The sequence below is a fragment of the Leucopleurus acutus genome, assembly GCF_964270905.1.
Source record: "Leucopleurus acutus genome assembly, chromosome: 15".
In the NCBI taxonomy this organism is placed as follows: domain Eukaryota; kingdom Metazoa; phylum Chordata; class Mammalia; order Artiodactyla; family Delphinidae; genus Leucopleurus; species Leucopleurus acutus.
Window position 1 is genome coordinate 31512299 of NC_139157.1, and position 288358 is coordinate 31800656.

Genomic DNA, 288358 nt, shown 5'->3' on the forward strand with positions numbered 1-288358 from the left:
GCAGAAAGCCCAAATTATAAAGGAAAAGATTGAGGAATTTTACTCTATTAAAATAAACTTCCATACATGAAAATATACTGCAGTGGAACGACAGGGCTACGAATATGTTTGTAAAGCATGTTTGAAAGACATTACTAGTAGCCTACCTTGCTTTTTCGTCTTTCTTTACTATACTAATTTTATGCCCATTTAAAAATGGCTGTCTTGGGCTTCCCTGGTGGCGCAGTGGTTGAGAGTCTGCCAGCCGATCCAGGGGACGCGGGTTCATGCCCCGGTCTGGGGGGATCCCACATGCCGCGGAGTGGCTGGGCCCGTGAGCCATGGCCGCTGAGCCTGCGTCCGTCCGGAGCCTGTGCTCCACAACGGGAGGGGCCGCGGCAGTGGGAGGCCCGCGTACCGCAAAAAAAAAAAAAAAAAAAAAAAAAGGCTGTCTTCTTTGAGGTCCTTCAAAAGTCATCAGCTGTGAGCAATGAGATGTAAGCTAAGAATTTTTGAGAAAGCTTTGCTTCCTGAATATGGGGTCTGGTTTTTCTCTTTCCTTTTGTCCCCTCCTTCTGCCTGGAATATGGATATAATGTCTAGAGCTGCAGCAGCTGTCTTGCAACGAAGAAGCTGAAGGTACTGGTTAAAGATGGCAGAGCAGGAGGATAAAAGGCCAGTTCCGGGCTTCCCTGGTGGCGCAGTGGTTGAGAGTCTGCCTGCTGTTGCAGTAGACATGGGTTCGTGCCCCGGTCCGGGAGGGTCCCGCGTGCCGCAGAGCAGCTGGGCCCGTGAGCCATGGCCGCTGAGCCTGCGCGTCCGAAGCCTGTGCTCCGCAACAGGAGAGGCCACAGCCGTGAGAGGCCCACGTACCGCAAAAAAAAAAAAGGCCAGTTCCTTGGTGACGTTCTTGGCTAGGCATGTCAGCCATGAATCACTTACTCCCATACTTGTAGTAATATGAGAAAAATGGTCTGTTCTAGCCTGTATCCTATAAGGATTAAAAGCTAGCTTATGTGAACAATTCCTATAAATTAATAAGAAAGATAATCTAATAGAAAAATTGAGGATGACTGGAGGCAATTCACAGAACTGGAAACCAAATGGCCAGTAAGCACTAATAGCTAGGAAATCCAAGTTAAAACAGAGACTTAACCATAACCATAAGTCTAAAAATATCAAGTGGTGGGGAACATGTAGAGAAATTGTTATTATCATTCACTGTTGGTGAGAATATAAATTGGGACAACCATCCTGGGAGAACATTTTGGCAATATCAAGTAAAATTGACCATATCACACTAGCCCGCATTCCACTAGGTAGGAACCCTAGAGATTCCTGTACCTTTGCACGGAGACATGGAAGAAGCGGTCATTGACATGTTATGACTTAAATATATGAACTACGTGCAGTTACATAGATGAGCACAGATAAATCTGAAAAACTTAGTCTTGAACTAAAAATGCAGGCTATGAATGTGATGATAATATTTATGTTAAGTATGAAAGCAGTATTGAAGAAGCTATGTCAGATAATGTCACCACCTAGCTACTGAGAGATGCAAACCTGGGCAGATATTTTCTACTCATCAGTAAAGGTTCTGGAAGCCAAAAATAGATTTTTAAAATCCGACCAGTGTTAGTTCATTGCCTCTTTTATTCCTGACAGGGTCTTCTTTACTGTGGATATGATAAACAGAGCTGCTCCTTGACCAATAATAAGCTAAGCTTTTAAAGCACTTTGCAAAACATTTTCATGTATATTTTCACTTAATTATTCTAATTGCTTTCTGAGATAATAGGCAGGATTTTAATTCTTATTCAAATTAAGTGGCATTAGTTGGACTTAACCTGAGTTTTAGTTTAGTTCTTTTTATCATAGTTTTATATTTTTCCAATACACAATTTAATGTCTAGGTGTACTTAATTTATGCAGCATAAGGAGTGATATTTTAAATATAGCTATAGTGACTGTCTAATTGGAGTGATCTAGTGTTGAGTCTTTTTTTTTTTTGTTTTTTTAAGTGAATAATGACTTACTAACTTATTGCGTTTTGGGGGCGGGGGTGAATACAGTTCTCAAACCTTAAATCTTAGTTCTTAAACATTAAACCTTAGTTCTTAAACCTTAGTATGCACAAGAACCATCCAGTAAATTTACAGAAAACAGATTCTCTGACACCTCCCCTGCCTCCAGCCTCAGAGTCCTGCCCTTTCTCTTTCTCTGCATTACTAGATTAGTTTCTTAAGAGCTGTGAGCTTTTCTCATTCATTTTGGTATTCTCCACAGTGCATAAACAGCCTGGTGGTGTATGTGTGTTTCCTTACTGAGTGCTTACTAAATGTTCGCCGGATGCATTCAGGAAGAACTTCCCAGAAGTGAATACCTGGACAAAGTTAGTACTGTATTAATATTATGGATGGAGAAGACTAGAAAGACTTTTAATGCTCAAATGTTAGGTGTGTGCTGAAATTGGTTTTCAGTTTTGTTAAGCGTTATTTTCAAACACTTTTCCTAGGCAAGATCATTTAAAACCATGAGTATAAAATGCCAGGGAAGGGTTTTACTGGAAAAGGTGTAACAAAATATGAGTAAATGGAGAAAAAGCATGTTATTTTGCACAAGTATAGCAAGCCAGCTTGAAGGTCTTCTTCTGTAACACAAGCTACTGCGAATTGTTCAGCCCATTGGCAGCAACACAGAAAACTGCCCTTTTCACCCTTTCCAGCACACAAATGTGGACAATTCATGGCTGGAACCTATCTTCAAGAGACTGCTTTATTGAAACCAAATGTGTATAGAGTTTTTTATTTAGACACATGAAGGGTCTTCAGTGCTCTTGCCATATAGAAAGTAAACCACACAGAGATACTTAAGAAAACAAAAACACACAAAACACTCTCAACTTACTATGTGTAAATACAGATGCAGGGCTTCCCTGGTGGCGCAGTGGTTGAGAGTCCGCCTGCCGATGCAGGGGACACGGGTTCGTGCCCCGGTCCGGGAAGATCCCACATGCCGCGGAGCGGCTGGGCCCGTGAGCCATGGCCGCTGAGCCTGCGCATCCGGAGCCTTTGCTCCGCAACGGGAGAGGCCACAACAGTGAGAGGCCCGCGTACTGCAAAACAAACAAACAAACAAAAAAACAGATGCAGACATCACCTATTTGGTAGTGAATACACCTCTGTCCTGTGCAGTCTTTACCCCTCTCAGTGTTAGCTGTGCTTTTTAATGTATAAACTGCACAACAAATACTAATTGAATGTAGGTGAAAGCAGGATGAGAACTGACAGAAATTAGTGACCGATTCTACATTTTTCATCTCTTTTGCTGTTTAAAAGAGTCCAATTATATTTTAGGATGAGTTTTCTAGTGGTGTGAGAAATTTAAAAATGTAACAGTAGTAAAGAGATTCTTTAATTGCCCGTTTAGCTCAAATCTGAATTAAACAGTTTGCAGGCTGAACTTTTCTGACATGGGCCAGAAAACCCATGTGTTTGAATAGTGAACTTGAGTGCTTTGACTTCTTATGCCAGGCCTCTGGATAACCTTGGGGCAGCTGTTCTTCTGTTGTTGTTTACTTATTCGACAGTAAGTCTTGTGAAGATGTAGGCAGTTAACTCAAGGAATGATTCTTTTTTCTTTCTTTGGTGATTGTCTTACAGCCTGTTTCATGCTGGTGTTGACTACCCCAGACCCCCCAGGGTAAAGAAATCTCTAAGAAGGAGGCCATTTCTTCCTACTCCTTCAATAGACACTGTCTCAGAAACGTTAACAATTAGATGTACTTTGAAGATGCTGTTAAGCTGATAAACAGTAGTGGAAAAATCTCTTTGGTATTCTGTTTTGTGGAAGGAGATGAAAGATGGTCTGGCTTATTACTGGTTAAGGCAAGTAGGGAATGAAAGCATGTTCTCAATTAGTGCTTGTTTTACACCTGCAATTTATCTATTTAAATTGGAAAGATAACCTACAGGGTGTGCCTCCTGTACTTATTAGCTTCAGGCAAGCCAGGTCTCTTTACCTACTAGACAGGTAAGATTTTGCCTTTGAATTTTCAATTTGGATTCCTTGGTTTGCCTTCTAGTTTTCTTCCCAGTACAGTCTGTAGGATTTATTTGCTGGAAAAATTTAGTGTACCTTTGAAAAGGAGTTCTGAACTTGAACATATTTTAAATTACTGTTAATATTGGACTCTGAAAAATATGGTTGTCTTTGATTAAATCAAAGCAATGGGTGTGTGTAATTGAATCGAGTTTCCTTTGCTTATCATTGTTGTCTGTGTGGTTTCTGGACAGTTTCTGACATTGTACCCTTTTGGAGAAGTTACCTTTCCCTCAGGATTGGAACTTGTTTGAGGTTGTAAGTCATTCTGGGGAGACAGGAAATGTTCCCTGGAAAATACTGGGCTGATTTTCTTTTTCAGTTTGTGAATTATGAGCTCGGTTCACCAGATTGCATTTTGGCATTTGACTCTCCCAGGGCAGAGTAGTGTCCAGCTTTATTTTGTGAGTAACTACAGATGCCTTTTTGCCATTTGGGTCAGTTTGTTTGTTTATTTTGGATTTGTTTATTTATAAATGATCTGTGAAATTTTAAGCCAAATGGGATACAAAGGAATTCCTGGTTTTCAAAGGTTCTTCTTTCATTTTGCATTCAAAAGGCAATTTTGCCTTTATTTTTAGAAGTTAAATATGTTACAGCTGTTGAGGAATTTACCACCTCCTGCCCTCACCTCCGCTGAAATAATTGAAGGAGAAAAATATAGATTGATTTTGTATGCCTGAATGTTAAGCTGAGACAAACTTCATCTTTGTGGCTTTATGTGATCCTTAAGACTGTAGAAAAATCCTAGATTCAAAGAGAAGATATGAAGTTTTTTTTTTTAATCAAAAGGCAGATGTACCTACTTTGACTACTTATTTGAAACATGACAAGTTGAGAATAGTGAGAAGCCAAGGCCAATTAAGCTCAGGAAATGGCTTCACATGTTGCCTATTGCATCCCGGACGATTTGGATAAAACAGAAACAGCTGTGATGCCAAATGCCCTGTAAATTTCAAATGCAGCGTAAAGTGTGGGGTTAGCAGTTCATGAGCTGACTTAATACAGAGCTTTGCCCACAGGTCTTCTGGTGACTTTCAGCTTTCTTCACAAAAATGCAAGATATTTGGGGCCATTTCATATGGCTAAATGAAAAACGGTGTGTATTTGGCTCCGTTTAAAGCAAGTAGCCTTGAGAGATGGGCCTGCCTAGAAATTGACTACATTTTTGTGGGAGAACGGGTGAAAAGGGCAGTTTCCTGTGTTGCTGCCAAAAGGTCTGAACAATTTGTAGTAGCTTGTGGCTGGAAAACAACTTCTGTGAGGCAAAAACAGCAACTGCAAACTGGTTCTGGGTATGTGTGAGAAAATGCTCTTCTTTCCTACTTGATTGTTGGGCTTTATAGAAATTTTATATAGTGAATTTTAAAACTCAACTGCTTAAAGTGGTGTTTTGGTTGACTTGGATAAAAACCTGGGGAAATATATTTGGAGGTAGCCCAAGTGGTGCATCGTGTAGTACTTAAAAAAGGGCAGCATTTATACTTTGCTTTTACTGTAACCATGGGCTTGGAGGGTAATCTGTTTTTCTCCTGCCTTAAAAAGTGCAGGTAGGGCTTCCCTGGTGGCGCAGTGGTTGGGAGTCTGCCTGCCGATGCAGGGGGCGCGGGTTCGTGCCCCGGTCCGGGAGGATCCCGTGTGCCGCGGAGCGGCTGGGCCCGTGGGCCATGGCCGCTGGGCCTGCGCGTCCGGAGCCTGTGCTCGGCGGCGGGAGAGGCCCACGTACCAAAAAAAAAAAAAAAAAAAAAAATGTAGGTAAATCTTGGCATTTAAGGTGTGTGTTGTTTTTACAGGAATGGATTTTTTTTACAGGAATGAGTTTTTAAAGTTAACTTATTAAGCGTGTGTTTTCTTAGTTCACTTGGGCGGCGTGTTCCATTTTGTATTAGAAGTATGTTTATGAAACATATGTGAAACTACTGGCAATTACCACTTGATGGTACTGACAGTGTGCCGGGCTCCATGCTCATGTCCTTATATTGGCCATGTCGTTTACTTCTCTGGAGAGGGAAAAAGCTTAGGGTAAGTGTCAGGTAACTAGAAAATGGTTGAAAGGGGCCAGGATTTGGAGTCTGGTCTGTGCGTTACTAATTGTATCAGAATAGTTACTATTTCAGATACTCATTTTGTAGAATTAAAATCTGTTAAAGATTTTTTTTTGGTAGAATGGGCTTGGATATGTGGAATAAAGATAGACTTGGTTTGATTTAGTTTTGATGTTTTCACTAAGCTCTTTTTCAGTTGCAGCTTTCACCAAACCTGAGCATCTGTATACTTATTGTTGCCTAAATGCTCCAGACTTTACTTTTTTGGCCTTAATTTTGACCTCCCTCTTCTGTTGGGGATATCTATTAGCTTTTTGTTAAACTGCAATAGCTGATTAAGGCATCACCCTTTTAATATTTTGCCCTGTTCATGAACATCAGTGTCTTCTTTATTTAGTAAATAGGCTGGTGCTCATAATCTAGCACAGTGATTCTCAACCGGGATGGGGATGGGTAGGTGATTTTTGTTCTGTAGGGAACATTTGGCAATGTCTGGAGACATTTTTTTTTTTTTTTTTTTTTTTGAGGTACGCGGGCCTCTCACTGCTGTGGCCTCTCCCATTGCGGAGCACAGGCTCCGGACGCACAGGCTCAGCGGCCATGGCTCACGGGCCCAGCCGCTCCGCGGCATGTGGGATCCTCCCGGACCGGGCCCGAACCCACATCCCCTGCATCGGCAGGCGGACTCCCAACCACTGTGCTACCAGGGAAGCCCTGGAGACATTTTTGATTGCCATGACTTGAGGATGCACTACTAGCATCTCTGTGTAGAGGCCAGGAATGCTGCTAAACATCCTACGGTGCACAGGACAGCTCTTCAGACAACGAAGAATTATCTGGCCAAAATGTCAAGAGTGCAGAGGTTGAAATACCCTGACCTAGCTAACATAGGGCACAGGCCAAATCTTATTAGAAACTGTTTCTGTGAGATTTATATTTTTTAATTAATTAATTTATTTTTGGCTGTGTTGGGTCTTCTTTGCTGTGCACGGGCTTCTTATTGCGGTAGCTTCTCTTGTTGCAGAGCACGAGTTTCAGTAGTTGTGGCTCGCGGGGTCTAGAGTGCAGGCTCAGTAGCTGTGGCGCCTGGGCTTAGTTGCTCCGCGGCATGTGGGATCTTCCCAGACCAGGGCTCGAACCATGTTCCCTGCATTGGCAGGTGGCTTTTTAACCACTGTGCACCCAGGGAAGTCCTGTGAGATTTTTTTTTTAAATAAAAAAACAACTCTGTTAATTTGGCAAGTTTTTATTCTCTTTTCTAGAGGTGGCGGAAGAGGCTATCCATCTGTCTGCTCACCTAGCCCTAAGCCAAATGACACAAGTTGACCTTGCGCTGGATTCTGTCTTCTAGCTGCTCCTTATCTTCATCCCCTATGCTGACCTAGACGAGGTCACACCGTCAACTATTATCTGCCATTATCTTAAGAATGGTACATGAAATACTTTAGCTTGGGGTGGGAGAAAAGCAAAAGAATGGAAGGAATACCCATCAAAGTTTTGACTGGGATGAAGATCGTAGTGTGCCTCTCACCGGTATATTGAGTTCAGAGGTTACAATTGTGAGTGATCTTCATAGGCCCACACATACCTACAGTGCCAACTGTTGACTAGCTTTTGTAAACTGAAAACAAATAGAATGGATGAATGGAATTTTCAGATAATCTGAAAAAGAAGAAATCTCTAGGTCCAATAGCTATCGCATACCTGTCATATTGGTAGGGAAATTGACTGACTTTTGCATTTTGTCTTGTGAATTCTTGGGCCTAACCTTTGTGATTTTGATTAAATGTAACAAGTTGCAAGGAGCAACCTGTACCGTATCTTGATGTCTTTGCAAGTACTTGGGATGCTGTACCTCCTTTCTTTGCATCTTCATCCTTCAGAGATGGATTTTACCATCATTCTCTGCTCGTCTGCTTTTTTGCAGGTTGCTTTAAGTAGGTATTTCTCAGAGTGAATTGTAATCATTGGCTTCCTCTCCTGCGGCCCTTACTAGGTTATGTGTCCCAGCACAGTGCTCGGTATATAGTGGCCATTCCCTACACATGGAGTGGATGAATGGAGGAGGAGGGGGAGGGAGGAGGAAGAAACACCTTAGGAATCTTAAAACTCAGTAACAGAAGACAGTTGGTAGAGCTTTGGAAACTCAGGGGCTGGGAAAGGAGCCTAAGTAAGTGAAGGGTGGGAATTGTTATGTTAACATGACCTTATTGGTGTTGCTTGTTCTGTGCACATTGTTGTTTTTTTTTTTCAAACGTTAGCAGTCTGGGTGACTGAGGCGGGAAGGCTAGCCCGTGGCCTCAGCCATATCTGCAGGTCTAAGTGGTGTTCATGTCTTTGACCTGAGGTTCCTCTAAGCTAAATTACCCTCTTGCTCTGAAGGGCATATAGCCTTTGCATGTTCTCAAATCTGCCTATTTTCTGGCATATGTGATTTCAGTCTAGATTTCTCAACTGAGTAGTCAGGTCGTGTATGGCCCCGCTCTAGCAAGAACTGAGATGGGTAGGTAGGTAGATAGATAGATATTGGCTGCGTTGGGTCTTCATTGCTGTGTGCGGGCTTTCTCTAGTTGCGGTGAGCAAGGGCTACTCTTTGTTACAGTGCCCGGGCTTCTCATTGCAGTGGCTTCTCTTGGTGTGGATCACGGGCTCTAGGTGCGTGGGTTTCAGTAGTTACGGCACGGGTTCAGTAGTTGTGGCTTGTGGGCTCTAGAGTGCAGGCTCAGTAGTTGTGGCGCATGGGCTTAGTTGTTCCGCGGCACGTGGGATCTTCCCAGAGCAGGGATCGAACCTGTCCCCTGCATTGGCAGGCAGATTCTTAACCACTGTGCCACCAGGGAAGTCGCAAGAACTGAGTTTTAAAGTGATAGAAATAACCCTTGAAACCCTGCAGTGATTTCCCTGTGGCAGCTCTCTTACAGCACATTGAGTTCTGGTCTTGACCTTTTATTGCCTCCTTGGGCAAATTTGCTTCCTTAGCTTTCACTTCTCCTGGCCCTTGAATTTCAAGAGACACAGCTTTATTTTACTCTGGGGTTTATTATGTGCCTGAGTGCCACTGTTAGTGGCCTGGGTTAGAATAAACAGCAACTCTGTAATGCACCTGTTTTGTTTTTCTGTTGAATTACATAAAAACATTTATTAGACATTTTGATTCAAAATAGAGATAATTATGGGAAAAGCTGTTTCTTTCAGCAAAAGGCCCACTAGCCAGGCACCAGTGCTTATCACTGTGGCCACGCCGTTGGACTTGTCCCTTGCAAATTGAACATGCCTGATTGCACAGGTGTTTGCATGGCTGAACAAATTATATTTGGACAATGAACTGTTATGCCTGACAGTGATTAGAGAGGCAGGGCAGAGTTGTACATGGACTACTTTGGTAAGAGAATTGAGGAGAGAATATTACCAAACATTTTTGTAAGATAAGAGAAAACCAAGACTTATTCTTTTCTTCTCTAATGGTTAAATGCCCTTAAACTTGTTAATATTGGAAGTCAGCCTTGTACTGGGCAGATTTTTTAAGAAAAAGAATGGCTAGTAACTTTTAAATTTCTTATAACATTGACTTTGTTGAACACTCTCTGGTTTTCCTTATTGGAGGACAGCTGTAGTAAGATTGTGGCTGAGATCATAGGAAGATCCAATATCCAGTGTCATATATTTTTTGTCTGTCATTTTTTTGGCTGTATGTGTAAGTGTGAAATCTATGTCCAGGTGAGTGGCGGTGTGGGTTGACTAGGAAACTGTTGTAGGATATATCTGGAGATCTCTAAGAGTCCTGTTAAAGTTCGTGGCCGTGAATTTGAATGGAGAAAAGTTATCATCATCACGTTTTTTGTTTGGCGGCATGGGTGCAAGGCTGAAGTAGGGCCAGAGTTAGGAGGAGCCACAGAGCACACAGATGTGCTGGAGGACAGCAGGGCTGGGCGCTGAGGGTCTAGTGGTGGCCCGTGGAATCCAAGCTGCAGAAGGAGGGTAGTGAAGACAGGGCAGCGGGAAGGTGGTGGAGGCACAGGCTACTCAGGGCCAAAGTAGTTGGGGGTGGTGGTTCAAGAAGCAGGGCGGAAGGGGATCAGAGGTTGGGACGAACGAAAATGAGATAATGGTAGAATCATATATAGGTCTGGGGCAGGATTTTCCAAGAAATCATTTTAGAAGGTCATGGCTGGCATTTAGAAAATGAATAAACAACATGAGAGTTGGGGCCTTATCTAGCCTACACAGAATTTTACCTGAAGTGAAAAAAGAAGACTTCTCCTTTGGGAGAAGCTTTCCATCAGCAGTTATCGTACCTTGGATCCACCTCCCTGGCTGGAGCGGAGCTCTGCCACTGCAGGAATCTTCCCCTTGGGAGAAGAAAGAGAAAGGGGAGTGGAAGGAAAGAGGTGCCCCTTTTTCCGCTGAGGCAGCCCACTGGCAGGGAGAAGGCTCACTGCGGAGAGGGGCTGGGGCTGGATTTGGCACAGACTGCCTAGGCTTTAGGCCTGATCAGAGCGACCATTTGAAAACTGTTTCCATTAAAACTGGGTGTGTTTACTGTGTATTTGTGAACTGGGTTGGGATGTAAATGTTTTACTCTGGGTCACAAAAAAATCGAAAGCTAGTGTTTGGGAAGCGTGGGAATGGGTAACTGAGGGTGCGGAGGGCAGGATCATGGGGTTCACTTTTAAAGTAGGGACCAACGTGCACGCATGTGCGCACACGTGCACACACACACACACCCTCTGCTCTTCTGCTCTGTGCCTTAGAGAAAGGAGTAGGTAGGAGTATGGGTAATAAAAACGATTTCGATTTGGAATGCATTCTAGGTTTGGGATTTAGCCCCCCTCTCCCCTAGTAGAGACTACACGTGGTCGGGTGGTAGAGAAAAGTATGACCCAGGTATCGGTTGACCTTCTGGCTCAACACTGGGTCTGTGGAGCTTCCCTGTCAGACTGAGGGAAATAGATTGGAAAAAAGTCGGCGTGTGGGTCATCGCCAAGATCCTGTAATTCTGGAAAAGCTGCGGGGTGAGGAGAGGGGGCTCTTGATGTGCTCTGGGTCATAGGGAGAGAGCGTTCTGCAACTTAGAGTTACGGTGACCACATAACACGTAATCAGCCGTAGAAAATTGAAAATTAATTTTTAGAGGATTGTGAGGGGACAAAACTCAGTAAAAGATCAAGCAGACAGTTGTGGGAATTGTGAGACATAAGTTCCGGCTTCTTTCTCCTTCTGCTGTCTTGATGATTTTTAAAAAAACATTAGCATTAGCATCCCAGTGTGATCTTGGCTTTGCCTTTAGAAACGTGAAGCAGACAAACACATCTGGATGTTCCTGGTCCATCTCCCATTGCTGTGAGTAGTAAAATCTTGACAGTAAATTGTAAGGCCTTGTGTGGCTTTCTAGACTGAACTCTGGGAGGTGGAGAGTTTCGTTTCCCTTCGTATTGGACCATGTTGGTCAGGCATTGGCAGTAGGAAGCAGGTGGCCGCAGTTCCGTGGCTCTTAAAAAAGGGATCAGGGCACTGTGGAGTGGGGAGTTAGGTGGTTTGGGCAGAGGCCCAGTTTCCCGCGGATCTTTATTCCCAGTTTCCAAGAGTTGGCATGCCAACACCTGGTCAGGTACCCGATCTCTGGGTGGGCCCCTGGCTGGAGCAGTGGTGGGATCAGGATTCTTCATCGGGCTGTCTAGTATGAATGAAGGAGGGCAGAAAGGGTCATCCCTCACTCATTCTTCTGGGGAGCAAATGTGTTTTAGTTGAAATTCCTTATGTGTGTTTTCCTTAGAAGTGTTAAAATTTGCAGTTAAGTTTTCAAGTACTTTCAGGTGTGTTGTAGATTAATTGGCCCTTCTTAAGCAGGCTTGGGGAGTTAATATTCCCTTTAATAACTGTTTCTGCGGGGGAAAAATAATAATAGCTAACATTTACTTAGAGTTTATGTCAGAAACCGTCATTCTATATTATCTTATCTGTACAGATAGCCAGGAATTAGATTTTCTTAGCTTCATTTTACAGAATAAGGATTGAGGCTCTCATCTCCAGCTTCACTTTTGTCATCCTCATCTCATTCCCCCAGTGTGCTCACTCTGTCCCCAACCAAGTTCTCATTTCATCTTGGGTTGGCGTGCATGTATGGTTTTTTTTCCCCCCAAGGCAGTGACTCAAAATCTGGCCGATCATGAGTCAGGGATTGCCTATAGACAAGCGTGCAGAATTAGTCCTTCTCAGGCCTGCTGGATGTTAAAGAACGGTTTAGAGCTGCTCAAGTTTGACCTTCAAGGATGGTGCTGATTGTATCTGCTGTGCTCTACGAAATGTTTAAAGCTAAAAAGTTGTAAATGCTGGATTCCTAAGCGGGGTACAGTCAAGTGTGACTGTGAGGTTTCTTGGGCCAGGAAAGACTGTGTTTTATGTTAAATAGCATTGGGTGGCCTAAGCTGCATTCCAGAGACAGTTCAGAGCCATGGCTGGTAATGACATCACCTCCACAGGTGCCAAATCATTCTTTTTTTTTTTTTTTCCAATATAGGCTGCCCATGCCTTTTTTTTTTCTTTTCTTTTTTTTTTTTAAGGACGTTTAAGTACTGCTGTGAGGTTTTGTTGCAAAATAAGTATGAAATCCAATTCTGGGTGTGTGTGTGGAAGTAGGGAGATGAAAATACAGTGCTTTGGGAAAACCACGCACTTCCAGAAATTCCAGTTTTAGGTTACTCGCGTTCAGTCACTCCCAAGAGATTTTTATGGGGAAGGGTAGGGACAGAGGAGGGGATTCAGACTAGATGAGAACAGTAGTTGTGGAAAAACAAAGTGGAGGGGCTTTCCCCCTCTACTTTCCCCCTAATCCAAGACGGACCTGTCATGTTTCCAAGAGAACTCTGATTTCCAGTGTATTTCGTAGAGGCTGAAGAGTTCTGATTCCAAATGTCAAGCTTGGATTCAAGGGATTGAATCTTTTTCATGATAAATGTATGTGTTTGTTGAATAGAACTTGGAATACAGAGAAACAAATAATAAAAGGCAGCCTCATTCCTATTTTCAGACATAATCACTTAATATTATATTGTTTTTATTATTTATAACCGTACGTTCAGTGGTTTAAATACTTCAGTAAATGCACATTTGTATACATTTCACAAAGTAGGGCTCATACTATATGTTTGGTTTTGCCATGCCAAGTAGTTTTTTTAGAATGTAGAACTTTAGAACTATGAGGTACTTAAAGAGGTAATGAGTCCTCCCTGTCTTTATTTTATAGATGAGAAAATTTAGTAAAATGAAGTTAAATGACTTGCTCTTAATTCCCATGACTTTCAGAGCTGGAATTAGAACTGGTTCCACCTAGCCCAGTATACTTTTAACTATCCCATTCTGCCTATTTTACTGGTGAAAATTTGTGAAGTATTATCTTCTAGGATAAATTAGAAAGCATTGCCCCAGAGAATTTATTTAATCCATCTCATATAACTTTGAGTCTGAAAAAAAGTGAAATATTGAGACTACACAAACACACCTGTGTACTTAAATTAATTTGCCCCAAGTGATTTGGAGAAGTTTAGAAACCATTATGAGATGGCTGGATTGCTGCTCTTCTGGGATTATTTGATGTGAACCTGAAAGGAGTGAAGCTGAAAAATGTATGTTTTACACTAAGCATAAGTGTCTCTGAAGTGTTTCTTTTCTGCCATGTTAAAACAATAAATGTCTTCAAACTTTTTAGTGGTTTTGCCAAACTGTTAGTTATCATCTCCTATGCCAGATTTCTTCTACTCTGGAATTATATTTGCCTTATTTTGCTGAATTCCTGTAGTTCTTAGCTGTATAATTCCTTTGGCAATTTCTCACACAAGTCTTAATGGCATTTCTTCAACTGTTATCTTGAAATGTGGGCACATTATGAATGTTAACTTTCCACGGGGTTGTGTGAATGAGCAGTCTGGACTCTCAGCTCCTCAAGGACAAGGATGTTGTCTTGTTACTTTCCTTCTTTCCTTCTACCTCTGCTTTGTCTCATCTCCATAGTACTAGCAGAGCACCTTGTAGGCTCACCCTATTATTACTAAAACTTGGTAAAAGAGTTCTGAACGCAGTTAAGGCAAATTAGGGAACATGGCCTCCTCTCCTCTCTGTGAGTTGATAGTCCTGCGGGTAATGCGGATTTCAGGAATATCTCTGCAGAAAAAGCAAGTCTAGCATGATTTGCACATTGCTTTGGTCAGTGGGTATTTAGATGTCCTTTTTAAGGCAGTTGTTATGGATTCAGACAATATACTGGCACACACAGCCTCAGACTCACCGTCACCTCTGTTTGACCTTAGTTAATCTAGAAGAAACCATATAAAACAGCTGACGGGAGGGCTCCTGGAGGGCTGTCTGAAAAGTAGGTGATGGAGAATCCTGTTTTTGTTTTTCTTGGAAAAATTTCTCTACAAGAAGTCTTCAGCGTATTAAATTCTGCATCTTGAAGACTTATGATTTTGTACATTTCTTGACTTTTTGTATTGAGAGAATTGAAGGTGGGATGAGGGGAATGAAGAAACTTAGTGTTGAAAATCTCAGGAGTAGGGAGTGGGGAAGAAAGGAAATAATTGCTGGGATATATTTGTAGTTGGGGGAAGAAGGAAAGGGAGTAAGAATGGAAAGAGATCGAGAAATAAGGATGAATAGCCAAATATTAGGGTGGGGACAAAATCTGAATGTCATTTGGCAAAGTTGATTATACTTTTGGTTTTTTCCCAGAAGTTTTTCAAATGATTGGGGTGGGTGGGGAAATTCCACTAGAGATGACAGCGTAAGTGTTGGAGGAATATAATGGAAATAGTCTGAGTGACTAAAGTAGGAAGAAACAGAATTAAGAAAATTCTGTTTCTTTCTTTTTTTTCTGGCAGTGCTCTGCGTTTCTTATGATGCTGTGCTTAATTTATTCCAAAAAGTTTGTTCAGTGTAGTGTGAAGAATCTCCTTTTTTTTCCTGTCTCTAAGCTGCTTGCCTTAGAATAGGTGTGGAGGCCTCCCCATCACCCAACTTGCTCACTATGGAGAAGTGTTAGGACATAGAACGTGGGATGCAAAAGGAGACCAATTCTAGGAGCTGACAGCACCCACATCACTCAGGGACCAAGTACACTTGTATGATGTGTGCGCGCACACAAGTGTGTTCTTTTCCCTTAAAGAAGTCTCGTGTTGCTGGAGTGTGATCTTATTTGTCTTGCGAAGTCTTTTTAAATTCATTATATTTAAGTAATAATGGCTCTGCATACTTTCCAGCTGTTTGGAGTTATTTTCCACCTGTTTCTGTTTGGTTCAGTGAAAAGAGGAAAATAATTTGGGAATTAATTTTACAATTGGAAAAGGAACACTACCTCCTAAAGATATTTATGTTTACCAGTGGGTTCTAGTATCAGCCGTATTATTTCCTGACCTGGGGCTGGGCCGCTTCTGACATAAGCGTTAGGAACTGAATTGTGTCAGCACTGCTACTTAAGGCGTTTATCTTAATCCAGGCGTCCTTGGATCGTGCCAGCGAGCAAGGTGGGAGCAAGGTGGTAGCAGTGATCGCAGAGCTGGGCTTCACGTGTGAGTTCCGAGGAGTTCGGGTGGTTACCCAGTGAATCCATTCCTGGTAAATGTGAGTCGGTGTTTTTCTTCAGATGCTCTGTTTTGACCACATGAGAGGCAGTGGTATTTAAGTTATTTACAGTGTCATTCTCCTAAGACGGAAAGAATATCCCTGAATTCTATCTCACAAGGCCCTGTTATGCAGCAAAGGTAGGTAAAGGATGACTACCAGTGAGGTACCAGCCGCAGAGCTGGTTGAGATACGGTCCAGATTTTGGTATTTGGGTTGGTTGGCTTTTCTGGAAGATAAACTTATATTGTGTTTATATAGGTATATCCTAAAAGTTCTTTGTGACTGTTACACAATATATTTAAGTGTTCCAGAAGAATAAAATAGTGTGTTTCTTGTCTTACGGCTTCGGTCTGATAGGCACGGCTGCTGCTTTCTTGCGCGGGTACCTCTTCACTTTTTCCTTGTTCCTACTTTCTGCCCTCATTTTCTGTGCCACCTTGAGCGGTGAAAGGAAGATCTTGCACACTTCCATCTGATAAGTGCTTTGCATGAAGGAGAGATTATGACAATGCTTGTAGTTTAAAAAAAAAAAAGGTAGCCACTAGTCTACATTTTTTTTTTTTTTTTTTTTTTTTACTGTTTTTAAGCCTGTGGGGAATTGGAAGCTCCACAGTGTGAGGTGCATTGGGAAAGGAAAAACCAAGAGGAAAGCATGTTTTGGGAAAATGAGCTGCATTTGAGAAAATGCTGAGGGGCAAATTCATTCAGAAACGTGAGCTCATCACCTGGTTGCTGTAATAAGTTCATGCAAATGAGAAATACCTGGCCAGGAGGTTAGGTTGCTGCCTTTTCTTACAATAGTCTTTAAAAAAAAAAAAAAAAAAATCCCTCAGTCACTTAGCTCAGTTTAGAATTTCTTAGATTCTTTGGTGTTTGTTATACAAAGGATTGGCTACATTATTTTTTCAGGCACCTCCCAGATCTAAACTTACATGATTCAGGAGGACTGTATATCCCAAAACATATTATCATAGGACTTATTTCAGAGCCATTTCTATTTTCTTCTTGCTTCTCTTAGAATTCAGTACCTTTTTGAAGATAACAACCTTTTAGGTCAGTCTTAACCCCTGAGAACCAATCATGCAGGTGAAGATAGTTAGTCCTACACTCCTCACATTTTCCTCGTATGAATCTTAAAAGATGGCATGAGATTTCTCATTATAAATGTGCCAAAATAGTGTTTATTCCATCAGAGTGTCGTTTAGTTTAATATTAGGCTTACTTTATTGAATCATTAAGGTGATTATCTTGGATAAGAGAAAAATAAGATGATGATGCCTGGAATTGTTTGGAAAAATAGGTGCCCTCGGTTTCTGTTTTTAGAGGTGTTTTCTTATGCCCTCATTTTTTTCTACCCAAATGGACTAAGCATAACTTTGTACAAAGTGGTGTGTGTTTTGCTCTGGGGGATACAGAGATGATGAGTAAGACAGACTTGTTAAGTATGGTGGGTAAGATGTGGGCATAGGGCCAGTACTGTAGAAAAGTGCTGAGCTCTGGAAGCGGGGAAGGGAGTGCTGTGGGCATCTGGAGGAGGGAAGGATGGCAGGGAAGTCTTTGGCAAGGCCATAGCCTGGTAACTGGATTTTGCCCAATGGTGGGGGTGATGGGCATGCTTCTCAGTTTGCTCACTTCTCAGAAGAGTCTGGAGGAGTGAGCCTGGAGTCTCTTGGCTTTTCCCTCCTCAACAATAGAAATCATCATGGATAGTATCAGGGCCTGCATGTCAGGTGGAAGACTTTGGGTTTTTTTTCCTGCAGTTACTGAGGTTTTCCAAACAGGTGAATTATGTGATCAGAACTGGAGTTTAGGAAGATGAGGTGGGTAGCCCTGTTCAAAGTAGGGCTAACAAATTTATGAGAAACTATTAGTTATGAGAAAAAATTTACCTGTTGGTAGTTTATTTATTGGTTTTACTTACTTTAATCAGAGTCTACTGTTTGTAATTATAACTGCGTTTTTTTCCTACAGTACAAAAATCATCAAACTGTTTTTTAGGGCATTCGCCACTGAAGATAACTAAGTACATACACTTTAGGTAAACGTGAGGAACCTTCTTCACCAAATATATTTAGATACTTATTTTGTAATTAATCCTGGCTCTTGGCATTCTTTTGCTGGTTTATTTTTCTGAAGGCATTTCTTAAGCCCTTCTCATAACAGTGTTTTGAAGACATTGCTTGATGGAGTGGGTGTATCCCGATTTCCTCTCTACCTCCAATTTATTAAGCATTTAGTTCCATTTCAGTATGCTATTTTAGGACATTTCTTGTCCCATTTTTTTTTTTTTAATACCCACCAGTGTTTATTTAACATGGTTTATGAATTAGTTATGATTCTATAGTTGGAAACTTTATATCCATCCTTTAACTTGTCCCATTTTTGACAGTAGTTTGTCTTTAATCCTTGTGAACATTATTTGATGTTGTTAGTCTTGAAATTCAAAGTAAGGTGTCTTGGAAAGAAAGTCAGAATTTCATAACTAATAAGTGAAAGAGTTGGAATCAAAACTCACATCTGCCCATTACTGAATCATTTTATACTGAGTCATTTTACATCTACAAGTCTCAATTTCCTTATCTGTAAAATGGAGGCATTGACAGTACATTTTTAATACAGTGTCTTTGGGAAGTTAAGCGAAATGATAAGTGTGCTGGCATAGCTTATTTATAAGCCATCTTTTAAACAAAATGAATTATAGATGCACAGTGTTTATGAATCTAACATCGTTAATTCAACTGATATGTAATTTTATATTTCTAATTTTAAAGTTATTTTTCTTTTCAGATTTACAATTTGAAATTACCCAACTTTTAAAACTTTAAGCACTCTTTTACTTTTCGGTACTATAATGAGTGAAACTTGTATTCTCAATAGTTTCTTTTAATTCTTCTCCACGGACTGTCATTCTACACGTTGAGCTCTGTTTTGTGTTAATTTTTACTGCCTTCCCCCCCTGAAATAAAATAGTCCTGTAATGTCCTAGTGGAAACATTGTTCTCTTTGTTTGGGCTAAAGAAGTGCCTTTGTCATTCCTTTGAGACATTCTGCAGATGCCATTTTGCAGTTCTGAAAAATATGTCGCTGTCCTCCTTGCTGCTGTGTTAAGTTGTGTGTGTGTATGGCTTGGTATTTTAATGAAGTTGTAGTGAAAACTTGACAGTGATCCTTGTCATATGATGATAAAATAAAGAAAGGTTCTTTCCTGATTCAATGTAGATACGTGTTCCCTGTCTATAGTGCTGTGTGGTCTGAAAGTAGACCCCTCCTGCACTCAGATGTTTGATGCTTTCTGACTAACTTCATAGGAAACTGTTAAAACAACTTCTTCTGACATGTACTGCTTTTTAAAGATCTCTTAATTTATATGTTCTGAATAGCATTTTAAGTGGCAAGTACACAGTCTAATTTGCTAAGTGGCTTTAATCCTTGTAGTAAGAAGTGGGGCAAAAATCTTTTGGGAAATTACCCTGATAAAATCCAGGAAATTCCTTTCATTCTTTTAAATCCAGTTAAAATCTAACTTTAAAAAAAGGCCTCTGATGTAACAGTGTCTGAAAGCATGTGCTTCTTAGAGTAATTTCTTGTAGACAGTGCCAAGCTCAAGGAAGAATGGCATGAATGTACCTCTGTGTTTTAGGTAAATCTATACCACATGGCACATGACCAGTTTATTATAACTTTGCTGGGACTTAGTCATCCTGTTTTGCACTGCTTTAAAAGTGCTAAAGCAGGAGTATAGAAATAAAGGGAGAAAGCTTCATATTTTTTATTTTAATGGACTTAATCTATTAAGATATTTCTTAATTATAATAATATATGTTCAGTGGAGAAAACTTGGTGATATAGAAAAATACAAATAAAGCAGAATTTCCCATTGCCCACATTCAGAAACAACCATTGTTACCGTTTTGGTTGAGCATTTCCAGTGTTTTATCTGTGAACACATGGGTTAAAATCAGAACATTATACTTTTTTTTTTAAATGATTCTTTAAAAAGTTTTAAATTTTATTTATTTATTTTTGGCTGCGTTGGGTCTTTGTTGCTGCATGCGGGCTTTCTCTAGTTGCGGTGAGCGGGGGCTACTCTTCGTTGCAGTGCGCAGGCTTCTCATTGTGGTGACTTCTCTTGTTGTGGAACACAGTTGCAGATCACAGGCTCTAGACGCATGGGCTTCAGTAGTTGTGGCTTGTGGGCTCTAGAGCGCAGGCTCAGTAGTTGTGGCACATGGGCTTAGTTGCTCCGTGGCATGTGGGATCTTCCCCGACCAGGGCTCGAACCCATGTCCCCTGCATTGGCAGGCAGATTTTTAATCACTGCGCCACCAGGGAAGCCCCAGCATTATCTTTTTAAACCTGCTTATTTTTCCTTGGCAAACATACAGTGAATGTATCTACACTTTTTTTTTAAATTGTGAAGTATAGTTGATATACAGTATTGTTAATTGCAAGTGTACAGCAAAGTAATTCGGTTATACATATGTATATATCTATATTCTTTTAAAAATTCTTTTCCATTATAGTTTATTACAGGATATAGAATATTGTTTTCTGCACTATACAGTAAATCCTTGTTGTTTTTCTATTTTATATATGATAGTGTGCATCTGTTAATCCCATACTCCCAGTTATTCCTCCCTCCCTTCCCCTTTGGTAACTGTAAGTTTGTTTTCTGTGTCTGTAAATTCTTTTTTTTTTAATATAAATTTATTTATTATGGCTGCGTTGGGTCTTCATTGTTGCATGTGGGCTTTCTCTAGTTGCAGTGAACAGGGGCTACTCTTCGTTGAGGTGCGCAGGCTTCTCATTGTGGTGGCTTCTCTTGTCATGGAACACAGGTTCTAGGTGCGCGGGCTCAGTAGTTGTGGCTCGCCGGTTCTAGAGCGTAGGCTTAGTAGTTGTGGCGCAGGGGCTTAGTTGCTCTGCAGCATGTGGAATCTTCCCGGACCAGGGATCAAACCCCTGTCCCCTGCATTGGCAGGTGGATTCTTTTTTTTTTTTTTTAACATCTTTATTGGAGTATAATTGCTCTACAATGGTGTGTTAGTTTCTGCTTTATAACAAAGTGAATCAGCCATACATATACATATATCCCTATATCTCCTCCCTCTTGTGTCTCCCTCACACCCTCCCTATCCCATCCCTCTAGGTGGTCAGAAAGCACCGAGCTGATCTCCCTATGCTATGCTGCTGCTTCCCACTAGCTATCTGTTTTATGTTTGGTAGTGTATATATGTCCATTGCCACTTTCTCACTTCGTTCCAGCTTACCCTTCCCCCTCCCCGTGTCTTCAAGTCCATTCTCTACGTTGGCAGGCGGATTCTTAACCATTGCACCACCAGGGAAGTTCTGTAAATCCTTAAGATAGTAGTACTTAATTTTGGGAATGTTACTCCATAGGGCATTCATGCATTAGATGGACTCACTTGAAAGTTCTCAGTTAGTAGAAAGTCTGTGCATTTATTGCCTAAAGATACACGAGTCAGAAAAGGATAGGCTAATCATTTTGGATGTTTTCCAGGATCATAAAAGCATAATAAGTCTATACTGGAACTGTTAAGAAGCCTTTGAAACAAGTAAAGATCTGATCACATAAGCCCTGGCTTGTCCTGGACAGCTGGCTCACTGATTTCCAACAAGAGCTGATTCTGCTGTGGCCTGACTCCTGTCGTCTGGGGCAGAGGTACACAGGGATTACAGTGTGTGTATATGTCTAGCCATCAGCTGGGCTTGTTTTAGACAGTGATACCAAGCCCTGTGTCATCCCATTCCATCTGTTTCTTTTAAAAATAAATATACAATTGGTACAGGACAGATCCTGTTACAATAAACTCCATGGCAGAAATAAACTTTCTTTACATGGGTATTCCTATGTAATTAAAGGTTGAGGTGGGAGGAAACCTTCCCCCTGCGATTGGTGGATACTCAGACCAGTCCTTCTCCAGAAGACAAGAAGAACCTCAAGCCTGGTTCTTATTACTCTAGGATCCAATGGGAAGAATATTACTTTTGATATTAAGATGATAAGAGAGCAGAAACAAATTTCCTTATCTTGTTATAACTGTGCCGTTTTGTTTGTTCATTCAACATTTATTGAATTAGATGTTCTGATATATATAGTTAACATGGAATTACAGGGGATAATGGGAAGAGGTAAAAAGGGATTAAGGAGGAGGATATGAGATACCTGAATTATGGCTGAACCCAAATGGCTTGAATAGAACTAGCCAAATTCTTTATAGAGTGTGGCTGACTATGGTGGGAGGGAAAGATCAGGGAGATGGTGACAAAGGGGGAAGTTAGGTATGGCAGCTAAGTTGATTATTTAGGAGTGCTACATTTTACCCTTTTTGACTAATATATATGTATGTACACACACATTTCTATACATTTAAGTATAATGTATATTTGTGTGTATATCACCTTACATAGGTCAGCTGCAGGTACAGTCCTTCCCTCCCGAAGCACAGACCATACAAAGTCCTGTTGACCTACTTCATCTAGTTGCAATGACTTGTCTCATAGAACACGGTGTACTGGTGATGTTTATTCCTCTAGCTTCATTTCCATCCAGATCATTTGTCAGTGATCAGCTGCATTGTTCAGATGTCCCCCCTGGACAGTGCTCTGCCCTGCCCTGTCGCATAGCCATAAATATTGCTCTGGGCATAGCTCATCCTTGAAGTGTGATTCCTGATCAGATCTTACTGCCCCTTGTTCTGTCCCCTGGGAAGAGTGCCTTCATCAGTCACATAGACCTCAGGGCCGTCTTGGGGGAGGGGCTGCATTACTCTTAGCCCATTTGAGTTTGACTTGGCCATTCTTGGCATCCTGCTTTCTCTGCCAGTGGGTATGGCTGGAGAGGTAGCCACTCTCTGCTGGGCTGTTTTGCCATGTACCAGACTTCTCTTTCAGAGCCTTGTGATTTGTGAGAGAGTGTGTGTACCATAAATTCACAAATAACTTGATCCCCATCCACACCCCCAAAGTTTTATTCTGAGTGTTCTGTGGTTTAAAAATCAGCAACAGAGCTATTGTTAGGTTTGGTCACAAACTGCCTGTTTTTAACCTTATACCTGGAAGCTTGGGTTGGATTTTTTTTTTCTTTTTTTCTGAAAGTGTAGACAGGGGAAGTGGACAGTCTAGACAGAGGAGAGTCAGCATTAATGAGGACACGGAAGCATTTCGTGTTGAGGAGGCTGGTATAGCTGGAGTTCAGGGTGTGTGTGAGAGGGCATGGGAAGCAGAAGACGAGCTGCAGATCTGGATTGGAGCCAGTCGGTGCTGAACCCAGGAAGTTATACTGAGGAGTTTGGTCTCCGCACTCCCTGCAGAGCCACTGGAAGCCTTTCAGAAATTTTCATTGCTATTATTTTTTTTGAAGTAAGAGGCATAATTACAAATATCTGTGTTTTAGAAACATTACACACCAGGTTTTCTGAAGAATTACCAGATTTCCCTGGGTATTTGTGCTGGTGATTTTTACCCTCAGTTAAAGGTGTCTGCCCGAGGAAGCCTCCTTTCATATTTCTTTTATTTATGGCTTCTAGGTGACACTTCCAACTCCAGTAGGCACTTGTGTATTTCTGTTCGGTAAAATCTGGTGCTATGATTTGGGTGGTATTTATTGTACAAGTGACTAGGATCAAACATTTATTTAACTAATAGTAAATCTCATTGTTACTAGTTCAGTACATTGTTTTTACTACACAATAATAATCTGAAGCTTGGCAACACTGATTTAAGGAGGTGTCTTTGGTATTTGTAGCTCTTTATTATGAGGCAAATTTGTGCCCAGTCTTAGTGTGCGCCAGGCTGGGCGTTCAAAGATGAGGAAGAAGACTGCATTGCCGATAAGTTCACAGTAAGGCAAACTGATACCAGCAATTCAAAAATGGTCATTTCAGCAGTAGAAATACCTATAGAGAAAAGGACAACAAAGTGAGCCTGGATGAAGAGAGAGGAAAGGATCAGGAGTGACGCTTGTACTGAGTTTATTTTCTTCTTTTACTGGGATTTTTGTTTGTACTGCTTAATGAATATGATTCATCCATCCATCCATTCATTCATTCATCAAATGTTCCTTTGGCTACCTTACTGTATGCCAAGTATTGTATTGGGCTCTGAGGGATATGGTTGTAAGATTGCAGTCTTTGCCTCTAGGAATCTGACTGTTCACATGGAGAGGCAGCCAGTCAGTAGCAGAGAGAAGCATTCTGGGGACTGGGAATTGCCCCGCAAAACTGGATAAATAAAATTTTCTTAATCATTTTGCTTAATAATTAATAAAATCATACCACGTATCAAGTATGTGAGAGGGAGAATCCATTTGTAAATTACCTTCTTAATAGTTGTTCAAGAAATATTTGTTGAATGAATGAATGTATCTTTTTTTTTTTTTTTTTCCGGTATGCCGGCCTATCACCGCTGTGGCCTCTCCCGTTGCGGAGCGCAGGCTCCAGACGCGCAGGCTCAGCGGCCATGGCTCACGGGCCCAGCCACTCCGCAGCATGTGGGATCTTCCCGGACCGGGGCACGAACCCATGTCCCCTGCATCGGCAGGCAGGCTCTCAACCACTGTGCCACCAGGGAAGCCCAAATGAATGTATCTTATGTAAGAATAGGTTTTTACAAATTGGTATTAATACAAAAGAACATTTGCATCATTTGCTACTGGCTATCCCTTCAGGGAAGGGATACTTTTTTTTTTTTTTCCCCAGTTGAAATTTCCAGGAAGTATAACTGTCCTAGGGTTTCTTTCCAAGCATTTTTCTGAAGCCAATGGGTGGGTGTATGTTTAGATCCAAGAGAAACAAATTATAACCATAATGTGAACTTTTCACAGTCGTAGAATAAAAGCTTGAAAAAATATTTTTTATGCTTCTCTCTTGCAAATGCTAAATATCCTTTTCTAAAGAGGAGTAAAACAAAGATAACAAGTTAAGCATATTAGGTCTTCATATTGTTCCCACCTCCCCTAGTAATTAGCACAACCCCTCAAAATGTTCATTGATAATTTTTGGCCATAATTTCAAATCTTAAAATTTGGTAGAAAGAAGTACATACGTGGTGAAGTTCAAATAACATTGGACATTGCTGTTTTAAAGAATATAGGCATTTTGGGAGTCAAAGAACAAAAATATTACTATAGCATTAGATTTATGAAGACAAGCAAAAGAAAATGTGGGTACCCAATAACAAGAGCTTTCTATTATACAAAAGATAAATAAGACACGTCAAAAGTCTCTTAGCTTAAATTTATTAAATATGAATGTAATTGGGAAGAGGTGAAGGCTTTGTAAACTGTAAAGCCCCTGTAAATGCGTATGTGGTGTAACAGATTAAATTGCTCTCTCCTACCCCCCGTATGACTACCAGCATGGTTTGTGTAGGTGTGGAAGAAGACAGCCATGGAAGTGCCCATTCTACTAGGTTAGCTAATAGAAAGGGAAAGTGGAAATAAGGTAGGAAAGGAGTACCACAGCCTTAAAATGGACATATTTTAGGTTCAAAGCTGCTGGTGTTTCCACGTCATGGACTTTGAGCCAAGATTATCTAGTTTAGTAACAAAAATCTACATGTATAATTAGGTTTTAAGCACCTTCAGGATGTTTACTTATACCCTTACATAGTATATGGACCACAGTTATTTATAGTGTTATGAATTCTTTTTCTAGACTTTTTTCCCCCTTAATCTTATAGTAAACAGAGCACCTCATTTCTGCTGTCTAGGGCCATCTCTTTGATTTGCCATCACAATTCATTCTGTACAAATCACACTTTGCTTCTTCATGCCATTTCTCTTGCTCCCAGTCCTTGTACTTAAAGTAGATTTTTTTGTACACAGCGTAGAATTGGGTCTTACTTTTACCCACTCTGACAATCTGTCTTTTAATTGGTGCATTTAGGCCGTTTACATTTCATCTAATTGCTGGTGGTGTTGTCCAGTACCATGTTGCTCTTTGTTTTCTGTTTGTCCCATCTGTTCTTTCTTTTCTCTTCCTGCTTTCCTCTGGATTGAGTATTTTTCTTCGAGTCCATTTTATCTTCACTATTGACTTATTCCTTTATACCTCTTTGTTTGCTAACTAATTTAAATTAACTCATTAATTTGTCTCCAAACCCTCTGTTCCTCCTTTGTTAACTGTTTCAGTGAATGACATTGCTGCCTAATTAATTGCTCTTTCTTTATCTCTTTCTTGACTCCCGTGTTGCCAAATTCTTATCATTCTACCAATTGAATATTTCTTGAATTTATCCATTCCTTCCACTAACACCTTCTCTATTCAGATACTATAACGTGCACAAAGCTAAGCTCTCTCATGGTCCAGTTGTTTTTTTTTTAAATAAATTTATTTATTTATTTTTGGCTGTGTTGGGTCCTCGTTGCTGTGCGCGGGCTTTCTCTAGTTGTGGAGAGCGGGGGCTACTCTCTTTTTCTTTTGCGGTACGCAGGCCTCTCACTGTTGTGGCCTCTCCCGTTGCAGATCACAGGCTCCGGACGTGCAGGCTCAGCGGCCATGGCTCACAGGCCCAGCCGCTCCGCGGCATGTGGGATCTTCCTGGACCGGGGCACGAACCCGTGTCCCCTGCATCGGCGGGCGGACTCTCAACCACTGCGCCACCAGGGAAGCCTGGGGCTACTCTTCATTGCAGTGTACGGGCTTCTCATTGCGGTGTCTTCTTCTGTTGCACAGTATAGGCTTTAGGCACGCGGGCTTCAGTAGTTGTGGCACACGGGCTCAGTAGTTGTGGCTTGCAGGCTCTAGAGCGCAGGCTCAGTAGTTGTGTTGCACGGCTTAGTAGCTCCGCAGCACGTGAGATCTTCCTGCACCAGGGTTCGAACCCGTGTTCCCTGCATTGGCAGGTGGATTCTTAACCACTGCGCCACCAGGGAAGCCCTCATGGTCCAGTTTTAACTTTGGTAGCCAAAGAAACACAGGTCTCAACATTGACAAAGAATTGACAAACCACTTATGTTTTTACTCTGGTCTCTTGAAAAAACAAAAGGTGGTTCCATTATAACAGCAAAACTTAAAAATTCTTTTCATCACTTTATGAATTTTTCTGATTCTTCCTCATCACAGTTTAAAAACAGCCCTCATACTCCCTCCCTTCAGCCAGTCTCCTCCCAAACAATAAACACCAACTCTCTCAGTTACAGTTTGAGTCTCTCCTGGGTTCTTTGTAGATCTATTCTTTGCTCTAGTAATTGAGCCCATCCCACAGTATATCAGTCAAGTTGCTTTCAGAATTGAAATTACAATGGCAGAATTCTCTTTGCGGGGAGAGGGAGCAGAGACTGTGGCTACCCATTTGTTAATATTTTATTTTTTAAACATTAATACAGCTATCATTTCTTGTCTGGATAAATATGTAATGTTCTGTCTGGTCTTCGTGGGGGTTTTTTTTCCCCTCTAGTTTAAGAAAATTTTTGTTCTTCATGTTGTAGTCAGAATAGTAGTTTTAAAGTCCTTTTAGTTTTCTGCTTAAAATCCTTTCATGGTACCACTTTGCTTTTCAGAAGAGGCTCAAACTTTGTGACGTAGCTTTTACCTTATGAGTTCTAGATTTTATGTTCTAGATTTATTTTATGTTCTAGATTTTAACTTACTAATTGGGTTTCCCTGCTCATATGTCAGGTTTTCTCCCATGTCTAGACTTATGTGCATGTTGCCAGCAATATTCTACTCTCAAGTCTTCATTTAGATACAGCTTCCTCTGGGTATCTTTCCTTCTATGGTTCTTCCTTCCACTGGGCCCTCTCCTCCCTGTTTAGATATACCTGCCCCTTCTCCGATTGACTTTGCTTTGCCTTTCTCCCTCATCAGGTTATAAGCTCCACAAAGGCAGTTATCACGTCTGTGTTCACAATTGTTTGACAATCAATGGGCTCTTAATTATTTGCTGAATGAATGAATAATTCCTGAATAATCTGATACGGGGTTTCCTATCTTTTCTTTCTTAGCGCTTATCTTGCCCTGTTGAGCTGGTTTGTAGCCAGTGTTCCTTAGGTAGATTAACCTAATATACTGAGACTTCCTTCTGAATATTTCCTCATAGAACACATGTAGGTGACGCTGTATCTGCTTGAGTAGGTAGATTCCATCTGCCAGCCATGTTTGGTTGTTATAGTACCTTGAACTCCATTCTTGTTATGCAGACTTTTATTTAGTTCTAGCCCTTTTGGATGCTCTGCCAGTCAAAAAGTATTATTATTATTTTTTTTAAGGGAATCCTAGCTCTTAAGATGCTTTTTTCTCTATTACTGTATTACCAAAACTTTCAAGAATAGTCACTTGTTTGGAACTAAGGTAAAAGATTAATAATAGTAACAAATGCTAGAAGTAGGGTTATTCTCTCCCAAATCATCATCTCTTTCTTTGATTTTTGGAATCCTCTCCAGGAACTTAGATGTCACATCATCACTTCAAACTCAGTGTCCCTAAAAGTTCCAAAATCTTGAACCTTCCAGTCTTTTGAGCTGGAAAGCCTGGCATTATTTTTCAGTTGTGCCTCTTCTTTATCTACTGTCTATTTAGACATCAATGCCTATGGATATTTTTCTCTGAAGCTTTTAAAATATCAGTCCTTTATTCATCATTGCTACTGCTGCTTCCACACAAGTCTGTTTTTCTCTTAGCTTTATTGAGGTATAATTGACAAAATTGTAATATATTGCAAGTGTACAACATGATGATTTGATGTATGTATACATTGTGAAATGATTCCTAAAATCAAAGTAACACATCCATCACTTCACAGTTACGTTTTTTTGGCGAGAGAGTATTTAAGACCCACTGTCTTAGCAAATTTCATGTATACAGTACACTGTTATTAACTGTAGTCACCATGGTGTACACTAGCTTCTCAGAACTTATTCATAAGTGAAAGTTTGTACCCTGTGACCAACTTCTCCCTGTTTCCCTCACCTTCATGAACCTTTTTATTTAGACTGTCCCTGCTTCTACTATCTCTCCTTTCCAATTCAGGGCCCCCAAATTTATCTTCAAGCAACATTTAGTGGTTATCCTGCTTGGCCGCAGCCAAACATTCGGGGGATTGGAACCCGTGTACGCTGCAAGTGGGAATGTCAGATAGTGCAGCCATTTTGGAAGCCAGTCTGGTAGTTCCTCAAAAACCTTAACACAGAGCTATCATTTAACCTTGCTATTCTACTCCTAGGTATATGCCCAAGAGAAGTGAAATCATATGTCCACACAAAAAGTTGTACCATGGTGGCTTCCCTGGTGGCGCAGTGGTTGAGAGTCCACCTGCTGATGCAGGGGACACGGGTTCGTGCCCCGGTCCGGGAGGATCCCACGTGCAGCGGAGTGGCTGGGCCCGTGAGCCATGGCCGCTGAGCCTGCGTGTCTGGAGCCTGTGCTCCGCAACGGGAGAGGCCACAGCGGTGAGAGGCCCGCATACCGCCAAAAAAAAAAAAAAAAGTTGTACCATGAATGTTCACAACAGCATTATTCATAATAATCCAAAATCAGAAACAATACAAGTGCCCATCAATTAATGAATGAATAAACAAAAATGTGCTATAGCCATAAAATGTAATATTATTTGGGCATACAAAGGAATGAAGTACTGATACATACCACAACTTGGATGAACCTTGAAAATAGTATGCTAAGAGAAAGAAGCCAGATACCAAAGGCTGTATATGATATGATTCCATTTATGTGAAATGTCTAGAATAGTGAAGTCTATAGAGACAGAAAATAGATTAGTGGTTGCATGGGGCTGAGAGTACAAGGTTTCTTTCTTTTCTTTTTTTAAAAAAAGTGATTAAATTGATATAACAAATTCACCATTTTAAAGTATACAGTGCAGTGGTTTTTATTATATTCAAAATGTTGTGCAACCATCACTACTATCTCAGAATATTTTCATCCCCCCAAAAGAGACCCTGTATCCCTTAAAGCAATCACACCTCATTCCCCCCTCCTCTTCTGAAACTGCTGTACCATTTTAGATTCCCGCTAGCAGCAGTTAATGTGGGTTCTAATTTCTTCAGATCCTCACCAACACTTGTTATTTTCTTTCTTTTGTTTTTTTCGATAGCCATTTTAGTGGATTTGAGGAGATAATCTGCATGTGGTCTTAGTTCCATTTTCTTTTTCTTTTTTTTAAAAAAAATTTACTTTATTGAAGTATAGTTGATTTACAATGTTGTATTTATTTCTGCTATACAGCAGACTGATTAAGTTATATATACTTTTTCATATTCTTTTCCATTATGGTTTATTATAAGATCGAATATAGTTCCTTGTGTTATACAGTAGGACCTTGTTCTTAGTTCCATTTTCTAATGACTGATGGTGTTAAACGTCTTTTCCTACAGTGATTGGCCATTTGTATATGTTCTTTGGAGTGATGTTTATTCAAGTCCATTGCCCATTTTTTAGTTGGGTTGTTTGTCATTTTGTTGTTGAGGTGTAAGAGTGCTTTATATATTCTGCATACTAGATACCCTAGTTGAACAGATGGTTTACATTTATTTTCTCCCATTCTGTGGATTGTCTTTTCATTTTCTTGATAGTGTCCTCTGACTCACAAATGTTTTTAATTTTGATGAAGTCCAATTCATCTGTTTTTTTCTTTTGTTGCTTGTTTTTTAGGCATCATATTTAAGAATGTGTTGCCAAATTCAAAGTCATGAAGATGTACACCTCTTTTTCTTTAAAGAGTTTTATAATTTTAGCTCCTACATTTTAAGTCTTCGGTTCATTTTGAGTTAAATTTTGTATATGGTGTGGGGTAGGGGTTCAGAGTCATTCTTTTACATTTGGATATCCAGTTGTCCTAGTACTATTTGTTGGAAAGACTGTTCTTTCCCCACTGAATGGGCTTGGCATCCTTGTCAAAATCAGTTGGCTATAGATATGTGGGTTTATTTCTGGACTCTCAATTCTGTTCAATGACTGGTATCTAGCCTTATGCCCGTACCATACTGTTTTGATTACTCTAGCTTTGTAGTAAGTTTTGAAATCAGAAGTGTGAATCCTCTCACTTTGTTCTTCTGTTTCAGGATTAGTTTGGCTATCTGGACTCTTGCAATTCCATATGAATTTTTGGATTAGCCTGTTCATTTCTGTAAAAAAAAAGGGCAGTTGGAATTTTGATAGGGATTACATTGAATCTGTCAGTCAATTTGGGGATTATTACCATCTTAACAATATTAAATCTTTGAATCCATAAACATGGATTTATTTACGTCTTTGATTTCTTTGAACAATGTTATGTAGTTTTCAGTGTACAAGTTTTATGCTTCCTTGGCTAAATTTACCCCTATGTATTTTATTATTTTTGATGCTAAGTGGAGTTATTATTTTTGGATTTTATTGCTTATGTATAGAAATGTGACTGAGTTTTTGCATATTGATCTTATATCCTGAAACTTTTCTGAACTACTCTGTTAGCTTTTTAAAATAGATTCTTTAGGATTTTTTATTTATACAGTCATGTCATCTGCAAATAGAGATAGTTTATGTCTCCCTTTCCTATTTGGATGCTTTTTATTTTTCTTGCCTATTTGCCCTGGCTTGAACATTTTTTTTTTGGAACCTGGCTTGAACTTTAAAGTACAAAATTGTATAGAATGATGAAAGGTGGTGAGAGGGGACATCTTGTCTTGTTCCTGATCTTAGGGGGAAAGCTTTCAGTCTTCACCATTTACTATTATGTTAGCTGTGGGGTTTTTTTAGATAACCTTTGTCATGTTGAGGAAGTTTCCTTCAATTTTTATTATTTCTATTTGTTTTTACTTTAATTTTTTTAGTTTGAGTGTTTTTTTATCATGAAAGGATGTTGGATTTTGTCAAATACTTTTTCTCTCTATTGAGATGATCATGTATTTCTTTCTTCCTTCTATTAATATGATTTATTACATTGATTGAATTTCACATGTTGAATCACCCTTGTATTCCTAGAGTAAATTCCACTTGCTCATGGTGTAAGATCCTTTTAATATCTTGCTGGATTTGGTTTGCTAATATTTTGTTGAGGACTTTTGCCTCTATATTCATTAGGAATATTGGTTTATAGTTTCCTTTTTTGTGTGTGACATCTTTGTTTGGCTTTGGCATCAGGCCTCATAGAATGAGTTGGGATGTTTGGGGTTTCTTTTTGGGTTGATGAAATGTTCTAAAATTGTTCGTTGTAATGTTTGCACAACTGAGTATCCTAAAAAACATTGAATTGTAAGCTTAAAGTGGGTAACTTGTATGGTATTTCAATAAAACTATTACCACTCCCCCCCCCAAAAAAAAAAAAAACACCATCAAAACAAAACTTTAGGCGAGGTGACCTATCTTTTTTAGCCTAGAGTCCTTATACTGGTCTTCAAAGCCCTCAACAATCTTCCCAGCTATCATATTTCAGCATTACCTGTGACTTATCTTTGTATGTGACTGATCCAGTGATAGTAGTCAACCCACTGCCCTGCTCACTGCCTCCCCAGACCTCCAGAATATCTTGGGCATCTTGCTGCTTCACTTGCCCAAGGGCTGTTCTCGCCTATTTTGAATGTCCCTGTCCCTCTTTCCCATTGAGGACAATCTATCCTTTCTTGCAAAGTTCTGTTCAAATTTTTTCTATTTACCATTCTAGCCTGCAGGTATCTTAGTCCCAAATCCCTACATTAGATGGTTATGTTATCTCACTTAAAAAGTTGTTATGTGTGATCTGGAATGTGTAAGTTTCCTTAGAAGAATGGGACGGAATATTTGAAATCAGAACTGCTTTGGGGAATCTGATATATGTGTTTGTAGTGCCCACAGGCATATACTTTATGTATTTACAGGTAACTCACAAGTTTATAGGGATGGCTTTTCATTTGCACTTCTCTGGTCTTCCCAAATAGTTCTCAGAGCTTTGAAGAAAGGCATGATATGGTATACCTAGCCATTAACACTATGTGCCAGGTAAGTATCTGTTGAGTTATATGTATGTGTTTGGAAGAAAGATCCAGAATTTTCACTTGTGCTTTACAGTTTTCCTTATGTAGTTCTAAAAAATATTTTTTAAGAGAGTGTATTGTATTAGAGTAGAAACAGTTGAGTAAAGTCCTGTGTGAAGCCCACGTGCAAATGTGAGGCATAGGTAGTGAGACTGTTTATGTAGAGGCTGCATTTTGGTATTTAGTGAAGTATAGCTGGGACTTTGCATGAGCATTGTGTTGTAATGTAAAGAATGTATAATGTGTTGGAGTTGTACCTAATTGATTTAAGATAAAATAGAATTGGCTTCAAACCTGAGGCATCTGTCTCCTACATAGTAATTGGAGGTTAAGCCAGTATCCAGGTTCAGGTTTGTCTACCTCCAGGATTGACAATCCAGGTTCAGGTTTGTCTAACTCCAGGACTGACGATTAACTACTGTAGTATTTTGCATTCCATGCTTATTAAGGGAAGTTATTTCATTTCTCTGAGCCTCATTTTATTGACATATAAAATGAACTTGATAATAATTACTGTGCAGAGATGTTTTGAGGCATAAATAAGGGTGTTTGTAAATAACTCAGCAGAGAGCTTGCTCACAAAATAGGCAGGCCTGTTAATCCCAGTAAAATATTTTGTTTACTTCAAAACAATTCCAACAAAAGAGATTTTGAAAGCATATCTGAAACTTACACAGAGAAACTTGCTTATCTCTTGGCTTTAGCATATTGACTTCTTTGCTTTACATTTTGGCACAGTTTTCAGTGTTCTATTTCTCTAGAATTTAGATAATTTTCCAAGTAAGTCATTTGTTAGTAATTTTTTCCACTCTCATCTCTGTTGTTGTTCCTAATGAGTTATTGTCAGAAAAGTAATAAAATTATACCTTCTGTCATTAACCTCCCTTCTGAAGAATTTGAGAATATCTCACAGTTGTGGTTAACTGCAACTGTTACATACTTAAGCCTTAGGTTTTGAAGTTTCTGGAATGAAGTTTAGGAAGGCTGATTTTTTTTTTTTTCTTAATTTTTTTTGGTTGGAAGCCAGTAAGAATGAACTAGAGAAGTGGTTAGTGGTTTTCATCTTGGGTGCAGACATACTTGTATAAGAGTATTTTGTTGATGTTGCTATAGAAACGTAGTCAAAACTCCGGCTTGGAAAGCATCACAAATAAAGTATTGATTTGGTTACTTGAATTGTTTTTCTTATGTTGGGGTTATACCTAATTGATTTCAAAAGGTCTTTGACTTTTTTATTCTTAGCTGTCACAAATATCCAGATATCAAAAGTTCAAGTCAGTATTGAGAATATTAACACTAATCATCTAAATTTTTTTGGTCACTGCTACTCCTTAGAGATTTGGGGAAAAAATTCTGTTAAGGCAAATCCAAATTTCCTGTTTGTGATGGTGATGGGTTGTAATTTAAAAAATGTGTATATCCTTGTATTATAGGATAGTTTTGGTTCAGTTGGGGATTTTTCTTAATGGAAACCATATATAGATACTTTTTTCAAGCTTTATTTATATTTTCTTTTATAAATTTATTATGAAGTTGTACTTGCATGTTGTCTATTTTAGCTTTTTAATAAAGCTACAATTTTGGATCAGGAGAAAGTAATTCTACTAAGCAGTTTGTAGGGGAAAATAGCTCTGTTTCTGGCTTTCATAGACTCTCTTGCTCAAAGGAAGGACTGCTATTGAGTCAGTTATAACTGCAGTGGAAGATGTCTTGCAGCTGTGCCTTTTTGATTTTGTTCCAGAGATAGTATTTGTGTGTACTGTCAGAATGTCTTAAAGACCCACCCTGGAAAGGATTCAACTCTATAAAAGGAGTTTTGTTTTATAAGCTTTCACATATTCTTAATGGGGTTCTGGTGGTGACCGTGGTCTTTATTGTCTTGTCTTTTAAACTGACATCTTATTGAGACATAGGCTTCACAGTTTGAGAATAGGAATTACAGTTATAGTTATTGTATCTTGTAAAATAGATTTAGCCAAGCCCTTGGCACATGCTATAATTAAAGCAAAACAAAATACCCCTCTCCAAACCTTGTGATTTCAGTGACTTCTTTTTTAGCTTCTTTTTCTGCCTCTATACAGAAGATATGAAGATAGCACTCATTTTATTATATTCTTGGTAATTTAATAGATGTTGATTTCCAAATCAGTTTATATATTAGAAGATAGCAGATTACGTGGGGCGCGCCAAGGTTTGAAATGTTTACAATGCCAATAACTTGTCATGTTGAAAACTGTTCAGTTTAATCCGTCTTGAATCCTATGTTGACATGAATGCTAAGAGAATTATTAATGAATGTATTTTAGGAGATTGACTATATTTTCTCTTGTCTTGTTTTATTTTCCCCCTCTTTTAAATGCTCCAAAGTTATCAAAGTTATTTGGGAAGGAGAATAGGACTCCAGGTGCACTGCTGTCTTTCTAGCTTTCTTAAACCTCTTCCTCTTCCAGCCCATGTATATTTCCAGTTACCTTCTCTTTGGTCTCCAGGCTAGAGGTGTCCCTCCTGCTGTCCAAGACTAAACTCTTCTCTTGAGGTTTTGATCGTTTTTCTTTCTCTTCTAAACTACCTGACATTCATTTTCCTTTTTCTCCTTTGTATCTTAAACCTCTCCCTACTTTGTCTTTCCTACCAAAAGCCTGCACCAAACAAAACAACCAGAACATCTCTGGTACATATATATCTTCCCGCAACCTGAACTTCTTCTTCTTTTTTTTTTTAAAATTATCTACACAGTAGTCTATTTTTAAAAATAATTATTTATTTTTGGCTGTGTTGGGTCTTCGTTTCTGTGCGAGGGCTTTCTCTAGTTGCGGCAAGCGGGGGCCGTTCACTATCGTGGCCTCTCTTGTTGTGGAGCACAGGCTCCAGACGCGCAGGCTCAGTAGTTGTGGCTCACGGGCCTAGTTGCTCCGCGGCATGTGGGATCTTCCCAGTGCAGGGCTCGAACCCGTGTCCCCAGGCAGACTCTCAACCCCTGCGCCACCAGGGAAACCCTGCAGTGCTTTTATCTTTCATGATTCCGTGCCCTTCACTTAGTGTTCCAATGGTGAGGGGTGTGCTTCTACCCGCTTACAATCGGCCCAGTAAACTCCCCCTTCTCCTTCAAGGTCAGCTCAAATGTCACCTCGGGATGCTTCCCTCGTCAAGTCAGTTGTACTGTTGAAATGTTTATGCCTATATTTTAGCTCTTATTCTCTTTGGGATATAGTTATTTATTTAAATACTCTTGCGCTGCTGGAGCCAAGTTTTACACAGGTGTGTATTGTCAGCAGCTATCAGTAGGCAAAGAGCAGTTCCTCATTGGATGAACAGATCTTAGCAAAACCTAAAAGTACAGAATTCAAGATCTCATAGGCACAGGTAATGGTGAATACTCTAGCTTAATGTTGTTTATTGTTTATGTTGTAAATATAAATGTTGTATCTTGGTTTATTGTTTTGGATGGGTAGGGGCTGTGGCTTGAGAATGTATTAGCACTTGTGCTTAGGGTTTTCTTTCATAATCCAAGTTCGGAGGGGTAAGTTTTAAAGGTGAAGCTACGGAAAGAAAGGAGTGGAGCTACGGTTTCAAATTATGGAGCTAATAAAGGTGTGGAGGGTTGGAAGTACACTGGATTCTCAGACAAGTGCCCAAACCATGTAGATGGCAGATATCAGGCTGAAGGTTGGCTATGATGCAGGTGAAGTGAGGGGGAGACCCCTAGATGGGGTTGTACCTCCCTAGGGCATGACGTGTAGCTGTGCACTGCATGTTGCATACACCTTAACATTTCCCCGGCTTGTCTCAAGTGTTCAACTTTCTACAACATGTTTTTGAAAAGAACTTGTGTTGACAGGTTTGATGTTTATGTGGTTCTAGTAGGGAGTCTTGGAAATCGTAGTGGCCATTTTAAAGGGAAAGAAAGAAAAGAAGGGAAATGATGGAGGGTAGATTAGGGTGGGGGAACAGTTTTCCTTCTACAGGTTGAGTAAAAAACCTAAATAAATGGTCGAAGATTACTATAGGTTAATATATGACTTTTAAGAATAAATGTAATGATATATTCAACCATTTTGAGGAGAAAGCCTAGATGAATGTTTTTGATGATTGAAATTCTGTGTTTAATAGTAATTTGCATTCATTTAGCATTTTGCACTTTACCGGTAGCTATTGTGGTGGCTATCCTGTGATGCTCACAAGAATCCCATTATATAGGCAGGTTATCTCCTGGTACCTTCATTCTACAGACTTCGTTAGCTAAGTGACAACGTGGAGATACGTCCAGACTGTTGGAGCATGAATTTAATGTTGCTGCAGATTGGGAAGAGTAAATAATTTCTCGACAATGACCTCTTTATTTTCGGAAACATAATTTTGGGGGGAGTGGGAAGGTGTAGGATTTTTCTTGGGTCTAGAGGGTGGGGCAGAGTTGGGGAGCTTTTGGGGTCTGCTGGATGTCTAGCATCAGGGCTCTCTGTTTCTTCTGGGCCTTGGACAGCCATAAAGGGTCTCTATTGCTGGTTGTCTCCTCAACAGTGTCTCGTCCCTTTCCTTCACATCCGGGCAGGGCAGTCTGCAATAGGGAAAGGCAATGGAATTATTAGGCAGAATCTGACATCTAGTCTGGGTTCTGCTCCTGACTTACTGTGTAACCTGGACAAGTAACCTAACTTCTGGGTTTCAGGATCCCTGTGTATGAAAGGCAAGAACTAGAGGTACATAAATGCTGATATCTCTTTTGGTTCTATATTTCTTTATTCTATAAGAACCCCATTTTGCTCAGTCATATGTAGGGTGTTGCACAGGTGCTAGTATGATCTTTGTTTCTGCTTTGCATGTGATGGGCTTTGTGATAAGTACTTTTATTTTTTAATCTGTAAGGCAAGGAGGGTCATTGCCACGTTATTAGCCGTAGCATTTGTTCATCTTAAATGAGAGACGATGAGCCTAAACATTGTAATCCTGTAATGCCTTCTTTGTCCTCCCCAAGGGAATTGTCCACTTTGATGTGTCTTTCCTGTACCTCTGTTATAGCCCTTATCACATGTGGTATAATTATTTGTTTATATATCTGTCTTCCCTGCTAGACTGTGAATTCCCTGAGGGCTGGTGTGGGGAAGAACTTTCCAGTCCTAAGGGCTTAGACCAGTGTCTGGAGTGAAGGAGGAACTCAGCAAATGTTTCTTAGATGTAAGTGGAATGAAAATAATACATTTTAAAGTAAATGCTGGATTACTGTACTGGTCTGAATGTGTAATTCTAATAGTGATGCTTTTGAGTTTTGAAGTTAAGAAAAAAAAGGGGGTGGATTAGTTATTGCTTTGTCCTGACACTTTTTAGATGGTTTCAAAACATTAACTTTTTGTTTAGAGATTCCCAACCACCATCCCTTTATTCTTTTTCTTCCCTCCTGTACCGTTCCTGCTCTCTCTCCAAACCCCCTGTAAAAATCTGGGGTCATACAGAACTTTTCTTTCCCAGAGTCTCATAAATCTGTAATACTTTCTAATGTTACATTTTACAAAATGTGGTAGGAAAGAGACTTTGTGAATGGCTCGTGTGCAGTTGTGCAAATTATTCTGGGTTTAGAGCCTGAGAGAAGTTAAACCGCGCTGGTGTGTGGTCAAAAGATAACTTCGGCATAGAATCCGTGGAAGTAGTGTAGTGGTTGTTTTGTTTTTTTGTTTGGTTTGTTTTTTTCTCTTTTGTTGACACCAGATAGCAATGATCCTACGAAACGTGGACTGTTAGAAAATTCCGTAGACCAGTTGAAGTTCGTCCAGATTGAGAGATTCGTAAAACTTTTCTCCATGTTTATTCAGGAAGGATAGTCTTGCATGATGATTGGTATATAGGAAGGTTGGATTCTCTGTAAAATCAGTAGAGTCAAAAACAGAGGGGTGGTTTTTTATTTTTTGCAGTACTTTTTATGTTATTTTAGGTTATGCCAGAAAATTGTGTTTGCTTTTTTTCTGGTTTGACAGATGATGATTGCTTCTCAAATGGAGGCTGGATGAATAAAGGTGGGAGAATGAAAGGAACCATCTTCCTCATTGTCTTTCTGTGACACTGAGAACTTTATTTTCTGCACAGAGTTTGTGTCCCTTATGGTTTTGGAGCTTTGAGTGACCATCAGGTTATTCCGTCCTCCACATCTTATTCAGTTCCATTCCTTTTCCTCCAAGGCAGGAAGTAGGACATATATATATATTTATTTATTTACTTACTTATTTACTTATTTATTTGGCTGCGCTGGGTCTTAGTTGTGGCACGTGGGATCTTCATTGCCGTGTGAGGGCTCTTTTAGTTGCCGCATGAGGGATCTAGTTCCCTGACCAGGGATTGAACCCGGGCCCCCTACCTTGGGAGCGCAGAGTCTTAACCACTGGACGACCAGGGAAGTCCCAGGACACTTTTAAAAAGTCAAGAAATTATGATACTGGGTTTGATTCTGTTTACACATCAAACTCACATATACAAGTATAGGAAACCCTTCCTCCCCCCCTGCTCCCAGCCAACTCCCTTGAATACTTAAAATATAATATTCTGAGGATAAACGTCTAATTTCCCTTTTTAATGGAGCAACAAAACAGTGTCAAAACGAGGCTATTTAGGATCTTTCTAAGACAGATGTAATGGATACACGTTCATATGAACAATTTTTTTATATTTAGACATTTGTGGATGTTTCAGCATAAGTATTTTATGTACTTTAACGTGTTTAAAATCTTATTGGAAATAATTTAAATGACACTGGACCTCGTTTGTATTCAGTAACTTCTCTGCCAGTAACCCACTGAGTAACCTTATTTATAAGTTATTTCACTTCTTTGGGTTTAATTTACTCATTTGGAAAGCAAGGGTGTTGAAATTGAGGTAATGCAGCATTGGTGGAAAAGTGCATTGGCTTTGGAAGGTAACTATGCTCCCCACTATACCACCAGCGCCACGAGTATTGGCTTTGAGGCAGACCAAATTGGTGTAAATTCTGGCTCTACCACTTACTGGGTGTATGAGTTTGGAAACTCATTTAAATTCTCTGGGTTCTCTTTTATCCACTGTATTAATGGTTTGTTCTTTTTCCAAAACATAGTGCCACAGAACTCACCTTCTGTCTTAATTCTCTTAACCTTTGTTCGAACAATGAGATTCTGATGTCTTATGGGCAGGATTGAAGCCAGCAGAAGACCTTGAGCAGTAGCATTGGGTTCTATAATTAAGAAAGTAGCTGCCTTAGTCAGCTTGGGCTTCCATAACAAAAGGCCATATACTCTCTTGCTTAAACAGCAAGTCTGTTTCTCATGCTTCTGGCGGCTGGAGGTCCAAGATCAAAGTACCAGCTTGGTCAGTTTCTGGTGAGGACCCCCTTCTTGGCTTGTAGGTGGTTGCCTGATCTCTGTGTCCTCACATGGCGAGATGAGAGAGAGCGAGAGAGAACGAGCAAGCTGTCTGGTGTCCCTTCTTAGGCGACTAATTCCATCACGATGACCCTACCCTTATGGCCTCATCTAAATCTAAGTATCTCTCAAAGGTCCCATCTCCAGCTACTATCACTTTGAGGGTTAGTGCTTCAATGCATGAATTTTGGGGGGATGCAGTTCAGTCGATGGAAGTAGGGGAGTTAGGAAGGCAGGAGGCACAGGGGTGATGAGAGATGCCTGGGACAGATTGTAGAGATCTACCAATGTCAGCTTCACTGGATCCAGTGCTCATGTCAGTAGTTCTGAGACTTCTGCATTCTATGGAGCAATACATTTTAGAAAAAGGTTTGGAGCCAGTATTTTTCCAAGTAAGCATATTGAAGTAAATCTGCCATTCTACTGCGGTTTTTATTGAAAAAATACAGCATTTAAACAATGTAGGAGGAATACAGTCTGAATAAAAGATGCTTTGAATTGAATAAAATTGGCTCTACTAAAAAACTCACCAAATTGCCCTTTTGTGAACCAGTGAAAACTTTGTGGTGGGTGGATAGTGAAGTTTACTTCCATTTTATAGAATGTCTTTTTTTTTAAATTTAAGTTTTATGTTTGTTCATTTTGACAGAGGTTAATCTCTTCAGAGCTGCTACTGAAACATATTTTCATTAAGTTCCTGTAAAGCAAACCTTACCTTTTCTCTAGGAGCGATATCTTGTTTATTTAAGTATCTAATGTGTTTTGTTCGTAATAAAAAACATCTTTCTTTTTTTTTTTTTTAAGACTATGGTAGGTTAATGTGAACATATAATACTCATTGACTTAAGAATTGCTTGTTAGGGGAGCAGTGTGGTACAGTAGCAGGGTCAAGTTATACAAATGCATACGTGGATCCAGCCATAAAGGGTCTGACTATCTTGGTCCTGATTTGTTAATGTAAATATCTATTCTGGGGGAAAAAACAAGCATAATTTAAATTGCGGAAATGTAAAGGGGGTGTGTGTGTGTTGGTATTGTAGAATAAAGGAAGATAGGTTGTTTTTCAGATCTCTCTGACCTGAATCTTAAAATAAATATTTTCCTTTAGTGACTTTAAGTTTTTGCTTCCATATGTAGTTGTATTATGACAAATGGATGTAGGATTACCTTTCGTACCCATCATTGCTCAGTTTAGGATGACAGTATAATAATAAAACAGGGCTTTATCAACTTTGTAACTATATGATGATACCTATAAGTCTAGATTAAAATGAGCCTCCATTTAAATACTGTGTGAGTGAATAAGCAAATTCTTTTACAAATGAATCAAAATCCAGTTTTCAGTATTTAAAAATGAAATATCTATATATTTGAGTGGTTTTTCAATACCAAAATGTATATATCAGTTTATAAATAAAGCTGATTAGACTATATGTGGTACACATGTATCAGTACTTTTGGTGTCTATTTATGGGTGGATTAAAATGACACGAAATGAAAACAAAGTTGAGGGGTGCAAACCCAAAGCAATGTAAACACGATACAAAAAAATGAGGAAAGAATTCCTAGCAGTAGTAGAATAGTAAGCAATTATAATCATAGGATTACAATTGTACCATTAAAACTATTCTTTATGTAAAATGTTCTTCCTTTAGTGGGTAGAACCGGCAGCAGGAGGATGACTGTTTCTTTGACCCATGTGGATTTTCTAGCTGAGGAATGAAGTAACTTGGAACCTAGCTGGGCTTTTCTACTGAGCATGCCCTTTTCCAGCAGGGTCTGGCCTGGGTGGGGCCGGTCTTGCTCATTAAGCTGTTGGAAGCTGGATTTCCATCAGCTTTCGAGTCTTCTCATGACAGGGAACAGCAGACAACGGGCTCGATGTACTTTTTTAAAAGCTGAGTATGTATTTGAAGGGGGAGATTTTTAGGAAATTTCTGTTGTAGCAGTTAGGTTTGGTGATACATGCTTGTTTGTTTTTGCTTTTGAAGAAAGTTTGCCTTTGGGACTATCAGTATCTAGGAGACTGAAAATTTGGATAATACTAATGTACAGAGTAGATGGAATCTGATTATGTGTACTATCTGGCAAGGGAATATATTCAGTTATATTTGAACCAAGCACTGTGAAACGTACGTATGTACTTTTAGACCATTTATTTGCAAAATTCAAATATTGAATTTTGTTAGGTTATCTTTAACATAATTGCTTTTTTAGGTTTGACCTATGAGAATAATGAAGCCAGCTGGTTTTATATATTTGCCCTGCTGTTTCACAATTGATTTGTTCAGTGGTACAGTACACTATACGAAAGTTAATTATTCCTAAAGCACAGTGAGGACTATATGTAAGGTTAATAGTGTACAGTTATTTTTTTTAACATGTTAAAGGATGATAGATTTCAATTTAATTAGCATGAAGATGAAGCATTTTATAAATTAACTCCTTTGATTAAAAAAATGTATTGTGGCTAGCAGAGATTTGAATTTGTTTTTAGAATCTGCAGATTAGTGGCCATTAAGAACTGTCAAGAATTGTATATTGTTTTAATGCTGTCACAGCCTAAGTAAATATTAATTTAATAATAGGTATCAACATCTTTTACTGAATATTTAATCTGTTGTCACATTGAAGAAATGTGAAAACTCACCGTGTTGCCCAGATTCAAGCATCCAGACTTAGAAAAAATCGTCTTCATGCTTTTTCTTGATATACTTTACCAGTCTAACAACCTTCCTTCAAAAAGAACCTTGCTTTGATGCTACTTTCTAACAAAGTGAAAAGCAGTACTACTGTGATGGCCAGATGACCTCTGTAAGTTCCTTCTTTATTGTTGACACTGCAGGGAATGTTTTTATAAGACTGAGGTAATTACCTAGTATTTTTTTGGGGGGTGCATGTATCCTTGTGAAGTTTAAGTTTTCTATTTTTAGGTTCAACAAAGAATTGTCTTTTCAAATTATTGGCAACTCGGGTGAGGGAATAGATGACTGTGGAGTTGATGCTGATGATCTGGACAGCCATTCATAGGACCCGCACCTCCCCTGTGGACCATCTCCTTTGGAGTGTTCCATTGCACGTTGTATGGTATATTGATGACCTATAGTTTAACGTCATAGCTGGATCACAAAGTTGGAAAGGGAAATTTTAAACTTTGACATTTTGTTGGCTTGAAATTTTTGGTGGATTCCAAGGGTTGAATGCCTGGCATATTCTCCAGCAGACTCCTCCACCACATCACGTTTACAGATGTTGAATTGTGAGAATCTTACCTCCAAAGAAACAAATATATTTAGCCAAAGTAAAAACTTGTCCTGGCCAGCCCCACCTAAAAAGTAGTTATTTGAAGCTTTTGCTGAGTAGTTTTGAACTAAACCAATGCTCACAGTAGAACTACTTGGGGGAAAAAAGTTTTTACGCATTCCAAATGGCATGTCTGTAATTCCATTGTAGTTACAGCTTTTCCCGCCTGGTGAAAGTTGCTTTTATCATACCAGGCTTGTAGGGTCCACATGCTAACAGTCTACGGCACCTTCTGCTGACCAACTGGAAGACTGGCGTCAACACTGGGATCTGCTTACCTAAGCGAGAAAAATCGTTCAGTTTATAGTCTCATATTTTAAAAATACATGCTATGCGTTGACATAACTCTTTGGCAGTGCTGTAAATATTGTAAAATGGCAGAAGAGCTAGTGACCAAAACTTAAAAAGTGAATTCTATATTTGACAAGGTTTAGATATTTACGCCTGTCAACTGCAGCATTCCAAAGCTTATGGAGAAGAGGATTTGAAAGCGCGAGATCAGTGTAGGCTCCAGCCTGGTGGCCTTGTCATAGTGTGGGGAGTTGATTGAGTCTGACAGGCTTTTGTCTTATGACCTATTAAAGTGCAGCGTCTGCAGCCTGTGCATTTATCCTGTGCAGTTAACCTTGGTGGATTTGTCGTTAGCTTATTTGGGAAAAGCCTGCCGAACCGCTGTCATTTTTTTAGCTAAGGAATTTAGAGTTCGATTCATAGAAAAATAGTATTAGACTGGTTGTAGATTACCACTTAATACTAAATGAGTTTACCGATGGGGCTGAGTAGGGATCCCATGCAGAAGGTAGTTGTGGGATGAGCTCAGACAAAGTATACTCCCTGGTATCTGTAACCACCAGGAGGGAATTTTGGTGGAGTTTTTGCTCTGTTTTGAGCCTGGTTATGACATTATCAGAAGAAACTGCGCATAAGTGTATTTTTCTTCTCTCTAGAATGTTCTATTTAATGATGGTGGTCCAAAGAAATGCTCCCCGAACACTAGAAACATCACAAAAGACATCGAGAAGCCACCGGATGCATAACAACAGTGCACTGGGAACATGCAGTTACTCATCTGCACAGAAGATTCCCCTCTTCATGGGCGCAGAGGAGCAGATGCTGGGCAGGGGAGGGGTGTAGACAGGAAACATGACGTCCTTGCGCTGGTCAAGCCAATTTTATTCCTGCCTTTCCCTATAAGTGAGGAAACTGCTGACCAAGATTGGAGATGTTTGTGTGTGACCACCTTAGGAATTTAGTAAGAATCTTCCCATTCTGTTTTACTCTCCTTTGAAAACATTTCCTCAACTTCCAGAGAAATCTGTTTCCAAGTTCCCTGTTCCAACTCCTCCAGCAGAGAATTTAGGAATAATCTTTTTGGCCTAGCTGCATAGGCACCAGTATTGTTAGCAAAAGACAGCTTTTTGTTTTAACTCCACGCTGAGGAGAAGAAGGATAAAAAGCTAGCAAGGTTTCCTAAGGAACTATTAGGAAAAACTATAAGTTGTTTTTTTAATAGGTACTTGATATACTTCTTAAAAGGTGTCTGGCTGCTCTAAAAGCTTAGGTTTTGAGCTTGTCCCACTTTGGAGAGCAGTCTGTACAGGGTAAGAGGTGGGTTTGTGAAGTATGCTGAATCGGAGGTTAGCAGAAATCGGTTTCTTTGAGGATATAGGGATAATCTTAAACATCATATGCCAGGAAATGAGTTTTATTTTAGGTTATCTTAATGCTGGTGCTAAGCTGGAATAGACTGGAAGGCTTTTGCACCCAGACTGTTCTGAGGCCAGAACTATGTGACAGGGCAAGGTGACACCGTCACTTGTGGCAGTGTGGCATTCGGGTTGTCTCCAAGGAAGCCGACCACTTGTGCTGGGTTCACTTAATGTGTAAGATATTTTAATGCGTAAGTATTGCCTTCCTACTAAAGTGTTTATGTGCTTCAGTTTGTGCAGACTTCTGCTCAGTGAAAACTTTGTCTCCATATCTGCTGCTTTGTACCTCATCTACCCAGGGTCAACCGCCATTCCCCATGATCGCTGCTATTTTCTGTATGCATATACAGGCAAACATGTGCATGTGGGTTCACGTATTTACACCTCCCACACACTTTGCTTTCAACCCACAAGGTGTGGCATATCGTATGTGCCATCTGAATCCTGCTTTCTATGCTTAACATGGTAACTTGGAGATACTTCTGTAACAGGAGTGGAAACCTTCCTCTCTTTATTCTTTATAGCTGCACAGTATTCTGTCGTATGAATTTAGCATAATGTCACCTATTGATGGACATTGATCTTTTGCTGTTACAGGCAGTGTTAGAGTGAATCATCCGTACATAATTTTACTCTTCTACTGGTAGCTCTCTGAGAATGCCTCTGTTGCCATAGTCTTGATCAATGATTACATAACTGAGCTTTTGGATTTTTCCATTCTGAATTTTTAGCTTGTATTTATTTTACTATGGGTGTGGTAAGCATCTTCTCATGGGTTCATGTGTCCCTTGTATTTCTTTTCTTCCTGTTAACTCTGTACTCATCCAGTAGCCACTTTTTTCCCTATTGCGGGGGGTTGGTCAGCCTAACCGACTTAATTTGTTTTGGAGTTTTTGATGTTGAGGGAATTTATAATCAGTACTATTTTATTTGGCTTTTTATTCAAATTACTTAAGTTTTGCTAGAGAGCAAACATGTTTCTAGCAAATACAATTGAGAGTGAGAATTAAGTGCTCCTTTAAAAATTATGATGCCTGTTCGTATTTTATGAGTGTTTAACCAAGCTTTCCCATGTGTGACTTCCTGAAGAGATGACAGTGGTAGTTTTAAAGAAAACCATGTCAGCTTTTCAAAACTAATTTCGAAATGTAAATTACCAAACTTTTTGAATTAGTGACAAGTGGTTTAAATATATGTTAATGCTAATATTGGTACCTCTGTCTCCCACTAGGCTGGGAGTGGGCTTCTTTCATCTGTATTGCTGATATCTGGTACATAGGCTATGGAAGTCCTCAGAAAACATTTGTTTTGAAAGAAGGGGCTTAGATAGTGATATAACCCACATCCTGAAAGTGGGTAAAACTTATCAGGGGCTCAATTAGAACATGTTGCTTAGGATTGTAAACTACCAAATGGTAGTAATAGCTTATTGATTTTTGTTTTTCAGCAAGTAATGAACTGTAAGGCATTATGCTAGGTGCTGGTTGTAGAACAGTGAAATTGTTTGGGATTGGTGGCGGGATTGCCTGAAGTCTCTGGAGCTGGCTGGCCTGGGTCTGGGTCCTGCCTCTTCCATTTATCGGTTGTGTAGCTCTGCTCATGTTATTTATCCTCGTTTTACCTTCTTCATCTGCAACGTGGGAGTAATTTTAGTTCCTACCTCAGAGGGTTGTGAATTAAAGGAATTGCGACACGCAGAGTCTCTGGAATACTGCTCAACCGATAGCTCATATTATCATTATTTATTATTTCTGTCCTTACTGTTGATTCTGTCACTACCATTAGTGAAGAAACAGACACAGTCCCTTCTTTTATAGAATCCCTATATGATGACAGTGGCCGGCTATTTATTATGAATTTATTATGTGCCGGGCACTTTATGTATAGCATCTCATTTAATCCTTAGGGTCACCGGGCAGGTATGTATTAATATCCCTGTTTTGCTTATGAGGAAGATGAGACTCAGTGACGCTAAATAACTTGTCCGTGGTTACGTGGCTAGTATGAAACAGAGCTGGAATTCTAATCCTGGTCTGTTTAGTTCCCAGACTTCATCTCCAAATCATCATGTTATTTTATCCAAAGATTAGTTCGTTTCGCACACAAAGAATGTAGCTCCAGCTCTGGCCTTTACAAAAATCAGGGCCCCATCTGAGAGAAGGAATTTGAGCAAATGTAGTTCATCAGTAATTCTGACCATACAACTCAGTGTGCATAGTTGATTAATGAAGAGCCAGCAGTGTTCTGGATGTCTCTGTCACTTGGTGAGGGTGCGCTGTCAGAGTGCCCCATATGACAAGGTTTATATGCATTTTGATTATGGGAATGATGTGCAGTATTGTGACCCTTGACGATTTATGCACAGCCTCTGGTATACTGAGCTCCAGGGAAGGGCAGCTCTTCCTAGGATGACCTAGTTGCTTGTGGAGGAGACTGCCTGGCACAGATTTCTTTCTTGACTTGATGAGAACAGCAGGGGCTTGCTATTAACAAATAATATTGTTAGCAATTATCTTGGGTGTTATTTGACTTGGACATTGTAGAGAATAATGCCTTGGTTTTCTTTTTTTTTAAATTTTTATTTATTTTTGGCTGTGTTGGGTCTTCGTTGCTGCGCGTGGGCTTTCTCTAGCTGTGGTGAGCGGGGGCTACTCTTCATTGCGGTGCGAGGGTTCTCGGGTGTGCGGGCTTCAGTAGTTGTGGCACACTGGCTCAGTAGTTGTGGCTTGTGGGCTCTAGAGCACAGGCTCAGTAGTTGTGGCGCATGGGCTTAGTTGCTCTGCGGCATGTGGGATCTTCCCAGACCAGGGCTCGAACCCACGTCCTCCTGAATTGGCAGGCAGATTCTTAACCACTGCGCCACCAGCGAAGCCCTGCCTTGGTTTTCATATACCCTCCTCTCCAATATATGAAGGAGGGGAACTTTACACTTTGAACTCTAAGATAGTTTAATTTGTTTCATTTTTATTTAGAGTTGTTAGGATGAAGAATTAATGGTTTATCTCACTAACATTAACTCAAATACTAGGTTTTTAAAAATTGAGCATCTGAAAAAAGTGGAACATTTCGACAACCATGGCTCTCAGGCGTGAGGGCCGTAAAACGCAGTGGGGAGTAATAATTAACTGAGATGGTTCTGCATGTGCTCCCAGTTTCTTAGGGCTTATTTTCTAATGCTTACTCAGGTTACACAGAGGCTAATAGTGGCTGCAAGTAACCACACCCCCGGCTTAATCGTTTAAACCGTAGGGGAGTATGTTATCTCACATAACAGGAAGCTCAAACGCTGGACCTGGCCACGTGTAGCACGCGCAGTGGGCTGGTCCTCTTCTCTGTGACCCTCTCGCCAATGCCCTCTACTATATGTTACTTTGTCTTTAGACCTTCCCGTCTCATGGATTATTCAAGATGGTAACAGCCTTTCTAGGAATCATGTATACAGTCTTCAGAAGAAGAAGAGGGGCCGTCTCATGGCTCTTTTTAGAAGGAGGAATCTTTCCCCAGGAGCCCCCACCAGCAGACCTTTTACATGTCTTTTTGGCAAAGGGAAGGGGAACTACCATGATTGCCCTAGACCAGCAGACCATTACCTTGTGGCCTGACCTGGAGCCAGCCTCCACTGGCACGCAGCGGGAAAAGTGAGAAAAGCTGAACAAAATTTGAGTTCTGTTAAAAAGTAGAAAGGTTGGAGGAAAATTCATGCTCTGAATGTAACCCGATCCTGCCTAGACTTGAATTAGTAAAGGGCTACAGTTTCCTATCTTTTGTATATGTGGTTTTAATTTAAACCAGATGTTTGCTTATATCTTTATAGAAATAGTTCTGTCTCTTATAGGTCCTTTACCCTTTAAAGAAACCAAACAAGCGATATAATGTGTTATTAAGGTAACTAGGGTGGGCAGCATTGAATTATGTAAAAAGTAACTCTTGTTTATCCTCACCATATAGATAATTTAAACTAACATAACAGTCCCTTTGGAATGTAGTTGTACTTATTTGGATATGGGATATAGTATTTTCTAGACCTTTTGACACTTAAGAAAAATAAACCTACAAGGGAGAGGAATTACTTGCAGTCAGCTCTCAGCCTGCCTGTTTTTGTTATTCCTTCTCCCTCTCCAGATATTTCTTTTTCCTGTTTCCTCCCTTTCCTCCTCCTCCTTTTCCCTCCTTCGCTGTTTTTTTTTTTTGCGGTACGCGGGCCTCTCACTGTTGTTGTGGCCTCTCCCTGTTGTTGTGGCCTCTCCCGTTGCGGAGCACAGGCTCCGGACGCGCAGGCTCAGCGGCCATGGCTCACGGGCCCAGCCGCTCCGCGGCATGTGGGATCCTCCCGGACCGGGGCACGAACCCGTGTCCCCCGCATCGGCTGGCGGACTCTCAACCACTGCGCCACCAGGGAAGCCCCCCTCCTTCCCTTTTTAAAAACATGTTGGCTGTTATTTGAGAAGCATCACTCTTATTACTTCCTAAGCAGAGTTAGGTGGTTGCTGAATCATTCCTTTCTTGGGGTTGCTGTTTTGTTTTTCTCACAGTCAGCGCTTTAAGGGAAGGTCGTGGGGCTATTAAAAGCCCTTTTCTTGGGTTACAGTCTGTTTGGGGAGATGAACATAAGCAAGTGATCGTAGGTATCAGAAAGTGGCTCACCATATCCTCTGCCCGGTCACACGACGGATAAAAACAGGATTTGTCAGAGTGGAAAATGACCGAATTGGAACTGTGTACACGTTGCCAGTATTTTTTAAGTTTAATTGTTATTTGTCACACAATTTTGTTCCTGCCTCAAAACTCAAAGGAAAGCCTCTCTCCATACCTGCATTTTCAAGTTTACAAATGCGTATTTCCCCCTTTTGTAAATCTTCAGTCCCCTAACGAATGGATTGAGCTCTGTTGATAGAAATCAAAGACCTCCTGTTGCTTGTGATCTCAGCAGAGGATGGGAGCCGCTCAGCTGGCAGCAGCACCTACCCTGTTCAGGGATTTTATTCACAGTGAGGTCTCTTAGAGTAGCACTGGTTCTCTCAAGGTTTTAAGGAAACATCTGGACCCAATAATTAGCATGAACTTCTTGCTTGAAGTTCTTTGTATGAGTGTGTAGAGTTGTGCATTGTATCTTCTTGCTTGGCTTTGCTTGCTGTTGTGCTCTGATTAAGGGCTAGCGCTTTCCAGCAGCATAATGTTACAGGGTAGGTGGTTTAAGCTAGTGGTAGTGACAGCACCTTGGAACTTACCTCCTTTTTTAAGCATCAGAAAAAAGAATAGTTTCTTATAACACAGCTCCGTACCTAAACAGTGCTGATTCTCTACTGATGATGGTTTTCTGCTTGGTTGTGTGTTAAATGATGCATGCTTTTTTCTCACGGAGCTGTTACAATAATGAACACTTTTGTCAGTCCGGATGGAGCATGCCAACATGGTAATTGTGTTAAAAACCACATGACTGTCTAATGGGCTGGGTGTTCACAGCAGTGTTCTTTTTGGTTGCTGATATGTAGAGAGGTCTTTACTTAGTATGTTATATAAGGATACTAACGATGAATTTTAGATATTTGTAATTAAAGCTTAGTGGAATGAGCATGAGCATTGCTTGAGTTTGGGAAACAGTAGTTCTTTCTGTTTTTGGCTTTGCCCACCTGGCTTTGTGATCTCAGGCAAATCTCTTAGTCTTTCTGAGTCTCAGTTTCCTTGTTGTTAAGATAAAATGAGGGTATTAGGCCAGATGATCTCACAACACTCATTCAGTAAATATCTTTCTGGTGCCCCTTATGTGCCAGTCTAGATGCTGGGAACATAGCAGTGAAAAAAAGAGAAAGATCCTGAGATCCCAGCCCTCAGGGGGCTTTCATTTTAGTAGAGGGCTTGTGTTCCGCTGCAGGAGTTTCCATTTTAGTGGGCAGTGGTATTTAAAGGCTTATCCACATTGGAAACTCTGAGTGCTACAGGCATGATAATTATGGTAAACTGATGTGCTATAATCATGTTTTCTTGATGGTGGTAATTTGTTCAAGAAACCATTTTGTCAACAAAGAAGATGGTGTTTAGGTTTGATTTAAACACTGTTGATCTCTTGAAACTATTCTAAGAATGTACTTATTTACATAAATTGTATCTACCCTTATTGAATATTTACAATCCAATTAGCCATTTCCATTGTATTTTATCTTGTAATTTCCCTTTGCATGGACAGCACTGCTCAGCTCTAAAGTTCATAAAACTTAAAAGTCTTGCAAGTACAGTTGTGGTTGAGGACTGCCTTGTGAGACTCAGTGGTGTGGTGTGGTTTACCTGTGCTCTTTGTGTCTGTAGTAGCACCTTGTCTTTTTTTTTTTTTAATTTTATTTATTTATTTTTGGCTGTGTTGGGTCTTCGTTGCTGCGCGCGGGGGCTACTCTTCCTTGCGGTGCGTGGACTTCTCATTGCGGTGGCTTCTCTTGTTGCGGAGCACGGGCTCTAGGCACGTGGGCTTCAGTAGTTGTGGCATGCGAGCTCAGTAGTTGTGGCTCATGGGCTCTAGAGTGCAGGCTCAGTAGTTGTGGCTCACGGGCTTAGTTGCTCCGCGGCATGTGGGATCTTCCCAGACCAGGGCTCGAATCTGTGTCCCCTGCATTGGCAGGCAGATTCTTAACCACTGTGCCACCAGGGAAGCCCTTGTCTTTGGTTTTGATCCATCAGCTCAGTTGTGATTACATGGCCAGGTAATAACCTTTAAATATGATTTTCTTGGTGGTGGGAACTCATTGGTATATTTCTTATTTGGGGGAGGGGCAGGGCTAATTATAGCAAATCACGGAGTAGATTCATGTTGTTCTGTAGTCCTTTTGACAGATTGGCATGAATCTTCTTTGAGGACTAAGCCAAGGGCTCTGGTTGATTCCTTCTTTCATACACAGTGGAGTTGTGACTGCGTTACAAAGTACAGGTGTGCACAGCTGTGTGGTCCTCCATTCAGTGGCCTTGGGCAAGTCACTTAACTTCTACTCTTCCATTTATTACCGCAAAATGGGACTAATACCTACCCTGTAGGATGTTGTGAGGAGCAGAAATCCTAAGCGTGATGTCTGACCCAGTAAGCAGTGAGTGATAGAGCTTAGGATGAAAATGCAGATATTAATGCTTTTAACGTAATAGTGGGAACTTTAGTTTTATATTTCATGGCTTCTGAAATATTTTGACCCAAAATCAGCTTTAGTTGATCAGTCTCCAGATTGTTTCTCACAGCCAAAGTAATTAGAGAGCTGCCAGTTATCTTGGTTAGCTCAGACAAGTGTGAGGCATTTTTGTTTTAATTTTACCAGGGTATTGATTCAGCTCTCAAAATGCAATTAGAGAATATGTGCTGAAAGTCAACTTTGGTCATTTCATGATCAATGTAAATAATATTTTCCACTTAATTGGTACCTGTAAAATGGTACCTTAAAGAAGGAAAAAAGATTTTCTGTACAATATGGAGCCAGTTCAAGTACTCTTGAGGGTCTTACTGGAAGACATGATTTTGAACTTCAAGTGCATAAGAATAAGATGTAAGATTGGACATGTGTATGTTATAGTTACGTAACTGTTTAGTCTTCTGTAGCATTGCCCTCAAGGACATTACTGTCCCCTGATCTCCCTGTCTCACTGTGTATTTCTTCTCACCCTTATGCCTTTTCCCTCTGCCTGGCCCTTAAATGTTGGTGGTTATAAGGGTTCTCTTCAGGGCCCTCTAAGCTCGAACTATACTTTTTTTCTAGGTGGCGTCAATGTCACTTGTGCTTTTAGCTATCACTCATGTGATGACAACTCCCAAATCTGTATCTCTAGTGCGTATTTGGTCTCCTTTTAAGACCTGTGTGTCAAGTGGCCACAGACTTCTCAGTCGCAGTGAACTAAAAATCAAGTTTAATTGTGTCAACCAGACCTTCTTTTCCTCGGGTTCCCTATTTCTATGATGGTTCTACCATCACCCAGGGTCTCATAACCTGGGACTTTTCCTGGACTCTTTCTTCTCTTTGACTTGCTATTTTCAGTTAGACACCACGTCATGTCCAGTCTTTGTCTTTACCATTTGATTCATTTCTTATCCTATACCTCACTGCTTCCTCCAGAGTACAGACCATTATCTTATCATGCCTGGATTATAGCACCAGCCTCCTGGATGCCTTCTGTTTCATTCTTTTCTCTCATCCTGTACTTTACAGCAAGGTCGGGCTATCCCAAATGTGAATTGGATTACTTACTCCTCTACTTAAAGTGCTTATATGACTTCTCATTGCCTTTAAATCAACCTCCAGACCTTTCTTAGCGTGACATGTAAAACCTTTTATGTTCTGGCTCCTGTCTACTTCTCCTGCTTCATCATCAGCAATTCACTGTCCTCCTTCCCTCACATCCCCACTCACAAGCCCCCACTTGGCTTGTACAGTGTTTTGTTGTTCAGTACTTGTAGTTTCCTACAGGAGGAATATCCTCGTGTTTCTACACCCTTGCCTATGCCTGGCGCGTGCTTCCCATTTTGATTCTCTTGCCTGGATAATGAATACTTACTATTTTAAAGCAACTCAGATGTCAGCTTTTGCAGAAAGGCTTGCCTAATGACTCTCTTCTCCTAATCCACGTTAAGGGTTTGTGCTGCGCTTTTTAAGCAGCATGCTCTTCATTTATCTATGCCCCGACTCTGCTAGCTCCTTAAGGTAGTCTTTCATTCATGTGCCTAGGACTTGGCATATTGTAGGGGCCCATTAAATATAGGCTGACTGACTGAATGAATGTTTTTATGCTTGCCTATTACAAGTATGTAACAATTTAAAAGTTACTATTTTTTAATTGAGATATCACCCCTTTAAAGTTTACAGTTCAGTGGTTTTGAGTATATTCACAAGGCTGTTCAACCATCACCGCTGTCAAATTCCAGAATATTTTCACCACCCCCAAACGAAACCCTGTACCCATTAACAGTTGCTCCCATTCTCGCCTCCTTCCAGCCCTTTGCAACCACTAATCTACTTCTTGTCTCTGTGGGTTTGCCTCGTCTGGAAATTTTATACAAATGGCCTTTTGTATCTGGCTTTTCCTTAGCATGATGTTTTCAAGGTTCAGTAGTCTTCCTTTTCAAGACTACTTAATTTTCTATTGTATGGATGTATCACATTTTGTTTGTCCATCCATTAGTTGGTGGGCATTTTAGATTGTTTACATTTTTTGACTGTTATGAATAATGCTGTTAGAAACGTTCATTTACAAGTTTTGTGGTAAACATACGTTTTCATTTCTCTTGGGTATATACCTAGGAGTGGAATTGCTGGGTCATACAGTAACTTTATGTTTAATTTTTTTATGAACTGCCAAACTGCTTTTCAGAGTGGCTGTACCATTTTACATTCTTGCCAGCAATGTTCCAAAATTTCCAATAACCTCACCAGTACTTGTTACTGTCTGTCTGCCTTTGATTATAGCCATACTAGCGGATGTGAAGTGGTATCTCATAGTGGTTTTGATTTACATTTCCCTAATGACTAATAATGTTCAGCATCATTTCAGGTTCTTATTGGTCACTTTTTCTTTGGAGAAATTCTACTCAAATCCTTTGCCCATCAAGAAAATTTCTTTTTTTGGTCTTTATTGTTGAGTTGTAAGAGTTCTTTTTATATTCTGGATACGGGACTCCTCAGATATATGATTTGCAAAAGACGGTGAATAATATTTTAAGAAACAAGTATAGTACTGATACATGCTACAACATGGATGAACCTTGAAAATGTTATGCTAAGAGAAAATGCCACAAGTTGTATGATTCCATTTATTTGAAATGTCAAATAGGCAAATCTATACAGACTGAAAGTAGTTTAGTGATTTCCATGGGCTGCAGGAAGGAGAGGCTGGAGAGTAACTATTAATGGTACAGTGTTTCTTTTGGGGATGATGAAAGTGTTCTAGGATTAAACAGTGGTGATGGTTGCACAACCTTTTGAATATGCTTAGAATCACTAACTGTACAGTTTAAAAGGGTGAATTTTATGGAATGTGAATTATATGTCAAATCTTTAAGAAGAAAAATCAAGAGTATTTTATTTTTTGAACTTTTCAAGTTTGTATCACTTTTGAAGATAGCTGTGAAATTTCCCATTAGTCAGGGTTCCAGGCCTTTGAGTATTTTTATCCTTGGCAAGAGAGGAGACAGTGTGCTATGTCTGCTGTCCCTGCCTATTGTTTTTTTTTTTTTTTGCGGCACTCAGGCCTCTCACTGTTGCGGCCTCTCCCGTTGCAGAGCACAGGCTCCGGACGCGCAGGCCCAGCGGCCATGGCTCACGGGCCTAGCCGCTCCGCGGCACGTGGGATCCTCCTGGACTGGGGCACGAACCTGTGTCCCCTGCATCGGCAGGTGGACTCTCAACCACAGCACCACCAGGGAAGCCCTGTTGTTTTTTATTAAAATTTTTTTTTCATTTTTTAATTGAACTATAGTTGATGTACAATATTATGTAAGTTACAGGTGTACAACATAGTGAGTCACAATTTTTAAAGGTTATATTCCATTAATAATTATTATAAAATACTGGCGATATTCCCTGTGTTGTACGGTATATCCTTGTAGTTTATTTATTTTATGCATAGTAGTTTGTACTTCTTAATCCCTTACCCCTATCCTGCCCCTCCTCCTTTCCTTGTCCCCACTGGTAACCACTAGTTTGTTTGCTATATCTATGAGTCTCTTACTTTTTTGTTATATTCACTGATCTGTTTTATTTTTTAGATTTCACATATAAGTGATATCATACAGTATTTATCTTTTTCTGTCTGACTTATTTCACTCAATACCCTCCAAATCCATCCATGTTGTTGCACATGACAAAATTTCATTCTTTTTTATGGCTGAGGAGTATTCCATTGTAGATATACACTGCATCTTCTGTATCCATTCTTCTGTTGATGGACACTTAGGTTGCTTCCACATCTTGGCAATTGTAAATAATGCTGCAATGAACATTGGGGTGCATGTATCTTTTCAAATTGGTGTTTTGCTTTTTGGGGATATATGCCCAGGAGTGGAATTGCTGGATCGTATGGTAGTTCTACTTTTAGATTTTTGAGAAACCTCTCTGTTTTCCACAGTGGCTGCACCAATTTCCATTCCCACCAGCAGTGTACGAGGGTTCCCTTTTCTCCACATCCTCGTCAGCATTCGTTATTTGCGTTCTTTTTGAAGATAGCCATTCTCAGGGGTGTGAGGTGATATCTCATTGTGTTTTTAATTTTATTTCTCCGATTAACGATGTTGAGCATCTTTTCAAGTGCCTGCCTGTTGTTTTTTTATGTCAGTGGTGCTACTGTTCTTCTAAACTCCCTCTTTGCTTGTGTAAAATTTAGACAGCCAGATACTTTGAGATTTAATTTCAATTTTGTTTTCATTAGTTATGATAGGATTGATTATTAGATGCATTCCCCCCCCACCCCTATGATGTCTTCATTTGGTTCAGTTTGGGACCTAAGCTTAGATACTTTTCTTATAATCACATATGCTAGGAAAACTGTCTATGAGGTTGGGTGGGATGGAGGTTTGGAGTTTTGATTATAGTTTTAGTGCCTTTCTTAGAAGACTAATTTTTGCATTAGAATAGTGATGGTGAATTATGGGATTTAATATTGGAACAAAAAAGAAGATATTTTTGTTCCAGATTTAGTTATCTCGCAATTAAGCCCCCAACGCTTAAAATTCATTTTTATAATAACATTTTAAAAAGTTTTGGTTTTAATGTGTGAAATTGCAGTGAAATGTGTCTCAGAATTTTCTAGCATTATCAGTAACATTTTCATATTGTAGAATAAGGAATACCAAGTATAGAGAAAAGTAATTTTCCTTAAAAAATCGAATTTTCCTGAAAAAGTTGAATTTTTGGGGTGAATTATTGTTTATAGCTAGATGAAATCAAACAAAAGGAATCTTTCTAGAGCTTTTGATGTTTTGAAGTTTTCTCTGTACAGAATCGGAGAGTTAATTCTGTTGTGGTGCTAGTTTTGGTTCTTTGATTCTGACAGAGAATTATAAACTTTAAGGGAAGCAGTCTCCTTTGTCTCTTGTGCTTCTGATCCTTCTTTTTCTAAATTTGTTTCCTCCCTGTCATCTTTCTGCCATTCCCCTTCCCATCCTTCCTTACCCTGCCCCTTGCCTCCAAACTAAAACTGGGAGAGTTTGTAAAATAACCTTTGGTGATTTTGTTTTGTTTATAGAATAAGCTGTGACCATGACTACTGAAGTGGGCTCCGCATCTGAAGTGAAGAAAGAATCTGACCAGTTAGGAGCAGATGCAACCAAGGAGAAACTGAAAGAAGTAGCAGAAAATCAGCAGAATCAGTCATCTGATCCCGAGGAGGAAAAAGGTTCCCAGTCACCTCCTCCAGCTGAAAGCCAAAGTAGTCCACACCGCCAGAAGAAAGAGAAAGATCCATCTGAGAGCAGGGGGATTTCTCGATTCATACCCCCGTGGCTTAAGAAACAAAAGTCCTATAACTTAGTAGTGGCCAAAGACGGAGGAGATAAAAAAGAGCCTACCCAAGCTGTTGGGGAAGAGCAGATTTTAGATAAGGAGGAATCTCTTCCTGAAGAAGAAAGGCAGGCCAAGGGTGATGCTGAAGAAACAGCCCAGAGAAAACAACAGGAGATCAAGGTCGACGTCAAGGAAGAGAAACCTGTGGTGAGCAGTCTGGAGACACAAAGTGTGTTTGAGAAGTGATTGGAAGTGAAAGCATTGATGGAGTAACCACGTTAACAAAAAGGATTTGTTTTGAATCATTTTCAGTGATCTTGTGTTAAGATACTGCTTTGGCTTACTGTATCTGGAATATGGGTCTTAGAGGGTCTACCACAGCCCTCTCCTGTTATTCCTTTTAAAACTTTCAAAATAATAAAGCAAAAAAAAAAAAAATCCCCTGTATATGCAGATCAGGGGTTAGACAGGTACTCTCAGAATCCTTCTACCTCTCCTTTTAAGTAGTATGCACTTTTGTATCTGATTTATTTAGGGGTTCAGTGGATAGGAAGAAGTAGATTTGTATGTGTGTGCCTTTTGGTTGCCTGATGAAGCCTAGGTTTTGCCATGGTATGAAATTGTAATTAGAAATATTATTTGACATGGTATTTAAGTTGTGGTTGCTGGGACATAGTTTCTTTTACTCATTTAATGCTGACGTTGCCAAATTGGCAAAATGAGAAAATTGGAGTTGGACTGGGGGAAAGAAAATGTAGGAAAATACCCCTTCTGGCAAAGTTTTTGAAGTCTTTTAGGCTCGCAGTGTTTATAACAATCACAGTTCTTACTTAAGATTTTCCTTTTCTGTGTGTTGCCTTCTGCAAATTGGTCACCTTTAGTATGAACTTAATTTTTTTCCTCCACAGCCTGTTGAAGAAGTAAGTAAAGAGAGAGAAGAGGAGAAGGTAAAGGAAATACAGGAGGACAAATCAGATGAAGCAGCAAAAAGGGAGACAAAGGAAGTTCAGACCAATGAGCTAAAAGCAGAGAAGGCCTCTCAGAAAGCCACCAAGAAGACCAGAACTGTTCAGTGCAAAGTGACCCTCCTAGGTGGCACCGAGTACAGCTGTGACCTGGAGGTGAGACTGGGAGCTGGTAGGAGAACTATCTTGATGTGTGGAATGACCGTAAAAGTATCGTCTGCCCTCATTTGTGGCCTGGCACAGTGAATAGATTTTGTGTTCCTATAAGATAGTTTGTCGCAATTCTGCATTAAAAAAAAAGCAAAACAAGAAAACATAGAAGAGGGTCATCCTTTCCATTAGAAACGATAGTTCCTGACCCTTAAGGGTAAGCAGGGCCGATGTTCTGCCAGGCTGCACTGGTCATGTGTATTGGCTGGTGTCTGTTGTGGATGGGCATTAAATAGTTTGAATATTACCCATGGCCATAAGTGTTTCACTTGAGGAGAAACATTGCACTAGGTTGAAATTTCAGAGTAATGAAATTTCAGCAGTTTAATCCCAAGTGTTTTCATCCCGAGACAGATAATGATTTAAAATCTAGCTTATTTAATTTAGTTTCATTTAATTAAAAAACACTCTTGATTTGCAAAGCATATAATTGATTAGCATCGATGCTGACCAAAGCCAATGTAATTTTTTAAAAGCATTTAATGCCTTATTTTATGACAATCAAAAGAGCCTGTTGCTTTCATAGCTAAATTACTTTATTTACTTGACGTATACTAATAGCTAATGTTTACTGAAGAACTGTGTGAAGAACTTTGAATGAGTTACGTCGTGTAATATTTATAAGACTCTGTATGAGGTAGGTATTATTATGGGTATTTCCATTGTAAAATGAGGGAATGTAAGGCTTTAAAGAGGTTAAATAACTTGCCCAAAGTTTCCCAGCTAGTTAGTGGTTGAACCAGGATTCCAACCCCAGCAGTTTAACTGTGGAGGTCGTGAACCTGACTGCTGAACTACTAAGATGACTGCTTCATGGTCCTTAACGTTTACCTTTGTATCAGTTATGTAGAACTTAATTTTACTCATTTAGTTACAGTTGTTCTGCTATGTTAGTTGTTTTGAGAAAAGGAGTACAAATAGATGATTAAAAATCCTTAAAGCTCTCAGAGAGAGAGAATAATACTGTATATCTCTCAGTAGTAGGGGTAGGGACAACAAGGAAACAGTAGAACCGTGTTCTGAACCTGACTCAGTTACATTGTTTTTGATCACATGTCCCTCATTTTTCCTATCCTAGAAGTTAGGATAGAAGTTAGGAAGTCTAGATTTTGAGAATCAACTTGTTGATAACTTGTTATGTGACCTTGAGTCACTTACTCAACCTCTGTGGGTCAAACTGAGGCCCAGAAATTGACTTTATCTTTAGAATATAGGATTACTTAGATAATCTTGAAGGCCCCTGTCATCTATCACCAAAGCTCATGGTTGACCAATGTGCTTTATGGTTTAAATCTATTTTTGTTCTCTGTCATTTAAAAAAAGTCATGATATTTTAAAAAATACAAAAATAATAGGAGAGCTGTATATTTATCATTAAAATTTTAACCAGATGTCACCATTTAGCCGTGTGTTTTAGATATTTTTTAAAAGAAATAAAGCATTAAAGATATTGCTAGAGTCTTATTCCCATCTCTCCTCTTTCTCTGCATTTGTCTTTTTATCACGTGTAAATCTACTTTATTGATTTTTAACTGCCGTATAGTATTCCTTTGAATGACTAACCCGTTTTATCTATTCCCCTGCTGAGGCACAATTTCTTTTATGTAGTATAACAGTCAGTGCTTCAGTGAACATTATTATATATGTTTCTTTATCTACTTGTGCAAGAGTTTCTGCAGGGGAGACACCTAGGAAGGGAATTGCTAGGTTGCTAAGATGCTGCTTTACTTCTTTAGTTTTCCCAGATGTTGGCAGAGCGGTCTCCAAAGTGGTTGTGACAATTTAAATTCCAACCAGCAACCACTGTTAGGTTTTTCCACATTGTCATCAGCACTTTTTGTTACTAGAATTATTAATTTTGACCTATCATAATGGTGTGAAATATCGTCTCAAAATTTTAATTAGCATTTATTTGATCACTGTCAACTTTTACTAGGTTATACAATAAAGACAACAATAGCAATAACAAACAACCTCCAAATCTTCTGGACTTAAAATAACAATGGTTTATTCCTTGCTCATGTTATATGCCCTCGGTGGGTTGGCTGTGGGCTCTGTTCCATGTCTTCTTGAGTTTTGGACCAAGATTAAAGGTGTATGCTCCACCTGGGAAATGTTGGTCTCACAATAGAGGGGAAAGAGAACATGGCAGAACCACACCTGTGGCTCTTGAATCTTCTGCTTGGAAGTAGTAGGTACCACTTGCACTTTTATCTCATTAACCAAGCAAGTCCTGTGGTTAAGGTTGATGACAGTAGGTGGGCAAGTATGATCCTGTCACAGGAAGAGCATGGTAAATAATTGAAACCATGGAAATAATCCTGTAATTTACAACTCAGGAGACTGAGCATCATTTCATAAGTTTTGTTTAGGTTTCTAAGACTGCTCTAGGATTTTTAAAACAAGGCATTCTTTCTCAGATTAAGGATATTCTTTTCTTAGTTTCTAAGACTAGACTAGAAAGTTTCATGAATACGTGGTGAAAGACATGAATAGGTAGTGAATCTTATCTGATGTATTTTCTGCATCAACTGAGAGGATCATATGTTTTTGTAATCTATTAATGTTGTAATTTACATTGTTTTCTAGCATGAAGCCGTCTTTAAATTCCTAATATAAATACTACTTGTTCATGATGATTTGACATTGATTTTGTATTTTTAATTTAGGGTTTTTGCATAAATTGCCTTTAATTTTCTTTTATCAAATTATCTTCATCAGATGTTGTTATCTGGGTTATATACTAATCTCATAAAGTTGCTTCCCTTTAGTATTCTCTGGAAAAATTTGCCTAAATTAGGGATTTAACTGTTCTTTGGAGATCTGGTAAAACTTGCCTTTAAAACTGTCTTGGAGGGACTTCCCTGGCAGTCCAGTGGTTAAGACTCCACGCTTCCACTGCAAGGGACACGGGTTCGATCCCTGGTCAGGGAACTAAGATCCCGCATGCCCCACAGCATGGCCAAATTAAAAAAAACAAACAAAACGAACAAACAGAAAACCGTCTTGGGAAGAATATTGTTGGGAGGTGTTCTTTTTTTCTTTTAACCATGGGTTTGATTTTCCAATAGGCTGTTTCTGGTTTTCCTTGAATAAGTTTCAGTAATTCGTATTTTTAGTGGAACTGCCCATTTCATCTAACTTGACAAATCTGTTGGTATGAAGTTGTTCGTAGTGTTCTCATCTTGTATCTTTGATTTTGATTCATTTTTAATTTCTTGTGTTATTTGTGCTTTTTTCATCATTCTTGCTATAGAGTTAACCGTTTTAATCTTTCAAAGAAGCAGCTTGGTTTTATTTGTTTCTTTTCTGTTTTGTAACATTTTGTTCTTTATTTTATCCTTGAGTTTATTCTGTTTTTCCCCCAGTTTCTTGAGTTGAATATTTGGAAAAAAATGTATGCTTTATGCTTTCATGGCTCTAATTATCCTTTCAGGTACCTCTTGTTGAATGCATAAGTTTTGAAATACTGTACTTTTAGTTGCCATTCAGTTCTTCATATTTTCTCATCCCATTATGGTTCAACTTAAATTGGTTGGAGAAGCAGAGGAGTCTTTATTTCAATGACTGTATTAATTTGCAGGTTGTCTTTTCAGCTAGTAAGTGATTAGTTAATATACCATTATAAGAATGAACTTTTGAGGATAATAGATACATTTGAAATAAGGTTGTAGCATATAAGTGTTGTGTAAACTTTTTTTTTTCCTGTCAAGTACAAAGCAGAACAAAATTTGAGTAGACTTAAGTGATGTGACCGCACAGCAGATTTTATGCACCTGGAAACCTAGGCAGTGACTGTATATTTTGACCAGAGGCTGTAGTTCATCAGTGTCACAATAGTTGTTACAATGCAGGCATTATAAGTGGTATTTCCTCTTTTGATTAATTTCTCTTTTATCCAGTTCTCCTTCCTATCTAGGTTCTTTGAGTTCTTAGTATCATTAGAACGGATCTGATACTGATCACACTGCTGCTACTTCCTCATCAGGAGCAGAGCCCAAAGAACAGCCATCACGTGGTTTGAGCACGCTCTCGTTTCCCAGTTCCAGTACTGACCTTAGGCAGATGGGGTGATGTGCTGATGCTGCTTAGCTGTCGTTCTGTAGCTCTGTACCGGAAACGGGTGTCTGAGGGCTACTTGGGGGGAAGTATGTTGTGGGAAACTGTGACTATAAATGAAGTTGCAAGTACTTAAGGAAGTGAATACAGTGTGGGAAATAAATACTTGTACTTTATTTGGTTGGGGAGATTAGATTTGTTTCCAGCTGTTCACTGTCATTAAAGATGATGATTGTGTCTTTCATGGCTTTTTAGAGGCCTATAGTTATTGCTTGCTGTTTTTCTTTCTGTATGTACATGTATCTAATTTTCAATTAGATTTTTAGATTGTAGCATGCCCACTGAAGAGGGCCTAAATGCCTTCACTTAGGGCACCTACAACAGTAGAGGGAAGCATGGCCTGCCTGTACAGGAGGTCTTGAGGAGTTGGAACAGCCTGACTTAATAGGGACCTTGTAGAGTAGGATGAAGTTCTACAAGGCGAGAAATGCCAGGATAAGATGATTAAAACTGATCGATAGAGCAAAAAGGAGCTGGAAGAAATGGACCAGAGGTTGTAAAGTTATTAGTATAAAAGACCTAGCAAAGTCAAGAATGCTATTTGATATTAGAACATGGCTGCAGTAATTTAAGGGGGACTTTTTTTATCCACTGCCTTGGTTACGCTACACACCAGTGGTCTTTATAGATATGGTTTTATCGATGTGATTAGAGCATTGGGAAAGTTAGGCAGATTCCTGTTTTTGTTATCTGTCAGTACCTTTGGACAACAAAAATACCCTTTTTATACCATTTAATGTCAGTATTACTGTATTAACTGAATAATTTTTTTAAAATCAAGAAACATAATTCTTGGGGATATTTTTGTTTATTTGGTGTCTTAATATCGTCTCTGCTTCACAGATTATTCCCTTAAAATAGATAGATCGATCTCCATATATCCTTTTTTATCCTCCTTCCAGCCCCCTGCCCTTTCCTGGCTCTCTGTTTCTACATTCTTTCTCCCGTGGGCCATCTGAACCTATTCTCAAACCTCAGGAATTAAGTGGAGAAAACTGCCCAGGGAGCCATGGCAACATCGTTTTCAAAAACTGTTATCTTTGAAGTCTGCATTCTTTTGAAGAGAGTATATGTTAATACTAAGTGCATAAAAAATGCTTCACACACACAGTATTTATGAGCATAAATATTGGATAATGGTGCATTTTTGGAGAATGATTTTAGTTAAGTACAAAAACAATATGGAAATGGCTTGACTTTAATTAATGTTATTTCTGGCTTATGTGACAATAGGCTTATTACTAAGCCATGCATTAATTTTGACGCAAGGCCGAGTCTCTTGTGCATTTGTTCCAAATCTTTGCGTGAAGTATTTTTTCATTACAGTTAGTAAAAATTACAATTTACATTTGTATACTAGTCTGTCATCTCGATAATAAAGTGAGATCTCAAATATTTTTTGGAAAAAAAAATCTTTACTTTGAAGATTATTGTTTTCTTTTTCTTTTTTTTTTTTTTGCGGTACGCGGGCCTCTCAGTGTTGTGGCCTCTCCCATTGCAGAGCACAGGCTCTGGATGCGCAGGCTCAGCGGCCATGGCTCGCGGGCCCAGCCGCTCCGCCGCATGTGGGATCCTCCCGGACCGGGGCACGAACCCGTGTCCCCTGCATCGGCAGGCGGACTCTCAACCACTGCGCCACCAGGGAAGCCCAAGATTATTGTTTTTAATGAAGAAAATTTATAATTTCTACTCTCTGATATGTCTATTTTTATCTCATTGAGATATGCAATGGTATGTGGCAAGCCCCTTTGGTACCAGAATTTAATGGTAAAGAATTTTCGGGAGTCTCCTGGATTTTGCATGCTTGTTCCAGGGACTCTGCTATAGGAGGACTCTTGTGATATTGCCACTGAAGTCATTTACATACTCCATGTGTTAAAACAGCAGGGCTCCTTCCTCTAAGGAAAAATACAGTAACATTTAGTTGATGCCATGGATATAAAGTCAGGAGATCTGTGTTTACTTTTCTTTTGACTCTTTGGATGTCTTGGGGAAGTCACTTCCTCTTTTCTTCTATTCTCAGATTGCAAAGTAAGAATGAAAATATTTGCTTCCTCTATTTCTAGGATTGAGCTGGCTTTACTACAGCTGATAAGTCTGTATATATATTTTTAAAGTCTGAAAATAAATGTGAAAGTCCCTGTAAGACTTCGGAAGCATGAGTGAATGTGCATTCTGAGTTAGAGTTGCTCACATTTTCCTCTGGCATCTGAAAGTTTTTCCCACGTGTTGATTTCGTCTGAGAATTGAGGGCATTGTTCCTGCCCACACAGGAATGTCAGTGCCATTTTTTCTCAGTGCTATGAATAAGGCTGTCAGAATGTAGGCGCTCTTCGTCAGTGTTCTGTTGATAAAACTATTTATCAGGCAGTAGAATGTGTCAAGGTCTTCTTGCCTTTCTTGTGCAGAGTACTGGCCTCAGAAATCCAATTTGTTATCATTGCTTTTGAGGGTTTTATTTACTTACTTGACTGTTTATGTCTACTGTCACCCTCCAAGGCTGTTCTTTTAGACTTCTATATAATCGACCCTTACTAGGTTTACGAGTTAAATAGTTTTAACTCTCTACATCTTGTAGGGGATCTGGAAGTTGTGGCCCTCTAAACTCCTGCAAAATAGCGTTAGATTTAAATATGATTTAAATAGAACTGTGAACAATTTAATTGGCATATATTATATGCCATTTAAAATTCCAGTGACATCGGTCCAGATGGAATGTCTCTGGTTAACTGTCCATTTATCCCTTAAGCTCAAAAAGGAGTTTAAGGTGATAATTCTATCCAATAACGTAATTTTTATTTAGTAAATGGGAAAAGGTTGCCATGCCATGTGAGTAGTTGAATACTTTGGTCCAGCTTGAAGAACATGAGGGGTTCACAGGAGCAGAGCAGACTCATTAGCTGGGCATTCAGGACGCTGTTGCGTATGACCTCAGGAGATCTTTTGATCTATTACTGTAGGATTTTCTGTGTTTTCCCTTGCCAGCCAAATTGATCTTCTAAGAAGGCACTGAATTGTCTGGACTTTCTTCCCTCAAGTTTCTGATCAGATCATCTCTGCCATTTCAGTTTCCCCGTCCACACGATTCCCCCCAATCTTTTAATGTCCAACTTAAATCCAGCTGTCCGGATGTTTTTTCTTCCTCTGAACTTGTTTTCACCAGTAGTTGGACAATCATGTGCTGCCTTGTGAGAGTCTCTTGTATTGTTGTGTTGAACAACAGCTAAACTCTTGTATTATTGTTTGATTTTTCTCATGCTTATGTTGTTTCTTCACCTGGATTGTTAGTTCCTTGAGAAAAAGAACTTTCTTCTATCTCCCCACAGGGCATCAACGCAGGACTTTGCCTTTAGCGCTACTCATAAAAAGTTATTGTTGACTCCTCTCTGCTTTCTCATACGTGTATAAAACTTTTATCCTTATCTAAGCTAAATGATTGTGTTTGCTCGTTTGTGTTCCCAGTTCTTCTCTCCATCCTTTGCATTTAGAAAAGATTTGTGTGCGTGCGTGTGTGCGTGCGTGTGTGTGTGCACGCGTGTGTGTAATCCTCCACCCTCTCATATTACTACTTCTATCCACAGCTGCCCTGATTTTTAAGTGCTTAGAAACAGTAGGCTAACTTCTTGTAGAAACACTTCCTGGGTTTAAATAAATGAAAATGATTTATTAAATTTCTATAAAGGCTGTGAACCGACGAGGCGTGAGAGCGATGCAGACGTGGGTAAGGAGTGGTCTTGGCCCTTCAGGATCTCACAGCATAGAGAGAATGTGGACTCCCAGAAGCCTAAGAGTTCTTTCACACAGATCTGAGCTGCCACAGGTCAGATGGCTGGCTGGCTGGGTGTAGGCTGGGCTTGGAGAGGAGAGTATAATTAACACCTTATTTACTTCCTGCCTCTTTTTCTCAAATGCTCCTCTTTTCTCTTGAGCAAAATAAAGAATGATATGGTTTTAATTTTTCAGCCGTCAAGAATTCAACCACATTCGTTCTCCTTTGTCTTCCCCACTTTTGGTTTCAAAATCTGCGGATTGCCGTTTTTGCCCTTGCATCAGTGGTTTTTGAAAGCATTAAATTGACACTTGAAAGTAACTTCTCACTATGAGTAACCATCCTGAGGTAATTTTGAAGGCAGCGTCTATCTCTGCCTGCCCCTTTCTCACACGTGCTGCCAGGCAAGCTGACTCCTCAGTAACTTGCCACTTCAGTTTTACTCTCACCTGAGGGTGACAGTAGAACAGGCACCAGATCTTTGAATTTTTTTTCCTGTTTTGGCATGAAAATTATTTGAAGGTTGAATAACATTTGAAATAGTGGGGAAAGTCATTTTCAGAATAAAATTTGTACTTTAAAATCTGTTCAGATATGTTTTCTTGCTCTCTAACATAAGTAGGCATTAAAAAAATTTTAACTCTTTTTCAGAGTTCATCAAATGATACGTAATTTTATTTTTCTCTCATTCAACAAGAAACAAAGTATCTTTTGTTAAACCCCTTGCGCTGGGAATCCCTCTGTTTTCATTACTGTTTTATTTCCAGTCTCTTTTCCAGTCTTCTCCTGAGCAAATTAAAGATGTTTCTGACAGTTTTTATTTCTCAACTATTAGGAAATTTTGCCAAATATTCTCCTCCTTGATCCTGTCTCCCTATTCCCCCCAACCAAGGTTTCTGTGGAGATTGTGTGCAGGAACTTGAATGGAGGAACAGAAATTTCAGAATCTTGCCTTTACCTGTGAGCGTTGTTGAATTTATTTCACGGAAGCTCGAGCTGGGGCCATTCTTTCCATCCATCCTTTCCACAGGGGATCAAGACTCTGTGGCCTAGTGGAAACATGTACAGAATTTATCATCCCTATTTACAGCACTTTAATATGCTAACATTTGAATCTTAAAGGGATCAGATGCAGTATAACATAATAAAATACAGTCTATAAAAAGCACTGGATTAGTCAGAAAAACAGTTTCTTCATGCAAGGTGGCTGCATGATGAAAGTACTGAAAAACGATCTGTCAAATTCCTATTTTTATATTTGTTATATTCTGCAACAGAGTTTCACATCAACTCTGTTATGATTAGGAATATTATTCTTTTTTTTTGTTTTAATTCTAGAGAGACAGCCTCAAAACTACTAACTGAACTACGTTTCATAACTGTGCTATATTTGCAGAATATGACATTTTAACCTGTTATGAGTTGTCTAATTTTGTGCATCATCTAGTTGTTAACATAGGAAACAATCTGAGTCTTATTATGATCTGTTTGTTATATTCACTGATCTCTTTCTGTATTTCAGCAGCAATTTAAAGTGAATCAAATAGTAATACTCTAATAAGCTTTTCTGCTATAGCACAGAAAGCTTGTCTGAATCAGATGTCAAAATTCATTGTAGGCAAATAGTTCACAGAGAATCTGCTAACCTACAGAGGTTTGCTGCTTACGGCTCTTTACTTAAGTTTTAATGGAAATGGTGTTTGGCAGTTTCTTAAAAAGATACTTAGAAAATGTGGTGTGTGCTCATCTGGCTAGAGGTTGGACACCAACCTCTTTATATAATCTAACAGTTTTTAGTCACTGCTGTTTTTTAAGAGGGTTTAGTTTTCACAGATTTATTCCAAGTTTTGCTGTTCAAAGTGAATAAGAGAAAAAGCTGGACAAAAAGAATGTGGAGTTTCACTTCTTAATAATTACTTTAGTGACTGGTTACTGACCTTCTTTAGTGATGGTATATAATTTTTAAGAAAAATAGAAAGTTAAAGAAGTCATATTTCCACAGTATTTTATGAGTTTGGCCTCAAAATAGTATTCATTTAAATATATATTGTGAGTTTAGAAGTAATTTTTGTCCCCCAATATTGATTTGTTTCCTGAGAAGATAAAGAGAAAAGTATGAGGTATAATTTTTCCTCTTAAATTGAGTACAGATTTTACTTTCAGAGGTAAACTTTACCTGTGAAACAAGAATATGCATATAGTTCATAAAGTACTGTTTATGGTTTAGATAAAAGTGCAAAGTTATTATGGGCTGGAGTTGGTAAGCAAATCTTCACTGAGGAGAAAGGAACTCTTAGACTTTGAAGAATGATGTACTTAGGAAAACTCGGCAATACTTAGCCTAGTACATTTTTCGTTTGAAAATGGTTGAATAGTAAAATCCAAGCAGAAATTTGGGGTTATAAGAAAAGGCTTGAATGCCCACTTCCTTATTTAATTTATTTATTTATTTTTGTGGTACGTGGGCCGCTCACTGTTATGGCCTCTCCTGTTGCAGAGCACAGGCTCCGGAAGCGCAGGCTCAGCGGCCATGGCTCACGGGCCCAGCCGCTCCGCGGCATGTGGGATCTTCCCAGACCGGGCACGAACCCGTGTCCCCTGCATCGGCAGGCGGACCCTCAACCACTGCGCCACCAGGGAAGCCCCTGCCTACTTCCTTATATGCCAAGGATAACATAATAAAATGTAAACCTTGTTAGGAGCAAACCATGCTGGCCAGTGCTGTCAGTTTCAGCCCAGACTTTGCGTGGCTTGGCTTTAACTAGGAATCCTCTCCTCCTGCAAAGCCAGAATACCATTGGGGTTCAAATGGATCAGTCTCTTCACTTCTGCTAAACGTTAAGAAGAGGTGGGCTCCCACCCATAGGAGAGGTTGCAAAGTAAACATAAAATAGAAAAAAATGCATGGACTCTATTGTTTACCCTTTTCCAGTCTGCGTTCCAAAATTTTTTTGGCACTGATTCCATTCTCTTTCTCCTTTCCATTGTCGGGGGGAAAAGAATATGTGCGTGTTGTGCTCATGTGTGCGCTTAAGCACTTCATTTTAGAATAGCTTCCATAGGGAGCAGAGCTAAATGTGTATTTTCAATCTACCATCTTTAATTAGAAGTCCACTTTCTACTTAGGAAAATCTGGACAGTGAGCCTGTTTTATCACTAGGATAAAGTGAAGTGGGCCCTCTCCCTCAATATAGCCAGGAAGTTTTCTGGATACCTCATTATAAAAAGACTTTTAATTGGTTGTGGTAGCTTTAGTAGCATCTGTTTTGACGTTGTTCGTTGTTTTCTTACAGATGCTTTTTGTTAGTTTTCATTTTCTTGATTCACTATTTCCTGCAGGTGTCTAGATAGTCCATTTTGTTTTGCATGTGTGTTTAATTGGGCAGAGCAGAGGTAGGTCATAGGAAAAGAATGGATGGAAATGCTATTCTACTTAACATACGTTATTTTGTTTTTTTGCAATTAATAGGTATAGTTTAGTTCTTATCCACTTGGTTTGGGTCCTAAGCTATGTATTATGTAAAGTTTGTGGCTTTGTTCATCAAACATTTCTGGACCAAGCATTGGTGATAATGTTGGTGGAGGGTGGGTTCTTCAACAAGATCGGACTTGGGAGAATTTCACTGTGCAGGGTCTGGTGCTCAGCATTGGGATGTACGTTAACTCTACTCACAGTGCCCGAGTCAGGCAGAGGAAGAGTGCCCTTGCTGATCAGTTCTATAAACGTAGACATAAGAATTCCAGGAAATGAACTTACAGTGAGAGATAACTGCCAGGAAGAATGAAACATTTAGATTTATTGGTCATTTAATTCTTTCCTTCACAATAAGAAAGTCGTCACAGGGTGCTAAATCTCAGGATATCGTTGTGAGCATGAAATTCAGAGCAAGGGGTATTATATCAACATAGTAACAGGTGTCTTTAGCCTCCTGTAGCTTGATCCAAAGCCACTGTGGAGGGCCATCTGCCATCTGCCATCAGGTCAAGAATAATTGTGCTTTCAGACCAGGTTACCCTTCTTCCTAGTGATACTGCTAACTTCCCACTTCTAGTTCTCCCCATGCCTCCCCCTTCAGGAAGCCTTGTTGGATCTGTACATTTGTTGGATACATATATGTAAACCCAGCCACCTACCCTTTCTTCCCCTAACAGTTTAGACCTTTCTTTCTTGGGTCTCCTGCAGTCAGATTATTTCATCTATCACGTGTTGATTTTTACTTAGGTTTCCCAGTAAATGTTAAACTAACTTCAAATTCTGCTGGAAAATTTATGATGGACCTTAGTATTTACATTTGGGCATGTTGCTGACCTAATAGGTGTGGGGATGGGAGTTGAAGTTGGGACGGGGAATGATCGGCCTGAAACCCATTTACCATGTAAAAGTATTATTTCTGTTGGAAAAGATTCTGAATTTCGAGTAGCTGTCAGTCACACGTCACGCTGCATTTTATGGCGGAAGTAATACAGGAGGGCTTTGAGGCGACCATCTGGATATGTGAATACATATGTGCCGAGAAGCATTATAAAGGACATTTCCAGCTTATGAACAGGTTGTATAAATGTATATGTCAGTACGTTATTTGGAGAGTATGTTTTCCCATGGAAATAAGGCACAAATGATTAGACTTTCAAGTCGATTTGTAAAAGTCTAAAGTTTTTGAACTGAGTTCTGGGTGCTAAATCTTGGAGCAGGTAGATAAAGACAGAATTTCTACCCCACTTTTCTAATTCAGGCCAAAATTTAAAATCCCTTTTCTTTTTTTTCATATTCTTTTCCTATTTCTTGTTGCTTTTTTCCCTAGACTTTCTTGTTCCTAGTTCCATGATGATATTCTGTTACTCTTCTGTAGTATCATAATACAAAAGATGTCCGATGCTTCCTGCTTACTTTTTCTCTGTCCAGAATTAAAATTCCTCTAATTTCTGAAGCGTAGCCGATCTCTCACCTAAATCATGAAAGGATCCGCAGTCTGAGTGAATGACTCCTTTGTGGATGATCACTTGTATTTGCCTGCTAGGAGGTATTTGCATTTTAACAGAAGCCTGTTCACGTTAAAGAATCATAAGTGGTAGAGTTTCACTCAGGAAGCCAAGAGAAATGAAAAAAATGAAAGCAGTTTGTGAGGGCAGTAGAGGGCTGGCTTTTTGGCCTTTGGATCAGGTGGACATACTACTGGTAAGGTGGCCTTTTGGGGAGGCATACCCAAATGCTCCCTAACTTTCTTGCTTCTGAACCTCCATGTTTCTGATGCCTCACACTTTTTCTTCTTTTTTTTTTTTTTTTTGCGGTACTCGGGCCTCTCACTGTTGTGGCCTCTCCCGTTGCGGAGCACAGGCTCCGGACGCGCAGGCTCAACGGCCATGGCTCATGGGCCCAGCCGCTCCGCGGCATGTGGGAATCTTCCCAGACCGGGGCACGCACCCGTGTCCTTTGCAGGCAGACTCTCAACCACTGCACCACCAGGGAAGCCCACTTTTTCTTATGTAGTTGAAGTAGTTGAAATGTGTGTGTTTTAAGTCAAGCAGAGTCTTGAAGACTCATCTGTTGCTCCCTACTTGCCCATGGTTAACAAAGACCTTGCCACTTTGTCTTTTGTTTTACTTTAGGTTTGTTAGTCATCTACCGGGAATGAAAAACTTTTACCTGGGAAAAAAAATGTCAAGCTGAATAGAAAGACTGCTGCCTCAGATCAGTGTTTAAAAATTGAGATATCTCAAAATGAAATGTACTTTTTTCCCTCAGATTACCCAGAAGTTGCTTGTCATTGAGTTCAAGAATCAGAGGTATAAGGAAATTACTGTTATTTCTTAAGAACCTTTTCAAGACCTCTTTCTTTGTATCAGATCCTGTTTGCCTCTGTTTTACGATAATGAAGTAATAAAGTAAATATTTAAGTGATTAAGAGTTTTCTGCATTACAACTTGACTTCCACTTTGGTCAGTTGTTAAAAAATACTTGAAACACGCCTGGCCGGTAGAGGTAAGAATAGTTTCATTGGGCCTGATTTGTGATAAGATCTGTAGTCAAACAGGTGTCTTGTGTTTTTCTACCTTGTGATTTCTTTCTCGAAGGTAGTCTCAAATACAGTTGTCATTAAAGATTGTCAGATAAATTTTATATTATTGGGCTATATGAAACAGTCTTTTTTTTTTTTTTTGCGGTACGCGGGCCTCTCACTGTTGTGGCCTCTCCCGTTGCGGAGCACAGGCTCCGGACGCGCAGGCTCAGCGGCCATGGCTCACGGGCCCAGCCGCTCCGCGGCATGTGGGATGTTCCTGGACTGGGGCACGAACCCGCGTCCCCTGCATCGCAAGCGGACTCTCAACCACTGCGCCACCAGGGAAGCCCGAAACAGTCTTTTTTTAATAAAGGATTTTAAATGAAAAGTTGAGCAATTGATATATCAGTTAGTGCGTCGGGTCCTGGCTTTTGTGTCTGATCTTCGAAAGGGATAAAAGATGAGTATGCTCCTTTGGATGGTGCCTGGCCAGACTGAAAACAGAAAGCTGATGGACTTGAGTGTGAGGGCAGATAGTCTTACCATGGGAGACGGGATCTGTTTGCCGACTTTGGTATCGGCCTTGCCTCATGGTCAGAATCCTTGGTTAAGCTTTTTAAAAATACAAGAGCACAGAGGCTTTTTTTTTTCTTTTTTAGGGCAGTGAAACTATTCTGTAGGATACTGTAATGGTGGAGACACGTCATCATACATTTGTCCAAACCCATAGAATATACAAGACCAAAAGTGAGCCCTAATGTAGACTATGGACTTGGGGTGATTATGATGTGTCAGTGTAGGTTCATCAGTTGTAACAAATGTACCGCTCTGTGGGGGACGCTGATAATTCGAGAGGCCGTGCGTGTCGGGGGGTAGAGGGTATATGGGAAATCTTTGGATCCTTTGCTCAGTTTTCCTGTGAAGCTAAAACTGCTCTACAAAATAAAGTCTAATACAAAAATTAAAAAAAATACAGATGCCCAGGTGCTATCTTTGAAGATTCTGATTCAGTGGGTCTGATGCTGGACTTGAGCATCTGTGCAGGCAGACTTAAAATCTACTTTGAGAGGCCATAACATGCTGCCTACCAAGGCACTCCCGGGCAGAGCACCTGCTCCAGGTATATGGTGAATTGATCAGTTAGCTCCTCCTTGAAATATGAACATGGCTGGTGGGGAATTTTCCCCTAGCAGTAGGGAAGTGAGTGGAGTAGAGCTCCTACAGTAAGACTGCAGGAAGTCTTACTAAGTGTCTGTCTGGCTGACATTGTCTGGTTCTGATTTGCTTTGAGCAATGCCCAGCATATAGTAAGGGCTTGATAAATACTAGGTGCAATTATCATCATCATCATATTTTAAACTCCTGACTATATTTTTTCTCAGGATCTTACTATTTTTCTTGAACGTTTGATGAGAATGCTAACGTCCTTTGCCTTGGATGAATTCTCAATATCTTGCTATTATATTTTATCAATAATTTAGTGACTTGGAAGTTCCACAATATAAACATATACCACTTCAATAATCACATTCACTTTGTAATTAAAAGAACTTGCTTCGATTCAAAAATCAAACGTTAGTATTTTTATAAGCAGGAGGAAAAACAAGATTTGAAAACAGTATATTTTGTATTGAAAATTTTGAATAAACCCATCTCTACTGTCCAAGGACTTAATCCTCTTGTTGGAGAGTCAGAAGAGGAACATTGGCTGTAGCCAGCTGGATTAAGAAAACAACATCAAAGATCCATTTATCTACTTTAAGCTCTAGGAATAGAAATATAGTTGGATTTTGCGTCTGAGAAATCACAGGCTCTTTGGCAGCTGTTCGCTTAGAGCAAATGAAGATTTAGATGATCTTTTCCTCAGACGCTACAATACCATTACATTAAACTTTTGTTACCAAGAGAAGGCATTTAAGGGACCACATTTTATGAACAGCTGAGCAGCCGACACATATTAGAACTGACAGAGGTGTTTATTATTCCTTATCGTTTAGTTAAAGCGAAAAAATAAGTATAATTCCTTGTGTAAAATGTGTGTGCGGATATTTACATTTCATCAATAAATAGTCTGCTTAACAAGCTTCACGATCCATCGCTCTGGAGGTTATGTGAGATTTTTCTGAAGGTCCATTCTAGAGCTTGGCTTTCACATTACCCTGGAGCGAGCATATTGGTGAGAGGAGTAGACTTGGCTTCTGGAATAGCCGTCGGCAGGCCGGTCCTGCAGCTGGAGATAGAAGTCCTCCAAGAGGACACCCTTTGGTTAGCTAGCTGATTCTTGTGTCCTGAAAACAGATGAAAACCTCTGGTTTGTGGAAAATAAAAACTATAACCACCTTAGAAATGAAGGTTGTGGCTGTGGATGAAATAGTAAAAGTTTGATGTTTTATTTATTAAAAATAAAATTAGCATATGTTTGCCATTTTCCATATACCATAAAGGTGAAACATATTTTTCTATCTTGTTTGCGATCTAAACTTACCTGGTTGCTTATGAGATGAATTGTGTACTCAGTTAAGAATTATGAAACATTTCAAACACCAGCAGACTGGGGTAGAAAAGCATGCCATCTCAGTACTGCATTTAGACTTGGATAGAATGGGAATCATTGAGCTCATGAAATAGGGTTTTATAATATAGAAGAAAGGCAAGCTCCTCTGTTCTTCAGGAGTTAATTAAGGTATGCATGTGATTTTATTAAAGGTGAGCATGTATGCATCTAGCTACACTAGGGTTTCCTTTAATATTGCAGGACACAGTTACTGGAGGGTATTGTGCAGTGCGTTCTGGTCTAGTGTGTGTTTTGTTTTGTAGCAGCTTTTTCATTTTTATTTCTAGCACCTAAAACTATATTGAATAGTATTTTATGTCATTCATATCAACAGCACTGCAGAATTTCCTCAGTGTTGAAGCATAATCCCTTGAATCCTGTGGAATGGAAAGAAAGAGAGTCTGTATTGAACTATGAGAGGATTTTTCTTTTTCTTCCCTCTTCTTTTAGAGGCTGGTCTTGAAGGAATACTATATGTAAGAAAGATTTCTTCTTATCATTCTTTGTAGTGGCTTTTAAGAAACCTATATGCTTATGTAATTTTGATAATGCATGTCTGTCTATCTGTTGATATACATATATACAAATTTTTCCTGATCGTTAATGAAAATTAAGTTTGGAAAAATTTTTTCAACTACTCAAAGAAAAAACAATAGGGGTGTGTGTGTGTATACATGTGTATGTGTGTATATAAACACATATTTATTTATATATACCATATCTGTGTGTATGCTTATATATTTTTTATATAATATACTTTTTTTGAGCAGTCAGAAAAACTTTTTCAAACTTAATAATAATCAGGGAACTTTAAAATCTTCCTTTAGTATAAATGTCTCATTTACTTCTGGAGTTACATTTTGAATACACATATACACAGTCATTGGATGTGGTTTCTTTCTTCCTTTTTGCCAGGATTTGAATGAATTTTGGGACAGAGTTGTGTCATTCAGATTGGTAGGAAAATAATGATCCGATAAATGATGACCTGAGACTTTTTAAGACACTCCTTTCCCCTTCTGTTTGGTTATCTTTGATTTCCTCCACCTCCCATGACAGTGTCTCAGTTGTTGTGTTTGCTCTGTGCATACCTTTCTTTCCTTGGCCTTTTATACTTGCACAGTGTAGTTTAGAGCTAGCGGAAAATACATAGCTCAAGGGCTGTGCTGTATGGATTGCATTGTACGCTTCCCAGCACTGTCTTCTCAGTGCACAATAACGGCAGTGTGGAGGGGCCTACACGGAGACAGTGATGGTGTTTTATAAAACGCCAATGGTGTGTGGTGTTGACTGCAATCCGCCGGGTAAGCAGTTGCACAAATTCCTCCAAGTTGAGAGGCCTCCAGAAATGTCATGTTTTGGCCTCAATAATGAATGCCACAAATAACAGCACAGGCACGGGGAACTTCGCTCAGCGTCTCAGATTCCAGGCTGCCTTTCTTCCGCTCAGTTTGCTATAAATTGCTTTCCTCCCAAAGAAAGTTCCCCAAAGCTAGCCTTCCAATCCTTGAATAATATATATTAAATCCACCTAAATTATCTTGTTTTGTCTCTCTTTGTTTTCTTGTTGCAAATTTCAGCCTATTGATTTTATACTACTGTTCAATGGTGTAAGTGAGGTTAGGAAGAGGCAGACAGGGGCAAAGTAGATTGTAAAGCTTGTTGGCATTTAATATAGAATGTAAGATTTCTTTTTGAAGTGTACTTGGCAAGTTGATTAACTGTTGTATGGTTTTAATTGTTTAATTAACTGGGCCTACATTATCAGAATAGAGATGAACACAGTTTGTACTCTCTAAAGATTCTAGTGTAAGATGGGATATAAAGCAAAGGCATGCTTCAGATAGCAAGAAGAAATAACAGCGACTGATGTCTTAGGGCAGGACTGTGTAAAGACTGCAAAATCCCACTGTCCCCTTTTGCATAAAGGTGGTTCATGGTCAGTTCTTAAGAGAAAGGGGCAGATTGGCTTTTCTGCTGACGTCTTCCCTCTGGTTCCCAAGAAGTATTTGGAAATGCTCTAATTACTAAGGACGAGTCTAAGTACAATGTAGAATTGTGAAAATAAAATTCAGGACTCTGGCTGTTCTTCTCCTAGAATCTAGTTGGCAGGGTGTGTTTGGCTTAGTTCCTTGGATATCTGTGGGTTGGTAGTCCATGAGCTAGAGCCAGGGGATTGCATAAGACTGAGAGCCAGAAGACCTGATTTCTAGACTCAACTCTGCCAACTTTTTGGCTGGCATTATAGCACCAAGCTGTTGCATCCAGCATATCTTTTGGCCCACGAGTGAGTGAAGTGACTCAGTGAGGAGCTGCTGTAGGAGACATTGAAATGAGTCAGACATAACTTTTGCTTAAAGAACCCAGTCTTCAAAAGTAATAAGTATCAAAAGGAGTAGAACGACAGGCCCTTTGGTGGGGCTAATGGCGGACTCCGGGAGAGCTCACACAAAGGAGTACTTCCCAGAACTTTTGCTGCCAGTGTCCTTGTCCCCGCGGTGAGCCCCAACTGTGCCCCCCCAGCCTCTGCAGGAGTCCTTCAGCTCTAGTAGCTGTGTGGCTGGCAGGGTCTTGGTGCTCCGGCCATGTGTCAGACCTGAGCCTCTGAGGTGGGAGAGCCGAATTCAGGACACTGGTCCACCAGAGACCTCCCAGCCTCACGTAATATCAAATGGTGAGAGCTCTTACAGAGATCTCTGTCTCAACGCTAAGACCCAGCTCCACCCAAAGGCCAGCAAGCTCCAGTGCTGGATGCCCCATGCCAAACAACTAGCAAGACAGGAACACAGCCCCACCCATTAGCAGAGAGGCTGCCTAAAATCGCAGTAAGTTCACAGACACCCCAAAACATACTACCAGACGTGGTCCTGCCCACCAGAAAGACAAGATTCAGCCCCACCCACCAGCACACAGGCACCAGTCCCCTCCACCAGGAAGCCTACACAAGACACTGAACCAACCTCACCCATTGGGGGCAGACACCAAAAACAACGGGAACTACGAACCTGCAGCCTGTGAATAGGAGACCCCAAACACAGTAAGTTAAACAAAATGAGAAGATAGAGAAATACGCAGCAGATGAGGGAGCAAGGTAAAAACCCACCAGACCAAACAAATGAAGAGGAAATAGGCAGTCTACCTGAAAAAGAATTCAGAGTAATGATAGTAAAGATGATCCCAAATCTTGGAAATAGAGTGGAGAAAATACAAGAAACGTTTAACAAGGACCTAGAAGAACTAAAGAGCAAAGAAACAATGATGAACGACACAGTAACTGAAATTAAAAATTCTCTAGAAGGAATCAGTGGCAGAATAACTGAGGCAAAGAATGGATAACTGACCTGGAAGATACAATAGTGGAAATAACTACCACAGAGGAGAAAAATGAAAAAACAATGAAGAGAATTGAGGACAGTCTCAGAGACGTCTGGGACAAAATTAAATGCAGCAACATTCGAATTATAAGGGTCCCAGAATAAGAGAAAAAGAAAAGGTCTGAGAAAATATTTGAAGAGATTATCATTGAAAACTTCCCTAACATGGGAAAAGAAGTAGTCAAGTCCAGGAAGCGCAGAGAGTTCCATACAGGATAAGTCCAAGGAGAAACACACCGAGACACGTATTAATCAAACTATCAAAAATTGTAAAATACAAAGAAAAAATATTAAAAACAGAAAAGGAAAAGCAACAAATAACATACAAGGGAATCCTCATAAGGTTAACAGCTGATCTTTCAGCAGAAACTCTGCAAGCCAGAAGGGAGTGGCAGGACATATTTAAAGTGATGAAAGGGAAGAGCCTACAACCAAGATTACTCTACCCAGCAAGGATCTCATTCACATTTGACAGAGAAATTAAAACCTTTACAGACAAGCAAAAGCCAAGAGACTTCAGCACCACCAAACCAGCTTTACAACAAATGCTAAAGGAACTTCTCTAGACAGGAAATACAACAGAAGGAAAAAACCTACAAAAGAATTAAGAAAATGGTAATATGAACATACATATCGATAATTACCTTAAATGTAAATGGATTAAATGCTCCAACTAAAAGACATAGACTGGATGAATGGATACAAAAACAAGACCCATATATATGCTGTCTACGAGAGACCCACTTCAGACCTAGGGACACATATAGACTGAAAGTGAGGGGATGGAAAAAGATTTTCCATGCAAATGGAAATCAAAAGAAAGCTGGAGTAGCAGTTATCCTATCAGACAAAATAGACTTTAAGAGACAAGGACAAGAGACAAAGAAGGACACTACATAATGATCAAGGGATCAATCCAAGAAGAAGATGTAACAATTGTAAATATTTATGCACCTAACATAGGAGCACCTCAATACTTAAGGCAAATGCTAACAGCCATAAAAGGGGAAATCAACAGTAACACAGCAACACTAGAGGACCTCAACACTGCACTTTCACCAATGGACAGATCATCCAAAATGAAAATAAATAAGGAAACCCAAGCTTTAAAAGGCACATTAGACAAGATGGATTTAATTGATATTTATAGCACATTCCATCCCAAAACAACAGAATACACGTTTGAGTGCTCATGCAGCATTCTCCAGGATAGATCATATCTTGGGTTACATATCAAGCCTTAGTAAATTTAAGGCAATTGAAATCGTATCAAGTGTCTTTTTTGACCACAATGCTATGAGACTAGATATCAATTACAGGAAAAAATCTGGAAGAAATACAAACACATGGAGGCTAAGCAATATACTACTTAATAACCAAGAGATCACTGAAGAAATCAAAGAGGAAATCAAAAAATACCTAGAAACAAATGACAGTGAAAACATGACGACCCAAACCCTATAGGATGCAGCAAAAGCCATTCTAAGAGGGAAGCTTATAGCAGTACAATCCTGCTTCACGAAAGAAAACAAATCTCAAATAAACAACCTAACCTTACACCTAAAGCAATTAGAGAAAGAAGAATAAAAAACCCCAAAAGTTAGCAGAAGGGAAGAAATCATAAAGATCATATCAGAGATAAATGTGACAGAAATGAAGGAAACAGTAGCAAAGATCAGTAAAACTAAAAGCTGGTTCTTTGAGAAGATAAACAAAATTGATAAACCATTAGTCAGACTCATCAAGAAAAAAGGGAGAAGACTCAAATCAACAGAATTAGAAATAAAAAAGGAGAAGTAACAACTGACACTGAAGAAATACAAAGGATCATGAGAGATTACTACAAGCAACTCTATGCCAATAAAATGGAGAACCTGGAAGAAGTGGAGAAGTTCTTAGAAAAGCACAACCTTCTGAGACTGAACCAGGGAGAAATAGAAAATATAAACAGACCAGTCACAAGCACTGAAATTGAAACTGTGATTAAAAATCTTGCAACAGGGCTTACCTGGTGGTGCAGTGATTAAGAATCTGGCTGCTAATGCAGGGGACATGGGTTCGAGCCCTGGTCCAGGATGATCTCACATGACGCGGAGCAGTGAAGCCCACGTGCCACAACTACTGAGCCTGCGCTCTAGAGCCTGCGAGCCACAGCTACTGAGCTCACATGCCACAAGTACTGAAGCCCGCAGGCCTAGAGCCCGTGCTCTGCAACAAGGGAAACCACTGAAATGAGAAGCCCACGCACCGCAATGAAGAGTAGCCCCCACTCACTGCAACTAGAGAAAGGCCGCACACAGCAACAAAGACCGAATGCAGCCAAAAATAAATTTTAAAAAAATAAAGAAATCTTCCAACAAACAAAAGCTCAGGACCAGATGGCTTCACAGGTGAATTCTGTGAAACATTTACAGAAGAGCTAACACCTATCCTTCTCAAACTCTTCCAAAATATAGTAGAGGGAGGAACACTCCCAAACTCATTCTACAAGGCCACCATTACCCTGGTACCAAAACCAAAGATGTCACAAAAAAAGAAAACTATTGGCCAGTATCACTGATGAACATAGATGCGAAAATCCTCAACAAAATACTAGCAAACAGAATCCAACAGCCCATTAAAAGGATCATACACCATGATCAAGTGGGGTTTATCCCAGGAATTCAAGGATTCTTCAATATATGCAAATCAATCAATATGATAAACCATATTAACAGATTGAAGGAGAAAAACCATACGATCATCCATCTCAATAGATGCAGGAAAAGCTTTCAACACAAGTCAACACCCGTTTATGATAAAAACCCTCCAGAAGGTATGCATAGAGGGAAATTACGTTAGCATAATAACGGCCATATGTGACAAACCCACAGCCAACATCGCTGTCAATGATGAAAAACTGAAACTCTTTCCACTAAGATCAGGAACAAGACAAGTTTGCCCACTCTCACAACTGTTATTCAACATAGTTTTGGAAGTTCTAGCCACAGCAATCAGAGACTGAAAAGAAATAAAAGGAATCCAAATTGGAAAAGAAGAAGTACAGCTGTCACTTTGCAGGTGACATGATACTATATACATAGAGAATCCTAAATATGTTACCAGAAAACTACTAGAGCTAAGCAATGAATTTGGTAAAGTAGCAGGATACAAAATTAATGCACGGAAATCTCTTGTATTCCTTATGGTGAAAACTCTGAAAGAGAAATTAAGGAAACACTCCCATTTACCATTGCAACCAAAAGAATAAAATACCTAGGAATAAACCTACCTAAGGAGACAAAAGACCTGTATGCAGAAAACTATAAGACACTGATGAAAGAAATTAAAGATGGTACAAACAGATGGAGAGATATACCATGTTCTTGGATTGGCAGAATCAACATTGTGAAAATGACTATACTACCCAAAGCAATCTACAGCTTCAGTGCAATCCCTGTGAAACTACCAATGGCATTTTTCACAGAACTAGAACAAAAAATTGTACAATTTGTATGGAAACACAAAAAGACCTCGAATAGCCAAAGCAATCTTGAGAAAGAAAAACGGAGCTGGAGGAATCAGGCTCCCAGACTTCAGACTATACTACAAAGCTACAGTAATCAAGACAGTATAGTACTGACACAAAAACAGAAATATAGATCAATGGAACAGGATAGAGCGCAGAGATAAACCCACACACATATGGTCACCTTATTTTTGATAAAGGAGGCAAGAATATTCAAGGGAGAAAAGACAGCCTCTTCAGTAAGTGGTGCTGGGAGAAGTAGACAGCTACATGTAAAAGAATGAAATTAGAACACTCCCTAACACCATACACAAAAGTAAACTCAAAATGGATTCAAGACCTAAATGTAAGGCCAGACAGTATCAAACTCTTAGAGGAAAACATAGGCAGAACACTCTGATGTAAGTTACAGCAAGATCCTTTTTGACCTACCTCCTAGATAAGTGGAAGTAAAGGCAAAAATAAACAAATGGGACCTAATGAAACTTAAAAGCTTTTGCACAGCAAAGGAAACCATAAGACGAAAAGACAACCCTCAGAATGGGAGAAAATATTTCCAAATGAAGCAACTGACAAAGGATTTATCTCCAAAATTTACAAGCAGCTCATGCAGCTCAGTATCAAAAAAACAACCCAATCCAAAAACGGGAAGAAGACCTAAACAGACATTTCTCCAAAGAAGATATACAGATTGCCAACAAACACATGAAAGGATGCTCAACATCACTAATCATTAGAGAAATGCAAATCAAAACTACAATGAGCTATCTCCTCACACCTCTCAGAATGGTCATCGTTAAAAAATCTACAAACAATAAACGCTGGGGAGTGTGTGGAGAAAAGGGAACCCTCTTGCACTGTTGGTGGGAATGTAAGTTGATACAGCCACTATGGAGAACAGTATGGAGGTTCCTTAAAAAACGAAAAATAGAACTACCATACGACCCAGCAGAGAGAAAACCATAATTCAAAAAGAGTCATGTACCACAATGTTCATTGCAGCTCTGTTTACAATAGCCAGGACATGGAAGCATCCTAAGTGTCCACTGACAGATGAATGGATAAGGAAGATGTGGCACATCCATACAATCATATATTACTCGGCCATAAAAAAGAAATGAAATTGAGTTATTTGTAGTGAGGTGGATGGACCTAGAGACTGTCATACAGAGTGAAGTCGATCAGAAAGAGCAATACAAGTCCCGTATGCTAACACATATATGTGCAATCTAAAAAAAAAATGGTTCTGAAGAACCTAGGGGCAGGACAGGAATAAAGACACAGACATAGAGAATGGACATGAGGATATGGGGAGGGCGAAAGGTAAACTGGGATGAAGTGAGAGAGTGGCATGGACATATATACACTACCAAATGTAAAACAGATAGCTAGTGGGAAGCAGCCACATAGCACAGGGAGGTCAGTTCCGTGCTTTGTGTCCACCTAGAGGGGTGGGATAGGGAGGGTGGGAGGGAGACGCAAGAGGGAGGAGATATGGGGATATATATATATATATGTATAGCTGATTGTTACGCAGCAGAAACCAACACACCTTTATAAAACAATTATACTTCCAATTAAGAGGTTAAAAAAAAAAAAAGGAGTAGAATTTAAGACTAAGCAGCATAGATGTGAAATAAAGTGCCTGAAGGAGAAAGGTGAATATTGGGAGCTTGGAATAGGCTTCACAGAGAAGGAGAATTTGGAGATTTGTCTAGAGGTCAGGTTTCAACAGTTGGAAATAAAGGTAGGAAAGAAATTTAGAGTATACCTTGGCGAGTCAGTAGACCTTTTTATCTGGGACAGGCAGCTATGACAACTAAAGAACTAGCTACATATACTGGATCTTAGGTGCACATTGTAAAGCAAAATATCTGTGTATTCTGCTTGGTTGACAAATGTGTTTGTAGTCCTTCCATGCATTAGAATTCAAGCTGTTTATAAAAAATCAAAACAATGATAATAGGAGAAAATTGCCTTCTTGGATAGAAATGTAGAGTACTAATGTTTATGTATATCGCAGGTAAGAATTCAGTTCTTTGAAACAGTGGTCCACAACCTGTTTGGCAGCAGGGCTCAGTTTTGTGGAAGACAGTTTTTCCACAAACAGGGTCGGGGATGGGGGGGGCGGATGGTTCAGGTGGTAATGCATGAAATGGGGAGCGGCAGATGAAGCTTTGCTCCCTTGCCTGCTGCTTACCTCCTGCTGTGTGGCCCGGAGTTGGGGATGCCTGCTTTAAGAGAAATTCAGGGAATGAGACTGAAAAGTTAGAGCAGTTAAGCTCTCTCTAACCTCAGTTTTCTTATTGTGAAATGAGATTGGATGAAATAACTGTGAAAGCTCTTTATAATGATATTTAAAATCAATTATTATTTTAGAACAGCTCAGATAGGTCCTGTGCTTTCAGCTGCCTTTTAGTGCATTCATGTAATGTGCCAGACATTTTAAAGTACTTTAAATATACTTCATGTAATTCTCTGATCATCATCATAAGGTGAATATTTTTATTTTAAAGAGAGGAAACAGACAAAATGAAGTTAAGTAACTTGCCTGAGGTTACAGAGCTGTTAAGAGGTGGGGCTGGCGTTCAAATCTATGTTACTACCATTCTGCTGTGGTACCTTTCTAGGAAACTGTTGAGACTTGAAGATTCTTGTGAAAGGTGGTACATACCAGAATCTGGGAGAGGAGAAGGAACAATTTCACATGCATGCCCCGACACATTTTTTTTTTGCCACACTGCACAGCATGTGGGATCTTAGTTCATACCCCCTGCAGTGGAAGCGTGGAGTCCTAACCACTGCCACCAGGGGGGATTACCGCCCCCGCCCCAGCAACACACACATATTTTTATGTACTTGCATTATGATTTGTGTCTTGGTTCCTCTTTCCCAAATGATGAGAATTTTTATTTATGGAGTGAGTTGTGAACAGCATGAAGGCAGAAAAGAAGTTGTGAGCCACTGGGTCTTATTGCTGTCAGAGCACACTCAGGCAAGTTTGATTACAGATTAATACTTATAAAATGTAATAACTTGGTCCATTTAATGTATATCATTTAATATGCCTCCTGAGTATTTGATTTTTTTTTTTTTTTTTTGCGGTACAAGGGCCTCTCACTGTTGTGGCCTCTCCCGTTGCGGAGCACAGGCTCCGGACGCGCAGGCTCAGCGGCCATGGCTCACGGGCCCAGCCGCTCCGCGGCATGTGGGATCTTCCTGGACCGGGGCAGGAACCCGTGTCCCCTGCATCGGCAGGCGGACTCTCAACCACTGCGCCACCAGGGAAGCTCTGATGTGTTTTCTTTATGAGATAAGGAGAAATGTACTATTTTGTTTGCCTTTCTGAATTAGCTTACAAGGCAGATCAGTTTTAGGTTTTTAAAGAATAACTTCTCTGGATTTTCTGTTACAGTTTTTTTCCTCTACTCCTTGTTATTCCCTATCTCATGTTTCTTTCCTTCTTGTCTTGATGGCTTTATAATGTCTATTATTTTAAAATAATGCATGCCAAAATCTTTTGAATGTTAATGTGTGTAAATAGTTAATGGAATAAAGTGATTGTAGGTTAATGGATTTTATTTTATCTGGCTAGAAATCCATTGGGTTTTCTTAATTTGAGACTTTCAGCATTTATCAGCCATTACTCTTTTAACATTGCCTCTCCCTTATTCTGTTGTCTTCGTGTAGAATTCTGGGGAGGTATATATGGACCCCTTCTTCTATCTTACATGTCTGTGAATTTCTTTCATAGTGTTTGTCTGTCTGTGCTGTATTCTGGATAACTTTTTCAGATCTACCAGTTCACCAGTTTTCTCTTTAACTGTATCAAGCCCTGTCCATTTGGATTATAATTTAATTAGTATAGCTTTATTTCCATATGTTCTAATTGGTTCTTTTCAGAATCTGCTTTTAGATAGTTGCTTTTTCCTTGATATTTTAAAATATTCATTTATTTCTTTCAGCATATAAAGACATACTAATTTTGTGTTCTGTAGTTGATAATTCCATTGTCTACAGTCTCTGAATATCTGATTCTGATATCGTGTCTAATGTTCAATAATAGTAACTGGTTTTCTTATGTGTTTTTGATTTTTTTTGATTGTACTTGTTGAGATTTTATCTATGGGAATCATTTGCTTTAGCCAGACATTTGGGTACTCCAATCCTAGACCAGTTTAAACTGAATTCTCTCTTGTGTCATTTTGGAATAAAAAAGATAATGTTATTAACAGTAGTCTCCAAATTTGCTTGAGGGCCATGTCATGGTAATTTTTCTCTCTCTCGTTTCTTGAGGTAGTGTCTGTAGATGAGTAATTCTGCTGTGGAATAAGTTAATAAGTGTTGTATTAAAGAAAGATAGTAGTTTATTTAGCCAAATAATTTTGCTAAACATCAGATTGAATGATGATAAACAAGTTGTTTTTTTTTTCCACCATAGAGCTTCTTGGGGTATCTTGTATGCAAATAGGAGTTTTGATGCTCAGTAGATGTATACATTAGGCAGAATTTTCCTTGTCTCACTCTACTCCCTTTTTGGGGGATTTGGGTGTATATGTGAAGCATCTCATGGGACCAATGGGAACAATAGAGCATACTTTGGCAAATATAAGTCTGCCCCCTGATACCCTTGGCTTCTGCATACTGCCTTCTCACTGGCTCTGCCTCTGTGTTTACACACTCTGTGGCTCTGTGTGTGTGTGTATCTATCTTGTATTTAAACACCCTGAAGGAAGATGTGGTTGTATCTGGTAATCTTTATCCCCAGAGTAAGACATTGTCGTTGGGTAGAGCTCTTATATCTCATAGGCCACTGGTCAGTGTTCTTTGGACAAGTTGGACCAGGTACCTAGTTCAGTCTAGAGGGGTAGATTCATATGACTTTTTTTTCGTTGGGGGGGGGGGGGTAGGTTTCCTTTTTATTTTCTGTGTCTACCATTCTAATGTAAACTTCCTGAGACCATATGTGTCTTATTTATGGTTCTTTCCTCAATGTCTTAACATAGGAACTGATATATATTAGATACAGAATTAGTATATGTGGAGCTTTTTAGCCTGGCAAGCCCTTGTGGTCATCTGAGAGTTCATCGTTCTGTAACCTCCAGTATCTTTTCAATAGAAACTGGTTCTGTCAGACTTTATAAACATCCAAAGTGAAAAATAAGTTCTTTTGAATATGCTATTACTTTATCTTAAAAGATCATTTCCTTGTTTAAGATTCATTTCAGATGCCACAGTCTTGGTGAAGCTATGATATTTCTTCTTCTTTTTTTTTGGATAACTGTTTATTTAAAAATAAATTTAGGCTTGTAGAAAAGTTGCGTACACCCAAAGCTTATGCTATTTCTCAGATGCCGTTACTGTTCCATGCTTGGCGTTCCTCCATGCACTTTGTACGTGCATCTTTCAGTACACGCCTCATAGTGTTGTTGCTTTTTTGTCTTCCCAGCCAGTCTCTGAGTTCATTGAGGGTGGAGATGCTGAATGGAAGCTTAAGTAATACGTGTGTGTAGTTAAGATCTTATCAAGCATTTAAAATATCTATTTCCTGGAGAAGGGAAGGAGAGAATCATAGAGGGGCAGTCTGAGCATCTAGAAGATACTTTGGTGTTTGTTAGATGTGGGCTAATGCAAGTCAGTTGGGAAGAGAATTCAGCTGTGATTGAGTGAGGCACTTGGTGTGGCACTTTTTTTTTTTTTTTTGCGGTGTTTGGACCCCTAACTGTTGTGGCCTCTCCCGTTGCGGAGCACAGGCTCTGGACGCGCAGGCTCAGCGGCCATGGCTCACGGGTCCAGCCGCTCCGCGGCATGTGGGATCTTCCCAGACTGGGGCACGAACCTGTGTCCCCTGCATCGGCAGGCGGACTCTCAACCACTGCGCCACCAGGGAAGCCCTTGGTGTGGCACTTTGACATACACTCTCTTACTGGGTTAATTTGACCCTCACAGTGAGCTGTGAGAGAGCTGCAATCTCATCTTACAGTTAAGAAGACTAAGTGGTTCGCCCATGGTCACACTCGTCCAGTAGTAGTAAACAGCTTACACAACGTCGAATGAGGGAGGGACTGAGTCTGACTGCAGCCCCATGCGGACGCGTCCTCCCTCTGCTGCCTGGCGGTACCAGCACCAGATTGCGATGGTGAGCTTTGCGGATGTTTTCATCTTTTAGGGGAATGCTGTCCATGAGAGCATGTTTCTATTTTTGAAATGGAAACCAGTGAGAAAGTATGATTTATTAATAAAAATCGACTGTAAGCCAATGTCAGAATGTGTTTTTCTCTTTGAACTGAGGTATGTATGTATAGACATAAGTTGTTTCGACTCTCCTTTTTACCCTAATTTCAAACAGCATTACAACCAAACAAAATAGCGTGAATCTCCTTCGACGCTGTCATGTTTCTCCATGATTTCTACGGCGAATCAGTTTCAGTAGTTAGCTTATTTGAAAGTAGTTGTCGTTTAGTCAGAGGTTTCCTAGAAGTAATAAGTTTGTTTGGAAACTATATCTGATTAAAGGCCAACTTCTTATATAAGCGTCCATCGAGTTCTTAGTGTCTTTCTAAATAAGAAGATAATCTCTGCTTTATAGTAGATAGAATATCTTCTGTGACTCATACCTCATTATAAATGCATAGTGTGTGATGAACAGATAGATGTGGCAAGAGCTGTAATAGTTTTCTCCCTTTGTTGTCTTAGATAAGGACACTTCCTAATTACAAAGTAGGCACTGAAATTATAACTATGGTCAGTCACTATGAGGCTGAGTAGGTAAATGTCACCTCATTTGAAATAAGTATGTCACACAGAGTACACTGTAATATTGTATTTTTAGGAGATTCAACAAGCATCTATTATGCAGGGTATTCTACTCACTGGAGATTGAGGCGTGAACAATGTTGTTGAAATTAATGTCAGAGAAAGTGAAGTCTATCGTAGATTATTGATTACCTTTGAAATATTCTTTGCTGTTGTTTGCAACCAAATCTCCTCACATCTACTCCAGGCTCTTATGAAGAAGAGATAATGGATTTTACTGCACATTTAAGAAAGTAACAACCATGATATGAGTCACCTTCTCCTCATAAAGTTAATTTAAAATACCTCCAAACTCATTCTTAATTATTTAGATTAATCATTGCATGCAGACCAGATAGTGAAATTCAGAACCTTTCATTTTAAAAGTTCAACACAAAATTTCAGGTAAGTGAAGTTAGTCTTTTTTCACGTTATAAAGCTCTCCAGCTTATAATAATAAGAGCCAATATTGGTTAAACCCTTACTGTGTGCCACACACTGTTCTAAGCTCTCATTATGTATTATAACTCATTGAGTACTTACCACATCCTGTGTGGTATATTCTGTTATCCCCATTTCACAGATGTACAAATTAAGGCAAATAGAAGTTAAGTGTCTTGCCCCTGGTCACATAGATTATAAATAATGGAAAGGTATTTAAAACATTGGTATTTGGAATCCGGAGCCCAGTACTCTTATTTACTACAGTATTATTTGCATGTACTTAAATATGTGGACACATAAACACATATCTGTTTTACATGTACTTAGTCATGAATCTGTAGTGGTGTGGATAGCACATTTCTTGAAATGTTGAAATAATGCAATCTGTGTGGCATTCTCCCTTTTCCCTCTACTATTTAATGTAATTCTACCTTTTAATAAAAAGAAGTTACTATATAAAATGTTTGATAATAAAAGTTGCAGATTCTCCCTCACAGGTCCTTCAGGCATGGATTTCTTACCTGTGGTTTAACAAGAGGAGGAAGACAAGATTAGAGGAGAGAAACACACTCTTGAATTGAGTTTCTGTGAAGACTTTATCTTTTCAAACCCCTTGTCAGAGTTGTCCTGATTTGAAAATGAAATGTCTTTTATATCTTGTTCCATTTTTAAAGATGTTTGTGTGGGAAACATTCATTTTCACACACTGGATGGACTAACTAGTAGACATTTCGATAGTGTGAGGGCATTCGTCTTGAAGATGAACAAGTCTGCTGGCTTGTTCTTTCTCACTCTCAGTCCAGGGGTTGCTTATATCCACGCAGGGCAGGGAGACGTGTGTCTAACCTGACATTGCAGTTGGGGGTTCCCAGGGCCACGCATCTCAGTTGGAGTCACCACTTTATGTTTTGCCATTGATTAAATAATGAGCTTTTCTTCTATGGCTGTCACAGGCTTTTGTATCTCTGTTGATAGCAGCTTCTTCAATTAAAAAAAAAAAATAAAACACAACAAAGCAAGGCAAAAATAGGTTAAATCCTTACAGACAGCTGATTTATCATCTCAGTCCCTTTCCCTTATATTTTTAAGATGTGTTCTAAAGAGTGAATCATTCTTGAGAAAGAGTGTAGCTTGTATTGAAAAACATAATTTCTACTCTACAAATATCTTGGAACAAAAATCAAACCTAGGGGCTTCCCTGGTGGCGCAGTGGTTGAGAATCCGCCTGCCGAGGCAGGGACATGGGTTCGTGCCCCGGTCCAGGAAGATCCCACGTGCCGCGGAGCGGCTGGGCCCGTGAGCCATGGCCGCTGAGCCTGCGCGTCCGGAGCCTGTGCTCCGCAACGGGAGAGGCCACAACAGTGAGAGGCCCGCGTACCGCAAAAAAAAAAAAATCAAACCTAAGTGCTGATGGGATGAATCGTGTTAGGATACATTGAGGAATGGAGCTAAATGATTTTCCTGGGGAGAGTATACCTTGTAGACGTGACATGAGCCATCTTGAGGAACTGAGGGAGGCAGCTTGGACATATTTTTGAACTATTTGAAAACGAATAAGTGAACTCTTAGCATTTTACTTTTTTTAGTTTTTGAATTATTGACATGGAGTAACAGTAAAGCATAGAGGCTGATCGTGCTTCTGTTTTAGAATTTATGCTTTATGTGTGTGTTGGGGGGGTCTAAAGTGAAAAAGTTATGAGTCACTTTTCGGTATTGTTATAAAAGAGGATTGGAATATAAATATTTCATATTAATTTATGCTAAATAATGTTATCTGATATGATGCCCTTGGTTTATAGTACTCACAGACTCATTAGTGCTTGAAAAGTAAAGATATTGTTCTTTTTCCTCAGAAACGTGCTAAGGGACAAGTGTTATTTGACAGAGTGTGTGAACATCTCAATCTCTTGGAGAAGGACTACTTTGGACTTGCGTTTCAGGAGAACCCTGAGCAGAAAGTAAGTGGAGTTATTTCAAGTTTGTTTATATCATCTTAGAAAAATACTGTGGGTAACCTGTGTAAAATTTAGCTTTCAAATAACTTATTTTATGTTTTTACTATGACATAGCTTATGTTCATGGGAGAAATTTGGAAAGATTGAAAACTTGTGTTTTCATGTATAACTTTTTGCTATTGTGTGTTTGTATGCTTTTCTACTTATATCGTAAGCAGACAGAATGGAATATCTTATACTACGTTAATTGTTAGAAACTGAAAGAACCGGTTTTAAAATTTTTATGTTGAATTTTTAGCTCTTGAATTCCCCTGTATGCTAGGAATTAAGCTTGTCTGAAAAGCAGGGAAGGAGGCATATTGGAAGAAATGTCAAGGGAAACCCATTTGTACTTGTCTGGAGAGAGTGTTTGCCTTGCTGAACAGATTAGAGGTTGTGTGGGGTGAAGGTGTTCCTTGCCCTGTGGTGTGGGTTATTGGGGGCCAAAAGAAAGGCAGGGCCCCGCCTGACTCAGGTGGTAGAGTTGACCAGCCAGGACCCTGTGGAGATCTGCCCGGCACCGGGAGTGTGTTGAGATTGTTTCTGCTCCAGGAATTTCCCAAGTTACTACTGAGCAGGATCATCAGAGTGCTCTAATGCTTGATGCTAATTCCAGGGACCTTCAGGGCTTCTCCGTTTCATAAACATATTAAAGAGAGAAATATTTACCAGTTCTGGCAATTAACCAGACTTTAACCTCTAGCCTTGTGTCTTAGTCAGTTTGGGCTTTTGTAATAAAGTACCATAGACTGAGTGGCTTATAAACAGCACACACGTGTTTCTCATAGCTGGGGAGCCTCGGACGGTCAGAATCAAGGTGCCAGCCAATTCAGTGTCTGGTGAGGGCCCCCTTCCCGGCTCGTGGACAGGGCCTTCTCATGGTGTCCTCACATGGTGGAAGGAGGGTTGCACCCTAAAGTGAAGCCCTTTTAAGTCTGTTAGATGGTGGCTGTGGGCAGACGCACTGTGATCGTTCTGTCTGAGGATGCACAGGGCACTTGGTCACAGTGCACTTTCCAGCGCCTAACATTCACATCACAGTCAGTTGGTAGATGGATATAGGCTGTAAATTTTATTTGCCCGCATGCCATCATTATTTGTATTTATACATCCTGGTAATGAAATGTAGGGTACTAAGAGTGATAATTATATATAAATTAAATTTTCTCAACTTACTTAGTTTGAAACCTTTGATACCTAATTGGTGGTTTAATTCTACAATTAAACTAAAGACCACTAAATTGCATGCGGGCCTGCTGAATAGTGTGTGAGCGTTCTCATCAGAGCTCTGTTTAGAGCACTTTTCTTAGAAGTAATAACATAGTAGACATTCGACTAAATAAACTGGGTGCTCTTTTTAGACTTTAAATTACAAGGTAGTCTTGATAATGTTTGCAACCATGTGCCCTTCTGTTGGCCCTCAGAGCTGCAAAAGAGAAAGTGATGGAAATTTGGCTGTCATTACCCACTTTTTCTGCGATTACATTTTGGTACATTCACAGGAGCATTTAATCTTTTTAAAAAAGGAAGACCATCTAATATGTTGTAGAATATGTAGAATAACATGTTCTGTTAGTAGAAATAGGATATACTATATTAAGACATACGGTATTTCTGGAACAGTAGATTTGCGTGAGAAAGAGCGGTGCTTAGATAGAAGGATTCACTATTTTTTATTTTGCTGACTCTTATATGTCTAATACGTATCTTTCACCTGAATCTCAGACTCATATACTTCACTGCCTACTGGACACTACACTCAGTTGTCTTAAAGCAAACGCCTCATCTTCCTCTTAAACTTCATTTAAGAAGTTCCCTGAAGAGTGAGGAGAGGTTCCTTCTACTTTTTATACAAGTCCTGTCTTTTCTACCTGCTAACATCCCTCTTCTGGTTCTCTTTGTGCACAGTTCTTGCTTTGGTTTAGGCTCCTGTCATCTCTTGCTTTGACTATTTTATTAGCCTCCTAACTGGTCTAACTGTCCAGTCTCAGGCCTCTGTGATCATTCTTCACCTTGCTGCTAGATTGAACTCTCGAGAAGGCATATCCCATCTTGGCACTCATTGGCTTCAAACCATTTAATGGATACAGTCTAACCCTCTTAGTGTGAATTACAATCCTGGTCATGTGATTGTGTCTACTTCTTTACCTCCATTTCTCAGTAGCCTCTCACATACAGTCCGTATTGAACACACTCCAGATTTCTCTCCTAAGGGGAGCTTTGCCAGTCCGTACTATACCTGCTTGAACATACTATCCCTTACATTTGGAATATCCTTCTCATTTTTTGGGTATCTGAATGTCTACTCTTCCTTAAGATCCAACTTAGGTATCCTACTCTGTGAGATTTTCCTTGACTGTTTTCCATCACCATCCTTCCTGCCCCCAACTCAAGGATTGAGTTGACAGTTCAGTCATGTAGACGTTTAGCACAAACCTTATTTGTTTATCAGTCTTTCTCCCCATTGCTCTAGGAACTTCTTGAGGGTAGAGGCCTTACCTTTTATCTGTGTAACATCTGTATATCTAGACATTATCAAATATTTTTAAAATACCACCTGTGTGCCATCTCACACCCATTAAGATGGCCACTATAAAAGAACAAAGCAAAAACCCCAGAAAATAACAAATGTTGCCGAGGATGTGAAAAAATTGGAATCCCTATGCACTGGTGATGGGAAGGTAGTATGGTGCAGCTATTAGGAAAACAGTATAGAGGTTACTCAAAAAATTATAAATAGAATTATCAAGTGATCTAGCAATCTTCTGGGTATATATCCAAAAGAATTGAAAGCAGGATCTTGAAGAGACATTTGCACACCTGTGTTCATTGCAGTATTACAATAGCCAAGAGATAGAAGCAACCCAAATGTTTCTTGATGGATGAATTGGATAAACGAAATGTGGCATATACAAGGTGTGGTGAATGGAATGTTATTGAGCCTTAAAGAAGGAAATCTTGGGCTTCCCTGGTGGCGCAGTGGTTGAGAGTCTGCCTGCTGATGCAGGGGGCACGGGTTCGTGCCCCGGTCCGGGAAGATCCCACATGCCGCGGAGCGGCTGGGCCCGTGAGCCATGGCCGCTGAGCCTGCGCGTCTGGAGCCTGTGCTCCGCAGCGGGAGAGGCCACAACAGTGAGAGGCCCGCAAAAGGAGGAAATCTTGTTCATCCTATAACATGGATGAACCTAGAGGATATTATATTGAGTGAAGTTAGTCACAAAAAGACAAGTACTGTATGAGTCCCTTATCTGAGGTATCCCTAGTCAAACCCATGGAAACAAAGTAAAATTGTGGTTGCCTGGGAGTGGGGGGAGGAGAAAATGGGAAGTTGTTGTTCAATAGGTATAGTTTGTTTTGCAAGATGAAGAAGTTCTAGAATCTGTTGCATAACAATGTGATATAGTTAGCGCTACTGAACTGTACACAAACAATTGGTTAAGAGGGTAAATTTTTATGTTACGTGTTTTTTACCACAATTAAAAAAAAAATACTACCTGTGTGCAAACCAGTGTACTTCTGCAACTCTAGCAGTAAATAATTAAGACACAGACCCTGCCTTCATGGATGTCCCCACTTAGTCCTAGTTGAGAAGACGGAGTAAAAAAACCTGAATTACACAGTTACTAAACTTTGATTACTGTTCTACAGGAAAGATTCAGGTTATTAACGGGGAAGACTTCTTAGGAGAGAAATGATGCTTAAAGAGAGATCTGAAGCGTGAGTGGGCTTTGGGCGAAGGGACATGGGAAGCACACCCACAGGGCCCTGGGCAGGAATAGCTGACCGCTTGCTAAATGGAAAGACATCTGTTGTGGTTAATGGGGGGAGACTGGGTGTTGATAAGGGGTCAGATTATGCAGGGCTATCTAGGCTATATGTCTATATTTCAAGGCTTGGGAGATCTCCTTTATCCTAAGGAAAATGATTAGTCACTGATAGGCTGACACAGTGATGTAAGACAACCAGTCTTGCCTTTAAAAAGGTCTGAGAGAGGGAATATGAGCAGGTCTGCTCACCCAAAGCACAAAAGTAGCCTCAGTTGAGGTTGTGGTAGTGAAAGTAGACGAGCCAGTGATTTAGGAGAGATGTGGATTGCTGTTGACCGTCCGGCTGAGACTGGAGATCATAGAACTGTGATGGCAGCAGAATACATTGTTGTGTGCTTCTCTAATTGCTCTCTGCACCCTGGGCATAACAGTGGAGAAGTGGGGTATTAAAGGGGAGTTGGTTATGTTCACGGTGGTTATGGTTAAGAGGGCAAAAGATTGAGAAAACTGGAGATCCTGATGCACAGGTTATCAAGCTGATTATTCATAGGATCACAGGAACATAACTGAAGCTGAAATGGGCTGATAGGCTGGGTGAAAATGGCTGGGACCAAGGGATGAAAGTCCAAAGAAGTCGACAGGCAGGTACAGTGAGAATAACTGGCTAGAAGACTTAGAAGAGGAAATGATTGCATCTGAGAATGGAACAGTGACATCTAATGAGGTGGAGAACTCTGTGTGGTGACATGACTGAGTGTTCAGCTATGAAAAGGGATGGCTGAGGTCAAGGAGCGGCTAAGGTCATTAGGGCAGAGACTATTAAGATAAGGTTAAGTTTGGAGGGGTTCTCCATAAGGTTCTCATTGACAAAAAAGCTAATACTAAACAGGGAACTCATAATTCCTTATTTTACTCTGTAGTTTCTCTTACAAAATTCGAGATGAAAATGCTCAGAAAATTAGGCACACACTTTGTTATCTAGGCTTTAACTATAGAACAGTGGGAGAATAAACAGGGTGTCCTTTCTGAAATACTCACTTTTCAGGAAATCAGTGCTCACATGTGATTGGCAATATATTTAATCATTCATATATAATCTGATTTGCCTTTGTAACTTTTGTGTTGTATATATTTTGTTTTATTCCTTCTTGCTTATGTAGACAAAATCCAGTCCTCGAGATGTCTGGGCTAAAGAACTCTTATTTTTCAAATACAGATTTGTATCGTGTCCTTTTTTTTCCATAGAAAATTATTACTATTGCACCAACTCAGCTCATGCAATTTCAACAATAGGATACTATAGGAAATAGGAATTTAAACTGCTTTTTAAAATGCTGAATATTATCTGTATTTATGGACGTTTTCAGTCACTGATCATTTCAAGATATTATAATGTAAAGCCATGGTTATTTGTATGAAAATTTTCCATGGAAAGGAATATCTCATCTTATTTTAGTGTAGTGCTGTGTCTCTCATGGTTGGAAGCCTTCCACTTTACTCTTGAGTATGAACATCTATCATTATTAGTGTTAGAACTTTTTAATGTCTGTAGAGAACTCATGTAAACTTTACTATGGAAAATTTCATTAGAAATATGTGAAATCAAGCAACCTGTTATTCTTTTATACACAGAATTCCCAGTCCATGTAGTTCTTGTATTCATGTCTAAATGAAACCATCATTAAGGATTTTGGACTATCTTTAAAGGGAAAATATTGTCTTGAATTTTTGATGTTAACAGAGTTTGGCATCTGGCCCAGGGATTTTAATGTCATTTTGCTTCAAGTCATATTGAAAGGGGAGCTTGTTTGAAGTGTAGTTGATATCCACAGCTAACTTTATGAAAATTGGTTAACGCATTTCTCTGATGGCCAGACCATTTCCTCCCCCAGAAACTAGAATTAAAAACTCTCGTATTAAACTGTTTGTCACATATAAACTATTCTTTAATAAAATTCTATATCCAATCCAGTTACACCTTATAATACCGCAGACAGGTGTTGGAATCATGTTCTCCCAGATGCATAGTGAATGTTTCAATGTAACAGAGGGCCTGTAAGGTTTCTGCTAACACCAACGTGATGGCAGTGTTCTTAGACTTAATTTAGACAGAGGTATAATAAAGGGGATCTGCTTCAGTGCTATAAATTCTTTTTTTTTTTTTTTTTTTTTTTTGTGGTACGTGGGCCTCTCACTGTTGTGGCCTCTCCTGTTGCGGAGCACGGGCTCCGGACGCGCAGGCTCAGCGGCCATGGCTCACGGGACCAGCCGCTCCGCGGCACGTGGGATCCTCCCGGACCGGGGCACAAACCCACGTCCCCTGCATCGGCAGGCGGACTCTCAACCACTGCGCCACAAGGGAAGCCCCAGTGCTATAAATTCTTAAAGGAAAATGCAGGTTTTAGACAAACTTATTCTTTACTTTTAACATTTGGTAATAGGGTGTGTGTTGGATTAAGTTTAATTTCTCTCACCTGGCAAAATTGACAAGCACCAATTTTGAAGGCATGGCTAGGCATTTTAAAAACTTCTAACTCTGGGGTCTTAGCATCTACCCTGAAGGAGAATTAGGTGAGATAGATATTTTGGGGAGAGAGGGAATTAAAAGATAGATTTTGTGACTGTATCTTGAGTTGTTTTCTAAATCCAGTGTGGTCAGTGGCCCAAGACAGGCAGCTGGCTGCATGTTCAGACTGCTGATGAGATGCTGCTTGTGGATGGGCCTGAGCGCTCATGTCTGCCAGGTGAAAGTGGTTAGCACTTCTGTGGAGTAAAGACTGTGGGTCCTGACATTATTTGATACAGCTGTTCAGTGTGATGGGGAGGAAGCAGTCACCTGCTCAGGCTTTCTGCAGGAGGCCGTCAACAATTAGAATATTTAACCAGTGAAGACTGGAGGTCTTCCTGACAAGCCAGTTGAAGGACTTGAAAAACGTCTCTCTACATTTGACTTCCATTAAAGACAGGAATTTCTGCACACACAAAAAATCTCTGGTTCTACTACTCAAATGGTGGTGCCGGGCCCAGCAGCGTTGTCACCACTCAGAAGCTTGTTAGCAGTGAGGAATTCCAGGTCCTCACGGGTGGCAGGAGTGTTCTGGTACTCATAGCCTCTTACGTGGGAGTGAGGCTCTTTGCAGTCAGCCTGGACATTTGGACCATAGTCTCTGAGGTTTTTTCTAACACCAACATCCTGTGAATATAAATACAGTGATTCATAATCAAACTTCTATATTTTTCTAGATGTTTCTGTTGTTGGAAGATAATTGAGAATCACCTTTATTTAACACTTTCTGAGAACCAGTATTGAAAATATTATAGGGAAATGCCAGAAGACTTGGTGTTAACCAGGACTGTTCCGCTCTCAGGTTTACAGTGGGTAAGAGAGCAGAATTAAGGAGCTTCTCTAATTAATTGACAGAAAGGCTTAAGTGTGAAAAAAAAAAAGTGTATAGCTATTTGCTGCTTAGTTAAAAATTTTTTCTCTAACCTTCCAAGGCAGGTTTTTGGTTTTAACTTTTTCTTTGTGCCTAGATTCCTTTGACAGTCTAGTGAATTCTGTGGGCTGCTTCTCAGAACAGTGTTTGAAATGTATGATTATAACAAAACAGGCCTATAAAGGAAGCCAATAAATAACATTCTCAACATATTAATTTAAAAAATTGGGATAAATTCATCATCAATAGCTAATCCCTACTGTGATTTCAAAAATATCGATTAGTATAAATGATATTTTAAGATCTGCAGCTACTCTAATGTGCTGTGGAAATAGTTTTGATTCCTGTGAGTGACAAAGCTAAAGGCACTGCTGATATTAGCCAGGTTTTTTTTGTTTTTCCCTCTAATTAATAGTAATGCTAAATTTCAGCTAAAGGTTAATGAAGATAAAGAGGTGACCTTTTTTCCCCCCAGCTGATTCACAGACTCTTCATTTCATGTTCTAAGGTGATTTAATAACTGACATTCTAGGACCACATTTTAATTTTAATTTACTTTTGTTGGAAGCCTGTGATAGGATTCTCTAAGGAGAAGGGGTCTGATTTTTAATCTCATCTGGCCCATGACTACCGTGAGCGTAGTTTTTGAATCCAGAGTCTGATTTATTAACTTTTTGTGGGTAGAAGTAGTCACATAAATATTAACTTCCTTAATATATATAATGTATCTCCTTTGGAAATAAAAAATTGTGTGAAGAAGGGATATATACTGAAAGGTGATAGAACAATTTAATTTTATCATTACCAAAAAACATCTACCATTAAAGGCACTAGATGAAGTCCATTGCATGTGTACTTACTCCTCAGGAAGCGTTTGAATGAATGTTTGAAGAGAACAACCCCATGGGGTAGATGATATGATCTTCATCTTGAGGGTGAGGAAACCGAGGCGTAAAGAAGACAGGGAATGAGCCCAAGGTCACAGAGTCGGTGGAAAGCCAGAATTTGACTCCATGTAGTTCTGATTCCAAAGTCTATGTATGTGGCAGCCAAATCTTTAAAAAATGGGAATGGTGCGCTCTAAGCTGTCATGGTGTGTGTGAGTGTGTGCACTTACGTCATTCTCTGATGGCTTTTTCCATCTTTTTGTGTCTGCTTGATCCACCCAGCACTCCTCAAGTGTCAGAACCAAGAAATTCATTTTTATTATTTATCTGTTAAAAAATTTTATGTCTACTATTTACTTATAATTGATAATGCAGATAATAGACTGATATTTCTTTTAAAAGTCATGTTAAGGCATTTTTGGTTTTTTTACTTAGGAATTTATGACCCTAGGCAATACAATTGTATCCCACTCATGATCTAAGTGCTCATTGGAGCTAATTATTCAAATAAAAATAAACCTAAGACAAATACTATAACCTGTGGTCTTTTAAATTGATCATAGCATGGGAAGGGAGGAGACAAGCAGTGGGCCACCAGCCAACAGGTATTAATTTAGTACTTACACTGGTTGCCTAGAACTGCCAAGTCCTGTGAAGGACGCAGGGAATAATGGTCTATCCTGGCCTTGCAAAGACCTCCTTACTCCTGGGTGGGAATGGAGTTCACAGTGTGGAAGTGCGTGTGGTTAGCAGATGGGTACCAAAGGGCAAACCAGGTCGGTGGATGCAACAAATCCTCTCTGCTGCCGCTGTTTGATCATATCAGGTAAACTCTGCCCGCTCAGTTTTTGGATGGGCTCTGAAATAAAGAGAATAAGCCGCTTTGGTCTTGATATTGTGCCTGGCAATATTGTGGAAAGTGGCCCGAGAATGACAGCGAGTCTGAATGTGGTTGGCTGGTGCACAGAAACTTATTACGCATACTCCTGGGTCTGCAGAGCCAGATTGACTCTCTGCATGCTGTGCAGAAACTGTCAGGTGACTTGTACGAGGCTTTGGTGCTTCATGTGAGAATGGACAGTGCCGGGTGGCTGGGACACAGGGTTACTTCTTGGGGTTACAGAAGATGATGCTGCTTCCACCCTCTTACTCGGAGAACAGAGAGGTCTTTTTTTTTTTTTTTTTTTTTTTTTTTTTTGCTGTTCTGTGAGAGACCTCTATACCAATTGTCACACAGTGAAACTGGGGATTTGGAAGGGGTGTGTCTAGGCCTTTAATAAGACCAGTAGTTTCTCCTCCCCTCTCTTCTTTCTTCTGTGCTTATGTTCTGAGGGATATTTTTCCTTTTCAGTTTGGCATGAGTTGTGTCTGATTCAGTTTTTCTTACTGTGGTTGTTACATCCTTGGACGAAATACCAAAACACTTTTGACTCTCCTTCCCTCTCCCCCAGCCACTCCCCTGTCTGGGCCAGAGGCTGAATGATGTGTTTTTCTCATTCTTGCGCCTCATGATAGCCCGCCATTTGGGAGCCAGCTGTTGCATGGACAGCTGCTGCAGGGCCGGGAAGCTGAATGCCAGGCTCTCTTCTCGGGGGAGAATTAGAGCTGCTCCTTGACACAGCACTGGAGGTACCGTGAGAGGGTCCCATTGGCCCTTCACATCAGTGGGCCATGCAGCTGGGCCACCAGTGCTATGAAACTTAGACCAAGCTCTGGTAACTCTTTGTTGAGAGGGTTGAATATAACCAGTGTTAGAACAGAGCCATGCACACCTTGGATCCTTGCTGCCCTCAGTATAAGCCCTGAATGGTATAGTAAGACCCGTGGGGGTCTGTGCAGCTTTGCTTTCAAAGCATCCTGTTGTTACTGTTTCTTAATAGTGTGTAAGTTAATGTTCTGTTGTACCCATTCAACATATTGTTAAGATAGTAGGTTATAATTTTCTATGTAGCAGTAAACATTTTAATCGTTTACTTTATGTATCTGAATAAAATTCTGTTTAAACACAGATGTTATAATACATGATTTGGGATGCTTTTAGAATGAATGAAACTTATTCTAAAGCCAATTATTTGAGTCAGTTTAATATATCTCAAAAATGTAATTGTTCTATTAGTGAAGATAAAGTGAACTTTAATAATGACTTGAGGATAAGGTAGAAGTATAAAAAAATAAACATATATATAGCATATACATAAACACACACACATATGCAAATTTTTTTTATTGGATACATCTTTTGCCTGTAGCTTTAAAAAACAAATATTTAATGTCCTTAGAGGCTTTGAACCTAGTAGTTCAATTTGTTTTTTGTTTTTTTTTTTTGCGGTACGCGGGCCTCTCACTGTTGTGGCCTCTCCCGTTGCGGAGCACAGGCTCCGGACGTGCAGGCTCAGCGGCCATGGCTCACGGGCCCAGCCGCTCCGCGGCATGTGGGATCTTCCCGGACCGGGGCACGAACCCGTGTCCCCTGCATCAGCAGGCAGACTCTCAACCACTGTGCCACCAGGGGAAGCCCTAGTAGTTCAAATTTGATCTTTTTTGCTTTAAGATATTGTAGTGGTTTCCTAGAATCTTTTTTAACTTTCTCAAAGGGTGGAAATAAAGGAAAAGTGAAAGGGAGTTCCTTATGATTGTGACTTTCAACTTGGAATGAAGTTTTAAAAGGATGTTTAAATCTTCCAGGAAGGAAAATACTGGCTGCAATCTGACAGTACTTCTCCATGGCGTTGTACAGTTGCAGGCAGAAACAAAGTTTAAGGAGGAATTGGCTTTAGGAGTTGAGATAATTGTGTTTGATTGGGGTATGTGTACTTTTAACCAATAGTTTCCAATTCACATTTTATCCATGAATAAGAGCCAATGATTGTCCTTGACTGAGCTCTCATTTCAGTGTCCACAGGGGCTCTTTGCTGGCAGTACTACTATAGAATAAAGACTAGATGTAGATGTATTACGTCTCGTCATTTGGGTAGATGTTTGATTTCACATCCAAGAAAATGAGGCCCAAGAGACCCACCTTAAAGTGTTTTAATATTTTATTTATAACACACACACAAACACGCATTCAAAAACAAATCAGTACTGAGCCCAGTGGAATGCTAGTAGCTGTTTGCGTAGGACTTTGTTAAAATGTTTACACTTAAATAAGTATGTGAACTGTAAACTGTTCCATTTTGGACTCTGGACTACTTCTTATGGGTTAATTAACCTTTTTTTTCCACCCCCTGCAGAACTGGCTAGATCCCGCAAAAGAAATGAAGAGACAGCTGCGAAGTGAGTATTAAATCATCATACTTTGAAGTTATCAAGTTAATCTTTACATCTGTGTTTTTCTATCTTTACTAAAATTCACAGGAATGTAAACTAGAATAAGCTAGTGATAGAATCATCAGCTCTGTTTTGCATTCATATCATATAGGAAGTTGAGACTCAACAGTATTTCTGTAGAATCATGACTGTTTATTTTGGTCATGGCTTAGGGACTCCTGGTCAAGAGGTTGTAGACGACTCTTCTTAAATAGTCCCTCACAGTGTCTACCACTGTGAAGCAACACCTGATCTTTGTCTCTGGGGGAAAGTATGAGAAGCTGCTTTTCTGTAACTTTCCCTTTTTATATGAAATGTACCCAGGAGAGCCCTGTTACTCTTGCTTTGTCTACTTGATTTTGGCTGTGTGTCCAATTAGTTTAATTAGTAAGCATGCCTCTGGCTCCAGAGGCATATGGGTGCACTGCTTCTGGATGTCCTGGAGTGAGGGTTTGAGGAGTGAAGGGATTGCAAAATGATCCTTGGAGTCCTCTGAGGTGTTTGCCTTCTCTCCTCCTTTGGCCACTTTTTGTGCTCTGAGTCTGGGTTTGTTCTTAGTTCTGTTTGTCCCTTTCTTCCATTTCCCCATTTGTTCTTACTGTCGTCTCCCTAAGTGACTTATGTGTCCCACTCTATCTAACCAGCTTCAGTTCCCTCCTGTGTCTGGTTTTGTGATATCTGCATTACGAATCATTATCACCTCAGAACAACCTCTGATAGGGGATCTGGCTACTTAAATTACTGCAGGATCTGTGAATGACTTAAGCAGAAAAGGGAGGGAGCCACAAACAGCTGGACTGTTCAGACAAGAGAACAAAATTCTCACCAGCCCTTTGGACGGTGGGCCCCAGAGCTGGCCAGGGAGAAGCTGTCCAGGGAGCAGGATGCTCTCTGTGCTGTTGGTTTCATTTCCCTACTTATTTATTATTCCCAGCTTATTTATTACCAACGTTAAAACACTGGAACACATCTATGCTTTTCCCTTCGGTTCCTTTCTGTCTACCTTCCGTCTCATTTTTAATTCTCCACATTTTCTTTATTTCTCTTTCTTTCTCTCTCAGATTATTAATAATTTTGGGAGTTTTCCTATCATTTCTTTCCTTCTCTACTCTCTTTTTTTTTTTTTTTTTTACTGAGTGTATACCTTATTTTTCCTATTTCCTCTCCTTGTAGACTCATCTTTCTTTTCATTTTTTAAATATCTTTGATTAGTGTTACCTTCCTGATTTGCCCAGGACTGTGAGGATGTGGGACTTTTAGTGCTAACTGGGGTGGTTGGTCACCCTATCTTTTGACTGTTATCCCTGGCTTTCCATCCTTCCCTCCCTCCCTCACCCCTCTGCCCTGCATTTATTATCTTGGTGTTTCATCCATTCATGTTTGCTTCATAATAGAAAAGGGGGAAAGTAGAGAAAAGGAGTAATTAGACAGAGATACATTATGCTTATATTATGGAAGAAACTGTACCAGAAAGCTTCGGAACTTTTTCTAGTCCCTTCTGCGGTTGTTAAAACTCTGCAAAGTGCATGAATTCAAAAAGGTATGGATGCTTGGTTCTTTCACTTTCTCTGAAACCCTACTTGCCAACTGACCCAAACCATGGACGGAACAGGATAACCTGTGAAACATGATTGATGTTCCATTGAATTTGTTTCCTATAGTTTTGCTTTGGCTTTTGTTGCATTATGTTCGTGTGCTTCTCACTTCAGAGTCATGGAGCCATCCTAACTTTTGGAAGGCAAGACTCTTTCTTGCTGATTATGAATCACGGTCTTACGTTTTGATTATTTGTGAAGTTTTTTTTTTAGAGTTATTTCAGGACTTTTGCCCTTGTGGTTTGGCAAGAGGAATAACAGTAACACAGGATTTGGCATTTTCAAACTATTGCAACTAGTTCCCTAAGTGGAATCCTGTGCCGTCCTGATCATGAAAGTAGGCTGAGGAAACGAAGTTTTAGCTGTTGCATTTTACCTCTGCCTTTCTGCTTGTGTTACAATGGATGAAAGAACTGTTTGTTCTGTCTTAGCCCAACCTCTGCAGTGATTTATTGTCATTCAGTTAACAGAGGTAAACATTAATCTTTTTTGAGTTACGTTTGACAACTGACAGCCTATCAGTTTCTGTGTAAAAGTTGCCTAAAAATCTTTATTTTCTCAAATGTACACAAATAAGACTATATAGATATATAAGGCTATATATCTTAGGCTTGCCTGTATTAATATATAAACAATCCATAGCTAGATAGACTGTTTATATAGCTAGGTAAAAATGATAATACATAACTAAATAAAAAGTTTAGCATTATCAGTACAACTTTAGAATTGGAAATAGAACCTGAAATATGTGTTCTATTAGAAACTTATCCCTGTTGTCGTATCCAGGTAAGCATGTGCTGGTGTTAATACCTAGGAAGCAAATAAATAAAGATCCTTTAAGAAGTGATATGATAATCCTGTGATGACTTTGCTTAATTATGGGTTAGTAATTACCTTGAAGAAGTACATATGCATCACAGCCACCCTGGTGCTACTGGCCAAGAAATGGCATGTCTCTTAATACTCGGGAAAGTTCTGTATCTTTTTCATGGTGTTTTAAATGTATAGCGGGAACTTAAATCTGTTTATTAAATTTGGCGGGTTTGTGTTATTAGTAGAAGAATGATGTATTGAGCCCAAATCCAGCAAGAGTTCTGTGTATTCACAGTAGCTATTCAATAACTCTTCATTGACTTCTGAGTAGGAGAAAAGTTAGCGTGTCTACGGTGAGAAAAGAACAAAATGATCCATTGAGCAAGAGAATGGGATTCAAGAAATTTTTCTTCAACTCCCTAAATGAAAGCAACTGTGATGAGGCCTTCAAATATGTGTGAAATGAAATAACACACACACACACACACACACACAGTTTTTATGTTTTTATTTGGAAATACCATGAACTTTGGGTATAACTCTGAATTCAGACTATTGGAATTATTTTGATCCCTTTACGAAAATAATACCTGCCCTGTGGGATCTTCCCGGACCGGGGCACGAACCACTGTTCCCTGCATCGGCAGGCGGACTTTCAATCACTGTGCCACCAGGGAAGCCCATCGTTTCTTGAATAGTTATAGTGATCATTTGATCATTACTCCTCTTCCCCCAACAATATAGAAATCCTAAATTGCTTTTTTTAAAAATATATATATTTTATTTATTTATTTTATGTTTGGCTGTGTTGGGTCTTTGTTGCTGAGTGCGGGCTTTTCTCTAGTTGCGGCGGGCAGAGGCTACTCTTCATTGCGGTGCACGGGCTTCTCATTGTAGTGGCTTCTCTTGTTGCGGAGCATGGGTTCTAAGCACGCGGGCTTCAGTAGTTGTGGCGCATGGGCTCAGTAGTTGTGGCGCATGGGCTCTAGAGCGCAGGCTCAGTAGTTGTGGCACACGGGCTTAGTTGCTCCGCGGCTTGTGGGATCTTCCTGGACCAGGGCTCAAACCCGTGTCCCCTGCATTGGCAGGCAGACTCTTAATCACTGCACCACCAGGGAAGCCCTCTTTTTTGGTTGTTTTTAAAGTGTGGAGAATATTTGGCATCTAGAGATCCTATGGTTAAAAAATCTTATCTCAGAACTATTACATGAAGTTTATATTAAAATGTTTGCATACTAGATCACCATATAAAACATTTGTTGACATACCAGTAAATGTTTATAAAAAAGTGAACCTATTATTCTTTGATGATGGGTTATTTATGGAATTGATTTTTACTTTATTTTTCACTTCATTTTTGTTTTGTAAATGATATTTTCTTTAAATTAAAAAAATTCTCTAAATTGATTTATAGCAGGACTGATCTATACTATTTGAACATTGACCTTTAAGTTTTATCAGTATAAATGGTGATTGTGTTGGTTGCATAAATAATCATGATCTTTAATAATTACAGATCTTCCTTGGCTCTTCAGCTTTAATGTGAAGTTTTATCCTCCTGATCCTTCTCAGTTGACTGAAGATATCACCAGGTACTTTACATTTATACTAAAAATGATTCTTTTTTTTTTTTTTTTTTTTTGCGGTACGCGGGCCTCTCCTGTTGCGGAGCACAGGCTCCGGACGCACAGGCTCAGTGGCCATGGCTCACGGGCCCAGCTGCTCCACGGCATGTGGGATCTTCCCGGACCGGGGCACGAACCCGTGTCCCCTGCATTGGCAGGCGGACTCCCAACCACTGCGCCACCAGGGAAGCCCCTAAAAATGATTCTTTACTTACAGCTCTCATTTATTTCAGTGTCCTGGGGGGGAATGATGGTAATTTTAGGATTAAAACCAAAACATTTTTTCTTAAGCTGAGTTTTAGAAGTTCCTTGGAAGTGGATATTCCAAAATAGTTTGAAATGTTTCTGGTTTCAGAAATTTTATTCACTTTTCTTGAACTTCCCATTTATATTGAAGTAATGGAATATTTTTTAAAAATTGCGGCAGGGACTTCCCTGGTGGTCCAGTGGTTAAGACTCCGTGCTCCCAATGCAGGGGGCCCGGGTTCTGTCCCTGGTCAGGGAACTGGATCCCGCGTGCCGCAACTAAGACCTGGCGCAGCCAAATAAATAAATAAATATTTTAAAAAAATGCAGCAACTTTGTTTCCTATGTTATACTTTCAAAAATCACTGGTATTTAATATTTCAGATTTTCATACTAAGATAGTTTTTATCGTGTAACCCATATGTGCCTGTGTACTAATCTCAGCTTACAAACGTTACATAAAGGTAGAAAAATGAAAAACTTTTTAAAAGTTAATTTTTGGAAGTCTCTTGAACTGTAATTTTTACACACACACACACCTGCTCCCCAGGATAAAAAATTAATAAGGTAGGCTTTCTTATGTAAGAGTCAGTAGCTGTTTCATTTCCATCTCCTCTGAGATTATCTGGACAATACAGACACATGCTTAAATTGCAAATAAAAGTTTCAGTTTAGGAGCAAGAGAGCATTTACTGATTTTGAGAGTGACTAATGGGATGGGAACAAGGAACATTTAGAGTCCACGAGTACCTTGATATCTTAGCCCTATTTAAACTGGGTATCAGCGATTGGAATTCTTAGCTCTGGTAAGAGTAGGTCTATAGAGTGATTTGTATATATTTTTAAAAGATTATTTACCTGGCCAAGGAAAACTGCATTCTGTATATATGCTTTTGGAAAATTACAGGGTGTTAGCTAAAGACTCTGTTTTTGATCCCGGTGGTTCCTGTGTCCTTGACGTTTTCTGCTAGGCCGGTTTTGTCATCAGATGTGAAGTTGGGTAGATATTTAAGCAAGTGCGTGATATCCATGTGAACTAGGAATAATGGAGATTTTTTCCCAAGATTGGATAAATGACAGGCCTTACCCCCCCGCCCCCGCCCTTTACTGGTTATTGCTGAATAAGGATTTACTGATACTAATTAAGTTTTGATTGAATTAGCTTCAGCTAGTAAATAATAAATAGCAGCTTTTGTAACTACGCAGTGAGCTGCTTAGAGCATGAAACTTGACAGGTTGCCGTGCGTAGGATACGCACGTAGGCCTCACTGCGGGAGGGCCTTTGAACAGTGCACATAACTGGGGCTTTGTGACCCAGCGCCCTCTTTGTGCATACATTCCTCCTTGCAGTGATTCGTTTGGGGATGATAATCCTTTGGTGATTGCAACTTTATAGCATCGGTAAAGTGCTTTGGTTTTCTTTTTAGAGGGACTTTGAACAGTCTCCCTGCGCGTTTGGGGAAGAATGAAATAGTAGTCTAGTGAGCTAACTAAAAACCTGAGACCAGCCTGTAGCTTTGCAGCCTAAATATTACGATTGAAATCTTCACTATGACTTGAGTGAACATCTAGAAGGTGGGATAGGCTTTTGAGGAGGGCAAGAACACAGTTCAGAATTATGTCTGAAGAATCATCTGTCCTGCCGTATGAAGGAGATGGACTTGGGAAACTCAGGAGGCTGTTGTGGCTTTTTGAAGTTTTCGGGCCGTAGCCACAGGCTTTAAAACAGAAGAAAGGATCAATGTGAAAAGTAGATATACTAATATGAGGAGGAGCAAGAAGATTTTAGTAATAGATGGAGTCTCTGTGTTTAGGTCTTAACAGTGCTGCAAAATGTGGAGAACTAGTGATATTCTTGATTAGACCTAGAGAATTTGAGGATAACGTGGAATTGTAGTTTAAAATTTAGTTTGCTAAAATAAAGCAGTGATGCTCATGTTGTTCTAGGGGTCAAGGAAACACATAATTCTCCTTGGAAAGAGAGCTACTGCAGTGCTTAAAAATACTCAGACTGTAGTGGTAGTGAGATGAGTTTCATTCTTAGAAAATTCTGGCGCACTCGTCATGTGGCAAGTACTTTGCTAATAACTGTGGGCTTATGATGATGATAAACAGAATCCCTGCCCTGCCTGACAGGAGATTTGGGTGGTAATACAGGTGTAACTGGGGGATGGCTGATGCCATGTTCTGGGACACGCTCTCTGATGCAACAGCAAGAGCCCTGGACCGCAGGCAGCGTGCCCCTTTGAACATGGTGGAGGTAGAGGCAAAAGGAGGGCAGAGTCATGACAACCACGCCAGGCAAAAGCATCCACAGGAAGAAGCCACCAGCTAACAGGAATGGCAGTCTCTTCAAGAAGGGGGGAGGGTGCTGCCATTCTCTTGGGAGGAGTCAGTGGTAACCTTAGCAAGTGGTTCAATTCACGACTATAAATTAGGTTTTCAAATGTTAACAAAAGGAGTTGATGGGGGACCCCCCCAACCCTCATAAAATATAAGTAACGTGTCTTTGCACGTTATTTAATAAAAGCCAGAATCTTTTATAACTGTGTAATAATCCACTTGGAACACTGAATGATTGTTATTATAACTAATAATAACACTATTATGATTATGGCTACTAGTTATCAATTGCCAGGTACCATGCAATGTCTTTTATTTATGTTATCTAATTTTTTATCCTCATCTTTAAAGGGAAATAGAGTTGTTCCCATTTTACAGATGGGAAATTAGACTTAGGCAAGTAAATTAGCTTACTCAAGGTCACATGGTCAGCTCTGCCAGGCTCTGAAGCCCATGATTTTTCTACTGTAAACTGAATTAGCTGCCTCTATAGATGGGGTAAATGGGCAAGTAAGGGCTTCCAAGTAGAGACTGACTTAGGATTGTTGTTAAAGGGTCTCAGGAAAAGAAGTTAGTATGAAAAGCATAGAGAGGATAAAGGGTGGGTGACCTTAGCTTTTCATGTAAATCCTGAATGAAGAACTGTAGCTATTTCTTAAATTTTATTAGTCTTTATAACTTTTGAAGAGCATGCTAATCTTGATTACAGTTTTAAAGCCAAGGAGACTAAGTGATGAGAATTTCACCTGCAGTCACAAAACTCTTTTTCTGTAATAGTAAAAATACACTGTTGCCTGAATAGCAATTCAGAATTTCCACTCTATTACTTTGCCCTCTAGATGCATTTTTTATAAATAAGTCACAAGTTTAGGAGTCCATGGAGGAAGGTGGGCTTCTTATTACAAAACACTTCTTCTGTTGTGCATTTGAAGATTGCCTATATTATATATTTGTTTCAGAGAAACATCAGAATCATATTTATGAGCGCTACAATCTTAACTAACTGTTCTCCCACCCTATTGTCCCCTGTTCCTCACAGATACTTCTTGTGCCTTCAGCTCCGGGAGGACATTGCCTCAGGCCGCCTGCCCTGCTCTTTTGTGACACATGCCCTCCTGGGATCGTACACACTGCAGGCTGAACTTGGGGACTATGACCCAGAGGAGCATGGCAGTCATGACCTCAGTGACTTCCAGTTTGCCCCTACACAGACGAAGGAACTGGAAGAGAAAGTGGCAGAGCTGCATAAGACCCACAGGTCTGTAGACTTGCTTGCTGGAGAAAGTGACCGTGGTGGGTTTAAATGGCTTCCCTTATAGCATTTGCTGGACATTTGAGCATAGTTGATGGGATTATTCAGTTTGCCCTTGTGGAGCTTCACCTAGTGCTAGTCAAGATAACTTGGAGTCATTGAGACCGCCTTCCACTGTCCTTATGACTGTAATATGAGGAACTGTGCTCATGAGACTAAATGTTTTCATTTATTAAAAAAAGTTACTGGGCTTCCCTGGTGGCGCAGTGGTTGAGAGTCCGCCTGCCGATGCAGGGGACGCGGGTTCGTGCCCCGGTCCGGGAAGATCCCACATGCCGCGGAGCGGCTGGGCCCATGAGCCATGGCCGCTGAGCCTGCGCGTCCAGAGCCTGTGCTCCGCAACGGGAGAGGCTGCAACAGTGAGAGGCCCGTGTACCACACACAAAAAAATTAAAAATATTTACTTTTCCCTGTGATATCTCCTGTGCCCTACTTCCAGTCCTCTCCCTTCATACACACACTCCCTTCATACACACACGTACACATACACACATACACATACACACATCCGAAACAAACATACCCACGTACTTGTTTGGCATTGATTATACATTTCTTCTGCCTTTTAATTATTTTTATTACCATATTTGATAAGAAAGCCAGGGAGATAATGAGGCATCAGGATTTGAGTCAGAAATGTGAGTGGTAATGGGCGTTAAGGGTAGTAAATCTACAGGTGGTTTCTCTATCCACAGAAGATGACTTTTGGTTTAACTGAGGGTTATTAATTACTTAAATACCATGTTACACTTTGAGAACTTTTATATCTGTGAAAACAAATGGTTCTCTTAAGCATGAGTTTTTAAAACTCCCAGCTACGAAGTTCTAACTTGTCCCATAAGACAGAATTGAAGTTTTCAAAAATTTTGACTGAAATGATTTGAAAGGAACTTTCAGAGATTAGATGTTTTTAAACAGACTGCCTTCACTGACTTTTCTTTAAAAAAAAAGTGCAGTATTTGACTTTAAATATTTTCTTATTAACTTCGTTCCAGGTCTGTTCACTAGATGCCGTGGGCAATGCTGTGGGGAATATGAAAATTAACGGGGCCCTGCTTCCTAGGAGCTTAAAATTTGTTTAGTTGGGACATGTCAGGTGTAACATCAAGCACAAGTACTTCTCATCTTTAGTGTCGTCAGTAGTAATGAAATAAGGTTAAGGAGAGAATTTGTCTATTTCAGAAAGATGAAGTGACTTTCTATTTTTTTATTCTTTTATTTTTAAAATGAATTTATGTTGTGCCCACTATTGCTGGGGCTTTTTCTGTAGTGGAAAAAAGTGAAAGCAACTTTCTAAGATAAAAAGGGTAAGTGTGGAGGGACACATCCTTGCAGTGAGTAGGTTCATATCGGAGGATCTTAAGAGAAGAATGCTGGAGGTTGAGAGTTGAGCCTTCTTCCCTGATTCCTCCTTGTCTGCACATTTAGCTGGGCTACTCCCTCCACCCCCAACTCTCCAAGCTCATGCACCCCTTTCTCTAGTTTGGTTACATTTGCTTTGCATCCACCAGTAAGATAATATTGTTTCTTTTGATTCTTAGGGGTTTATCTCCAGCACAAGCTGATTCTCAGTTCTTAGAAAATGCCAAGAGGCTTTCCATGTATGGAGTCGACCTGCATCATGCCAAGGTACTGTGCGTGGAACGGAAAGGGGGCCTCCTTCCGGTCTGTTGGCTGAAGTTTTGAGAGGACTCCAGTTGTAGACTAGCCTAGTTCACTTTCAGAAAAGGATCCTCACCCGCACCCAGGGGACCGTATTTCTTTGGGGTTTCTAATTAGGGGGGTTTATGGTTGTGGGGAGGGATCATTGATTCTCCCTCTTATTCTTTCTTCTTTTCCTTGTCTTTTAAGTTGATACCCTTTCACATATACTTACGGTAAGACTCACCTTATCAGCCTTCTTTACCCCTCGTCCTACCTTTATTCTGTCCCAGCTTTTGCTCTTGCAAGTGCTGCCTCTGTCTCAGCCCCGTCTCCCACCTGTGTCCTGGGAGAGGAGAGCAGCTCTTAGCCACCATGAAAGGGCAAGGCAGCATGGATATGACCATTTTCCGAAAAACTGCCGGTGAAGGAGCCCTAGAGTTGGGCTTTTCCCTACAGGTCTGTTGTACTTCTTGTAAGATACACTGTGCTGGCCCAGGCTCCAGGCAATTAGACCTTCTGTCCCATGTGAGCAGTGGGAAAAGAATGGAATCATGGAGGTAGCTGATAGGAGAGGCAGGGTTTGGTGAGGAAGATGCCAGTAACACACATCACCTACTTCATGATCCTAGTTTGGATGATCAGGTAGTAGGGAGAGTCGGGGCGGGAGCAGTAGGTGGGGAGTACAAGAGACAAGATGAAAGATGCACTTGGTTTTGAAAAATATGTCCAGAGTCGGCTCAACATGCAGAGGGAACCTATTGTTGCCTGCGTTTAAAGGACCCGTCAGTCCCTTGGTGAGAAATCCCTAGGAAGGCCTATCACCCAAAGGTATCTTCCTTCCCTTGGCCTCAGATTACTAATTCTTGCTTTTGTGTTAATAGTACTTCATATTTGCAAAGCACCCCTTTTGCCTCTGTGCCTTCCTTTATTCTTTAAACATTTTTCCTTATTACAAAAGTAATACATCTTCATCCTAGAAAATAGAGGTGAACAGAAAAATATAAAAAGACTGAAATGTCTTTATGCAGAAACAAGCACTGTCAGTATTTTCTTGTTTTATTTAAAAAAAAAATCTCTGAGCAGTTGAACTCACATTTTAAAAATGAGATTATACCGTGAGTATTCTTTCATAAATTTTTTTTTTAAACTTGCTCTTATAAACACTTCTCCATGTTAGTAATTAGACTTTGGCAGCAACATTTTTTAACTGCTACGTGCTGTATACACTTAATTTTTAAAAGTACTTTCACTTACACTATCTCATTTAAGGGTCGGATGTTTTTGTTTTTACAAAAACTACATAAAACAGAATGCATATGGCTTGTTACACTATCTGGCTTGTTGCCTCAAGCCACATAGTGTAAAGTAGTCCCATCTGTGTGATGTCTGCTGATAAATCCTACTAGGAGGTAAAACAGATCTTCTCCACACTTGACTGTCTTGTAGCTCATTTCTCTGTATGATGGGGACAGGCTGGGTCAGCAGGCAAACAGAAATAAGGGAGGCAGGACAGAGCAGATTTGGTATCAGAAAGACGCCCAGAGCCCACCTCTCCTCTAAACCCTGTTATTCTTGCCACACGTGAATCTTACATCTGCTGCTTTTGTCGATCATTGGTGAGAAAGCAGTCCTTAGATGACAGTCCTGGAAGGTTTCGGGATTCTTGTTTTTGAAGTTGTATGTTAGAAAGTAAAAAAGTTGCTGGTTTTGTTATAAGTGTAATTTCAGTTCTTGCTGTGTGGTTAGGAGTAGATCATTTAAAAAAAATCAGAATAACGCGCATTCATTCAACTTATCATCTGGTGGACTTAGATAATATCTGATGTACAAGATATTTGCAGCTCATGGGAAAAAAATCTGTAGCAATGTAAGAGAACTTTTGATGTATTTAAAAGTTTTGTGCCTGTATACATTTTTCATTACCTTGAGATCATATTTCAAAATTATTTTTTAATATTTTATCGTCAGAAGAGTCCTTAATGGCACACTTATGTTAGGACAAGGTGAGGGTGTTGACTAAAAGGGCTCTTGACAAAGATAGAAGGAAACCACAAGAGTAGAATGATGCCCATGAGCTGGTAACAGCAGCTCTCCTGACCCCTCTGGGTGGGGGGGCGGGGGGTGAGGCAAAGAGTAGTTGCCAGAACCCGGGGGGGGCGATCTGTGTGGAGAGGGCTGTCTTGAGAGGAGCTGCGATGGTCCAGGAGATAGCCACCGTGATGTGACCACACAAGGAAGGAGTCTGGGTATTAAAAACCCTGACCTCCTTGCCCTCCTCCCTGTCTCTGATCTTCTTCAAGAACTTTCCATTGGCTGAAGTCAGTGGGAGCGGGATCCTGTTGATGTCCATATGGGGTAGCTTCCTAAGGCAGTGAGCAAGGTGGAGAAGATGCCCCCCCCCTTTTTTTTTTTTTTTTTTTTGGCGGTACGCGGGCCTCTCACTGCTGTGGCCTCTCCCGCTGCAGAGCACAGGCTCCGGACGCACAGGCTCAGCAGCCATGGCTCACGGGCCCAGCCGCTCCGCGGCATGTGGGATCCTCCCGGACCGGGGCACGAACCCGTGTCCCCTGCATCGGCAGGTGGACTCTCAACCGCTGCGCCACCAGGGAAGCCCAAGATGCTCCTTTTTTATTAGTTTATTTTTCCGACTTTGTTGCTGAATGGCAGAAGTCAAATATGGAGGACTAAGGCATGCTTTTTTTCCCTTTAACTTCTTTCCCTTTATCTGTAATTTCTATTCACACAAATACTGATAATTGTAAAACAATATGTGGAACAATCGAACCTCAGCTGATTTACTTGGATCCAGATTGTGTTTATTTTTCAGTCAGATAAAATAGCTTCAATGTCCTGTTGAAAGATTGCCTCACACTAGAGATAGCTTTGTTTAATGTTTCAAATGAGGGTTGCCTCCTTATTTGTGCTGAGAACATGCTGTCTTGGGTAATCTTCCGGCCTGCTCCCTGTGTCCCTGGCCAGTGATATTTTGGGCAAACACGTCATTTGTGTCTGGTGCCAAATTGCTTAGGCACCTGTGCCTGGTTCACTCTGGCTTTTTACTCTGTTCCTAGAGAGAACTGTGGCTGTCAGGATATGGGTGAATAAAGCACCTTTGTAGATGAGATTTTTAAACCTACTCAGATGGTCTAATGTAATTTTTTTTTTTTTTTTGCGGTACGCGGGCCTCTCACTGTTGTGGCCTCTCCCGTTGCGGAGCACAGGCTCCGGACGCGCAGGCTCAGCGGCCATGGCTCACGGGCCCAGCCGCTCCGCGGCACGTGGGATCCTCCCGGACCGGGGCACGAACCCGTGTCCCCTGCATCGGCAGGCGGACTCTCAACCACTGCGCCACCAGGGAAGCCCTGGTCTAATGTAATTTTATTTGTATATGAGTTGTTCACATATCACAGCAGTGAATGCCATTGGCATCAGTTACCTAGTACTGTATTTCTATTTTTAAAAAACTGAAATAAATTGCGTTAAATGGTTCTCAGTAACAAGGCAGTTGAAATGTTTTAGTTTTATTGACTCGAACCTAGACTATGTGGGGTTTGTTTCAGCATATTTTGTGAGAATTTGTTCCATGTTGTTAATGATTTCTAAAAATGTGAATATCTCTGAATAATAATCTTCAATTTTCCATATCTTGAATGAGATCTAGTTCTTCTCTTAAAGATATTTGAATATTGTACATATTAGATCTTCAACCACTACTTGAAATGTGAGGAGGCAGATTTTTACCTTTGTCTGTAAATGTATTTGATTTTTAAAAAAAATCTTTCAGGCTGGCGATTATTCTAGATGGTCATCTTTTCCAAATTAAAACGCCGAGGAAAGAAAACAATAAGTTCAAGAATAGTCTGTAGTCTATTTGAAATATGCCAGCCAAAGGAATGTTGTAATGAGAACGGGATGTCAGCAGTTAGTGTTATTGAAAAACTGCTTGGAAGAATTCAAAGATTTCAACACCGTCAGCCTAGAAGAGAAATTTTCCATGAGGAGTTGGTGTTCTCCAGCATATAGATGTTACTTAACAGCTGTTAGCTAGAATAATCCTCTGAGATAAATTTGCCTACGGTAAAATGGCTGACTGCACCTTAGGGTAAGCCGACAGACTGTCCCCAGGGGCTGGAATAGCCTCTAGGAAACATGTTTTATCTCCTGTATCTTCAGGATGTCTAAATTGAGGTCTATTTCCTTTCCTCCCTTTTAGCTCTTACAGCCGAGCTTGAGGACATATTAGTTAGGCCTTTTGAAGAATGTTGTGTCCTGTAGTCATGTTGCCATATCTCAAATCTGACCCCTCAAGAGCAATATCTAGGTTTAAGATGTGTTGTATGTCCTACTGTTTCTATTAACTGGTGTACGATCACTGCAGTTGAAATACAGACCTGTTAAATTGGCATTCCTGATCATGGTTTGAGGGGCATCATTGACTTCCCTACCTATATAACTTTCACAGCTCTAACCATGGTCAAATGGCTTATGGTTGGCAGGACTCAGAAGGCGTGGACATCAAGCTGGGCGTGTGTGCTAATGGGCTTCTCATCTACAAAGACAGACTGAGAATCAATCGTTTTGCTTGGCCGAAAATCCTGAAAATCTCCTATAAGCGCAGTAACTTCTACATAAAAGTTAGGCCAGCAGAGGTGAGCAGAGTCATGTAGCCCTTGGCATATCTAATCAGGCTTTGTCAGTGTTCTCCTTTATGGCCACGAACTACCAGAATTCTTTTCCATTGAATGTTAAGAAAATGAACTATTATTTATTCCTCCATGGTAAAAAGAAAAAAAAAAAAGAGGGTTTTTGATGATAAACTTGCATATATGTATTCCTGTTGATAAAACAAGCAACAGCCACAATTTCACAGAAAAGGAAAAGTAGTCAGTGCCTGCCACATCTGGGGGGGGGCTCATTTTTCTTTTATCTTTGCATCAGCTAAGTGGTCAAGATCGATAGGAAGGTGGTAAAATGAATTTTAGTGGACATTGAGGGATAGCTAATTTATGTCCGTAGTTGATATTTGCCCTTTTTCAAGAAGAACAATTACTTCTTAGTGAAATATCTGAATCCATGTTTTTCAGTAGCTTCTAATCAGCTCTTAAGAGATATGCTAATTTGTTTTATGGATTTATTCTAGCTGGAACAGTTTGAGAGCACCATTGGCTTTAAACTGCCAAACCATCGGGCAGCGAAAAGGTTATGGAAAGTGTGCGTGGAACATCATACTTTCTACAGGTAATTTTGAGAAAACAGCTTGGGATTCATGAAAACAGATCTTGGTACCCTCTAGATCCTAGGAGGGGGCAGTGGATAGCGTGGCAGACGCAGCTACAACTGCTTTATGGTTCTTTGCTCTCCCTCTTCGTGTATCTGTTTCTGTCACCATGCCTTGCTAGCCCTGGCTCAGAACTGCTCTGCCTCTGCAGTGGTCCCTCACTCTAGTTGCCCTTCACCAGCATACCCTCCCACCCCGGCTGCCGCTCTTTAGGCTTCACTTAGTTGCTCTTACCAGCTCTTCAGGCTTCACTTAGTTGCTCTTATCAGCTCCCTCCTGTCTTACTTCTTTCCCAGCCAGACCAACCCTGAGCCCTGTGCTCTGTCCCTTTGCTACTGTGTTAGGAGTGTTCTCCCTGCTAAGTCCCTGTCCCTTTTTGCACATCAGCCTCCACTCTCCTGGTCCTGGATGAGTCCTGTGTCCCGACCTCACCATTTCTATACCTGTGCTACCACGTGTTGCTTTCAATAGCATAACTATCCAGACAGACACACTCACACAGCGCTTTGGGTTGGTGCAGTTGCAGAGAGATCATTTCCCACGTCAGCTGGATCCTAGTGCCACCATCACAAGTATTCCTGGTCTTCTTGAGCCCCAGGGCACCCTGGCCCCTCTGCTCAGATGCCCTTCATTGGAAGGTGTGCTGATAGTAGGTGCTGTGGGTCATGAGCATTCTTGGTTTCATGCATCTTCTCCTTTTCTCTTTTTGTCTATAATTTAGCATCGTTTCCCTCTCCCTTCATTCATTCTTTTCTTCCTCTCCTGTTTCAAGAAAGAGCATATATAGAACTTTTATTCCTCTACCTTGATCCCTTGTTTCATGCCTCACGTAGGATTGTGCTTTGTAAATCATGTGCCCCTAGTGGGTGGCTTCGATGAGTTCTTTGGCCAATAAACATGTCCATGTCCTGCTCCCTGAAAAACCAAAAAAACCCAGAAGATCTCCTTAGACCTTTTAGCCTCCTATAGCTTTTGTCCTGTCTCCTTTCATACTTTTATTCAGGGGCATACTTATTAACATTGCTTTTCTTAGCAAAGTGTGGTTTGCTGATCTTCCTTTTCTCTGTTTCCTCAGTTTCCTATTACTGCAGTCTAGATAGCTGTGATATCTAGACCCTTCATCTTTAAAGTTTTTGCTTTGCACTCTTAAGGTCTAATGCTGCCCCTCCACATACTAGATGTGTGATTGTAGGTAAGTTACTCAACCTTTGTGAGTCTCTCCCTTTCATCATTTGTGTGATGGTGGTTAATGATAATAGTGCCTATATTACAGGGTTGTTTTGAAAACTAAATGATACAGCTCACGTGAAATAAACTTAGAACCACTTCTGGTATGAAATAATGTTTATCGTTATCATCATTATTCTTAGTTTTGTAGCATAGTGTGCTATTTATTTTCGAAACTGCTCTGATATACTCATTTCAGAGGAGTCATGTTACCATTGACTTAAATCACCAAAAAGATTCTTTTAGAGAGAACTCATAAATGTTTGTGGTCAACACTTTTTTGTTTTGGTACTAGTTTCTGTTTAATTGTAGCTTAATTGCTTAAGGATTTCTTTGTGATCAGAAAATTAATCTGTAATCTAATACTTTGTGTATGTGGTCACCAGTGCCAGTTGGGCAAGAAAGCACTTTATCTCAGTTTGACATAAACAGAATAAAAATCCTCTAGTTAATGATTTTCCCTCTTTTGCATTATGACTTAAATCTGCCTTTAAAATATTTTCCTTGTATTTCTTGGATTTATATTTTTTGTAAACTGGAAGTAAGAGAAAATCCTCATATGGAGCTGCTCATTCTGGGAAGATGTGGCCTTTGGTTGAGATATAGTCAACTGAAGTGAACCTGCAGAAGGGTAGCAGATAACCCAGTCTCACTCTCTTGTTTGCCTCTAGTCTTTTTTTTTTTTCTTTTAAAATAATTTTATTTTATTGTGGCAAGATCACTTAACAAATTTTAAATGTATAATATATTATTATTGACTGTAGGTACAGTGTTGTATAGCAGCTTTCTAGAGCTTATCTATCTTATTTAATTGAAATTTTTTGCCTGGTGATTAACAACTCCCCGTCGTACCCTCCCTCCAGGCCCTGGTAACCACCATTCCAGTCTTTGATTCTGTGAATTTTGACTCTTTCGGATACATCATATAGGTAGAATTATGTAGTACTTGGCTTTCTGTGTCTGGCTTGTTTCACTTAGCGTACTGTTTCCAAGGTCCCTCCTTGAGATGGGCCATTCCATCTCAAGGACGTTACATTCCAGAATGTAACAGGTCCATTCTGTTACATACTGCAGAATATCCTTCTTTTTTAAAGGCTGAATAGTATTCCATTGTATGTATATCCTGTATTTCCTTTATCCATTCATTTGTAGATGGATGTAGATGGATTTGTAGGTTGTTTCCATATCTTAGTTATTGTGACTCGTGGTATAATGAACATGGGAATGCTAATATCTCTTTGAGATCCTGATTTCAGATCTTTTAGAAAAATACCCAGATGTGGGACTGATGACTCATGTGGTGGTTCTATTTTTAATTTTTTGAGGAGCCTCCTTACTGTCTCACATAGCTTCTGTACCATTTTGTATTCCCACCAATAGTATGCAGGGGTCTCAGTTTCTCCACATTCTCGCCAGCACTTGTTGTCTTTTGTTTAGTTTTTAAAATTTTGTGGAGGAGGGGGTATTTCCTTTTGGGTCATGATGCATGTTTTTCCTTTGAGATATTTTTTTAGAAATGTCTCTTTTTGTCCACTTGTTGATCTCCCAGTACCTACAGGGCATGCTTCATGAATGCATGATAAAATAAATGTGATTTAGCCAACTTGTTTTTCAAGGAGAATGAGCATTTCTTCATTACTGCACTGATAAGCTTGCCAATGACCCTTTTTTCTATACATCATTGCTTTCTTACACGGCATTCTTAGACCAAAGCTAGCTGGATTGCAAGGTAGGGAAACCCACCATATTCAGTCCGTCAGGAGACAGTGCATGGTAAATGACCACATTTCTCACCCTGCCCCTGGTGCTCATTATGAGTGTGCCGAGACATTTAATCTTTCAGCGTCCCAGGTTCATTCACTGTTAGAGAAAGAGATTACAGAGCACAGACAAGAGTTAGTTTCTGGTCTAAATGTCTAGTATTCCGGCTTTCTAATTTAAGAATATAGAGCTTTTTCCAAAGTACAGTTTGAGCCACTGACGTCTTCAGATTATGCTTTCTCAGCAACATCATCTCTGTCTCCTTTGAAAATCTATTGGCAGAAAATGGAAGTTTTCAAGGAACACGTCTGCTAGCCTCTATGACAAGACTAAAGCCAAGAGCGTATTAGTTCTTTTTACATCAGTCTCATTCTAACACGTTGTTTTCCTGGGCTGATATGACGGAGAATCCTGAACTGATGGGGGAGCACCTCTTGTATTACTACATGTAGCTTTACCTTGACTTGAATCTCTTTTCATTGCTCGTTAAGCAGAAGATTTCTAAAAGCTGAGCAGAAATGCTAGTAATACTCGGAACGGTAAAGAACTCTTTAAGAAACCACTCTTTGGATAATGATAGGAAAAATTTTGGTGGAGTTCTCCATATTCTGGAATTGTCAACTGCAGTCTTCTTATTTAATACATTCTCTAAGAGCTCTGGGATTATCTTTTTTGTTAAGATGTTTTGCCAGCTCTTCACCAGGCAGTGAAGGCAAGATAAGTTCAGTTGTATACCAGACAAGATTGGCTCACTTACTGAAACCGTGCTTTCACATAAGTCTGGAAGTACTTGCCATCAGGAGTTGTACTTCGTTCATTACGGACCTGGGGTTTAAGCAGGAGAATTGTGCTGGCAAGAAAGGGTGTTCGTCATCTCTACAGATCCACTGTGCGGTGTTCTTCATGGGACAGCATCACTTGATGGGACAGATTCCTGAGTTAGACGTTCTTTCCCAGAGAAATAGACATAAATATTAAGAATTACTAAGGGCAATGGATTGCTACTTGGCACTTCTGGCTTGGAGCAAGAATTCAGACATATGTGTTTATATAAATGATTTAAGTTAATACAAATAAATAACCTTTGATATACACTGAAAACAGCTGCGTTTTTGCTCTGGTTGAGGAAAACATAATTCATGAATATGTGAATGAGGATTTATTCATCTTATCATAAAGCTCTGTATATAGGAGGGTTTATAAATAATGTTGATTTTTATTAGAAAGTTTAGGCAGCATTTTTTGGACCAAATAATCATACTTAATGAAATGAGATATTAAAATATATAGTTTCAAAGTTAAAAAAAATCCATAAAGTCTAATTTTGTTCCCTTTTTCCACCACAGGCTTGTGTCTCCAGAGCAGCCACCAAAGGCCAAGTTCCTGACCTTGGGGTCCAAATTCCGCTACAGCGGCCGTACCCAAGCGCAGACCCGCCAGGCCAGCACCCTCATTGATAGGCCGGCACCGCACTTTGAACGCACTTCTAGTAAGCGGGTCTCCAGGAGTCTAGATGGAGGTAAACACACTTATTAGGATTCTGGATTCCACTAATCTTTCTCTAATCCAGTGGGATCAGAAAATGTTGATCTACTTATTAATAAGATCCCCAGAAATACCCTAGAGGGAGAGCCATTCTTTTTTCCTGAGGAAATAAAATACTGTTACTTACACTCATAAGAAAATAATTTTATAGTGTTTTGAAGTTGTCATTCTGAACGTAAATTTTCTTGGCACTGTAAATACACACAAATATCAGTTGAGTTCTTGTTGATGAGATGTTGGACAGATGTTTTTACTGGTCTGACTTAATCGTGATATATGTTATGTGACTTAATTTCTTGAACTTGTTAAGTAATGGCAAACATGTAATTCCAAGGGTTTTTTGGTGTGATAGCATATATAGAACTTTTATTCAAAGGAACGTAAAACATCCATTGCATCATCACATTTTTGAATTTAAAAACGCTTACTAAAGCTTAACACATTCTAGCATACGGGAAACCATTCACAGCTTCCAAGGATTAGTTTAAATACAGTGTTTAACAACAAGGAAATATAGTGTGTTCATCTGTTCTTACATCCAAGGGGAGACATGTATAACTTTTTTCTATTAGAATTCTCATTTAGCTACATATATGTAGTTTTTAAATAAATTACACATGGAAATAAATTGATGTTGCTTCCCTTCATTTTATATATATATCTTATTACCTGTCTAATTTTGGGTTAATAGCAGATTTCCTATAAAAGAGCTGAGGTTAATTTTATATTAGAATGCTTTAAAAATTTTTTTTTTCTTTCTACCTAATAGCAAGTAATTGGTATGGATACCTTTCTACCAGAAGTAGTTCTCCAACATTTTTTGGCTGATGAATCTCAAAACATATACACAAAAATAGTAATGCTAAATTGGAAATTTTCTATTTTACTACTGTTTATCAGCAAAAACCTGGTTTTGATTGTTATTACTGATATCTTTCTGAAATACGAACTTGAACAACTTATGTTTCAAATAATCAGCTGAACTGAACAGATTGGATATGCTAATAGATAAAAATCTTCTCTCAGTAGTGAAGGATTGACACTCCTTGGCCTTGATCTATTTTTCCTGGAATAAACTTAGAAAACAGATCCAGCCAGACACACAGATACTTCCCACGTTTTGTTGGTGGGCATTTTGGTACATATAGTTATTGAATCTTGCTTCTGGAGAATCTTTCATATAGTTTTATGAGACCACAGAAAAAAATGTGTAACAGAATCATAAATTGTGGTTCAAATAAATGTCCACGTTCCCAAATGCAGTGATTTAAATTTAGTGAATTAGTACTGCATGATAGTTGTCAGAGTATCTTTTAGCTCATCAACAACTGAGTACTTTTTCCAAGTAAATCCAAAAAATGTGCCCGGTTATGTAAATATTTCACAAGTCTTGCCCCTTGTCACAGAGAATTTATACAAGTGCTGAATAAATGTGACCAGTGTCATTTAATGCCTGAGAGAAATCATTCCTCTTTCTGGAACACTGTCCTTTTTAGCCTTTGTTTTAAACTATGAGGTTTTTATAACTCTCATGTGGCGAATTTTAGGGCTTAAAAAGAGCAGTAAACTACTGCTTTTTCTTTGAGGTATATAAACTGTGCTCAAGGAAGCCCACCATCTTGTATGCACGGTTAGCGCAGAGGGTTATAGTGGGTCCGTATCTGAAAACAATGACTTTCACAAGTAAAAGCAACAAACATGGCACAGTAATCCATTATTTTTCCTTTTGTGTTTTGGACACTGTAATTCATCAGATGGGCCAGCCATTCAAAAGGATTATTGTGTTGTTGTGAGAAATAGGAGGCTTTTCATGCCAATACATGACCAGACAGGGAACTATTTGGATAGGGCTTATGTTCCTTTTTTCCCCCAGAGCAAAGCTAGGCTGTAACCTGGTACTGAGCTCTATTTTCCCCACCACACCATCCATATACCTTTTGTTGTTGTTGTTGATATGTGTTATGTTTTCTTTCTCCTGTTTTTAAACAGGCTATTTAAATACATAAATATTCTTCACTTTAAGATTTGACAAGTTAAGTCTTTTAGTGATTATGTAGAAAGTAAAAATCAATGTGATATCTAAAGATCAAATGTCAAAATAAAAATTAATCTAGGATAGCTGTTTTAGAACAGTGAGATTCCAAGATTGCTATTCAAGCCAGAAAGGAGGCAAATCAGTCATTGAGAGCATTAACACCCCAGATGCATGTGAGAGCAGGGGAACTGATGATTTCCTGAAAGTGGAAAGTATAATCGGGCATTACAGATTGGGTCATCAGGGAAGGAAGGCATATCTGAGGAAGAACCATTTCAGTTGAGACTTGAAGGATGAGAAGGAAGCAGCCGTGAGTAGAACAGGAGATAAGGCATTCCGTAGCAGGAGTAGCAGGTCTGAAGATCAAAAGTTTAGGGACAGCTTGATACATTCTAGGAGCAGAAAGAAGGCAAGTGCAGTCAGAACTGACTAGTGATAGGGAGAGGTAGGCTGGGAGCAGGTCACACAGGGCCTTGCAGGTCACATTCTCTTGGTGCCGAACGTGGTTTTTATTGTAGGAAACCATTGAAGGGTGTGTGTTGTACATACATACACATGTGTACACACTTATAGAGGCACATATGTGTACAGTGCTATCTATCTTTAAAAAAAACCAAAAATTGGGCTTCCCTGGTGGCGCAGTGGTTGAGAGTCTGCCTGCCGATGCAGGGGACGTGGGTTCGTGCCCCGGTCCGGGAAGATCCCACATGCCGCGGAGCGGCTGGGCCCGTGAGCCATGGCCGCTGGGCCTGCGTGTCCGGAGCCTGTGCTCCGCAACGGGAGAAGCCACAACACTGAGAGGCCCACGTACCGAATAAAAAAAAAAAAAAAAAAAAAAATCACTTGATGCCATGTCCAGAACAATGAGAGAGGGTGAGAGAGGAAGCTCAGGCCGACTTGTCAGGAATACTCCTGGTGTGAGAGTCATGGTGGTTTTGTCTCAAATGGTAGTAGACCTATTAGTCATTGGCACCATAGGTTCTGTGCCTTGGGCTTATAAACTTCTCAGGGTTCTCCACGGTTTAAGACCTGACAAAAATTATTAGCTGCAAACTGAAATCATTAAGTGTTTAACAAAAGTATGCAGGGTCAATATTTTGCCAACTTCGTTATGTAACTTTAAATTGGATATTCATTAAAATTTTGATATCATTACATTTGAAGCCATTTCTAGGTCAGAGTTTCTCATTTTGCAGTAAATCTCTGAGTATGCATGATGAGCGCTTAGAAACCATAATCATAGGTTAAAGAGTTACGCATATACTTTCCAAGGAAAAATTGTTAAGATCTTTTTAAACGTTAAAAGCCTAGAAAATAATTATATTTAATGTATGATGTGAATTCATTTTAATGTTTGATATGATTTGTTGTGGGCTTTCCAAAGTATGAGTGTTAAGAGCCGTGAAAGCCTTAAAAGGGACCTGGGTGGTAAAATAGAGATGGAAGCAAGCGGCCACATTTAGAAATACATCCAAGGGCTCTATTGGACTTGCTGGTTGTTGAGGGGTAAAGGAAGAGACTTCAGGGTGTCTGACTTGAGTAACTGGGTGCAAGCATGAGAGTGTATTTGGCAAAAAGTCAAGACTGAGAAGAAGGAAGTTTTGGACAGGGCAGGTGAGGGGTGTGGATTAAGAGGCTTCTAGTAACACATGGATTAGAGGTCTAGGTGTTGCTCAAGTTCAGTATGGTGGGTCACACACAGTCTCTGCCCTCCAAGAGCTTGCAGCCTAAAGTTAAACAGGGGCATGGGGCCGGAGCAAGCCACACTGTGTCAGGAAAGCGCGTTTTATGCTGGTGCAATGACCTCAATGGTTTCTTCTTTGGGGAGGAAACTACAGATGGACAGAGGCTTTTGCTGGTTGCTACTCACTTTGCCTTGTTGAGATTTGAAGCCGTCTTGGATTGATCTGCCCTATGACAGAAATGTCAACACGATACATGTTCCTGCACATCTGTAGGATAGACGAAGGGAACACATAAGGCCAGATGTGCTAAGGCAGAGGGTTTCTATGTATTAGACTTAACTGTAGGTCAAGTTGAGGCATTCAGGAGGGAGGTTAGAAAAAATGAAAAATATTAACATAAACATAGAAGTTGATTCTCTAAAATCTACTCTTACTGTCTTGTTGCAATTTCGACTGGTGTTCTAATTAAAGGTTCCTTTATGGAGGAATTCTTAAAACTTATTGAAGCAAATCATTTTAATAACTAGGTAATTATTTGTTGCAATAGGTAGATTCAGAAATAAGTTCAGGCAAGATTAAAGAGACTCCAGAGAATTAAAATACTGCTCACCTTGTAATTCTGATACAGTACCCTGACTCTGGTGTTTCATCTGGTCTTAGAGCTCCTTCTACTGGCCAATTCTATGATTAATGTCTCATCCTTCAAAAATCTGTGACTTGAGAGCTTGGTCTAATTTTTATTGGGTTACAATTCAGAATACTTATAGAGTTTATTAAAAGTTTAAACATGAGTTTATTTGATACATTATTTTCATGATCAAACAGTGTTCCCATTTCTGTTAATTGTCTATAAGGTGCCTGTTTATCTGGGAAGGCAGGGCGTTCATCAAATTTTATCGCTTAAGTGTCCTAAAGCAATCTGTATGATCATTCTCAACTAGCTCTGATTGGTGGTGTGGACCGAAGTCTTATGAAGGATTTTCCTGGCCCTGCTGGGGAGGTTTCAGCACGTGGCCCTGGAGCTGTGAGCCCTGCTGTGGTACAAGATGGTGATGGCAGCAGGGACATTAGAAGCCCAGCTAAAACCCCACACGTGCAACTCACTGAAGGAAAGGTATGGTTAATTAGTTGAATACGTGGCTTTGAATGTGTATTTAGACAAGATGCTGTCTATTGCATTTGTTGTTTCAGAACTCACTTATCTTAAAATCAGCCATTGTATGTTCTGTGTTGATAAAATTTCCCACTTTTCAAATATGTGTATGCTCTTGCCGGTTTGGACTGAGTCTCTAACCTTCTTCTGGTTGGTGTTCAAAGCAAAATATTTCAGCGTAAATTACCTTAATACAAGCAAGTAATTTATTGGTCTCTTGTCCATCCTTATAATTATCCTATTTAATTAAGCCCCCAATTATAAAAGCTGTGATGATTTGAAATTCATATTTGGTTTGTTTCAAGTAAATTTTAATGTGTAGCCTATGTCTTGATTATTTTATTGTAGTATTGACTTGAATTTTTTAAAAGAAGAAAGGTGGTCTTTATGAAAAATATGATTTTTCATTAATAATCTACCACCGATGAAGAAGAAAGTTTTAAGTAATTGTTTTTTGAATACTGAGTGAGAAGATGGTGTGTTGCTTTCAGTCTTCTTTGGTGTGTATACCATAGTGAACAGAGAAGTAATCTATATTGTGTTTTCAAACTTGCCGGGGTTATTTTATATTACCTTGGGCAAGTATAGTCACTTAGAAGTTGATTTGAAGTGGCTTTGAGTTCTTCAGATCTCTTTTCCATGTCTGCACAAAGCAACTTCTGAATGGATAACATTGGAAGTAAACATGAAAAAGAAATGAAATCATCCTGTGGATTTATAATGTTTTCAAAATTTTAACTTTGAAAAATTTAAAGATGTGCAACATGAATTTATAAAGAACTTGCTAGATGAGGTAACTGCCAGTGTCTCAGGATTTCCTGCACTGACAGCCCCCAACCCCAGCAGAGAGGAGGGCTCGGGCACCCTGGGGGCCCTGTCTTATGCTACAAGGACAGATGCTTCTGGTAGCACGTGCCATTAGATCCTCTTCATTCCTTTGTTAAAAAATTTGTGAATATTATATTCCACAAAGGATTTGATTAAAAATTAGTTTAGAATAACAGGAATCACAGCAAACAAGGTATCTATCCGTAACTGAAAAGTTGTCAGGGTAGGTTATGATTATGCTACCGAGACACCCAGGAGTGGCTACTTACATCAGAAATAGGAGAGCTGAGAATCTCAGAAAGTCTGTGTTCCATTCTGCCTAGATAATGTGATACAAAAGAAAAGTTCTTTTAAATTCCAAGGGAAATTCTGCCTGCTTTTGGTAAACGACTGGCCTTTTCACTAATGCGTTCAGGGTTTGTCAGCGACCAGGTTCAAAATTAATAATGCTATTTGAGTTGCATAGGATCCGTTTGCAACCAGTTGAAAATTAATAATTAAATCAGCCTATTACCTGTAAGTTGTATGTGATAAAAGTAGTCCAGTTTTCCTGTTTTATAAATGGATCATTTAATTCAGTTTCTAATGACACTGTGTTAATACAGTCCTTCTGAGTAAACGTTTTCACTAACAACCCACTTCTTCTCTCCTCTTTCTCTCTCTTGCTTTCGGTTCTCCTTTGAATGTATCCGCTGTGTAATTTCACATTCAACCATGGGTTTGCTTTGAGAATAGCTTATTTCCACGTGCCCACCTTCACCACTCATCCGCTGTGCTTCATCTCTTTCCCCACACGTATTGCCAGGCCCTGAAATGGACTTGCTTTCAGACATTTGGGAGGGAGACCCCTTTGGGGAGGCCGATCAGATCACACTAGACAGCTTAGAGCTCCCTTCCCCGGGCGAAACATCAGAGCAGGGGGCTTGTGATTCTGGCTTGGATCCTCTTGAAGCCCCTCCTGAGACTGACTGTCCTCCCGCCCACGAGAAGCCTCTAAAAGAGGCTGAGCACAAGGGTTCAGAGTTTGGGCGCTTCTTCAGTTTCTGCAGACGCTTTCCACCTCGCTTCCCCTCACTGCTCGATGATGGTGGGTACCTTGCCTTCCCCAGCCTCCCCAAGGCCTGGGTCTCCTTCCTCCCCACCGACATCCAGCACTGTGTTCCCATCACCTCCCCTTTGTTCCTTCCCTCCCTCATCCTCATTTTTGGACTCCTCCTCTCTGCGTCTCAGTCAGTGCCTTTTTCTCTCACCTTTTCCCTTCCTCTGGCTCTATCCCTCTACTATCTGGAGGCAAAAGCTGCTTCCTTGACTGTTTCTTATGACTGTGACTTGAATGACAAAACGGAGGAAGAGGAAGCAGTTGCTGGCTCTCCTACATGAGCTTTAAATCTGTGCGGTCAACCACACTCCACTTCATCTTATACCCTTCGTAATGTAGAGTGTAAACATGTGCATAAATTCCATCACTGGTTAACCTCAAAATAGTATGATCTCTACACTTTCACACACATCCTTTTAGTACATGAGAAATAAGTGTAATTAAACACTTCCCCTCCACTGATATTAATTGACTAGGTCCACACATTCCAAGTTAAGAGCAAAGTTGTAGGATTATTTTATAAATACCTGAACCGTACTAGGCCATAAAAACAAGGAGAGTGGGACCTATGTTGCCCTTAATAATCTGTTTTGGGTCTGTCCATTTTGCAGATAAATGTTAATGCTGTTCCTTTAGGATGGAAACTTCATTTTGATATAGAACTTAGGATGCACTGGACATAACTGTAATCGATATGTATTAGTAGAATTCCTTAGTGTTATTATTTCTCTGTTAGAAAGCCAAGCTTGTTCTTGCATTTTTGAGGATGCATCTGTGACCTTTACTCCTGACGTGCATAGGTCTAATCTCAGAAACTCCTTGTCTCCCTATTATTGTAGCATTTGGAGCCCAGATGAAGTTCAGATAGTTTGTTTTCTTTTTTTAACTCAAAATCATATAAGAGTCACCGTCATGTATTCTGTAAGGAAGATACTATTCTGTTATCTTTTCTTTAATAAATATGTATGAAAAATGAACCATAGTATTTTGAAAATTTAGACTCTGTAGCACTAAGGTTGGACTGGACCTCTTCGTGTTCTTTTATTTAAAGTTAGGTGTCTGGTTTGATCCGAGGATTTTTGCCCCAATATAGGGCTACCTCTGCAGTACTAAGCAGTGCTTACATGTGTAGTACTTTTTGATTTGTTTTGCTAAATGTGGTCTGGGGACTTAGTGTCCCATATCCTGTGGTTACTATTAATACGTAAAATAAGTCACAAAATTTAGAGCAAATCTAAAGGAAAATGTGAAGATAATTAGGCATAGTGGGAGAATCCACGATTCCTGAAGGTTACCTGAAGAATGCCAGATCGACATTTTCGAGAATTAAGTGCTGACCAAGGAATTGGAAGATGATTCTTAGCAAATTGTTGAGTGGGTGTGTCTAATTTTTCCCTGCTGATCAAAAGATACTCTGAGTTCCCTGCTTACCTCTCAAAAATGCTTGAATAGTTTAAGAAAAATAAAAGCACTTTTGAACTCTCGGATTTGACACTGTCTATTACAGTAAAGGAGAAAAAGAATATGTATAATCCTGCTATAAATGAACATGTAAAGGTTAAACTCTTTTCCTTTGGTATCCGAACCAATATTTTTCTTTTATGCTGTTCCCTTCCATGAATCAGTAGTCATCAGTATTTATGTTAGTTTGAAATGTACAGGTTAATTCTTTGGGTCATTAGATAACTGTCCAACTATGAAAACATATTCTTGCTTAAAGAATTTTATGAAAGAAAAGTGGCTATAAAATATAAGAGTGTTTTTAACTACCCACCATTTTATATGAAAGTAGCAAAATAAACCAGTTTCCCCCCAAGGAAAGAAATTTGTGTTAAAAAACTAAATAATAGGGTGAACATTTGTCCCTGATAGAAAGTGAAAGCCAGAATTTACATCATGACACTTTGCCCTCACCACTAGTTGATTTAGATGTTTCAAGTTAGAACAGATTGAATTATGCCATCTTTACACTCTCATGTTTTCATTCCTGAGTCAAAACATATTAAAAAGCAGCGCATAATCTAGGGACTGAGAAAGAGTGAAGCTTCCATTCTCCATTCCACCTTTGCAAAAGACCATTTCCATCATTTGTGCAACACTGTAGGTGAAGAAAGACCAAAGTGGCTTAATAGTCTGCATCTTCTGAGGGCCAGACAGTAAAGGTTGGTAATGCTAGTTCACCATTTAAGTTCAATACAGCTTCTTTGCACTGATGGTAGCATTTCCACTAATACTCCCCTTCTCTCCGGCTGCTTGCTGGGTGACTTCCAGGCGAAGACGGAAGAGGAGGAAACACAACTGGAGGAGGTGGATATTTTCCCCCCAAAGTTACATACCTGGTAGCTGCTGCCTGCCATTATCATTTGTGTGGGGGGTGGAGCACTTTTAGGGTTTATTTGTGAGTTTTGCTCGCTGTGGCTTTAGGTTCTTAAGATTTTTATTCCTCTTTTATTTTAATGTCTTAGACTGTCCAACTCTGAGTCATTTCTGGTGCTTGCTGATTGATACACTTATGTTTATTTGCCTTTTTTCCCCCTGTGTGTGATTTAATTTCACAGAAAAATTCCTTGAGAGTAGAAGGGGATAATATTTATGTCAGACATAGCAATTTAATGTTGGAGGTTTGTATAATTTAAGAAAACAACTCTGTCCTAATGGCTGCCAGGCTGCTGTGAACGGGGGGTCACGCACAGGCTGGCTGGCACCTTTCAAGCACAGTGCACGAAATGCATGGGGGAAGTTCACCTTGGGAGTGCATGTTACCAGTCCAGCTTTGTTCTTCTAAAGTGGCTTAGGTAGGAATATATCTACTATAAGTTCTCAAAGTGACAACTGGGAAAAAAAAAAATTCTGTGTAATCAAATGAATAAACTTTTTATTCATTAATCTTGAAGTTCTGCAAGTAAACCTATTTTCTCCTAATGGGTTATCTCCAGGGTTTAGAGTCTGAAGTAACATGATCCCATCCTTAATGCACGTTCACCAGAACAAATATTTGTCGATCTGGCATTAAGTCATTTGGCCCTGTGTCCACAATTTTTTTTTTTTTTTTTTTTTTGGTGGTGCGAGAGAGTGCCAAAATCCATGCAATTAGGAATGTGGTCCACTTAAAATCTTCCATTTGAGAGTATGCTAATTAATGGGTTTGTTTTGATTAAAAAGAAAGAATAAATGAAAGAAAGAAAGAAAGAAAAGAGGAGGAAAAAAAAACCTAGCCACCCAATTAGGAATGTAAAATGTATTGTATTCCCCGTGTCACACGAGAACGGTTTTTTGTTTCTTTTCCCCCCTTCTTTTTGGGTAGTACATGGCAGTGTATTCAGTGGAGAACTGCAATCCTCAGTAATTTGACTAATCTGTTCGGTTGCTTTCAGCAGCTTTGATAACTGTTGGAAATGTATTTTTGCATAACTTACTAAAATGCTCTGAAGTGTAATACATAACATTGCTTTGAACAAATGCAAGAAATGTGCCTGATCTCAAGCCACAGTCATTTTTCCATGCCATGCAAAGATTTTTAGATTTTCATGAGATTTTGCAAATGGCGATAGCAGCTCATAGATGAGCTACTATGCTTGTGCATGCATATGGAATATCTAATTTAATCAGATGCATGACCTGTTTCTCTGGGAGTAGTGGGATTGAAAGCTATAATCCACAGGTGGCCCCATGATTTTTGAAATACAAGAAAACATTTAAAATTCAGTTAAAACTGTTTTCTGAATACTGCCTTTTATTTCCACAAATATCATTTCTCAGGGCCAATCTAAAAAATCCCACAAGTGACATTTGTCAGGGCCTATTTCAGTGAAAATTGACCTGGTAGTTTTCCTCGCATCTTTTTATAAGGACTGTTTGGTATGTGGGTGGCTTTTGTGCTTGGCAAGTACGTGAAACCAATATGACGTTCATTTATTTTAGAAAAAGGCCAAACAGAAGCAGCCTCTGGAAGCTGTTCAGTTTATTCCATAAGGATTAAAAACCATTACTGAATTTCCTGAAAAAAGCCAACCGTTGGTCCCCCTACCCCCTTTTTTTGGGATGATCCTGAACTGGATTCCTGTCAGGCCAAATGGGCTCTGAGTCCACCTTTCTCTGTTTTCACTTGCTTCATTATATTACAGAGTGCAACTCTAGTAGTAACCCTAATCAGAAAGGTAAATTTGCAGGAACGAAGTCATGGGCTGCATTTCAAATCCAACTATTAGAAAGAAGGGTTATTGGCCATGTTGAGTATTAGTTCCATAGCCTCCTTCTACTGATTTCTTAAACAATTCTAAACAGAGAAGAAGTCAGAACCCTTTAAGACAGGAATCATTAAAAAAAATGCACATTGGTTTTATTTTCAAATTTGGACAAACTCATATTCCTAGGTGATGATATATGGCTTTTGAGACTTGGCATTTTTCTTGCTTTACTATGTTTTTTTAATCATAAGTTTACTTTGTCTTATTTTTTGGTTTCATTTTTTATTTTTATCCTATTGGGTTTTTTTTTTGTGTTTTTTTCCTTTTGGATTTTTTCCCCTTTATTACGTTACATATTGCTAGGACCTGGATAAGGCCCAGGAAGAAATACTGAAACACCAGGCTAGCATTAGTGAACTCAAGCGCAATTTTATGGAATCCACACCCGAACCACGCCCTAATGAATGGGAAAAACGACGTATCACACCTCTGTCCCTACAGACACAAGGGGTATGTCACTAGCTATTTGTTGGCTGTATGTCTCAATCCAGCTGTTCAGTAAAACTTAGGTTGCTAATCTATTATGTTGATTCTCAAGACGTTACAAAATGTTCCCTTTTTGTAAAAAAATGTAACTGCTAATAATTTTTAAAATACTAAATATTTATTAATAATGTGTAATACTTATTGACGTAGTTCTTGGGTAAGTTGTATGGGTTTCGAAATACCTTTAGAATAGTTTCACTATTTTACTCAAGTAAATTGGTAGTGATGAATTATTACATAGGGCGACCTAGAAACTGATGTATATTGTATTTAGTAAGTTAATTATTGACTTCTGAAATAAGAGAATTTGTTTAATAATTAAAGAATTAGTGATTAAAGGGATGTAGGAATGTAGACCATATTTAGAATGGTTTAAGGTAATTACTGTGAAGATAAAGAGCTAAATTTAGCTTTAAAGACTGATGAGCCCTGTTGAAAACTTGTAAAATGTTAATTATACAACTTAATACTGAAACTTCTTAGTAATGAAATGTAGATTAGTACTTTAAGAACATTTTCATCCATAACATCTCTCCAAACTCATTCTTTTTCTTTCCATGGTTTATTTCTCTCCGCCACCACTATAAGCATTGCCTTTAGAATATGTTCTCCAAATATTTCTTCATTCTCATCTATATCTGTTCTTTTTGATGCTCCAAAATCTCTCCTGTTGTCAACCAAGAACTTCATGGGCTCGTTTATTTTACTTGAGGGAGACAGTGATCATACTATATTTAATATGCAGTTTTAAAAAGTGTGTTCAGGTGTTACCCTACAATTTCCTCTTTCCTCTTTTCCTTTCACCCCTCTCTTCTCCTTAAATTCATTATCTAGTCTGACTTGAATGTTACCAAATTGTAGGCGTTTGATTTATATATTCTTAGGCTATTTTTATTCACCTTTTCTTAAAAAGCAAAGCTGTTGGTTACTTTAAATTTCTAAGTTTGTGACAGTGAAAGGAAAACAGCTCTTTAAAGCAGATGAGCAAAAGTGATTGCTAAAAACTGAAAAAGCTTTTGACAATATTAAGATTTAAAACACCATAGCAGGGTCTTCTGAAGTTGTATACAACTTTAATTCTTATTTTCAGCTTTTCTGAAGATATTAATGTCCATATTTCAGAATCAACTCTAGAGCGTTGTGTTTTCTGGGGAAACAGTGTCTGATGACGTGCTGGGATTGTGTCCTCTCTTTATGTGCCGCTTCATCTGGTTTGTTCCGCTGACCCACACAGTCGTTTTATGTCTGTGTTGCTATAGATGTAATTGTACTTGTCTTATTTGTTGATCATGTCTACTGTTTAAAACAATAGAGCAAAGGAGACCACCTTTTCAAGGATATTTTATCCATGACGGAGAAGCATCAGATGGCGGCCGCATGGACAGTTGAAGAGAAAGCCCGGGAGGCGGACAAGGTGTTCACCTTGCATCCTTGGAACTACTCTTGCTTTTTCCCCTCTTCCTTTATTTCTGTCCACAGCCATAAGATACTCCTTTTTCCTTGTGTATCAACCTAAATTTTTTAAAATAAACTTTTGAGTGCTTAAAAAGTAAAATAGAAACATAGGATCATTAGATGAGAAGCACCGTATTGCAAAAGGACTTTATTTGAAAATCCACAGTTTGAAACGCAGACATCTCAACCGATATAGGCGATAAATGGCCCCTTATTTTGATGGATGTGGCTGGCAGTTGGGAAACCATGATTTCACACGAAAATGCACTGTTTGTACAACGCACACTGTGGTGGTGTTAGAGTAAAGAATTACGTGTGCTTTAGGTTACCGTTCTACTAATTGCATTTGGAAACCTTTTGAATTTTTATTTTTTTAAGATTTTCAACGGGCTAAGAGATTTTGGTGTATGCAAGAGCCTCTCGGATCTCGCTGTGCTCCTGCGTATATGAAATATCTGGCATTGCTAGGGAAGTTAGCTTTCCGTTGCTTTTACATTGTTATTCTATTTCTAGTGATTTTGCTTAGCCAGCTGGTCAGCTTATTGTTTGTTGGGACTAGAATGCTTAGAGTCTAGTGGAGGAGATAGCAGACATGCAAATTAGTAACTAGAAAATTTGGAGCGCTAAGAAGTGTTAAGGAGATGAAATACTTGTCGAGTTAGAAGGTGATTGAGAAGGCTTGGGAAGAGATAGCATTTGAGTTGAGGCCTTAGTGATGAGAAGGAGGTGGACGTGTGAAGTTTTTTCCATGTGTAAGGAAGAGCAGATGCAGCCCCAAGACAGGAATTAATTTAAAGGACTGAAAGGCCAAATGACAAGGTCTGAGAAAAGTCAAAGAGGTCAGACTCCAGATCTTGGCAGGATCTTCAAGAACATACTAACAATTTGGAGTTACATTATAGGAGTGATGGGAAACTATTGGAGAGCTTTAAGCTGAGTAGTGCTATAATCCCACGTGTATGACAAAGACCCCTCTGGTGCTGGTTGAGGAATGGATTATAGGGGATGGGAACGAGAGCACAGATCGGAATAAGGAGGAAGTGTTTCCCTTCCACCAAGTCTGATTTTGTTAGTTGGTAGAGAGTATTACTCATCAGAACATACAGTGGGATGGTGGGGGAGGCAGATTAAGTGGAAGATGAAGCCTTGCGCTAAGAGAATCTGAGATCTGGTTGAGATGAAATATTTCTGGAACACTGCAAATGAGAAACATAATGTCATAAAGCTAAACCAAGTGACATCTTTATATACTTTGAAGGTTAGCTTGAAATCCAAAGCCAATCAGACTTTGCGTGTAAAATGATGACTTTAATATCATATGCTTTGAAATATTACATAGTTTTGAAAATCTATCCTCCTAGAAGCGAGTCAGATGACATCATTTGATCAATTTAAAGTGATGTCCTTGCAGTAGGAAACTTTGGGATTTTGGTGACAGTGTTTAAAATGATCATTTTTTCTGGATGTCATCGTTTAGGGGAGTGTACAATATAAACCATGTACAATGAAAACCATCCATTCGTTATTGTAGAAGTTAACATTAAAGTGATGTTATGTGAAATTTAAATCTGGAATTTATCCACTGTTAAGCTCCTAAACAGTTTATTTACGCTTGAAGTTACTGCTTTTTTCTTATTCTTTTCCTTTCCAGCACATGCAGGAAAATACGTACATACGTACTTAACACACATATGGACTGTTGTAACTGCAATCATCCATTCACCCAACAAACATTTTTTGACCACTTACACTGTATCCGCCCTGCGCCAAATAACACATCATTGCTATTAGTTGAAAGTTAAGTCTGCTGGAGCGTTTTGACTTTTAACAGAATATCTTTTAAATTTCTGTCTTTGTTACATCTTCATTTTGCTACTTGATTTTTCAGGGTGTCCTGATTATCTTTAAATTTCAGTCCTTAAAAAATGTAAAATAAAAAATTATGCATAAGAGTATAATTTGACCAAGTTTTCCAAATGTCTGTAATGTGTGTTTTATAGATTAAAAAAAAAGAACAGTAATAGTTTCTTGTTTAGAAATCAATACATCAGACTTTCAAAATGGTTTCAGTACATTATGAATAATTTTGAGAGTAGAGCAGAAAATTGGAAACCAAATCATTTAGTCTTTAATAGTCAGATAACTATTGTATATCCTCTTTTGTATTGTGAGAATTATGACACACTTGAACTTGTATAAAATATGAGTTTATATTTTATATAGAAACTCCTGAGTCTAGTAGAGATTACATACACTGGACTTTTAAGGTAATTTTGGAGATATTTTATTGAATAATTAGATGCATAGCACTTATTTCAACTCTCCAGTGATCTCTGACCGGCTAGGACACCATCTCCACCCACCCGACCCTAGGGATGATGTAATTATTGGAGATTGTAATTAAGCTGAAATTGTCCAGAAGCTTATTTTCTCTCCTGAGTACTGTGCTTACGCACCTCGCCTTCCTCATCTGGTCGTACCTTCCCTTCACCCCAGTTAGTGCACTGTCCCAAGGGGCATCCCAGAATGCCATTCAGTTATTCATTCGTTTATCTATCTTTAAGATCTCTGAGCAGTGGGTTTTATTAGGAAGTATTCTGGCACACATCTGACGTGAGGGGGAGCTTCATGGTGACTCTTAACCATTGATATTCTAGGTACCTGGGATAGTCCCCAGCTTACCCGTTGTGCCCTCAGGCAGATTAAGGACTGTCATTTAAGGGCCAGAAATATGAAGATTAAATTCGCCTTAATAGCCTTTCAGGGATAGATGATTTTCACATTGCTCAGTTTCCCCCTCTGAGTTTGTCTTCCTGTTTAGAGTTTATTTTTTTCTTTACCTGTTTCTTGTTGAAAAAAAAAAAGAGATACTGTTTCTTCATTCCATGGCATATTTAGCATGTCTGAGGGAATTTCAGTGGGTTACCGTCAAAGCGCTTTCCGTACAGACAGAGTGGTATGGGGCAGGGGAGAGGTCGTAGGAGCTGAAATGGTTAGTGAAGGCCATACACAAAACGTGGAATATTAAGTGGACATCAGAGAGACGACAAGATTGGTAAGGCCCGGAGTGCCTGGGGAAGGGCATTGGAGGCAAGGGTTTAGGGACACCCAAGCTCTAACACAGAAATAAGTGTAGCAAGTGCAGGGGCCACCGAAGAGGCTGTTCTATGCAGAAAGGCCCGCGCCGAGAAGCTCCCTCGAGAATATACAGAGCAGCGTTTGACGGATGAGTGGGTTGGTCATGCTCAGCTTGTGATAAAGTTTCAGTGAGACACTAAAGAGTTTTAGCTTGTTTCTGTAGGTTAGAGCTATCAACGATTCTCAAGCAGGGTGGAAAGCTGTCATTCAGGCCAGTGGCCACAGACGCCTGCTGCAGAATCTTTTCGAATCCTTGCCTTTCTTTCAATTTATGCTGCTCTGTGATTCTTCCTTGCGTAACCTTTCCTTTCAGTAGGTCACTGCTGTCTGTTCTGACTTATTGTTAACTCTTTGCTCTTCCTTTTCTGACCTCTCTAGAGCCTAGAAGAGGAGATAACATCAATTTTGTTTAGTGAAAAGGGCTTTTCTGATAGCGTGAAAGCCTCCTTCACCTCAGCCACCACTTGGACAGCAGAGGGCACTGTTGTGAACTCTAGTGCGCCTTCTGAAAAGCTTTCTTCCTCGCCCTTCTCACAGTTGCCTGAGGTGCATTTTACTTTGTTTCCCCTGTTTTTAAAAGCCACGTATAAGAGTGATTTTTATTTTCTGAGTATTAAGGAACCCCTTCCTCCAGTTCTTTCACTGGTGCAATTAACTCTTCCTGGGAGAAACATTCAAGGAATAATGACAGAATTTGGACTCGAGGAAAAGATACTGATTGGATGTTTCTCTTGCTTCCTTTCCCTCCACCCCAATCTGCCTAAATTCAGAGAATCATTTAAACCACTAAGGCCCAGAGTCTGAGTTGTTATTTGGAGGGAAACCTTCAACCAAGTAGAAGCTAAGTATTTTTTGCAGAAAAGTTTTCAAAGCCTAAATGTCTTTTAAACATCTTCTGATGGTTTATTATTTTAAAAATCCTGCTTATATGGAAAAATTTGAAGTGCTTGCCATACTCAATGAAATAATTATTTTCATTTTTTTGGAATGACCCCTAAGGGATTCCCTGAACTTGGGCAGAACCCATCTGGCCATTTGAGGTTAAGTAACAAAAATAATGATAATGAAATGTCTCCTTTAGAAATGTTCTGATCACTGGCTATCTTTATTTATAAAGAAGTTTATAAGTAGGTACAGTTAAATGTTACCCATTTACCAAAATAGATTTAGAGATTTTCAGTTTAACATCTGAAACCTCTGGGCTTTCAATAAACTTGGAAGGATGGCTCTCTTGGTCTGTCAGTAACGTGATTTACATGGTATTAATTTTGAGCAATGAAAACATGCCCTTACCATGCCTTTAAGAATAACAGGGCAGATCATGGGACTTCCCTGGTGGCACAATGGTTGAGAGTCCGCCTGCCGATGCAGGGGACACAGGTTCGTGCCCCGGTCCGGGAAGATCTCACATGTCACGGAGCAGCTGGGCCCGTGAGCCATGGCCGCTAAGCCTGCGCGTCTGGAGCCTGTGCTCCGCAGTGGGAGAGGCCACAGCAGTGAGAGGCCCGCATACCGCAAAAAAAAAAAAAAAAAAAAAAAAAAAAAGAATAACAGGGCAGATCAAACACAGTGTGTGAGTATATGTTGATAGGTGCCCTTTCAGGACCTTTTGCTCATGGTTGTCCATGTTGCTGGAGCACATAAACATGAGGTCGTGTTATCCGTTATAGGAAACAGCTCCAGCCCAGTTAGTGTCTTGGCAACTTCACAGCAAGGCCTGTTTCTGCCCAGAGGGTTCAGGGGTGCGGTGCTCTTCATTCAGCATCGAGATACTTTCTTGAATAAGTAGGGCTACTATCTCTAGCTGAATTTTTAAAGTTAGAGCACAAGGCATTAGTGCTACCCGAATGTCAAAAAGTTGGCTAGGCTTTATGTAAAGTAGCCTTTTAAAAAAAAATAAGGAAAATTTTAATCTTTAAAAACAAACTCCTTTGTAAGAAAGTTTCTACCCTGATTATCAATACTATAGCATAGGAAGTTATTTACTAATGTATTTCATCTTCAGGCATTTATTGAACATTTAGGTCCTGTACTTAACTGGAGTAAATCTAGTCCCCCCAAAGTAGATGCCTGCAGAGGCTAGCAATGTGCATCTCAAATGGTAAACTGGGTCCATTTCAGTTTTCAAATGGAGGAGCTAAATTCTAAGGGAACACACTTGGAGCCATAACTGACATCCATCCTAATGTTATAATATCCCTTTTGTTAATCTGTCGCACAATTTGGGATGTTAATAACCATTTCTGAAATGACAACATTTTTATGTTAATAACTGTCTGAGACAATTATAATTTTGCCAATTAAAGCTGATTTTTAAACAAGCCAGCAAAAAACAAAGGCATCATCGTATTAATACTATATTCATTTAGGAATTAGGGGTTCAGGCCAGGATTTTTTTTTTTTTTTTGGTCTGATTAAAATCAAACTGTCGAATAGATTTTAAAAGTCTTAACATTTAAACTTTAAAATAATGAGTAAGCGGGCTTCCCCGGTGGCGTAGTGGTTGGGAGTCCGCCTGCCAATGCAGAGGACACGGGTTCGTGCCCCGGTCCGGGAAGATCCCACATGCCGCGGAGCGGCTGGGCCCGTGAGCCGTGGTCGCTGGGCCTGCGCGTCCAGAGCCTGTGCTCCGCGACGGGAGAGGCCACAGCAGTGAGAGGCTCGCGTACCGCAAAAAAAAAAAAAAAAAAAAAAAAAAAATAATGAGTAAGCTCTGGTATAATTCCATTTATTCCCCCTACCTTTTCAACAAGAAGGAGCTTATAGATACAAGTATAATAAAACCATTTCGTCTCTTTGGGACGATGCTAGCAGGTTTTGTGTTTTTGTTTCCTTCCCTAAGCTTCTTGCATTTGTCTGGATTGTCCTTCATGTGACCTCGGGCAAAGGTTTTTGTAGCTGTTGATTCTTGCTGTTCTGTCTTTGCGGTGTCGGATGTTTGTTTTGGTGGGTGTCGAGGTAAACCTTTATTGATTCTGTGTCCTCGGTTGCTTTTTGTTCCGCAGAAATGCGCTCCTGAGTCGGAAGGGCCTTGCGCCGGAGCCAGTGATGCTGTTAAGGTTCTCCCCTTTTCCATGTTAACACCATTGCCCGACGTGTCCAATCCCGCTCACGTTTTCACCCGCTTCCCTTTCAGTCCACCATCATCATCATCATCTTTGCTTTCCTCCATGACATGAACCTGCCATCGGTTAATTTTGCTTGCCGTCGTTTTGATTTATTCATCTATTTTTGTTTCCCCCTCATCCATTTTTGTTTCTGTGCAGAGTTCACTTGAGACTCTGAATATAGTGGAGGAGAAGAAGCAGGCAGAGGTTGGGAAAGACGAAAGAGTAACCCCGGCAGAGATGAACGGTAAAGAGCCGTCCCCTGGGCATGGTCCTGGGGAGATGCGGAAGGTGGAGCCGGGGACGCAGAAAGACCCCACCCCCCTGTCTTCTGAGAGCAGCAGCGAGAGCGAGGAGGAGGCGGAGGACGTGGGGGAGTACCGGCCCCACCGCCGAGCGCCTGAGGGCGCCATCAGGGAGGAGCAGGGAGAGTATGAAGAAGAGGTGGACGAGGCACCCGGCCCAGCAGCCAAGGTAGTAGAGAGGCAGGACCCGGTGTCAGCAGCCAGCGCGGTCACGCAAGCAGGTGCCAGTGTCGGCACAGTAGAAACAGTGACCCAGGAAAAGGGAGCGGGCCCCCAGATCCCTGCCGAGAAGAGTGTAAACGAAGGCGCTGTTAAGCAAGACGTGAGCGAAGAAGCGGAGGACGAGCAACAGAAAGTTAACGGAGACGTGGCTCCCGTTGACATTGATGTTTTGCCACAGATTATCTGTTGTTCAGAGGTAAATGGGAGACCCAAGCGGGAGCTCAACGCTAGAGCTGTTTCTCAGGCGGAGACACACCTGCCTCTCTTCTTCTCCTGTCCTCCCAGGTCTCCTTCAGCTTTTCCGACAGGATTCTGATTTTGATCTCTCACGGGAGGAAGGGGGAAGGCCCTGCTCTGTCGATTTTCTGCCCTCTCGGGTCACGGTTTCTGGCGTCTTTACCACAACTGGATCACCTGATAAACTTTCTGACAGCAGCCGTGTCATTTTTTCCCTTCTCATTTCACGTTGAAATTTTTCTTTGCATGTTTTTGGATGTTTTTGATGGTTTATCTTCAGTTGCACTGTCTCCTCATACTCAATGCCTTTTTGTTCATTAGAAAATTGTGTATGTATTGTTGAAAAACGGGCAGCGTGTGTGTGTTGCTGGTGTCACGACTGGGTTTGACTTTCTGGCTCACTCTCTCTTCAGTTTAAGATTTTCATAATGGCAGCAGGCTTCGATTACAACGATGCTCTGAATTCAGCATCTGGCCTGATGAAAACATTATTTCTTGAATACCCCTGGCATTTCAGGTTTTAGATTCCAGGGATCGTACGGTCTGGTCAGGAGACGTAGCTCTCCTTCTGGGCAGCGAGAAGCTAACAGGATACCCTTCTCTTCTCGTTCTGTCCTCTCATCTATTCTGGATTATTTCCAAGTTTGATCACGTGTTTTGTGAGTTGTCTCCATTGGGTATGGGTCTTTTCCTTTTTCTCTTCAGGAAAGAGAACTTTCCATACTCCTCTTAGCTTAAGTCTTGGTCACTAGGTGCAGTGTCTCTGATTTGGGAGTCAAAGGTATGCTGAGGGAGGATTTACTTCCATGTGAGTGTTCCTTGATTAAAATTCAATGCCGACAGTAGAGGGATTATCCATATTTGCTCTCTTTCATGGGGTAGAAAATCTTGAAGTGACTTTGTCTTGAAATAATTAACTGGATTTATGTTACTTTTAAACTTCCGATTTCACTTCAGAGAAGACATTTTGAAAGTCTTTGAATGCCTTGAACTATTATTTTCTGCATTTAATATACAGGTTATTCCTCTTTAAATAATTACACTTGGGAATTTTCTCTCAAGGAAAGCACTGTAGTGCTTTGGTAGTAGTATAGTCTGATGGTGTATTAAAGATACACGCTCAGCAGACTGCAGTGTTAACAGGCATTGTTAACAGGCAATGTTAACAGGCAATGTTAACAGGCATCTCCTTGAATGTTTTAAACGGTTCAGAGCATTAATGCAACAATGGTGGAGTGACTCTACAGGTATATAACGTTTTAACTTATGTAATACAGAAGAAACACTGCAAGATTTAGACAGGTATAACTGAAAACAATCCTGCTTGAAGGTATTCTTTCTGAAAATGGGGTCTCCTTGTCAGTAGGGCAGAAAAGGCTTTTTGGGAAAAGAGCAAATCTTAGCCTACTGACCAAGTGTGCCAATTAAAGGCACACACGCAAGCCTTACAGCCTTCACACAAACTATATGCTTCTTTAAACTGTAATAAAAATTGAGGCAGGTCACTTCTCATCGCTCATTCTGTTTTGTTTTGTTTTCAATTTTATCATTACTTGCTTAAAGCTAAAGTTTCCATATCACTGTACGCCAGGCTTGACACGTAAGTAATTTGGGACCATCATAATCTGAAGCCCGCCACGATTTAGGGAGCCATTATGCTAGCTTATTCTTCATATATATCTATACACACATATATGATATTTGAGGGAAAGTGTTTTTTTTTTTGTTTTAGATGATTTCCTTTTACTCTTTTCTTTTGTTCATGAGTGTGTGTTTGGATATATTTCTTACAGTTATTTTTGAAGCCTCCATTAAGCACTTTTATTTTATTACCTCTAGAATTTATGTTTCCCTTCCTTTTCACTTTAGCCACCAGTGGTAAAAACAGAGATGGTAACAATTTCTGATGCCTCACAAAGGACAGAAATCTCCACCAAGGAAGTCCCTATTGTCCAAACTGAGACCAAAACCATCACATATGAGTCTCCACAGGTACAAAGTCTCTAGACTTGGACTGTTTGAGTTCTTTTTTACTTAGTCTTTCTGTTTTTGTTCTGTCTTCTCCTAGTTTATGTTTCTGACTTTGACGTAGCTTTTTATATCTCCATTTTATAACTACTTCAGCAACGTAACTTGCTACAATAAAATTGGTGACCCATTGATTATGGGGGGGAAGCATACATGTGATTTTTTAGGACAGGCAGTACCAATGTTGTTCTTATTATTCTTATGAGCCATCTCTGGCTTGATGTATCCAGGAGTGTTTATGTACACTTGGGAAACAGATCATCTTACAAAGTTTGTTGGATCTGATTTAATTTATGGATTCGTAGGATTTAATTTAGGCTTTTATCCCCTCCTCCAACTCCACGAAGACAGAGCCATTCAACTCACTCTTGTTTACAGGTAATGCACACACACCTGTGCTTCTCCTCATGTGGGATTATTTTCTGAAAAACATATGTTGCCATTCTTATGTAAATGTGATACTGTGCGTCTAAATAATGATCAGATTCGTGTGTTTGATTTTAGGTATTCACACATTGATTCTGTAAAGATTTGAAATATGATATTTAACCTTAAGGGTAACAAAAAAGGGGAAAGTAGCCATCATTTCGAAATGGAACCATTTAGAAACTGGGACAACTCTTTTCTCAGCTGAGAAATTTAGTGTTCTAGTAGGATTGTACCGTGGTGGAGGATGGCAGATTACTGTCCTCTCGAAATATTTTTTAAAGGTGTAATGCGTTTATGTGTGAAGCATTCCTTAAAATCATTTTAGATATGCTCTCCGTAAATGTGCGTAGATCCCACATAAGCACAAATAGGTTTCTTATGAACAGGTGTAGTAGGAGAGCGTGTACTCACGTGTTTCTGTTGTGGTAAGTGCCCTTGTAAAGAAGTAGAGATGCGCGACCCAAGTTCGAGAGATCTCCTCCTAACTTACAGTAAGAAAGACTCTGCACTTTCCAGTTATTTCCTGTCAGTGTCAGGAAACTGGAGATAAATGTGTTTGATGATCTTAGCATAAACTCCTAGCCTATTAATGTGCTTCATTATTTCCCTTGGTAAACTCTAGAACTTTCTAGTATCAAAGTAAAGAAGTTAAACCCTATATAGACATAGTATAAGATTTATATATAAGCTATATATATATACACACTTATATAGAGAGTGCGTGCACATGTGCGCACACGTGTGCATACGTATTGAAATACATGTAGCCGTGTATACGCACAAACTATTACAGGAACCGTGTCATTAAAAAAAAAATCTAGAGATAAGCAATTAACCAAATCGCTTAAGCTTAGTCTATCCTGGTCAGGTTCTGTTGCTTAGTAATCTGAGAAAATGTTTATTTTTACCCACCTGTGCTTAAAAAAACAACAAACTCAGCACTTCTGGTCACTGTGGAAACTTCTCTGCTTGGTTCTCTGCTTTCTTCTTCTAGCTTCTGTAAATGGCCCTCAGCCAGATTTTCTCACGACTCCCCTGTAGATCTCAGTCCCACCTTCTACGTCCATTCTTTGTTTTTTCCTCTCTCCACCCAGGGTTGGCTTCTCCATGTGCATTTAGCCCTCGACTTTACTCTGTTTATAAATGCCAGCCAATCTCTGATCAGTAAATCACCACTACAGACATGCAGAGGATAGGCAGCTAGCGTCTTCTGCCGCCTCCTTAGGTCTTAAAAGCTGCATGTTCGATGGGGAGGGGTCTTCTCTGACAACGTAACGGAAGTTAAGCTTTGCTTTGTGTTTTCCCCCCAACTCTTCAAAGATTGATGGCGGGGCTGGTGGTGACTCGGGCACCTTACTGACTGCACAGACCGTCACATCCGAGTCCGTGTCGACGACGACAACCACACACATCACCAAGGTAAAGCAATCCAGGGGAATGTACACTGCCAACAAAATCTTTTCTGAATGGTTTCTTTGTTCCTATTCACACTTCCAATTATTACGCACAGTGCCAGTGGAATAAAAATGCCTAGATTTAAAGTGTGCAAGGAACTGGGCTCCACTGACATTTGTATTTAAACCAAATCCAAATTGCAAATTTGTAAAGTACAAGGGGGTAAAAATATGTTCTAAATAGCTATACTTAAGACAGCTGTAGGAGCAGAGGGAACCTAATAAAATTGGAAGCCTAGCTTTGGTAAGTACAAGTCGGCTCTCCTGACTGAAGCAAGGAAGTGAAGACTGCCATTGAAAATTTTCACCGAGTTGTTCAAATCATATACATTTCCCCCATTGATTTAAGATACTAGTGTGTTGACTTGGAGCATTTCTCCAGATCACTCTCTAAATGCTTAACACCTGATGACCAGCGATCCTCAAAGTGTGGTCTCTGCACTGTCAGCGGCAGTCTCACCCAGGGAATGTTAGCAGTGTGAATACTGTGACCCCACTCTGGATCTTCTGAAACCCCAGGAGTGTTTAGGAAGCCCTCCACGTGATTCCAGTGGGTGACATGGTCATCACCTTTCTAACCCAGCGTTATTTTCCAGTCGTTCCTTTCTGCTTCTGCTTCTCACATTTGGTTAGTGCTTGAAGGTCTCAAATGTATCCCTTGTGCCCTCCTCGTGCCACATTTCAACAACAAAAAAAATTTTGTGAATTAAAAAATGTCCCATAAGTGCAAGATGGTATTGGTGTTCATTTTAAAGCATATCAAGTTATTAAGACCTAATGATCTTAGCGATCAGCCTTGTTTCTTACGGTGAAGTGCGATACCTGTGACCGTGTGTAAATTTATCAGTGTTGTAGAGGTTGAGTGTGCACTTTCTCAGGACTGGGTGGTATTTGCTCATTGTTTAGAGTGTCACAGGCATACGATCTCTCAGCCTCTATCATGCCCCAGGCTTCTGTCACCTCGCTCCAAGCCAGTAACTCTGGAACTCTGTGGGCAGTTCACCCAGGAGCTCCTACCCCCGGGTCTCCTCACAGCCTTTGTTCAGCCATATTCCGTGTCCATGTCACAGCCACGTGCAGAATCAAATCAAACACTGGATGAAAATCTTTATATCGCCTTCACGCATCTTACCTATCTTAAACCAAGTCCAAGTCTTCTTTTCTTTTTTTATTATTGCACTAAACCAAATGAAGAAAATCACCAAATGGATCTGTATGATGCCAGTCAATTTCCCAAACCTAAACTAGATGCCTAAATTATTAGCATTCCTTATAAACTCTACATAAAACAAACAACTATTTCTCCTTTGCTCGCTTCTTTTCAAAAATTGGCCAATTGGAAGTGAAGAAACTCAGGAAACTGTAACGGAATGTTCCAGTGGAGTTGTTTGGATTAAATGGCATCTGTTGCATCTTAATCTCACCTGAATCTTGATAAGATAGTTTTTAAGGTTGCTTTCAGTTTAGGAGTGCTTACAGATGATGCTACACTTTGAACGATCGGATTCTCTATGGAGCTTAAAAATAAAGAAATTTCTAGAACATCAGTCTTCCCCACCCAGTGTGAATTGCTTAAGGATGATCGGAAGGTCTGGGTATGTGCCATCTCTGTTTTCTCTGATTATGTGTAAACATGTTTTAGTGATTGCTAATCCTCCCTCCCTTCTGTTTCTTTATGACCTTTAGACTGTAAAAGGTGGAATATCTGAAACAAGAATTGAAAAGCGCATCGTGATCACGGGAGATGCAGATATTGATCACGACCAGGTAAAGACTTGAGCTTCTGGTTCTGAAACTGGCCGCGTTTATTTTCTGAGTTTCTGTCCTCATGTCACGTCCCTGTATCAAACCGCTTCTCTCAGTACCTCCTTCCTAGGTGAATGCACCTCCTAAGCTTGGCATAAAGACCCTTCACAGTCTAGACACAGCCTGTCCTTTCAGCCTTCCTAGCACTGAATTAGCACAAAATGTGGGTTGTTTTTCATTTCACACTGGCTGTACATGCACCTCTGGCTCACAATAATCAAGAGGATTTTTGGGAACCGTCAGGCATTCACGTGGGCCTGGTTTAAAGGCAAGTCATCAGTTACTGACGAATAAATGGCAGTTAAACGACACTGGCTTCCAAAAAAATAAAGCCACTAAGTTTGACTTATGCCTGCTTTCAGGAACTTATCAAGTATTTTTTTATAGCATTAGAAAAGTTGGGCTATTCACTTCTAGATGTTTTCTCCTAGTTATTACTATTATTGAAGGATAAGAAAAGGTAGTATAAGGTCTCTTACAAAGTGAAAATTTATATGTATTCAGAAAAGATTTTTTAAAGAATTGTACTTCCATTCTACTGTTAAGCTGAACAGGTGACGAATGGAACCGCTGGAGACTTGGAGAGTAGCTTTAATTTTAGACTGCAGTCCCAAGTGATGATGAGAATTTTTTTTTTGTTATTTTCTGAGTGATTTTAACTCAGCTCTAAAGGAGACCAAGCTCTTTTCCTATTACAATAATTTGAAGAAATGGAAATGTTCAGTTGACCAAATGTTCAGTTGTCCTCAGCTGGGGAGTAGGAACAAATGATAGTCACCCAGCTTTGAACACAGAAATTTTAGAGAACAAAATTTCTCATTTAAGAAAGGCTTGCTGTAAGAAAGGCCAAACAGGAATAGATTTTCTTCTATGCCTAAAAAGAAAATTACTGTTTTTTAAAACTCCTGTATATATAATTTTACTTACATATTTCATAATTTTTTTTTTTGTGGTACGCGGGCCCCACACTGTTGTGGCCTCTTCCGTCGCGGAGCACAGGCTCTGGACGCGCAGGCTCAGCGGCCATGGCTCACGGGCCCAGCCACTCCGCGGCACGTGGGATCTTCCTGAACCGGGGCACGAACCCATGTCCCCTGCGTTGGCAGGCGGACTCTCAACCACTGTGCCACAAGGGAAGCCCTCATAATGTATTTTTAAAAATTCCTTGACAGTTATTATAGGTTAAAAGGTTGCGTGACTCTGAATTTTGACTTAGTAATAGAGCTTCCTAGTAGATGACTATACATGTGTCTGTTCACCACTAGAAAATGAATTACCTGTGTGGAAACCAAGCGTTTGGTTTCCCATACAGAGGATTTATTCTACTTCTCTTCACTGGGACAGTTTTGAGTTGCTCTGACCTTAAGTTGGAGCAAACCATATTCTTACTCTTTTTTCCTCTGGGACTCTCGCTCAGCATTTATTGAATTTCTACAGTGTACTGGGTAGGAACCCACATTCTTTGGCCTGATAGAAGGTGAAAATCGGGGTCCTCTCCCAGCCTTTGTTTCGTCTGCCCTCTGTCTCCACCAAACAAGGCCCTTTTAGGGTTTCAAATGCCACTTTTTCCCTTGAGGGGTTACTTGCAGGTTTTATTTTATGTGTATTCTTTCGTCCCGTTTTTCCTGAAAACTCAAATCTAGATAGTAATGCTTCTGAACGGCAGATATTAAAAACACAGTCTGAAACGTAAGTTCCAAAATAACACAAAATAACAAAATTCCTAACTCTCCCATTAGAAGAAAATCATGACGCTGCTGCTTTAGCTGTTGCTGTGAGGACGCACACCTTCAGCCCATTTTAAAACTGAAGTGGGGCGAGGGGGCGGGGGGAGGGATAAATTGGGAGTTTGGGATTAACAAGTGCACACACCACTATGTATAAAATAGATAAACGACAAGGACCTACTGTATAGCACAGGGAACTATAGTCAGTATCTTGTAATAACCTATAAGGGTAAAGAATCTGAAAAAGAATATATGTATAACTGAATCACTTTGCTGTACACCTGAAACTAACACAACATTGTAAATCAACTACGATTAAAAAAAAAATCAAAAAAACCCAAAACTGAGGTCAGATATCCAAATGAAGAGAACAGATATTTACCTTTTTCATGTTTATTTATAAGATGTCATAAACGTTTTTGAGTAAATGTAATTGTGGCTTCTGGTATGCTTGTCACCAGAAGCTCATGATGAGTTCGCTTTCCCCTTAAAGCCTGTAAATGAGATGGTGGAGCTATTTAAAAGTAAAGGAGGGAAATTAGTTCCCTGCCACAAACTGATGTTGATCATGCAGTGACTTTAATGTCATTGACACCTTTTCAGTTCCTTGCCTACATTAAAAGAATTTTAATAGTGGAAGGAAACCCTTCATCTGAGCAGGATAGGAAAAGAAGGAATCTCTTTTGTGCTGGCAAATGAAAGAGGCTTTGCAGCTTCTACACCCGGTGCTAGTTGTGGCTCTCAGCTCCGTACCCGGGAGGCATAAACAACACGGAAAAGTGTATTTCTTTCTAATAAAATAACTTCTCAATTTGGCCTTGCGATGTGATAGTTTTCTCACAGTCTTTACTGTTGCTGCAGTAAATTAACATTTTATGGTATTTAATTACGTGTACCGATATTATGGAAGGAAAGGAACTAAGGGCAAACTGACTTCAAATATGTTTGAAGATGATAATAGCAGTTTTCCAATTTCCCTACTTTTCTGCTAATTAAAGCATGTTTCACGCCTGCTACCTTCCCTTGGGTATCATGTATGTTTCCTCTTTGACAGGTGCAGGGTTTAATGTAGGCAGGTCTTTGTAATGAACATAAATTCAAAGTAGCTGAGATGTTGTTTTGTAGCCACGTTGGCTCCCATCAGAGCTGTCCTTTCTCAAATTGGATTCCAGAAACCAGCAGGGACTAGACCGTGTTGATTGTTCCAATCTCCCTCTTGCCTCTGAACACAGACTTAGAGCCTCCCTGATGTACTTGGTCGCCTTCCCCACTCACACTGCAGTTAGTACATGGCAGCACTTGCTGTCCTGCTCTGAGACGAGGTCCCCACTCTGCTCCTGCCCACTGGGCTGCCTGCTCTCCCCACGTGGCAAGCAGTTGTGCTGATGCTTAAGTGGAAGCCTGGTCCCCTGTCTGATCCTCTCTTGTCCCAACACAGGTAGGTTGCCAGAGTTTGTTCCCCAGTGGAAATTTAAGCACCCTCAAGTGTATTCCAAGCTTCTGAGTGAAAAGTTTTTGGCGTAAAAATAATTTTGGGGGGTAGTTTTATCTTTCTTTGTGGAATGCAGCTCAGGGTTTTGCTCAGTAACCTTCCAGCTGACAGAAATGATATTGCAAACAAGAAATGCAGTTGTCCCCAAAGGCAGGTGACAACACAGCAGGAAAATTGTGCTGCTTTTTTCAAATGTATGTTTTCCTTATGAGATACAGCAATCTCTTTCCTAGTAGGATTTCTTTTTTGTTTTCAAGTTCTCTCCTAGATTTTGAGTGTTGTTCCGTGCGGTTTTCTTTTACTTTTTCCCCGAGACCTCTTTAAACATCTTTCCCTCTGAAAAACAGGATCTTTCCACTTTGCCATAATCCTTGTATACAGTTTACTTTCTGATCAAACTCAGAGAAATCTTGTCTGCTTTCTCACAGCCTCATCCAGGGAAACGCCCATGAATCAGTGGAGGGGCAGCCCTCTCCTGCCCTGTAGCCCCCTGGCAGGATGGTCCTGAGGAAGACCCATTAACCTTTTTGCCTTCACTGTTTCCACCTGTAAAATAGGGAGCTGTATTTTATTATCTAAAAGATTAGTCTCTCTTTTCTTTAGCTTTACTGATTGTTTGTCGTCATTGTTGCTTGTGGTTTTAATTGTTCTATGTCCTAGAAGCTAATAGATATTTTTCCTGCAACATTCCTCAAACAATTACTGAGAGCCTAAGAGGGCAAAGATGAGCAGAGCCTGGTCCTGCACTGTGAGTTTTTTTTTTTTAATTTTATTTATTTTAATTTTATTTTTTTTAACATCTTTATTGGAGTATAATTGCTTTACAGTGGTGTTAGTTTCTGCTTTATAACAAAGTGAATCAGCTATACATATATCCCCATATCTTTTCCCTCTTGCATCTCCCTCCCACCCATCCTATTCCACCCCTCTAGGTGGTCACAAAGCACCGAGCTGATCTCCCTGTGCTATGCGGCTGCTTCCCACTAGCTATCGATTTTACATTTGGTAATGTATATATGTCCATGCCACTCTCTCACTTTGTCCCAGCTTACCCTTCCCCTCCCTGTGTCCTCTAGTAGGTCTGCATCTTTATTCCTGTCCTGCCCCTAGGTTCTTCATGACCATTTTTTTTCTTTTTTTTTTTTTAGATTCCATATATATATATGTGTTAGCATACGGTATTTGTTTTTCTCTTTCTGACTTGCTTCACTCTGGATGACAGACTCTAGGTCCATCCACCTCATTACAAATAACTCAGTTTCGTTTCTTTTCATGGCTGAGTAATATTCCATTGTATATATGTGCCACATCTTCTTTATCCATTCATCTGTGGATGGACACTTAGGTTGCTTCCATGACCTGGCTGTTGTAAATAGAGCTGCAATGAACATTGTGGTACATGACTCTTTTTGAATTATGGTTTTCTCAGGGTATATGCCCAGTAGTGGAATTGCTGGTCGTGTGGTAGTTCTATTTTTAGTGTTTTAAGGAAATTCCATACTGTTCTCCATAGTGGCTGTATCAATTTACATTCCCACCAACAGTGCAAGAGGGTTCCCTTTTCTCCACACCCTCTCCAGCATTTATTGTTTGTAGATTTTTTGATGATGGCCATTCTGACTGGTGTGAGGTGATACCTCATTGTATCATTGTAGTTTTGATTTGCATTTCTCTAATGATTAATGATGTTGAGCATTCTTTCATGTGTTTGTTAGCAATCTGTATATCTTCTTTGGAGAAATGTCTATTTAGGTCTTCTGCCCAGTTTTGGATTGGGTTGTTTGTTTTGTTGATATTGAGCTGCATGAGCTGCTTGTAAATTTTGGAGATAAATCCTTTGTCAGTTGCTTCGTCTGCAAATATTTTCTCCCATTCTGAGGGTTTTCTTTTCATCTTGTTTATGGTTTCCTTTGCTGTGCAAAAGCTTTTAAGTTTCATTAGGTCCCATTTGTTTATTTTTGTTTTTATTTCCATTTCTCTAGGAGGTGGGTCAAAAAAGGATCTTGCTGTGATTTATGTCATAGAGTGTTCTGCCTATGTTTTCCTCTAAGATTTTTATAGTGTCTGGCCTTACATTTAGGTCTTAATCCATTTTGACTTTATTTTTGTGTATGGTGTTAGGGAGTGTTCTAATTTCATTCTGTTAGGTGTAGCTGTCCAGTTTTCCCAGCACCACTTATTGAAGAGGCTGTCTTTTCTCCATTGTATATTCTTGCCTCCTTTATCAAAAATAAGGTGACCATATGTGTGTGGGTTTATCTCTGGGTTTTCTATCCTGTTCCATTGATCTATATTTCTGTTTTTGTGCCAGTACCATACTATCATGATTACTGTAGCTTTGTAGTATAGTCTGAAATCAGGGAGCCTGATTCCTCCAGCTCCGTTTTTCTTTCTCAAGATTGCTTTGGCTATTCGGGGTCTTTTGTGTTTCCATACAAATTGTGAAAATTTTTTTTCTAGTTCTGTGAAAAATGCCAATGGTAGTTTGATAGGGATTGCATTGAATCTGTAGATTGCTTTGGGTAGTGTAGTCATTTTCACAATGTTGATTCTTCCAATCTGAGAACATGGTATATCTCTCCATCTGTTTGTATCATCTTTAATTTCTTTCATGAGTGTCTTATAGTTTTCTGCATACAGGTCTTTTGTCTCCTTAGGTAGGTTTATTCCTAGATATTTTATTCTTTTTGTTGCAGTGGTAAATGGGAGTGTTTCCTTCATTTCTCTTTCAGATTTTTCATCATTCGTGTATAGGAATGCCAGAGATTTCTTGCACCATGAGTTTTGAGGCAACTGGGTAATTTCAAGTATCACTCGAGTGTGGAGAGCATAAACCACCCTGGAGGCTTTACATCATTCCTTCAGTCCATACATCGAACCTTAACATTATCTTTATAATCTTAGCATAAGTCTCAGGTTGCAGATGAGAGTCCTAAGGTCATTGAAGATCTGTTTTCTCCACGTCTCACAGTGCGTGCCAGGCTGAGTGGGATTCAGAGCCAGCGTGTTTCTCCTACATGTATCATTATTTGGCAGTGGACTGGAGAAATGGGAAACCTGGGGAAATGAGATGCATTCTCTGAAATGAAAAAGGAGCCCATTTCAAATCTCCTGCTTCCTCAAATAAAGCAGTGAAACTGTCTTGGCAGGAGGAGGGATGGATCCCAGGTGATGGCTATGCTCGTGTACAGCCATCCCGAGAAAGAGCCTCTTCCTCTACTCACGGTGCTCTCTCCTGACCCCGCAGGCGCTGGCCCAGGCCATCAGGGAAGCCAGGGAGCAGCACCCCGACATGTCGGTCACGAGGGTTGTGGTGCACAAAGAAACCGAGCTGGACGAGGGGGAAGAGTAAGGTAAGAGCCTCGTCATCGGGGCCTTTCTCATGACTGTTCTGTATTCCTGAACCTGCCGAGCGATGTGAAAGGCACGTCTGCATCATGGTGCCTGTCTCCTGCAGTTCATCTGATCTTTCACTTTTTCATCTCCAAGTACATCTGCTCGGGTGACCTGTATATAGTTAATTATAAACTCTGTGGACCAGCGGGCATCATGTGGTGTTAATAACTGCCATGTATTGAGAGCCGCTAATAATCAACATTTATATGTTACTTTACTATTTGTAAAGCGCATTAATATAAGTTATCTCAATGTTCACAAAGAGCCTGTTAGGAAGGTGCTATTGCTTTCGTTTAGATGAGGGATTTTTGTCGTAGGGGCCCAAAGGGGAGATGAATTAATCTTTTAAATGGAGACATTAAGAACTCTGTATCAGAGAAGGAACCATAAAGGAAAAGATTGCTTTGACTGTATAAAGAGGTAAAAATTTGAGCCAAACCAACAAAAACAAAAGTAAAAGGTAAGTAATAAAGTTCAACGTACCTGGCAGAGACAGGATTAATATCCTGAATATATTATATTAAGAAGCCCTTATGTGTCATCAGAAAATGTGAACACTTAAGTAGAAAAATGAGTAGAGGATTAAGCAGGTAAACCACGTAGAAACTAAGTGAATAATGAGCAAAAAGTATTCAGCCTCAGTATTGTTTACATCAGTACAAATGAAAAATTCACTGCTGAAGCTGGCAAAGTTTATGTTTTTAGCCAGCGTCGGGGAGCTGGGGGGGGCGGGGAATATACTTATTCTGCTGTATCAATTAGTAATATTTCCTGGAGGGCAACTTGGCAAAAACCCACGTCAGACATGCTTACCGTTTAAACCACTGTGAGAAATTTATCTTAAATAATCAGAGACGGATACAAAGATTTACCTACAAGAGTATCACATGTTTATATATACTAGCAAGAAATTTGAAACGATCTAAATGGCCAGCAGTAGGGAGTGGTTATACATTATGCTGCTTCCGTGTGATGGCGAAGTACATATAGCCTTTAAAAGTTGCATTAAAGGGTTCTTAAAAACTGAGTAAGTGTTCCTGATTATGTACGTATTAGGGTTTTAAAAAGCAGGTTTTATCACACAGCACATATACTTAATATTGCATTTTTGTTTTTAAAATGATCCGTGCATTGGTCGGTTGATCGATAGGCCCCACTGGAGGGGCTGGCCACACAACCCGTCTTCCTCCTTGTGGCAAGGCTAGGTGCTCTCCCGTCGTAGGGCGTGAGGGGTCCAACCAGTGCACAGCCTCCCCTCTGACTTACTAACGTTTGCCAATCTGACAGATATGAAATGGCGTACAACTTAAGACATACGACATGTAACTTACTGCCGTATAACTTTCTTGGTCATACAGATTCTTGATAGATTCTGGATACTAATCCTTTGTCAGTTTTATGTGTTGCAGATATCTTTGTGGTTTGTCTTTTATTATCAATATAGGGCAATATATTAATATATTGAATGTAGTATTTAATATGTTAATATAGTTGAGTTATCAAGCTTTTCTTTATGGCTTATGCTTTTTCCATATCCTGAGGCGTTAAAGATATTTTCAATCCGGAAATTTTAATGTTGCCTTTCATGGATCAATCCTTAATCTATCAGAAATTTTTTCTGTGTGATTAGAAACAGTGATTTGTTTGTTTCCCGTATAAGTAGCCAGCGTTCCAGCCCTGTTTATTGAAGAGCCCGTCCTTGCCCCGTCTAGTCTGCGGGTCAGATATCAAGTTTCTTGCATGTGTGGGTGTGTCTCTGAGCACATTCATTTCTATCAGTCTGTGTGTCTGTCCCTGCCCCAGTGCCATATAGCTTTAAAATGAGAATTCGTATCTAGGAGCACAGCACTCCCCAGTTCTTTCTCTTCAAGAATGTCTTGGCTGTTCTGGGCTCCTTCTGTTACATATAAATTTCAGAATCAGAGTGTTAGGTTCTAAGATATCCTGTGGTATTTTGATTGGAATTGCATCTGCTCTGTAGCTCAGTATACTGAGAATTACGTCTTTATGATATTGTCTTCTTTTCCACAAATATTAACATCTTTCCATTTATATAGATCTTCTTTAATGTCTTTCAATAAAATTGTATAATTTTTTTCCCCAGAAGTTGTTGCTGGCATAGGGAGATACAACTAACTTTTCAATACTGCTCTTATATCTAGCAACCTTACTCTTTATGTTTTAGATGATGTTTTCAACACAGGGTGTATAAAGGGCCTATGAGCAGAAATCATTTAAAGTTTTAGCACAAGCACAGTATCTGTTTTACCTGAATTAATGTGCTATGTTACATGCAAGTCTGAGAACATTCTTAGCTAGGAGTCAGAAGATCAAGTACTGTGTTTTAATCTTGCCAGATCTCAAACTATGGGACGTTGGGTAAGTCAGTGGGGCTGGTACAATCTACCTTTTCTACTTATATATAATATGACAATGAATGGGAAAATTGAGTGTTGTACAAATGTAAAACTAATGCGTATTTCTCCTCTAAATTCTATGAATCAGTTACTTAATCAGGAATATGAGACAAAAATTAGTGACCACTAGCATTACCAGCACTTCACCTTCATTTGTGGTATTTTAATAAGCTTTAAAATAAATTAGTTATGTCATTGATCCTTAACACCTTATATTCATTTGTTCAGTGGACACACACACACACACACAGAGAGACAGCCTTTGAAGTTTGCCTGTCTCAGAGGCCATCTTTTATAAGCAGCCTTGTTAAACAAATTTAGGAGGTTAAAGTGTAAATTCATGTGTAAGATGAGCAAACTAGATAAATTTGGAAAGATTCATTTATTCATTGAAAAATATTTAGCAAGTGCCAAAGCATGCTAGGCCAGCTTAGGCAGTGAGGATTCGGATGGTCCCATTGGTAGACAGCACAGTCCCGGTCCCCTTTCTCAGGAAGGATCCACTCCAGGAGGGGAGGTGTCAGTATTAACAGATAGAATGTAATTGCATATCTGATAAATGTTCCGAAGGAAATAATGTGAGATGAGAGAACCAAATAGGCGGCTCGAACTGTTATCAATTTAACCTGTTACTTGAGAAATAGAATTTGAGTTGCAATCTGGAGGACAGATGGGAGCTACCTCAGTGTCTTCTCACAGTCATTTTAGCATCTCCGCTCCTGACTGGCCGCACTTGTTCTTGAAAAATTTCCTTTGCTGATGCCCGTCAGGGCTGGGAAGAATGTGTTTCCACTGTTTCAGCTACCCTCTGGCTGCCCTGCCAGAATCCCACAGAGGCAGCAGTGGCTCAAGGCAAAGAGCAGGACCAGGACGGTGTCCCAACGTCAGAAAAGAAGAAGAAAGAACTATTTGTGATGTATCGGTCCCGTCTCCCTTTTCGGGCGTGAAAAGCTCTCCTCCTGGTCTGACCTGACCTCTTCCTTTGGAGTAGCTCTGACCTCTTGATCAAGCATTGAGCATGGCAGGTGGGGAAACAGAAAGACGGCCAAAGAACAGTGTGCCGAGGACTGAAGTCCCGGTCTGCTTCCCCATGCTGGGCGGTTGCCAGCGGTGAGGCAGAGGGGCTGCGTGCAGCTCCACGAACAAGAAAACGCTTAGAGGACACTTGCCTTGATCTCTATCGTTTTTATTTCCTCTTAAGGACTACTCCCTCCTGCTATTTTATTCTAAATGCATAGTTATGAGCCCTTGAGTGGACACAAAATGTTACTGACCTCGTCACCACTAGAATGGTGTCCCCGCTGGTCCTGATGAAAAGGTAGAAGAGCCCAGGCTTGGGGGTGTGGTCTGCGCGGCCCGAGAAGGAAGGAGCCCCAGCAGGGGGAATGTGCGACCCTGCTTCAGCTGGTGCCGTAAGCTCTGTGAACGCAGACTTCAGACGAGCCTCTCAGACTCCTGGAGTAATCATTGACGTTGAATGAAAAAGTGAAGGACGCCTCCTTTTCATCGGAAAGCAGTGAGCGGCCCAGGGATAACATGATGCAAGAGCAGCCTCTCACCCATTCACTCATTTTACTCCTTTCTGTCATTACTGTTCATTATGCAGGTATTATGGAAGTCTCATTAGGTGTCATCTACTGTTTTACCACTGAGATTTCAAATCAAGGTCTGTACTCACAGACAATAAAGCAGTGGTAGCAGCATAGAGTCTCAAGTTTCATCAGAGGTTCTGGACTGAGTTTCGTGGGAACAAAAAGGCGAGATCTCTGAATCAGGATGGGGCATCAGACATGGCTTCTCACTGGAGCTTCACGGCGAGTTGGAGCGAGCCCAGGGAAGGAAGGCGTGGAAAGGGGGCAATTCAGGCAGGATCTGGTATTGTGCACCAGACACTCCAGGAGCAGGGCAAAATCAGGTGCAGCTGCCTCGCAGGGCACTTGTAGCAGAGTCATGGGAGATGAGGGCGCAGCGGGGCAGAGGCCCGATCACAAAGAGTCTTAGAAGCCAAGCAGGAGGCTGAAATTTATCCTGAAGAGCTGTAGGGGTGCTCCTTTGTATTTGAGAGGTGGTGAGGAGATAAAGGCTTGTGACTTTTTGACCGTTTGCATGAGGATACGGAAGTTAGTGAGTTGGGAGGACAGAGGAGTGGGGAAAAATGCCAGGTAACGCCCAGGTTTCTGGCTTGGACAAATGGGTCGATGGTGATACCTGTAATTTCAGTCATGGAACACATGGATTTCATTTTTCACATGTCATGTGCAATGTGGCCAGTCCTTTCAGTTTAGCTGTCTTAAAGCAAAGATGCATTTTTTGTTCTCTGGCACTATAGGAGAGACCAACTGTCATGGGAATTATAGTGGAAGCTTGGAAGTGAATGTATAAGGCTCTGTCTTACACACACACGACATGGTTAATTGGAAACTTACCAGATAGTCTGAGTGTTAAGAGGAAGTGTAACAGCAGATTTGCTGGGTTCAAATCTACCTTAGTTGCGTGATGTATGCCGTTTATTTCATTTCTCTGTGCCTCATGAACTGGAGGTGATAATAGAATCTACAGAGGGTTTGTTAATAAGGCATGTTGTAAGAACTTTTTATAACATAGAAGGCCAGCCATGAACCCTTTTTGCTCTTAAAAGTCAAATAAAAACTTGACCCCAGAGATGTTGAGCTTGAGATGCACGTGAAATGTCTTCATGAAGAGGTCCAGGAAGTAGCCAAGAGCTTTGAGAGAGAGAGAGCGAGAGGAAGAAAGAGAGAGAGAGACAGACAGACAGACAGAGAGAACGGCAGGCTTCAGAGCAGGAGGTAGACACACCTGAATGTGTCATCCACTGATGAAGCCTACCCAGGGCCAGGTCAGAGAGTCGGGGCCTGGGGAACAGAGGAGCTACAGGAGGAGTGAGAAGGGCAAGAAGATAGAAAACAGGGAGATAAGGCGGCCACGAAAGCTCCAAGAGAAGCTAGCTCCAAGGAGAGCATAATCAGCCTTAAATATGGCAAAGAAATCAGGTGCCTGTGTCCTCTGGAATTGTCGGTACAGAATTGACCTGGGAGCTTTGTCACAGCTCCTTCAGTCAAGTAGTGGAGATGGAGCCTGTAACAGGTTGAGGAAATAGGGTTTACACAGAGTGCTTTCGAGAAGCAGGAAAACTCAGTAATTGGCCTTTTGCTTTTCCATCCGCCTTGGCCTGCCTTCATCTGAGAAGACAGAGCATTGGTCTGACAGAGCCACTGGAGCTAGTGCAGTGATTACTAAAAACCTGGTACATGCATCATTCCTTGGAGACTGTTAGGTGGACCCTGAGTTCCAGTCCCCAACCCACAATAAATAACTCTCAGTTAGTTGTGTTGCTGTCTGTGCTAGCCTGCATCTATGAACACCAGTTTCTAAACAAGATAATATTGTGTTCCAACCAACGTTTCAACCAACCAACATTTCAAAGTCAGGGTGATGTTCACGGTTTCAAAATGAATTCGCAAGAACAACAGGAAATGAGCATCAGCTGTCTAACTACCTTGACAGGAGAGAAGAACGGCGTTGGCTGATCGGAGCTCTAGCCGATCCCGAGCTACTCATTTACATGCGAGCGTCTCCCTGTCCTTGAAAGAAAAGCACCAGCCTGTTGGCATCCAGATGACGATTTTCAATTCAGGGATGTTTCAGGCATGTCGGTTTCAGTTGTGTTGCATTTTTATTTTATAAGTTTGCCTAGTTGTACTACTCTTGTACCAGAAATTAGCATTTTATTACAGCTTAGTTTTCAATATAAGTTAATCAAACACAAAATGAAGACTTTTACATAGAAATGAAAAGCCATTTTGGATTTAGTGAGTTTTAGGCACTGCCAGTTTTCACTCTGGAATGCTGGGGCATACTCTGTGTAACATTTATAAATCTGGCAGGTGCTATCAGTGAGTCACAGTATATTTGAACTACCCAACAGAAGGGGCGCTGGATGCCCCTGCCATTGTCCATTCGTTAGCACCTGGGAGTCACTGATTCCCCGGAGTTTGCTCTTGGACAGAATCATTATTGACTGTTGTTTTTTACAGATGAAACTATATGTATTTTTTCTGGCAACAAAAAAGCAGAGGTGGTCATAGTTTTTTGAAAAGGAAAGATGGTAGGAAATGTAAGTGACCCATAATTGCTCTGCTCCTAGAGATAGATGATCCCTTTCACAGTGTATATACTTGTGAGCACATACTCAGATGCACTCACATGTGTTCTCACACCTCTATGTAAATAGGCTGATCCTGTTGATTCTATCACATATCCGGCTTTTTTCTCCGCTTCACAGTACCTTGTAGATAAGTTTGCCCATCATTATCTCATTTTCCAACAGCCATCGAATAGATGCAGGATGGTTTACTTGACCCCTATTAATGGAAATTTAGGCTGTTCTTCAGTTTTCACTAGTAAATTCACAGCTGCAAAGATTACACTTGTGTGTACATTTGGGGGGCATTAACTTCATTGTTTCTCTAGGACAGATATTTTTAAAAATGAGAGTTGGTGTGCTAAAGGTTTCTTTTTGACATATTGCCCACCTGCCCTCCTTAGAGGTTCTACAAAGTTAGACGCCCACTAGCAGTTTAAGAATATCCCCGTTTCCCCACATCCTTGCCAACACTAAAGATTATAGGACATTTGAAAAGTCTTTGCCAACCTGGTGAGGAAAGAGCATTTGTCCCCTCCCCCCCTTTTTTTAAATTGTGAAGAAAGAGCATTTTTTAATTGTTCATTGGTAAGGAAGTCACAGTACACATATTCACACATATAAATATATGTGCACACAAACACAATTTGCATTTCTTTGAATTGCCAGTTTGTATCCTTTGTCCACTTATCTATTCAGGTGTTTATCATCTTTTATCTTTTACAGAGTTAAGGTTATTAATCTCTTAGTCACAAATGCTGGATGTTTTCTCCAGTTTTTCATTATTTTGGGGAATTTAAAGTGGCACCAAAAAGAGGGGGAGAGAGCAAGACAAAATTGACAAACAGGACACAGGCAGGCCATATCCAGAGTTTTGGTTTGTTTTTCAACCCAAACAGTATGTCACGGAATTTGAGTTAATTATTAATGCTTAAAATGGGAAGATATCTAGCGATTCGAGAAACATCAGAAGCTCTAACACCGAGCCTGCTTTCTCTCAAGGCTGCAATGGCTCAGTAGGTGCAGCCACTTTAGGGGAAGGAGGGGCTCTCCAAGTCCCCAGTGTCTCTTCCTTCCCGTCTCTTCATGTTGAGGTCCTGGTACCCCGTCTCCCTACTTACATGTTACCCAGTCTCTGAGGAGTGTGGAGGTGGTGGTTATGACTTTACTGTACCCTAGTGCAGGATGTATTTAAGAGTATGGGAATTAAAAGAATATTTAATTTAAAACTGCATATAGACCATCTTCTTCTCTCCCCGCCATCCGCCTTTTTATGAGGAAATAGCATCCTAGAGATTTGCCATAGGTCCCTTTTCTATAAGAACCATCAAATACCATCCATGTGTAGAGCTGAGTATAGTTTCATTTGTTTCAAGAACTTGTCTAATGTTAGATATCTCAGATACTAGCTTTTAAATAGTAATTTTAAATTTCAATGTAAACTTGTGGGTAGGTTAGGACAGAATTTTGCGGGGGGAATGAATTAATAAGTCTGAGTGTATGTGTGTGTGTTTTTAAGATACTCCTGTGCTCATGAGGATTATAGTGCCAGGACATGTTGGCCCTATGTTTCTTTAACTCTCATGCATCAAAATGGTTAGTATTAGAGCAAGTGAGAATCTAGCCTTGTTCTGTTCGGCATGGTAGCCAGTACTCACGTGTGGCTCTTGAGCATTTGAAATGTATTCCAAATTGAGCATTGAAATGCTATTCCAAATTGAGATGTCCTGCAGGTATAAAATAACGTACTGGATGCTGAAGAGGTCAGAAAACATTGTTAACTAATAAGTGACGGAGTTGGGTCTGGAGATGAGTTGTTTTGATTCCCACTAACCTTCCTATTTAATGAAAATACGAAACGAACACTAAGTGAGTTCTATTCATACATAGTTCAAAGACGTTTTTCTAAAAGATAAGGGTTTTGTTACTGTTTTTTTAAAGCACAACTTTTATTTGATACTACAGAGAAATTTTTCTCATCTCTACTCATGAACCTAAGATTGACAAAAGCTTAGCTAGAATAAAGTATACCGAGTGTGCCTTACTGCAGTCCATTTGTTATTTAAAAGAAGCTTTAAGATTTTGTCGAATGCTTTCATATCAAGTTCTCACAAAATTTGAACTCAGCAGGGTGAATGAGAAGACCTTCCTCTAGCTTTACGGCCAAATACTAACTACTATTAGAAATCTTTCTCAAAGCTTCAGATGTGGGAGATTCGGGAAAACCAGTTTTTTAAAGAACTAAGAGTCCTCCTGGGATATCACAGAAGTAGTTATTCAACAAAAGAGAACAGAAAAATGAACCTGAAATTTTTTCCACTTAAATCAGCAGATGAAACTAATGGTGAGGACAGGCAGTAGTGCTTTGTTCCTAGAATACAATTCTGTTTATTTTTCCCCTCCCAAGCCTTTGCTTTTCAGCCTGGCCTTGCCTTGCAGATTAGTCGCTATTACTTCATTCATGGATTCATTAATGTATATTGGGAACATACTGCGTTCAAGGGACTATGGTAGTTGTGAGAAAGGTAAATGCATAGGAACAAGTGTACAAATAACATATAGGGAAAAAAATAGTGTTTAAAGAGAACCTAGGACTTCCCTGGTTGCACAGTGGTTAAGAATCCTCCTGCCAATGCAGGAGACACAGGTTTGATCCCTGGTCCGGGAAGATCCCACATGCCACGGAGCAACTAAGCTCGTGCACCACAGCTACTGAGCCTGCGCTCTAGAGCCTGCGCGCCTAGAGCCCGTGCTCTGCAACAAGAGAAGCCACCGCAGTGAGAAGAAGCCCGTGCACCACAACGAAGAGTAACACCCTCTCGCAACTAGAGAAAGCCCACGTAGGGCAATGAAGACCCAACACAGCGATAGATGATAGATGATAGATAGATAGATAGATAGATAGATAGATAGATAGATAGATAGATAGATAGAAGCCTAGCTAAAGGGCTATGAAAGTCAACAGGAGAAACTGTTCCTGGTTGGCAGATCAGGGAAGACTTCCCCGAAAAGGAGCAGAAAGCTCCTGTGTGCAGAGCGCGGGGAGGATTTGAACATACAGAGAGGGGCAGAGAGGAGAGGGCACATAGGAAAACCACGCGCTGGACGTCAGGAGAAGCAAATCCTACGTTGTGTCTGTGTGTTGAATTCCAGCAGGGGCTGGAAAGATTTGTCAGAGGCGAATTGCAAAGGGAATTACACTCCGTGTTAGCACCTTAGTTTAGGCTTTGCTCTGTAGGTCATCTGCGTAAGGGAAGAGCATTTTCAGCACCATCCTTCAGTAAGATTAATTTATCAGTGGTGTGCAGGATTGATGGAAAGGATGCTTGATTGGATGAAGTACCCTGTAAAGAAACCATTATACTGGTTCATGCAATTATTAATGGGGAAACTGAACTGGCCATCTCTGTCTTTAAGAGTAGAGTTGAATTGGGTTTGGAAGTAAAACCAGGAATGAAATATCATATGTGAAAATCCATAATAATAGTATCAGCTCACATTTAATGAGTGCCTACTCTGTGCTGAGCTTTGTTGGAGAACTTTGCCATTTATTTCAGTTAGTTCTCACAGTCATTTAGGATGCAGATGACAACACAGAGGCCTGGAGAGGTTAAGTCCCTCCCCCAGTCACACAGTCCGTGAGTAGCAGAGCCAGAGTTGACCGTCCGTCAGTCTGAATCCACACTGCGTATTGCTTTGCTGAGGGATTCATGATGGGAATCTTTCAAGTAACAAACTCCCACTGATGTAGTTGAAACACACTTCATTGTAGAAAAATTTATTTTGGACAGAATGTCTTTGAGATTGCAGCTACGATATGTAGCTAAATGAACAATAAAACCATTATTTTATAAAATAATCATGTTTAAAAATGAGGCAAAATGGATGATGCTTTTATTTGACAGGATATTCCGAAATTGCGGTGTGTGTAGTAATTCTTTAGGTGGAGTGACTGGAATGTGCATAAAGGCTCTAACACAAAGATGACTGTTAGCTTTAAAGAAAACCCATTTAATTGGCCTGCCGAGATCACTGACAGCTCACCCTTTCCTCAGAGGTAAGGGAGCATGACTGTCTTAAAAATGGAAAGAGCTTTGGTGATTACAGGGTGGGAGGAAAAGGAGATGCTCTTCCTAAAACGCCCTCTGGAGGGGAAATAACTGCAGCTAAGAGAGGCAGAGACAAGCCTTTTTTTTTTTTTTTAAGAAACATCTTTATTGGAGTATAATTGCTTTCCAATGGTGTGTTAGTTTCTGCTGTATAACAAAGTGAATCAGCTATACGTATACATATATCCCCATATCTCCTCCCTCTTGCGTCTCCCTCCCACCCTCCCTATCCCACCCCTCTACCTCTAGGTGGTCACAAAGCCCCAAGCTGATCTCCCTGTGCTATGCGGCTGCTTCCCACTAGCTATTTTACGTTTGGTAGTGTATATATGTCCATGCCTCTCTCTCACTTCGTCCCAGCTTCCCCCCCACCCCATGTCCTCAAGTCCATTCTGTACATCTGCGTCTTCATTCCTGTCCTGCCCCTAGGTTCTTCAGAACTGAGACAAGCCTTTTTTGTTTCGTTTTGTTTTGTTTTAGAACAAATGGAATTTCAGGGAAAACATCTCAAAATTGACTCTCCTGGAAGCAAAAATACTTAATTGACTTGTGGTGCTAGCAAACTTTGAACGGAATTTTTGTCTTTGAAGTGAAATTGTGTTGGCATGTATGTTAACAAGCACAATATATCTGGCACTCAGAGGGGACAGAGATCAGGGGGCCAAGCTTGTCCTGAAAGACCTAAATCTGAGACATGAGCCTCAAAAGGGCCCACATGAGAGCCTCCTAAGAAAAGAGCAACCTCCAAAAGAGCATTAATATATCCAGGCAAACCAAGGGATACAAAGCCATTTTGCGGAATTATTTGTAGAAGAGATTTTGAGTGCCATTTGACCGAAAAGGAAAAAACACTAGATTTCATTTTTCCTTCTGTATTCAGAAGCCACACAAATATCTGTGAGAGCAGGAAACGCCAGTAGGTTAGGGAGCAGATTCCATAGAAGCACTTCTCAAGCTTAATGGTCTCAGGAACACTTAAAACTTACTGAAGAGCCCAAAGAGTTTTATGTTTATGTGAATTTTATTAATTGAAATTTGATCTATTTCTATTATAAATCAAATAGTTTTCAAGATATTTATTCAGTTAAAAATAATCATCTAGTGAAAGAAGCCTGTCTGAAAAGGTATCATGTACTGTATGATTCTAACTCTATGCCATCCTGGAAAAGGCAAAATGACTAAGACAGTAAAAAGATCTGTGGTTGCCACTGACCCCACTAGAAGAGTCTCTAAACATTGGGAAGCTGTCAAGCTCAAGGTGGCCAAAATACAGTTTCCAAGAGTTATAATTTTCACACGAAAGCTTGAATTTTATCGTTGGCAACAAGTTCTGTCAATTGTTTGCCTTGAAGTGAGAGGCTCATCTCATTTTCGAGAAAATGCCTGCCAGATATCCAAATTGAGCAGTGCAGTTTGTCAGTAATCCTCTCAAGTAAAGAAGTGTTTTAATGAAAACAGCAGCTTCAACTCACAATTCAAACATTCATACAAATTCACTTTCCTCCTAGACATCTCCTGTACTTCTCTGCATGCAGCAGGAATGTGTTAGGCGTACTTTCCATTTCATCACACAGAATACTAAAAAGATGTACTCCAGGGTAGAGATGTAAGAAAATTAATATTTTTTTCTGTTTCATCCAGGACATCCTTAAGTGAAACTGGCTTGCTTTCTTGCTTGCTTTTTATTTCACTGTGAGTGCGTGGTGGTAAAGAATGCAGTGACTTCGGGTACAGTTTAGTGTCACTGCCTTGACCTGTGTGTGCTAAGATGCCAACAGGTTTACTCACCATTGTTTCTGCATCATCAGGGAAAATGTCCACACCTGACAAGGGCAGATAGTGTCTTAGGATGATTATGAAATAGTTTTGACTTTATAACCCCCTGCAAGAGTCATGGTGACCCCCAAGGTCTACAGACCACAATTTGAGAAGTGGTGGGTCTAAATTATAGTGGTAATACAAACATTGTAAGAATTGACTATTTCCTGGTCTAACCACATAGACATTTATCATACTTGCATTTTTGGCTCTAGGATTTTATATTCTTACAATGAAAATTCTGTTTTAAAATTAAATATGCAAATTGAGAGCCAAGGAAGAATAAAATGAAAGTTTAGAAATAACTGAAATTCATAAACTATCATATTTAAAGCCGAATTTCACACCGGAGTACACGGACCTCATATTTATTTAGGAAATAGTTGCGTTGTGCCTTACATAAATAATTTACTCATGTTTTCAAAATCTCAGGCTATATTACTGCCCTGTGGTAATTGAATCTTCATTAATCTGAAAGGGTATGTTTTCTTCATTATTTTAATTGTTTCAGATAAAAGCCACAGCTTTGCATTTTTATTGAGACTCCCCTCTGGATGAGTGCTTTACCACTTGTCATGAGGATGATTTTTTTTTAAGTGCACATTTGCTGTTCGCCAAATCAGTTTCTGGAGTAGAGCACGCTCCAGATTGAGACCATGTGAGCCCCTGTCTCTGGAAACTCCGAGGTTGTGCTTTTCAGATGACTTCATAGAACTGTGCTTGAGCTTGACTGATTCCCCACGGCTCACCAGGCACACTGAGAAAGATAAATTGAAGACTGCACTGGACACTCTGTAAAGACTTAAGGCAAAGTAGGCAACCAGCATGTATCCTTGAAAAATTTAGACGTAGAATTAGACCTGTGATTAGATGAAACAGCTACATTGACCTGTTCTCACATTGGCCAAAAGAGGGGAACACAAGCTAAGGGACGTGACTTTAGTAGTTAGAAATGTTCAGTGACATTGTATAGTCTGGGGGTGGGAAACTGAAGCAAGGAATTAGTGGTTTGGGTTTTTTTTGTTTTGTTTGTTTACTTGACCAAAATTCTGATAACATAAAGTATAACTCATACTTAACAGCTATAACCATATCCAAACTCGAGGTGAATGATGACACTGTCGAAAGTAGGTTGAATTAATTACAATAATAATAATTAATATCTGTCAATTTGCATTGACAAAGAATCCAGAAATCTGTGTCCCCACCCCATTCATTCCTGTCCTCCACGCCGTACATCTGTATACTCATCTTACCTATCAGGCACTTTCTCACTTCCTTGCATCTTTCCTCATTCTTTCTCCCAGCCTGAGGCAGCTTTTATTCATTTCAGTGAAGTCAAAATTACTTTTTCTTCTTCTTTGAATCTAACTTTAAAACCTACATTGCTTTCTCTTTTTTTTAGATTTTTATTATATGAATTACCTCTGTTTTATAGTTAGCTTTTTGGTCAGATTCTTATTTGCCACTTGTTTCTCGTGTGCTAGTCAATCCTTCAGGTATTTTAAGGCCCTCAAGGGTGGATCAGGCTCTCATGCTTGTCTTCTGGTAAAATACTGTTTACTGTAGAACCAGGCAGATGGGAACTGTTGATTACTTGATTTGGAATTTGGTGAATCTTACTTACATTTTTTTCCCAAGCCTGTCTTTGGAATATTTAAGCCTTGTCTCTTTTTTTTCCTCCTAGAAATTCATTTTATAGACAACATTCAACTTTGTGAACCTGAAAAATTTTGACCATTCCAAGTCTTAATGCCACACCACTGCTCCAGCGAATTTATACTACGACTGGTAACAATGGCCAGAAGCCTGAAGAATTAAAATGCCAACACCAAACCTTACCTTAACAGCTCTGGTCTATACCGTTCCCCCGCATTTTAATATATTATTTTGTTTTATAACCACTTCTAAATACTCTTGGTTATTTCTTTTCTTTGTTTGTTATTTTTTTTTAGTTAGAGAGTTTCGTTTTTTGTTTCCTGTTTACTTTGTGTACAACTACCTGCTTTCTGTGACTCATTTTGATCAAATGATAGTGAACAAAGCCAGCCCCAGCTGGTAAGGTGCTGTTCACTGGAACAGGTGCTGTTGTGCGGAAAGGAGACTCTGTGACTAATTTCGATAGTGGCTTTCCTTCTTCCGGATGCTTCCCATTGAGTTCGTACAAGTCAATATTTACAGAGTTCTCAGTTTGCAGTAAATATACTTGTATGAGAAAATATTAATGCAGATTAAAGGCGTTTCTTACATCGTGAAAATTTTCTAATGTTTGAGAATTTCATTGGGGCTGTTTTTTGATATTGAACCCTTTTGACTTTCCAGTACCGTGACTTTTTACTTGTAGCGGAAAGTCCGGGAATCTCCAAACTGGAGAATTATGATGAAGTTCACTGACCACGCACTGTGTTTAGAGGCCCTGTCGCACCACAGTGCCGATGCTTCTCAGACACGGGCTCTTCGGCAGCATTCCAGAAATAGGAGGGGAGAGAAAGCAGTATCTTCCCTCCTACTAAAATATTCAGGCAGCTTAAAAACCTTAGTGCTTTCTTTCTTAACATGTCCAAATTTCAGTACTTTCCATTATTTGAACACTTGTGTAGAACACTTTGTATTAAACCTCCTTGTCTCCATGTAAAACTGACCTTTTGTTATCGAGCAGGTGTATCTCTTTCAGATAGCGTGATGATCCACACAGGTGTGAGGTTGCCAGGGTGAGGAGTTAGGGCCGTGGTGGTTTTTTGACGGTTGTAAGAAGGCTACACCATTTAAAGCTGACACCAGAGACCTGATAGGGACTTATTAACTGTATTGAACAGTCTTTCCTTTGCTTTGGCCCTATGTATAGTTATGACGCCGGATTAGATTCCTAGCAGCTTCCAGTTGTATTAAATGATATTTTGCTTTCTGTAATACTGTTATAAAATAAAGTTTGTTTATTCTCTAAACTTGTCACTTCTCTTTTTATGAAGGTTTAAGAAGATAAGCTCAAGTCATACTGTCAGTCAGAAGTTCTAGTATTTTGTGGGATGTAGCATTTTTAAAATCTGTTATTCAGATCTTTTATAATTCATGCTGCTGCCAGCATCACCGATTTCAAGTGGCTAAACCAATGTCAAATGTTCGTAAATCTACTGTTTAGAACGCCAGTTCCTTCTGCCTGGTTACGTAATCCACCCCAGCTTGTACAAGTTCTCCAAGGCATATTTTTGCTTGTTTTCTTTGTGTATTTTTTGTTTTGTTTCAGGAAATATCCTAGCTGCACCATCTGAAACCTGGTCCTCTGCTTCAGTTTTGCTTAACAGTCCAGTGGGTCTTAGTGCCTCAGGCAGAACGGGCTCTGCTGAGGGCTGCGTCCGTGTCTCATCAGGACGGTTCATTGTGAAGCTTTTGCCCAGACACATCAGATGAAGTGCTGGATTTTCTTTCAAACGTTAAAAGCATTATATAGCAAATGACCAACAGGGTGTGGTATATTCCATCTAAAACGTTCTGTAGAATGTCTTTCCCTAGTTGTTTAAAGTGAGCATGTTAAATATAATATGATGACTCTCTTCTTTGGGATCGGTTCCCACTGAATTATCTCTCACCTTGTGCAAGATCTTTCTCGTTTTCTCTAGAATTATTACAAAAACAGCTCCTCTCTGGGGAAGCATATCTCAGCAAGCCAAGCCTTAGAAATATTATGGAACCAAATGTGACTCTGTAAATATAATTTTCATCAGAAAGCGTGTATGTATAACATTTGTATTTAAAGCAGAGGTTGATCTGTCAGGGTTTTTTGAGAACCATATCCTCCCACATGGAAGGAAGTGATAGGAGGTAAGTATGTCTATAGCAGCTCCAGTGGAAGAGGAAATGCACTGTTCAGGCAGGGCTCGGTTTTATCAGCTGAGATGGCAAGGACAGAGTTTGGGGTCCCAGAGACATCTGAAGTATCTGTGGGGACTTGGTACCTGAAGAGCAGCTGAAGACAGTGTTGGTCATGACACCCGTGACTGTGGCAGCAAGACTGTCTATTTTAGTATTTTGTATTTCCTGCAAAATAATTCTCATGATGTTATCATCTCATTCTGTGAACTGAGCGTTCAAAGCCCCAAGTGATAGAATAAGAAAATAGGTCAACAGGGTTCACTGCCGTGAGACGTCCAGGCGCTAATTGTTTATCTTAAGTCAAAAGCAATATAATTTGGGGGTGATAAGCAATAATTCCTTTTAGTTGTGTAGGGTTTTTATGAGTATTTCACATAAACCTTCCAGCGATCCTGTGTGGAACACAGGAAACAGAGCAGTGCCTTTTCCACAGGCCACAGCAGGATAAAAAATGATGTGGTTAAAAAAAAATGTATAGCGTTGGTGAATTTTTGGCATTTCACTGTTGTGAGTAGCTTCCGTTTTCCTTTATGATGCACATAGCATTCCTCACTGCATAGACCACAGTTCATGGAGTGAGCATCCCCAGGACTCTGGCAGTGAAGCAAACTGTAGCATAACGACTGCCCAGCATGGGCTTCATTACGTTTTCCCCTTACTCATGGATAAAATTATATAGTGTCTGAGAACATCATAAATTGAGAATTAAAAATAATAGGATAAGGAGGAGTGAGTCGTGGTTTAGGTGAAACAAGATTGGCCATGAGTTGATGATTGCTGAAGCCAGGCAGCGGTAAATGGGGGTTCGTGATATCATTCCGTTAGAATATTCCATGGTAAAAGACTAAAAAATGCCGTAAAGCCCGTTAATTTTGTAAAAAGGTCCTGTCTCTGTGTACTGTGAGGTAGTACATTGCTCTTCCGGGTATGGTGCTCTGGTCAGTTTCCAGCAGAGTCTTAACGCACTTGCACTAGAGAATAGGACCGGGGTCTACGAGGGCTCGCATGGATCCTTGCATGCGCGTGCAGCTGTTCACGTATTTGCCGGAATTAGGCCACGATGCGGAGCTGGCCCCGGAAGAGAACACGGTCGGCTGGCAAATCTGAGGTGTCAAACTCCTGACCCTTGGCCACAGGGTCAAAAACACTGACCCTCTGTATAGTCATGATACCCAGTTAGGTTTATAGTAACTTTAAGTTGTATAAAGTATTTTGCTTCAAAAACACTGGCTTCAGTACTTCGTGACCACCTAGAGGGGTGGGGTAGGGCGGGTGGGAGGGAGACGCCAGAGGGAGGAGATATATGTATATGTATAGCTGATTCACTTTGTTATAAAGCAGAAAGTAACACACCATTGTAAAGCAATTACACTCCAATAAAGGTGTCAAAAAAACAAAGAACAAACTGGCTTCAGACTCCTACAGATGGGTGTTTGCCCTACTCTGAGTAACTGAACCATGTGACTTCAGTGAAGGTACTTAAACATCTATAAAGGGAAGGTAGTAATACATCCCAGTGTAGGGGTATTCTCATGGTTAGATGAAGTAAAAATGTATAAAGTGCCTGGTGGAGCTCCTGGCACAATAATGCCCTCCAGAAAAGTGATCGCTATGAGTACTAACAGCACCACTGTGCATGAGTTAACCCACCAAAGGCAAATTATGGGAGATACTGCCAGTCTGATCTGTGTTCTTGTGAGAACCTTGCAGAATAGAACTCTACCCTAGGAACTAGGTTACTTGGGAAGCCTGTGGGGAAGGTTTTGGCTTTGAAGTTGTGTGGACCCAACTTCCTCGTGAGCCCTGCAGTGTCAGGAACCCCTTATGGTCTACTCATTCTGTGCTGTATGGCAACTAAGGTGGCTAGTGTAAGACAGCACAATCCTTTCCTAAGACTGGCTGCCGGCTTCCTAACCACAGATTCCTTGATGGACTTCAAGGGGCTAGGCTTTCCCACAGTATATACAAAATCATGGGTATATGCATTTTTCCTACAGAAAAAATGATGATTCCTATCTTTAATTAAATTCTCAAAAGGTTTCTTTATTACCTAAATAAAGGTTAGGACTCTCTGCTCTTAAGAATCTGGGTTTTGGAATATGGATTGGAAAATTTTTTTAATGGAAAGAATTTCAATCTCATGTTAATTATAAATAAAATTTCTTGAATACATATTTCCTGTTTATGTTCTGCCAGGGTGGATGCCTTTGCGTAAATTCTGATAAACGCAGAGGCCTCTTCTGATTAGCACACTAATTATAAAGTCGGAAAGCAAGACTCAAGAGCATTTGTTTGGAAAATTCTCACTTTTTATAAACAAGTCAGAAAATCGATTTCCAAAATGTTTTTAACCATTATGAGCTCTTCTTATTCTGAGATACAGTTCTGCCAAAGAACTTAAGATTTCAAGGAAAAGCTGTTGTTGGATGTGTGAACTTGCTTATCTGTTCTCAATTTTCCAGTTGCTACTAAATTATATCTAGAAAATACTGGTGGCTGTTACCTGGTCAGATTACTTGGAAGTTTTTTTTTTTTTTTTTAAGGGGTGTAAATAATACTTCAGAGAACATGATGTGTGCCCTTCCTTGCTCCGTTTTGTTTTATCAACGTGTATAAGCTCAGGATGTGAAGAAGCAGTCATGGACTTGTAGTGTCCCAATGCCACATTTCCAAATTACCAACACAGTTAAGGAGAGAGAGAGATGTTATTAACAATTTTAGGTTAGCTCTGTAAAAAAAATTTTTTTTTCATTGAATAAATGGCAATGTAACAACTTACAACACCCATTAAAGTATTTTATTGAAGGTCTCATGTTGGGGAAACAGAATTGGGAGTTCGTTCAGATACTAGAACATTAGAAATAAGGTTAGGAACTGTTGAGGTGAAACCACTTAGGAACATTTTTGGCCCCTGATGAAAGGCTTTGGAGCACAAGAGGAAACAGAGTATGGGATAAGTAAGGAGACCACCAGCCTGGTCTAGGTGGCAGCAGCGATGACAAGGAAGCAGGCAGTCCAAACCAGAAGGAACTCTTCCCCTGTACTCGAAGCAGGTGGAGAGCAAAGATATGACCGGGCAGCTGGTTGGCTGCGCTCTGTGAGGGACTAGTCAAATCCAGTACAGTGCCTTCAAGCAAGTGGTAGAAAAACCCTTGGACTTGGTCTCTCTGTAGGAAGACGAACGTTTCTGTTCCTCTCTACATGTAAAGAACATTCATGACTCTACTCGTGATTTCAGTGGACATTCTTTGTACTCATCTCATTCAGCAGCAACAAAGGAGTCAGGTCTTGCTTTATACAACTTGTTTATGTTGAGAACGTGTATGTTTCGAGCTCCTCTGTTACCATAGTAGCTGAGATGCATTTTCCCTGGTAAGGCAGAGGTGGTGGAATGCATCCACCAGAGTCATCAGTCAGGCTTATGTTGTGCCCGTTTCCAGAAGAAGGTGGAGCAAACCCTGGTGGCTGAGCCACAGATTTGGCTGGCAGCTGGCAGTATGATGCATCCTTTCCACACCTTCTGTCCAAGAAAGCATTTTACGTAAGCTGATTTCCACCAGAGGCTAAAAAGAGATCCCTCTCAGAATTGAAAGGATATTGTCATTCCTTCCATATGGCATGCACATTTATTCTAAATTACCTCAGTCTGGAAGCCCCAGGAGACATTTTCATCATAATCAAATGCAGTAAAATACAGAAATGAGTGTCTCCAGTAGAACAGTGAGTTTTATATTATGTAAGAAGTGCAAATGGAGACTAATAATTCACTGGATGCATGTGAAGAATTTGAGACTGGGGTAGGGGGAGAGAAACAAAATATCTGGCACTAGTGGCACATTCTTGCTTTGGGTCGGCCAGTCTTTTGCATGTTTGTATGTCACTGCAGAAATTGGTGCATTTCTTACAGGTGAACAAATTCATTATGTTTTATAAAGTTAATCAGTCTAATAGCCCGTTGGATTCCTATCCAAACATAAGAATACAATCAGACTTACACTTAGGACATGTTAAGTGTCTTTTGTTAATGTTAGCTAGGAAAACTGAAGAGCCTGGGAGTAATCACAATCTATTTGAACTACTACTTTGAATTAAATGTTTCTTTTCAGTTATCTAGGTTGGCTGTTGGGGTTCCCACTGAAAGAAGAATTGCGCTAGTGAAATGTTGACTTCTTTCCGTATTTAGAAGTAGGTCTCCGATGTTTTGGTTTTAGAGGCAAAGTCTTGAGTCATTCTCCACATGAGTCCCATGAACTTTGTGTTCTTTCCTTTTCCCACCAAATTGCCAATACTTCCAAGTCATGTCATGCTGAAAACTACTTTCATGGTGATCCATACCGAGTATTGAGAGACTCTGCTTGTTTTATGGGTTCTCACAATGATGATGCGATTTGTGAAAGCAATTGGGAAAAGGGGAGAAGCAAACCAAGGGCCAGAAATGATGCCTTAAAAGGTGTCATTTCAGTGTTGCCGAACTTCAAGGGAGGAAGTGGGAACTCTCACAGCAGGAATCCACAGGTGCTCATCTTCTGCTATTTATTTGATTTCTACCAGAGTACCTTCACCTCCAAAGTCAGAATAATGCGGCCTTCCATGGCATTATAGAATAATGATGCTTAAGAATTTTAGTTCGAAAACAGTGTCCTTCAGAGTAGACATAGTCCTATAAAAGTTAAAAAGTTACAATGTGCCTAGTCCATAGAGCACATCCAACATAATCTTACATTCTTGGGACTCGCCAAAGAACTGCTATTTAAGTTGAGTCTCAGAGCTGTCCTCTTGAACCACTTTTCAGAACAAGCATCTTAGTATTCTTTTTGTCTTGCTGTGGTTCTAGTTTATTAACTATTTACTAAGCCATTGACCTTCGCTCTCTGACCAGTAGAAATTGACTGTGCTTTAGCCATTGATCAGCCATTGATCAGTCCCCAACGGTCACGTCCGTTTCTCTCTCTGGTACCAGGAAGAGCTAGCCTTACGATTGTGTTGGTGGTCAGGAGTCTGTGACAGTTCTTCATTAACTGAAAGGAAAAATACCAGTTAATACTGTGGAGGCAGCTGAGTGCCACTGGTCATTTACAACTCCTCAGGCATTATTGGCCAGCATTTCTACCCTGGTGGCCCCAGCAAGTTACAGAAGTCATCGTCATCGTCATCAGAGCAAGTCCTATTGCAGCATCTCTCCTTTCCTCCTCAACCACTCCCAAAAGAAATATAAATGCTGATTTCTAAGGAGTGGTCCTGGTTAGAGAGGGCAACCTACTACTGTAATAAAAGGTGTTACATGCTAAGTATATTTTATATTCAGTAGATTGTGTTGATTAAATGTATTAAGTCTCCCACATCCAATAAGCATTTATTAAACATGTCTATTACCCAAGACCCGGGGATATGCAAATGAGTAAGACAGGGACCCTGTCCTGTTCCTCCCCGCCAAAAATGTATTTGGGTGTTTGTAAGTCTTTAGACGAGTCAAATCAGTCTCCTTTTTACCTTTTGGCATCTTTGACTGAAAACTGAGTGTCAACTTTTCGCCTCTTACGTACTCCTTATCCCCTTAAAATACAGCTTCAGTTAAAGCTACTGAAATATTAAACCTTATCAATGATGTCCTAATTACTAAATCTGGTGGCATTTTCCAACCCGCAGTTTTCTCCGCCGTAGCATTTGACACGAGCCCCCTTTCCGTGACACCCACCCCCAATCATACTCCTCCCTTTGGCTCTTATTATGTATCATCTTTCTGTGTATTCTTACCTGCTCCTGTAGCTTCACCTGTTACCTCTCTGGCAATAGCAAATTTGAACTTTAGCCCTGAAATCCTGACAATTATCCTTTGAGATCTTCCTGGTACATCCAAAAAAAAAAAAAATTCTCTTCCTCACCACCACCAACATGCATAACTGAAACTATTTTTTACTCTTAAAAGTTTATTTTCAGAATTATAATTAATCAAATTATCCAAGCCGGAGACAAGGAGTTCATAATCTTATAGGAGATAATGTATTTTATAGAATTGAACCTGAAAATGTTCTTTTTGGTCCCCATGTCAAATCCCAGCAATTTATTCTTTGCCAGGCATTTTATATGCCATGTACTCTAGGACATGAGCACTCTCTCTGAACTATTCTGATTCCACACTGCTTGTCATCTCAATTGAGAGAGGGTATATATGCATTGGATGGTAACAGGTCTTAGGTTACATGAGGCTCAAGACTTAGCAGCTAATGTTTCTTGATCACTTATGTGCCAGACACCGTGAAAAGCCTTTTCTCATTTAATTCTTGCAATGAAATTATGTTGTAGTCAACCATTATTGTTCTTACTTTACAGGTGAGCAAACAGAGGCGTAGAGAAATCAAAATGAGGCAATTTGCCCAGGATCATAGAAACTGATGGATTCAGGATTCAATCCCAGGCAGTCTGACTCCAGAGCCCACACGCTCAGCCACTCAGTTTCACTGCCTTTCCACGTAGATTATTGCTGGTTCAAAGGTATTGCTTGAGATAGCTCATGCCTTAGATTATAGACTCACTGAAGTATGAGTAACTTCTTCTCTCTTAATTACTGAAGGCTAACTGCACAACAGGTGCTTTGAATGAGGAGCCAGGATACAAATTCTAGGGTGAAAATGGGTGACCTGAATAATGACGTTGAAAGAAGAGAACTAGAAAATGGAAAACTAGGAAAGCAAGAGAAAACCCATCATTCCTCAATGAGTTATATCTACCAAGTGAACCAAATGTCTGTGCCAGGCGCAATGAAGAGAGCTAGAGAAATAATTTATCCTTCTCCTGAAAGAGCTTGCAATTTGTCCATCATTTCATTTTAATGGGTCTGTTAAGGACAGTGCAGAGACTAGACAGGTGAGATTAGCCAGGTGGCCATGAAAACATGTGAGTTTGTAACTGTAGAATATTCTGCAGGCCATGAAGTTTTCCTTCCTGGGCCACAGGTGAAGAAATGTAATCTTCTTGACTCAGAGCTAAGTCTTTATGCAGAGGAATCACCATCATCAGTAATTAGCCCTGTTACAGAAAGAGATTGATCGAGTCCCTTCAAGACTTTTATAAAATTCTTGCCTTGTTTAATTCACACTGTTGGCTGTCATGTTGGTGATGTTTTATTTGCCTGGGCCAAGAGGACTCCTCCATTCAGCAGATACCTACTGAACACCTACTCTGTGTTCAATACTCCCGGGGTAGTGTTTTGGCTGAGAGGGCTAGCTCTGGAGCCAGACAGCCAGGGTTCAAATCCTGTCTCTACCATTTTCTCGGTGAGTGACCTTGGGTAATTGACTTAATTTTAAGTAAATTTTATATAATTAATTTTATTTCTAAATAAAGATCAATACTTTTATCTTTAAGTTTAATAATAGCTACTAGATATATTTTAATAATAGTTATTATAATGACACAAACACTGCCTTCTTAGAATTTATAAGTCAGCAGGGGTCATAATGACCAACCGTTGTTCAGAACAGGCACTGTTAAGAACCTTACGTGTATTGCCTCACTTAATCTCCGCACCAACCCTACAGCTGTGTCCTGCTATTATTTCTATCTCACAAGTGAAGAAACTGAAGCTTCAGGAGATTAGGTAGTGTGGCCATTGTTACAGACCTGGAATTCAAACCTCCATCTGGTTTGACTCTGTCAGCTGAGATCTTAACAATTTCACTCTGCTAACCCTTAAATTACTCTTGACTTTTAGAAATGCTTATCTGTTTCCTTTTGGATTGCTCACGATCAAAACATATGTATAAAGTTCGGTGAGAGATGCCTAGCCGCGCTGTACCTTTTCCATACTTTCGTTAACTGTTTTAGAATGTCAGTTGCTGAAGGCCAGAACCTGATCACTTACCTGGCCTTATTTTATTTTATTTTACATCTGGCTTCATACAAAAACTTTCAGGCATTCAAGAGACACAATTTCTTTTCCATGGTGACTATTTTTGGCAATGTTGGTTATCTTAGCAGGCAATTTGTTCATGATCAGGGTGATAGTATTTTGAGCGGCACCGAAAGTAGCAGTTTAGGAATCTCAGGACTTGGGGAGATACGATAATCAAAACTTCCACCCGAGGAGAGGTGACATGTCCCTGGCAGTGGTTGATGTAGGGTTTGGTGATGGCAAGTTCAACACTCAGACCTCCACCTTAAGAGCTACTCCTCAAGGCAACTGACACAGACTGAAGAGTGCAGGATGTTAAAGAATTTTCTTTCTTCCTTTGCGAGAAGATTGATGTTCTCTACATACTAATTAAATTTACATGCACCATTACCTCCTAAGCCTTGAAGTATGGGGATTAATGATGAATGATTATGATACCATCACGTGCTTTCCATCACATCTTAAAATGCCTCTCTTGTCTGATGGACTAGGGTTATGAGGTAGGCAACATGACTTTCTGTTTCAGGACGCAGGAATCGGGGGTTCTGTGAACACACTAGTTTATCTGTCAACGTCCCTTTCTTTGCAGGGACAAAATAGGAATGATTACACTTGCCATAACCCTGGTTGCAAGATTAATGACATGACATTTGACCATCTGTTTACAGTTTTTAAGTGAGAGCTGCTAGATAGAGATTCAAACTGGTGTTACCTTATTTGGGGCCAAGTGTTCTCATTTGCCCTCAAACTGGAGAGAAGATATTATTACTTGCCCTTAGGAAAGCAGCTACAGAAAGAACTATAATTTTAAAAACCACATGTTCTCAGGGGTTTTTTAATAAGAAAGGAAAATTTGGAATTAAAGGGATCACATCCACATAAAAATGAAAACATGTCTAGTCAATCTGCTAACACTGGAAAATGTAATCAGGAAAAAGGATACACAGATCCCATTGGGAGAGGAGGGAAATATAAGCAAAGGATGGTTTGAGGAGGGGTTTTCAAATTTGTTTTTAGTACTTTAATGACATCATCCAGCTTAAGAAATATTATTGGTTTTTGATATTGCTAAAATAGCTATTAACCTCTCATATTAATCTAACATTTGCTGGGTAAATTATTAACACATAGTCTGTCAAATCACAGTGCAGTTTCATTCATTTCAATTACAGCGGAATAAACAGGCTCAATCCAGGACCCAGCTTCTCATGTCCCAGTCACTTTAAACTTCCTGAGGGTTTGGTTTGGTTTTGGTTTGGTTTGGCTTTGTTTGTTTTTTGTTTTTTTCTTTCAACCTTAAGACCCCAGTTTCATGGTAAATTTACATCAAGCCATCAAATATCTATTAAGGCTTGACATTTGCCAAACACTGTGATAGCACAATGTTGGCACATTTCCTTAGTAGAGGTTCAGCGGATGAGGATTGTGTGCACACACACAGGAACACATGGGCACGTGTGCACACACACACACACACACCTGTCAGGTTGAGATGGCAGACCAAGAAACACGTTGTAATGTTTGTGAATCTATCGGCCTGAGAGACACAGACCAGCAATCACGTGTCCCAATTGCTGATTCACAGTTCGCCTGTCTGTGAGGGGCTGCAGTTAAGGGTGCCCACGGCGGGCCTTCAGAGCCTAGCACGTCATCCACATTGCTGGAAAGATCAAATTTTGCCACGTTCACCACGGAAGATATCTTAAGAGGGGTGCGTGTTGAGAAGCACCTACATATCAAAAAGGTGTGTGGCTCCAGGCCTCCCAGAAAAATGGACGGTACACGGACTTGTTCCAAACGTGTGCCATGGGAAAGGACTCTAACCCCTGCCGTGTGTGGCTTCTCACTTACCCTCCATCAGCTTGATCCTGAAGTAGGCAATGAGAAGGAACAGCAGCAAAGTCACGGGCAGGAAGATGCCAGAGAACAGGAGCCAGCCTGGGAGCTCTCTCAGGAACTCCGACAGTACGGGGCTCATTGCCATATCACACAGACCACCGATCCCCCCCAACCCCGGGCTGATGGGGTTCGCCCTCAGATGAGGGCAGCTTCGCTGAGTCCACACTTGTTTTCTTCTGGGGCTCTGGCCTTTGCTCAGCACATCTCAGTGGAACTTTTTGTGGACTTTGCTCTATTTAAACAGCCCCATGAATTCTGAGAGGATTGCTGGCAGGTTACTCTGTAACTCAGCTACAAAGTGTCGAGGAATTGAAAGGTGAGTCTCCCAGGCCATTCCAGAGACGAGTATTTATCTGGCAAGGTTGGGAATGACACCAGGAGACCTAAATTTCTTTGTATTCAGTTTATCTGATATGAAAAGTACCTGACTTTAAGCAAACCTCCTTGTTGTATATATTCTACCAATATATGCCCAGACGTAGGAAGAATTTTTCCTCCATTTTCTAAACTTCAGAGAAAATATTAATTAGTAGCTATGTTAATGTACCTGTGTCGAGAAAAAGTGAATTTTCCTTCATACATAGTTTATACAACTAATAGCAAGGAAGGAGAAACAGTTTTCTTTCCATATATAAAATCTCTTCCTAATATGTCCTACTCCAAATGCTTTTCTGAGAGGTATACTCGTTTATTCAGTTATTCAACAAAAATTTAATTCTACTACAACCCAGCCTCTTGACTAGATGCTGGATGTACAAGAAAAAGTCATGGTACCTTCCCTCTGAGAGTGGAGGCAGACAGAGAGAGAGAGAGAATGGCCATAAGACATAATGGTGGAATGGATGGTAATACGGGCCCTGTTCCTTCTTGCCCCAGTGCATCAGTTTGTGCTTGCTGCTTTAGTAGCTGGTACTCTCAGCTGTTTCCTGCTCACACAGTCCTGTGGCCCACCCTTAGCAGTAGAAGGTGCCCCCTGAACGATAGTGATGTGGCTGGTGCGGTAACTACCAAGTTTCTGGGAAAAGATTAAAAGGACAATAGACTATGTTGATGCTGGTTTATAAACTGAGTTGAGTTGCCATCCACTGCTTCAGTGAAAACATTTTGAAGATACTGGTCTACTAAACTAAAACCAACTAAAAAATCCTTTCTATCATTAAAAGGCCTCCTGGAGGATTTGGAAAACTTGGGGAGGGAGATTGGCAGCCACCTCCTTGGGCTGATTTCTCTTCTCATGTTGTCACCCTGTTCCCCATGGCCACTTGGGTGAGTGGCTGCCTTATGAAGGGCGTGCTGCTGTCAATGCCTCCTGCGTTTTTCCATCAAGGGTTCTGCATGGCCATGCGGAGTCTTAGTCCCAGCTGTAAAGTCAGCACCCTAATGTATAAAACAATACGAATGGGGAGGGTCTCTGGGATGCCCAGCTGGCTTCCTAAGCAGTAAACAGCAAATAGATTTCTGTCCGATCTGCCCCTGCGTATTTCATATTTTATGCTGTTGTAAAGAGCGTTGCTTTTAAAATTTCAATTCCTGATTGTTTGTTGCTGGTATTAAAGGTTTTCTTAATTTATTAAATGTATCACATCACTGGGAACTTTTAGAAGATTACATATTAGGATTTGTTAAACACCCTTTAGAGCTTAAGAGCTTTTATCAATAAAGACTCTTTTCCAAATTCACACTGGTTGCTTGGGTTAACTAGGCCTAGCAGGTAGAAGGATAGAGATGTTTGAAACACTGGTAATCAGTCTATTTGATTGACCAGAATTTGGGGTGGGGTTCCATAGAGTGTGCAATACGCTACCATAATGACAGCAGATTCTTTACCTAGCTTTTCACCATGTGGTGGGTGTAATCATTAATGTCACTGGAAAATGTACATCTGGGAAAATAGAGGGACATGTTCCATTTGGGGTTAAATCCTCCTGTTGACTTCCTTAGTAGTGAATGAGCCCACTGTTGATTTCCATGACAGTTTATGGCACAAGTGATTGCAGATGTTGATGTGAGTCCCTAGGGAACTACTCTTATACCACCTATTATGCTCTTAGTGACAGCTGGACAAAAGCCTTTTTTAGATAACTGTGACCTATTGAAGGTGATACCAAAACCACCAGGCCTCTGATTTGGATTCTGTATTCATCTGAATAAGCCATAAAGGATGACTCATTCCAGTGACGTGGCGCAGAGCAGTGAAGGTTCTGAAGTCCGTCAGTGGAAGGTGCGAAAGTGCTGTTGACTGATATCTGGAGGATCAAATCATGCACAGCTGCAAGACCAATACAAAAGAATAAACACAATGACACTAACAAATTTAAATGAAGTGCTCTGATTTAATTATATGGGTGATGCTTTGCTGATGAAGTACTGCTCACTGTAAGTGTAGTAAGGACTGCTCCAGTGTGGGCCTTTTGGGTAGGAAAGTCTATATTCTCTGACCCTTGTTACCTGCCCTTCTGAACTTGGCTCATTAGCCCATGTCAATTAAAGTAGTATCACTTGGCACCAGTACTACAGTCAGCACAAAAATAAGGGCTCTGAAATCGTGTGGCAGTGGTAGGTTATAAGGTACTCTTTTTTTTTTTTTTTGCGGTACATGGGCCTCTCACTGCTGTGGCCTCTCCCGCTGCGGAGCACAGGCTCCGGACGCGCAGGCTCAGCGGCCATGGCTCACGGGCCCAGCCGCTCTGCGGCATGTGGGATCCTCCCGGACCGGGGCACGAACCCGTGTCCCCTGCATCAGCAGGCGGACTTTCAACCACTGCGCCACCAGGGAAGCCCTATAAGGTACTATTTCAATAAAAAGAGACATGGAAGTGACAAAGAAGAATTTAAATTCTTTGTGAACTTTGAGAAAAGGTCTACAGGCCTTCATTTATTCATGTTTCAAGTAACAAATATTTATTGAGGGTTTAACATGTACCCTGGAGGCACTGATTTGGGGCTGTGAACATAATCATGGATGACGAAGTCCCTGTCTTTATGGAACTTACATTCCAGTGGGGTGTAGTAGTATACACCCCAGGGAGTAGTATAAACGCTTCCCATATTCTGTCTCATTATGGTCTTATAACAATGCCTTTGAAGTAAGTACCAATTCTATAAAGCCCACGGAGCTTTCATAACTCATCAGTGATCACACCACTAGAAAGTGACACAGTTGGAATTTGAACCCAGACCCCAAACACTTATCCATTATATTCTACTGCCTCTCAACCTCCTAGAGATATAGTGTCAAGTCATGATAAGTGCTCTGCAGGAAAAAAAGCAGGGCAAGGAGAGAAGAGACTAACAGGAAGTGTTACTTTTAGGTGGGTGGTCAGGGAAGGAGTACTAGCCTGATAGAACTGCTGTAACAAAATACTACAGACTGGATAGCTTAAACAACTGAAATTAATTTTCTCACAGTTCTGAAGACTGGACATCCAAAACTGAGGTGCTAGCAGGGCTGGTTTCTGTTTAGACTTTTTCTCTCTTTGGCTTGTAGATGGCTGGTTTTCTTCTTGCTGTTACCTCACATGGCCTCTTCTCTGTGCTTGGGCACCCCTGGTTCTCTTCCTTTCCTTATAAGGGTACCGATTGTATTGGATTAGGGTCCCACCCTTATGACCACATTTAACCTTAATTACCTCCCTAAAAGGCCCTATCTTCAAATATACTCATATTGGGGGTTAGGGCTTCAACATATGAATTTTGGTGGAGTAATCAATTCAGTCCATTACAGAAGATTTCTCTGAAAAGCAGACTTTTGAGCAGAGTCTTGAATGAGAAGAAAGATGGAGCCATGAGCATATTTAGAAGAATGGAGTTTTAGGCAGAGAGAACAGCAAGTACAAAATTCCTGAGATAGGAAAATTTTTGGTGTGATAGGAGATGCAGAAGTAGGCCTACTGTGGCTGGAGCACATTGAGAAAGGGGAAAATTGGTAGAAAATACACTTTTGAGAAACTCTGATCTAGAAACATGACAACACTGACAGTTGCTCAAGAAAATGTGCCCACAGGGTGGTCTGTGAAACTAATTCTACTGCATTTTATTAGGCATTGCTTGGAAAATGGTTAAATAAATGTAGAGAATACTGGGGTAAGATGATTTCTTTACTGCAAGGTTTCTTAGAGCCTATAATTTGGTAGGGCGCATTGTGAATCCCCAAGAGGAATACAGCATGAGTCTTTCCCAAACTTACTGGACCATTGAGTCCTTGTTGCCAGGAGAATCTCAGGAGATCACGGTCTGCAGAACATGCTTTTGGGTATCGGCCCTTAGGTAATAAGATTTGTCTTGGTGCTCTGAGTATCAACCCTAACCCTAAGTATCAAAGTATAGGATTGGTACTCTTAGGTAGGGAATGGTGGATAGGAATCAAGTTATTCTGAGAAATTACGGGGCTTTTTTACTTCAGTTTTTGTGAATTGTACTAGCACAGACTGGCCCCAACAATTCAAGAAGCATGAACATCGTCTGATTCATTAAATTCTTCAAGTCTCAGCCCATCTCACTTTACAAAGTTACTTTGTTTATAGGAAAATGATCTTGTCTCATTCATGAAACTCTTTGCAAGTTTATTTTGTTCATGGGAAAATGGTCATTGGAACATGCCCACCTGACAGTTTCTTTGTAATCCTGTCTTATTTGGGGTGGTGATACAAATTAGCTGTTTCTCTTCATTAGCAATGGGCTGTGACAGGAGAGGGTAGCTCTCTGGGAGTAGTATAAGGATGAATGTTTGCACCCCAGGGTCTCCAGGGAGGGGAGGGCACTTTGACAAACCAAAAATTACTTGTTACTTGAACATGTTTAGAACATCAGAGATGGAAATTCTGTTCAATTCAGCTTTTCTCTCCATTCACCCATTATGCTTTTGTCAATCAACATGACCAAATAAGATATAAAATAACCTCTTATTTTATATCTCTCATATAAATAAGAGATAAGAACAGAGACTGATATATGCTAATTTGAGTTAATGAAGTTTAAATTTCAGCACCCCTCATTTGCCTGGACCCTTCCAAGACCCAGGGAGGGATACCGAAAATATATACACGTGGTGTTAGTTTTTGTAGAGTTTGCAAACAAAAGATATATTAGCTGCAATAGATATCTCTCCACTCCAGATTCCCATCTTTCACACTCTTTATGGCAGGAAGTGTTGGAGCAGCCATGGAAATTTTGGGGACAGCTCTAGGGGGAAGATGAGTTGGGGACACATTTAATTTGGGTTGGTGGAAAGTTTATGTGTTTTGCAGTTATTTCTGTATATAGTTAAGTTGTAGTTAGCTGTCTTGGTGTAGCAATGACTTTCAGGGGTACTCCTACAACCCCCTGTGCTATAATTCTTTGCATTGTGACCCGAATTTTCAGGGGCAAAAGGTTGTATCACAATTTGAACATGTCCTATGCACTTAACTTCAGAAGTATGTGGGAAGTGGGAGAGAAATAGGATTTGAGATGTATGGGGCCAGAAGCTGCTGTGGAAAATTCTTCCAAATCTCATGCATGTAGAATTATAAATGGAAGATTTGATTTTTATTCCTGCTCAGTCAAGATGAAAGTTCTCTCCTGCAGTGTATACAGTTATAAACACAATACGCATTTTGGTGTTAATGGAGTAGAATAGAATTTGTCAGAACTCCTGTGTCTGAGGATAAAAACCATCAGCAATAATACTACAAACAGTAAGTGCATCGTTGTGTAATGTTGCACATTTTAAAGATCCCAAAGCACTGGGTTACGTTTTAGGGTGTATGATAGATCTTGTCTTGACAAAGTGTGGCAGTTCTGGACAGAAGAGAGTACTGAATTGGGACCTGAGGAAACCCGTGTTCCAATAACAAAACTACACGTATTTCTGAAAGTTCCGAGTGTGTAATATAAGGGAAATTTGATTATATGGTTATATAGCACAACATAATATAATGGCAATTAAAAGCACATTTAATTCCTCTTGGAATTCCTTAATTTCAGATTATTTCTTGTGTGTTTCAAAATGATGGATTATACCAAAATTCAAATATGATGAGAGGGAAAGTTCCCAGTGGAGGCCAAAATAAAAAACTGAAGGATTGACAGAAACTCCAGAATGTAAAAAAATTTGCTTGTCAGCTTTTTAAAATTTGTAATTTACTTCTTTTCTCAGTCTACGTAAATATTCACTTTCATCCAGTTTTTTGTGTTTTCAATTTTGTATTTTTTTCTCTGAAATAGGGACCTTCAAAATGTATAAGCTTCAGATCTGTATTACCTGGGTCTGCTGCTGGGTAAGAAGAGAAACGTTCCAGAAGAATAAAGCCTGAGACAAGTACTGGAGAACATTGCTCTAATTTCTCTAGTTTATGCTTCTTGCCATAATTTCAGGAGGCTGACAGCTTCTCATTGGTCTCTCTGGCTATTTGGAGGCTCTTAAAGGCAGTTCTAATTTAGGGGGAGATGGTGAAAGTGATTCTGCAGACTCTATGTCAGAGACGAGCTTTACCCAAGCAAGAATTCAGTTGAACCCAGATATCATCAATTGATTTTATGGGTTTTTTTTTTTGTAAATTAAGACTCAGCCTTTCCTGCAATATAACATTATGCTTAAATATACATCCCGGAGAAGATAATCCAGTGTAATGCCATTACACAGGTTTATAGCTGACCTTTGAAATCTAAATCTAAATTTTCTTTGAGAAAAACCCCACAATTTTGTTTCTATTTCCCTTTAATAAAAAATCCTTGTGACTTCTGCAATATCCAAACAGTGAATCCAGTGTTCACTTAAGTCTGAGAGTTTGCAGATGACTGACAAATCTATCGTTTTGCACAAGCCCTGCTTTCTGTCGGAGAGCTGCAGTTTAGAGATTCACTGCTACAACACAGGCGAAATTCTTTCCTTAGCAGAGTCTGTATAATGCACAAGTTTGTATTAATCACTAAGGGTAACCTAGAAGGCCATTACTAGAACTTTTGGCCAAGGTGGTAACAGGAAAATAACAGCTGCTTGTATAAAGAAACTAGGAGCTCATTTGCACAGCTATTGGAGGCAATAGGGAGATTAATGCATGTTGTCAGTTATACAGGTTTAATTTGACTTGCGCTAAAATAGCATCAATACACATCACCCCTTTGCCATTCATTCCTTCTGAATGCTGATTAATTTACTCTCATTTCACCCTGACTGCTGCCAGGCAGTAATGAGTTGTAGCCATCTGGCAGTCCTATTTTATCTTGCCCATTGCCCCTAAAAAAAGCAGTGATGGGAACAGTCTTTTCCTGGGCGTCCATCCAGCTGCTCAGAGTTCCCAGCCCTCTTCTTGGGGAATGCAGGGCAGATACCCATCCAGACAGTGAATTCTTGAACTGGCACATGGTTTTTGTGTTGAAGCTGGTGAGCCAAAGCCCCCTAATTTCAGAATTGGGAGGGATGTATAAGAGAGCCTGTATGTCAGAGTTAACAGGTAAGCCACGTAGAAAGAGATTTGTAAAGTACAGCTACTGCTATAAAGCGGCATTTTATAGATGCATAATAATACAATGTACACAGAGATAAGGCTCTTTACAGACATATAAAGCAATACTGTTAATAATGTCTTAACTCCTGAAAGAACAGGAAACCATCTGGTCTCAGTAATTGCTTCCAAATATAATTTTTTTCTTTTCATGATGTCTTCAGAAAAATCAGACATATTACCTCATTATGGGTAAAAGAATAATAAATAAGATTGACATAAATTTGATTCTATTTCAAGGACACTGTTTTAAAAAAATCCACTTTATTGAGGTATAGTTCACACACATTAAATTCTGCCCATTTAAGTCTATATTTCAATGTGTTTTGACACATTCACATACTCATGGAATCATCACCACAATCAAGATATAGAATATTTCCGTCGGTCCCCCAAATTGTTCTTGTGGCCCTTCCTGGTCAGTCTTCACTACCCCAACACCAGGCAACCTCTGATCATCTGTCAGTGTAGATTAAATTGACCGTTTCTACAGTTTCATAGAACTGGAGTCTTACAGTATGTATGCTTTTGTGTCTGACTTTTTTGCTTAGCATCATTCATCCACACTGTTGCATTTTTCAGTAATTGATTCCTCTTTATTGGTGAGTAGTATTTGAGTCCATATCTATTCTGTATCACTATGGATATGCCATAGTTTGTTTATCCATTCACCTGTAGATGGACATTTGATTTCCAATTTTTAGCTATTATGAATAAATTTGTGTACTTGTCTTTGTGTGGACCTATCTTTTCATTTCTCTTGAGTAAGTACAGATTTGAATAAGAACAGAATTTCTGGGTCTTATGGTAAATGTATGTTTAACCTTATAAGAAACTATCACACGGCCTTCCAAAATGATTATGCCATTTCACAATCTCACTAGCAATGAAGGAGGAGGATTCTAATTTTTCCTCATTCTCACCAACACTAGGTATTGACATCTTAAAACATTTTTATCTGTGCTAATGAGTAGGGAGTCCTATTTCATTATGCATTTAATTTGAATTTCCCTGTGTTTTAAAATATAGGTTTTATTATTATGCAGGTATAACAAGGTCAATAGATCAGGAAATGATTGCTATAAGTGTCAGCAAGGACCTAAAATACTAAAACATAAAAAATATAGAATAAAAAGGCATGATTAATACCCCTAATGACTAACGATGTTGAGCATTTTTTATGTGTGTATTGGCCATTCATATAGCTTCTTTTGTAAATTGTTCAAATTTTTGGCCTATATTTTTATTGTGTTGCCTTCTTAATGAGTTATAACTACATTCTTTATAAATTATGCACAAAAGTCCCTTGTCAGATATTTGTATTGTGAATATTTTCTCCCATTTTGTAGTATGTCTTTTAATTTTCTTAGTAATGTCTTTCAAGGGGCTTAAGTTTCAAATTTTGATGAAGTCCCACTTAATTTGTTATTTCACACTTTTTTGTGTTTTATAGAAGAGATCTTTGCCTACACTAAAATCATAATAATTTTCTCCTATGGTTTTTTGTTTGTTTGTTTTGTTTTATTGGTTTTTTTGGCTGTGCCACATAGCTTGCAGGATCTTAGTTCCCTGACCAGGGATCGAATCCTGTGTTTTTTCTAGAAGTTTAGTAGTTCTAAACATTGCATTTAAGTCTGTGATCCATTGTGAATTAAATTTTTATACTGCCTGAGGTAAGGGTCAAGGTTCATTTTTTTCCCCAAGCAACATTTGTTGAAGAGACTTTCCTTTCTCCGTTGAATTAAATTGGCATTTTAATTTTTACTGAAAATCAATTGACTATATATTTGGGGGTCTATTTCTAATTCTCTGTTCTATTCCATTGATCTGTAGGTCTATTCTTCTGCCAACATCACATTCTCTTGATGACTTACTGTAGCTTTACAGTAAGTCTTGAAATCAGGAAGTGTAAGTTACCCAATTTTGAATCATTTGAGTATTCTAAGTCCTTTTCTTTTCCAAAAAATTTTAGAAACACATTTACAAAAAAAAACAACAACAACAACTGGCTGAGATTTTGATTGGAATTGTGTTGAATCTACAGATCAATTTGGATAGAATGACAATCTTTGTAGTATTGAGCCTTCCAGTTCATAAATATGGTCTATATTTCCATTTATTTAACCTTTTGAATGTTCTCTCAGTAATCTTTTGTGGTTTTCAGAGTACAGGTTTGCATATATTTTATTTAATTTATTCCTAAGTATGTCATGTTTTGGATGCTATTAGAAATGGAGTTTAAAAAATTCCACTTCCAATTGTTTGATGCTAGTATATAGAAATACAGTTAATTTTTTACTATTGACCCTGTATCTTAAAACCTTTCTAAACTTGCTTGTAAGCTTTAAGAGGTTTTTTGTTGTTGTTTTGTTTTTTGGTAAATTCCTCAGGTGTTTTTATGTGTCATGTGTACGTAAAGAGAGTTTTACCTCTTTTAAAAAAAATTGTTTTTTAATTTGCATGCTTATTTCTTTTTCTTGCCTAATTGCACTGGCTAAGGCCTGTAGTACAATACTGAATAAGTAATAAATGTTCTTTCCTTGGAAGTTATTCTGCTTAGTTTCTCATGCTTTCAATCTTGCATGCATACATTTGTGTTGGACAAATGACTCAAGAGGATTCCTAGGCAGATTTTTGAAACTGTTTCTCCGCTTAGCTCTTTCCTCTTGGGGACTCTGCTCTGCAAATTCCAGCTGCCTTGTCCTCCCCAATTCCCAGTCTCTTAATCTTAAACTCTTAGGCTCTGTTTGGGTTCACCCTCCCTGTCCTGCAATCTAGAGACTGTCTTTCAGCAGAAAACCTGGGTAAATGGTAGGACTCACCTTATTTTTTACCCTACTTGTAAGGATCACAATCCTCTACTGTCCAGTGTTTGAAAATAGCTTTTTCTGTGTTTTATCAAGTTTCCTAGTTTACAACAGGAGGGTAATTCTGCATCCTGTTATTCCTTCATGGCCAGAAACAGAAGTAGACACTATTTAATTTCTAATTATCTACCAGTTTATTATTATTATTAATTTATTTTTATTTCAAAACTTGATGTGTGACTTAGCCAGTTTTGTTCTGGTAAGAGAAGGAAAATTTTGTCCAGTGGTTCTCAACCTGTCTCCCATTAGCCTTATTTGAGAGCTTCTAAAACATTCCCATGTTCAGGCTGCTCCTTTGGTGATTCTGACTTAAATGGCATGGATTGTTTTTAAAGCTCTCAGGTGATTATAAGGTGTCACAAAAAATTGAGAACTACCAGTTTACTCTCAAAACTCTACAGAACTTACCAATGATGTGTTCCTTGGTAACCTGGTGTGACCAAAATGGCTTACAGGTGTCCTGAGTCACAGACCTATTCATCCCTGGGGACAGCCAGTCTTAGAGCCCTTGCCCCAGCAGGAATCAGCATCCTCAGTTTACTCCAACGTGCCACACAAATGCCATCATTTCCTGAGTGTGTTGTGACTGTAGAACATTGGAGCTTTAGAAGTAAACCCTCCTTCAGTCTCTCTCATCTTCAGGTACCAGCTCAAACGTCACAAAACCTTTCTCTGACCCCTCAAGGACCATCCTTTTTCCTTCCCACCCATTCCCTTCACAACACATGTGTACTTCTATGACAGCAATATTAGGGTTTTAAAATCTGTTTCTGTTTAAGATTTTAGTCCCTGGAGGGTAGAGGATGGTTTCTTTTAATATCTTCTTGTCCTTCCTATTACCAAGTAGAGTGTTTTGCATTTAATATTTATTCTTTTTGGTAGGCCATTTTGGAGTTTAATGTTTGGAAATGTTCTGTGGGCAAAAATATTTTCTGTCTTATTAAAAATATATCCTGTCAATGTACGTTTTCAGATTTGCTGTAAGTCAGTTGGGTGGGAGAGGAATACAAAGCCTGTACTTGGTGTTACATTATTTATAGTGGCCCTTGAACTCGGTTCACGTCTCTAATCTTTTTTCACAATTAATTTTGTCCTTTAGGGAGAAGAATTGGTATTGCTTTCTACCTTTAGGTATTTATACTTCAGAAATAAAATGGATTTTATGAATTTTGCTCTTTATACCATTTTAGCTTTTTAGGTCCAGATATTTTTATTAGGTGAGATTATTCTTTTTTAATTAGTCAATAAATAAATTGGATGGAAAATGAATTTGCATAGGGATAATTTGGAAGAAAATGTGAATGTTCATTGATATTCTTGTTGGCATAATCTATTTGTCCACCTAGCTTGGTATGTTTACTCAATTCTTTTTATACATTAATATTGACATGTCCAGGATCACTCTGTTCAATATGGTATCTTTGCATAAATTAGGGAAATTCTCCCCATCTGAGCATTGCTTGGCAAACAGAGCAAAGCCTGCATCGTAACCCACTCACCTGGGTCAGGAATCCTCGTACAGGGCACTATTTGTACAACCTGCCATGGTAGCTCTCTGATGACCTCTTTACTTTTAGGGCAGTTTGTTTCTGTATAATTTGACATATTTCCAGGAGACAAACATAGACTTAATATCCTCCAATGAGTATAAGACGCATGAGTACTAATTGTGAAATTAACGTTGGAGGGAGAGATTAAGGAGGTCTTCGCTAGAGTCATTTAAATCTCAGTTGCATGGTTTCTCCTGTGGAAAAAAGCCCAAAGGAGATCAAAGGTAGAAAATTAGGTAAATATTTACCACATGCTAAGGCAGGTGTGAGGGGACCTGTGGGAGCCGGACACTGAAAATCTTTGGCTGATGTCTTCCATTAATGGCATGTTTTGGTTGGCTAAGACACAAAGGAAACAGCACATTTGCCAAGTGGATGAACATGCACTCACTTAGCTTCTGGCCACGAAGAAAAAGGGTGAGGCTGTCAGCTGTCAGCTGTCAGGGAGGAAGAGCCAAGGACAATGCCAGAAAATGCCAGAGTAATAGTAGGAAAGGACCACACATGGAGTCCCTTTGTGAGCTAATGACTCTGAAGTCTTTAATTTCTCGCCAACCATGAAATTTAATTTTGATGGGATAAGCACTACACTTACCCACTGACCACAAACTTGTTGCCTTGCAGCCACTTCTCAGATTGCGTGCAGGGAGGGGAATGGAACAATAACACTTATTGAATAGCCCTGTTTGCTCTCCAGAACATCTGATGCCTTCACATACATTGTCTCATTTAAAACAATCCTTAAATTGTTCCATTTGACCTAAAGAGGAAGATGTTGTCATTGGCAGAAGGGACGAGTTGGATGCTTCTGTTATAGGTTTTGCTGGATGGAAGTAATGAATTTCACTTAGGCTTGACTATATTTTTCTAGTTGCAAATCACAGTGAATGATGGTCTTAAATAAATGACCTCATTCATTAGTACCTGTTTTCCTTTCTTTTTTCACCTACTGGTCCTGGTTCTGTTTTCTTTCCCCCTGCTGATTTTCTTGATCTGCTTTACCCCTTCTCTCTTTATTTCTGGTTAACATCATGTATCGGTAACCTGCTGTGTCTCCAAGCCCTCAGACCTCATTTGTTATACAGGGCTGTCCTCCAATCAGGGCTCCATCAGAGGCTCTCTGGGGTTTTTATTTAATGGACTTCAATCAAGATCATTAAGAGAGATCTATTCTGCAATTATTTTTGCATGTTTTTCCTTTTGTTTCTTAAAGTAGAAATAGCTTCACAGAAAAACAGGAATCTCTGTCTCATCCTCTCTCCTGGTTTATTATTCTTGTTAAAACTGAGCCCGGGGGCTTCCCTGGTGGCGCAGTGGTTGAGAGTCCGCCTGCCGATGCAGGGGACACGGGTTCATACCCCGGTCCGGGAGGATCCCACATGCCGCGGAGCGGCTGGGCCCGTGAGCCATGGCCGCTGAGCCTGCGTGTCCGGAGCCTGTGCTCCACAACGGGAGAGGCCACGATGGTGAGAGGCCCGTGTACCGCAAAAAGAAAAAAAAAAAACTGAGTCTGGGCTAGTGGATATTCATATGGGGGATTAAGTGAACAATGTAAGAGAAGAATATTATGTTTTCTATTGTGATTGATTTAACCTGTATTGAAGAAATAGAATAGATATAAGGTACCACTCAGTGCATACACGTGATGGAGGGCCAGGCCCATAGGCCTATAGAAGTCATATCTCAAGGAGAGCTCATTGGATCTTGGGACTTGGCAGGTGCTATCTTCCAATGGCTGACTATGTAGACTTTATAAACAAATATTCCCAGTGCAAAGTCATCACTTTAAACGTTTTGATTTTGAAAACCCTGGGCAGTTCAACATTAGGAGACTATTTAAAATATTCATCTCTGGTTTTTTGTCAAGGACAATCTGCCTTCACTTTTTTGCTTCTTTACATTTAGATCTTCATGTATCCAAGCTCCAAAAGTGAGACCTCTCTTCTTGAGGAGCAAACAATTTAAATATAAAATGTTATAAAGGTACTGAACAAACTGCAGTGGGGAGGGTGATATTAATCATGCCTTTTTATTTTCTGTATATATATATATTTTTTTTTTTTTTTTTTTTTGCGGTACGCGGGCCTCACTGCTGTGGCCTCTCCCGTTGCAGAGCACAGGCTCCGGACGTGCAGGCTCAGCGGCCATGGCGCACGGGCCCAGCCGCTCCGCGGCATGTGGGATCTTCCCGGACCGGGGCACGAACCCATGTCCCCTGCATCGGCAGGCGGACTCTCAACCACTGCACCACCAGGGAAGCCCTATTTTCTGTAATTTTAGTGCTTTGACATCTTGGAGCCTTGCTGATGCTGGAAAGGCTGCTCTTCCCAGAGATAGCCAATTCCTAGAAATAGTAAACAACTTCACTACCAGAGAGCATGCCTTTCATATGTAAACTCACCAATCCAGAGATCACACAACTCTCCTCTACTGGGTGTTCAGACTCAGGGCTAATATTCCTCTGCCCTAAGCACTCCAGGGCCGGGTACTAGACAGCTAGAAACATCCCCTATACGCCAGAGCCTGCTGAAGTTATTCAAGGTAACCAACACTAAGCCTTCTTACCTTGCCCTGGCTTGCCTTTCTGGCAGAAAGGACAATAAAGGCTCTTGTTCACATTTTTCCCTCATTCTTCTGCTTTACAGCTGACCCTCGTGCTTCCCTGTGTGGCCCTGTGTGGCATGGCTTGCCTCCTTCACTTGGTAACTGTGAATAACAAGCTATCTTTTCTTTTCTTTCTTTTTTTGTTTTTTAGGGCCTTCATTTATCTTTTTTTAACATCTTTATTGGAGTATAATTGCTTTACAATGGTGTGTTAGTTTCTGCTTTATAACAAGGGGAATCAGTTATACATATACATATGTCCCCATATCTCTTCCCTCTTGCGTCTCCCTCCCTCCCACCCTCCCTATCCCACCCCTCTAGGTGGTCACAAAGCACCGAGCTGATCTCCCTGTGCTATGTGGCTGCTTCCCACTAGATATCTGTTTTAAATTTGGTAGTGTATATATGTCCATGCCACTCTCTCACTTTCTCCCAGCTTAACTTTCCCCCTCCCCATATCCTCAAGTCCATTCTTTAGTAGGTCTGTGTCTTTATTCCCATCTTGCCCCTAGGTTCTTCATGACTTTTTTTTTTTTTTGATTCCATATACATGTGTTAGCATACGGTATTTGTTTTTCTCTTTCTGACTTACTTCATTCTGTATGACAGACTCTAGGTCCATCCACCTCACTACAAATAACACAATTTCGTTTCTTTTTATGGCTGAGTAATATTCCATTGTATATATGTGCCACATCTTCTTTATCCGTTCATCTGTCGGTGGACACTTAGGTTGCTTCCATGTCCTGGCTATTGTAAATAGAGCTGCAATGAACATTTTGGTACATGACTATTTTTGAATTATGGTTTTCTCAGGGTATATGCCCAATAGTGGGATTGCTGGGTCATATGGTAGTTCTATTTTTAGTTTTTTAAGGAACCTCCATACTGTTCTCCATAGTGGCTGTATCAATTTACATTGCCACCAACAATGCAAGAGGGTTCCCTTTTCTCCGCACCATCTCCAGCATTTATTGTTTGTAGATTTTTTGATGATGGCCATTCTGACCGATGTGAGATGATATCTCATTGTAGTTTTGATTTGCATTTCTCTAATGATTAGTGATGTTGAGCATTCTTTCATGTGTTTGTTGGCAATCTGTATATCTTCTTTGGAGAAATGTCTATTTAGGTCTTCTGCCCAGTTTTGGATTGGGTTGTTTGTTTTTTTGATATTGAGCTGCATGAGCTGCTTGTATATTTTGGAGATTAATCCTTTGTCAGTTGCTTCATTTGCAAATATTTTCTCCCATTCAGACGGTTGTCTTTTTGTCTTGTTTATGGTTTCCTTTGCTGTGCAAAAGCTTTTAAGTTTCATTAGATCTCATTTGTTTATTTTTGTTTTTATTTCCATTTCTCTAGGAGGTGGGTCAAAAAGGATCTTGCTGTGATTTATGTCATAGAGTGTTCTGCCTATGTTTTCTTCTAAGAGTTTGGTAGTGTCTGGCCTTACATTTAGGTCTTTGATCCATTTTGAGTTTATTTTTGTCTATGGTGTTAGGGAGTGTTCTAATTTCATTCTTTCACATGTAGCTGTCCAGTTTTCCCAGCACCACTTATTGAAGAGGCTGTCTTTTCTCCCCTGTGTATTCCTGCCTCCTTTATCAAAGATAAGGTGACCATATGTACGTGGGTTTATCTCTGGGCTTTCTGTCCTGTTCCATTGATCTGTATTTCTGTTTTTGTGCCAGTACCATACTGTCTTGATTACTGTAGCTTTGTAGTACAGTCTGAAGTCTGGGAGCCTGATTCCTCCAGCTCCGTTTTTCTTTCTCAAGATTGCTTTGGCTATTCGGGGTCTTTTGTGTTTCCATACAAATTGTGAATTTTTTTTTCTAGTTCTGTGAAAAATGCCAGTGGTAGGTTGATAGGGATTGCATTGAATCTGTAGATTGCTTTGGGTAGTAGTCATTTTCACAATGTTGATTCTTCCAATCCAAGAACATGGTATATCTCTCCATCTATTTGTATCATCTTTAATTTCTTTCATCAGTGTCTTATAATTTTCTGCATACAGGTCTTTTGTCTCCTTAGGTAGGTTTATTCCTAGATATTTTATTCTTTTTGTTGCAATGGTAAATGGCAGTGTTTCCTTAATATCTCTTTCAGATTTTTCATCATTAGTGTATAGGAATGCAAGAGATTTCTGTGCATTAATTTTGTATCCTTCTACTTTACCAAATTCATTGATTAGCTCTAGTAGTTTTCTGGTGGCATCTTTAGGATGCTCTATGTATAGTATCATGTCATCTGCAAACAGTGACAGCTTTACTTCTTCTTTTCTGATTTGGATTCCTTTTATTTCTTTTTCTTCTATGATTGCTGTGGCTAAAACTTCCAAAACGATGTTGAATAAGAGTGGTAAGAGTGGGCAACCTTGTCTTGTTCCTGATCTTAGTGGAAATGGTTTCAGTTTTTCACCATTGAGGACGATGTTGGCTGTGGGTTTGTCATATATGGCCTTTATTATGTTGAGGAAAGTTCCCTCTATGCCTACTTTCTCAGGGTTCTTATCATAAATGGGTGTTGAATTTTGTTGAAAGCTTTCTCTGCATCCATTGAGATGATCATATGGTTTTTCTCCTTCAATTTGTTAATATGCTGTATCACATTGATCGATTTTTGTTTACTGAAGAATCCTTGCATTCCTGGGATAATCCCACTGGGTCCCACTGGATCATGGTGTATGATCCTTTTAATGTGCTGTTGGCTTCTGTTTCCTAGTATTTTGTTGAGGATTTTTGCATCTATGTTCATCAGTGCTATTGGCCTATAGTTTTCTTTCTTTGTGACATCTTTGCCTGGTTTTGGTATCAGGGTAATGGTGGCCTCGTAGAGTGAGTTTGGGAGTGTTCCTCCCTCTGCTATATTTTGGAAGAGTTTGAGAAGGATAGGTGTTAGCTCTTCTCTAAGTGTTTGATAGAATTCACCTGTGAAGTCATCTGGTCCTGGGCTTTGTTTGTTGGAAGATTTTTAATCACAGTTTCAATTTCAGTGCTTGTGATTGGTCTGTTCATATTTTCTTTCTTCCTGGTTCAGTCTCAGAAGGTTGTGCATTTCTAAGAATATGTCCATTTCTTCCAATGTTGTCCCTTTTATTGGCATAGAGTTGCTTGTAGTAATCGCTCATGATCCTTTGTATTTCAGCAGTGTCAGTTGTGACTTCTCCTTTTTCATTTCTAATTCTATTGATTTGAGTCTTCTCCCCTTTTTTTTCTTGATGAGTCTGGCTAATGGTTTATCAATTTTGTTTATCTTCTCAAAGAACCAGCTTTTAGTTTTATTGATCTTTGCTATCGTTTCCTTCATTTCTTTTTCATTTATTTCTGATATGATGTTTATGATTTCTTTCCTTCTGCTAACTTTTGGGGTTTTTTGTTCTTCTTTCTCTAATTGCTTTAGGTGTAAGGTTAGGTTGTTTATCTGAGATTTTTGTTCTTTCTTAATATAGGATTGTATTGCTATAAACTTCCCTCTTAGGACTGCTTTTGCTGCATCCCATAGGTTTTGGGTCATCCTGTTTTCATTGTCATTTGCTTCTAGGTATTTTTTGATTTCCTCTTTGATTTCTTCACTGATCTCTTGGTTATTAAGTATTGTATTGTTTAGCTTCCATGTGTCTGTATTTTTTACAGATTTTTTCCTGTAATTGATATCTAGTCTCATAGCATTGTGGTCGGAAAAGATACTTGATACGATTTCAATTTTCTTAAATTTACCAAGGCTTGATTTGTGACCCAAGATATGATCTATCCTGGAGAATGTTCCATGAACACTTGAGAAGAAACTGTAGTCTGTTGTTTTTGGATGGAATGTCCTATAAATGTTAATTAAATCCATCTTGTTTAATGTATCATTTAAAGCTTGTGTTTCCTTATTTATTTTCATTTTGGATGATCTGTCCATGGGTGAAAGTGGGGTGTTTAAGTCCCCTACTATGAATGTGTTACTGTTGATTTCCCCTTTTATGGCTGTTAGTATTTGCCTTATGTATTGAGGTGCTCCTATGTTGGGTGCATGAATATTTACAATTGTTATATCTTCTTCTTGGCTTGATCCCTTGATCATTATGTAGTGTCCTTCTTTGTCTCTTGTAATAGTCTTTGTTTTAAAGTCTATTTTGTCTGATATGGGAATTGCTACTCCAGCTTTCTTTTGATTTCCATTTGCATGGAATATCTTTTTCCGTCCCCTCACTTTCAGTCTGTATGTGTCCCTAGGTCTGAAGTGGGTCTCTTGTAGATAGCATACATACGGGTCTTGTTTTTGTATCCATTCAGCCAGTCTATGTCTTTTGGTTGGAGCATTTAATCCATTTATATTTAAGGTAATTATCGATATGTATGTTCCTATTACCATTTTCTTAATTGTTTTGGGTTTGTTATTTTTATTTTATTTTATTTTATTTTTTTGCGGTACGCAGGCCTCTCACTGTTGTGGCCTCTCCCGTTGTGGAGCACAGGATCCAGATGTGCAGGCTCAGTGACCATGGCTCACGGGCCTAACTGCTCCGTGGCATGTGGGATCTTCCAGGACCGGGACACGAACCTGTGTCCCCTGCATCAGCACGTGGACACTCAACCACTGCACCACCAGGGAATCCCTAGGTTTGTTATTGTAGGTCTTTTCCTTCTCTTGTGTTTCCTGCCTAGAGAAGTTCCTTTAGCATTTGTTGTAAAGCTGGTTTGGTGGTGCTGAATTCTCTCAGCTTTTGCTTGTCTGTAAAGGTTTTAATTTCTCCATCAAATCTGAATGAGATCCTTGCTGGGTAGAGTCATCTTGTTTGTAGATTTTTCTCCTTCATCACTTTAAATATGTCCTGCCAGTCCTTTCTGGCTTGCAGAGCTTCTGCTGAAAGATCAGCTGTTAACCTTATGGGGATTCCCTTGTGTGTTATTTGTTGTTTGTCTCCTTGCTGCTTTTAATATGTTTTCTTTGTATTTAATTTTTGATAGTTTGATTAATATGTGTCTTGGCATGTTTCTTCTTGGATTTATGCTGTATGGGACTCTCTGTGCTTCCTGGACTTGATTAACTCTTTCATTTCCCATATTAGGGAAGTTTTCAACTATAATCTCTTCAAATATTTTCTCAGTCCCTTTCTTTTTGTCTTCTTCCTCTGGGACTCCTATAATTCAAATGTTTGTGTATTTAATGTTTTCCCAGAGGTCTCTGAGACTGTCATCAATTCCTTTCATTCTTTTTTCTTTATTCTGCTCTGCAGTAGTTATTTCCACTATTTTATCTTCCAGATCACTTATCCATTCTTCTGCCTCAGTTAGTCTGCTATTGATCCCTTCTAGAGAATTTTTAATTTCATTTATTGTGTTGTTCATCACTGTTTGTTTGCTCTTTAGTTCTTCTGGGTCCTTGTTAAACGTTTCTTGTATTTTTTCCACTATATTTCCAAGATTTTGGATCATGTTTACTATCATTAGTCTGAATTCTTTTTCAGGTAGACTGCCTGTTTCCTCTTCATTTGTTAGGTCTGGTGGGTTTTTGTCTTGCTGCTTCATCTGCTGTGTGTTTCTCTGTCTTCTCATTTTGCTTATCTTACTGTGTTTGGGGTCTCCTTTTCGCAGGCTGCAAGTTCGTAGTTCCCATTGTTTTTGGTGTCTGTCCCCAGTGGCTAAGGTTGGTTCAGTGGGTTGTGTGGGCTTCCTGGTGGAGGGGACTAGTGCCTGTGTTCTGATGGATGAGTCTGGATCTTGTCTGTCTGGTGGGCAGGTCCACGTCTGTTTTTTTTGGGGGGTGTCTGTGACCTTATTATGATTTTAGGCAGCCTCTCTGCTAATGGTTGGGGTTGTGTTCCTGTCTTGCTAGTTGTTTGGCATGGGGTATCCAGCGCTGTAGCTTGCTGGTCTTTGAGTGGAGCTGGGTCTTGGCGTTGAGATGGAGATCTCTGGGAGATTTCTGCCGTTTCATATTATGTGGAGCTGGGACATCTCTTGTGGACTAGTGTCCTGAACTTGGCTCTCCCACCTCAGAGGCACAGCCCTGATGCCTTGCTGTAGCACTAAGAGACTGTCCTCCACACGGCTCAGAATAAAAGGGAGAGAAAAAGAAAGAAAGAAAGAAAGAAGAAGATAAAATAAAGTAAAATAAAATAAAATAAAGTTATTAAAATAATTAAAAAAATTTTTTAAGTAATTAAAAAAAAAACAAAGAGAGCAACCAAACCAATAAACAAATCCACCAACGATAAGAAGTGCTAAAAACTCTACTAAACAAACAAACAAACAAAAACGGACAGACAGAACCCTATGACAAATGGTAAAAGCAAAGCTATACAGACAAAATCACACACAGAAGCACACACACACTCACACTCACAAAAAGAGAAAAAGGGAAAAAAATATATATTTCGTTGCTCCCAAAGTCCACCTCCTCAATTTGGGATGATTCGTTGTCTATTCAGGCATTCCACCGATGCAGGGTACATCAAGTTGATTGTGGAGATTAAATCCGTTGCTCCTGAGGCTGCTGGGAGAGATTTTCTCTTCTTTCTCTTCTTTGGTCTCACGGCTCCCGGGGTTCAGCTTTGGATTTGGCCCTGCCTCTGCGTGTAGGTCGCCTGAGGGCGTCTGTTCTTCGCTCAGACAGGACGGGGTTAAAGGAGCAGCTGATTCGGGGGCTCTGGCTCTCTCAGGCCGGGGGGAGTGAGGGGCGAGCCTGCGGCGGCAGAGGCCAGCGTGACGTTGCACCAGCCTGAGGCGCCGTGCATTCTCCCAGGGAAGTTGTCCCTGGATTTCAGGACCCTGGCAGTGGCTGGCTGCACAGGTTCCCGGGAGGGGAGGTGTGGATAGTGACCTGTGCTCGCACACAGGCTTCTTGGTGGCTGTAGCAGCAGCCTTAGCGTCTTATGCCCGTCTCTGGTGTCCGCACTGATATCCGTGGCTTGCGCCCGTCTCTGGAGCTCGTTTAGGCAGTGCTCTGAATCCCCTCTCCTCGAGCACAAGAGACAATGGTATCTTGCCTCTTAGGCAGGTCCAGACTTTTTCCCTGACTCCCTCCCGCCTAGCTGTGGTGCACTAACCCCTTCAGGCTGTGTTCACGCCGCCAACCCCAGTCCTCTCCCTGGGATCTAAGCTCCAAAGCCTGAGCCTCAGCTCCCAACCCCGCCCGCCCCGGCGGGTGAGCAGACTAGCCTCTCGGGCTGGTGAGGCACCGATCCTCTGTGCGGGAATCTCCCCGCTTTGCCCCCTGCACCCCTGTTGCTGTGCTCTCCTCTGCAGCTCCGAAGCTCCCCCCTCCGCCTCCCGCAGTCTCCGCCCGCGAAGGGGCTTCCTAGTGTGTGGAAACTTTTCCTCCTTCACAGCTCCCTCCCACTGGTGCAGGTCCCGTCCCTATTCTTTTGTCTCTGTTTTTTCTTTTTTCTTTTGCCCTACCCAGGTACGTGGGGGGTTTCTTGCCTTTTGGGATGTCTGAGGTCTTCTGCCAGCGTTCAGTGGTGTTCTGTCGATGTTGTTCCACGTGTAGGTGTATTTGTGGGGAGGAAGGTGATCTCCTCGTCTTACTCTTCCGCCATCTTAAAGCTCCTCTCTCAAGCTATCTCTTCAATAGCAATCATCTCCTGGTCTGTTTGGCCTTACCTGAATAATACTAAAACCTGCATTTTAAAACAAGGGGCTACGCTGCCCTGTAAGCTTGGAGAAAGCGTCCCCAATGAAATCTAGGGTTTGAAAGGACCTTGAGTGTCACGTGACTGTGATGTTACCATGGAGATGTCGGGGGTGAGGGATCCAGGAAGTGGGAACAGCCCATATGAAAGTAAAAGTGTGGTGTGTTCAGGGAAGGATGGATACATGGGGTGGCTTAAGGACGGGACAAGGGGAGAGGTGGCAGATAAAGATGGAAATATTGGTAGCATTAGATTGCCAAGGGCCTGCTAAGAAGCCAGAATTTATCCTGTCTGTTTGAGGCGGTAGCAGATGTTTCAATCATGGTGGCAGCATGAGTAGGTATATGTGACAGAAAGATAACCCTGGCACTGCATGGAGGATGACTGAGCAGAGAACAGACTGGAGCCGGGGAGGCTAGTTCAAGGCTGTCTCAGAAGTTCAGTTATAAATGCGAAAACCTGAATCAAGGAAAGGTAAAGGTCAGACAGGGCATTGGGAAGAGAATCAGGAATAGTATTTAAATCTCCGTACTCTTCCGTATGTTATCTGCTGCCACATTAAACTTCCTGGCTTCACAAAAGCCTTCCCTGAAAAAAGTGGGTGAGTAAAAGTATATCTAAGGTGACTACACATTACTTGAGTGCCTTCTGGGTTTTCCTTTACTTGTTTCCAGCTGAGTTTGGAAATTCGTGACAACCATTTACACGAGTTAAGCGAGTTAGAAAGGCTGATGTATTAGAATCCAGGAGTAGGAAGTGTTTTACATCCTGATTATCTTAATGCTTATGTAAGACACTATATTCTTCCTTTTCCCCCTTCTATTTCTCATTCTCTCTTTCTCTCCTCCCTCTACCCCCTGAAAGTATTTATTATATTCCCGTATTGCCTTAGCTGCGTATATTTGATGGGTTCAATGATGCCTTCTTGAAAGCCGAAAGCATTTCACAGCCAACAGGAAAGGGTTCTGAGTTTCTGCATGACAGGTATTTAGAACTGTCTGCTTTTATAAGCGTAGCATCAGTGCCAAGACTAGAAAAAGAAAGTTCGATGAATACTGATCATGGTTTGCCAATAGGAGTGGAGTGTAAACAGCAGAATAATTTAATTCTTCTCACTGTCAGCTTGTCTTATTCAAAAGTTTCCCAGCTGAGGAAGGGCTTAGTGGGTTCTTTGTTATAGAGCAGGTAAACGACGCCCTGGATTATTCACACCAGTGCTGAAAGTTGATTTTATTTCTCCGACTTGCTGAATTCCAAACTAATGAGACTTGACTGTTATACAACTGTAACTGTTGTCAAGTAGCTTTACAATTACCAGAGCTAGATTCTTTTATGAAAAAACAGCTGGTAGACTTTTCTTTAATATTTGACACCTTTTCTTTCTCTGCTCACTTTTCCTTAAACTTCCCCCAATTACGTTCTCTTTCTTCATCAATAGTATACCAAATAAGTAGCAAGGATTATTCCCCATAAGAAGATTATTTTTAAGAAGATTTTTTTTAAAGTGAGACATTATAACGTACATATATGGAATCTAAAGAAACAGTACTGATGAACCTAGTGGCAGGGCAGGAATAAAGACAGACCTAGAGAACGGACTTGAGGACACAGCAGGGGAAGGGGAAGCTGGGACGAAGTGAGAGAGCAGCATGGACATATATACACTACCAAATGTAAAAAAGATAGCTAGTGGGAAGCTGCAGCATAGCACAGGGAGATCAGCTCAGTGCTTTGTGACCACCTAGAGGGGTGGGATAGGGAGAGTGGGAGGGAGGCTCAAGAGGGAAGGGATACGGGGGTATATGTATACATACAGCTGATTCACTTTGTTGTACAGCAGAAACTAACACACCATTGTAAAGCAATTATATTCCAATAAAGATATAAATAAATAAATTAAAAGTGAGGCGTTAAATATTGACATTACAAATGCGATAGTATGAATGTTTTCCTTCTGAAAGATTAATAAGGATTAGTCACTTTCTGTTTCAGATACAATTAAGTGACTATACCACAAGCCCCTCATAGTATTTTATGGTGTCTTTGGACATCCTGTTTTAAGTGCAAAAATTCACAACTCGTGGAATGGTGACTGACAGCAGTGTAGATATTTGGGATGCCCTAAGCAAAAATTTCTTTGAGGCATTTTAATCTTCCGTTAATTTTGGAATCATTAGCTCTCTAGCTCACTTTCCAGTTTCTCTCCTGTCTCATTCCAGCTTCTTCTTGATAGCCATTGTGTGTTTTCTCTTTGCAGACCGTGGATGTGTGGATGCTTTTCCTTTGTCATGTTGTGTAGATTGCTGACCTTCAACAGAGCCGAGGTTTGACTAAACAAAGAATTCTTTACAGTGTCATAAAATCCTTGAAGGCCAGGCTGTGTTTCGAGATTCTTTTGGGTACACATACCCTGTCTGGTACACAGTCCACATAATGTGTAGGGAAGATAGGCATCATTGTTGGTAATCGTGGTAGATTAGGGGACACTGCAGTGAGCCTATGGTCCTCTGTGACTTGGGTTGTTGGCCTCTTAAGACTTACAAGGCCACTCCAAGGTAATTATATATTTGACAAAAAGCACTTTAAACCTTAGTTTCTTAGACTATCTGGAGGTTTATTTACATGCAGGAAATTAATTTATTTTTTAAAATTTGTGTATGTAATGCAAACTAAATACAGGCTGTGGACCAAGGGGACAGTGCTTTGCACAATGCCTGACACACAATCAGTCCTAAAGAAATACTTGTTGAATGGAAATGGACTCGAAACAGAGTATATATGAGAATGGGATAGTATCCATCAGTATCCATTAATGGATATCCATTAATGGATCCATTAAGTCAGTCAGTGCCATCTCCATTGGTTGAAGTTGCCATGAATCTTTATCTGTTGAACAATATTAACTCTTTGGAGGAAACTCACTTATAGTAAGGCGTAAATTCAATTTACTGATGAGAGAGCTGTAATTGTCTAGATGCTATTAGGAAACAGCCTACCTTAAGTGTTCCCAATGAAAAATCATCTGTAAACATAGGCATGTTAGCATTTTCTGAAAGCAACTTGAAAGAAGAAAGGGGCCTCACGATAACAAATATAAATAAAAAGTAGATGGTTAACATAGAAGCTAGGTCCAGGGTCACAAAGCTCTTGAAGAGAGCTTTCAAGATCACCTAGTGAAACAGAGCAGGATGCTATGGTCCTCCCCACATGTCCTCTGTCTGCCTTTTGTCTATGGAAGAACTTTAGCCAAAGAATAATTTTAATCAGAGAAGTGAGAAAATGCAGAAGCAGAGGAAAACAGTCTAACAAGACTAAATAATAATAGTTTAATCATCAAGCATAGTCAGGGACCCTTAGTTCCTCTTCAAGGGCTATAGATAATATTGTGAGCCATGTCCTCTGAGCTGTCTTGTAGATACTGAAATCCCCACCAGGCAGAAGAAGTTAACTACATCATGACCAGACTGTAGCCATGACATAAGCTGCCACAATTCCGAGAGCTGACCTCAAAGAAATGGGAACAAACTGACCCTGGAACTGAAAATTAACTGTACCTAAAACAATCTCTCTCGATGACACTGGTCAGACCACCACATGACCAATTTCAAGATGACTGTCAGAGCTGACTGTGCTGTTTCTACATGTAGCCCCCTTCCTCCGCCTATAAAAACTCTTGTCCCCTGATAGTGGCAGGCAGGGGGATTCGGCCTTTGGACAGGAGCCCGCCCTCCCGCCCTGGTTGCTGGCGTCCGAAATAAAGCAAACTTTCCTTTCCACCAAGCTTGCCTCTTTGTTGGCTTTTGGGCTTTTGAGTGGCGAGCAGCTAGCCTCCACTTTCAGTTACACTAGTTCAACCCCTTCGTGATAAAGATGAGGATACTGAGAGCCATGGTGCTCACTGCTTTCTTGGTGTTTCTTAGAAGGAGGTAATTCAGTCGTTTTTAATTTGTATCTTTCTTGCTCTTTCATCACTTCGTTTACCCCATAGATATATTTTGAATGCCTTCTCTATGCCAATCAATGTCTAATATATTAAAGAAATAAAGAAGATGGATAATTTTTTCTATATACCAAGAAATCTGGAGAAAGGGGAATTGGAGAGAAAGAATTTAATTATTATAATTATATACTGCTTTAAAGTTTTCTGAGTAATTTTGCATAGCATATTCTATCTAACCATGACAAACAACTTTCAGTTATAGGCAAAAAATTTTCAATATTTCTTTAGATTTGACTCGGGGAGAGTCTTCTCTCCTGGTCAGCAAACATCCTTCTATGTGAGAATGATTCATGAACTATTATTGATCTGGCTCTCCGAATAGCATTTGAAACCATGCAAGACCAGTGGAATTTAATACATATTTCTTTTCTGGTAACAGCCAGACTTGTAAAAATTAGGGCAACATGAACTAGTCCTCCCTGAATCAGTTGACCGTTGATTCAGGGATTTATCTCTAATAATGGTCTTTCAGTCTCCAAGGCAGTTATCACAATCACAGTCACCCAGATAGGTGAGCAATGGCTGACCACACCTATAAGCAAGGCCATCTTTACCCCTTGGGTACTTTAAATATTTGGCTTACTCACTTCCCCAAATGGATTCTCTGGCCATGGAATCTCAGGGTTAAAGATATTAGGGGATCAGGGAATGAGTCAGAATATGCAACTCATTGCCCACAAGAAATGATCAGATGATGTGACTATAACCTACTTGGGGATGTTCCGGGGTAGTGAGTATAGCCAATGGTGAATGCTATCTGAGGATTAACTCCCCAGTTGCTTGGGCATGAAAGCTTGACCAGGAGCAGGATATAAAGACACAATGTGTTGGCTAATCTCCGCAATTTCTGTAACTATGATTTGAAGAAGCTTATGATTTAGTAGAAGGAAACAAGAAATTTTAATGCGTGGAGTACTTCTGCTTAAAGGAGGATCACTTCTCATAGCCAGTGGTTTGAGGAGAAGATGCCTGAGAAGACTTTCTGAAGGGTCAGATCTGAACTTAGTCCTGAAAGATGCGTGAGAGTTGGCCAGGTGATGCATGAGTGGGAGGGGTTCTAAGCAAAGGAAACAATATGAGCAAAGTTGAGAGGCAGAAAACAGGAAGGTGGTTACAGAGAGCTACAATTTGGTGTTAATAAAGTAAGAACAGCAAAGCAGCCCGGGGATGAGGCTGAGGCAACTCTGTATCACGTTGAAGAACCCATAGCAATAGATCTGTCTAAGGACAGCCTGAATAGGGACGGTGGAAACAGAAGAGGAGATCATTTCTGCCTGGGGAGACCATGATCTCCTATTCACAGTGGCTGTCTACTGTTCAGCTAGAAATATGCTGCTTTGATATAAAGGTTATTTTGAGCTGAAGACAATTGAGAAACAGCAGATTTCAAAAAACTCTCCTCTTTCCTCTCATTTGCCTAAAAGCAGGACATAAATTTCCATTTGTAAAGGTGTCTCACCCTCTCATACCAGGAAGAGGACACCTCTTAGGTTCTTAGTCAAGGGAGACAACTCTAGACTCTTAATCAGCCCAGAGAAGAACAAGAGGGATCTGCATAACAAACCTTACTAAAATAACCCTTATCTTCCATTAGTTCCTCCCATATACTTATTTTTCCACAGTTTCTGGCCCCTAAAAGCTGAACCCCTTTTCTCTGTCTTGTCACTTCTCTACAAATGCACTGTTCTTTGTTAAGATGCTATATAAGCCCCAAGTTACAACCACCCCTTTGAGTTACTTGTCAGTTTCTTCTGAGTGTATGTGTGCTGCACGTATTAATAAACTGTTTTTCTCTTATTAATCTGTCTTTTGTCAGTTTAATTTCTAGGGCCCCAGCCAGAGAACCTAGTAAGGTAGAGGAAGAGTTTTTTTCCTCCCCTACAGAGGCAATGTCTTCTGAATAGCTCTTCTTATTTTGTTTTAGTCAAACTTTGCACTTAACCGACTTCTGAAAGAATGAAGTCAAAGCAGCTCATTTCAAAATCTGCACTGAAAGTCAAAGCATCCTTTTACCTAACCCAAGACTAATAACTAAGGGAATCTCTGGGAAGGACCATTGAGTAGATCTGCCCAGACTCTGCACTGCATAATTCCAGAAGGAGCTTTGCTGTTGGCTACAGTATGAATGATACCTCCTGGAGTTCCATGGTACAATTATCCCTGTTTGGAACTGAATTGACTTTAACATGAGGAGAAACAAATTAAGCAGTTTCTAGCACTTTGACTTCTTCAAAACTTCAAAATTCACCTCTTAAAAACACCAGCCAGTTGACAGAGACATGGAACTCTTTTATATACTGTTTAATGAACTCAGTTTCCTCAGTAAAACGATGGTATTGTCTAAGATAATCTCCAGGACGTTTTGTTTAGAAGAGTCTATATTTATAGGGATTGATGTGTTTTTTATTGTTCGCAGTTATAGGAGTTGTAGTTCAGATAAAAGCAAAGCACAACGTCCCCTTCTCCACTGCCCTGCCCCCGACAAGGTTAAGAATTTATAAGGAATTTCTCTAAAAATACAAAGGGTAATTTTTAAAAATACTTAGATACAATTGATATATAACATTATGTTTATTTCGGGTGTATAACAGAATGATTCAATATTTGTATACACTGTGAAATAACCACCACAATAGATCTAACTAACATCCATCACTACACAGTCACACCTTTTTCTTTTGCGATCAGAACTTTTAAGATTTACTTTGTTAGCAACTTTCAAACATACAATACAGTGTTTTTAACTACAGTCACCATGCTGAGCATTATATCCCCAGGACTTATTTATTTATAACCAGAAGCCAAACACGGTATCTGAAGACATTTGAGCCTGTTTTGGAAATGTAGTGTAGGCTATGTAGCTGATACCTAGGGCACGATACCTGGGTTGCTTGTTCTAGGTGTAAGAGGCTACTTGCCTGAGATCCACTTCTGCAAGTCCTGTTCCTACCCCGGAGTTTTCCTGGCTTGCAATTATGTCATTGTAGAGACTCTGGACCTTTATTTTATTTGAAGAAGAAAACTGCATCATGGTTTCTGGTTCAAGGTGGGTCTCTACGTGGAGAATAGAACTTGTTGTGCAGGATTCCTCTTTTCCTTGTGGCTCATCTAATAGCGCTCCTCTGGGCGAGTAGGGCAGTCCTGTTTCTCTCAGAACTTTCATCTGAAGAACAACATCAAAGCCTGGTTGTCTCCTGGGTCACTTTGTTTTCTTGTTGGGCCATGCTTTTGAATGGTTTTCCAAACGAGGAGAAATTCTCCTCTTTTCTTCGTATTTCAGCGTACACTTTTCTCATTGTCCTGTTGAAAGTGAAAAACGTTCCCTTGGCCCAGTTCTATCATACTGTTGACAGGATGAAAAACACTCTGGCGTGTGACTTGGTGCTTAGACGTCCCGGACCCGCGTGTCAATTGGAAGACCGTTTATCTTTGCTCCCGCACCTTCCCAGAGTGACGGTGGGCTAGGTGACATTTGAAAATTAGCTCCCTTTGATTTATGAATGGGCTTTATTCTTTCACCTGTAATAAATGCACTCATGCCATTTTCCTGACAGAGTCCTGGCAAGCCCTTCTATTCATCGGGGTGCAATTTTCCTAGTTGCGTGTGGGTAGCACTGGGGGGAGGAGAAGAATATATGTGGCTGTTACTGGAAGGAATTACAAACTTTCTGTCGGCAACAGCAAATATCTCTGATAGTCAAGTTAGGAGTCACATTAAAGTTGAGCCGTGAGGTCACTGAGACTATACGAAGCTAAGGAAAGAGCACTTCTCATGGTGGCGCTCCGTTCATCATGAGAGAAGTAAGTGTCACAATAGCTTACAGGGTCCTAAAGGATCTGGTCCCAGGTTACACCTCTGATCTCGCCTCCCACTACTCTCTTCTCATTTCCTCCACTTCGGCCACACGGGCTTCCTGGTTGTTCCTTGGACAAGCCTGGTACGCTCTGCCGCAGGGCCTTTGCACTGGCTGTTTCTCCTGCTGGAATTCTTTTTGCTCACATGTCTGCTGGGCTAACTTCATCCTTTCCTTCAAATCTTTGCTCAAATGTCCCCTTCTCAATGACACTCTTCCTGCTCTCCTATATACATGGCAAGCCTGTCTGCTACCTCTCACTCCCAACATTACTTACTCTGCTCTACTTTTTCCTTTCCCAGTGGCACTTACCTATTGTACAACACTAAATAATCCACGTACTGGGTCTGTTATTGCCTGTCTCCCCTGGTAGGTGGATCCATATGAGAGCAGGGATCTTGGCTTGTTTTGTTCATTGATGTATCCCAGATGACTAAAACAGTGCCTGGGATGTAGTTGCCCTCAGGAAATATTTGCTGAATTAAGGAAAATTACAAGCCAGGGAGGTCTTTACTGTCCGCCCCTCTGTATGACCCCCACCCCCTGCCTTATCCTATACTTGTCTCATTTTTATTTTTTATTTATTTTTTAAAATAATTTCTTTTTTTCTTTTTCTTTTTGGCTGCACCATGGGTATCCCACAAGGGCTTGCAGGATCTTAGTTCCCCGGCCAGGGATTGAACCCAGGCCCTGGCAGTGAAAGCTCAAAGTCTTAACCACTGGACCGCCAGGGAATTCCCACTTGTCTTATTTTTAAACATTCTTTTTTTTTAAATTGAAGTATGTATCCTATGATAAACCATAATGGAAAAGAATATATATATGAAAAAAGGAATGTATATTTAAACATCCTTTTTTACTTGAAATTACTTATTCAGTGTCAGTATTTCCCCATAGACTGCAGACTCCCCTAGCACAAGATCACATCTATATTACTGTATTTTCTGTATCCCCAACATTTTCATAATACCATGAAAACAATGGGTACTCAACTAATTGTTATATGAAGAAATATAATGTGGATGATGTTTAATTGTGATGACATTTGTTATCTATTTCCTGAATAAGTGATTTATTTCATCATTTATTTTAGTCTTAAGTTACATGATATGGCCACCACTCAGAGTAACCTGTACTGTCCATTCCAGGTCATTAGATAAGTGTTATTGGTTCCCTAGACCAGGTATCTGGAAAAACTAACACCTCACTTATGCCTTAAAATGACCAGAAGAAAATACTCGAGAAATCCCATGGAAAAATTACTTAACAAGTTAATTAATTTGGACTTCATAAATTTTCTTTCCAAATATTATTTCCCAGGAAGTACTAGAAGAGATTCAGTCATCCTTCCTCACTCCCTAAAGTAGCTCTTGGTGACATCTTTCACTTTGTCCTGCTTTGTTCGCTTTATGCACTTACCTTTCACTGTATTGCACTTCCTTGTTAGTTTATTTTGTCTTTTCGCTGTAATGATAAGTACCATGAGAGGTTGCATTCGTTGTCTAGGACTGCTGAAACAAATGGTAACGGACCTGGTGGTTTAAAACAACAGAAATGTGTTCTCACAGAGTTCTGAGGCCAGAGGGCTGAGCCCCAGGTGTCAGCAGTGCTGAGTTGCCTCTGAGGGCTCTGGTGGAGAGTGCCTGCTTGCCTCTCCCAGCTTCTGGTGACTGCTGGCAATCCTGGCATTGCGTGGCTCCTAGGCACATCACCTCAATCTCTGCCTCCGTGTTCACATGGCCTGCTCCCCTGTGCTTCTCTGTGTCTGTGTCTCTGTTTCCCCTTCCCTTCTAAAGACTTATCGTGGGATTTAGGACCCATCCTAATCCAGGATGATCTTATCTCAAAAGCCTTCACTTAATTACCTTTGCAAAGGTTCCTTTCCCTAATAAGATTGAATTTATAGGTTCCAGATGGACATATCTTTCGGAGGGCCACTATTTACCCCACTGCAGGGGCTTAACTATATTAATCAGTGCTGTATCTCTAGTATATAGGATGATTCCTTGAAGATATAGTGGGTGCTCAATAAATATTTGTGGAATGATATAAAGGAAAAAAGGCCATAAAATACAGTGATCCCTGGACTTCCTGGCAAATACCAAATATGGTGGCAGTGTGGCTGTTAGAATCCTATAGGATGAGACAGAGGATCCTTCGGAGGGTGTCAAAGGGCAAAGTACTTTAGAACAAAGCCAGTTCAGTCTTTGAAATTTAAACCCCTCAACTCACCTCTCTCTCCCTGATGCTTTGGTTCTCAAGGAGGAGAACCACCAAGGAAGTCAAAAGATGATCAGGTGCTAATGGTAGACTGTTACTGGGAGAGTTAATAATTGCATGCAGAGAGAGAAGGAGAAAACGCATCCAGAAAGCACTGGATTCTGCGTTGCCCTCTCTATAGTAGCACTATCTGTGCTCAGCTTTGCGTCAGGCACAGTTATGTCATCAGAACATGGGATGTGGTTTCCATACCATGTGTGGCCTCCCCTCTAAAAGAGACCAGCGTATGTAAAAGAACCTCAAAACTATTAGTCCGTACATAGGCTGTGCTCTGTGGCAGACCCAAGTGCAGGAGAATTTAGAGAAAAGATTATAATGACGGCAGAAACTGTCAGAAAACATAGGTTTTTAGCTGGTCCCGAAAGGGTGGTTAAGATATAGCTACGTGAGACTTTCCCGAGGTGGAAGATGTTGAGGAAAGACATGAAGACAGGGATGTATAGGGCACATTAAAGAGGTGCACAGCTTGGCTGGGGCTCTGGGAGGAAACAGGTCAATTTGGAGAGGATAGGGAGTTAGAGTGCATCATGGGAAATCAGGTGAGACATGTGAGGTGAGGAGAAAGGACAGCGGATTCATTTTTAAAAATCCGCTTTCTTTCTAGTTGAAGATTATCAGGACTCATTTTTTTTTTTTGGTCTCAGCTTATTCCTTCATCTCTTAATAGATGCTCTCTTACAGTGGGCAGCTGAGAAAAAAAGAAATGTCTCCAGTTGTCCTAAGCAGGTGAATCGTACTTTTTTGTGTTTTGTTATTTTAAAGCCAGGACCATTGAATAATCTTCATTTGTTAACTTTTCAGCATTTTGCCCTCTAAGTAGCATCATACGGCACATTCTGCTTTTATCTTATGAATTTTTCCATTTCTCTTGTGATTTTTTTTTCCTCTCTGAAATGTCCATTTTATTCAGTGCTGTCATGTGGCAATTCTTGTTGCTTGTCATCTTAGATTTAGTTCCTTAGAAGTATTTGGCCATCACCAGAGTTCTAGTTCTGGAAAATTGTATGAGGCTTTAATGTTCCTTAAAATGGATTTCACTATAGTTTGTTGCCTACTCAGTAACATCAGATTTGAAATGAATGAAAACAATTGTACTCCCAGATCTTAAGACATTATTGGCTTTAGTTTAATGGTAATTCTCTTCATAAAGCGCCTTGGAAACTAAGTTTTCAACTATCTATTAATTATTTAAGCGCTGGAGCTGGAGAACACTTCAAAGGAACTCTGAACAAGTGCCAAATCTTTAGATTTCTTACCTCAGCCTCCTTAAACTTTCAAAAGAATCCGACATGCAAATTCTCTAAGAATTATTCAAATAAGAGTAAAAGTTCGAGAACCAATTAAGGAAATAATTGGAGATGATTGTATCTGGAATTTAGACTAAGGTTTGCGTTAAAAGGAAGTGCACAATGGTAAGCCAAAGCAAAATATAAGAAAATACAAAATGTAGCTCTTATCTGATAAAAAGAAAAACAAACCAGAAAATCTCTTCAATCAGAAGAAATGGATTTTTGATCTGGCACTAATTTATTGCCTAAGTCAAGGAACAGTGAACACTTTGGATGATATATTAAGAATTTCTTGAAAGATGCAGAAATATTCTTTGGCCATTTAGTGTGTCACTGATCAGTAAAAATTAAGGATGTGATATTAAATTCTACATTGAATGTTTTTATATTGAAAGTGAAGGGGACTAACATTTAATGAAAGTTGTAGCAGACAGAACCTATCAAATGCCAATTCTTCCTTTTTTGTAAAAGAACCCAGGGCAGTGTGCCCAGCTGAAGAACTAGGTTTTCCAGTCTACTTTGCAGTTAGGCCTCGCTGTGTGACTAATTTCTGGTCGGAGATGTAAGTGACAGTTACTTCTGGACAGGCTCCCAGAAGGGAGGGTTGAATTATTCCGCTCCACTGTGCCCAGCAGCCAACTTGACTATGTGATGACTTAAGAGATTGAAAATAGGAGGTGTCTGGGCTCCTAAAGACTTCTGGATCTGTCATACCAGCCTTGGACTTCCTACCCCTGGGCTTCTTTTCTGTAGGAGAATAAACCCTTGCGTGTTTAATCCACTGGAGTTGGATCTCTTTTGCCAGCAGCCAAATTAAATTACTAACTTATACACATGCCCATGTAGTGTCAGTTGCTTTTTAAATGGTATCTATCTCTAAGTTGTCTCAACTGCCCTTTGAGTCATATATTACTGATTTAGAGCATTTGAGGACCTGGCTAAGGTCATAAGAATATTTAGGAGAGTTAGGATTTGAGCTTAACTCAGGTCTGTGTGCATTCAAGTGCTAAAGTTTCCAATACACTTGTGATCTGACCTGAAGGCTTGCTCCAGGGGCTGAGCTTAGAAGATCTGGTGTCTCTCTCCAGATTTCCATTTTGGATCTCCATCGTCATAGCATTTCTTTGCAGTGCTAAGAGGAAACCTGGGAAGAGCTTTGTCCGGTATAATCAGAGCTTGAAGGTAGACTCCACATCCTTTGGGATCCATGTATTGGGAACATGAGAATCAAAAGAAAAACTCTCAAAAGGAAGAGGAAATTGAGGACAACACTTCATGAATCAGCATCCTTTCTTGAGCTCTACAATAACCCTGAAGATTCTATAGTATATTTTGCTAAGTGAGGTGTTATTGCTTCTATATGCCCTTTCTCCTCACTTCCAAGAAAGTTGTATTGCCTGGAAGACTGATCTGTAAAAAAGCATGTAGGATAAGAGGGATGGTGATTAAAAAGATGACTTAGAGAATGGCTTTCTAAAGCCATGACTCTACTAAAAGGATAATGGTCACTTACCCCTTCTTCCCACACCACGCTTGTTTCCCAGTGGTTTCCTAGGGCAAGTCCTCAACAGTGCTTATTGCAAGACCTCTAGCTGGCCTCCCTCTGCTGGTCTCTGGCCCACTGCAGGCAGTTGTATGCACCTGCACTGGAGTCCCCTTTTCCAACATAAATGGGAATCTGTTGTTCCCCTTCCTTACAAATTTCTGATAAATCCCATTACCTTCAGAGTGGCGGCCAAACTCTTTGACCTGTCATTATGTCCCTTAATTCTCCAGTTTCATCTCCTATAGCCTCATCTCCACACGCTAATGCTCACCTCCCCGTAGGTCACACTGAGCTTCCCATTCTGCAACATTCTCTTTTACACACGGCCAACTTCAGGCTAACCAGTTCTGACAAAATACAATTAGAACCAGGCTATTTTTGAATTTAACTTACACTGCTCATTTATAATGCCTGAGTCCCACTTCCCAAAGGTCTTACATTTGCTATAAAGGTGCCAGCGTTACCTTTATTTTTCTCTTTGCTCCTATTCTCTCAAGTGATGTTAACAGCAGGCTGTGGCTTCTCAGAGTGTGAGCTTATTTCTCTTGACATTAGGTAATATTTGCAATTTAAGGGTGTCACTGACCAACCTTGAGGCACTGCCTCCTATTCATTTTCCCCCAGCTGAGTTGGCAGTATTGCTTTTTTGTTATTCTCTAAAGAATTTGTTTTCTCAGTTTATAGACAGCATACATTTTCTTCTTCATTCAGCATCTCAGCTTCATTATTTATTACCCCCTTGCCAAAAAAAAAAATTGTTCATGAACTCTTTAATCCTAGTAATGAAGCAACTAAAGACTGTTCTAAATTTAGCCTATTTGTTGGACTGAGAGGAGGCGTCATTTTGAGGTCATTCGAGTGCCCTATTGTCACCACCTGCCCTCTAATTGAGCAGAGTCTAGTCTTCTTTTTGGATATGGTAGCTCTCTGGGGTTATTTAAAATGTTTATTGAAGGAGAATGCGCCCAGAGCACTCATCTCTTCTCACTGCTTCTCTAATGCTCCTCTATACAGATAATTCCTAAATCTGTCTTTCTGACATTGATAGCAAGTTCAGATGCCTATCTCAGAGTTTATTGGGCATTTCCACCAAGATATCCTACTGGGACGTAAAATTTAATATCTAAAAATAAACTCTCAACATCCCATAAAACAAACAACCTATCCTCCAGAGGGATGTAGATCTATTAATGGTGCCATCTTGGTCAAAATCGTCAAGGTAATTTCATCAGTCTCCTTCCTGCTCAAAAATTACTTATGGGAAATTAAACTCATAAACTTGATGTTCAAAGCATTCTACAGATCGACCCTGATGTCCTTCCAGCTTCCTGCTTCACTATTTCCCCCCACCAATCCTTCACTGTGGTCAGGCATGTATTCACTGCTACAGAGAATATTTTTTCACTGTATTTGTTTAAGCAATACTCCTGCAGGAATGTCCTCCTTTCTCTAGTCATAGAGTTGCAATGAGGTCACTGAAAGCTTGGCGCCTTTGGTCCACAGAATTGTCCTGACTCCCTGAACTATTCCTTTAGACTTTGAGTATGTACCACTCCTTTGGTACGTATTAAATATATTATAGAAGATTCGATATGACTTGCAAAAGTTAGCACAGCGCAAAATTAATGATGAAAACTAAAACTGTTTATAAAGAGCAGGAAGAGGTGTTAACAGATAATCTGAGGTGAAATGTTTGCTCTGCTGGGTCACAAACGTGGCTGACTTTCCAAGCAGCTGAGCCAAACCACGAGGTGCATTGGGTCACATCATCCTCGTTTTATGGTTTAATTTTTAGAAAAGGGAAGCATATGAGAAAGCTCCGCAGAAAGCAACATTTTTCTGGAACGAAAACTCACAATTGATTTACAGCGTGCGTCTTTTTTCATAGGTAAATCTAGTTCACAGTGAAAAGGGGACAAAGGTACTTCTTGCATGAAATCTTCCAGTATCAACCCTTTATGAAGAATACAGTGTGAAATGAAGAGCTGAGATAGTGTGATTCTGGACCTGTACTTTCTATTGATCTAACAATACCAAGATAGAGCTTGGTAAATCTAAAAGAAATAGGTGGTGTGCTTGTCCATTCGATTCTGTCCTATTGGATATAAGAGCTTTTGGATGACAGTCAATTTCTCTGACAAGTGCTTATTCTACATGCAGTTTATGTTACTGATAAAAGTGAGAACCACATGCTTAGAGACCAGATGCACAGAAGGCAAAGTTGTCATTCTGTTGTGAAAATTGAAAAACCAGAGTTGTGTTCCACCCAGACCGTCCAGCCTACTTCTTCTCAGATGACCAGAAATGGAGCCAATTTCCTCCTTTCAAAATACCCCCCAGCACTAAAAATCATGAGATTGTACCTATAAAACCATTACTACAATGTTACCTATAAGTGAGTCTAGGAAAAAAGACTGGAAATGGAGATTGAAAAAATTAAAATTTTTATTGAATTAAATTTTATTAAAAAGATAGAATTATGGGGTCAATAATTTCTGGTTTTAAAATTTGCTTGCTGGTTAATACTTAACAACAAATAAAAATACGAAAAGAGCATTCTGTCTTCTCCAGCTAATTTAGTTGTGTGAGACCCAGAGTCAGCTTTAACGTCTTCAGCAAAAATGCTTCCAGCAAAAATGCTTGACACTCATTTCTCTTCTCCAGTGGAAAGACTGACCCAAGGGAAACAGGGAGTGACCAAGTTTGTCCTCTTTCCCTCTAGTCCTCTAAACAACACCCTTTCCTGAGTTAAGGCCCTACTATTCTTGCAGGATCTGATGCTGGTTCCCTGGAGGATCCTTTCTCTCTCATCTCTTCTCTCTATCCCAGGGCTGAAGGGGGCTTATACAGTGTTTCTGGCTTCTTCTGATATTACTTAATCATCAATAACAATATTTAATTCCCTAACACCATTATCTGGTGTCATAGAATTAATTTCTATGCTTTCTTTGTTATTTCTACCTCCGGAGATGTTACTATGTTGGACAGGACATGACAGGACAGAAAAAACCGAAGCGAAATAGTGTGTCTTATAATTGTTTGTAAACCTGGTGAATATCCATTACTGAGAAACTAACATAAAGTGATTCTGGGACTATGCTTTCTGGTGACCTGACAATTCTAAGATAGGTCTAGGAGAACACAAAAAGTTGGGCAGTTAATGATTTTGCTCATAGGCCCCCTAGTCTTAGTTTCTCGTAGGTCTTAGCTCCACATTATTGGGAGGGGATCTCGTAGACCTCACAGTTCTCTCCCCATCTCTGGCCATTCTGACTCTCTCTGTCACTGAGCTAGGCCAGTCATTCCCTTGTCCTATGGTTTCCTGTGCCTGGAATACTCTACTCCGGGTACCCATGTGTCTGGTTTTCTTTCACCTTCCAAGTGTCAGTTATAACGGCACCTCAGAGACACTTTCTATAGGCATCTAATATAAGGTACCTTTTACTTTTGTACGCCCTATCCAATTATCCCATTTTATTTTTGCCATATATAAGAACATGCGCTTGCTTCCTGACGGTCTATCTCCAAAACCGGATTAGAATAGGCTATTTTCTGTCTTGTTCACTGCTGAGTTCTAGCTCTTATAACACTCCCTGGCAGATGGAATGTGCTTAATAAATATTTGTTGAATGATTGAGTTCTGTGTGAATATAAGGGGCTCACCTAAATGTAGGCAGCTCTCTGATCAGGGGAAGTCTTGGACTGGGCAGACAATGTAAGAGTTGCATTTTCATCTTATTGGAGAAGATTCACAAACATTATAATGCTAGTACTGTAGACAAGGAGATAGAGAATAAAGTTGTAACTGGAGTGGAGTGCAGGGGATCCTGAACAGTGCCTTGTGAGCACATGAAAGATGCAGAACAGTAGAAAGATAATTTTATTTAGAATGTAAAATAACTTACAGAATACCAGCTAGAATACCAACCAATCTGGGCCAATGAAGATCTTTTGAAAATTTTCTAAAAAAAAAAAAGATGAATAAAAAAGGGAATGTAAACACCTCTATGCACTGGTGGGGATGAATCTCCAAATCACATTGTAAAACGGAAAAGTATGAAAATTTTCTCTTAATCTTGCCCAGACTTTTTTTCTTTTTTTTTCTTTTTAACATATTTATTGGAGTGTAATTGCTTTACAATGGTGTGTTTGTTTCTGCTGTATAACAAACTGAATCAGCTATACATATACATATATCCCCATATCCCCTCCCTCTTGTGTCTCCCTCCCTGCCTCCATATCCCACCCCTCTAGGTGGACACAAACCACCGAGCTGATCTCCCCGTGCTCTGCGACTGCTTCCCACTAGCTATCTGTTTTACATTTGGTAGTGTATATATGTCCATGCCTCTCTCTCACTTCGTCTCAGCTTACCCTTCCCCTGCTCCGTGTCCTCAAGTCCATTCTCTACGTCTGTGTCTTTATTTCTCTCCTGCCCCTAAGTTCTTCAGAAACTTTTTTTTTTCAGATTCCATATATATGTCTTAGCATATGATATTTGTTTTTCTCTTTCTGACTTACTTCACTCTGTATGACAGTCTCTAGGTCCATCCACCTCACTACAAATAACTCAATTTTGTTTCTTTTTATGGCTGAGTAATATTCCATTGTATATATGTGCCACATCTTCTTCATCCATTCATCTGTCAGTGGACACTTAGGTTGCTTCCATGTCCTGGCTATTGTAAATAGAGCTGCAATGAACATTTTGGTACATGACTATTTTTGAATTATGGTTTTCTCAGGGTATACGCCCAGTAGTGGAATTGCTGGTCGTATGGTAGTTCTATTTTTAGTTTTTTAAGGAACCTCCATACTGTTCTCCATAGTGGCTGTATCAATTTATATTCCCACCAGCAGTGCAAAGAGTTCTCTTTTCTCCACACCCTCTCCAGCATTTATTGTTTGTAGATTTTTTGATGATGGCCATTCTGACCGGTGTGAGATGATATCTCATTGTAGTTTTGATTTGCATTTCTCTAATGATTAGTGATGTTGAGCATCCTTTGATGTGTTTGTTGGCAATCTGTATATCTTCTTTGGAGAAATGTCTATTTAGGTCTTCTGCCCATTTTTGGATTGGGTTGTTTGTTTTTTTGTTATTAAGCTGCATGAGCTGCTTATAAATTTTGGAGATCAATCCTTTGTCAGTTGCTTCATTTGCAAATATTTTCTCCCATTCTGAGGGTTGTCTTTTGGTCTTGTTTATGGCTTCCTTTGCTGTGCAAAAGCTTTTAAGTTTCATTAGGTCCCATTTGCTTATTTTTGTTTTTATTTCCATTTCTCTAGGAGGTGGGTCAAAAAGGATCTTGCTGTGATTTATGTCATAGAGTGTTCTGCCTATGTTTTCCTCTAAGAGTTTGATAGTGTCTGGCCTTACATTTAGGTCTTTAATCCATTTTGAGTTTATTTGGGGTATGGTGTTACGGAGTGTTCTAATTTCATAGTTTTACATGTAGCTGTCCAGTTTTCCCAGCACCGCTTATTGAAGAGGCTGTCTTTTCTCCACTGTATATTCCTGCCTCCTTTATCAAAGATAAGGTGACCATATGTGCGTGGGTTTATCTCTGGGTTTCTATCCTGTTCCATTGATCTATATTTCTGTTTTTGTGCCAGTACCATACTGTCTTGATTACTGTAGCTTTGTAGTATAGACTCACCTCCATTTTTGAAAGATGTTTTTGCTAGGTATAGAATGTTTGACAGTTTTGTTTTTTTTTTTTTTTTCAGTTTTTTAAAGATGTGGTTCCATTGTCTTCTGAATTCTATTCTTTTTGATAAAAGCCCTAATTGTTGTTCTTGTTCCCTTTATGGGATGAGTCTTTTTAAACTCTGGTTGCTTTAAAGGTTTTTCTTTCATCTTTTGTTTTTAGAAGTTTCCTTTGAGGTTACCAGGTGTGGTTTTATTTGTTTTTAATCCTGCTTGGATTTCACTGAGCTTCCTGGATCTGTGGGTTGAGATCAACTTTAGAAAAATTTTGGTCCTTATTTCTTTAACTATATTTTCTGCCCAGTGCTTTCTCTTCTTTCCTTCCGGGACTGCAATGACATGTGTCTTAGGCTGCTTTATGCTATTCCACAGATAATTCATGTTCTGTTTATTTTTTAAAAATATGTTCTTTTTCTGCATTTCTGTTTGGATGACTTCTATTGAGCTGCATTCAAATTCATCAATTATTTTCTCTGTTATGGCCAATCTTCTTTTAGAGCGATCCACTGAATTTTTTATTTCAGATATGATATTTTTTAGTTCTAATATTTTCATTTGATTCTTTTCTTTCTCAAATTTTCTACAAATTCTGTATAGCTTCTAAAATTCTGTGTCTTCTCCTCTCTCCTACTAATCTTTTCCTGTAGAGTCCTTAAATATTTTTAGTGATTTCAAAGTGTCTTTCTTCTAATTCCAACATCTGGACCATCTCCTGGCCTGTTTTTATTAACTATGTTTTTTTCTTGACTATGAGTCACATTTTTCTATTTTTCCCACATGTAGTGAGATTGAGTTGCATACATACTTGCTACAGTAATAATAAATTATAGACAGTGGGGAATTCTGTTATCTTCCCCTGAAGAGTGTGTAATTTTGTTCTAACAGGTAGTTGTACTGCAGGAAGGTCACCTTGAGCCTGGGAAATCTTGGTTCTATTCTTTCTCAGAGTAGGTTTGTTTTAGTTTTGTCATTATTCCTAAGGCAAATCTCTCAGCCTGGGGATAAGGTCTTTATTTTTCTTTCAGGGTCTTTTTAATAGCTTAGTTGGAGCACAGTTTACATACCATAACATTCACCCATTGTGAGTACATAATTCAATGATTTTTGGTAAATTTATAGAGTTGTGCAACTATAATCACAATACAGTGTTTTTAAATTGTAAAATACAGATAAAATAAAATTTTAACTATTTTTAAATGTATAGTTCATTGGCATTAAGTAATTCACACTGTTGGGCAACTATTACTGCAGCCATCTCCCGAACTCCTTTGTATTTTGCTAAACTGAAACTCTATGCCTGTTAAACAATAACTACCCATTCCCTGTTCTTTCCAGCCACGAAAACCACCATTCTACTTTCTGTCTCTGTGAATTTGACTACACTAGGTACCTATATAAGTTGAATCATATAGTATTTGTCCTTTTGTGACTGGCTTGTTTCACTTAATATACTAATGCCTTCAAGTTTCATCTATGTTGTAGCATGTGTCAGACTTTCCTGTTTTTTGAGGCTAAATAATATTGCATTGTGTATATATACCCCATTTTGTTTATCCATAGCTCAGTTTTAGAACATTTCCATCACTCCAAAAACTCCCTTATGCCTGCTTGCAGTTAATCCCCACTCTCTCCCCCAGCCCTAGGCAACCACTGATCTGCTTTCTGTGTTTATAAACTTACTTTCTCTAACCATTCATATAAATAGAATCATAAAATATGTGGCTTTTGCATCTAGGTTCTTTCACTTTAGAAATTGAGAAGAAATCTTTGTCCCTAGGGCATGGCCATTCTGGAGTTTTAATTGACGCCAAAGACATTTACCAAATCCTTCTAATGTGATGGGTCTTGAACTTCAAATCCTGTATCCCCTGTGGTGAGTGGCCACTGAAATCTATGCACAGGTCTTTCAGCTTTCCAGCTATCACTTCCCTCCTGAGTCCTTAGAATCTTACCCTGCACAAGTACAGTTCAAAGGTTAACAGAGAACTTGGGGGTAGTTAATGCACAGATTTGGGGGCTCCCACTATTGTGACTCCCTTCTGAGATTTCTTACAATTTCTAGCTACTATGGTAGTCCACAAATACTCAGGCTAGCAATATTAAGGCTCTCTACTGGAGCTTATCTTCCATGCCCAGGATCAGAGTGTGCCCACCAGAAAAAAAAGAATAACGTGGGTCTTACTCACTTTAGTTGACTCTTTTAAGCGTTGAATGCCTTCCCAATTCTGCCTCCTTTGGGTCACTCTCCAGTGACTTTAAATGTTTGCTCTTTACATTTTGTCTAGAATATGTAATATATATATATACACATATATGTGTGTGTGTGTGTGTGTATATATATATATATATATATAATGTAGTTGGTAGGAGGGTTAGTCTGATAGAAGATACTACCATTACCGGAGTCAGAAGACTTCATGATAACATTATATGAGTGTGAAAGATAAGCATTAAGAAAGAGGTTCAGAATCAATAATTAAGATACCATCACTTCAGAATTTGTGATAATTCAGACAGAACTTTAGCTGTAATTTCTTTAAGGAAATGAATATTATCAATAGGATCGTAAGAATAGTTCTTCAACTACCTAAGGAGAAAATCCTATATCTTTCTGGTCATTTTAATTTTGTACTTTGTTTTAAAAACATCAAATTCTTCGTAATATATACTTCTAAACATGTAACTTCCATGGTGATAGTTGCTGGATAAATAGTGAGAACAGTTAACATTGCTTGAGCACTTATTATGTGCCAGGTACTATAATAAAAGCTTTATAGTATGAGCTCTTTTAATATTAACAAAAGAGAAAGTGGATCAAATTAGTAGCAGCTTCAGGAATTTGAACCCAGGGACCTACCTGTAGAGCCTGCTCATTTCACTATCAGGAATACCTCACTGGGATGAGCACTTGAGGACTGAGGATGCCATGTGAAAGGGGAAGTGTGCACTCTGTCTGCGAATTAGTCCAAACCTGCAACGGGCTGGTCATATCCACCCTTGATGCTTCTGGAGAAGCAAGGCCTCTTCTGAGGAGGATCTGGGTGAATGTGGTGTCACAGATTCCACTCACCCCTAAGCTGGAGGGGAAAGTTCACTTTTTTTCCTGCAATGAGTTGTACAGTTTGTCAAAACATCAGCCAGGACTGGGTGACCTTAAATCCTATGAGAAAACTAATGGCTCAGTTTCTATGGAGCTCATTTATGGGCAGACTAACGGGTCCACTGGTGTTCTTTGTATGTGGGGAGAGGATGCTGGAGCTCTCATTAAGCCTCAAAACTTAGATGTTCCAGGTTTCTGCTGCCTCCTCTTTGGCCTCCCAGGATGGACAAATTTTCACATGTGTCATCCAGTTCATGCTTCGCCGCCCGAGTGGTAGCTGCAGGCAGCTTTTCTAATTATCTCCTGCTGAAGACAGCCAACTGACTGCGGACGGTTGTCAGTTAGGCAGGACTTGGTCCCCTAATGGGAAGGCACAGCTAACTGCTGCCCTGATTATCAAGTTGAAGCGTTTTTATTATACCCTAAACAGTCATCTAATTTCATTGTGACAGAAGAGGGAAGAAAATGAATAGAATATCTTGATGGGTCAAAATAATTCCAACATACCGACCCATGAATTTGTTCACAAAATAAGCAAACATTTCCTTACTGGAAACAGATATACCAATATATTAACAGAGGTTACTTCTTGGTGATTAGTCTATAGATGGTTTTTATTTTCTTATTTGTGTTTTCCTGTACTTTCTGTATTCTAAAAAATAATATATATTACTTTTGGACTCAGATTTTTAAAAAAGGAGAGATAGGGTAGCCTGGCCTTTAGGGTCCTACTTTCAACATGGAACTGAGGCTCGGAGCCCTGCTTCAGAAAGCCATAAACCATCCCTAAAGCCTAAGACCTTAAAAAAATTCCAACAGACCCAGAATTGTAACTTTCCTCTGAAAACTGTCCAACTGCTCAGGTTCTTATAAATATATAAATATAAACAAAATATTTATTTAAAATATCTTAATTAATTAATTTAAAATATTTATATACATATAAATAAATATATAAATATAAATAAAAAACAAACAGGATATATGATTTTCCGTTTAAATCCAACATGTGGTAGACATCTAATAAACATCTGACGAATACATGCAAGAAAGAATGAGTGAAGGCATGAATAATATATTAGGCCAGGAGTTTTTCAATTGCAAGTTTCTGAAAACTGAATATAAATAGGGCAATATTGATTATTGTACCTGGAAGGTTGAGGGTTAAACTGGACTCAGGTGTATTTTCCCTTTGCTTAGCTGCCCATGAATTGGCTTCAGAGTCTCTCTGGCTCCTTTACAGGTATGTCACATGAATGTGACCCTAGACAGCTTTGTAGTTACATCCTTAGAGCTTTTAATTCAAAGTAAAAGAAGAACTTGGCTTCAGCTCCCATTTGGGAATTCCAGGTAAGCCTTCAACTGGATCACTATGAATCATAGCCCACCCTTGTAGCCAGCATGAGTGGGCATTGTGACTGACAGCCCCTCCAAACCCTGCAGAGCTGGGAAGAATCCCTCAGAGGAAGGGAGTGGGAGGTGCAGATGCCAGGAGAAGTAAGAAGGGAGGCAAACAGAGCAGAAAAATTCCACATATCATCTAGAGAGAAGCATTATTAATCATGAAAATGACAACATTGATAATAACTGAGATTTGTTATGCAGGTACAGTCTGAGCCCTTCACACACATTATCTCAGAGCTGTTCCACAACCCTACAGGTACTAAGGATCAGAGCCATTAAGTGACTGAGCCAAGGGCAAAGAAAATGATGGACAATGAAGAGGTTAGCACTTAATTGGGTCTAATAGAAAGGGGGCAAATGCACTGAGATGCTTTAAACTTAGACATGCCCGCTGATAACATGCTTGACCTATTTTTTTTTCAAAAAAAGGAAAGAAGGCCAACCGTGAACAAAATTTAGGGCTATATTGCTGACATACATTTTAATTTATAAATTTATGCCTTCATTGGACTCTGGCAACCAGACATTTAACTTTTCATGTTACTTGATTCATTTCAAGTTAAGGTGATTCATTAATCATGTAACTGAGCAACTTAGTTTTTATGGCTTTTAAAAATATAAGTAAACTCATTTTTATTCAAGCAAATCCAGAAATTAAAAAAAGTCACTTAACCAGATACGTGTTTTCATTTGGGATTCGGGAAACATTGACAATGTATGACTTAACATTAAAAAAAAATGTTTGTATAAGGCCAGTCATGGGAAGGTCGTGTACTCAGTGGTTAAGAGGATGGGGTCTGGGCCAGATCTGGTTTGGAGTCCAGGCTCTTGATGCTGCCTTTTTAGCTGTGTACAACTGAACAGTGTGTTCAGTGCCTTGCTCTCCTCATGTGTGGAATGGAGATAAGAATAGATCCTCTCTTAGAAGGTTGCTCTGTGGATTACAATGCACCCATTCAATCTATCAAAGGGGTTAGAGCAATGCCAGCTTAATAAATGGTTGCCCTTAATTTTGTTAGAGCTCTCTTTACATTTGTGTAGGGGCTTTTTTTTTCTATTTCTGCATAAGACTTGTTTTGTTTCTGTTTTTGTTTTTATCACAGATCTACATCAAAGAGGAAATAGCGTTGCTGTCCCCATTAGAGAGGCTGTGTTCAATCCCTCGATCTGCAGCCGCTGGGAGATATTGGGGAAATCATTTCACGGGTCTGGGTTGCTGAAGCATTAAGTGTCTATACCAATAACAACTAATTGACTCTTTTGTATTACACAGTGTTGAACTCTCCAATTGAGACTGATGTTCAGAGAGAAGATGAAAAGATGCCTGATGGCAAGGACTTTGCAAGTCTCAGGAGTTAGAGAAAAGAGGGCTGAGTCTTCAGACCAGGGCATTTACAGCATCAAAGAAACGAGGTGGCAGTTGGGTAACTGCTGTTAAATCAAGGACCCCAAATACCAAAGTAAAATAAAATAAAGTAAAAGGCATTCTTTAAAACCTACAACAAATTTCAAAGCTGGCAGATTGAAGTTAAACTTTGCATATTTCAAGTTGATCACATGAGAATACTGATGTCTAAATAATGAAAATGTATTATTTAATTGCATTTGTCTTTGCTTTTCAGTTACTTATTAAGAAGCTAAAGGTCGATACTTTCTTAGCTTTGTCTTCCTAGGTTAGATGAAAGTCCACTGAGATAAGAGACTCAGAAGAAGAAATGAACAAAAGTAATGCACCAATCCATATTTATTCCCGTATGCAGGTCGTCGATTTTGAATAATGTACAGCGTGTGCACAGAGTTTACTACATCAAGAGGTGCCTGGAAATCAGAGAGAGTGATGATCAAGTTGAAAACACTCTCATCAGAGAGCTAATATCTTGTTCCAACATATATTTAGGTACTGAGCTAATTCTTCTTCTGATCTTAGGTTTAATGGGTTGATTTTCTTGTGATCCAAAAACTTAAAGGTAGAAATATGATCATTCTAAATTTATTGCCTACTTTTATCATCCTATGAACTTGTGCTTTATTGATTTTTAAGAAAAGAATCAGGTACTGACCATCCATGGACAAAAAAGCCAGGAAAAAGATGAATTTGCATTTTGAAAAAGAAAAATATCTAAATCGTCTTTTGCTTTGAAAGTTTTCCCCTTGAGATGAATAAACATGCTTTATAAATATTTTTCTTCTACATCTTTATTGCAGTATAATTGCTTTACAATGGTGTGTTAGTTTCTGCTTTATAACAAAGTGAATCAGTTAGACATATACATATGTTCCCATATCTCTTCCCTCTTGCGTCTCCCTCCCTCCCACCCTCCCTACCCCTCCAGGCAGTCACAAAGCACCGAGCTGATCTCCCTGTGCTATGTGGCTGCTTCCCACTAGCTATCTACTTTATGTTTCGTAGTGTATATATGTCCATGACTCTCTCTCGCTTTGTCACAACTTACCCTTCCCCCTCCCCATATCCTCAAGTCCATTCTCTAGTAGGTCTGTGTCTTTATTCCTGTCTTACGTCTAGGTTCTTCATGACATTTTTTTTCTTGAATTCCATATATATGTGTTAGCATACGGTATTTGTCTTTCTCTTTCTGACTTCACTCTGCATGACAGACTCTAGGTCTATCCACCTCATTACAAATAGCTCAATTTCGTTTCTTTTTATGGCTGAGTAACATTCCATTGTATATATGTGCCACATCTTCTTTATCCATTCACCCAATGATGGACACGTAGGTTGTTTCCATCTCTGGGCTATTGTAAATAGAGCTGCAATGAACATTGTGGTACATGACTCTTTTTGAATTATGGTTTTCTCAGGGTATATGCCCAGTCGTGGGATTGCTGGGTCATATGGTAGTTCTATTTGTAGTTTTTTAAGGAACCTCCATACTGTTCTCCATAGTGGCTGAACCAATTCACATTCCCACCAGCAGTGCAAGAGGGTTCCCTTTTCTCCACACTCTCTCCAGCATTTATTGTTTCTAGATTTTTTGATGATGGCCATTCTGACTGGTGTGAGATGATATCTCATTGTAGTTTTGATTTGCATTTCTCTAATGATTAATGATGTTGAGCATTCTTTCATGTGTTTGTTGGCAGTCTGTATATCTTCTTTGGAGAAATGTCTATTTAGGTCTTCTGCCCATTTTTGGATTGGGTTGTTTGTTTTTTTGTTATTGAGTTGCATGAGCTGCTTATAAATTTTGGAGATTAATCCTTTGTCAGTTGCTTCATTTGCAAATATTTTCTCCCATTCTGAGGGTTGTTTTTTGGTCTTGTTTATGGTTTCCTTTGCTGTGCAAAAGCTTTGGAGTTTCATTAGGTCTCATTTGTTTATTTTTGGTTTTATTTCCATTACTCTAGGAGGTGGGTCAAAAAGGATCTTGCTGTGAGTTATGTCATAGAATGTTCTGCCTATGTTTTCCTCTAAGAGTTTGATAGTTTCTGGCCTTACATTTAGGTCTTTAATCCATTTTGAGCTTCTTTTTGGGTATGGTGTTAGGTAGTGATCTAATCTCATACTTTTACATGTACCTGTCCAGTTTTCCCAGCACCACTTATTGAAGAGGCTGTCCTTTCTCCACTGTACATTCCTGCCTCCTTTATCAAAGATAAGGTGACCATTTGTGCATGGGTTTAACTCTGGGCTTTCTATTCTGTTCCATTGATCTATCTTTCTGTTTTTGTGCCAGTACCATACTCTCTTGATTACTGTAGCTTTGTAGTATAGTCTGAAGTCAGGGAGCCTGATTCCTTCAGCTCCGTTTTTCTTTCTCAAGATTGCTTTGGCTATTCGGGGTCTTTTGTGTTTCCATACAAATTGTGAAATTTTTTTTTTCTAGTTCTGTGAAAAATGCCAGTGGTAGTTTGATAGGGATTGCATTGAATCTGTAGATTGCTTTGGGTAGGAGAGTCATTTTCACAATGTTGATTCTTCCAATCCAAGAACATGGTATATCTCTCCATCTATTTGTATCATCTTTAATTTCTTTCATCAGTGTCTTATAATTTTCTGCATTAAGGTCTTCTGTCTCCTTAGGTAGGTTTATTCCTAGATATTTTATTCTTTTTGTTGCAATGGTAAATGGGCGTGTTTTCTTAATTTCACTTTCAGATTTTTCATCATTAGTGTTTAGGAATGCCAGAGATTTCTATGCATTAATTTTATATCCTGCTACTTTACCAAATTCATTGATTAGCTCTAGTAGTTTTCTGGTAGCATCTTTACGATTCTCTATGTATAGTATCATGTCATCTGCAAACAGTAACAGCTTTACTTCTTCTTTTCTGATTTGGATTCCTTTTATTTCCCTTTCTTCTCTGATTGCTGTAGCTAAAACTTCCAAAACGATGTTGAATAAGAGTGGTGAGAGTGGGCAACCTTGTCTTGTTCCTGATCTTAGTGGAAATGCTTTCAGTTTTTCACCATTGAGGACAATGTTGGCTGTGGGTTTGTCATCTATGGCCTTTATTATGTTGAGGAAAGTTCCCTCTATGCCTACTTTCTGCAGGGTTTTTATCATAAATAGGTGTTGAAGTTTGTCGAAAGCTTTCTCTGTATCTATTGAGATGATCATATGGTTTTTCTCCTTCAGTTTGTTAATATGGTGTATCAAGTTGATTGATTTGCGTATACTGAAGAATCCTTGGATTCCTGGAATATACCCCACTTGATCATGGTGTATGATCCTTTTAATGTGCTGTTGGATTCTGTTTGTTAGTATTTTGTTTACGATTTTTGCATCTATGTTCCTCAGTGATATTGGCCTGTAGTTTTCTTTCTTTGTGACATCCTTGTCTGGTTTTGGTATGAAGGTGATGGTGGCCTCGTAGAATGAGTTTGGGAGTGTTCCTCCCTCTGCTATATTTTGGAAGAGTTTGAGAAGGATAGGTGTTAGCTCTTCTCTAAATGTTTGATAGAATTTGCCTGTGAAGACATCTGGTCCTGGGCTTTTGTTTGTTGGAAGATTTTTAATCAGAGTTTCAATTTCAGTGCTTGTGATTGGCCTGTTGATATTTTCTCTTTCTTCCTGATTCAGTCTTGGCAGGTTGTGCCTTTCTAAGAATTTGTCCATTTCTTCCAATGTTGTCCATTTTATTGGCATAGAGTTGCTTGAGGTAATCTCTTGTGATCTTTTGTATTTCTGCAGTGTCAGTTGTGACTTCTCCTTTTTCATTTCTAATTCTATTGATTTGAGTCTTCTCCCTTTTTTTCTTGATGAGTCTGGCTAATGGTTTATCAATTTTGTTTATCTTCTGAAAGAGCCAGCTTTTAGTTTTATTGATCTTTGCTATCGTTTCCTTCATTTCTTTTTCATTTATTTCTGATCTGATCTTTATGATTTCTTTCCTTCTGCTAACTTTTGAGTTTTTTTGTTCTTCTTTCTCTAATTGCTTTAGGTGTAAGGTTAGGTTGTTTATTTGAGATTTTTGTTCTTTCTTAATATAGGATTGTATTGCTATAAACTTCCCTCTTAGAACTGCTTTTGCTGCATCCCATAGGTTTTGGGTTGTCGTGTCTCCATTGTCATTTGTTTCTAGGTATTTTTTGATTTCCTCTTTAATTTCTTCAGTGATCACTTCCTTATTAAGTAGTGTATTGTTTAGCCTCCATGTATTTGTATTTTTTACAGATCTTTTCCTGTAATTGATATCTAATCTCATAGCGTTGTGGTAAGAAAAGATACTTGATATGATTTCAATTTTCTTAAACTTGCCAAGGCTTGATTTGTGACCCAAGATATGATCTATCCTCGAGAATGTTCCATGAGCACTTGAGAAAAATGTGTATTCTGTTGTTTTTGGATGGAATGTACTATAAATATCAATTAAGTCTATCTTGTTTAATGTATCATTTAAAGCTTGTGTTTCCTTATTTATTTTCATTTTGGATGATCCATCCATGGGTGAAAGTGGGGTGTTAAAATCCCCTACCATGAATGTGTTACTGTCAATTTCCCCTTTTATGGCTGTTAGTATTTGCCTTATGTATTGAGGTGCTCCTATGTTGGATGCATAAATATTTACAATTGACTTCCGGGAAGATGGCGGAAGAGTAAGACGTGGAGATCACCTTCCTCTCCACAGATACACCAGAAATACATCTACGCGTGGAAGAACTCCTACGGAGCACCTATTGAACGCTGGCAGAAGACCTCAGACCTCCCAAAAGGCAAGGAACCCCCCACGTACCTGGTTAGGGCAAAAGAAAAAAATAAACAGAGACAAAAGTATAGGGACGGGTCCTGTACCAGCGGGAGAGAGCTGTGAAAGAGGAAAAGTGTCCATACACTAGGAAGCCCCTTCGCGGGTGGAGACTTCGGGAGGCGGAGTGGGGGAGCTTGGGAGCCGCGGAGGAGAGCACAGCAACAGGGGTGAGGAGGGCAAAGCGGACAGATTCCAGCGCAGAGGATCGGGCCGACCGGCACTCACCAGCCGAGAGGCTTGTCTGCTCGCCCGCCGGGGCGGGCGGGACTGGGAGCTGAGGCTCCGGCTTTTGTCGGAGCGCTGGGAGAGGACTGAGGTTGGCGGCGTGAACACAGCCTGCAGGGCGTTGGTGCGCCGCGGCTGGCCGGGAGAGAGTCCGGGGAGGGGTCTGGACCTGCCGAAGAGGCAAGAGACTTTTACGTCCCTCTTTGTTTCCTGGTGAACGAGGAGGGGGGATTGGGAACGCTGCTTGGGAGAGCTCAGGGGACGGGCGCGAGCCGCGGCTAAGAGTGCGGAGCCTAGAGACGGACATGGGACGCTAAGGCCGCTGCTGCCGCCGCCAGGAGGCCTGTGTGCGAGCGCAGGTCACTAGCCACACGCCCTTCCGGGGAGCCTGTGCAGCCCACCGCTACCGGGGTCCCGGGATCCGGGGACGGCTCCCCCGGGAGAGCGCACGGCGCGCCTCAGGCTGCAGCGTCACGCCGGCCTCTGCCGCTGCAGGCCCGCCCCGCACTCCGTGACCCTCCCTACCCCCCGGCCTGGGTGAGCCAGAGCCTGCGAATCAGCGGCTCCTTTAACCCCGTCCTGTCTGAGCAAAGAACAGACGCCCTCCGGCGACCTACACGCACAGGCGGGGCCAAATCCAAAACTGAGCCCCTGGGAACTGTGAGAACAAAGAAGAGAAAGGGAAATCTCTCCCAGCAGCCTCAGGAGCAGCGGATTAAAGCTCCACAATCAACTTGATATACCCTGCATCTGTGGAATACCTGAATAGACAACGAATCATCCCAAATTAAGGAGCCCTGTGGATGAAAGGCTCTTGGTGCTGCAGCCAGGACTCAGTGCTGTGCCTCTGAGGTGGGAGAGCCAACTTCAGGACACTGGTCCACAAGAGGCCTCCCAGCTGCACATAATATCAAACAGCAAAAATCTCCCAGAGATCTCCATCTCAACACCAGCACCCAGCTTCACTCAACGACCAGCAAGCTACAGTGCTGGACATCCTATGCCAAACAACTAGCAAGACAGGAACACAACCCCACCCATTAGCAGAGAGGCTGCCCAAAATCATAATAAGTCTACAGACACCCCAAAACACACCACCAGACGTGGACCTGCCCACCAGAAAGACAAGATCCAGCCTCATAAACCAGAACACAGGCACTAGTACCCTCCACCAGGAAGCCTACACAACCCACTGAACCAACCTTAGCCACTGGGGACAGACACAAAAAACAACAGGAACTACGAACCTTCAGCCTGCAAAAAAAAAAAAAAAAGGAGACCCCAAACACAGTAAGATAAGCAAAATGAAAAGACAGAAAAACACACAGCAGATGAAGGAGCAAGATAAAAACCCACCAGACCTAACAAATGAAGAGGAAATAGGCAGTCTACCTGAAAAAGAATTCAGAATAATGATAGTAAGGTTGATCCGAAATCTTGGAGATAGAATGGACAATAGAATGGACAAATTGCAAGAATCAGTTAACAAGGACCTAGAAGAACTAAAGATGAAACAAGCAACGATGAACAACACAATAAATGAAATTAAAAGTACTCTAGATGGGATCAATAGCAGAATAACTGAGGCAGAAGAACGGATAAGTGACCTGGAAGATAAAATAGTGGAAATAACTACTGCAGAGCAGAATAAAGAAAAAAGAATGAAAAGAACTGAGGACAGTCTCAGAGACCTCTGGGACAACATTAAACGCACCAACATTCGAATTATAGGGGTTCCAGAAGAAGAAGAGAAAAAGAAAGGGACTGAGAAAATATTTGAAGAGATTATAGTTGAAAACTTCCCTAATATGGGAAAGGAAATAGTTAATCAAGTCCAGGAAGCACAGAGAGTCCCATACAGGATAAATCCAAGGAGAAATACGCCAAGACACATATTAATCAAACTGTCAAAAATTAAATACAAAGAAAACATATTAAAAGCAACAAGGGAAAAACAACAAATAACACACAAGGGAATCCCCATAAGGTTAACAGCTGATCTTTCAGCAGAAACTCTGCAAGCCAGAAGGGAGTGGCAGGACATATTGAAAGTGTTGAAGGAGAAAAACCTGCAACCAAGATTACTCTACCCAGCAAGGATCTCATTCAGATTTGATGGAGAAATTAAAACCTTTACAGACAAGCAAAAGCTGAGAGAGTTCAGCACCACCAAACCAGCTCTACAACAACTGCTAAAGGAACTTCTCTAGGCAAGAAACACAAAAGAAGGAAAGGACCTACAATAACGAACCCAAAACAATTAAGAAAATGGGAATAGGAACACACATATCGATAATTACCTTAAATGTAAATGGACTAAATGCTCCCACCAAAAGACACAGATTGGCTGAATGGATACAAAAACAAGACCCATATATTTGCTGTCTACAAGAGACCCACTTCAGACCTAGAGACACATACAGACTGAAAGTAAGGGGATGGAAAAAGGTATTTCATGCAAATGGAAACCAAAAGAAAGCTGGAGTAGCAATTCTCATATCAGACAAAATAGACTTTAAAACAAAGACTATTAGAAGAGACAAAGAAGGACACTACATAATGATCAAGGGATCAATCCAAGAGGAAGATATAACAATTGTAAATATTTATGCACCCAACATAGGTGCACCTCAATACATAAGGCAAATACTGACAACCATAAAAGGGGAAATCGACAGTAACACATTCATAGTAGGGGACTTTAACACCCCACTTTCACCAATGGACAGATCATCCAAAATGAAAATAAATAAGGAAACACAAGCTTTAAATGATACATTAAATGAGATGGAGTTAATTGATATTTATAGGACATTCCATCCAAAAACAACAGAATACACATTTTTCTCAAGTGCTCATGGAACATTCTCCAGGATAGATCATATCTTGGGTCACAAATCAAGCCTTGGTAAATTTAAGAAAATTGAAATTGTATCAAGTATCTTTTCTGACCACAACGCCATGAGACTAGATATCAATTACAGGAAAAGATCTGTAAAAAATACAAACACATGGAGGCTAAACAATACACTACTTAATAATGAAGTGATCACTGAAGAAATCAAAGAGGAAATCAAAAAATACCTAGAAACAAATGACAATGGAGACACAACGACCCAATACCTGTGGGATGCAGCAAAAGCAGTTCTAAGGGGGAAGTTTATAGCAATACGAGCCCACCTTAAGAAGCAGGAAACATCTCGAATAAACAACCTAACCTTGCACCTCAAGCAATTAGAGAAAGAAGAACAAAAAAACCCCAAAGCTAGCAGAAGGAAAGAAATCATAAAAATCAGATCAGAAATAAATGAAAAAGAAATGAAGGAAACAATAGCAAAGATCAATAAAACTAAAAGCTGGTTCTTTGAGAAGATAAACAAAACAGATAAACCACTAGCCAGACTCATCAAGAAAAAAAGGGAGAAGACTCAAATCAATAAAATTAGAAATGAAAAAGGAGAGGTAACAACTGACACTGCAGAAATAAAAGAGATCATGAGAGATTACTACAAGCAACTCTATGCCAATAAAATGGACAATCTGGAAGAAATGGACAAATTCTTAGAAATGCACAACCTGCCAAGACTGAATCAGGAAGAAATAGAAAATATGAACAGACCAATCACAAGCACTGAAATTGAAACTGTGATTAAAAATCTTCCAACAAAGAAAAGCCCAGGACCAGATGGCTTCACAGGCGAATTCTATCAAACATTTAGAGAAGAGCTAACACCTATCCTTCTCAAACTCTTCCAAAATATAGCAGAGGGAGGAACACTCCCAAACTCCTTCTACGAGGCCACCATCACCTTGATACCAAAACCAGACAAGGATGTCACAAAGAAAGAAAACTACAGGCCAATATCACTGAGGAACATAGATGCAAAAATCCTCAACAAAATACTAGCAAACAGAATCCAACAGCACATTAAACGGATCATACACCATGATCAAGTGGGGTTTATTCCAGGAATGCAAGGATTCTTCAATATACGCAAATCTATCAATGTGATAAACCATATTAACAAACTGAAGGAGAAAAACCATATGATCATCTCAATAGATGCAGAGAAAGCTTTTGACAAAATTCAACACCCATTTATGATAAAAACCCTGCAGAAAGTAGGCATAGAGGGAACTTTCCTCAACATAATAAAGGCCATATATGACAAGCCCACAGCAAACATCATCCTCAATGGTGAAAAACTGAAAGCATTTCCACTAAGATCAGGAACAAGACAAGGTTGCCCACTCTCACCACTCTTATTCAACATAGTTTTGGAAGTTTTAGCCACAGCAATCAGAGAAGAAAAGGAAATAAAAGGAATCCAAATCGGAAAAGAAGAAGTAAAGCTGTCACTGTTTGCAGATGACATGATCCTATACATAGAGAACCCTAAAGATGCTACCAGAAAACTACTAGAGCTAATCAATGAATTTGGTAAAGTAGAAGGATACAAAATTAATGCACAGAAATCTCTGGCATTCCTATATACTAATGATGAAAAATCTGAAAGTGAAATCAAGAAAACACTCCCATTTACCATTGCAACAAAAAGAATAAAATATCTAGGAATAAACCTACCTAAGGAGACAAAAGATCTGTATGCAGAAAATTATAAGACACTGATGAAAGAAATTAAAGATGATACAAATAGATGGAGAGATATACCATGTTCTTGGATTGGAAGAATCAACATTGTGAAAATGACTCTACTACCCAAAGCAATCTATAGATTCAATGCAATCCCTATCAAACTACCACTGGCATTTTTCACAGAACTAGAACAAAAAATTTTGCAATTTGTATGGAAACACAAAAGACCCCGAATAGCCAAAGCAATCTTGAGAACGAAAGAAGGAACTGGAGGAATCAGGCTCCCAGACTTCAGACTATACTACAAAGCTACAGTTATCAAGACGGTATGGTACTGGCACAAAAACAGAAAGATAGATCAATGGAACAGGATAGAAAGTGCAGAGATAAACCCACGCACATATGGTCACCTTATCTTTGACAAAGGAGGCAGAAATGTACAGTGGAGAAAGGACAGCCTCTTCAATAAGTGGTGCTGGGAAAACTGGACAGGTACATGTAAAAGTATGAAATTAGATCACTCCCTAACACCATACACAAAAATAAGCTCAAAATGGATTAAAGACCTAAATGTAAGGCCAGAAACTATCAAACTCTTAGAGGAAAACATAGGTAGAACACTCTATGACATAAATCACAGCAAGGTCCTTTTTGACCCACCTCCTAGAGAAATGGAAATAAAAACAAGAGTAAACAAATGGGACCTAATGAAGCTTAAAAGCTTTTGCGCAGCAAAGGAAACCATAAAGAAGACCAAAAGACAACCCTCAGAATGGGAGAAAATATTTGCAAATGAAGCAACTGACAAAGGATTGATCTCCAAAATTTATAAGCAGCTCATGCAGCTTAATAACAAAAAAACAAACAACCCAATCCAAAAATGGGCAGAAGACCTAAATAGACATTTCTCCAAAGAAGATATACAGAGTGCCAACAAACACATGAAAGAATGCTCAACATCACTAATCATGAGAGAAATGCAAATCAAAACTACAATGAGATATCATCTCACACCAGTCAGAATGGCCATCATCAAAAAATCTAGAAACAATAAATGCTGGAGAGGGTGTGGAGAAAAGGGAACCCTCTTACACTGTTGGTGGGAATGTAAATTGATACAGCCACTGTGGAGAACAGTATGGAGGTTCCTTAAAAAGCTACAAATAGAACTACCATATGACCCAGCAATCCCACTACTGGGCATATACCCTGAGAAAACCATAATTCAAAAAGAGTCATGTACCAAAATGTTCATTGCAGCTCTATTTACAATAGCCCAGAGATGGAAACAACCTAAGTGTCCATCATCGGATGAATGGATAAAGAAGATGTGGCACATATATACAATGGAATATTACTCAGCCATAAAAAGAGACGAAATTGAGCTATTTGTAATGAGGTGGATAGACCTAGAGTCTGTCATACAGAGTGAAGTAAGTCAGAAAGAGAGAGACAAATACCGTATGCTAACACATATATATGGAATTAAAAAAAAAAAAGTCATGAAAAACCTAGGGGTGAAACAGGAATAAAGACACAGACTTACTAGAGAATGGACTTGAGGCTATGGGGAGGGGGAAGGGTAAACGGTGACAAAGCGATAAAGAGGCATGGACATATATACACTACCAAACGTAAGGTAGATAACTAGTGGGAAGCAGCCGCATAGCACAGGGAGATCAGCTCGGTGCTTTGTGACTGCCTGGAGGGGTAGGATAGGGAGGGTGGGAGGGAGGGAGACGCAAGCGGGAAGAGATATGGGAATATATGTATATATATAACTGATTCATTTTGTTGTGAAGCTGAAACTAACATACCATTGTAAAGCAATTATACTCCAATAAAGATGTTAAAAAAAATATTTACAATTGTTATATCTTTTCTTGGATCGATCCCTTGATCATTATGTAGTGTCCTTCTTTATCTCTTCTAATAGTCTTTATTATAAAGTGTATTTTGTCTGATATGAGAATTGCTACTCCAGCTTTCTTTTGGTTTCCATTTGCATGGAATATCTTTTTCCATCTCCTTACTTTCAGTCTGTATGTGTCTCTAGGTCTGAAGTGGCTCTCTTGTAGACAGCATATATATGGGTCTTGTTTTTGTATCCATTCAGCCAGTCTGTGTCTTTTGGTGGGAGCATTTAGTCCATTTACATTTAAAGTAATTATCGATACGTATGTTCCTATTCTCATTTTCTTAATTGTTTTGGGTTCGTTATTGTAGGTCTTTTCCTTCTCTTGTGTTTCTTGCCTAGAGAAGTTCCTTTAGCATTTGTTGTAAAGCTGGTTTGGTGGTGCTGAATTCTCTCAGCTTTTGCTTGTCTGTAAAGGTTTTAATTTCTCCATCAAATCTGAATGAGATCCTTGCTGGGTAGAGTAATCTTGGTTGCAGGTTTTTCTCCTTCATCACTTTAAATATGTCCTGCCACTCCCTTCTGGCTTGCAGTTTCTGCTGAAAGATCAGCTGTTAACCTTATGGGGATTCCCTTGTGTGTTATTTGTTGTTTTTCTCCTTGCTGCTTTTAATATGTTTTCTTTGTATTTAATTTTTGATAGTTTGATTAATATGTGTCTTGGCATGTTTCTCCTTGGATTTATGCTGTATGGGACTCTCTGTGCTTCCTGGACTTGATTAACTCTTTCCTTTCCCATATTAGGGAAGTTTTCAACTATAATCTCTTCAAATATTTTCTCAAATATTTTCTTTCTTTTTCTCTTCTTCTTCTGGAACCCCTATAATTCGAATGTTGGTGCGTTTAATGTTGTCTCAGAGGTCTCTGAGACTGTCCTCAGTTCTCTTCATTCTTTTTTCTTTATTCTGCTCTGCAGTAGTTATTTCCACTATTTTATCTTCCAGGTCACTTATCCGTTCTTCTGCCTCAGTTATTCTGCTATTGATCCCATCTAGAATATTTTTAATTTCACTTATTGTGTTGTTCATCCTTGCTTGTTTCATCTTTAGTTCTTCTAGGTCCTTGTTAAATGTTTCTTGCATTTTTTCTATTCTATTTCCAAGATTTTGGATTATCTTTACTATCAATATTCTGAATTCTTTTTCAGGTAGACTGCCTATTTCCCCTTCATTTGTTAGGTCTGGTGCATTTTTATCTTGCTCCTTCATCTGCTGTGTGTTTTTCTGTCTTTTCATTTTGCTTATCTTACTGTGTTTGGGGTCTCCTTTTTTTTTTTTTTTTGCAGGCTGCAGGTTTGTAGTTCCCGTTGTTTTTGGTGTCTGTCCCCAGTGGCTAAGGTTGGTTCAGTGGGTTGTGTAGGCTTCCTGGTGGGGGGGACTAGTGCCTGTGTTTTGGTGGATGAGGTTGGATCTTGTCTTTCTGGTGGGCAGGTCCACGTCTGGTGGTGTATTTTGGGGTGTCTGTGGACTTATTATGATTTTAGGCAGCCTCTCTGCTAATGGGTGGGGTTATGTTCCTGTCTTGCTAGTTGTTTGGCATAGGGTGTTCAGCACTGTAGCTTGCTGGTCGTTGGGTGAAGGTGGGTGCTGGTGTTGAGATGGAGATCTCTCGGCGATTTTCCCCATTTGATATTATGTGGAGCTGGGAGGTCTCTTGTGGACCAGTGTCCTGAACTTGGCTCACCCACCTCAGAGGCACAGCACTGACTCCTGGCTGCAGCACTAAAAGCCTTTCATCCACACGGCTCAGAATAAAAGGGAGAAAAAGTAGAAACAAAGAATTAGTAGAAGTAGGAGGAAAGAAAGAAAGATAGAAAGAGAAAGAAAGAAAGGGAGGGAGGGAGGAAGGAAGGAAGGAAGGAAGGAGGGAAGGAAGGCAAAAAAGAAAGAAAGAAGATAAAGTAAAATAAAATAAAGATAAAATATAATAAAGTTATTAAAATAAAAATTATTAAGAAAAAAAAATTTAAAAAAACAAAAAAACGGACGGATAGAACCCTAGGACAAATGGTGGAAGCAAAGCTATACAGACAAACTCTCACACAGAAGCATACACATACACACTCACAAAAAGAGGAAAAGGGGAAAAAAATCATAAATCTTGCTCTCAAGTCCACCTCCTTAACTTGGGATGATTCGTTGCCTATTCATGTATTCCACAGATGCAGGGTACATCAAGTTGATTGTGGAGCTTTAATCCGCTGCTTCTGAGGCTGCTGGGAGAGATTTCCCTTTCTCTTCTTTGTTCTCACAGCTCCCAGGGGCTCACCTTTGGATTGGGCCCCGCCTCTGCGTGTAGGTCGCAGGAGGGCGTCTGTTCTTCGCTCAGACAGGACGGGGTTAAAGGAGCCGCTGCTTCAGGGACTGTGGTTCACTCAGGCTGGGGGGAGGGAGGGGCATGGAGTGCGGGGCGGGCCTGCGGCAGAGGCCGTCGTGACGTTGCACCAGCCTGAGGCCTGCCGTGCATTCTCCCGGGGAAGTTGTCCCTGGATCCCGGGACCCTGGCAGTGGCGGGCTGCACAGGCTCCCCGGAAGGGGGGTGTGGATAGTGACCTGTGCTCACACACAGGCTTCTTGGTGGCGGCAGCAGCAGCCTTGGCGTCTCATGCCCGTCTCTGGGGTCCGCGCTTTTGGCCGCGGCTCGCGCCCTTCTCTGGAGCTCCTTTAAGCAGAACTCTTAATCCCCTCTCCTCGCGCACCAGGAAACAAAGAGGGAAGAAAAAGTCTCTTGCCTCTTTGGCAGCTCCAGCCTTTTCCCCGGACTCCCTCCCGGCAGCTGTGGCGCACTAACTCCCTGCAGGCTGTGTTCACGCCGCCAACCCCAGTCCTCTCCCTGCGCTCCCACCGAAGCCCGAGCCTCAGCTCCCAGCCCCTCCCGCCCCGGCGGGTGAGCAGACAAGCCTCTCGGGCTGGTGAGTGCCGGTCGGCCCTGATCCTCTGCGCGGGAATCTCCCCGCTTTGCCCTCCGCACCCCTGTTGCTGTGCTCTCCTCCGCGGCTCCCAAGCTCCCCCACTCCGCCACCCGCAGTCTCCGCCCGCGAAGAGGCTTCCTAGTGTGTGGAAACTTTTCCTCCTTCACGGCTCCCTCCCACCTGGTGCAGGTACCGTCCCTATTCTTTTGTCTTGTTTTTTTCTTTTTTCTTTTGTCCTACCCAGGTACGTGGGGGAGTTTCTTGCCTTTTGGGAGGTCTGAGGTCTTCTGCCAGCCTTCAGTAGGTGTTCTGTAGGAGTTGTTCCACGTGGAGATGTATTTCTGGTGTATCTGTGGGGAGGAAGGTGATCTCCGCGTCTTACTCTTCCGCCATCTTCCCCTCCACCTCTGTTTTATAAATGTTAACCCAAGTCCCTTTTGACATTTGGCCTGTGTGAAGAAGATTCTAAGTCAAAACCTGGAAGCTTTAAGTCTCTTCTATGAATGAAAAGTTTTCACTGTTCTCAAAGTATCCACGAATTGCATTTGAATCTTTTCATTTTTTTTTTTCTTTAACTTGGCCTGGGCCTCACCTCTGCCCCACTCCTGAGATACAGAATTCATTTAGCATTCCAAATGTTCATGGCATTGAAGTGGGGGACTTGGATGGAGGTAAACATGAGGAAAGGGAAAATTTCTGTGTTTGTGGGGTTTAAGTTCTAAAATTGGAAAAGTGCAGTTTTTTTTTTAAGAAACTACACTACTCAAGATATTAGTCAAAAGAATTTTGGAAGATTTTTGGGAGGGGTCCGTATAACTTAGCATTTATCTTATAGTTCTATGAAAATATTCCAATGATAAAACTTTAGATTTAAAAAGTTATAAATATCAGTGTTGGACCATGTTTGAATTTTTATAAGCTTGTAACTGATTTTTTTTCCTGTACCATTTCTTCCAAACATTAAAAATCATGACTTAGGCTTCTGATGGGTTAAAAATATATTCTGAGTAATGTTCAACCCTTAATTCCACCACATGCTCTTGTATGAGTACTGCCACCTCACCCCAAATCGAAGCACGGGACATTTGCAATTCCCTCAAAGGATTGTAAATGAGCCCCTTGTCAAGCTGCCAAAGTAAATTAACAAGATTTAAATTTTGCCATAATATCTATCGGAAATTCAAATGACTGGTAATTAAAGCAGGGCTTGCTCTCTTGTGACATATGCAGCATCTCAAAACAGTCCTGATATGTCACCTCTCCGCTTCTGCCTGTTTTATTATAGCTAGTTGGGCACCAGGTGGCTTCTCTGTAGAGGGTCTTGCAGTCTATTAAATTCTAAGTGTGAAACAGAAATAAAACACAATAAATATTTTATGGTATGGGTGATTACATGTTCCTCAGAGCCATTCTGTACCCTTGAGTTTTATAAGGATAGCCTTTTCTATAATAAAATAGTTTATCATTATAGAAAAACATTTTAAAATACACAAGAGGGAAAGACTACCCGTAATCCATCACCCAGAGATAATAGCTTTTAATATTATTTTTGTGTATTCGGGCCCAGATATTTTGTTTATATTCAGAAATAATCGGGATCGTATGACATATAAATTGTATAAATTGGTTTTAAAACATCTCTTTCTGATTATGAAGGCAATGTAGTAACATTAGTGAACATTTGGAAAATAAAAAAAAGAAGAAGATAAAAATAATCTCAAATCCCATCCAGGGATAACAACTATCAATAGTTTACTTCTAATTATAATATTTTTTCTTTGCATATTTGTGTATATTTAAAAGTGCACACTAATAATGAATAATGGATTGTTATGTAAATCATGGATGAGGCTCATGTTAATAAAGATACAGGTAACACTGAAAGAAAGAAAAATACACAATAACTAGTAATTTTTTATGGCATAGTGAGCAGAGGAATATCACCGAACTTTGGTGGAAGATGCTGTGCAGTGGGGGTAGTGACAGATAATATGTTTATTTATCTTTCATAGAAAAACTTAGTGAGTTAGGTCATCAAAAATGAATTAAAATATTGAAAATAAGTTTTCAGTTTACTTGGCAATGAAAATAGTTCCCACTTATTTCCAGGAAATTCTGATTATGTGTTGAGGGGAGAGGAGACAGAGTTTGGAGAGAAGAAACTTCCCATTATGGGTTTCTCCCAGTCGGTGTCATAACTGCAGGAAATCATTTAGCCACTGTTAGCATTGCTGGACCCCAACTTTGTCAAGTAGTCTTTCAAATGATCTTTAAATATGGCAAACAAAGGATTCCAGCTGAACTCTGGGGTGAAGAATGGGGCTCAAGAAACACATTTTCTAGAATTATGGGAAGAAGCCCAACAACCCAGAAGCAAAGGAGAAATACTTGAGAAAGTCTAACTGTATAAAGATTTGTCCCCAGGCTATTGAATACTTCTAAGAACACATATCCAATTGCATTTCCAAGTTTGGAATTCTAACTAAATAAGTTAAGTCTCAAGAGACCTTTATAAAGCTGGGCCATTATAAAGTTTTTACATTTTTGATTCATCTTGGTTGGAGTATTCTATTAAGTTGTTTGGTTTTTTTCCCCCCAGAACCTCTGTGTAGGCTTTCTGGGCATTTTCATACCTGAGACTGACTTTCTGGACATTCTTTGTTTATATTCTTTTCCTCTTAAATTCCATAGACATTGCTCCATTGTCTTTTGCCAATTGGTCTTGCTGGGGAGACATTTTAAGTCGTCTTTTTTTGTATATTTGTAAATAATGGGTAATTTCTGCTTGATCTTTTGTAGATTTTTTTCCCTTTATTTTTCAGTCTTGGTCCATTAACTCTCATTTGGATTTTGGTATTGAAACTAAAGAACTGGCTTGCCTTTAAATCCCAAAGCATTCATCAGGGATTTATATACCACGAGACTATATGTGCAACAAGAATATTATGCAGTGGGCACATAAGGCACATGTGCCCTCATGTCCAGATATGCTCACCAACCCTCAGCTTAATATGCTGTGTTTCTAATATAAGCATTGCTTATGCCAGTGGCCTCTGGCTGGGGTGGTTTTTCTGAGTCACAGTGAGACTGAAGTTTAAGATGAATCATTTTTCTAGAAAAGGATGACCTCCCTGGACTGGTCTTTTTGACTGCAATATTTCACTTACTGATTGATAGAATTTACGTCAAGATGGAGAAGGGGATTTTGCAGTGAATCCCTGATGAACTAGAGAAGGAGGAACATTTGGCTTGGAATCCATCACAGTCCAAAATGAATACTTGAACATTACAAGTAAAGCAACAGCTGAATGTGTGTGGTAAAGACTGAGGATCACAAACATTTTGGTCTAATTACATGACAGTAATTGAAAGTTTTACTCAGGATGTAATACTGTCGTTGAATTGATTGAGCTTGTATCTCAGTAAACACCTGTAACCTTCACATTCAGGTATTTTATCAATTTCAAAAGAAATTCCTTCATTGTGCCTTTGCATGACCTAATCACCTCCCAAAGGCCCCACCTCCTAAAACCTTGGGGATTAGGATTTCAACACAGGAATTTGGGGGAAAACACATACATGCAGACCCTAGACATTCTATTGTAATTTTGTTTCCTTGTAGTTCTTTATTATCCCAGTTATCTCCGTTTTCATTTACTTCTAATTTTGTTTTAATATCAACTGGTTCCTATGACTTTTGGTTCTTTTTAAAATATATAATAGAGGCAGAATACTTTTGCAGTCTACCGAGGGTATCAAACAATTTGGAAACTGTTCGGTTCATGAAGTATGTGTTTTTAAAAGTTTAGTCTCATTCTGAATCTTGAGGATGAACCTTTCATGCAGGCTTTTAAATTAACCTTTGGAACATGAGAGAACTCTAGATTCAGTGTCCATCTGCAAGTGAGTGGATTCCCCTAGGTGTGACTCACAGTCTCCTTGGATGCTGGTGGAACTCCCCCCTCAGATCCATAGCTGGGGGCCAAGTCCACGTGTGCCTGTTCCAACCCAGTTTCCAGGTTTGGGCATATTCATCTAGTTCCAGGGTGCTGAGATGGGAATGTTTTCTCTGGAATTTTTTTCCTTTCAATTTGGTACTCTGAGCAAATAAAACAGAAGAAAATGTGCATATACTAATAGCAAACTTTCTGCTTCCGTCTGAAGTACAGCATTCGTGGGAATTATCCCTCCCAGGTATCAACCTGTGTCCCCCTACTTTATATCTTATTGAATGGAGAAATGGCAGCTTCTGAATGGATAGAGAAGTAAGGGTGGGGGGCAGCCCACCCACTCGTCAGCCTCCTTCTGATGAGACTGTTGCCTGGGGGTGTTGCTTATTTCAGAACTAATGGCTTAATACAAGTCCTGAACCTCTTTTCCTATCCATTCAGATGTCTGTTCTAGTAGTCCTTCTAATACAAAAAGACTGAGTATTTACAACATTAAAAATAGATAACTGCCATAAATGAAATCCAATTTATAGTTGTTGTTTTGGCTACAGAGTCTCTGGGTGATTTTATTATTCCTGTGCTGTATCTTTTGGGTGAAAATGTAGTGAAAAGGAAATTAGTAATAATTACTCAAAGATTTGAAACAAGATTCATTACTAATATATTCCTGTTGCATTTCTAGACATTATGAAATGGCATAAATTTTCATTTGCTAAGGCCCTGCCTTGATGCTAAAGGTCACAGTGGAAAATACTTTAACATCATGGAAATTACAGTTTGTAAAGGATGTGAAGCAAGGAAAATCTTACACATACTGCACAGGGATTAAAACACTGCTGGTAATTCTTATCGTGTCCTTGACTCAGTATTTGACTCCAATATTTCAGGGGTGCCTAGAAGCTAAAGACAAAGACAACACATTAAGTGTATATTGTTTCTGATTCTGTTGATCCTAATATTAAGTGTGATGTGGTTTTAGTTGTAATGATTGCGACAGTAACTATAATAGTTAACAATCAAACATAGTGTTTATTCAAGCCAGTTTTCAGTTCTCCTCCAGTTTTCAGTTCTCCTCCTTTCAGTTCTCCTCCAGTTTTCAGTTCTCCTCCATTGTTTTCAGAGACAAAGAGTGGCAGGCATTGGAGGAGAAGTTTTCTTGGTCATTTTTCAGCATCACTAGTCTTGCCTCCTTGGCCCTTTCTGGTCTGGAGGCTCCCTCAGCTTTCTCTGCCACCAGCCCTATGGGGATCTTTTATATGTACGATGGCATAGGTGACCCATGTGCCATCTTCCAGGTGAACCACAGCCACACCTCTCTCTGACATCTCATGGCCTATGACGTAGCTCGGAGAGCCTGGTGCAGTGCCAACGTTTCTTAGCCCTCCCTAGAACCTTCCTTTTCTTTTTTTCCCTCCTGTGTTCTCCCCCCAAATATTTTGTTTGTACCCGCAGATATCACTCCTTTTGAAAGTGTCTAAGAGGACTTCCCTGGTGGTCCAGTGGTTAAGACTCCGTGCTTCCACGGCAGGGGGCGCGTGTTCCATCCCTGGTCGGGAAAACTAAGATCCTGCAAGCTGCATGGCCAAAAAAAAAAATAATAATGTCTAAGAATATTTGATATTCTAAGGGATTATGCTTTTGCTTTGCCTAAGCAGTTGGTAGGCCAGTTCTGCTTTCCCCAAGCCACGTAAGTCCCGAGCGGTCAACCAGCTACCTATTGAATGGCAGAAAGAGAAAAGGAAAGATACAAGAGAACAACAAAACCACAATAGATTTGTTACCTAGCCACAATAGATTTGGTAAAAGTATCAGAAGGGTAATACTAGTTGACACTTTACATAACTCTGATGTGGTTTTAAAAATATCTCCACAAATTCTTTCTTTTTTTTAAAGCATTGACTAATTTAATCCTCACATCCACGGTGGCATTGGTACTTTTGTTTTTAATTAATTTATTTATTTTTGCTGTGTTGGGTCTTCGTTTCTGTGCGAGGGCTGTCTCTAGTTGTGGCAAGCGGGGGCCACTCTTCATCGCCGTGCGCGGGCCTCTCACTATCGCGGCCTCTCTTGTTGTGGAGCACAGGCTCCAGACGCGCAGGCTCAGTAGTTGTGGCTCACGGGCCTAGTTGCCCCACAGCATGTGGGATCCTCCCAGACCAGGGCTCGAACCCGTGTTCCCTGCATTAGCAGGCAGATTCTCAACCACTGCGCCACCAGGGAAGCCCCCACAAATTCTTTGATCCTCCTATTTTCGAGAAGTAGAACTTAATTTCCCTCCTTTTGAATACTTTCTCTCTCTTCTTTGGATCACTTGCTCCGGGGCGAGCCTGCTTCCGTGCTGTGAGCTGTCCTGGGGAGGAGCCCATGGGAGAGGAACTGAGGGATGCCAACAGCCCATGAGGAACTGCGGTCTGTCAGAAATGATGGGAATGATCTTAGAAGCAGGTCCTTCAGCCCATTTGAGCCATGAGATGACTGCAGCCCTGTTCCTCTGCAATCTCATGGGAGATCACTCAATATATAGAAGAAGTTGGAACCATAAATGACCCTTTAAGTACTGTGCCATTTGAATGGATGAAATTAATAGTAGAAAATGAGTTATTTCCATCTCATTTGTATCAAAGAAGCCATTTCCATGGCAACATACTGAAAAATCACAGTATGACAATAAGTTGAAATGGAAGGCAAGACCAGCATGGATGATTTTACCACTCTGTACACCTGGCTGAAATGAGATGCCAGCATTACTCTGCCCAGAACCAACAGCAGTGTGTGTGGAGCAGGGAGCCTCACCCACTAAAACTGCATCTGTCTGTAGTGTGCCTTGTTATAATCTTGGTCTGGAGTTACTGAACTTGCTTTTCTCTCTCCTCTGATGTTTACACTCTGAAACATAATTGCTGTAACTTTGAAACAATTTAAACAGTGCTTCGTTAGAAAAGTTACCCTTAAAAGTGTGATTTACAGAGGAGCACACTGGTCAGCAGCCACAATTATCTCTGTTGTCACAGTAACTTGCAGTTTGAACTTAACCCAGTGCGTTGAAGTAATGGAGTACTAGAGAAATGTTGGCAGTATTGGAGTGCAGAAACACACAGATGCTACCATTGACATACAGTGACCTTGACATGAAACTTGTAATAAGCATTTTAAATCACAAAAAGCATTTGGTTTTGAAAATGCAGCACCATAAGTTGAACCAAAAATTACTGAGAATTTCTGTGTGGTCTTTTGTGTCATAAGAAAAGCTTGGCTTCTGCTTTTTCTAGGAGAAGTTAGGTGTGGGCGAGAAATTCAAAGGTTGTGTGTGATGCCTACACTGATGATTTTTCTCTCTGCATCAGGAATATCCTAAGAAATAAATTTGGAATCATAGTTCCATTAAAGATCATGAAAAAATAGAAATTTGACAAATTCCTATTCTCTAAATTTCATCACAACCTATGCCACGTGCCTATGTGGTTATATACACACATAACCTTGAAACCTTAACAGAGTGCGTCTAGATGATTTTATGTGTATTCTGCAGTTCAGATTGTGTTAGTGAAGGTGCCTTGTAGAAGTTCCCTCTAAAGCTGTATTCCCAGAGACCTTAAAATAACCACTCAACAGTAAAAGTATTACCTTTGTGACAATCTTACTACCCTTTTCATATGGGATATGGAGTATGAATGGGGTGAGCCAAAGGCTTTGAAAGTTTAATACTGTCTAGCTTACATGTCGTAATTTGAAGGAGATCAGAATACACCACCCCCAAAACAAACCACTTTGGCATAAGGATTATTTTGAGCTAAAGACATCTGAGATTCAACAGATGCAGAAAAAATCCTTCCCGGAACTTCCCTTATCTGACTAAAAGCAGAAACTCCTGAGAAATAAAAACAGCTATAAATCCCCTCTCCCGGGGAAGTTTTATGGCCATGAAGAAGAGGGAAATTTGGCACCAAGATGGACCTGCAGAAACAACCTTTGCTGATAGTGTTACCGAACCAGGTTCACATTGCCTGACGCACAGCAAGCCAAAATGCTGAGTTGCCGAGGTTTCCAGCAAAGAGAAGTTTTATTCACAAGGCAGCCAAGGGAGGAGATGGGAGAGCAAGTCTCAGATCCACCTCCCTGAAGGCAAGGGGCTCAGGGTATTTATGGGTGGTCTGAGGAGTCAGGAGCACATGGGGAGCGTGAGGAAAGGTGATTGGAAAAAGGGGTAATTGTCGTTCTGCGCAGGTGTAACTAAGCTGCAGGCCTCTGCACATTTGAAAACGGAGGTGCTTAGTGTGATCTGAGGGTGAAGTTTTCAGCCCTCTGACGTCAAAAGATCACCAAGCAGACACTTTCGCATGCCCAGTTGGAGAGTCTGGGGTCCTCTCTAGTCTTAAATAGCTCAGCTCGGACTAGGTACAGCTGACTCCAAGTTCCTGGAAAATAACTCAGGCATTTTACTGTTTAGGCTACATGCCTCTTGGAGGACATGCAAGTCTTTTGTAGCAACAGTTAAAACGACCTTGATTAATGAAGCCAGGTGAAATGGATTTGACTAATGATTACCCACGGTTTCAAAAGCCCCATCTTCTATTAACTTTCCCTGTATATTTATTTTTCCACAGTAAAGCCCCTAGAAACCTAAAGTCCCCTTTCCTTTGTGTTGTCACATCTCCACAGTGTATTGCTCTTTGTTAAAAATGGTATATAAGCTCTCAGACCTATCTGCTGCTTTGGGTTTTCACTTCTTTTCTAGGAAGACCCCTATGTCATGTAAAAATTAACATCAAATAAAATTCATATGCCTTTTCTTCTGTTAATCTGTCTTATATCAGTCTAATTTGCAGGGCCCCAGACAATAAAGCTAAGAGTGTGGAGGAAAAAGTTTTTTTCCTCCCCTACATAATTGAAAGCCACACCTCAAGATATCCTCTCTGGGGCATCCAATAGTGGTGACTAGGATAAAGATAAGTCAGTTTTGAGTTCAAAAGTCTGGGGATTGGAGTACAGGGAGGAGAGATTTTTCTGAGTGAGACAGGGAAATGGAAAACCAGAGATAAAGGGAGAGAGACTGGGAAAAACAGAGGCCCAGTCTGCTTCCCCATCCACTCCGCACACTATTGTGTGTTGGGCTTAACTCTAGGGGAACGTGGAAGAGTCAGGTTCTGAGAGGTGTTAGTTAGGAAAAGATCTATCTTGGTTTTCCTCTTTTAGGCCTTTCAGTTTCTGAGATAACAGGAAGAAATATGTCGTTGTGAAGAGAGATCGAATTAGCAACTCCCACCTGATCCCGAATCCCTGATTAATCTCCCCAAGCCGTGGGTGTGTGGTCTCTCCCAAGGGCAGACCTAGAAGGAGGTCACAGTCACAGCTGGTATCTCTTAGGTTCTTAGGCAACCCCCTCCCCACTTGCTTTTCAAGAAGGACCTTAGGACACATCAATCTTCCCATGTATTTAGAATTCAAATATAATCTGTCCTTCAAATCCAATCATGTATAAAACAAATGTTTCCCAATTGGCCTCTTCAGTGTGATCTCTTCATTAACATCATCAGCAGCAAGAAGAGTAGCAGCAATGCTGGCCTCTGCTACTGTCATTTAATGAATGTTGATTAAGTGTCAAGTACTGCCCTGGGCATTTTAGAGACATTCATCTGACATAATTGTCTCAGTGATCCCTGGAATAGGCACTATTACCCTTATTGGTTGGATAAGATATCCAGGCCTGATGAAACGAAACAAGCATCAACACAGCTTCTCTGTTTTCTGAATTTATCTTAAAAATTGGATCTCTTACCACAATTCTAGAATTCAAAGCCCCTGGAGGGCTTATTCAGTTTTGAACTGTATTGATGAAATAAAAATTCATATTCTAAGGCAGGTCAAGGAAAATTTAAACATAAAAAAGTTTTCTCTGACCTTGGCTTCCCCTCTGCCCTCTACCCTGCACTGTGTATCTACTTTATGCATCAAACAGACCTCGCCACTGGCAGAAATACCTGCACATAAAAAGCAACATTCTCCCAGCACCAACCAGACAACTCCTTAGGCAATAACCTTCCTCCTTAATCTTGTAAGGGGCCATGATGACCCATGACTCACTCACTACTCGCTTTGCACACATAGATCGGGATTGCGTAAACTCAATAATACGTCATTTAAGGTACAGCCCTCTGTCTCAAAACCTTATATAACTGTGCTTTGACCTCTGATGAGTGGAACAGTTCTGAGAGTGTTCTGAGAGGCTGTTCCCAGGTTATAATCCTCAATTTGACTCAAAAAAAATTTTCCATTTCTTTCTTAGATTGACTGATAAATTTTTCCATCACCAGCATTTAGTGTTGAATGGCTTCATGGCAGTGAGAGCAGTATTTTGTTCATAGATACTCAGCTGTCTGCTGATTGATTGATTGTTCTAGTTTTACATGGACATAGGTTAACTAGCCTTATTATTTCTGTAGTTGATATGCCATCTATCTCAAGCAGAATTTCTTCTTGAGCTATTTTGTACTGTTAGAGGGCTTTGAAAGGGAGGGGCGGAAGGATCTTTAAAAATATTTTTAAAAGTTTATTTATTCATGGCAGTTGTAGATTTTAAAAACCTTAGTCTATTCTCCATTTTTATTTGTTTATTTATTTATTTGTTGGCTGCGTTGGGTCTTCGTTGCCGCTCGTGGGCTTTCTCTAGTTGCGGCGAGCGGGGGCTACTTTTCCTTGCGGTGCACGGACTTCTCATTGAGGTGGCTTCTGTTGTTGCGGAGCATGGGCTCTAGGCGCACGGGCTTCGGTAGGGGCATGTGGGCTCCGTAGTTGCGGCTCGTGGGCTCTAGAGCGCAGGTTCAGTAGCTGTGGCGCCCGGGCTTAGTTGCTCCGCGGCATGTCGGGATCTTGCTGGACCAGGGCTCGAACCCGTGTCCCCTGCATTGGCAGGAAGATTCTTAACCACTGCACTACCAGGGAAGTCCCTATTCTCCATTTTGATAGCAAAATCTTAAGATTATATTGTAATTTATAGATTTTTAATCCACCTTTACCAAAGCACACTGTTAAGAGAGAATACACTTTGGAAGGAAGACCCACTGCAGAGCAGATGCTTGGACTTTCCTGGATTTTACAGTAAGTGGTTTCAGTTTTTTAGATGGTGAATTAAGAGTTCCGGTTCTGGAGTTCAGAATGTTTGCATTTATCAAGATGTTGCAAAGGGAAAAGGAGCTAGAAACCTCATAACTTGGCCTTGATGATTTGGGGGTTTTGTTGCCATCACATGGGCTCCTCCATTACTCTTAAGCCTATTGAAGTGTCAGAAATTACTCCAGCCACCCAGTAGCTACTACTCTTGAATTTGACAGTCTGTCACTCAGGTGATGCCACCTGATCAAAAGTTCAGAGTCAAAATCCACAATCAGAATATTTATCATATTTTAGGAAAGCATTTCTTCTCTAACGTTAAAATAACTTAACATGTGAACTTTTTACTTTGACTAAAGAGATTTTTTAAAAGTCATTTTCTATTTAAACGTAGAAGAAGGTCATTATAAAAAGGCACAAAAACGTCAATACCTTATTTTGCTTAATATGATATGAAAATTCTGTTTTCAGCTAAATGAATAGCTAATTGCTACTTTAATAGAATCTGGCAGCTCGTGAGTGAATGACGATACATGTGAATGTGATCTAAAATGGTATTGTCTAAAATACAAAAGGAGCTGTATTTGGCATTGTCATGATTGCACTTTCTTAGCCTCTATGTTCAAGTTTTTCAGGTACATCAGTTGACGGATGGTAGCAAGTGTTAATACAAACATTTAAACATCTACATAACTTGTTCTTAAACAGCAAACCTTTTCTTTTTTCTATTTTGTTCTTTAAAAAGCGCTTCTTTTATGATAGTTTCTACCTTTGAAATGTTACTACTGCTGCTCTATAGATTATTCTCTAAAAGAGGAGATACCATATTCTCAATTGGGCTTAAATCAATACCATGTTGAAATAAAAAATAGTGATGGATAATCAATACATCATGAGACTGAGAAAATGTGAAAGGAGTTTAGTGTTGTAATCAAATATAACTTACGCTAAAATGCATCCTGTTCATAGTCATGACTGAGCTGCAAGTAACTTCCACCTCAGTGGAAATTACTATAACTGCCCATCTTTGATAGCACCAGCCCAGGTGTATGTGAAGGCTGCTGAATAAAAAGAAAAGGAACCTGGGGAGATGCTGAACTTGCTCTGGGACCATGGTCAAGAGCCTCAGTTGCTATGGTTTGTATGCATTTTTATTAGAGGTGATGCTTCTTCCCCCAGCTATTGGTAGCTGGCCCAGGGCAGAACGTAGTACACCATAAGGCAGAGTGGTACCCGTCCCTCTATAATAAAGTCGTTTCCTTCCACTGAGAGGCAAAAGCATTGCACCTGGGGTATGGTAGGCTGCACAGTGGGAGTCAGAAGGGACTATTCTAAGTAGTTAGCCAATTACACCTAACTAGTTCCTCCAGTAGAGAACCAGTTCATCACTGATGGATTTTATACACAATGTACTGTGCTGGGTCCTGCTGAGGGCACAAAGATGAGAATGTTCTACAGTTCCTGTAGAACAAAGAGTTCCTCTAAATCAGCTATCTAGGCCACCTTACTCCCATCACTGACTCCAGGGCTGTTCCTCAGTTAAAGTAGCGGAGTGCCTAGTGGCTTAAAGGGAATTTTATGAAACTCTAATCCCTCTGTTGGGGAAGGAAATTGATTTATGAACACTTTTCCTCCATTCTCCCTGGATCTTTATAGGTACAATGAGAGCAACCCAAAGGGTAAGATTTAGGTAAATTTCTCTTTTTCACCATCAGCTCCTCCTTTCTTTTCCCATCACCTGCACACACACCACAGTTCAATATTTTACCAACTGAAAATCATTTGGGTTGGCAGCACTTTTGGAAATTGGGTAGCTCCATGTATCTCCTTAGGTAGCTTGTAAATATCATTTACACTCATCTTCCCGTGTCATTTAACCATTCAGTATCTGACATAAATGCAAGAAATGCAAGTTGAATGCTATCTCAGTCATGAGATGGCTCAAGACATGCAAGCTGCATGAATGAATGAAAATGTGGGTTCATATAATTAAATTACTTTCCTTCCACCATCTATCTGAGATTCAGGGAATGTGATTTGGAGTTTTCAATGGTGGGGAGTATAGAAAGAGCGGCAATTTGATACAATTGGCAGGAGAGCCAGAGGGCAGCCAGAGGCAGCCTAACTTTCACTGGGCTCCAAGAGATGCAGAGGGCTTTGCTCTGGAAGGACAGAAGGAGTGGAGAAGAGGGAAGAAAGGGGCTGGGAAGAATTTGCCCAGAGGCAGCCTAGCCTCATCCAGGCCAAATGTACTTTCTGTGCATCCCCTCAAAGCCAGAGCATCGGGTTTTCCTTCAGAATACTGCAGAGGTGAGATCAGAGCAGGAGAGAATGGAGGCTGCTTTATTGAAGAAGCATCATAGACACAGAGGCAGGGGCCGCTTGTGCCAGAAGTGGTAGGTGTGTCATGAGCACTCTTGAACCCTCTTGCTTGATCACGTGCCCAACTCATCGGCAATTTCAGTCTTAAGGAGTGTTCAAACAAAATGCACTGTCTGCAGACTCTTACCAGCTTGGCTGACTTACAGAAGAAAGAAAAGGGGTTCTTCATTACTAAGCACGCAGACATCTTAAATCCAAGGGCTAATCTCCATAGTTGGCAATGGAAAAGATCTCAGGGGAGGAGATTTTTGTAGCTAGGTCTTGGTAGGAGAAAAGTTTGAAACGCCCCCTTTTGTTAAACGTGGAAAATGAAGTCTCGCCTGCATTTAGGAATGCAGCAAATTTTGTTACTTAAAAATCTTGAAAATGAAAAGCCACAGCGGATTGATTTATAGAATGAGGATGAAAATAACGATGTCCTCAATTTACTTTGTTCCTTTACTGTTTTCTAACCAGGGACGTCATTTAACCCCATGCATCTCAGTTTTTTCATAAAAGAATACTTATAATTCTATATACTAAGCCTGCATGACTGATTAATAACACAGCCAAGATTAGAAATTAAGTTTCTCTCTTTCTAACTCCAGTCTCTTTCCCTGACCTAGAGTTCAAGGCCACAGGAAGGAGGGAGACAATAATAGCATAACTATTAAAAAGGGCAGTAGAGAAAGGGGTATTATTGAATCATCGTAGTACGTGTAAGGATGGAAGAAAATTACAGTCGCACAGTCTGCTATTAAAATCAGAATTTCTAACATTTAATATTATACTAAATAATGAGTGTGAAATTATGTGAGGAAGTTTGGTGAGGGCAGGTGATGGTCAATGGGTGGCTTTTATGGCAGGCCATGGTTCACAGGCTCAAAACTAAGGCTTCAGAAGACTACTGAGGAATCAGAGACATGAAACCTAAAGTTTTTATTATATCTTAAAATAGAAGGAATTCCTTATGTCCATTTTAAGGATGGATGAATTAAGGTATGAATGCTAAAAGCACTCATTAGAACCAAAAAGTAAGTGGTTAAGAAAGATAAACCTCAGTTATCACTAGTTAATCTGCCTTCTATCTTCTGAGAGGCATAGTTATGTTTGTGATAAAATTCTAAAGGTTAAAATAGCATACAGAATATGCAACTGTTTTTCGAATTGCTGGTTTAATGCAGTGGACTTTTCCCTGGGAAATGACTATGATTTTCTGCTAAAGGTCTTTATCTCTTTGTTAACCTGCATATTAGAGAATCTGTGAAGTTAACAATACTTCCCTATGAAAGTTATAGACATAAATGCAATATAAAAACATAAAGGTCCTTTATTCCTTCTCTCATTGATGAGTTCAGTGATTGGTATTGAGTACAGGGCTGACTACATAATTTGCGGGGCCCAGTGCAGAATGGAAACGTGGGAGCCAGGGTTGGAGCGGTCCAGCAGGGAGTCACCTGCACTGAGATGACATTTAAAGAGGTCGGTCGGTAGTGAGATCAGCCTGGAAGAGGGTGTGGCTGGAGACAAGAAGCTGACAGAGTCCCCGGCCATGCCAGCAACTGGAGTTTGAGCCTAGGGAAGAGGAGGAACTGGCAAAGGATGCCTGCGAGGAGAAGCTAGTGAAGTAGGAGAAAATCTGCAGCTTGAGGAATCTCTGAAGCCAAAAGAATAAGGTGCTTTAGAGGACGGTGCTGTCCCAAGTTGGCAAAGGATGCCTGCGAGGAGAAGCTAGTGAAGTAGGAGAAAATCTGCAGCTTGAGGAATCTCTGAAGCCAAAAGAATAAGGTGCTTTAGAGGACGGTGCTGTCCCAAGTACGGACTCCTACTAAGAAACTTGGTCAGGTGATCATGGACACGTGACCCTGGATTTGGGGACACTGAGACTCTCAGTGACCTTGACCAGAGTGGTTTCAGTGGAGTAAAGGGAATGAAGCCTGACTGGAGTGGATTGAAGAGTGAAAGAGAGCAGGGAAATGGGATGGAACCGAGGGGTTCCTCAAGGGAGCTGTTCTAAGATGGGAGGAACCAGAGCTGACAAAACTGTTATGGAGCGAAGAGTCTGTGGGCTTCGGTTGGAAGACTCTCCAGAAGTTTCCATGGGTATGAGGAGTGGGATGATGGGGACTCTTCTTCTGAGCTGGAAATTACAGGGGCACAGGTGACCCTGCCCCAAATACATCTCTCATTACTATGTTTTCAATATGTAAATCCACTCACAGGACTCCCTTCCTTAAACTCTTTAATGATTTTCTGTTATCCTCAATATAAATTCCAACCTCTTGAGTTCATCTCGTCATTTTCCTTGTCTGTCTCCATATACTTCAGGGACACTCCACCACTCTTGGGTTCTCTTTTGTTGCCAGTCTACTAATGATGTCTCCTCTACTCTTGGGCTGACGCTTATTCATCTTCCAGATCTCAATTTAAATGTCACTTTTCCTGGGAAGTCTTTTCTAACCCCTAGACTTGTTATAGTCTTTACATTTTATTTTATCTACTTGTTTACTTAGTTACTTTTTTCACTAGACTCTAAGCCCAAGGGAGGCAAATATTCTGTTTGCCTTGTTTAAGGAGAATTTCCAATGCCTCCTACAGAGTGCTTTGCACATAAAAGGCGTCCCACCCCCAATTTTTCTTAAGTGTTCATGAGTCAATCTGAATGCATAAAAGGGGATGCAGTAGGGAAGGGGTCAGGCAGCCTTTTGTTTTGGGGGGTGTCTAGCCTGGTGGTCTAAGCAAAGATTCTGGAGGCAGATTTCCTGCTTTTAAATTCTGGTTCTACCACTTATTAGTTCTGTGACCTTGGGTAACGTACTAAACCATTCTGTGCCCATCCTCTTTTATATAAAATGGGGATAGTAATAGCACCTGTCTTATAAAGTTGTGAGAATTAAATGAGTTTAAATGTGCAGAGTACTTTGAACCACATACAATCATTGTTATTGTACTTATATTCCCTATTAAGATAACCATTCATAGTTTTTGTCTTAGAGAAAGTAATAGATACATTAAAAAAACCCATAAACAACCCTCAGAAAATCTCTTTGATTTGCATAGAGTTATCTGGATAAAGAACATCTCACTAGAAAAAAATTGGCAAAGCTTATCTACAAGGGAAGATTAACAGTAAGAAATGATTAAGAGTGTGATTTCATCATTGATGAAATTACTATGGATTTTGAGTATAAAAACCATACTTACATATTGTGTTCAGAAAATTAGCTGAGAAGGATTTTAAGAATCAATCACCTTTCATATTTGTTCACCCAGATCACTCCACAGCCACCAGAGCAATGTCAGTTTCTCTCTTATCACATATTGAACTCACGGGACTGAGGGAAAATGGGGAAGAAAACACTCCAAGCAGCTTTGGGGGAAGTAGACATCTGGTCAAAATTTACTGTTAGCTGAAAAAAGTCTAATCTTAGCGCCTTTAATATAAAAATATACTGACTGTTTCCTGAGTTTTCTTCTAGGATTTAAGGGATCCCTGGTTTTTAATTTCATCTTCTTATCTCTCTAAAATCTTCAAATATTTCATAGTATCAGAATCTTTGAAGCCCTTTGTAGTCATGTATTGTTGTAATTTACATGCTTGTGAGCTGACTGGGCTTGGTTGATCTTGGCTGGGTCTGTTCATGTGTCTGTGGGTTGGCTGATGCTGGGCTTGGTTAGAGCATCTCACCTGGGGAAGCTCTATTTCACGTGTCCTTTATCCTCTGCTGGGAATATAGGTTAGCCCAGGCATTCCTTTCATGGTGATGGCAGAAGCTCAAGAGAGCTAGTAGAAACATGTGAGACCTTTGCATACTTTACTTATTGACAAGTCACATGGCTGAACTTGGGGTCAAGGGGTTTCCAAACACACATTTTTGCAGAATTGCAGTCTCATGGCAAAGGGCATAGCTATATGGAAGAATGAAGAACTAGGGCCATTAATGCAATCTACCACATATATTTTGGAGGATGTAGAAGTGAAATATAGCTGAATTTAGTTATTATTAAACATCTTTTCTTTAAGAGACTTTCCACTTTCATTGTTATCTGTAAAGAATTGTCCTTTAAAGAAGGTAATTTCATTAAAAATTAACTGTGCTTGCTCTTGGTTGCCAAATAAATACTTCGTTAGTCCAATAGTTCATTTAGTATTTGCTCCCCCCATAGCTTATCTGAAATCTGACCCAAAGATTTGCAGAATAAGTGTGTACCATGTATCTTGTTTGACTATTTTGGGTCTGTAGATAACATTTGATTGAGAGCCCAACTTTGCACCAATATTAACATCTCAGACCTATAATATCCTGTGTTGCTCACTTCCTACTTCTTCCAGTGTCATAAAAGCTTTTCTTTCTAGTAAACAGAGGAAGAAAAAATAAATAATTTAGAAGTCATACCTGTCACCTCAAGTGGAGATTAGGTTGCCCTTCACAGTTCAAGTAGTGAATTGCATGAAATAACTGATTTGTTATGAGCAGTTTATTGCTTTTCACTATCTCAAGGATTTAATTAATTCAGCAACCAAATAAAATACAGGCAGGCATTGGGTTTCTACTTGAAAACTAGCAGCAGCTCGACACAAAGATGAATAGTTTCCTTATACTTTACAGGAAAAAAATTAAAACTAAGTACTGATATATCTTTGTAAAGAATTTCTTAAATCAAAATTTCAAAGTTGTTTGCAAGTATCTGGTACTACACTCGAAAGATCATTTAATGTGTGACATACCAGTTTTATCTGGGTACAGCTTCAGAGAGTACAATCTATGGCTTTTATGAGTGTCTTTGGTGATGGTTGATAAGGAATTTCAAGTTTAAGGTGAGTATACACGAATGGATGTGCCAGGTGAGTGTAGGACAGGGGTGAGGCATCATCAGACAGTTCAAGAGAAATGGTGAAGTGGGTGGTGGTATTTGCCCTGGGGCCCCTTATATGAACCGTTTTTTCTGCCATTTCCAACACCATCAATTCTTTCTTCTGTTTAAGCATCTGGTACCCTCACAATTGCTCCCACAAACCTCTCTTAAAACCAGTGCTATGCTGATAATGTTTAACAGCCAGCTATCTTTATTTTTTTTAATTTATTTGTTTTATTTATTTATTTTTGGCTGCATTGGGCCTTCATTGCTGTGTGCGGGCTTTCTCTAGTTGCAGCAAGCGGGGGCTACTCTTCATTGTGGTGCGCGGGCTTCTAATGTGTTGACTTCTCTTGTTGCAGAGCACAGGCTCTAGGTGCGTGGGCTTCAGTAGTTGTGGCTCGCGGGCTCTAGAGCGCAGGCTCAGTAGTTGTGGCACACGGGTTTAGTTGCTCCGCAGCATGTGGGATCTTCCCAGACCAGGGCTCGAACCCGTGTCCCCTGCATTGGCAGGTGGATTCTTAACCACTGCGCCACCAGGGAAGCCCCAGCCAGCTCTCTTTAAAAAAAAGCCCTGGTTTGTAGCATTGGCCATTTTCTGTGGTGTAAATATTCCCATAGTGGTTTATTTGAAGCTACCAACGTGCCAACAGAGCACATTGAATGCAGAGTTGGAAACAGAGTCACACCATTGACTGTGAGCCAGCTTCAACACACCACTGTTGAAACCCAGGCCCTGAAAGTGAAGGATATACTGGCTACGTAAAGAGTTAGATGTTGAGATGTGAAAAGAGACTCCAGACTCGTGTTATGTGGTATTTGGGGGCTGGGGTACAGGGTGGGTTGTAATCTAAGATCTCCAGTAACCAAAAGTCCAGGCACACATTTACCATTTCCCCTCTCACCTTTGGTCTAATTGCCAAGATATAGACACAATTGCAGTTTCTATTCATGAAGATCTGGGAATTAAAAGTAATTTTACTCTGTATCATTAGAACTGCCACATTCTGACCCTCTCCCCTGAAGAGATTCAATGACATGTGAATGATGGCTTTCCATTTATCGTGCCCTCATTGAAATCAAGTCCAGGCTGGAGCAGTCATCATCACACACCATCACACCATCGCTCTGCCAAGCAATGAGAGCCATAAGCTTCAGAAAAGCGTTGCGAGTCTGGAGAATGGTGACAGACCTGGTAGAGTGCATGTGCTTAGGTGAAGGTGACAGGTGGATGGCTGTCCCAATTCATCTTTGGGCAGCTGCAAGATGGCTTTTTAAAATTATTTATTTATTTATTTTTGCAGTACGCGGGCCTCTCACTGTTGTGGCCTCTCCCGTTGCGGAGCACAGTCTCCGGACGCGGAGGCTCAGCGGCCGTGGCTCACGGGCCCAGCCGCTCCGCGGCATGTGGGATCATCCTGGACCGGGGCACAAACCCATGTCCCCTGCATCGGCAGGCGGACTCTCAACCACTGCGTCACCTGGGAAGCCCGGCTTTTTTAAAAAAAAATAAAAGCAAAACAAAGCTGAAAATAGTATATGAATCTGTAGCAATGGCAAATTGGGTAATGAAATTTATGTAAATTTCTAGTTTCCATGGGTTGGAGAAAATGCCTCTTTTCATTTTGCTCCTTTTCTCTGTGTCCAGGTCTTTGTGTTTTCTGACAACCTACTGCCTATGAAGTGGGCTACTAACCTGCTCCTATAACAAGTTGAGGGCAAGGGTTAGTGTGGTATGGACTGGGTTTTTTTTTGATACTGATTTATCCTTAAGACACCAGAAGTTTGATGCATGACTATTTCTGTCTTATAAAAATGATGACAGAATAACTGATTCACTTTGCTATATAGCAGAAACTAACACAACTTTGTAAAACACCTATACTCCAATAAACACTAATTAAAAAAATGATGACAACATAATTCACCAAGCTCTTATCCTGTGCTAGGCATTGTGCTACATTCTTTGAATGCAATATCTTATTTCATTAATCTTATTAGGAGGTGACAAGGGGAGAAGAAATATACATCCTTCAAAAGGGTATCTAATATATTTGGGGACAGAATTTTTCTTTTGGTAAAAGTAATTGGTGATATTGAGTGGGACATACAGAGTCCTGAGATGCAATGAAGACAATCTCCATCAATCCTTTACTTTCAAAGACTCATGTACTGCATTTATTTTCCCGTTGTTTCCTTCATGCTTGTTATCTCATTTTCCACTGATGATGAGAAGAGGTGTTCTCTGAACGGTCTCCTATAGCAAGCCCCTGAGATGTAACTGAACTACAGGGTCAGGATTAGTTGTCTAAAAGGTTTATGGGATAGGGGCCTGACAAGTTTGTTCTGATTCAAAAGGAACCAACAAAACAAGACTGGGGGCTCACTCATACATTCGGTGGTGTATTAGGCATGGTGTTGAATCTGCAGTAAAGGGACATGCATTCCTGACATCCCAGAGAGAAACGGAATGAAAGTTCCTTAGAAATACTGTCACACCTGGTGATATTGTGCTGTTGAAAAGTAGAAGTTAGGGCACCAACCTGGGAAACCCAGTCTCCAAGTATAAATTCTTTTAGAGAAGATGGTACCAGAATCTAAGACTGCAGATGGTTTTGGAAAACAGCGTGTTCTCAGATTGAGGATTTCCAGAGTAGACTGATATTTTGTCATTTAGCTATTACTGTGTAACAAGCTACTCCCAAACTCCACAGATTAGAACAATGAACATTTCTTTACTCTTGAGTATGGTCAGCTTGGCCTTAGCTTGGCTGGACTCTATCATGTGTCTGTGAAGAACTAGGAGGTCAGTTGGGAGCTGGCTGGTCTAGGATGTCTTCACTGACATGCCTGCTGGTCAGCTATAGCTGAGGGTGGGGTGCGGTGGAGAGCATGAAGTCACTGGTCTCATTCTCCAGCAGGGTGAACTGGGCTTGTTTTCATGGAAGGGCAGGTTTCCAAGAAACAGTGGAAGCAGATGGACCTCTTGAGGTCTGGGTACAATGTTACTTCTGCTTGTTTTTCTTTTTTTTTTGGCCAAAGCAAATCACAAGACAGCTCAGATTCAAGCAGTGGAGAAACAGACCCAACCTCTTGATGGGAGGAGTTGTGGAATCACTGTGTAAAAGTATGATCCAGAGAGGCCATTCACTGGGCCATCAATGCAGTCAGCCTTTCATGGAAGTACAATTCATAATTCCCCAGGAGTACAAGACCAGCTCCAAATTAGAATCATGGTTAAAATTCATCTTTGCTCTTCTGCGATTTCCCACATCTGATCCCTCTCTTTGTCCTTCAGCAAGGTGACTAGTTTATACATTGTTCAGGAAAGCCTAGCTCTCTAAGATCTGTTAAAATCATCACTAGGTAAAGTTTTGCTTTTTCCAGGTATATTTATATTTGAATGGAGTGTTTCTAAAATCCAGAGTGATGGAATTTTCAGACAGTCTATTTGGTGGTGAGATAAATTCAGAAGGTAGCAAATACACCCTACAGTTTTCAAATCACCTTAATTACTTGTAAGAGTAACCTTGTTAGGAGTCAAATTGAATTTAATTAGTTAATTTATACATTAATCCATTCCATTTTTCATTCTGTTACTTACTCCTCTGAGATGCTGGAGCTCTTACCAGGTGCCATCGTGTATTAGTTACGTCTCTTTGGTTTCTTGTGCAGATAAAAGAAACACAAACCAATAACTTGAGTTTAGAAGAGCACATTTCATCAGAATGTCCCCCAGAAGCCAAAGGCCCAAATATGGTCAGGTCTCGAGAAGGACTGAAACAGGGACCAGGGACTCTGACATGAGACTTGCATTCTTTATCTCTCACCAGAATTTCTCTCTTCAGATCAGCCTCATCTGTCTCACTGCAGAGCTGCTGTGTGTGAAGCTGAGTCCGAGAGCTGGAAATACAGCAGTTAACCAAGCAGAGCTCGTCTCTGCTCTCTTGGGGGCTACACACTCATGAGGGAGGTCAGAGGAACAAAACCAAGAAACAGTACATAAATAATATAATGTCAGGTAGAAATAAGGGCTACAAAGAAAAATAAGAAGGGATCTAGAGTCACGAGAAAAATTCTAGATACGATACTGGGGAATGTGTCCATGAGGTGATGACTTTGGGGCAGAAACTTGACTGAGATAGAAGAGTAAGAACATTTATTTCTTGTTATCCCCCTAACTTCCAGGGAAGGAGCGTTGTTGGCCCAGCTTAGATATGTGCCCAGCACTGAGAGGAGCCTGGGGGTGAGGTGGGGGAGCTGAGTCTTGTGGTGCCAACATAGCTGCCCAGCATCTAAAACCATACAGATTGTTCTAGTTTCCAGAGAAAGAAGATACATGTTTCTTAGAGCTGCTGTAACAAATTGCCACAAACCTGGTGGCATAGCTCACAGCTCTGGAGACCAGAAGTCCAAAATCAAAGTGTTGGCAGGGTCACACTCCCTCTGAAGGCTCTAGGGGAGAATCCTTTCTTTCCTCCTCCAGCTTCTGCTGGCTCCTGGTGTTCCTTGGCTTGTGGCCTCATCACTCCAAAATCTGCCTCTGTCTTCACAGGCCCTCTTCCCTGTGTGCCTCTCTGTCATTTTCTGTCTCTTATACGGACACGTCATTGAATTTAGGGCCCATCCTACCCTAGTAATATCTCAAGGCTTACACCCAATTTCCAAGTAAGTTCGCATTCTGAGGTTCAGAGGTACCTGAATTTTGGGGGGGCACCATTCAACCCAATAGAGGAGGGGAGAATGGTGGTTGGTCCTGGGGCTTGGAGAATGTCTGAGGATGTGTCCACTACCTGTACACTATGCTGGGTGATGAGGATACAGTTGCTGGTCCTAAGGAGCTCACTGTCTAGAAGTGAAGACAAGTTAATCTATGCTGCCAGAGAAGTGAGAGAACTGATAGAAGACTACACAATGCTACGGGACCCTGGTTGGAAGTGTAATGCAACTCTGCCTGGGGGTGTCAGTGAAGGCCACCCAGGGATGGGGTGTTGAATTGTCTTTTGTGAAGAGCAGAGGTGCATCCAGTGGATGCTGGGATTAGGACATGAGACAATCTTTAAGGAAAGAAAGAGGGCCTGGTACTACTAAGTTACTATCCCTCTTTCCTTTTTTTTTTTTAATTTAAATTTATATTTATTTATTTTTTAACATCTTTATTGGAGTATAATTGCTTTACAATGTTGCATTAGTTTCTGCTGTATAACAAAGTGAATCAGCTATATATACATATATGTCCATATCTACTCCCTCTTGCGTCTCCCTCCCACCCTCCCTATCCCAACCCTCTAGGTGGTCACAAAGCACCGAGCTGATCTCCCTGTGCTATGTGGCTGCTTCCCACTAGCTATCTATTTTACATTTCGTAGTGTATATACGTCCATGCCACTCTCTCACTTTGGCCCAGCTTACCCTTCGCCCTCCCCGTGTCCTCACGTCCATTCGGTATGTCCGCGTCTTTTTTCCTGTCCTGCCCCTAGGTTCTTCAGAACCTTTTTTTTCTTTAGATTCCATATATATGTGTTAGCATACGGTATTTGTTTTTCTCTTTCTGACATACTTCACTCTGTTTGACAGACTCTAAGTCCTTCCACCTCAATACAAATAACTCAATTTTCTTTCTTTTCATGGCTGAGTAATATTCCATTGTATATATGTGCCACATCTTCTTTATCCATTCATCTGTCGATGGACACTTAGGTTGCTTCCATGTCCTGGCTATTGTAAATAGAACTGCAATGAATATTGTGGTACAAGACTCTTTTCGAATTATGGTTTTCCCAGGGTGTATGCCCCATAGTGGGATTGCTGGGTCGTATGATAGTTCTATTTTTAGTTTTTTAAGGAACCTCCATACTGTTCTCCATAGTGACTGTATCAACTTACATTCCCACCAACAGTGCAAGAGGGTTCCCTTTTCTCCACACCCTCTCCAGCATTTATTGTTTGTAGATTTTTTGATGATGGCCATTCTGACCTGTGTGAGGCGATACCTCATTGTAGTTTTGATTTGCATTTCTTTAATGATTAGTGATGTTGAGCATCCTTTCATGTGTTTGTTGGCAATCTGTATATCTTCTTTGGAGAAATGTCTGTTTAGGTCTTCTGCCCATTTTCGGATTGCGTTGTTTGTTTTTTTGATATTGAGCTGCATGAGCTGCTTGTAAATTTTGGAGGTTAATCCTTTGTCAGTTGCTTCATTTGCAAATATTATCTCCCATTCTCAGGGTTGTCTTTTCATCTTGTTTATGGATTTCTTTGCTATGCAAAAGCTTTTAAGTTTCATTAGGTCCCATTTGTTTATTTTTGTTTTTATTTCCATTTCTCTAGGAGGTGGGTCAAAAAGGATCTTGCTTTTATTTATGTCATAGAGTGTTCTGCCTGTGTTTTCCTTGAAGAGTTTTACATTGTCTGGCCTTACATTTAGGTCTTTAATCCATTTTGAGTTTATTTTTGTGTGTGGTGTTAGGGCATGTTCTAATTTCATTCTTTTACACGTAGCTGTCCAGTTTTCCCAGCACCACTTATTGAAGAGGCTGTCTTATCTCCATTGTATATTCTTGCCTCCTTTTTCAAAAATCAGGTGACCATAGGTGCGTGGGTTTATCTCTGGGCTTTCTGTCCTGTTCCATTGATCTATATTTCTGTTTTTGTGCCAGTACCATACTCTCTTGATTACTGTAGCTTTGTAGTACAGTCTGAAGTCTGGGAGCCTGATTCCTCCAGCTCCGTTTTTCTTTCTCAAGATTGCTTTGGCTATTCGGGGTCTTTTGTGTTTCCATACAAATTGTGAAATATTTTGTTCTAGTTCTGTGAAGAATGCCATTGGTAGTTTGATAGGGATTGCATTGAATCTGTAGATTGCTTTGGGTAGGAGAGTCATTTTCACAATGTTGATTCTTCCAATCCAAGAACATGGTATATCTCTCCATCTGTTTGTATCATCTTTAATTTCTTTCATCAGTGTCTTATAGTTTTCTGCATACAGGTCTTTTGTCTCCCTAGGTAAGTTTATTCCTAGGTATTTTATTCTTTTTGTTGTAATGGTAAATGGGAGTGTTTCCTTAATTTCTCTTTCAGATTTTTCATCATTAGTGTATAGGAATGCAAGGGATTTCTGTGCATCAATTTTGTATCCTGCTACTTTACCAAATTCATTGATTGGCTCTAGTAGTTTTCTGGTAGCATCTTTAGGATTCTCTATGTATAACATCATGTCATCTGCAAACAGTGACAGTTTTACTTCTTCTTTTCCAATTTGGATTCCTTTTATTTCTTTTTCTTCTCTGATTGCTGTGGGTAAAACTTCCAAAACTATGTTGAATAATAGTGGTGAGAGTGGACATCCTTGTCTTGTTCTGGATCTTAGTGGAAATGGTTTCAGTTTTTCAGCATTGAGAACGATGTTGGCTGTGGGTTTGTCATCTATGGCCTTTATGATGTTGTGGTAAGTTCCCTCTATGCCTACTTTCTGGAGGGTTTTTTATCATAAATCAGTGTTGAATTTTGTCAAAAGCTTTTTCTTCATCTATTGAGATGATCATATGGTTTTTCTCCTTCAATTTGTTAATATGGTGTATCACATTGTTTGATTTGCGTATACTGAAGAATCCTTGCATTCCTGGGATAAACCCCACTTGATCATGGTGTATGATCCTTTTAATGTGCTGTTGGATTCTGTTTGCTAGTATTTTGTTGAGGATTTTTGCATCTATGTTCATCAGCGATATTGGCCTGTAGTTTTCCTTTTTTGTGACATCTTTGTCTGGTTTTGGTATCAGGGTGATGATGGCCTCATAGAATGAGTTTGGGAGTGTTCCTCCCTCTGCTATATGTTGGAAGGGTTTGAGAAAGATAGGTGTTAGCTCTTCTCTAAATGTTTGATAGAATTCTCCTGTGAAGCCATCATAGTCCTGGGCTTTTGTTTGTTGGAAGATTTTTACTATCCCTCTTTTCAGAGGGGGAGAAAAGCCTAGAAACTTGAGTACATATTTTAGAATCAGCATAGATTTGAAGCCCTGAATATGGTCAGGTGGATTTCTGGCAAAGGCATGCGACTCTCTCTGGAGACTCATGGCTGTTTTCATGATGTTCCCACTCAGCCTGGTCCCCCTTCCTCTGTCCCCATCAGCCCACTTCATTTAGTGCAGCTGCCGTTACACAGCAAGGGCTTTCACTGAAGACAAGAAATCTTACTAATAAGAAATGTATTAATATTCTTAAGTGTCGTGCTGAGAGGCTTTTAACACTGTGGCTGCAGTCATGTCTTAGATATACTGGAATCATATCTCCTAACATAGGGAGAGAAAAGGCTTTTGCTTTCTGCTAGATGTTTCATACAAAGGGTAATTAGGTTCAAGAAATGCCAAGCCAGATGCTTTCTGTAATTTTGGAGAGCTCAATCCCTTTGCCCACACATGCAAAGGGGTGAGATTTTAAGAGACATTGGAGACCCGCTCTGCATCTGAAGCCCTGAGCTGCTTGCTTACTATACTTCGTGCTCCTTGGTTCCATTTGCGAGTAGAAGGAATAACCTACATAATATTAATATGAGTATCTGTAGACACAGGACTTCTATTTAGCCATTGCTAGGCATCCAGACTTCTAGCCTCTTCTTGGAATAGGTTTTCCTTCATTCTTCCCTTGGCTTTGTCAACCATGATATTTTTGTGATGTTATTTGAGATATACAATGAGTCAGTGGGACTCCACTACAAAATCAGCATATCAAAGAGGGAATTTGTTCCAAGAAAGTCTGTGAGATTGGCTGTCTGATCTGAGAGAAAAGAGGAACAATTAGAATAAGTACATTTAAGAGAATTCACATAATTACAAAGTACTTTTAATATGGAATTTAAACACAAATTTCCTTGATATGCTAAATGTAAACAAGGCCAATGAAGAGATAGTGTTGATTACGAGATAACTCATTCCTTTTTTTTGTCTTTATTGTATTTAGTGTTGTTCTATTCATATTCAAAAGCAAGCTAACACATTATATCTTTGTTGTTCCAAATAAAATAGGTCTTTATACTAAACACTGAGGGTTTGGAGAGAGAGATTGCTGGGACTGGAAGTTTTCCAGGGACAAAGCTCTGGATCAGTCCTCAGTGTCTGCCAGCGTGCCTCAGGGAGGGGCCAGTCATGCAGAAGCCAGAAATTAGCACAGGTAGGGAGAAACCATCCTGTGGGTTTTCAAAGGATTAGGAATGCTTTAGCATCCCTGGTCTGAAATTAACATTTTAGTGATAACACCTCATGAGGGGTATCTCTTTAAGCAGTTACTAGTGATTTATCCTGTCATGTGATGAAAGGATCATGGAACAGTTTGCAGAATCATGCAAAGTGGAGTACCTGATGTTGCTGAGGATCTGAGGAAACTTTGGAAAACACACGGAAGGACCCTTTTGCAGCCGGGGTAGTATTTAGAGTGAGGGCTTTGGGATGGCAGACCAGAGCTTACATCCTGGCTCTGTGACTTTCTGACTTGTGTCCTTCTGTAAGTCATTTATCCTCTCTAACTCTGTCTCCCCTGATCTCAAGGGGAGATACACCACCACCTTGTTTCAGCCTCACTGTGATCACTGAATGCAGTCTCAGAGCCCTGGCATGGAGTGGGCGCTGAATAAATGGATATTCTCCTCTGTTTCCCAATTTCCTCTAGAGCCAGATTTTTTCACTCCACGTTCTTGCCACTAAGCCAGTTTTGCACCTTGCCATCATCTAATGGTTTTCAGTGTGAGAGAGACATCCCGTCCCCTCCATTACTTCTGTGCCACCCAACCAGCCACCCTTGTTCTGAGTCTGGCTCCCTCCTGGGTTCGGGTCCTACACCTCCAAGGGCATGCTGGCGTTTCCACTTGGATGCTCTGCCATCTCATCAAATTCCTCATCTGTTTAATCTCAGATTGAATTTACCACTTCATCCTCAGAGCTGATTTTCCTTTCTAGTTTTCGTGTCATTCTTCCAGCCATCCTAATGGGAACTAAGAATGATCTTTGATGTCTCCTTGGAGTCTTTTATAGTAGGCTCCAAATGCCACTGATTCCCCGCCCTGCCCCCTTACCCTCAATGCTCTTTGTACCTGCTATTTCTTTTTTCTTCTTTTCATCATTTACTCATTGAATATATTGATGGAGCACCTTTTATGTGCCATTGCAACAAGTCTAATTAAATGCTTATCATCTCATTCTTACACTCTTGTAATGACCTCGTAACTGATTTCAGAAGTCGGACTCTGGGGCCAGATTCCCTGGATTCAGATCCTGACTCTGCAATTTCTATCTATAGGACTTTGAGGAAGTTTCTTAACCTCTCTTAGCCACAGATTTCTCATTTGTAAGGTGGCAATCATGACAGTGCCTGTCTCATAGGGTTGATAGGAGGAGTAAGTGAGTTAGTATATGCGAAGCACTTAGAGTGGTAGTGGCTCATGATAAATATGACATAAAGATGAGTATTAACCGGGTTCCCTCTCTCTCTGCTGCCCCTCTCTGTAGTTCTTCCTTCATCTGATATTTTTTTGAATTTGCTTTTAATAAAGCTTTCATCAGGTCAGTTTTCAGTTTAGGGAGTCCTCAATCCCTACAGAATAAAATCATTTCCTTTGCTTGACTTTCAAGAGCCTGTATATTTTTGGCCCCAGCCTCACCTCCTGCTATTCACAAGCTCTCTCCTCCGCCACTGTGAACTTGTGTTCACTGTGGGAGAAGCTCTTCCTGTTTGCATGGTCCTTTCTAGCATTAACTGGTTTCTCACGTGTCAGGATACTGGCTAGCATCTCCTTTACCATCCTCTTCTTGCTCTCCATGCCTTATCTAGAATGCCTCTTCCCTCCCATCCCCATTTTTTTTTTAGCATCTTTATTGGAGTATAATTGCTTTACAGTGTTGTGTTAGTCTCTGTTGTGGAGAAACGTGAATCAGCTATATGTATACCTATATCCCCATATCTCCTCCCTCTTGCATCTCCTTCCCACCCTCCCTACCCCACCCCTCTAGATGGTCACAAAACACCGAGCTGATCTCCCTGTGCTATGCAGCTGCTTCCCACTAGCTATCTGTTTTATATTTGGTAGTGTATATATGTCCATGCCACTCTCTCACTTCATCCCAGCTTACCCTTCTCTCTCCCCGTGTCCTCAAGTCCATTCCCTATGTCTGCATCTTTATTCCTGTCCTGCCCCTAGGTTCTTCAGAACCATTTTTTTTTAAGATTCCATATATATGTGTTAGCATATGGTATTTGTTTTTCTCTTTCTGACTTACTTCACTCTGTATGACAGACTCGAGGTCCATCCACCTCACTGCAAATAACTCAATTTCGTTTCTTTTCATGGCTGAGTAACATACCATTGTATATATGTGCCACATCTTCTTTATCCGTTCATCTGTCGATAGACAGTTACCACCCCAAATCTGTATATCTTTTCAGTCTCACTTTTTCTGGAGATTCTTCTCAGGACACTCAGGTCCTCAGTGGTACACGGGAATTCTTAAGAGCATTCATTAGTCCTCTCTCCTTACTGCAGTACAGTGTACCCATTTCTATGCTTTGCCGTCTTCCTTACCAGATTTTGGTTCCACATCATTTAGGGTAAGAATTGACAAGCTTTTTCTGGAAAGGGCCAGATAGAAATGTTTTCAGGCTTGTGGGCCATACTGTCTCTGACACTCCTGTCAAGTACTCAGCTTTGCCTTTGGGACACGAAAACAGCCATAGATGATAGACAAACAAGTGAGTGGCTGCCTTCCAATACAACTTTACTTACAAACACACGTGGCAGGCTGAATTTGACCTCTGGCTGTAGTTGCCAACCCCTGATCTAGGGAAGTGTCTGTCATATACTGAGATGTTAAGTAAAATGCTATTGATGGAGTGATTTTGAATGTGAGAAGATTTTGGTTGGGTTTTAATGGCTCTGTGACCATCTCCACATGTGGGCAGGGGAGATTCACCCACTATTTGGGGACCTACAGTAGCTGCACTTGGAAAAACCACAGAATTCTTGCTGTGTAACCATCCCTGCTCTTCACAGAAATCCTATCTAAACCCCTGATAGTGGAGAAAGATGGGAAGTGGGGGAAGGATGGCTGCCAGGAGGAAAGTCTGATCACCATGGAAACAGCTTTCTGCATTCCTGCATTGTTCTGTGAACACCAGGTGCTTCACAAACAGCCAAGAAGCATCTGAACTTATTTTGAAGAGATAACGGCTTTCGACAATATGCAGAAAAATGCATTTGCCTTGGTCACTGGCCCATGTGTGCCCGAATGATTTTTCTGAGTACCTGACCACCATTGTTTGCTGAACAGACTTGGAAAACTTTTTTTTAAAAAACTGATTAAACACAGAAAACAACAGTGATGGAAGTTTTAGATATTCTTTCTTTCCTTTTAGACTGTAGACTGATGTTAGACAAGTGTGGCTAATCAGATTTACCATTTCTTTATATTTTATTACTTCAACAAATGGGACAGGAAAACTCTCCTAATATTCAAAGCTCAAGATTTCATGAAACTATTTAAAAGATTTATTATTTTTTTTTCTCCTTAGAGTTTTTTTGCTCAATTTTAAATAGTGACCATTTCAATTGTCACTTTCAATGGAAATTTACTCTTTTAAAAATCCACCTCCCCCCTTTTTGCCATGTATTTAACTGCAGATCAGGCTCTTTGAGGTATGGCATGGAATAATTACTTTCTATAATTAAGTTAAGTCTCAGAGTCTAAGCTCTTTATTTCCCTGTGAGGAGAGATACCTGAGGAGTAAAGAAATCAGAGGCGAAAGCAGGTACTGGGAAATAGTGCCCAGATTAATAAAAGTCCTATCAGAGTACAAGGATGGTGAATTTTGGCTTGAGATAATGGAATTAAGTTCCAATTAAAGACACTGGTGAGTTGAGTAGGGCTGAGTGCTCAGAGAAATGCTGCCAAAATGTGTGGCCTCTGTGTGACAGCCTAGCCCCCAGGAACTGTGAATGTGACCTTATTTGGAAATAGAGTCATTGCAGTTATAATCAAGTAAATATGAGGTCATACTGGATTAGGGTGAGCCCTGATCCAAAGACGAAGATGTCCCTATAATAAGATGGAAATATGGACACAGACACCTAGAGAGGAGAAGGCCACGTGAAGATGGAGACAGAGGTTGGAGTGACGCATCTACAAACCTTGGATTGCCAAGGAATGCCAAGGATTCTGGCAACCATCACAATCTGGCAGTGGCAAGGAGGAATCTTCCTCTAGAGCCTTCAGAGGGAGCATGGCCCTGCTGACAACTTGATTTTGGACTTCTGGTCTTTAGAACTGTGAAACATTAAATTTCTGTTGTTTTAAGCCACCCAATTTGTGGTACTTTGTTATAGCATCCCTAGGAAACGAATACAACTTGTATTATTATTTAAATAACATATTTTATAAAAAAATGATTCTTTTTTAACATATACACATGCATTTAAAGAGTCAGCTTTACAGCACTCCTGTGTGTGGAGAAGCAATACCTTTTTCACATACAAAGTTACTACAGAACAAATATGAAATTATGGCCCTAAAACTTGTTTGTCAATGAACTAACCAAGGGTTTGCTTCACTGTCCTCTGGATAACAACTCTGGTTTAACAGCTGGGTGCCCTTTGCCCTGATTTACCCCTCCCTTTTCCAGACTTTGAGGCAAAGAAGTTCCAGCTGAAATCTTTAACTTTCTATGTGATTGGTGCATCAGAACACTTTCGGTTGAAACTAACAGGAACCCCAATTTGAACTGTCTTAGACAATAAGGAAATTTATTATCTCAAGTCACAGGAAGTCCAGAGACAATATAGGCCTCAGGTACAGTATGATCATGGCTCTGGATCAACTTCTCTGCTCTTTTCTCCACTCTGCCTTTCTCCATGTGTTTATAAGTGGGCTTCTCTCAAGGTTACAAGATATAGTTCCTAAGTGAAGGAATATGGTGGACTGAAGGACAGGTATGTGGGTGGGTAGGAGGGAGAAAGAACCTCTCCCACACCTTGGGTTATGCAGACTTGCCCTTCAGTTTACTGGGTCTACTTAGGACATGTGTACATCTCTGAACCAATAACAACTCTTGCCGGGGGAATGCTATGCTCTGGGCTCATGAACCATCCATTGGCAAGCTTGATATGGGTTGGCTAAGACTGGTTCAAACATGCTTTGGCTGGACTAAAAATCTGGACTAAATGAGACCTCTATTAGGAAATGTCATGGAGGGATTAGGTGCCGAGCAGGCAAATGACAATGACCTTCACACTCCTCAGGCTGCAACACCTAACAACACCCTTCTTCACATGACTGCACCCCCAGCCCTCCCCATACCAGTAGAGGATGGTAAAAGAGATGCTAGCCACATTTAGGGGTCTACTGCCTCCAGAACCCCACTGCCTATCACCAATTTCTGTACCAGTCTTAGTTGCAGTCAACAGAAATGGACTCTGTTTATTTTAAGCAGAATAACAATTTATTGAAAGGATACTGGGTACCTCACAAAACTGTTGAGAAGACTGGAGCACTAGGTTTGGAAAACAGTCATGATCAAGGAGGCTGCACATCAGAGCCACAGCAAATTCTTATCACAGCCTCACGCTGGCAAGGACCAGCCACTGCTACTGGACTTTGGACACCACAGCTTGTAGCGGCACCACTGCTGCACCTGGAAAGTAGATGCTGATGCTTCTTCCATGCTCCTCAGCTAGATTTCCTGTTCCTGTTTCATTACATCACTATCTCCAGATGCATCTGGTTGGCTAAGTGTATTGGGCTTCGCTTCCAGGAATGCTGTGAAAGCAGCTTTCTAGTGTTTTCAGCTTCTGCAGAAAGAGACAGGATCTGCCTTACCTGGGACTTCTAAGGTGCAGAATTCTCTATACAGAGAAAGGAGATGAGGACACTGGGTCATTAAAGAGACATGACTTCATTTCAGCTGAGTATACACCTGTTAGTTGCATTTACTCTGAATTCACAATTAAGTTTTAATTTACAGCATTTTTCAAGTTCAGTGAGTGTCTCAGTAATATCAAATACCATTTATAAAATGACCATAAAATGTTTCAAGTGCTATTTGTAGCTAATCTCTAATTTCATAGCTCTCAAAGTAGATATTACGATCCTAATATTAATGATGATGATCATGCTAACTACAAAACTTATAGTAATTAAGATTCATGCATGTTACAGGACAGGCCCCAACCTAAGTGCTTCATCTGTAGAGCCTCATTCAATCTCCCTCTTTTATTATTCCAGTTTTATTCATGAGGAAACTGAGGCCTGAGAGCTTGTGTAACTAGTTCACGGTCAGCCGGGTAGAGAGAGTTGGAGACAAAGACTGGAATCAGTCTAGGTGACTCCATTGCTGGCACTTGCCCCTGTAGCACACTCCAAGACTAGAAAAAATAAGGGTTGCAGCAAAGTTGAGTTTTGGTCTTGGGTTTGGCCCAAATTTGTAATTCAACTTTGCTTTGGCTTTGACCTTTGGAAGGCCAAGTAGCTAAATGCTCCTTTCACTGTCATTTGTAGCATCCTTGAACTCTTGATCAGCAAATCGTCATCACATAGGTTTCACTGTATCTAAGCAATATGTCAACATCGGTAGTGTGAACAAATCTTGTCATTTGGGTTCATTGTCAATATCTGAATATTCACATTCACACAAAGTAAGCATTCCCAGTGTAACCTGAAGTGAAAATTTCCTCATCAGCCATATGTTTAAATTATATCAGTTGATTGAAATATTTATTATTACAAGACTAAAATGCTTTAAGTTAACGGTGATTGCTGGAGTAGTTAGCTTTATGTACCAAAAACAGTTATTAAAGACTTTAAAATGGTTAAATAAATAAGAAACTAGATTGATAGTTAATGTGAATCAGCTAGATAGCTTTACAGAGATTATCATTTAAGTTTTGAAACAAAAACCATCTATAAACTTTTCAATAATAACACAAGATTAAATAAAGAAATTAGATTATATTATAATTCTACTCTTCAATGGTTTATTTGGTATGCTGCAATTCTTGTTTTAAAAGTATACTCTTTAAATAATTTATGGAATTTTTAGTCATTTAATTCTTTTGAGGCCTTGAGTCTTTTTGTTTTGGAAGTTCAGCTGTTTTATTTTTAAGGATAATTTTCTAGATGTAATAAATTTATCTCGACTTTTGTTGTTTTGTTTTTGTTTTTTTATAATTTTATGGAGCATAGTTAATTTACAGTGTTGTGTTAGTTTCAGGTGTACAGCAAAGTGATTCAGTAATACATATACATATATTAATTCTTTTTCAGATTATTTTCTTATATAGGTTATCACAGAATATTTAGTAGAGTTCCCTGTACTATATAGTAGGTCCTTGTTGGTTATCTATCTCATATATAGTAGTGTATGTATCTTAACCCCAAACTCCTGATTTATCCCTCTCCCTGCCCACGTTTTCCCGCTGGTAATCATAAGTTTGTTTTCAATATCTGTAAGTCTGTTTCTGTTTTGTAAATAAATTCATTTGTATCATTTTTAAAAATTAGATTCTACGTGTGAGTGATATCATATGATATTTATCTTTGTCTTTCTGACTTACTTCACTTAGTATGATAATCTCTAGGTCCATCCATGGTGCTGAAAATGGCATTATTCCATTCCTTTTTATGGCTATGTAATATTCCATTGTATATACATAACACTTCTTTATCCACTCCTCCGTCAATGGAGATTTAGGTTGCTTCCATGTCTTGGCTACTGTAAATAGTGCTGCAATGAATGTTGGAGATGCATGTATCTTTTCCAACTATGGTTTTCTCCAGGTATATGCCCAGGAGTGGGATTACAGGACCATATGGTAGTTCTAGTTTTGATTTCTTAAGGAAGCTCCATACTCTTCTCCATAGTGGCTGTATCAATTTACATCCCCACCAACAGTGTAGGAGGGTTCCATTTTCTCCACACCCTCTCCAGCATTTATTGTTTGTAGACTTTTTGATGATGGCCATTCTGACAGGTGTGGTAGTACCTCATTGTAGTTTTGATTTGCATTTCTCTACTAATTAGTGATGTTGAGTGTCTTTTCATGTGCTTTTTGGCCATCCGTATGTCTTCTTTGGAGAAATGTCTGTTTAGGTTTTCTGCCCATGTTTTTGATTGGGTTGTTTGTTTTTTTGATATAGAGCTGCATGAGCTGTTTGTATATCTCTTCACTTTTGAAAAGCATTTACTGTCATTCACTCATTCATTCATTCATTCATTCCATCCATCTACAGATAGTTATTGGTACCTTTTTTTGTGCTGAGAATTGCCCTTATTTTTCTCATTTTGTCTGGAATAGTGAAAACTTTGGCTCTGCGCAGAGAGTGGTAATGACACCTCAGAACTTACTACCATTAAGGTTCCCCCTCTGAGATGCCTTGCCTTGTGCTCACCACATTTTTTTGTAGGGGTGCCTCTGATGGACTGAGATTACCAGAAGTTTAACTCATCTCCGACCTAAAAATAAATCAGCCCTCAGCCCTTAAAAGAACTTTCGGGATTTCTTCTTGTGATCTTGGCATTTCACTGCTGAAAGAGATTAGGTATTTTTCAAACTTGGAGGCCTAATCCGGGTCATTTATAGGCATTTTTTTAAAAAATTGGCTTAAAGGGTTTATTCAGCAGTTCCAGAGGATATTTCCATTTTTCCATACAGGCTGCAAAGATATATTTAACAACACAAATGTTCAGAAAATGTATATTATACTCAACAATCAAGTCTTTTTGATCTTTTAGTGGACATCTTTCTTCCATGGTAGCGTTTCATTTTACTATGTTGAAAAATCCATGGCTTTAAAATTTACTATAGTATGTAATTATTTCAGTTTTTAATTCTATAGAGCTGTTATTCATAGTTATTTGGGGTTTCTTTGTTCTTTTTTAACATCTTTATTGGAGCATAACTGCTTTACAATGGTGTGTTAGTTTCTGCTGTATAACAAAGTGAATCAGCTATATGTATACATATATCCCCATATCCCCTCCTTCTTGCGTCTCCCTCCCACCCTCCCTACCCCACCCCTCTAGGTGGTCACAAAGCACCGAGCTGATCTCCCTGTGCTATTCGGCTGCTTCCCACTAGTTATCTATTTTACATTTGGTAGTGTATATATGTTAATTCTACTCTCTCACTTCATCCCAGCTTACCCTTCCCCCTCCCTGTGTCCTCAAATCCATTCTCTATGTCTATGTCTTTATTCCTGTCCTGCCCCTAGTTTCTTCAAAACTATTTTAAATTTTTTTTAGGTTCCATATATATGTGTTAGCATACGGTATTTGTTTTTCTCTTTTTGACTTATTTCACTCTGTATGACCGTCTCTAGGTCCATCCACCTCACTACAAATAGTTCAGTTTTGTTTCTTTTTATGGCTGAGTAATATTCCATTGTATATATGTGCCACATCTTCTTTATCCATTCATCTGTTGATGGACACTTAGGTTGCTTCCATGTCCTGGCAATTGTAAATAGTGCTGCAATGAACATTCTGGTACAAGTCTATTTTTGAATTATGGTTTTCTGAGGGTATATGCCCAGTAGTGGGATTGCTGGGTCATATGTTAGTTCTATTTTTAGTTTTTTAAGGAACCTCCATACTGTTCTCCATAATGGCTGTATCAATTTACATTCCCACCAAGAGTGCAAGAGGATTCCCTTTTCTCCACATCCTCTCCAGCATTTATTGTTTGTAGAGTTTTTGATGATGGCCATTTTGACTGGTGTGAGGTGATACCTCATTGTAGTTTTTTTTTTTTTTAAATTATTTATTTATTTAGTCTCACCGGGTCTTAGGTGTGGCCTGTGGGATCCAGTTCCCTGACCAGGGATTGAACCCGGGCCCCCTGCATTGGCAGCCTGGAGTCTTAACCACTGGATCACCAGGGAAGTCCCTTCATTGTAGTTTTGATTTGCATTTCTCTAATGATTAGGGATGTTGAGCATCCTTTCATGTGTTTATTGGCCATCTGTATATCTTCTTTGGAGAAATGTCTATTTAGGTCTTCTGCCCAGTTTTGGATTGGGTTGTTTGTTTTTTTGATATTGAGCTGCATGAGCTGCTTGTAAATTTTGGAGATTAATCCTTTGTCAGTTGCTTCATTTGCAAATATTTTCTCCCATTCAGACCGTTGTCTTTTTGTCTTGTTTATGGTTTCCTTTGCTATGAAAAGCTTTTAAGTTTTATTTGGTCCCATTTGTTTATTTTTGTTTTTATTTCCATTTCTCTAGGAGGTGGGTCAAAAAGGATCTTGCTGTGATTTATGTCATAGAGTGTTCTGCCTATGCTTTCCTCTAAGAGTTTGATAGTGTCTGGCCTTACATTTAGGTCTTTAATCCATTTTGAGTTTATTTTTGTGTATGGTGTTAAGGAGTGTTCTAATTTCATTCTTTTACATGTACCTGTCCCGTTTTCCCAGCATCACTTATTGAAGGGGCTGTCTTTTCTCCATTGTATATTCTTGCCTCTTTATCAAAGATAAGGTGACCATATGTACATGGGTTTATCTCTGGGCTTTCTATCCTGTTCCATTGATCTACATTTCTGTTTTCGTGCCAGTACCATACTGTCTTGATTACTGTAGCTTTGTAGTATAATCTGAAGACTGGGAGCCTGATTCCTCCAGCTCCGTTTTTCTTTCTCAAGATTGCTTTGGCTATTCGGGGTCTTTTGTGTTTCCATACAAATTGTGAAATTTTTTTTTCTAGTTCTGTGAAAAATGCCAGTGGTAGTTTGATACGGATTGCATTGAATCTGTAGATGGCTTTGGGTAGTGTGGTCATTTTCACAATGTTGATTCTTCCAATCCAAGAACATGGTATATCTCTCCATCTATTTGTATCATCTTTAATTTGTGTCATCAGTGCCTTATAGTTTTCTTCATACAGGTCTTTTTCCTCCCTAGGTAGGTTTATTCCTAGGTATTTTATTCTTTTTGTTGCAGTGGTAAATGGGAGTGTTTCCTTAATTTCTCTTTCAGATTTTTCATCATTAGTGTATAGGAATGCAAGAGATTTCTGTGCATTAATTTTGTATCCTCCTACTTTACCAAATTCATTGATTAGCTCTAGTAGTTTTCTGGTAGCCTCTTTAGGATTCTCTATGTATAGTATCATGTCATCTGCAAACAGTGACAGTTTTACTTCTTCTTTTCCGATCTGGATTCCTTTTATTTCTTTTTCTTCTCTGATTGCCATGGCTAAAACTTCCAAAACTATTTTGAATAATAGTGGTGAGAGTGGACAACCTTGTCTTTTTCCTCATATTAGAGGACATGGTTTCAGTTTTTCAGCATTGAGAACGATGTTGGCTGTGGGTTTGTCATATATGAGGCCTTAAGTCTTTTAAGATAAACAGTCCTCTTTGGATGTTTTTCATTTCGAGAGGATGAATTTTACAAAGCAGAATGCCAATACTGTCATCACAGAATTTTACAAGGAGGAATAAACACTCCAAAATCATGTACAGCAACATCTAGGATGACTCATCCTCAATCCCGACAGAATAAAGAACTTAAAGAGTGTAAAGAAAAGGACAAAGTATTAGCAAAGACTGAGCCCCACAAGCATATAATATGCTCATGAATCAAACCTTAAAGCACAGACCTTACCAAAAAAATGCTTTAAGAAGACAATTTCTTACAATTTTCATTCTACAGAGTCTAGAAACTTAAATAAAGAGTTGGTGAATTGATTGCTCTGGAGTTTAGACTGCCAATCATTTTTACTAATTGAAACTGAAGGATTTTTTGTTTTGTTTTTTAGGTTTTCCAGGTCTATGAATCCAAAGGTAAAAATCCCTTATAAAGAAGATGTTTCTGTATGTATATGTATAACTGATTCACTTTGTTATAAAGCAGAAACCAACACACCATTGTTAAGCAATTTTACTCCAATAAAGATGTAAAAAAAAAAAAAGAATATGTTTCTGAAAATAGTTTTCCTGAATTACATTCTGCTATGCATTAAAAGGTTAAAAATATTATCAGATAGGTTAAAGTGTTAAACAATTAAAGTGACTGTTCACTACAGCATTGCAACTGTAGCACAGATAGCCAACAAACAGCAATATGGTAAAATTGTGTTCTTCCCTTTGAAAAATTTGACTCCTACAAATGTTAGTAATAACATCAAAATTTGGGGGCTAAAATTTCATATTTATACATTTTTAAGAAGTTCTTCTTTGAGAGCTGTATTTAGCTTTTGTCTTAATTTCCAGCCAAGTCCTGTTATAAGCAACTTGACCATTCAGCATTCACGCAAAAACGTGTATTATGTTCTCCTCTATCATAAAAATTGTTCCTGCCTGCCCAGAAGGTCAGGTATGCATTTCTTAAAACTTAGAAATAACAAAGTGCTTTGCAGGCAGCAAAGGAATGGCTGAAGCTCACCAACACCAACCCTGGCTTCTCTCCTCTTCTTCACTAGTGGTTTTCTTTCTTTCCAGTGTTCCATGGAGCCACTGGTAACTTTTGCTTCCTTGCTCCACCCAGAGTACTACTTGTTAATTTGATAAGCATTGAAGGGCTGTTGAAGGCTAGCTAAACCAGATCTCACCTTCTACTAAATTGGGGTGACTGGGAAGCATCACTGCACCACTAAACTAGGCCACTTGGTGGCACCAAAAAGTAAGAGCCAGCATTGCAGGGAAGTCTGATGAGGAGGCAACCAGTTCCTTTGCTTTACAAAGAGAGAGCAAAGGATAAACGGTCATTTTTTGAGGAAACATGGGCTTTGAATGAACCTATTCATTTTCTTCCTTTGTAAAATTAGGGGAGTCAGTGATGGAGGAAGCAGGTATTGGACTAGAGAGAAGATCCCTTCAACCCTTTTAACCTTGACCCTCTATGTTCCTCATGTGCTTGGTTAATTAGACAAAAAATGATGGTAATAGCCAATATTTATTGTGTGCTTATGATGTGCCAGGGCGCTGAACTATGTGTATTGTATGGATTAGCTTATGAGTTTATTTTTCTTTATTATTTTACAAATAATAAATGACAAATAAGAATTTTATAAATCCTTACACCATAATTATAATCATTATGGTGATAATTTTACACAGAAGGAACTTGGTCCTGTAGAGGCTGAATGGCTTGTACAAAGCCACATTGCAAGTAAGTGGTGCAGCTGGGATTTAACCCTGCAGCCAGCCTCCAGAACCTAGGGCTTCATTGCAACACCATGTTCTACTTCTGAGCACCTCTTCCCCTCTACGGGAAGTAAGTTTACTTCTATGGTTTTGGCTCTTTGTTAAGGAAAAGGCTCCCCTACATAAAAAACACAATCCATTTAAGAAATAATACTTATTACTACATTGTTATCATTGGGGAAAAAAGGATGAAGCTCACTTACTATACTTATTACCAAATTTTAAGTTGAAACTGTGTCTTTAAAGATTCAGAAGCATGAGAGTTTTGGCCAGGGACTCCCATTGGAGTCCAACAGTGCCAGTGTGCTTGCTTTTTTAGCCCATGATCCCTGGACAGAAATCTCAGGGGATATCCTTTGTTTCTTATGGCTGTTGTATTCTTGCTTTTACTGCCAGACAAGGAAAGGGACCCTTGGTTTGATCTTCCTTCTCCTCTATGAAAGCATGAGTGACTAACCTCCAAGTCAGCAAGCCGGCCGGCAACGGCCGTGAAGTGTTCTTAATGTCCCTTTCTTCACATCGTTCTTATTACAGATCAGCATTTTGCAGCTGACATGTTTTCCTCCTTTCATTCTCTTTGTTGTTATTGTTTTTCTTGCTTTTATCCTAATCTCTACCTATGCCCGGAATCCACTCACTCTCCAGTTTCTTAAACTTCTAATTAATTTCTTTGAGCTGGATTTTTCTCCTTCCCTGTGAATCTCTCTGGTGCTTCTGGTTGAATCAACCCTATGGCTGGTCTGAGGTCTGGTTAACTTGACTCTTGGGGCAGCTGGGACCTCTGAGGCTCAGGAGTGATATGGGACCAGGTGGGGATAACCTGTGCAGGCCTAGAGTGGTCGGTAGGTGTTCATTTGGTCTGCTCTACATTGGTAATTGGGTTGGTATCGTACAGCTCCAAGAGTGATGGTCTGGTCCAGGTGTGAGGTGTCTGTGTGTTTACAGGCTGGGCCTGTGGTGGGATGGTGGGGGGTAGTAATGCTGCCATGAGATCTGACATGGCCCTCACCCCCTTGGACATCTGCACTGTGGTCAGCTCAGAGTCTCTTGCAGAACGTCGCTGGTTCTGCTGTGGGTGCCCACTGTACGCACCAACCATTGGCTGGTCTTTCTTTTAGTTCTTACCCATTGCTGACAGTCGTCAGCGTTGTGGTCTTCCAGGATTTCCGTATCTATGGCATGGCCCGAGGACACGCAGTTTTAGAGTAGTCAGGCAGGTTTCTTTGGGATATTTTCTTCCTGGGACATCTCAGCGTAGACAGTCAGTTTCTGTGATGCTGGGCTACTATCGTTTCCAGGGGCAGCCAACTCTGAAGTGATGCTGAAGAGGCCTGCAATGTACATTGAGGGAAAAATGAGAGTTAAGTCTGGATTTTAGAGGAGTTTAAATGTCAGATGAAGGTCACTGGTGTTTATTCAGTGTGCAGTGGTTTAAAAATAATGCCTAGTATTTGTTCTGATGAGAAAATTCATGTGTGATCTTTGTAGCATGTGTACAGAGAATAATATGGAAAATTTTGACATTGTCATGGTGACTTGGTCTAGAGTACAGCAAAGTGGAGGTGAGAGGAACTCAGATTCGAGGTGGATTTTGAAGATAGAGTCTTCAGCACTTACTCAAGCCTTTTTCAGTGAACATTATGACAGAAACATTTTTTTCCAAATTTACAAAACTATTTCCATATTCTCAGTATTGCAGTTTTTAAACAAAGGGATGATATTACTTGATATGGAGATGAAGAGGGAGCAGGACAGATGAGAATTAGTTAGAAAGCTGTGGAAATCAGCAGAGAGGGGGAATCAGGGCTCAGACTGAACTGGCTGCTATGACTGTAGAGATGAAGGATGAGACACAACACAAAAGAATACAGAAATCTGATGACTGACATGGAGAATAGGGCCAAGGGAATAATTTATGATCTCCATACTGGAGATGACTGTTGACAACACTGCGAGTGATTCCGTGTTACCAGACCAAATGGTTGGGGCAAATAATAACTTTGGAGATAATAAGTGGGACATATTGTTTGTGATAATTATCCTCCGGAAGCAAAAACAAAACAAAAGCTGGACACAGCAAATTTTCTCTTAAAGAAATGGCCCATTTGCAGCCATTAAAACACAGATTACTCAATATTCCTTTCAAGTTTTGTCGTTGCTGTCTGCTCGTTATAAGGGGTGTATTAGTGGAATCGTCGGGAGCCGTCTTGGAGGCTGTCAACCACAAGTGGCTTCCTACCTTCTCAGCTGGTTAACAGTTTGTACAACTAGTAGTGAAGCACAGCAGGGAAACCCTGGGAAGACACCCCAATCGGCTCAGGAAACGCAATGCTGTAAAGCTTGGGCTAAAAGACAGAGATGATCTTCCATTCTGAGGAGAAGAGTTTTATGGGTCCATCTCTTTTGTTCCTACTCAAGAATCCCACTGATTTGCCTAATAAGTGCCTACGCTGGAAAACTGATGTAGTGGTGGGTGAATGGCAGGAGAAAATAGAAGGCTGGTGTCTCGGCTGGAAGCGTAAAAGTAAGCTAACATTGACGTGAGGCGGCTCTGCCATTTGGCTTTTTGCTGGGCTGCTCTGACGGAGGGTTCAGAGGTAATGAGGTAATAGCGACTGTGAAACTGGGTTTGGGATTATCTGTGAATTTTTATTATCCACTGGCTCCCTGCTCTCCATTACCAACAATAACAGTGATTTGGCTGTGGAATCAGGAGGTGTGGATGCCACAGTACCTGCTGTGAGCAGCTTCCAGGCTTAGGGTAGGACAATGACTTTTGGATGTGAGGACATAAATTTCCGTTGATCCCTTTCCAGGTTCTCTGCTTTAACTGCAGCTTCTGCCCAGTTTACACAGAAGATCATCGAGTTGGAAGCAGCCGCCTATTGCTGTTCTCAGTGTTTTTACATCCCCGAAAGTCATGCAGGTAAATGATGGAGGGGAGAGCCGTGCACCACACTGCTCAGGCTAGAGAGGGCAGGGCAGGTCAGGAGGCGGGATTTTGGTCCTGGTCTGGTCGTGGGATGGGTAGTGGGGCTAGGGGGATGTGACTGCAAACCTGGCTTCTGATCAAAGGATTTGGATGGAATCTGTTCAGATGTGTTGGTAGTCACGGGTGCTAACTAGATTAGCCCTAACTCCTATTGAATTTAGGTAACTGTTTCATTGCATTGTCAGGAGAATGATTAATAATCACTTTGCCAATAGTTGTGGTTTGGTGTTTTGTTTGTATTAGAGGGTGTCCTTGTGGCATCCCTAACCCATCACCATATCCCTGGGTTACCAAAACGTGGGTTCAATTCAGTGGAAGTTAGTTAAATGAGTTGTTTGGTGTCGTTTATTAATTCCTTCATTCAACAAATATTTATTGAAGTCTACTGTGTTTGGGGCTCATTGCTAGGGAGGGACTGACAACTAGTCTGAGCCTCTTACCTCAAAAACCTTTTTGGGGGAGATTTATTGCACACACATGTAACGTGAACAAGCCATGGAGTAGTTCTAAAGTTTCACTGTTCAACCAGATATTTGAGAATTAACATTTTTCAGAGCCTTCATCTTCATGCTTCTTAACTTATTTTGTCCTTCTTGCTTATTCTTCTCCATGTTTCTCCTTGACTGGGCTTTATTTCTCTTCCTCTGATTTATTGAGTCATATCTGAATGCCTCTTTGCTCTGGAAAGTTCTGTTGTAACAAGACATGCAAAGTGTATTGATGCTCCACCTTCAGTATTGAGAGGCTACAGGCAGATCAGATTGTTCTAAACTGAAGCATTTTAAATGTAATCGAAGAGCTCACCCTTTATAGAAATCTTCTTGCCACGAATCCTTTGGTAAGTAGAAGGATCCTTTTGTAATGTAGATAACCATCCTTTATTTTATCTGTTGACAAGATCTAAATTTAAGATGGGAGGAAACTGTTATAGTCTTAGAATGAGATTGGAAAACACATCACTTTAAAAAATGACTTGGTTTTAATAAGAATTCTATGTAAACACAATAATGAACTGATTTTTTTTTAAACATCTTTATTGGGGTATAATTGCTTTACAATGGTGTGTCAGTTTCTGCTTTATAACAAAGTGAATCAGTTATACATATACATATGTTCCCATATCTCTTCCCTCTTGCATCTCCCTCCCTCCCACCCTCCCTATCCCACCCCTCCAGGCGGTCACAAAGCACCGAGCCGATATCCCTGTGCCATGCGGCTGCTTCCCAATGAACTGATTTTAAGGTTAATGACAAGTGTGGCAAATACCCAGTCAACATTGAGATTACATTATGTGTTACTTTAAAGGCCCTGAAAGAATGATTGTTTCTATCTTTTAGAAAAGTAATTCCAGGAGAGATAAATTATGAATATGAATTTTGTACCTGAAAATGAGGATGAGTCCTAATCTTTTTTTTTTTTTAAACTAGATTACCAGTTTATTATAAAAGGATATAACTCAGGAACAGCCAGATGGAAGAGATGCATAGGGCCAGACGTGGGGAAAGGTTGGGGAGCTTCCATACCCTCTCTGAGCAAACCACTTTCCCTGCATCTGTATGTGTTCACCAACCTGGAAGCTCTCTCAACCTCGTCCCTCTGAGTTTTTTTTTTTTTTAATTGAGGTATAGTTGATGTACAATATTATATAAGTTTCAGGTGTACAACATAGTGATCCACAATTTTTAAAGGTTATATTCCACTTATAGTTATTGCAAATTGTTGTCTGTAACCCCTGAGTTGTACAGTATACCTTTGTAGCTTATTTATTTTATACATAATAGTTTGTATCTCTTAATTCCCTACCCCCATCTTGCTCTTCCCCTTTTTCCCTCTCCCCACTGGTAACCTGAAGCTAGTTCTCTGTTTCTGTTTTGTTACATTCACTAGTTTCTTTTTTTTTTTAGATTCCACATATAAGTGATATATACAGTATTTGTCTTTCTTGGTCTGAGTTATTTCACTTAGGATAATACCCTCCAAGTTGTTGCAAATGGCAAAATTTCATTCTTTTTTATGGCTGAGTATTATTCCATTGTATATATGTACTATATCTTCTTTGGCCATTCATCTGTTGATGGACACCTAGGTTGCTTCCAGATGTGCCCTAATCTTAGTACATATTTCTAGTGGATCAATATCTATCTTTCTTTTTCTTATTTTTTTATTTTTTACTTGTTGACAGTTTGCTTTATTTATTTATTTATGGCTATGTTGGGTCTTCATTTCTGTGCGAGGGCTTTCTCTAGTTGTGGCAAGCGGGGGCCACTCTTCATCACGGTGCGCATGCCTCTCACTATCACAGCCTCTCTTGTTGCGGAGCACAGGCTCCAGACGCGCAGGCTCAGTAATTGTGGCTCACGGGCCCATTTGCTCCGCGGTATGTGGGATCTTCCCAGACCAGGGCTCGAACCCGTGTCCCCTGCATCGGCAGGCAGATTCTCAACCACTGTGCCACCAGGGAAGCCCAATATCTGTCTTTCTAATAGCAGTGAATGTAATTATTGACACTCAGCAGTGAGCTGCTCGATAACAGCAATGGGGAAGTGTTAGTGAAGTAATGCATGTAGAGGCTTGGAGTGATCCGGAAGCAGACAGCTACATTTCTTCTTAGAAATTCAAGTTCCCAAAAAACTGTCATTTTTTTTTCAGTTCTTCTTTGAAATTATTCTATGAAGTAAAAATTATCTTTTCTTTGTATGTCTGAGAAGAGCAAGGCCTAAAAAAGTTTCAAAATACTCTAAGTCCTTTGAAACAAGGTACATTAATTATGAATTGAATTGTCTTTCTGTTTCAATTTTTTTTTCTCAGCAAAGAGCCACTATAGTATCTAATAGTTAACTAGTGGTATTCTATCTTCGTGGTCAAATGTATATGGGCTAGGGTAGAGTTTATCTTTGCCCAAAACATTAAAAAAGATTTTCATATTTAATTTCAGGATAGTTAAGGATATATATAAGATTAATAAGTTAAACAATAACAAACCACCTGTTTGTTATTAAACAATGTGCTAATTAGAAATAATTTTAGGATAATTAATAAAGGTTGCATCAGGTCTCTATTTGGCAGAACTAATCATTCTTGCTTTTCGTTGGAGAGAATTTAGAAAAGTTGCCTGATATGCCATCCAGAGAGAATTGTTATTCGTATATATTTGCTTTCAGTCTTTTTT

General features: G+C 40.1%; 2 protein-coding genes across 5 annotated transcripts; one reads left to right on the forward strand and one right to left on the reverse strand.

Moving 5' to 3' along the window:
- The first annotated feature begins 15650 nt into the window (after positions 1–15650).
- Positions 15651–169847, forward strand: EPB41L2 (erythrocyte membrane protein band 4.1 like 2). 4 transcript variants are annotated; one of them, XM_082855699.1, is made up of 24 exons: positions 15651–15740; positions 57305–57768; positions 58470–58682; positions 91152–91256; positions 102617–102659; positions 106617–106692; positions 110354–110572; positions 112168–112255; positions 116767–116919; positions 117411–117508; positions 121883–122055; positions 126743–126915; positions 131153–131188; positions 131440–131502; positions 133432–133578; positions 134927–135028; positions 138586–138753; positions 141213–141266; positions 141474–142037; positions 143948–144070; positions 145856–145954; positions 147676–147756; positions 154262–154367; positions 168604–169847. In XM_082855699.1, exons 2-23 carry the CDS (start codon positions 57319–57321, stop codon positions 154364–154366), a joined length of 3333 nt encoding a protein of 1110 aa, XP_082711825.1. In that variant the 5' UTR covers positions 15651–15740; positions 57305–57318; the 3' UTR covers position 154367; positions 168604–169847. The 4 variants fall into 4 exon arrangements, with proteins under 4 accessions (XP_082711825.1, XP_082711822.1, XP_082711823.1 ...); XM_082855696.1 differs by lacking the exons at positions 134927–135028; positions 138586–138753; positions 141213–141266; XM_082855697.1 differs by lacking the exons at positions 131153–131188; positions 131440–131502; positions 133432–133578; ... (1 more) ...; positions 138586–138753; positions 141213–141266.
- A 2965-nt stretch (positions 169848–172812) lies between these two features.
- SMLR1 (small leucine rich protein 1) lies at positions 172813–180771 on the reverse strand. The gene is made up of 2 exons (XM_082855356.1): positions 180529–180771; positions 172813–175804 (listed from the first exon to the last, which is right to left on the reverse strand). The coding sequence occupies exons 1-2, from the start codon at positions 180659–180661 to the stop codon at positions 175719–175721; spliced, it is 219 nt and encodes a 72-aa protein (XP_082711482.1). The 5' UTR covers positions 180662–180771; the 3' UTR covers positions 172813–175718.
- Between the last annotated feature and the right edge of the window lie 107587 nt (positions 180772–288358).

Excerpts from the sequence above, each read along its gene's own strand:
- EPB41L2 (XM_082855699.1), top strand. The coding sequence starts at position 57,319 with ATGACTACTGAAGTGGGCTCCGCATCTGAAGTGAAGAAAGAATCTGAC. Across the intron at positions 122,056-126,742 it reads CTCCAGGAGTCTAGATGGAG|CTCTGATTGGTGGTGTGGAC; the intron begins GTAAACACACTT and ends ATTCTCAACTAG. Across the intron at positions 142,038-143,947 it reads AGATTATCTGTTGTTCAGAG|CCACCAGTGGTAAAAACAGA; the intron begins GTAAATGGGAGA and ends TTTTCACTTTAG.
- SMLR1 (XM_082855356.1), bottom strand. The coding sequence starts at position 180,661 with ATGGCAATGAGCCCCGTACTGTCGGAGTTCCTGAGAGAGCTCCCAGGC. Across the intron at positions 175,805-180,528 it reads CAGGATCAAGCTGATGGAGG|TTAATGAAGAACTGTCACAG; the intron begins GTAAGTGAGAAG and ends TTTTCCTTTCAG.